The sequence below is a fragment of the Diceros bicornis genome, chromosome 16 (assembly GCF_020826845.1).
Source record: "Diceros bicornis minor isolate mBicDic1 chromosome 16, mDicBic1.mat.cur, whole genome shotgun sequence".
Taxonomy (NCBI): Eukaryota; Metazoa; Chordata; class Mammalia; order Perissodactyla; family Rhinocerotidae; genus Diceros; species Diceros bicornis.
The window spans coordinates 46,536,544-46,824,901 of record NC_080755.1 but is presented as its reverse complement, the minus strand read 5'-3'; the positions used below and the strand labels follow the sequence as shown (position 1 = coordinate 46,824,901).

The following is a 288,358-nucleotide window of genomic DNA, read 5'->3' as shown; positions in this document are numbered from 1 at the left end:
GCCTTGACTAACACATCAATTGCTAAATAAATAAAGGTACAAAGAAAATTGTCTCTTTTGGAACGTTGGAACCAATGTCAGAGTATAGTGAAATCTATAAAGCTATCTCTGCATTAGACACAACATTAATTATACTAAATGTTGGATATTGAATTTGGAAGTAATCTCTGCTCACACGTATGCCAGGAACACTAGAGAGAAACATTAGGAATTTATATGCTCTCAAGTTTGAATTTTTAATAATTCAGATGAGGGCTAAACAAAAAGTCTTCTTCTAACTATCATAAATGAACAGCATGATCACATCTGCAAAGATAAGATTTTAAAAGTACCATCCTGCACTCAGATATACACAATATTTTCTACATAGTAGGCCCTTAATAAATGTTGATAATGCTATAATTGATGGGGTGAATTCAGCCAAATCTTTCAGTTCACTAAAGGAGTTTTTCTAAGACCCTCTTCTAAGATATACCTAGCCTTCCTATCTGGATTTACTCCATCTACACAAAAGTCATATTTCTAATATCTCTAAAAATAATCTCAGTCCTAGTTAACTAGCTCAAATTAGTTGAGTACTGGTGTTTCTTATTTCTGTTGTTGCTGATGTTGTTCTTTACTATACTTATATGGTGGTTTTAAGTATGCATTGAATGATTGCATGTAAATTTTACTGAAAAAACAGATAGAAGAAATAATTAGTGGGAATCGCCTACACACTACACCCTCTTCTGAGAAATCAGAGTTACATTAGAAAACTAAATACCACTTAGATTACATTACTGAGCTTGGGTTTCATATCTGAATCAATTAGTTGCATTAGTGAAGACATCCACCATTATTAAAACCTGCTTAAGGATCTCACTCACTGCCAACTGGTCCTTTCCTACTTCCAGGGGAAATGCCCACGTGACTGGGACCAGTTTACCCTTATATTGGTTTGGATGATTGAGTGTGTTTGTAATGGCTCATTCTGTTTCACTAAAGTATTATTTGTGGGACTTTCTCCTTCGTATATAATTCCCTTGGCAATAAAATTTAGCATGGGCTTGCTTATGTATGATACAGACTCCTCATTTTAATCTTAGATACAGTGATAACATGCTTTTTGCCAATTTCCGTTCTCTTCACCTTTCCAAATATTCTCCAGCTAACTAGTACATTTTAGGCTGACCATCCCAAATTAAAGTACTCTCTTTCTAGACTAGGCATCAGCAAACTTTTCTGTAAAGGTCCAGATTGCGAACATTTTAGGCTTTGAGCACCATAAAATCTCTGTTATAACTACTCAGCCCTGCCCTTGTAGTGTAAATGCAGCCACAGACAATATGTGAGCTAACGAATAAGGCTGTATTCGCATAAAATTTTATTTACAAAAGCAGGCAGCAGGTCAGATTTGGCCCATAGGCTGTAGTTTGCTGATCCCTTATCTAAACAAGAGTCATCAATTTGGAGCGTACACAAAGGCTTTCCGGAGGCTGCCCAGGCATGGATAGCTTTAAGGGAATCACTCTCCTGATTATGAACTTCAATTACATTCTTCCCTGCAATTAATCTGCCCGAGGTCTGTGGTGACTCAATGCTCCTTTCCTGCCTGCTCTTTAGAAATTGCTTTACTTTACCAAAGAAATGTGCATCTCTTGTCCATCCTGAATCTTCTTGACCCACTGTGTAAAAGCCTCTGGGGCACAAAAATAATTGCAAAGAGTGTAAAAACACTTGTAACATAAAACAAAGGCGTTCCTTATGGATGACTCATTGCTAAGGGACAATTCTTTGAGATTCAAGCAAAAAAGCTGCTGTAAGAAATCTTGAAGGATGCTGTACTTTATTTCATCAAGGGGAAAAGCTCATGGCAAAGCATTGTGCCTACTCTATCTGTCATCTGTCTATCTAACTATCTATCTGTCTGTTTATCTCTCTCTCTCTCTCTCTCTATGTATGTATGTATGTATGTATGTATGTATCTATTTATCTATCTATCAATCATCTATCTATCTACCTCTCTACTATAGATATAATTGAAAATAGTATTCAGAAATGAAAACATTGTTGTGGGGACATTCGTTAGCATGTTTATTTGAATTTTTAAGAATGAAGTCAGATTTTATTTTTCTAGCACAAAGTAGGTCTGATTGGCTGATTTGTTTGAGAATGAGGACAGACAGACTTTTTGGTTATATGGCAGATATTTTCCACAAATTAGGTGAGGTAAATCTGCAATTCGATATATTGACAGCTCAAAATATATTGATAAAAATATATTCAAAACACTTAGAGAATATGTAATACACTGCAAAACACATCTTTTTGGGACTATAAAGATACAATAAAATTTGCATATGTACATTTAAAGTGTTTACAGGAAATACATAGTTTTAAAAATTTAGCAGGTACATAAAATTTTTGAATTTTCTGGTAGAGAAAAATATTTGACTATTAATCATTCACTACCTCATTGTGTGTGTATTTTTGTCTTGAAACTTATTGAAATCTTTCATTGTTATATAATTTTTCATGTGTGTTGGGTATTATCTCCTAAATGGATTAGAAACTTGTCTACTCGACTACTTCCTGCACCTGTGAACTCATTTCTTATTTTCCGTCTAGTAACAAATATCTATAGTTCCCATCACCACCATGATTAATCTGGTATCTGACCTAATATTTCACTAACACAGTTTCCAAAGGTCCTCAGTGGTCTCCTGTCCCGTGGATCTAGTAACCTTTTCTTTGCCCATATCCCCTCCAATTCTTCTGTAGCATTTGACACAATCACTTTCTTTATGAAAGTCTCTGCTATCTTGGTGTTCATTACATTCCACTAACCTGGTTGATCTTTGGACACCTCATTCTATCTTCTTCTCTCTGTCCTCAGACATCCATCTCAATGTCCCATCTTTTGCTCAACTCTCCCACTTCAACTAAACTTTGATGACTACCTCACTTACATCTATAGCCCTGAAATCTTGATTTCTAACTGGATCATCCGCTAGCATTAAAAGTCAAGTTAGTCAAAACCTAACTTGTCATCTTCCTCCCCAAATAAGCTCTTGCTTCTGACTTTCCTGTATTTGTTACAATTGTTTCTTTCTTTTGGGCACTTGGGCTCACAGTCTTGAAGGCATCATTATCTCCACTCTCTCCGTCATCTCTTGTGTTCATCAGTAGACTCCTTTCCATTCCCACCTGCACTCCCCTAGTTCAAGACTTTCTTTTATCCAAGTTGAAATGTTTCAATAGCCTTCTAATAGCCAACCGTTAACCTTGGATCACCTGGGGGAGCTTTAAAAAACCCCAATGCCCAGGCTATACCCAATCCAATCCCATCAGAATCTCTGGAGGTGGGACTATCAGTATTTTTTAATGCTCCCCAAGAGATTCCAGTGTGCAGCCAGGCTTGGGAACTCTGGTCTAGACTCTTTCCACTTGCAATCTAATTCACATGTCAATTTGTTTACACACGCTAAAGGGCAGATGTGATTTTGCAGCTTACTCAAACTTTTCCCATAATTCTGTAACAACTAAAGTATAAAATTAGATGTCCTTAACCTTGTATTCATGATTGTTTGTGGGCTGCTACTAAGCTCATTTTCTAGTCTTTCTTCCAATCTTCCTAAAAATAAACTCATAATCTAGTTAATCTGAACTACTTAAACATTCTGACAATTCACTGTGCTCCTTTATACTAACACTGCTATTCCCGTTCTCTGGCCTGACATCCTTGTTACCTCACATATTCAAGTCCTACATATCCTTTAAGAAACAACTTCCTCCATGAACCCATCTAATATGTCACCAGCAAGAAAGAGTGTCTGGTTCCTCTCTTCTACCCTCTTGTTGCATGTAGTATGCGATCCTCATGTGACACTTAGCATACTCTTTGTGGCCATTGATGTAACTGTCTCTTCTCTTTTATTAAGCTGGGAAAATACTCCAGGACTTGAGTATTTTCAAAATTTGTAATCTACATGGCACCCAACACAGTGCTGTCCCCTTAGTTGCTGAATAATTTGTTGAAAGAAGAAATTAATTTCTTCTTGATATAACTTGTTATGAGTTGTTAACATAAGTAATGTGCTTAGAAAATATCTGCCATATAATAATTTCTCAATAATTGCTATCTATTATTATAATGAAGCCTCTGAGGATAATGACAAGTTATGGGGGAAAACTGAAATCCTACAGCTAAAATCATCATTGTCAAACATCAAAAGGAAACCCAGTCTCAATGTATTATGTGATTTAAAGAACTAATTAAAATATTAATGCATTTATTGGTCAGGCAAGGGTAGGTTATGTTGCAGAAATAAACAATCCCAAAGTCTCAGTAATTGAAGACAATAAAAGTTTATCTCTTGTCTCACGTGGGTTGTCAGAGGGCTCTGCTCCCCCAGGTACTCAAGGATCCAAGAAAACGAGGCTCCTCAATGAGGCTGCACTATTTGGAGTCTGATTAATTGCTGCAACAGGAGAAGAGAGATAGTCATGCACTGACTATTAAATGTTTCAGCCCATTGGCTCAAATGAGTCACATGATCCTTCCCAAGTGGGAGTATGGAAGTGCTCTCTTCCAATTGTCCACGCAGTAGAGGACATTGGATATTGGTGAGCACTAATAATGTCTACCACACCATAGTTTCCTAATTATGGATGTGCACAAAGATTTACTTAAAGTATTAAAGTACTGCTTTAAATATTCACAGAGAACAAATGATAAAAGTATTCAACAATGAGAACTGGTTAACTTTAGTTACATTATATCCACATGATGGAATGCTATGAAGTCATTAAAAACGTTCTAGAAAAGTATTTAACAACATGGGAATATGTTCATCATATAACATTAAGTAGAAAAGAAGGCTATAAAATAGTAACCTTAGTATAATCTCAATTTGGGAAAAAAACTACTTCCAGATAAGGCTAGGAGGCTAAACACCAAAATATTAATAATGGTTGTTTTTGAATTATGACATTATAGGTTATTTAATTTTTTTCTTGGTACTTTTCCGTATTTTCTAAGTCTTCTACAAATAACATGTATTTATTATCAGCAAAAATTATTTTGAAAAAGTGTTTCCCTTACATATATTTCTACAAATAACACTGTATAATATTTTATTTTTTCTTTACTTATCTCTTGTATGCCTCATTTTTCTAACATGACTGCAATTAAATCTTGTGTTTCCTTTTATACCATCCTGCCTATGGAGTCCAGTGCAAAATCAGTCACATAATCAACTCTCAAAAGTCATTGGCAATAGAAAGATTTTCTATCCAGATTGGGAACAAACAAAAAAACAGCAACCATGACAAAAGAAATAACCCTAACATCTTGAGAAAGCTCAGACTGTTCTCTATTTTCAATTCATGATAAAATATTTAAATAAACGCAGATCAGAATCTAAGCTCTTTATTCTTCTGAAAATGATCACAGCATTTTTTCAAGTTTATTTTCTCCACTCAAGTAATCTGCTGTTCCGTAGAGTTCCAGTTTCCTTTGGAAGAATTGTGAGGCAAAGATGGGAAAGTGATATAAAAATCTCAGGACTCACCGTGTGCTTAGAATTTGGGACAGATGATTTATTTAGTTCTGAGATCAAGATAGATATTATAATATGGTGCAAATTAGAACGAAGATACTAAATAATTTACGCTAATGCTCTCAGTTATAAAGATAACTGCCTCACTTTGCAACTGATATAAATTAAGGGAATATATTTAAATGTATATTTTAATCAATCAAGGAGGCTGCCAGCCGATGTCAGATGCTAATGCATGCTTTCAATGAAACGGTCTGTTTATTAACTAATTAAATGCCAACTGACTTAGTCACTGAATTCAGACATGGAAATGGTGGCAGTGTACTGTTCTGGTCATTGGGTATGCTTCACAGTAGGAAGTTCAGCCTCTACATAACTGTGAAATATAGTTTATTGTTAAATGACCTAAGCTGCCGTTTATCCAAAATATGAGGTCTGTGACGGGATTAAGAGAAATGAGATGTCGGAAGTAAGAATATGCTGCAGAAAGCAGCATCAAGAAGAACTTACACATAAATGGAGATCCCTGGTTTCCTGCTTTTGCTGGCCAGCTGCCTAGCACATAGTAGGTTGTTTAATTAAGGCTTGTGGAATTGAACTGAATGAAGCTGAATGTGCTATTAGGTATCCTGATGAGCTGGAAGAAAGACATCTTTTCAGGGAATCTTGGAGACTTGATAAAAAAGCATATCTCAATAACTGCCAGCATCAAAAGACGAAAAGTAATAAAAGAGACGGAGAAGTACAGGTATAGGTAGTGAATGCCTGAATTGAAAGCAGAACCAACAAATTAGGGTCCATTAACAGCTCAGGGAGCATAAAACATGAAAGAAAAGGCTTTTGAAAGGAAAGTCAGAAGAATGAGACGAACTGGAAATTCACAATCAGGACCGTTTCCTTACTAATCAAAATCCATTTTTTCAGCTTTTTATTTTTTTCTGCACTGGCATTTTTCTCACACATCATGGGCATAGAAAATAAAATCAGCCATGAAAGTGGCAGCTTCTCAACATTGCCAATGAGTTGCTATCAAACTTATTCTCAGGATCTTTCTTCTTGTTTTTAAATTTGCCTGCTTTATTTTTGAAATTAAACAGGAAAACCTGAGATGATTCATACTGAATCCAGCCTGTTCAAATAATGTATTTAGTAAGAAAATTCTCCTATCTAAATTTCATCCTCAAATGAATTGCCCTTTTCATGATATGTTAATTTTTCACATCTTAAGGATTCACAAAACACTTTAAAAATGAAGATGAGTGCACTGACTAGAATGCAATTATGTGAAATGTGGTAGTTACTGAACTTAAAGTAAATGTAAATATAATTTTGGATTGAAAGTAGTTAATATCTTTTTCAACTATAAATTTGAAAGCGGACTTAAAGAGGCAGAAAACCCTAAGTGGCAGATACTCTAGGGAATTCTTAATATCTATAATTTTTGAAGTTTTATTTTTGTTCTTTTATCTAGCTATCTTTTGATTCTCTATACATCTTGAAAAAGCTTCCACAAAAAGATTACACCAAACTGAAGAGCTTATCTAGAGGGAGACCCTTTTTCATGGAATCTGGGTGTGGGGGAACAATTTGATAGTCTTCTTATGGCTTGGTCATTTGCCCTACTTTAATTAAGGAGGCAAGCCTGAATATTGTTTATCTCCAGAATCCTAAGATGGCTGCTGAATTGGTTTAAAAAATTACAGTACTTTTTAGAAGAGTTTTTGTTCAGTGAGAGCTGTAAGGAAGAGGACAAGTTGACAATGCCTAAGCCGAGTTCCTTAATTCTTCTAAACTTAGATAAATACCCAACACGAATTTGGCTTTGTGCTGCTAGTAGCTTAACCTGGAGTTATTTCCTACGTGAAGGACCACGTCCTGGATTCCTGAAGATCTAAGTGAACTATGTAAGTGATCCAGCTTCAGTCAGGATGCTCTGCACTCAGATCTACTTCTCTAGATAAATGGTGATAAAATCTCCCTCCCCAAACCAACATTTCAGCTCAGGAAAACCAGGGACTTTTCAGGAGATACAAATACTACCTTTGTGTCATGTTGGTGTCAAGAGTGATGATAATGTTTATGTTGATCAGAAGAGGAATTTTAACAATGCGTGATCACACACGACCAGATTAAGATCAGCTACACTTTCTTCTGCAGTTCAAGGATTCTGTGACCAGCCACACCGGCCAGGACCACACTACCTTGGCTTCTGGGATTGAGTCCCAGAGCATTGCCATTAGAGTTACTCAACTTTTCTTTACCCCTCTCTAGCAGCATGAAACTGCTAATAGCTCTTTGCAGGGTACAGATTGCATCCATTACTTCTTATTGATGAAGTGCCAGCTAATAAGGGGCTGGATTTCAATAACTTTGGAAGTTTTTTCTTTTTTTTCTTCTATCCCAGCCCCTTTTCCTCAAGGATAAAATTGTGTAAGGTTAAAAAGGAGGATTTGGTAGGAGTTAAGATAGCAAGACCATTTAAATTTTATTTCCGTGACATCAAAACTTCGTGTCAAATCTATCTTATTTAGTTTTCCATTTTAACCCTATTGTCTCTTTTTATTGCCCATTTAACAAGTTTATATAACATTGTATCATTGGTGTATTGCATAAAATACTGAATAAATATTTTGGGCACCTCGAGCTGCGTTAGATGCTTTACATTTAAATGTTTCCTTTTGAAAGTAATAAATATTTCCCTTTATTTTGAATTTTAGGAGGTGGGAATATATCTAGCATATTGTTGCTATTTATAAAATTAAGTGGAACTAGCGATATTGAGAAAAATTGCATTTGAAAGTTGGAAATGTCCTTAGAAATTAGATCTCTAATCTTTTCATTTTATAGATGAAGAAACTTGCCCAGGGAGGGCAAGTAATTTATCAAAGGTCACACCATCTGATTAGAGGGAGAGCAGGAATTTGGACTTAGATCTCCTGAGTCCTTGATCAGTAAATGTTCCCTTTGTCTCATTGTCTCTTGCAAGAGTTATTTGAGGATATATGGGATCCTTTAGTATCTTCAGACCAAGATGTGAAAAAATATTCAAATGAACGAGGTCTGCTTTGAGCTGTAGTTCCTCTTCCTACAGTTGTATTTAAGATCAGCACTTTATTTTACCCTGAAATAAAAAGAACAAATGTACAATATTACGTGATAACATTTCTAAAGCTCCGTGAATCACTGGAAATGACAGAGAAGCGACAACATAGATAGAGTCTACGCCAATTATCGCGCCTCTCTTATGGGATAATTAGGAGATGTTCACGGAAATATGCTTTTCATTTCCATTCACTGGTAATGACCACGCACTCCTTCAGGAAAGATTTATTTTCCCTCCACCTCTGCTTCTACTAAGCTAAGCACTTATTCTGAACTCATGCAAACGAAAGGTGTATATTCCATGCAGGAGAGTGTGTGTGTGTGTGTTTGTGTAATTAAGACGTACATATTAACTTTTTAGCTGACACAAGAAGATACAGCTTCAAAATATTGGGAATTTGCTCCAGATAGCACACATCTTCATGTCCTCCATTCTATATAAAACAAGCGATATTTACAGGAATAATTCTCTATGTAATTACACAATTATTAAAAACATAGTAGTGAAGAAGGAGCTTTTATCAAGTCATTCAAATTAGTGCTATTTCATACTAATCACTATCTACTTGAATGTGTATTGCTTGGATGTGACTGTAGAAAGCTCATTAAATAAATTTTCTTTAAAATTTAATTACTGGGAACTTCTTCAGATAATAATGATTATGGGTATAATTAGGATCTTTGTTCCTCTTTGTTGTTAGACTAAAAGGTACAAAGATTCAGAGAAAAAGAGATCAAAATTGCATATCCAACACTTGGAGAAGTAGTTGTCACAGGCATTGTAGAATATTAAAGAGCCCAATCCAGCAGTGGAGCATCAAGATCGAAGTATGGAAATTGTAATTTAGCATTTAGTTATTTAGTCTTTCATTTTCTTCCTAAATTGCCCGGGTTGTATTCGTGAACTATGAGTGAGAAACAATGAAAGGCCATTTCCTTTAATGTCTGAATACAGAAGATGTTAGAAATGTATACTGTCTTCACTTATAAAGACTGTAGGACACAGATCCTGTATTTTGGTAGTTTAATAAGCATACATGAGGGGTTCTGTGTGTTTCTCTTGCCATGCTGAAGAAAACTAGCATATATGCTCACTGGAGTTAATGCCTTTTGACCCTTGTAATTCAGAAAAAAACACAAACACTCCAACTAGTGAAGTTTTTCAGACCCTCTTCCTAAAATGGTGATCAAACCTTTGCGTAAACTCAAGGTTATAAGAAAGTCTTTCCTAAGATTACTTCATTTAGAAGTGACATACACTTTGAGAAGAATTGCTGCATATAACTTTTGGATTCAAATATTATAACAATCCCCCAACTCCTCAGTCAAAGACAGTGCCAAAGCAGTATTTTAGTACACAGAAACATTCTCTACTGGGAAACTCTGGGCTAAGAAATGAATTGTGAATATTTTGTCCAAGACTTCTGACTAACGTAAAAAATGAATACGCTTTAGCTCATCTAAACCTGACACAAATTATGTTTGTAAAGCAGTCAACATAAGAAGTTAGAAAATATTACAGCTAAATAAGAAAGCAACTTATAAGAGTGAAGAGGAAGACTAGACTCTGGTTCTTACACTGGTGCTAGAGTATAGGATGAAGGGGGTTCCGTATACATTAGCAAAAACAATGACTTCAGGTAGAAATCTTCCGACCTAGAGCCTTCCCGTTATCAGTCAGTTAGGAACTTTGTGTGTCAGCTGCTGTATTGGGCGTCCTATAAAGCACTCCAATTCTCCTTGTCATCAGAAGGATATAGAGAACTAAATGTGTCACCAAGCAGATTAACACACATTCAGAAAAATATAATTGGTTGTGCGAGAGGGAAATTAATTAATATTTACATTGTGTTTGAGTTGCTTTTGGCATTGAGATTATACAGTTTACTTACAGTCCCTGGAATCAGGTAGGCTGAATCATAACCCTGTTTTCACTTACGTAAGAGAGCCATATAGAGGCATAGCAGGAGGAGGAGGAGAACCACCACCACCAAAACAATAACAATCCAAACAACAAACACCCCAACTCAGAAGTTATTTTTATTTTTTTTTCCTGTCACTGAAAAAGCCATTTTTTTTTTTGTCAAGAATGCTGGAATTTCCTTGACAGGAAACAGATGTGGGGGTGATTGTCTTCTCTTGGGCTCCTACAGGTTTCTACATACTTTCCACAAGTATAGAAATCTTCTGTCCTGTCCCAACACTCAGTATTAAATGCACGACTGCCACATTTATTGATTAAATTCCAAGTTTGTATCAGTGGAGCCTGTTTTTAGGCCACATTCAGCAAAGGACAGAAATCAGACGCACATTTGGCACAGGGGAGCCCTGAGACTCCTGTTGTCAAAAGGGAAGAAACGAGATCATGGAAAATCCCAGCCAGAGGTTTCTCTGTCCATGTTAGCGCCCAGGATATTTGGCCTGGCTTATTGAAGTATCAAGGACTACAGTTCTGCCTCAGCCTTTCATTTCTCATATATGATCTCTGCAGCATGTATATCGCTTTAGCATGAAGGCGTGTGTGAGATATGGTCTTGATAGGCAGTGCAAGCCTGAGGTCTATGGGAGGCATAGGTGATAACTTACATCTCTGGGCATTTTAAAGAACTTTGGGAGAAGTGATACATCATTATCTAATCTTTTTGGGTTACATTTTAGCATGATAAAAGATTCTATCCTCCCTCATACTCAGAGAGATTCACTTACACATAATCGTTCATTCTTTTTGGATGTCTGCTGCTTTTGTTTCTCTAAATCAATAAGGAATGTTTAGGGAGATTATTAAATCTACAGTGGGATTTTTGCACCTTTAGTTCCTGGATGTGTGATGATTTTGGATAGCTTGGATGTAATAGAAGGTAGATTACCAAAATAATATTTTTGAACCAATAATGTTCTAAGTGGAAGAGAATGGGTGAGATTATCTCTAAAACCCCTTCTGAATCCAATATAGCTTGACTGGATAATCTTGGGTCTGCTGCCCCATATTGGCACTTCGTAGGGACAATACATTGTGTTGGGGGTGGCTACGTAAGAATAGTAAATATGAGTGGGTAATAGCTAGGACAAGGGATGCCTCAGGCAAAAACTAGATGAGCATCCAATGTCTAACAGATATGCTGGGGGGAAATTTGTCTCTTCCGGCTTCAGCCCTTTTGATTCAGATTCTCAGCATGTATCTCCATCTCTAGGTCTCACCTTTCTGGTGAGCCCCAGACTAATATAGCCAGCTGCTTCCTAGCTGCCTCAAAGTCAACATGTTTCTAACTGAACTCATCACTGTTTTTGCCTTCAAATATTTTATTCTCCTGTTTCCAGTCCTGGTTCTTGTAACAGTAAGCTAACAGGTTTCCCTTTTCCAGTCTTGTCCTCATCAGATCCACTCACCCTTCTAAATCTGCATGATCTCCAAAATATGAAACTGACCATGTTTTCTTCTGTTGAAACTTCTTCATGGCTCCTTTTTGCCTCCAGAATAAAGCCTAAGCACGTTGGGATGGTATTCAAGGCTCTTCATAACTTGGTCTTCATTGGCCTGTATGGATTTATCAAGGACACTCTCTAGAATGCATTTCCTCTCCACCGTGGAAGCTTTATAAGGTGAAGAGCTTTACCTGTTTTGTGATCTGATGTAGCCTGCTCCCTAGAAACCACTCAACAAATATTTGTTGAATAACAAACTGAGTGGATGAATGCTTGAGTGTCACTCCCCACCTCATTTTTATTATCTATTAATATCGATTGATTTGTTCTCAGAATGCACCATGCTGTTCACACCTTCAAATCTTTGCTCATGCAATTCCCTCTTCCTGGAACACTGACCCTGTCTTTCTTTTCCTGGCTAATCATTCTCATCTACAAGACTTAGTTCAGAAGGTGTTTTCTGTAAAGACTTCTCTGAAACTCCAGGTGAGGCTAACCCATCTTCCTCTGTGTTTCCACAACATTCTGTGCAAACTTCTACCCAACTCTTACTCCAACCTGAAGTTCAGTATTTATGTCTCTGTCTACCTCATTAACAACAAGTTCCTTGGAACCATGTCTAGCACATAGTAGGTACTCAAAAAGTATCTGATGAGCTGATCTGTACTAAGATTTCTTCTTACGTATTCTGGTCTGTGCCAGATCTCACTTCCTCTGGAAAACTTTCCCATTGACCATGCCATATATTGATCCTGGCAATATTGATCCTATTAGAATTCCCACAATGCATAGTCCCAGAATCACCATCTTCCAAATTCATCATATCCTGTTTTGTTGTTATTGTTTTAACTGCTTTAATAAGGTATAGTTGACATACAATAAGTTGCATGTGTTTAAAGTGTACAATTTGATAATTTTTGACATGTCTATACACTCATGAAACCATCACCACAATCAAGATAATGAACATATCACCCATAACTCCCCCAAAGTTTCCTTATGCCCCTTTTGCCTCTCTTTGCACCCTCTTCCCCACTGCTTTGCTTTTTGTCACTACATAATAGTTTGTATTTACCAGAATTTTATGTAAATGGAATCATAAGTATGGATTATTTTTTGTCTGCCTTCTTTCACTAAGCATAATTATTTGAGATCCATCTACGTACTTAGGTTATCAGTAGTTCATTCCTTTTTATTGCTGAGTAGTATTTCATTGTATGAATATACCACAATTTGTTTATTCATTTACCTGTTGATAGACATTGGGTTGGCTCTTACAAATAAAGCCGCTATGAACAGTTATATACAAGTATTTGTATGGACACAAGTTTTGAGTTAGCTGCCAAGGAATTGAATGGCTGAATCATATGGTAGGTGTATGTTTAACTTTTTAAAAAAAGGCCAAACTGTTTTCCAAAACTGTTGTACAATTTTATATTCCCACCAACAGTGTATGAGAGTTCCAGTTTCTCCACATCCTTGTTAACACTTCAGTTTTCAAAACTTAAAATTTTAGCCATTAAAATAGGCTAATGGCATCTTACTGTGATTTTAATTTGCATTTCTTAATGAAGAATAATGTCAAGTATCTTTTCTTGTGTTTATTTGCTGTCTGTATATCTTTGGTGAAGTCAGTAGAAATATTTTGTCCATTTTTTAAAAAAATGTTGTTTATTTTCCTATTGTTGAGTTTTGAGAATTCTTTATGTATTCTGGATATAAGTCTTTTAGCAGATATATGATTTGCAAATATTTTCTCCCATTCTATGATTTGTCTTTTCATTTTCTTTTTTTTTTTGAGGAAGATCAGCCCTGTGCTAACATTTGCCAATCCTCCTCTTTTTGCTGAGGAAGACTGGCCCTGGGCTAACATCCATGCCCATCTTCCTCCACTTTATATGGGACGCCGCCACAGCATGGCTTGACAAGCGGTACGTCGGTGCGCGCCGGGGATCCAACCCAGTGAACCCCGGGCCGCCGCAGCGGAGCGTGCACACTTAACCGCTTGAGCCACCGGGCCGGCCCTCTCTTTTCATTTTCTTAACAGTGATTTTTGAAGACCAGAAATTTTAAATTTTGATGAAGTCGAATTTATCAATTTGTTCTTTTGTGGATCATGCTTTTGGTGTCTAATCTAAGATATCTTTGCTTAATCCAAGGTCACAAATATTTCTTTCTATGTTTTCTTTTAAAAGTTTTATAGTATTAGGTCTTACATGTAGGTCTATGATGGCTTCTGAATTAATTTTTATATTGGTGATGGTATAGATCAAAGTTAATTTTTTTTTCTTGCATCTGGAAATCCAATTGTTCTGGCAGCATTTGTTGAAAAGACCATCCTTTCTCCACCAATTGCTTTTGCATCTTTGTTGAAAATCAATTGTCACGTGTCATATATGCATGAGTCTCTTTCTGGACTCTGTTCTGTTCCATTGATCTATTCATTTATCTTTACATCAGTTGCCACACTGTATGGTTTACTATGGCTTTATAATAAGTCTTGAAGTCAGATAGTGCTTGTCTTTCAATTTTGTTCTTTTTCAAAGTTGTTTCAGTTTACTGGGCTTTTTTAAAAAAATTCTTGTTCCAAGAGCCGAACTGTAAGCTGAAAGGGGTGGCAATGTTTTATTCTACCTTGCTCACCTGAAGATATTTTACCATGCGCACTAAGTACTTAGTTGTTCTTTTTCCTCCAGTGATTTTATCTCATCTATGTCTTCCCAATAGACTTAGAAATACTGCAGCTTTTCCCAGTCTCTTTGGAACTTCTTACCATTTGCTAGAATACTTTGAGAATTTTTTAAGTGTGACAACTTCCCCCAACTTTAGTTAATCATACATAAAGTGCTCACATACTGGAAAACCAGCCATTCTGTGTGTCGGGAGGCGTGCTTTTCCCATAGAAAGAGAAGAAAGAGAAGGAAAAAAGCCACACACCTTAGTGACAATGCTGCAGAAGGTATTTTCCTGAACTCCAGACAATGGACGCTAATGGATCATTTGTGCTATGTACTGAAGCCTTTTGAATTCACAACAAGAGAAATCATCTCTGATGACGCTTTGCTCAGCCAAGTTCTCCAATCAGCCAAATTACAAAAACTGAAACTTCAAGGAATGAGACCATCTTTGGAAGGACAAAAGGTCTGTTTGGCAGCTTGTCTACTGAGCAGCATGTGGAGCAAGTTGAGAAATTGTCTAGAAAGGTACAAATGTGTACAGGGTCCATTATTCTGTGCATTAATCTTGTCTGGTCCTTTCTTCATCCTTAAATAAGCAGTCTTGATGCTTCCTTCGCGATGCATCGCAATCCTTTGCGATGTAGAGCGGGCTTCTACAACACATCCATCCCTACCCATCGGTTCCGATTCCAGAGGAAGGGTATGACATGTGAAGGTTTCCAGAAACTTGCGGGTTTTGAAGCATCTTTTCATTGTCCTAGTCAGTCCCTCCTGCCATTGAATTGAAATCACTATAACCAACTCAAGGAAGTGGTTGAGGAGCAGAAAATTCTCCTTCTCGTTAAAACTCAAATGGAAATGTAACAGCTGGGATATCAGCTTTGTTCAGAACCAAGGCAAAGATTGGTGAACCAGGGTCTTCCATTAATCAAGCTACTCCGCAGATGTGTGGTAAACACTTTTGGAAGCTTCTTTGAAGGGTGTATCTTGCAGGTGGCTGCTAGAGTGAAAGGCCTGTCCTGTCCTGATTATTTTGCTCATCCATAACATGAGTTTTCCGTGCTACTACATACCGTAGGAAGTTGGAGCAATCATATCATGGATATCATTTTATTGTGGTATGAAAAATTGCTCTCTGAAATCTCCTCTTGCACTAAAAACTTTAAACATTTGAAAAACAAGGACTTCTCATCAACATATAAACACAAATTCTATAACATTTCCTTGTACCTAATCCTAAAGTGTGGTCACTGAAAAATTAACCTATTTTTTAAAAAATATTTTTTCTTCAGTGTAAACTCTCTCAGTGTTATATTGATAACATTTAACATCAATGGAACAAAAGCTATGTTGAGAGGCTTATTTGATATTGTTTTCATTTTCAGTAATGGATAATTCATCCATTCAACAAATATCAGGTGAACACATATTATTAACCATTGTTTAGGCACTAGGAATACAACAATAGACAAAGCTTTAGGAACAAGCATTCCTGTTCTTATTCTAGACAGAGGGAACCCGAGGAGGTTACAGTTAATTTGTTGGTATTCTGGCCATGAAGCTACGACATGGTTTTAAAGTTTTGATGGTCTCAGTGACAGTAAATGATATACTGGTGCCTTTGTGGTTTTGAACTCTAAGCTCTGCAAGGGCAAGCTCATGAGATTTCCCCACAATTGGATATCTAGTGTTTAATTTGGTCTTTATCATATAGTAAGGTGCTCAATAAATATTGAACAGTATGAGTAAAATGAAGAAAATATAAATATTTCCCAAGGTCATGAAATATAAAGGAAGAAGCTGAGGGTTCATAGAAGTTCAATGTTTTGATATTTGTAGGCCAGACAAATGTCAGATACCCTTTAGTTTATCCTTATTACATTTGCTTTTAATTTGTTGGTGAAAATCTTTGACATAAAACCAACATTTGGGAAGTGAGAGTTGATCTTTGAGTTCACAGTAGTAAAATGATGGCTCTTTATTCTTCAACACCTTCCTTAATAATATATTTTTATTAAAGTACCTTTTATTACGGCTGAATTTGACCATGTTCATTGTTGTTGCCCAGGCTAACTGTATTTATAAAATCCAGTTGTACAAAACTCAGACTTTATTTTAGACGGTGTGTTGGGAGAAAAAAAGCCAAAGCTCTTACTTGAGCATTTTTCATCTGGAGATGAATCATAGGCAATTAACAGGAACAATTCTAATTAACTGACATAATTAAAAAACTAATAATGTTTAACATTATTGTTTTATACAATGACATTAGCTTTAACAGCCTAGCAACACATCAAGGCCTCATTTCCATAGTCACAGAGTATATTATTTATCCTAGGTTTCTCTGGTAACCAGTTTGACAATAGTAACAGCAATGTGGGTTCCTAAATTGTTTTGCCATACAGCTTCGTAATTCATGCCATTGGCAGTAATTGTAATGTCTGTATAATTTCCTTTTAATTATCAACTAATGAAATTTACATTCATTTGGGTAAAACAAATATTCACGTTCAACTTCCAATCACCTGTCCCTGCTTCCATTTAATTTACTCAAGTTTGGTGCCTTTTATTTATATTTTTAATATCAAACTGTGAGAGGAATATTAACATTTATTTTCTGATTAGTGTTTTGGGAAATATTGATTATGTGGTTCTTTTCCCTTCTTTGCCTTTAAATTTTCAGCGGGTGAATTTTTTAATCCAAGAAGATACCCACTTCCTAGTTTTTTCACATTGAACTCCAAGGAATTTAAGTGGAATTAATTTAGTAAACTTTAATTGCAGAATAATCTCTGCCTGTTGCCTTATCTCTTGATTTATTACAGGCATTTATTTCTACTTTGAAAAATTCTCATCAGTTTCCCAGGGAATTAATTTAGATTCCTAAAAAGAAAAAAACACAACAAATTGCATCTAAATTCAAATTAAGATGCTAATTACAATAATTATTTCATCACATTATATAGAAACTTTGCACATATGTGTATAGCAATTTTGAGGCAAAAAGTGTTATTTTTTCACAATCCTAATTCTTGCAACTTTTGAACAGATGAGTTCTTTAGTCTAATTAGTTGCACACAAAGACACTGCCCCCTCAAAAGAAGTTATACCGAATGCCAATCAACTGCTAATTTGAAAAATTGTTAATAGTCTTTATAGGTGAACTGAGTGCCGATATTAATCCCCTAAAGTGAGATGAGTTTGTGATTAGAAAACTATGGGGGTCGAGCACTAACAGGCATGAACAGTATGCTTTGGACCAGAGAGATCCATGTTCATGGACCGTGTTTTTCCAAATGGGGAAAAACTTATTTAAAAAGTGATTATAACATAACTTTTTTTATTATAATTAAAAAGGGGAACACATTAAGAAGAGCATTAGTTTATTCTGCACCTGGGCCCAGATCGACTGTGACAGCTTCCTTGTGTCCCCTGTCATTGGATGTCCACAGGCTCCACCCTGAGGGTTTAATTCTAGGAAAGAAACTGCTGGGAGACTTATGAAAGTGAATGCGCACCTCAGTATTTGGGGAAGGATAATTTGGCAGTTCTGTCTTGTTCTTTTGATTGAGGGAAAAAATCAAGAGTTTTTGACTCTGTTTTTTTTTTGGATTAATTCCAACGATCTCTCCTTTGTGCCTCCTGAGGTAAATGCAGACTTGGTGTCCATTCATAAATGATGGACATGCATTGAGAGTAGAGTTGGTGGATATGTTCCTATGCATTCTTTTATTTTTTTGATAGGCTGGGGACAAATGTGTTTTAACCCAACATATTCATACAATGTACCAGTACAGTCATTCTTCATTTGACCTTTCCTGGAAAGCTTGGTAAAAATCAGATTGTTGGACTTGAAGTCTGCTGCTGACCTGTGCTAAGATTTTGAAGCATCTGGTATTAGGAAGACTGTTGGGTTTAGACTCAGAATAATAGGTCAGCTGCTCACTGTTCGTGGGACCCTAGGAAAGAGACTTTACTTCTCTGATACTTGGTCTCCTATCTTCTAAAATGGGGATGGATAACAACACATGCTACCTCAGAATTCATATGAGAATTAAACAAGATAGTAGAGGCCAAAATGATTTATGAATTATAAGGTCCAAAACAACTGTAAAACACTGTTAAGATTATCATATTCTGGTCTTCAGTTAAAAATGGAACTGACTTCAATGCAGCTTCCTTTTTGTAGCATGTCTGCATCTGTGAATAGGTGCTTAAAGTACACAGTTTTGGGGCCGGCCTGGTGGCGCGAGCAGGGGTTCGCCAGTTCAGATCCCGGGCACTCACTGACGCACTGCTTGGCAAGCCATGCTGTGGCGGCGTCCCGTATAAAGCAAAGGAAGATGCGCACAGATGTGAGCCCAGGGCCAGTCTTCCTCAGCAAAAAAGAGGAAGATTGGCATTGGATGTTAGCTCAGGGCTGGTCTTCCTTACAAAAAAAAAAAAATGTATGTACTTTTTTTGAGTAAATCTATGACATATCTTTGAATACTGAAGACTATTTTTTAAATATAAATTATGACTTGCTAACTTATCTATTCTCCAATTTTGGATTTTCCCATATTGATAATTTTGCTTCTAAAATTGTACACACTTTTAGTGGTAAGTCTCTGATAGATCTTAAAAGCCACATTATTAAATATTTTCCACTCAGTGATTTTACTAGAGGCTGAAACCATATTATCACCATTTTAACAGTGACTAATAAGTAGTTATATATTATCCCCTGAGGTCATTAAAACATGACATCTAAGGGGTCACAAAATAATTCTCAGGGAAGTCTCCCATGGCTCAGATTGAGAATTTACTTCTTGATTCTTCAATTTAAGCAATTTTCTTCCAATTTAGACAAGTGAAAAATAATGAATTCATTTAATGTACAAAATGAACCACTACTTGTTAAAACTGAATGGAATATCTATGTTTTGATGAATATGTGAATAATTGTTTTAATATTTAGAATGCCCATGACAAATTGTGTAGGTCAATGTAAGTTTCTAGGGTTTATATTTGAGCTCTGTATTACTTGTGCCATATTCCTCTTATTATAAGAAGGCCTGCACTGTGGTAGAAAATACTATGAGAATTGATGCCCCTTTTTGTTATCTATAGTTTGCAATGCTCTCCAACACAAAAACGTCATCAATAGAAACACTATCTGTTGGCTGTTTGAAAGGTTCTTGGATGACAAAGGTATGCTGGATGGAGTTCTTCCCTTCAAGATGTTTTTATTAGATTTGGGAAAGCGTCCTAAAAAGATAAAAAACAAAAATTATCAGGTAGCTTATGGCCAGTGTAAAATGAATGGTAGAAGTATTTGGCTTTAAGTTGGTTTGGGGCAGAAATATCAGTGTTGCTGTTGTAGCCAAGATGTGAATCCCTCTGGCACCCTTTACTAATTCTGTGACCTTGAGCAATTTACTTTCTCTGAGTCTCAGTTTGTTTATTTGCAAATGAGACTAATTATAGTACCCATTTCCTAAGACAGTATTTTATATTATTATTTTTATCTATATTACTGTAATCTATTATTATTTTGATCTTTCAGATAAGGAAACTGAGGCACAGTGAGGGTAAGTAACTTAGTAATCATATATCTGGGATTTCAACCTAGCTCTTAAACCCCAAGCTACCTTGCTTTTCAGTAACTCTGTATACAAACGTACAGACCATCTCTGAAAAAAGGCGCATTTCCAATTTTAACACAGATGGTAAATGTATCCCTAAGTTATCCCTGAAATTTGAATATCTGGAATTCATGAGTGAAACTCAAGAATGGAAGAAGCTACCAATGCAGTTGAAAAACAGGTTCAATATATCAAAGTACACAAGTTGAATTGTAATCAATGCTTTAAATATGAGTTTAAGACAATGGCAACAAGAAATGCCAAAAGATAGTTCCTGATAAATTGCCAATTAAGTGATCTAGCTAATATTTACTGCACTAGCAACTATTTAGAGAAACCCGGAGAAAGACACTTTTTCCCCCGTTTCAGGAAAACGCCATAACGCCCAAGAGGTTGTTCCAGTATCTCTTAGGTTCAGCTATGAGTACTAGAATAATCCAAAATAATAGTGACTTAATCAATATAGAATTTTTTCCTTGTTATTTCAAAAATTCATGAGGTCCAGGGCTGGTATAGCAGCACATGGTATCAAGATTCCTTCTATCTTGTTCTTTCATCTGTGGCTTACACTTGTAGTGATTCTTATGGTTCAAAGTGGCTGCTGGAGGTCTAGCTATTAAGTTTATATTCCAGCCAGTAGAAAAGAGAAGAGAAAGAGAAGGATATGCCCCCTGCCTTTAATGAAGTTCCCTGGAAGCTGTACAATCAACTTCTGCCTCTATCATATTGGCCAGAAGTTAGTTGCCTGACTCAATTGATTCCAAAGGAGACTAAGAAATACAGTTTTGTTTTGTTTTTTTTTCTAGGTGGCTATATGATCAGGTAAAAGTGTTACTGTTACTGAGGAAGGTGGGGAAGACAATTGGTTGTCTCTGCCATTCAACCTCATAAATAACTATCTATAGGCACCAGCCCACACACTTCGTGACAGTCTACACCCTCAAAAGATTCAGAGGTAGGAAAATGGTTGAAGACCACGGCCAGTTTCACATCCCTGTCGTAACTTTTTTCTTGTTCTGGCTGAGTGGCTCAATGGCTTAGTGAAGCTAGGTTAACATTACCATATCTTCACCTTCCCTCCACGCTTGTAGGCATCAGTCACTTGCAATAGGATTCCAAATGAGATCAATGATATAACCCCCCAAAAGCTTTTGCAGGCAGTAAACTGTGATCCTCAGTTTTACTGAGGGAAGGGTGGAACAAAGAATCTCTTCCTCATTCTCAAAAATTGAACATATCCCCACAGTCCTTCTGAGAAAGCTCTATATTTATAAAAGAAAAAGGAAAGATGTACATGAATTTGCAAAGTATTTGCAAAGGGCACATTATAGGTCATATGTAGGCTTGTGTTTAATTAAGGGACTGATTATATGAACAGACTGAGGACTGAAATGGAGTCCCACATCCAAACTTGTTTTTGTTTTCTTGGTATTCTACATGATCTTGAAAGATTTATTTAAGCTCTCGGAGTGTCATTTTCCTCTTCTGCAAATGAGAGACCAAAATTAGTACCCTATTCCTTTCCTCACAGGGGAAAATGTTAATTATAATAAAGCTGGGACAATTATTTGAGCTCTGTGGAGAGAGGTATAAGCAATTTCCTATAAATTCCTACAGGGAAGATCATTGTTATTAATCTATATTTTTTCTCTACCTAGAAAGCTCTTCCAATCCGTCTCCGCCATCTCATTCTTCAAGATAACTTCACTGCTATCACCCTGCTTAAATGTGGATGTGCTTCTTTCTCTTACACTTTGGTGTTTCTCGACCTTTCAGGATATATTTGTATCTTTAACGTGTTTTTTATGGTCCTATCTTGGTCAGCGGTTATTTGAGCCCTGACTTTCCCCTACTATCTACTGGATGGTGTCAGGGTTAAGTCATCAGGCTTTGAGAACAGAAAACCATTGGGTTCAAACTCCGTCTCCGACCCTTGATCATTTTGTAAACTTAAATAATTTAACCTCTTAACCCCAATTTCCTCAACTGTGAAGTGGATATAATTAATACCTGTGTCATAGGACTGTTATAAGAATTAATTAAGATGATGTAGGTAAAGCACCTTAATAGATTCAGCTACAGAGAAAGAGCCTAATAAATGAATGCGATCATCATTTTAGTAAAATATCAGAGATGCAGATTTTCTTCATTGCTGTGTCCTCGGAGGCCTAAATATTTGTTGGATAAGGGATAATAAAAATATTTAGCATTCCTTGCACGGAGTGGATGGTAATCATACAGTCCGAAAATGGCTAGGATAGAATTTGACTCCGGGCTGTCTGACACCAGACTTCCTGCGAGTAGTCACCACTTTCTCCTCCAGACCACTGAGACTCATAAAGTCACACACAGATACCTCCAAGGACTCTCAAGAATTTTATGTCTCTGCTGATGCTGGTGGGGCTCCATCGGGATTGACAAGTCATCTATAATATCTCCTGAGCAGCTCTGTGCTCTGATGGACACCAAACACTGGGCTCTGCCACTGGAACTTGACCCAACCCTGGCCCTTGGAACTGGGAGGTGTGCTGGGCATCCCCAGTGCAGGGCTGTGTTTTCCACAACACACTGGAACAACCCAGCCCCCAGCACGTGGTGCCTGCACTGCTGCAAGTCGCAGTTGCTGCCCTGGCCTTGGCTCTGCAAAATGTTCTCTCAACAGTGGCCATATGGCCATGCCAGCCCTGGTCCTCGTAATGAGGACAGAATGTTCTAGCATTTCCCCCCTACAGATTGGGTGCTAAAATGTAATACTGTTAATTCTCAAATATCCATGCTACCAGAGAGGAACAGACATATTCATTGAAAATATTATAATTGACTTGGGAGTGCAGGAAAAATAGACACTTAAAGTGATGTGGTATGGTTGTGAATGTGTATTTAGAAACACACGTACACCACACACACACACACACATCCTTATTCACATGGTGGACCCCTCTGGGACATCCTACTGCCTCCATTTCTGGCTCAATTCTATAGGGATCTAGGGCAGAGGAGTGGGAGGTAAGTGTGTTTGAGAGATGGAGAAATCTTTAGAGAGTTCACCAGTTGCATAACTCATCATATACAAAATTAAATGACCATTATGCATAATGAGGCATGCCTGTAGACTGAATTGAATGACCTTTGCAAAAACCTACCAGAATTCCTACACACACTTGAGTATTTTCTCTTCATCTGAGTATTTTCCATCTTCACAAAGAGAAACTGAGGGAGTTGGTGCTGTCATCATCTTGCTGCTGGCCAAAAGTGCTTTGGAATTGCTCTATTGGAATAACCAAGCTGGGGCACACACTTTTAAATAATCAAATGGTGTGGGCTGTATTTTAGAGCTGGTTTCTCAATTTTAGAGAACTTGTTCGAGATCATTGGAAGCTAACTTTGGGAGATAAGGTGGGAGATTAGGCTGAATAACAACATTTAAAGTTAAAATTAACCAGTAAGGACAAAATCATGTCATCTTCCTGTGATGCTCGCAAGATTACTTTGAGGGCAGTTTTCAAAGATGAGTTAGAAAAATTGTTTCTGGCAATGGCAACACCATGGGAATAAAAGTGCATGGGCCTCCGAAAGTGATTAATTTGAAGTGGATCAAATAACACTGAATTTACAAAACCTGAAGTTTGTTAAAAATGGAAAACTTTTCTTTAGAGTTATGCTTCGTTCTCTTTAGCTCTGTACTTTTTCAAATCCGCAGATGACTCTCTTCTCTGGGTTAGACCTAATTTGGGGACTTTTAAAAATAAGCACTGAAGCAGAAATATCAGACCAAGAGATGGAGACCAGAGCGTTTTTCTTCTCGGCTGTTATTCTCTATTTCCAGGGTGTGAAACATCACTTAGGTACTACCCACACCGGTTCAAGTCCCTGGCTTAAAATAATCTATTTCCAAAAATCCAAGGCATTTGATGGGGAGGCAGATACAAGGCAAGTTGCTTTAAAGTGAGATGTTTTTCTGACCCTTTTCATTACCTCCTCGAGGCAGAAAAGATTGACTTTCACGAAAGCCAATCATAGACCCATTACCTTATATGACATGAGGTCAACAGATCCCTCTATAATTTAGCAGCAACATTAAAGTAAATAAGCATAATTTTGAATAGGAAAGATTTATTAAAGGAATTTTGCAATCACAATAGTCTCACTTTGTTACAACATCCAATATTTATCCTTGGGAAAATTTTTAAATTTCTTAGTATCACTTAATACAATATCATGATTTGTTAACTATCTTTTATTTCTATAAGAGAGGAAAAAAGTCATTAACTGTACAATGAGTGTGAGTGGCCTCAAGCTTAGAAAGGGAAATTTGGCCAAAGGTCCCCCAGATTTCAGTGCTTTTCAAACTTCAATGTGTGCAGAGATCACCTGAGGATCTTGTTGAAATGGAGATTCTGATTCAGTTGGTTTGGCTGGAACCTTGGTTTTGTATTTGTAGCAAGACCCCACAAGATGCTGATGCTGCTGGTCTGAGGGCAAAGATCTCAGAAAATATTCCTTTCTGAAGAGTCCTTATTAAAAATAAATAACTATTAAGAGGCACAACCTTCCAATTACAGCTTAGACACATGCTTGCTGTGATTCATGATGTTCTGAAGAGTCGAGTTCTGGAAGTCATTAGGAAACTCTATACAGCAATGTTCACCTTTCCATGTGCACAGCGCGTGTGATCAATTAGTGGTGGATTGGACCAGGTGTTGTCTGATTGGTGAGCGGCCTGGGGAGTGAGCCTTTGTAGTTATTCCAGGTGTGAGTGTATTCAGTTTTTAAAACAGTAAGGATCAGGACGTGTGGTTTTGAGAATCCTAAAACTCAGGGGCATATGGTACCTTTAGGTGAGCACATAAATTTTAAATTTGAGAAAGAAAAAGAACTCTTGGGTTTAATTAAGAAATTTGTTAAAAGAAATAACCCTGTCAGATATTTTGCTTTAATGTTAATTCTTCAACAAAAATAGGGACTTAAGCATGATGAAGATCAAGGTGGTTACAAAAGCAATACAAAACATGAAAACAAAGCACTCTTCCTAAGAAGGCCGGCCGGATTTTCTCTACATTTGCTGTTACCACTCCTTCTGCAATATACTGTGTTTTGAGCATGATATGCAAGGCATAGACCTTAGTGTCAAAATGTGTTTTCTTGTATCAGGGGAATTAATCTAGGTAACCCTTGACCATATCCCAAGAACTGTAGATACAGGCTACCATGGCTAAGATATTCTGGAAACACAGATGCAAGAAAGCATGTTGTTCGTATAGTGCTATATAGAATCACATCAGAATGAAGGTTTAAGAGTGTGTTTAGAGAATAACAATATCACATATCAGTTTGTAACAAGAGTAAAGATTTTTTTAATCAATGTAGAGCTGAATGGTATTGCAAATTTCTACTTATACACAATTTCTAAATGTGCTCAGATTGACAAGGAACTGAAGTGACATTCTTCATATTCTTTGAAGGATGGATCCAGTGTCTTATAAACCTCATAGATCAGCCAATTTATATTCTGTTGGAATCCCAGTCCTACAAGGTATGTTGAAAACATGAGTCCCGTTTTCAAGTGTGTTTGGGAAATGTTGCAGACAGTACGTTCCTCATCAAGATACACAATGCGCTCTAATCAAGTACAGGCTCTCAGACATCCTGTGATGTAAGGACTCCTGTTTAACCTTATTTCTCACACTAGTAAATTACCAGCATCTTACACAACACTTGAAGAAGGAAATCCTGATCAAGTCTTTGTACGTTAATGGTGATTTTTTATGTTATCAAATATCTGTGACTTCTGTTTATTGTTCGACTGTAGCCATGTTATGTTAATTGTATAAAGATTCCAGATTATTTTAGTGATAATTATAAAGATGTTATTAATACCCTTTTATTTATTGATTGATTAAAAATGTCTATAGTGTAACAATTACTATTGGCCTTGAATTATACTAGGTGCTTTGGAAAACACAAAGGGCAAATTTTCCAGGCTTTGAGAATTGACAACAAAATCGGAGAGACAAGACAGATTCCCTTGAAAAGTTAAATAAAAATAAAGGCCATGTGTATTTAAATTCCACATGCATGGCATAGATATTTTGGACAGTGGCTATTTAGAGAAGAAGGATGTTGCTTGCTCCTAGAGGGTGAGACAATTTATTTCTCATTCCTTTTCTCACCCTCAAAACCTACCACAGCATCTGCTGAACTGCATTGGATTATATTGGTTGGCCTGAGTAGTAAAGAAAGCTTCGTGAGAGACAGTGGGCTTGAGAACAATCTCATCTGCTGGATATGTGGGCTCAAAAAGCTTTCCTTTATTTAGATTATGCAAGCAACCTTATGGCAAAAGGAATTGGCACAGGGCAAGCACGAAAGTCAGAAGAAATCATATGAGAGGATCACCAAGCTCAACCTTGTGAGGCCATATCATTTGACAGACTAGCTTAGCCTGCAAAAGATAGATGAGCGCTCTTAAAGAGAAGTGCCATACCTCCTGCAACTCAAAGAGGGCTCTTAATGGCAACCAGAGCTAGTATCCAATGAATAGTTCCCCTTTGTGCAGAATGGTGGGAAAACTCACAGGTATTTTTGCCCTCTCCTTCAAATAAATATTATACACAGCACCCGCTTGTATAATTGTCAATCTTATCAATCTTAAAACTCACCCTGTGTCCTGCAAAAGATACTGTAGGTCCTACAGCCCTCATCCAGCCTCCACAGATATATCTGTCTTGCAGGATTTTTTCATTCTCTCTGAAAGGTAACGGGAACATTTTTCCTTTGTTTCTGTGGATTTAAAGTTATTTTTAATTTTTAGTTCCTCTATATTTGTTTCTCTAATTTGGGACTAATTACAGAAGAGATCTATTGACAGAGAGATAAGGGAGAAAAACGACAAATCATTTGGGCTCAAGTTGAACAACATCTAGCCACCTATATACTGATTAAAATAATCTGTTACTTGGGGAATAATTGGTTTCTGTCAGTTTTCTTTTGCCCATTATTTCCATGCAGGTGTTGAAATCCCACAACATCCATATATCCATTGTGATGCCTTTGACTATATTCTCTCAACTCCTTGAAGGTTAATGGACCACGGAGAAGAATCTGATGAATGGGTAATATGGAATGCAAGAGAATAGAGGACAGCAGAGTTGGCGGGATTGCTATAGTGCAAGAGACTTGGGGGAACATGTTGCTTCCAGTACGAATTCCATTGACTCCCAGACTCTTGTAGCCTCACTGTCCTCTATGACTGGCTGTGAGGACTTTGTCCAGCCACTTAACCTCTCCGTGCTTCCCTCAAGATGGTGAGCTTGGAATGATGCTGTTTACTAGTTTGTAACAGGCTTTGGTATCCCTGCATGCTGCAAATTGCTTGATATTAACAATAATTGCCTACAGATTTTTCCAAACCATTTACATGAAGAATCGTTGCAATATGATGTTAAATTATAGTATGCTAATAGTCAATCAATGTTGAACAGCATACTTTCGTACACTGAGCTGCCACACTTTGCCTACTCAAAGCAAGTGCATTCCTCTTTATACTTATGTTTTTCTGGTTTAGTCTTACAACTGTTTTGGCCTTAGGGAACTAAAACCTTCCTGACGTTAGCTTTTCTCTACACTTACAAAATGCCGCAGAACTTCAGAAACCACACGTGTATCTCCCTTCCTGGAAAAGGGATGGACACATTCCTGTATGGGTTGCATGTAGCTGCAGTGAGGCATGATTGAAATTCTTGTGAACAAAGAAAGCTCTGTGCTGAAACGTAGCTTGAGGAATGGATATAAGCGTGAGGAAATTTGCAGGAACCTACCAAAAGGAAAGGTTGAACAAACTAAATTTCAACCAAGAACAATGTAAATAAATCTAACTTGTATGGGATATATAAACCAGAGAGAGAGCGGAGAGTGACTAGAAACGTAAGTGACCTGATCCGGGTTCCTGACCTGCCTTGAAGGACATATGATAGGTGAAAGTGAGGTAGAGGCTGCTGTAAAGGTATTTTTGGCAAAATTTACAATTTCTCCTTTCCGCCAAAAAGTTAGTCAACCAACAGGACTTTATTATAAAACTACCAAGTGGAAAAAAACTAAGCCAGGACAGAAGCACAAATTACAGTCTCTTACCTCGAGAAACTTACAATCTAGTTGATGAAAAAAGACAGTCACCCGAAATGGACACCCTTGTTAAGTTCCCCTTTATAGTGTGAATCAGTGGATTGCACAAAGACGGGCATCTTGAATGAAGAGCAGCCTCATCTGGAAGAGTCTATTGCAGAGCCTGAGTTTCCAGGAGATGGAACATCATCCCCAGGAGCTCAGGGACTTTATCTAGTTCATCGCTGTACCCGAAGCCTCTGGAAGAGTGCCTGCAATGTAATAGATCATTAATCAATATTTGTTGAATGAAGGGACTAATAAATAAAAGTGAAAGGGAGCAGCATGAGTATAGTAAATACTAATTTGAGTATACTTTCAGATGACAACGATTTCCTTTTTTATCAGTTGGAATAGATTTGGCTATAAGAACAGAAAACCAAGCAGCAGAGAAAACACACAAGAATTTTTTTGTTTCATGAAGTCCAGGGCAGTCCAGGGCCATCAGGGACCCAGGTTGTCCCGTGTTTCTGCTTTGCCACCCTTAGTACGTAGCCTTTGTTCTCATCACTGTCATCTCGTAGTCCAAGATGGTGATTGCAGTTATAAATATCACATCTGTGGTTTGGGCAGGGAAAGGGGCAATAGGATGAGTGGGAAAGGCTGAACTGCAGAGGGCTTTTCTCCTGTGGAGGCTTTGCTCTTTATTTTTGTCAGGTTCTCCTTCCCCAAGGTTTCTGGCAGGCATTTTCTTGTCCAGAACCATGTTAGGAGGCTATCTCTAACTGCAAGGGAGGCTGAGAGCAAGTCTTTAGGATTCTAATCTCCACAGTAGAGGAAGGTATGAAAGAAAGAGACTGAGAAAGGGTGATGAGTGAGCCATCAGTAGTATGTGCAACATAGTTTCCCTGTGACTTGTCGATGGTCCACAGGATTGAACGCTTGGAAGTCATATTTGAACCACGCAAGAGTCTACATCCAGAGCTGCCACCAGGTGATATACAAGTGGCTAGCTGCCCCAGCTTCCTAGGATTCTAGAGTCAGAGGGAGTCAAGTGAGTTCCTGAGGGTTGCTGGACCTGCAACATTTGTGTGGACTCTCAAGCTGCTGCCGGGTGACTGGAAAAGACTAGACATCTTGTCTCTGGGCAGAGGGTACACTCCTGGGATATGGACAGGGGGAAAAATCTAAATGACCAATAAAGCTGTTTAAAAATTTACATTAACTGCAACTCAAATGTGAGAAGATATATGTATTTGGTTTATATAACTGATTTAATAATGTTCCTACATAAATCTCTGTCAAGAAAGAGTTTAACTTTATATCTGCAATTAACTGTCCCTCAGTATCTCTAGGCTCAGACCATCTTTATTGGATGGTTTGGCCTCTTTTGAGTGAATGTTTGGTCATTTGGATTTTTTCACCCTTTCCATAATGTCTGTGGATAGTCACAGGTCTCCACTGGTGACGGTCTGGTCTGCACCTTGGACTGGTGACTATTTGGGTACGCTGCTTTCATCTGGCCTCTTGAAATATCATGCTGGTACCCACTGTTCTAGTTTCCAATCCTTGCCTTTTGCCTCCAATTGCCAAATCCCCGCACACAAAGGCTTCTTGTCCTGACCCAGACTCAAGCGGGTCTACTATCCTTATAAGTCCTCCTAAGCCTTCCCACTAGGCACAGGGAACTTTCTGGGCCTCCCTCATCAGGTTCAATTCTTAGTCCTTTAGGAGCCAAGAGCACTCCTCAGGCTTATCTATCAAACCACCTTCTTCGGCAACTGACGTGAAATCCTTCAAACCCCAATGGGAAGTCTCTTCCCAGGATCCCTGCTCTCAGGGTTCCCATCAACCTGTCTAGTGTTTTTCCCTTCTCCATCACCTAAGTCACTCAGTCACACTCGCCATCCCCACCCCCTTGCCTGACAGCAAACTTCACACTCTCTAGATCACCAGGCCTCCTTTGGGGTAGATTAATGGGAGCTAGTGGAATAAAAAAAACACTATCTGCTTAACTCAAGCCTACATTTCAAGGCTATTTTCTTAATGCAGACTCAGAAAAATCATACTTTGAATGTCAAAAGCTGACTTTTTCTTGTTACTTTTATTGAGATATAATTTATATCCAATTAAAAGCACTCATTTTAAATATACATGATCATGATATTTTCTATTCATTATATGTCTTATTTTAATTCAGTGGTGAGTGAACTTGATTTGTATTTTCAAGAGTACACGAAAAGACCTTGGGAGTAAAAGAGGGGGTCTTCTGAAGAGTTTGAAAAAGGTAGACTTGCTAGCCAGTAATTCTCTGTGAAACTAATAAACTTGGGAATTCCATGTAATCAATATGTGGCTAGAGGTCTTGTCTTCGATGTGGTCTTATAGCTTCCTCTCAGCTTTCTGAATCCTCTGCTATTTCCTGCTTGGCTTCCACAGCCTCAAGCTGGTCAAAGCCCCCTCCCACCCCAGTCTAGATCCCCTCTATTAAAACTTTCCTTCCCTTTTAACTGAAAATTCTTAATCCATAAATGAGCAGGCAGGGCTGATTTGATTGTGGCCATTTATATTAAGGTACAAATGAGGCTACTTGGGGTTACTTGCATTTTCAAAGATTATTGCTATCTGAGTATAGAATCTAACTTGTAGGAAGTCTGTGAGAGATGGTGTGGGGCCTAGGCCTTTTCACAATCAACCCACGGCTGTCTCAAGCCACTGTCTTCCTGTCTTTGGGATATTTTTCTGTGCTCCTCCTACTTTATCTTGTCCACCTGGGAGCCAATGGGAAGTTGGTTTTGCAGCTTCTTTCCAATGTCTCTTCTTCATTCTTGCAGGCATCCCTGCAAAGGAATCATTTCATGCATAAAATTTGTGAATCCTAAATACCAAAAACGCTGAATTACATACCCATGAATACTTAGAAGCCACCTTAAGTTATTGTAAACATAAACACACTATATCGTAAAAGTTAACAATATGGACTTTGATAGACTCAGGTTTGAATTCAATCCTGTAACTCCCCACCTCACTCTTGGCTTTTACCATTTTTTTAGTATTAATTTAAGCCTGACACTGTGTCAGGAACTTTTACATATGTGGCAAGTATTTCCCAGAATTCCATAACTCAGGAGGGTGAATTTCCTCCCAGATCCTGAATCACAGTAATTTGAACCCTCATCCCTCTTAATAGTGGGGGAGCCAGTCTTTTGCTCGGTATTTCTGGATATCCCCAGGGAACACTTAAAACCTATCCCCCAAATCTAACAATTCATGTTTCTCTGCAATCTTGGCCACTTGCTGGTTTCTCACCCCATCTCCAATCTTCCCATGAGCCTCTGCTCGTGAGCAAGTTTGTCAGCTCCAGGGATTAAGATTGGTTTCTCCATCACCTCATCCCATGGGTGGGCCCAGAATGGCCCCTCATCCCCCTCAGAATTAATAGCAGAAATTAAATTTTTATCAAGATTTTAAGAAATGTCTAAGAAAAAGTCACAACCACTACTAGATATAGTATAGATCTATCTGTGAGGCTCCCTGGAGAGTACCTGTCTGTCGTATTCATAGTCTATGCCCAAGAGGCGGGCTCACTGACATGTTTATCCTCTCAGCAATCTGGGGACAATTAACAGGTCTATGGTGGATAGCCTGCAAAGACGGCCGCCATCGATCCTGCCCATTCCTCTGTGTGTAAGCCACCTCTCCAATCAAGAGAGAGACTGTTTTCCCTCTCCTTGAATCTGAGCTGGTCTTGTAACTTGCTTTGACCAGTAGAATGTGACAGATGTCAGTTTCCCAGTTCTCGTCTGAGACCTTAAGAGATCTGATAGCTTCCACCTTTATCTCTTGTAAGCCATTACCATATAAAGAATTTAGGCAGCTTTTTGGAGATAGATGCTGTGAGGAGAGGGAGAGAGGTAAATTTCTTAATGTCAGACAGCTAGTCAATGGGGGAATTGGGATCAGGACCCACTTCTGTCTGTCTCTGAGGCTTGTGCACTTAACCTTTCCTTTTCTAGCTCTGTGGTAGCACACAATTATTTAACCCCTTGTAAGACTTAGTTCCTCTTTTTATATAATGAGATAATTATAAATTCAGAGACTGTTTAAGAATTAACAAAAATAATATTTATAAAATATTGAACCACATACGTATGCACACACACACTTCTGAAATGCACACAAAATTGAATGGCCACCATACTGATATATGAAAATCAGAGATTTGCACTGATACCCAAACCAGGTCAGATAGTTACTTATGGAAATGATAGAGTTATTTTATTAAAATTGCAAAATGATACAGAACTTCATTGGAGTCAAGATGAATGGCAAAACATAGTTACTTTCTCCAAGATTGACAGTGTACTGTTTGCTGGTCCCCAAAGCCGTAGCAGTGGTCACAGCGTGGGTAATAAGGTTTGGATGAGCGAAGGGCATATCACACCTTCTGGAAACAGAGCAGGCTGTCTCTGAGCCCATCCTCATACACATAGGAGCTTTCTGCATTTGTAAGTTTGCATCCTGCTGGGCCATCTTATCTGCACCGGGAGCAACTCCTCCATCTTGGAGTTATGCAATGCCGTATAGATGGCAGCCTTCTGTAAAATACAGGCATAAGCCAAGTCCCCGCTCGGACTACACTTGGACTCTGCAGTGATGTAGAAGCTGTGCCCAGGACATCACTAAACTCAGGGCCCAAAACTAAAACAAAATTCAGTTCATTTTTCAAAAAAGTAGACTGATGGTGTCTTGTATAAATGAGATGTGCTAGTGATTTCTTTTTAAACAAAAACATACACCAAGGGAAAACTGAAAACTAGGATTTACAGCATTACATATAATTACAGAGTAATGAGGCTGATAGGCCACATGTGGGTCTCATTCTCTGTAACTCATGCTCTAGACTTTCCACTGCCAGAAAGTCATTCTTGCCTATGTACCGTTCAAACATAGGGGGATTGTAAAACTGTTCAAAGAACTAGATATTAAAATTTCTTAGCATGAAAACTATTGTAGGTAGAGATATTTTTTAACAATGCTTTATGATTTTTTCTCTGACATAAAAAAAGATCATTTTAGAAAATATGAAAAATATAGGAAAGCTAAAAGAAAAGATGAAAAGCACCCAAAAGTCTATAATTTTTAAATAACCACTAACATTTTGATCTATTATTTTCCAAACTTCTTCTTACAAATGTATTTGTTAATATTATATATTTTATGAGCAAATATGTTATATGTTTTTAAGAGCCTAGACTGTTTAAGAGCCTAATTTCTTATGTTAACATAAGAAAATAAACATTTTATCATATTATTAAATATTTTTCACCAGTTGAATCTATCCACATGTAGTTTAAATAAATTTACTTCTAAAACAAAAAGAATCAATTTACACTTCCACTTGAAGTGTTAAAGTCATTCTTAAACCTACAAGCACTAAATATTTCATTTTAAACAAATAAAAGTTGGTAACTCGTTAATTTTTAGAAAATATTTCTATGATTACTGGAGATTTAAAATTTTTTCATGTGCTTATTGGCCAATTATATATTATATTTTGCAAATTACCTGGTCCTGCCCTTTATGTAGTTTGGTGGGGAGGAAGAAGGGGAGGTTTTAGTTGTTTCTCACTGGTTGCTAAGACCTATATCTGTGCAAGCATAATAAACCTTTGCCTGTCATTTATTGCAAATATTTTTCTCAGTTTGATGTTTGGCTTTCTTATGGTCATTTTTAGTCTTAGAAATTTAACATTCTTATGTTTTCAAATCTCGGGGACTTGGAAAGAACCACAATGTGAATGCATAAGTAAACAAACCTTTCTAATCAGGACATTCCTAAAATAGTTTGGAGCTGGGAGTGCGTATGTTTGTGTATGCAGGTGGCTGCTGGCTGGTCCTGGCCCAGCCTCACTCCAATCCCTAGGCCCTAACAGGATGACCAGCTTTAAAATGCATTTCTTGCAATCACTTTAAGGAAATGTTCGAGGCAGGATAAGCGCTCTTTCTGTGCCTTGTGAGAGGTGGATAACCTTGTGAAGGACCCAGTTAGAGAGCTAGTTGCTTAAAATAAAATGGGCGGAAGGCTTGTAAGAGATGGAACATCTGTGATAAACTCATTTTCTGTGTCAGCACCAATGGAGATGCCTGTCTGGGTCGGCTAAGCAGCATTTCTATAGCAGTCGAAAATTCATTTCATTATCAGAACTGTTCAAGCACCCCGGTTTGGATCAGGGAACAGCTTCTTAAACCTGCAGGAAGCTCATTTACCCCTGCTGAGGCTCCAGCTCCCTTTCTTATGGGAAGGTAGAGAGGGCTTGCTTACAAACCCTGTCAGAGACGTGTATATATGTATATTCCCTGATCATATATATAAATATGATTCGTATTGAAGGAACATGAACATTTTCTAGGACTCTCCATCTCTAGCAGCCTTAATATTATCCTTTTTCTGTTTGATGTGGGTCTGTTTCAAGGCTACTTTCCCAATCCCCTCATCTGTTAAAAATACTGCTCTCAGTGCATTAGTAAACAGAGAAGTGCCTCTATGGTGGTGCACAGTGGAACAGAACAGAGCATCAATTCTCTCAACAGCCAGCAGTGAGGCAAGTTGGAGTATTTTTCAAACAGCAAACAGTGATTGAGAAAACTTTTAAAGAACCCCAGATGGCATTTATAGATTCAGAACTAAATTAATGGAGGGGGAAAATCCACATAATTTGAAAACTTTAAAGTGAAAGCCATTAAGACTTCTACCTGTTTTGTGACTGTGATGCTCCTGGGCTTGAAAACTGTAACTGCAAGTGTATTCTTGGATCCTCCGTGTCAGAGAAGGAGCTAGAAGCCAGTAGGCACTGGGAGGAGTCCGACTAAGTGATTCTGAGACCTCGGGAGGTGGCACACTGTGGGTGATGGGGTGACATGCAGATGCAGGCAACATAAGAGATGCAGCCCAGTCAGGGCAATTGGGTGTCCACGGAGTAGAGTGGCCAGGAGTGGGTGACAGCCAAGAGAGTCAACTAGTGTGTACCAGTGTCCCAGGAATCAGAGACGAGGCAGTGCTGAGAAACTAGGCAGGTGGGGCCTGGTCAGGGTGAAGGAGTTTAGAAAGTGAGTAACTCAGCACAGGCCTCCATCCCTGGGTCACTGATGGCAATGAGCCACTATCCGGCCTTGGACGGAGCACCAGGCAGGTTCCTGAAGCATGGATCCAGGCCCAGGGAAACCAGTCAGGTTGCCATCAGAGCTGGCTCTCAAATTGTGCAGCAGCCCCAGGCTGAGCACCGGTAGGTCAGCTCTGCAGGGGGGGTCCACTTGAGGCCCCCTCTGCAGCTCTTAGGTTCTGGCTCCTTCTGTTTACCCTACTAAACTTAGGATTGGTCTCACGCCTTTAAGGTGCTCCATCTGCAGGACAGAAGGGGTCCAGCTGGGCTAAGGGCAAGTACATGTAATAATAATGTGGTTGAGTTCTATTTTTAGGGAGTTAAAATTGAAAATACTGAATGAATAGTAGTTTACTAATTTTCAATGCCTGACAGATTGTGTGTGTGTGTTTTTTAAACTAAACTTTCATGTAAGCTGATTACATATTTCCAATGGAAAAGACCAAATTGGGAATTTGTAGGCAAGGTAAGAAGTAGAGGAGTAGGAATCAGAAGCCCAGTGTGTACTGAAGACTTTAGCATTAAGATTCTTAGTTGCAAAGGCTCTATTATGTCTATTTTGCACCCCGGTCTATTTATTTCCTCCAAGAGATCTGCCTATTATAGCACTGTGCACACAGTGGGAGCTATATGAATGCATGTTGCTGGACTGGAGACGTCTCAGGAAAATCGGGGAAATTGGCATTGTGGATAAGCCACTAGAACCAATTCTGGTCCAGGAAGAGCCGGGCTCTGCTTTGTGGGAGAAATGAGTGAGTCGTGGACTGATGGAGGAAAACGCCCAAAACAAAACAGCAGCAGATGCCCTTGGTTGAGCCCTTACTGTGGATCATTCGTTATGTGAAATGTGTCACGTGTATTGTTTCATTTACAGAAACCCTATAACATGGGTACTCTTTCTTTCTCATACCCATTTACAGATGAAGAAAGTAAGTCTCAGTGTAAATGAAAACATCTCCAAGAACATACAGATAAGTGGCAGAACTTACACACAGATTTCTCCGACTTGAAAGCATGTATTTGTCACATGCAGCATCAGGCTCAGCCTGATTGATTCGCTGCTGTACTGGCGGTACAGGGTCACGTATCTTACCAACACACTTACAATATTTTATTTGATTTCCCAACCTTCAACTGATTCACCCTTTGCCCGCGTGAAATAGTAAAATGGCTACATTAACATTTCTTTTAATGCTCTTTTTTAAAGAGTACATTTTTAAGCACGGAAATAATGCATTTAAATGTGCTCCATAAAATGTGCATTTGTTTATAATAGACCAAGAAAATTGCAAATGCAAAAGTACAAATTGTTTGAGACAAGAGCAATTTTTGGACTTATAGTACTTATAACAGCCTAAAATACACATTTTAGTGTACATGTGCTGAGAAATGTGTTTCTAAATGTTGATTTGTAATATAGACATATCAAAATATTCTCATTAATTGCAAATATATCCTAGTTACTACCTATTTCTTGAACTAGAATAATATCTACCTCATTTTAATGACCAATATAGAGCAATTCACACATACGTAATTTATGAGTAGGAAGCAAGACGGAAAATAAACGTACAAAGTGGTAAGTCTGTTACCTCAAAAGACAAACACCTTTATTTTATGTATTTGAACAATTGCACTTGTTGTTTGATCTGAACAACAAAGGTTGAGATGGAGAGAAAGGAAAATAGAAAGATAAAATGGCAGGAAGGAAACAGAAGTAGAATTAATGGTGGTAGTTGGGGGGAATATCATTTATTTATCCGCATGACAAATAAAAATGAATGATTTTTTGGCAGAAATATTTCATTAAGGTAGGACTGTGTCTTTTGCACTCATTTATATTAGGCTTAAATGCCAGAAAAATGTTATTATTTTGCCTACTCTCATTTATTAAACTCATTTTTAAAATGTAGTTCCCAGACATCCATCTGTCATATCAGGAAATAAGCTAATTTTCTCTTTCTTTCTTTTTTTTAAACTACACTGGAAGAAGTTAGGTAAGCTAATGTAATGTAATTTATTATATATTTTCTCCACTATATAAAAATACATATATTATTAGAAAAACTATAAAATAAAGAAAAATAGAGGAGAATAATCAATATTCTTACCACCCAAAGAAAACAAATCTTAACACTTTGTGAATTTCCTTCCTTCCAGTCTTTTTTCCCCCCATAATAACTTATTGGTTTAAACTAACGTTTTTGCAAACTGTTAAAATATCCAGAGTTCAATAATTATTAGGTACCTCATTATTGTTTTCTCCCAGATTGAAAAGAAGCAACAAAATGCTTCAGGAACCCTTAGTTTATGCATCTTGCTCTGAGTCCTATAGAAATAATGTTTTAGTCTAAACTGAGTTAATTTCAACTTTGCATTTCACTGCTTTTGATGTATCGAACCATATGTGCAACAGAGCAGAGCTTCCATATACTGTTCCCAAGTCTCTCTCCCAAGCGCATTGTAATGATGATGGAACCATGAAAACAGCATCAATGAAGAAATTGTACAATTCAGAGTGTCAGGGCAGAATAAATCTAATGAACTTAATGTCTCAGTAGGTATCCATTGGTTCCAAAATTGGAACATAATACACGGTAAGAATTTTCTTCCCTGGGGACAGTAGCCAGTAATATGTCTGTTTTGATTCCATTAGCTTAATTTAAAGTGTAAGTTGCTGTCTGTACTACTTACTCTTTTACCAAAGATTGATGAGAAAACAGTCTATGTAGTCCAGACATAGGGAAACGTCGATCATTCTGTGGGAAATTCAGGATCTGTAGGAGCAGACTTTGCACCTGAATGTGCACTCCATGCATGCTTTACCTCACTATGAGTTTGTGCTGGGTGGTGGCTTGAACGAGGACTCGGGAGACCTCAGAAGTTCAGTTCAAATAGCCAGTAACTCAACAGCTTGTCCCTTATTCTATCCAGTTGAGGCATGAGAGAAGTTATTCTAAATTTGAGAATAAAGATTTTATATTAATTATAACTGATATGGTTTACAGACTTAGACACTATAGACTGAAACAAACTACCTATCCTTATTCAGATGTTAGCATTTGATTCCTTCATACATGGGTGGCCAACCCAATGCAAGACGAAATGGTGGGAGGTTTTGTAGCTTTGGCAACTTTACCCCACAGAGGCAGTGATTTCTTCCTCAGGAAAGTAGCTCTGGCCTGATGTTTCATATGACTTTTTGTCTTGGGAAGGTGTTACTGCTTTGAGCTTCCCAGAGAGTACATAACCCAGTGCAGAATATCGTCCAATCATTATCTCAGGATAGGCTCGATGTTCTTGTGTATCTTCATGTATTTCCCAAGAGGTTGACATCTACTTTTAGCTAATCAGAGAACTAGATTTTGCTGGCTTCTCTAGGTTCTATTTTCTCTGCCTTAGTCATCTTATACTTAGTGTCAACATTTTTGATATGCACACACATATACACTTTTAACAATTGTATGCAATGTCACTGATTAATTTCTGTATTTTATTATTGCCTTGGAATACAGACATATACAGCATGAAGATGGCATTCTTTGTTTGCCTTAGTTGATAATATGAAACTTTATGTTCACTTGCTCTTCCTATCCTCTCCCTTTCTCTTCAACGGGATCCTTCCCCTTGGCCTCACATAAGTCACCTGCTGTTTATTCTTTGATGTTATTCTGCTTATGTAATCACTTGCTTCTCCAGTGGTTACTACTACTGTTTTGCTTACTAATGAGTGAATCACGGTACTACTAAAGTCTCTTCCTTTAGTATTTCTCTAAGTATTGCATTTCCTTTAGCTTCCATGCATTCTTTCCTGTTCCTTGTACTCTCTTTATGGTCTGGATTAGGGGATGTCAAACTTTTTCTGTAGAGGGCCAGATAATAAATATTTGAGGCTTTGCTGGCTATGTGTCTCTGTTGCAACTACTCAACTCTGCCATTGTTGCACAAAAGCAGCCATAGACAATATTTAAATGATTCTTCCAATAACATGTCATTTACAAAAAGAGGTAGGAGACGGAATTTAGCCTGTGGGCCACAGTTTGCTGACTCCTATTCTGGACTATCATCTGCCAGGTCAGACTTGATATTATCCCACAACACTTTTGTCACATTAAGAATTTATAAATATTTACAGGCACAGTGATGTTAATTATTAACCTTAAGGAAAAGCTAATAATAATAATAACATTTCTTGAACACTAAATATGTCCTAGGCACTGTGTTAAGCATATATGGTACATGAATTATGTCATTTAATTTGCTCAATGGCCTTATGATGCTGATTCTAATATTAGTCTTATTTTATAGATGAAAAAATTGAGGTACAGAGAAGTTAAGTATCTTGCTCAAAATCTGCAGTTAAAAGGAATCTAAGTAGTCTATCTTCAGAGCCCACTCTAGTAACCACTGTTTAGTGTTGCCTCCTGTACACTGGAACACGTAACTCCACGTGTGAGGACTATAAAACCAATGACACCACAGTCAAAATGGCCAATGGAGTTTGTTTCAACTGGTTGTAACCAAATAAATAACAGTGCCACTGTTGATAGTTTGTTCCTCAGTGATGTTAAAGGTTAAGTATAACTTCTTCAGAAACCACTATAAAGCATTTTAGCTAAGGTAACGGCCTTTTCTTTTTCTTGCTGCCTTTTAATTATCTACAGAGAATCGAAGGAGAGATTTAGTCGATAATAGACAACATAGTTTTGTAGAGCACTGACATAATTTGTTAGCTCTCCATTCACATGATTAGTGTAGGCAGCAAATCAGACAACTTCTAGCTTTTGGCAGAAATTTTGGGCTGGAGTAGAACACCCTCGGAAGTTTACTCTGATTGAGACCTGTAAACAGCATGTCACTTCATTGCTTGGTAGAACGGAGAAACAAGATGAGGGACCAGTTACCCATATTATACCTTGATGTGAACCCCTTTGCCTCTGTGATAAATGAGTGCCTGTTTTAAAAAATATCTGAGTCTGTATAAGAAAGCTACAAAAAGCTTTCTCTTAAGTGAAATAGTTCAAGAGCAGCCTGTATATGGAAATGCCCTCAGAATTTTTGAGGGAACGTTTTTCTGCAAAAATAAATAAATGAATAAATGTTCTCTGAGCAACTATCATATAAAAATATTGTTCATTACTTAATATGTAACAGGTACTTTTAAATGGGGGATAAATAGAATATCTATCATACAACTAAAAAAAAACCTCCAACAACCTTTCAAAAAAACCTGATTATAAAAAAAAATGTGCGTTGTAGAAAATCTGAAGAGTAAAAAATGGAATGAAGAAAATAGTTTTAAAAATCTCTTTAATTCCCCATCCAAAGAGAACCATGTTACCAATTTAATGTTTCATAATTTTTTGTGCATACTCTACTTATAGATCAATAAAAAAAGTAGATCAAAAGATCTACTTTTCCCTGTCCACACTCTATTTGTAGATTATTATTGGGATAATATAGGCTATGGCTTTATATCTTCTTTTACCATTCAACATTATACAGTGAGCATTTTCCATAATATTAAATGTCACGCAAAAGTATTATTTTATTGTAACACCATTTAAATTGTACATTATATTCTAATTCCTGCCCACCAGGTATCAGGATTTCTGTCTCACAATTGTCTGGTACTCACTTGGAATCCTCATCAGAGTGGTTTCTTTAAGAAATGAGGAAAGGTGAAACCTTTCCATTAAAATGGTTAAAATAAAAACTTTGTGGGTTTAATTTTGGTTATCTGGAAAATTCACTTATGCAAAACTTATAACAGTAAATAAATGAGCTGTTAATGAATGCAAATCATGTTTGGTCCCAAAATGTCTATCTACATGATAGAATATAATCACTATTCCTTTAAGTCAATGCAGAGAGACAGAAGATGTGGTGTCAATAAAGTTGCATTTTTAAATGAAAATCCTAAAGACTATAGGATTATAGTCAAACAAAAAGTAATCTGATTACCTGGTAAAATAAATTAATATTAATAATTTCTGTGATTCAGATATTCAAGAACTTTTTTCAAATTAACATTTTTAATATTGCCACTCCCTTCCTCTTCAAAATATACACACACACAACACATGTATAATACACACACAACAAACACACACTCACACACATCCATGTTCCTGGATTAGTCAATTGAGTCTCCATTTTGCTATAGAGTTTAATCATAAGATTGAGTGACAGATATTTTTCATATCTTGTCATATCTAACTTGTAGAATCATGTACATATGGTGAATTTTGGTGCAGAATCATGACCAGATTTTTTTCTAAAGCACCAATCAAAACATTTTGATCTCTCATTTAATATAAGCAATAAAACCCCTTACTTTACCTTTTTTTGTAATTTTCCAAAATGTGATTTTTTGGGAGGCTGGGGTGGCTTGGTTTCACTGTGTCAAAAAACATCTTGAATCCCTCTATCTTTTTTTCCCTCCTCCTTGGAGGATCTTCAACGTGGAATTCAGCTCGAAATTCTGAGTCCAACTGAAATTCAATTTAGTTGTTAATCCCATAAGGGGATACAATAGCTGCTACACATTCTGGCAGACTCAAAAATCTACAAATTTTTACTTTTAATCATGTTTTCTCTGTCTCTAATTTCCTGTGTAAGAAAACATTCTCTTGGACAATTACCCCCATAATGGCCTTGCCAGAATCAATTTCAACTTTAGCTGTCTCAGAGAGTTCAGTAGCAGTCTGAGATTTTTTTCCTACAATTTTTGTTTTGTTGCACAAGAAACCTAAGCTTCTTTTTCATTGCCTTCTCAAATGCACTCACATATTGTTAAAAACACACAGGACATATACGTATTAGCATTATGTATTAGGACAACGTTCAGACTACCTCCAACTTAGAAATGGGTTAAGTTCTAAAAATGCTTTTATCAGTCATTTGACGCATGTTGCACATTTCCTCAGAGAAAGAGTTGTAGCATTCAAGGGTAGATTTCAAGAAAAACAAAAAGTAATTTAAAGCATAATGCATCAATATAAAGCACTTTAAGCAATATTTTAATGGCACCTAGCCACCACGGATAATAAGAAATTCGTTCTGAATTCCAGTAACAGATACCAAGAACACATGTCTCCCCATGCAGTGGTTTGTCTGCAGGTGACGTTAAGAGTGGCATGTGGGGTTGCGGTGGAAGGGATGACACAGGCTTAAACAGTCTCTATGGCCAATATCTTGTTAAAACGCTACAGCTTCAACAGGAAACACATTTCTCCAGATAAAGCACCACCCACGGGAATCCAAACTGAGGAAAAAATGGATAAATTTATCCAGGAGAAATGGGAGCGCTAGCCTTCAATAGTGTATTTATTGGCCTAGTGTTTCTATATCAGATTCTTCTTCTTTTTTTTTTTTTTACTGAGCCGAGGGTAAAGTTTTTTTGAATAACAAAAATGTAATGAAATTCAACTTGCACAATACTGAGGACTCAGAAGCTACTCTCAGATCATTGCTGCAACCGAGGGAGTTTCATAAGCAGAAGTGACAAAAAGTAAGCTAGCTGCAAGAAGGCAGGTGAAATCATCACTTCTTTAGTGAATACATGCAACTTCACGGCATATGATCAGCCAATCCACTTCCTATACCCAGTTCAGGCACCACTCACCAATCGCCCCACTGTTGCCTGCTGAGCTGGAATGAGGTTTCAGAATCTCTTCCTGTAATAGTGCCTCATTCTTTTATAAAAAGAATACATCAGTAATAAATTAATCATAGAAAGAATAAATCAATCAATGTAATCTATGATATTATCACACTAAATAAGAAAAACCACATGAACATATCAAGAGATGCAAAAAAAAAGAATTAGACAAAATTCATCCATGACAAGGACTTGCAGCAACTTGGAATAGAAGAGAACTTCCTTAACCTGATAAAGGGCTGTAGGGTTTTCAAGGAAGAAGGCTCAGAACTCACTCAGGGTCAGGCATAGTGCCTGTTCCCATCAGCCAGACTGAAAAACCTTATGATTCACAGGGCATTGACTAGTAGCAAACTTCCTCAAACTGATAAATGGCATCTATAGAAATGCTACAGGTAATGTCATATTTAGTGATGAAAGACAGATGTTTTCTCCTTAAGACCAAGAAAAAGACAAGGATACCTGCTCTTACCACTTCACCATTGGAGGTTCCAGCCAGCACAAACAAGAAGGAGAAACAAACGACTTCCAGATTTGAAAGAAAGAAACAAAATTGTTCTTATTTGCGGACAATATGAACATTTATGTAGAAAATCCTATGGAATTTACAAACAAAAGACACTAGAACTAGTAAATGTGTTTTGTAAGGTGGCAGGATATTTAAACTCAATTTAAAAGTTAATTATATTTTCATATACTATTAATGAAAAATCAGAAAACGAAATTAAAATAATATTGCCATGATCTTACCATAAGAAATTTTAAAAGACCTAAATAAATTGAGAGATATATCATGTTCATTAGTTGGAAGACTCAGTAATGTTAAGAAGGCAATTCATCCCAACTTCATCTGTAGATTCAATTCAATCCCAATCACAGGTGCATTCATATGTCAAAACATATCAAACAGTATACCTTAAATATTTGCAATTTATTATATATTAGTTATACTCCCTAAAGCTGTTGAAATACTAAAAAATAAAAATAATCAGCATTACAGACTCTCATTCAATCCTTTGGAGTAGAAGCCAATTGGATGGATAGTTCAGTTTCACGCCAGGAAAAACTATGAATGTCAAGAATGGTTTCTAAATAGATAGAAGGTTAAAGAAGGATGAATTTAATCCTGTCTAACCCAGCTACTTTTATCAAACTATGTTGATTATTATTTAAAATAAAAAAATTAAAACAGGTTATTTATTGGCAAAAGTGAAAAAAGGGCAAAAGTACCATGATCTCTCTGGGCTTTCTCCACTTCTGCTCTTAGGCCTAAAGACTCTGAAGGTTCAGGCATCTGCAGCTCAAGAAAGGATGTGACTGGTGTTGGTGAGCCATCTTGGACCATTCAAGGCTCCCAGCTGAAAAGAACACATCTCTCATTTTCGGTCTTTAGAGACAAAGCACAGCACTCTCACCTCCAGACCCAGACTCAGCCTCTCATAATGCTCCCATTTCTCTCCAGTCCTTCCAACCCAGACTAGCTTCTAACCGCTCCTTCTTACCTGGGGTCAGGGTTTATCTCATCAGCTGCCTCAACTGTAGAAAAGCTATAGGTTCTAGCTCCTTACCCTGCATTGGGAGAGAGAATTTAATCAGTGTGTAGAATCTCGTCATTGCTACCTTCAAGTTTTGCTCACCAGCACAGAGTGACACCTGATCCATACTCTAAAAAAAAAAAAAAAACCCCACAAAACTACAGCCAAACTACAAGGTTAGTTTGGCTTTTACTACTCTTACTTCTCAAAGTGAGAAAATCCTAAACAAGACAATAGACTATATAACAAAGTCCCTGGAAAAATCTCCACCCACTCTCCTTTCCTCACCAATCAAGGGGAGAAAAAAACAAACAGAATTTTAGGGAGCCTTCTAAACACTAAGAGGTTGTCTGAGCTTGGGCAAGTCACAACTTGGAAATCGTTGATTTTCCAAGTTGTAGAAATGAAAAGATTATACAGAATGATCTCGAAGGTCTCATTTAATTCTATACAGGCACATATGGTCCTAGGACTTAGTGAGTTTGCAATCTGGTCAGAGTAGAAGACTAACCATCCTGAAAGAAACAGCAAGCGTTGCTAGAAAAAGTACAATTAGGTGTTCAGTTTTGTGGTACAGATTCTGAGTGTTCTTAGAATTTGGTGCACAGTAATTTCTGAGGTTGGGCAATCAATACAAGGCTTCATGGAAAAGTGGTGGTTTCATCTGGGTCTTAGACATGACTTATTAGCATTGTAATTCCAAAATCCATTGGGGCAGTGGCTAATTCTCAGGGCAGGAACTGTGTCTTCCTAATTGTTGTACTTTTTTCTCCCTAGAGTCCCTTGTCTACACCATTGGATTTAGCTCCAAATCCAGTCTATCTTCTCCTGTTTGCTGTGGACTCATGCGTGCTACATATATACTGGCCTTTGTTGTCATGGGCTGACTGCAAGAATACGAGCCTCAAGTTTTTTGGTTGTTTTGTTCTATCTGTTTGTGTTTATCTCTACTGCCTTCTACTCTATTTGCTGTCTTTTAAAATCCTTCCTCAACTCTTTATAATTTGGGGTACCCCATGCTGAGGTCATTAGAAGATTGTAGTCTAGTGATAACTGTCTGCATCTCTCCCCCAGCCTCTAGGATGGAGCTGGGCATAGATCAATGCTTTACAAAATATCTGTTTCTTTATCTATTAATCCCTTCAATTTGATTTTCCTTAGGTAATCAAAATGCTCTTTGCCTGATTAAATTACTATAGAGTCAAATTTCAGAGCATGGTTAATTCTGATGCAGCAATTGGCTGAGGCTAGAGGCCCCACTGAACCTAGACCTGCCTGAACAGTGTAGAAATTGGGGACATGATGGCTTAGGGGATTTGAGCTCGGAGCTTGAGTAGGGCTCATCATTAGGCTCTGTGCAGAGTATAGGCCAGGAAGGCTGTAGTAGATTGTACTAATGGCCCAAAATATTCTTCATCCCTTCCTGAACTTGTGCCCTTTGCCATGTGATTTTGCAGTTTTAGTAAAGAGATGAGAACTCTATTTCCCCTCCTCTTGACTTTGGGCTGGACTTGTAACTTGCCTTGCTCAATCAAATACAGCAGAAGTAACACTGTGCCAGTTCCAAGTCTAGGCTTCGGGAGGCCTGGCACATTCCCACTTGCTCTGCTCTTGCTCTTCTGCTGTGGCCATGAGAACATGCCTGGGTGAGCCTGCTGGAAGCTAAGACATAGGAACAGAGCTGAGTTGCCCCATCATCCCAGCCACAGCCAAACTACACATAAGACCCCAAGTGTGTCTGTAAACCCAGCCAAGATCAGCTGAGCCCAGCCCATGTCGACTGCAAACATGTGAGCTCTCAAAATGCTCATTGGCGTACTCCACTGAGGTTTTCAGGTTGTATGTTATGCAGCATTATTGTGGCTATAGACAACCGACAGAGAGGGCTTCACTGCAGCCAGGGAAAGTGGGCCTGGTGTTCAGCTGCAGCTCCTATAGTCGCCTCTGATCCCCCAGGGCTGGGAGAGTGGTCAGACTTCATATTCCTCAGGCTTGTTGGTCGTCTTATCTGTTCTTTGGAAGCAGAGCTAGCCTCTTTTGGATTGATAAAGTTAGAGAGGTTCTTGGCAAGTTGAGGGTACAAAAGCCCTCAAAGTGGAGATATTGCACTTCCTGCTAAAAAGGGGGTGGTTCTTTAGGGCTCAATTAATTAATTAGAAAAAATAAAAGAGATATGAGCATCTTTTTCTTTTTTTTGGTGAGGAAGATCAGCCCTGAGCTAACATCTGTTACCAATCCTGCTCTTTTTTGCTGAGGAAGATTGGTCTTGGGCTAACATCCATGCCCATCTTCCTCCACTTCATATGAGACGCTGCCACAGCATGGCTTGATGAGTGGTGCGTAGGTCGGCACGCAGGATCTGAACATGTGAACCCCGGGGTGCCGATGCAGAGCGCACGAACTTAACCACTACACCACCGGGCTGGCCCTGAGATATGAGCATCTTTTGTAAGTAAGCCAGGCCAACTATACTGCATTTTCAAGTAACTTAGGGGAAATAAAACAAAAACAAGACAACTGAATGTAGTACAATTCCTATCTGAGATATGGTGACATTTGGATCTGTTACAGTGTCTTGAATGGGGCCGTTATGAGAACAAAGTCTTGAAGGCTGTTATGAGAACTTTGCTTCGTACTTGGAGACAAAATGGGAGCTCTTGGAGGGTTTTGAGCACGAAGACGGTAATAATCTGACTTAACTGTCTAGCCGGGTGAGGCTAGACTGCTGTGGGGCATGGTGGAGACCAGTTAGGAGGCTATGGCAGAAATCCGGGCGACATGTGGTGCCTTGACCACAGTGCTGACGAGAAGGGGGTGAATTCTTGGTATATATTAAAGGTAGAGCCCCAAGGATTTGTTGATGGATGGGATGTGGGCATGAGATAGAGAGGAGTCAAGGATCACTGCAAGGCTTTGGGCTTGAGAAACTGGCAGAATAGGGTTGCCACTAATGGAGATGGGAAAACTGTGGGAGGAACAGGGTTTAGAGGAAAAAGTAGGGTTCCGTTTTGGACATGTTATGGTTGAGCCGTCTATTAGACATTCAAGTAGAAATATCCTATATTAAGTAATACTAGGATCTAGCTTTCTGGATTCAGTGGAAAAACCAGATTCTCCTTTTAAAACATACATTCAAGCACAGAAATCCAAAACTCACTGATTTTCTATATAGGTGGTGATTATTAATATCTGTTTGCTTTAGTTTGTCTTTCATATGGCATCTCTATTTTATTGACCTACGCTTTTTGTACACAGTGTAATTGTTCCTCATCAGGATAGACTCATAGACTTTATTTCCAAATCATGAATTCTGTTTGGTGACACAAATTAACAATCAATATCACAAAATCTGTCAAAGCATCCTCTACATCATTTCAAGTGCAAAGTAACAACAGAGTTGAGGAAACCAACATACTGTCAAATTATATATTTAGGGTTTTAATTTTAGATATACCTAAATTTATTTTATTCATCCAACAAACATTTATTGAATAAACTGTAAACGTGGCATTGTGCTAGATAATGGAATGTCTAGAGATTATTTTTTCAAATGTTCTTTTTTTGCATTTAGGAGCCTGTATGAGACAGTGGTGTGGGTGATGGAGGGGGTAAGGAGTCAGTGAACAGATTGAAATATTAATTATAATATAACCAACTGCTATAAATAAAGGTTTGAACAAATTGTTGGCAGAGCGCTGGAGGGAAGCACTATCTCTCTTTCCTTCATTCCATATGCAGATTCAGTCTCCAGTTTTGCAGAAAGTTCCTTGATTTACCAGTTCTTAGATTCAATCCTTCCTCACTTCTACACCAGCAAGAGGCACTGGTCGGGCTCAGAAACAACAGGCAGAAGTGGGTTAATTAGATCAAATATTCATAGCTTCTGGGTTACCCTCCCAGATAACAACGTTTTAACCCTTCCAAAGTGACCACTCAGGTTTGAATTCTGGCAGTGGGCGATGCTTTGTGGGGCAACATTGGGAGGTGGTAAGCTTCTCAGATCCCACACCAGTGTCGCTGCCTTCTTCACCCCAGCACAGGCAACTGGGGTGAAACACAAGTTGCTTGGGTCCTCTTGCTTGCTTTCTTGGAAGCCTAGAGCTACTCCAAGTATTGTATACATTCAATAAAGAACATGATATTATTCCTCAAAATGCCATATTTTATAAACAGAGCTTCAGTCCCGATCGTTTGCACATGGTAAACTCTGGGAGTTATCTCTGTTCAGATGAGGACTGGGCTCTGCATTCAAACCTCAGCTCCACAGCCTGACACCAAGTGCCTCAGGTGAGTTACTTAACTGTCTTATGCATTGGTTTCTTCATGGGGGGTTATAATAGTAATAGGGCTGCCGTGAGGATCATATGAGATACAAGATAAGCCAGCAAAGCTTGGTACAAAGTAGGTGCTCAATAAACATTAGGCATTTCTATTTTCTGACTTTGATCCTTGATTTTACAATTCAGATTTTGATGAGTCTAGAGCCTAGGCTGATCATATAAAACAAGAGAGCTGTGCAGCATGGCACTGAGGGTCCACCTAAGCCCTATGTTTCATCATCCTAAGTACATGGGCTGCATCAGGAAACTGGATTTCTAGACATTTTGTGAAATGTCCACTAGGTGGCAACATGTTGTCGTATTTACTGTCCTCACTGAATATGTTACAGGAATCCTGAGAGACCACATTCATTTCATCTGATAATTAAGAATTTTGTTATTACAAACAAAAATGGGCTGGGTATAGTCATTATTCGAAGAAAAAAAACTCCAATTAGCGGCTTCTTGTTTAAAAAATAATGTGTTTTTAATTCACATGTTTGAATTGGCTATCCTTGTATCATAAGAGCAATACAATGTTAACTACTACACTCTAGGATTTGTCTATTTCCTATTCTTAAGCTCGTATTTATCTGATTTTTAAATGTTCTATTTTACTTTTGGTTGCCTGACAAAGGATGAAAAATGTAAGAGATGTTCATCTCAATGATTCAAAAATTTTATTGCATGCCCTTCTTCATTTGCCATAATATTAACAACTTAGAGAGAAAAGGATAAAAACATTTTTCTTTTCATGGATTTTATGTTCTTAGATCAAAGTACCCATGCAGACCAACAAGTCAGGAATAGAACACGGGATCGACTGTGTGACCAAAAAAAGGTGGACTTCTTCACAAATATCAAAGTAATCTCTCTAAAATCAATGTCTATTTTACTTTCTTTTGCTATCCCTTTGTAGTGTGTTTATTTGGAAAGGCATAAAAAAAGAATACGGGAAGAATAAGTTGATAAATCTGACATAAAAGGAAGCTTTGGGAAGCAGCTATCAATGAGAGAGGAGCAAACAAAAATAAGGGTTTGTGGATGAGAGAGAAAATATTCCTAGTGATGCAACTTAGCATTAAAGAACTCCATCCTGAAGAAGGGCTTAGGTTTGTATGCAAAACACAATTATATAACAAAACCATTAAAAGGAGACAATTTAGAAAATATTTGTTTGATGAGATTTTATGTTCCTTTATAAAACATAGATTTAAGTACATTATTGAGAGTGCTTTGAGAGTGCCATAACACATTTGATTGTTTATCTACATTTATTGTAAAGCATTAAATGGATGTGGGAATAGGTGATATTAACAAATGAAGTTCTAGAACAAGTGCTGCCTGCTGGCATCGCTTCTGAAATCCCACTGCTTAGAACAAAACAATAATATATTCTTGATCAATACACATGGTAAGTCTTTACTTTTTAATTAAAACAGTCACTAATGATCCAACTATTGCCTGGAAATTAACCTCTGGCCTATTATAAAATTAGCATTCTCAAATTCATATTTTAAAGCAATCTTTTAAAATTACTTTTGCTGTTGTTAGTGATGGCACTTGTGTCCATGGTGGAAAAAGAGGTATATTGATTACAATATGTATTACTGAGGAAGGGTCATCCAGCATAAGCCTCCAATTACACTGAAAGTCACTCTGTGGTAACATATAAATATTTGCAAATGTCGTATAGTAGGGTTTTATCTGTTTGTTTTGCAAAGAATACACTGTTAGTACATGAATGGTTTAGAATTATTTAAAGTTGTGGTTGATGAGAGCTGGAAACTTAGCCTTAGCAAGGACAAAGTATATCATTGTTCATTAAACAAATATTTATTGACTTGATCTAGGTCTTAAGATGGTAATACGTGAATATCCTCAAATGTTGTCTAGTGGGGTTTCATCTGTTTTGCAAACAATACACTCAGTACATGAATGGTTTAGAACTATTTGAAGTATAGTTGCTGAGAGCTGGAAACTTAACCTTAGCAAGGACAAAGTATATCATTGTTCATTAAACAAATATTTATTGACTTCCTGCTAAGGGGCTTAGGAATTCAGTGGTGATCCAAAAAGACAGTCTCTGCCCTCACAATTGCTCATAGATTCTAATGGGAAAACAGAGAATAAGAAAGCAATTGTAATACACGTAGCAATGATGGGAAAGCAGGCTAGTGGAAATTTAAAATAAAAGAAGAAAGTTTATCCAAAGTACACATTTAAATTTAAGTCTACTAAATAAATGTCTTGTACATGTAAAACAAACAAAACCCCGTGCTGTTTAATATAACTCATTAATGATCTTTCACATAATCAGTAAACATGTTGCACTACCAATTTGTTGGTTCTCCGCTCTCCTTCAAGCTAGCACAGAATCTACAAAAGAAACTCTTTATGTGACCCCCACCTCACTGAACTTCTAGTGTCCATTCCATTGACAAAATCTATGAGTAATACTCACCGTCTCTGGATACCAGCAGCTGGTAAGATAGCCCTCTATAACCCCCAGAAACTTCTGCTCACATTGTGAGTTACATGCTTATTAAGTATCAATTACATTTTTGTCCAACCTGTTTATGCCTGTTTTCCTCTACATTTTAGTTTTGTAAATTATTTAAATATCATAAAAACTGAAGTAGTGCAAAAATGAGTAGTAGTTTTTATGAAAAATAAGTTGAATGCTTATTTTTGAAAAGGCTCAAAAGTGAGTTGCTAAAAAATTTTTACTTTCAAAATAGGTATAGGTAAGAAAACTAATGGATTAGGAGAAACGGTAAAAATCTAGAAGGGTCCTACACTTAGATTGCTTCACAAGTATGTAGAAAAGTCCTTGTTCTTCTTTAAAAGAACTGAATTTGGACATTTTAGGCCATGCCAATTTGGATGTATTTATTTAAAATCCAGATGCCCCAAGATGATTCATCAGAGGTCAGCCACTTACTCAAAGACTTGGATCCTGCCTTAAAATACTGATGAATAAACGTATACTAAAGTTTTAAGTGAAAGTAAAATGTTCAAAGTAACTGCATACCATTTTTTATGATTCTACCACTTTAACCAACTTTTTGGATCCCACTGAAATTTTTTTCACCAAAAAACTCTTTAAATAGTAGTCAAACATCCCCTCTTCTATTTCTTTATCCTTCTTACTCCTTAACCTCTTCAATCAAGACATCATGGATCTCAAATGGTTCCCCTGACAGCCTAACCACAGAGCCAGTGGCCTGCTCTCACCTGTCTTTCATTTCCTTTCCATTCCTTTTCCATTCCCTGTTCAGTCCAAGTTCAGGTTCTTACATTCTGCAGAAGCTTCCCAGATAGCCCACTGCCTCCTGTTTGCCCTGTACACTGATGCCAGATTAATCTTCCTGAAGTACAGTTCTGTTCAAGCTGCCCAAGTCCTACTTGAGAGGTCTGCAGGGCCTGGCAGGAGTAGCCTTGATAAAAGGGTGGAGCAGGGCGAGGAGGATGGCAATGAGGGTGCATGGAGGGGTTCCAGAGCCGAGTCCAATGAATCATGTAGAACAAATCAGCAGAGTTAGCAGAAAAATCCAAACCATAGTTGAGGGGGAGCCAGGAAAACTGTGTCAAATGTGAGGACTGAAGGGTGAGATTGAAGGGGGAAACCAGAAATGAAAATAGGGTTGGAGGACAGGAAGAGGGAATGTATATGGAATGTGGTCTGAGGAATAAGATGACCCTGAATAACAAGAAGGAATGCTGGGGTTGGCTTTCTCTGAGCTATTCAGTATTTGAGCCACTGAGCAATCCTGGGATTGGGGTTCAGTTTAAGAGCCATGATGCCTTTCCAGTTTTATACCTATCTTTGGAGATTCCTCAGAAAACTATCTGTCCCCACTGCATGCATTCTTGATGGCACTGTTGACCAAGATGGTCTTCCTAACATTGGCCAAATGATGAGCAATTGACACATATAGACCAATAAGATTCTCTTTCTCGGAAATTTGAATCTTGGGTGGAGAGAGCAAAAACATTTGGAGTTGACTCAGTCTAACAGAAGTGCCTTCAAAAGAGTTCCATCGGGTCCTGCTCCTTGATCCTAGTCTAGTAGAGCTATCTGGTTTTCTCTTCTTCCTGAGACCTAGTTGTTCAGCTTTTTCTTTGATTCTGTGACCTCCTTCCAATTAATTAATCCAATTAATTCTGTTTGAGGCACAGTTTCTGTTGCATTCTACCTGAGAGCACTGATGGATTCTCCAGCTTAAAGAACTATCCTGGCCTAAGCCTATGGGACTTTTCTGTCAAACCATTCAACAATTCCTTATGATCTGGCATAGAGTATACATTCCTCACCATGGAGTTTCAGGCCTTACAAAATATAATAACGATCTACTACTCAAGTTTTGTGTCTACTATTTCCCTACTTACATCCTGCTCTCTAGTCAATAAATCACCATCTGGGGTAAATCATTATAGTAAAGGTTGACAGTGAATCATGCCTCCTGGTATCCATGTCTTTGTGGAATCCCTCCTGCATTGACTCTGGGCTTTGCCATGTGACTCGCTTTGGCCAAGGGGACATTAGTAAATATGACAGAAGCAGAGGCTTAAAAAGGGCTTATGCTCTGGGGCTTGCCCTCCTAGAACATTGCTGCCACCATGTGTCGAAATCCGGTCTAGCCTTTGAAAGAGGGTGAAAGAGCATACATACCAGGAGAGAGGTCAGCTGTCCCAGCCCCCCAGCAAGCCTCTAGCTGAAGCCTCATGAGCAACCCAAAGAATCAATCATGAGAATTGATAAATGATTGTTATTTTAAGCTACTAAATATTAGAGTATTTGTTACATAGCAATAGATAACTGAGACAGAAATTGTCCCATCTCCTTAATTGGAGCCATAAGTTCATTAGATACATTTTTTATCTTCCAAGTTATCTTCCAGCCACTGATTTTCCCACCTGCTTCACTGCCACATAACCTGGGGCTGGCTCAGCACCCTTCCAGCTTCCTACAGCAGTGTCCTTACCGCTTTTCCAGACTCCACCAACAGTCTCCTCGCTCCTCCTCTAGCCTCTGCCTACTGTCTGGTCACAAAGTCATTGCACATGTTTTCATTTTTTTGTTATGGCAGCGCCTGCATAACCAACTTCTGTCTCTTGCAAAATATTGCAGTCCTATTTTTTAATGTAATGTAACATTTTTAAAAGATGACCCTAAATATCACCTCTTCCATGAACATTTCCTTGTGTACCAGATGTGGTTTCTCCCTTTTTTGAAACTCTCACAGTACTTTGAACCTCTCTCGTGGTACTTATGATTTGAATCATAGACTTTCCTGCCTTGTCGTTGTCTTCTGGGTAGCCTCCTGGGTGGCATTTTACCATATGTCAGAGCACTCATCTCTGCAATCCCTATGCTTTGCTCCTCAAAATGTGGTCCCTAGACCAGGATCAATGACATCACTTGGGTTTGTTAGAAATGCCAAATCTCAGGCCCTATCCCAGAAATACTGAATCAGAATCTGAATTTTACCAAAACCTCCGGATGATTTGAATGCATACTCAAGTTTGAAAAGCATTGCTTTAATGCAGTAGTATACAGCTGCGCATTAGGATAACTCAGGGACTTTAAAAAAATATATCCCAGTGCCTGGATACCGCACCAGATGAATTAAATTAATTCACAGTCTGCGTTGAGACCCACTGTTCTAACGTAGAATTGGCAGATTTAGCAAATAAAAATACAGAACACCCAGTTAAATTAGTATTTCAGATCAACAGTAAAGCATTTTTTAGTATAAGTGTGTCTCAAATATTGCATGGTATATTCTTACACTTAATTCTTGATTGAAATTCTAATTTAACTGAGCATCCTAGATTTTACCTGGCAGCCCTACTCTAGCGTGTAGTCTGGAGCAGAGAGTGGTTTTCAAACATTGGAGGGCAACAGAATCACTGAGAGGGATTTATCAACACAGAGTCCTGGACCCCAATCCTCAGAATTTTTGATTCAGTGGAGCTGGGATGAGGCACAAGAATTTGTATTTCTGACAAGTTTTCTAGGTGAACCTGTTGATCTGGGAACCACATTTGAAAACCATTGGTCTGGCGTTAGATTTGTCTGAATGGATGCCTTCAATGTATACAAATCAGTGATTGGAAAAACACTTCTGAGTAGATACCATGGCCATCTTCATCAGCAATACTGAACACGAAAGCACCTCTTAATGGAGATGAGGATGATACAAGGGGCAGGTGCGTGGGTAAGAAAATAAATTTCTCATTGGACATAATGAGCTTCAGACATCTACAGGGCCCCTATGTGTACCCCTTCCTCCAGGGGCAGTTGGAAACTTGGTTTATCTCTAAGAATATGGCTCTAAATCACAGCTGTCCCATAGAAACAGAATGTGAGCCACAGGTATAATTTTTAAAATTTTAGGAGTTATGTTAAAGTACTTAAAGAAACAGATGAATTCATTTTAGTAATAGATTTTATTTATTCCAATATATCCAAAATGTCATCATTTTAATTTGTAATTGTTACAAACAATTATCAGTGAGATCATTTACATTCCTCTCTTCATACTTAGTCTGTGAAATCTGGTGTATATTTCATGCTTTACATCACATCTCAATTCAGACCAGCCACATTCCAAATGCTCCAATGCCCACACGTGCTCGTGGCTGCCTTATTGAACAGTACTGCTTGAAACTATTGTCTGACCTTGATGATACAGCTCAACCTTGGGCTGATCGTCTGGTCCAAGCACCTCACTCTTCTCTGACCGTGGACTTGGACTAATTCCCAGGCCAGTTGTACTCTGCAATTTTTTTCCTCGAATTCCTAGCTCTGCCCTCCCCTTCCTCACTCCTGTGTCCTTGCTCAAGGGGAAATGGCGTGAACAGAAATCTCAATGCCAAAAATAACTATCCAGGCTTAAAGGGACCTTGCTGCCCATCCAGTGTAATATAAGCGGCTGAAACGTTGTGTGAGTCCATTGTATCTTTGCTTTGGACAGGTTTTTCCATCCCACGGGAGGCTTAACCAAAGATTCAGTCCAAGAAGCCCTGTTGAGGCCTTGTTTAATCTAGTTTTAAAATCATAAGTACCAGAGAGACTAACATTTCCCTAGATAGCTTGGATCCTATAGCTTTCATTTTTGAGGAAATTGGCTCCATAGAAGAAGCACGAGTAAAAGAGAAGAAAAATTACCCAAAGGTAGTAGGCCAAAGTCTCAAGTTTCTGGGTAAAAAATAAATAGGCTGCTTTCACCGAAACCATCATTTATATTTTTTCACAGGTCAGTGGCATATTTATCCCATATTTGAAACTTTTTTAATTGTAAAGGTGCCAAAGAGTTTAGCAATTTTACAGTTAAAAGTTGAAGAGAAATTATTTATCAAATGAATTACTCTCAGACAGAAAAGAAATATGCACAGATTTTCTGTATATTAGTTCTGTATACGTTATGTATATTTTCATAGCATAGGAAAGTTCAGCTAAGTTTCAGCTATAGGCTTGAGGTTCTGGGAGATCTAGAACTTGGCTACCTTAATGGAGACGCAAAGAGGCACATAGGGGGATTCTAAATCTGTGATCACTGTTGTGATCTGGAATTATGTTTGAGGTCCTGAGACATGGGTTAAATTTAACTTAGATCATTAACTAGATGAATTTTCAGCTAGAATTTCAGCTGTAAACAATCTGACAGGGTGATTGGCAGCCTCTCATTATAGAGGCATAGTGATTAATTAACACAGAGCTTAATTAATTTTGTAAGGCAAGGAACAGTATTCCTTTGCAGTGAAAATCCATATTTGAATACTTGGAGCCCCTTCTCTGAGTTAATTTCACTCAGATATTTAGCTCACTTTAAATTCTCAGTTCTTAGTAAATGTTATATGCTTCCAAGTATTAAGGTAATTGGCAATATTTATGATATTCTACCTCAAGTTATTTTTGGAAGAATGTGAAGTGTAAATAAATATATTCCTTTATTCTTGTTTCAATTTCAAAAGCGTATTTATATTGTCGTATTGGTCAGGATGTTAAACCACATTGTTCAAGACAAAGATATATATAGAAACTGTGGAAAAATATCTACCCCCTACCCCCACCCCCCCGCCTCCCACTTTTGGTAGGAATTATCTCAGTGTTGTGCTCAATACACATTTAAATCATTTTGTCACTGTCAAAGCCTGGAGAATTATTTCCTTAAATATTGGAGTGAGTCTTAGGGACTCTACAGACAGGAGTTCATTCCCTTGGCATATGACTTAACAGTCATCTCTATTCTGCAAATAAACCGAGAGTGGGAGATTTTCTCCAGCTGGAAAAGTAATTTACCGGGCGGGTCCGAAGAGAGCTCAGAGATTGGAAACTGGAGGGGCTGGGATTCTCCCTCTGGCTGGGAAAGAGAGACGATGCCTGCCAAGAAGGTCAAGATGAAGACTGAGTGGTCACGTGGACCCTGTGAAGTCTGAGCTCAGAACAAATGAGGAAAACAGCTGTGAATGTGGCATAGATCAGCTCTGCAGCACTGAGCCCCAGAGAGAGATGGGACAAGGTAGGAGATGGGCTTCATGAGAAAAAGGTGCTGCTCTATGGCATTCCTGGAGAGGCGGGCAACAACTTACTACATGACCAGAAGCCCAGGAGGGACTTAGGCTACTCTTCTTTCTCCTTCTCGTGAACCAAGAGCTAGAGCAAAGCCTGAGGGGCCCTAAAGGGCGAAGACCAGAAAGCAGAAAGGAAACGACTCTCCTCTGAAAGGGCCAGAGAGGACCGTGGGAAGCAATGATTAGAAAAAAGGTTCCAGGACTGAGTGTCCTGCCACACCCATGACCTTGGAACTTTATAGCTGTGAGAACTATAGTTTACTTTAGCTTGCAGGACAATTCTCTCCAAAGTAATTTAGTAGTTATTTGGTTAAGCTAAGTTTTTAAGTAAATATGACTCCTTTAGAGTCTCATTAAGGTCATAGAGAAGACAGCAGTGTCTCCATAGGACTCAAGGGTGGAAGTGTCAGTGACCCTGCAGCCCAGGGAGAATCAGTGATGAGGAACAGAAGGAGGAGGTGAGGTAGCAGAGGAAGAATTTCAGAGTCATCTATGGACACTCAAGTCCCTGATACCTGCTTCTGTTACCAAAGCCGAGCTGGTTGAAATGCTACTCCCCAGGCATCTGTGACCGCTTGATGCCATATGTACAAATCAGGTACACACAAAGGGGACATTTATTGACTTGTCAAGATAAGCTGTGACCTTTGGTCACTGTCTGTTTTCAGGAATGGGATATGAATTAGATTCCTTTCTAGATTTTAAATTGATTCACCTGTTTGAACTGCCCTGACTATCTTCCTTTTTGATTTTTAATAAATTATTATTTCACAGTTCATCATCATGAAAACAGACATATATAAGCTTTAAATGGTTATATATTAGTCATATTAATTAATTGGTTAATTGGACTTCTGATTGAATCCTTCTATTTTCACAGTTTTTCTCCCAATTCATTGGCTGTTTTTCTCAATCTTTGCTACATCCTCCCGCTATTTCTGTCATTTCAATATTTCTTCTCTATACTCATTCCCTCGATTTCTTCACCCTATTTTATATTTTTCCTATGCCTTTCATAATTCATATGTATATTTATATCCAGTTTTGAACTCCAGACTCACACATTCAACTACCTAATTGTTCAGTCTCTCCATTGGCTATCTAATGAGCATTTTAGTCATAAAAGTTTGAAAACAAAACACTCAGTTTTCCTCTGAGACTTGCTCTTTCTTTTATTACTCCAATCTCATAAACCAGTTCATTCAACAAATATTACTATACATCTTCTATGTCAGATATCACTTAAGATTCTTCAGTGAACAAAAGAGGGAGAAAATAAGCTGCAAATAAAAGACCCAAATAAGTTACCTAGTGTGTTAGAGTAGTGTGTTAGAGGGTAGTAAGTGCTTTGTAAGAATACAAAAGAAAATTGGATCAGGGTGCAGTGGAAAGAGCTTGTATTGTTAAGTAAGGTGGTCAGGGAGATGTCACTGAAAGGGTGGCATTTGAGCAACGACTTGAAATTGGTGAGAGAGTTCAGCATTTGAGATCAGTTAAACAGAGAGTAAAAAGAGAGAAATTGCAGATAGTAACTCCTTTTTTTTTTTTTTTTTTTTTGGTGAGGAAGATTAGCCCTGAGCTAACGTCCGTGCCCATCTCCCTCTACTTTACGTGTGGGACGCCTGCCACAGCATGGCTTGATAAGCGGTGCATAGGTCTGCACCCAGGATCCAGACTTGTGAACCCCAGGCTGCCGCAGTGGAGCGCACAAACTTAACCACTGCGCCACCAGGCCAGCCCCGACAGTAACTCTTTTTAGGAGTTTGCTACATGTTGGTACAAAGGAATGGAGATATAACTGGCAGAGGAAGTGGGATCAAGAGAAGAGTTGTTTTTTATTAAATATTTTAATTGAAGTATAACAAACATACAGAATGTGCAAAAATTCTAAGTGTAGACCACGAAGTGTTTTCACAAGGTGAATACTACCCAAATCAGAAAATAGAATACTGCTAGTGCCCAGAAGATGCCCGGGTGCCCCATCCTGGGCACTGTGCCCTCGAAGGTAAGCACTGTATTGACTTATGATTCCATAAATTCATTTTTCCAATTTTTGAAGTTTATATAAATGGAATCATTTAACGTATACACTTTTGTGATTGGCTTCTTTCTCTAAACTATGTTTGAGATTTATCCATGTTGTTGCATACAGGAGGAGCTCACGTATTCTCCTTTCTGTACAATATTTAATTGTATATGCTACCACTCTTTGATTTGCTTTTCACTCTGTTACCGATGTCATTTGATGAAAAGAATTTATTAATTTCAATTTAGTAACATTTATTAATCTTATCCTTTATGGTATGTGATTTGGCATCCTGTTTAAGAAAGTTTGCCTATGCCAAAGTTATAAAGATATTCTCCTATGTTAACTTCTAGAAGCTTTGTTACTTTATCTTTTAAATTTAGATCTATAATCCACCTAGAATTAATTTTATGTATATGGTGTGAGGGAGAGTAGAAGATTTATTACTGCCGCTGTTATTGAAAAGAATATCTTTTCCAATTTTTTTATTTCATAGATTATGTGACTGGATATATGTGATGTGTCTCTGTTATTGTCTATCTGTGGGTCACTCACAAAGCTAATTACTATAGCTTTTTACTAAGTCTTGATATCTGAGTGTGTAAGTCTTCCAACTTAGTTAATTTTTGTTCAAGTTTGTCTTGACTATTTTTGGACCTTTACATTTCCATACAAATTTTATAAATAACTTGTCAACTTAAATTAAAAAACATCATTTTGATTATGATTTCATTAAAACTAGAGAGATCAATATAAGGACAACTAACATTTTTATAGTACATCTTCCATTTTTCAAATTAGGCTTCCGACCTATGAACATATTATAACTCTCCATTTACCACAAGGCTTCTTCAGTTGGGCTCAGCCTGTTTTGTAGTTTTCTGTATAGAGGTCTTGCATTTCTTTTGTTTGATTTATTCCCAGCATTTTATGTTCATTGGTGTTACTGTAAATAGTATCTTTCTAAAAATCATCATTTTCTAATGCTTGTTGCTTTCATATAGAAAGAGAATTGATCGATTTTTTTGTATATTGACCATGTATCCAGCAACATTGATGAATTCACTTCATAATTCTAATAGTTTATCTGTAGATTCTTGTGAACATTCCACGTATACACTCACATTATCTGCAAATAAGGACAAAACTTTTCCTTTTCAATTTTTATATATTTTATTTCCCTTTTTTGCCTTATTTCACTGGATAGGCTCTCCAATATGATATTGCATAAAAACTGTGATGGGAGCATCCTTACCTCCTTACTGATCTCAGATCAGAAGTTTTCCATTTTTCACCATTAAGCATGGTGTTTTCTATAAAGTTTTGTGGATATTCTTTAATGGAATTAATGAAGTGTCCTTTCCTTAGTTTTCTAAGAGTTTCGTTTGCTTTTAAATCATGAACAGATGTTGAATTTTAACAAATTCTTTTTTCTCCATTTTTTAAATTATCAAATATTTTTGTTTTTTAGTTTCTTAATGTGGAGAATTATACTGATTGATTTTTAACAGTTAAACCAATCTTGCAACTCTGGAATAAGCCCAACTTGGTTAGGATATGTTACAGTTTTTGTACCTTGCTGGATTCAATTTGATAATATTTGAGAGCTTTAGATATACGATCATGAAAGGCATTGGCTTGTCCTTTCTTGTAGTGATCTTGTTACACTGTCCACAGCCTAACTGGAGTGCCAGGTCATCTCCTAGCAATACCAAGGCCAGCTGAGAGTACCATGCTATCTCGTGGCTGACAGAGGCTGCTTTTCTCTTTCTTAGTCTGCCCTTTTGGCCAAGTGTAAACAATGTTAGACCACAGGGCACTAATCTAGGCAGCTAATCTAATGCAGCTCTGTACCATTGCCATGATTATGCTGATCAGGAGGTTTTCCGCAGGAAAACTACGTTGCCTGTAGTTGGGGGAGGGTTATCTTTTTGTTGCAGGATGAATTATTCAAACCTCTGATGTCACAATGGCTGCACAGTAGCACTGAAGAATCTAAAAAAGATAGATCAGCCAACTGCAACCCAGATGCTTACCAGAAAAAAATTGGCCATCTGTTCTTGTATTAGACTCTGAAATAGGAGCCTAGATTATCATTTCAGGTTATGAAAACATATCCTAAAGTTCAGCTGGTCTTTTCTAGAGGTCTGGGTGATTTTCTCTTTTAGCCTAGTCCTGTTCTACTTGACCTCTGGAATTTTTATAGGTACAACAAGAAGTGTTTGCTAAAACATATACTCCTCCTTGTGTTACGAATTTAAATTTAAACTGGTTTGGTGGACTTCCAGAGCAGAAACACGCTTTCTTAAGGAGTAGTGAGAGGGGTGACCCAGATTCTAATGGGAACAACAGGAAGAAGACATTGGTTCATTAAGGTAGGCAAACTGGTTAAGTAGAATGTTGCAGTTCCTGCAAAGAGGCTGGAATGCTGCTAAAGAAAACTAACTGACCATTGTAGCAAGGAAAGCCCCAGGAAATCCCTTTGTTTCTAAATCATTTCAAAGTCATGGACTAACCTCAAGTCATACCTACCATTAGCATAAATATCTGCTCTTTTATCTTTTGTCAGTTGGCATGTCTGAGCAAGAGCAATTAATCGAACTGTTTGAACTAAGTTAATTTCTTGGAGAAGCTAAGATGTTAAGGGTAAATTCACATCTCTGATAGCACAGCCTGCTTGGCAATTGTTCCTTTCCTTTTTTAGTCTGAGCCATCATCAAATGAAATTTGATCAGGGTTATTCAAGGAGTCTCTCTGTGCAGGACATGGCTGGTTGCCATACAGAGGTGAGCAATCATGGGCTCCTCTGTGGGTGAGGGAAGGAGTGGGGCTGGGTGTAGTGTTGCAGTAATGGATAGTGGTGTGTGAAGAGAAAGGAAAGGAACAATATTTCACAGGAGGTCAAGCAACTAGCTATAATTGGCTGAGTGGGTTTAGTCAGTAGAGGAGTCTGTACAACACGAGGGAACTATCACATTTAGTGGAGACCCTAGGACTCAATCAACTGAAGCTTTTGTGCGTTTTGTGATTGCTGCTATAGCTTTTAGACGGGGACAAGGTGCCTTGGTTGCTGGAGCTAAAGAAAAACTAAAAGAGAAAGACCTCTGGGGATTCCCTTGTAAATGAGTCAGTACCTCCAGTGTTTACTCTGACTTTTCATGAAGAAAAAGAGAAAATGATTTATGAATCTAGAATCCTGTAGTAGAAATCTTTTAGTAGACAGTTATTCTAACAGTCTGTGCTTAAATGTGAGTTTGCTTTTTTCAACTTGAAAAGTATGTAACCATAGAAATATATCTATATTAACATATGTATGTCATACATAATTAATCTAGGAAGATAAATTCTCGTTTTGATTTGTCAGTTATTTTTAATTGCCATGAGTTTGGTAAAGAAAAGAGAATGGTAACAATAGTTTTGAACTACTTAAAGTTTGGAGAATTTTATTCAAACCTAATTATTCCTATGGTCTTTTCTTTTCTAAGATGAAGGAACAAATCTTTGTGTTACCTAATGTCCATTTTAGGAGACCCAAAGACAGATTACACATAAAAGATATCTTAATAGTTTTATTAGTCTGAATTGGGGGCAGGCAAGAATAGTTACTAAAGAAGATAAGATATAAGTCATCAGTATCTAAAGAAAAGTGATATTTATAGGGAGCATTGTAAAAATACACAACAATAAACAATGATTATAAGAAACTCAACTTTGTTTTTTTTGTTTGTTTGTTTGTTTTTTGTGAGGAAGATCAGCCCTGAGCTAACATCTGCCAATTCTCCTCTTTTTTTTTGTTGTTGTTGAGGAAGACTGGCCCTGGGCTAACATCCATGCCCATCTTCCTCTACTTTATATGGGACGCTGCCACAGCATGGCTTGACAAGCGGTACATCGGCGCACGCCTGGGAGCCGAACGGGTGAACCCTGGGCCGCCGCAGTGCGTGCACTTAACCGCTTGTGCCACTGGGCCGGCCCCTCAACTTTGTTTTTAAAAGTAATGAATCTTTTTAAAAATCACTTAGGACTACGTCAAAAAGCACCAGAAATTAACAGACTTGGTGACAAAGTGAAATCTCTACTAATCTGGGCATTTTGAAGAAAAAATACCCAAATCCTAATTTAACTGCTTTTGTGTGTTATTAATGTGAGAACTTACTAATATATGTTTACATATGTGTGTGAATTTTGATGTGTACAGATATATAAATATACAAATAGGTAATAAGTTTAAAGCTTTTAACTATAGCTAAGAAAGAGAAAAGTAGCTCCTAAGAGTTGGCTGATGATTGTACTGTTTTTATTTTTATATTTTTCTTTTTATTCTCCCCCCACCCTCCCTCAGTGATTTTCTCAAAGGCTCTGTCCAATTCTTGGTGCCACCTGCCCCTACTGGACCTCAAGAGGAATTCTTTGGCCTCAATCGTTGGGTATGGGCTTTCTAATTGAAGGGTCAGTCATATTGTCCACCAACCCGAGTGTCCATTCTGAAGGCCCATCACACCCACAGCCCCTGTTGATGAGGAGCCTGAGGCAGCCATGTTCTCACCACGGTGACCACTGAGTAGATACTAAGTACTAGAAGACAGAGAGGGAGGGTGATGGGCATCCATCTCAATGGTTGCCAATCCATAGCATGGACAGTGACTTTTGAGGTGACCTGGGGTAAATAGCTCGTCCTAAGGAGGAACAAACAGGTTTCATCGGAGCCTCACTCTTCAGGAATCAGAATTGGAACAAACAAAAAGAATCTGGCAGAGAATAGCCAAAGCTGAAGCTAAAAGAATTTATAAAAGTTAGGGCCTGTTTTACAGAAACTGAAGTCCAGAGAGGCCATATAACTTACCTAAGTTCAGCTAATTAACCTGAATGCTGCTTTACCCTACACCTCACGGCCACTGAAGATTTCCAGAGCAAGGGGTAAGGAAGCCGCTCGACAGTGGGAAGAGATGGGAGATGAAGAAAGCAGCTCGGTCATATCAATGCTTCGCAGAATTCTAGAGTGAGGCTCCCCAGACTCTCGGGCTGAAATCCTAGAGCTCCTCCATCCAAGCTAGGTCTCCAGGAGTTCCAGGCATGGCGGGGTTCCTCCGAGGAGCTCTCCACCTCCCTTATTGCCATGTGGAGCCTCACACTTAACCCGAGCACACTTTTTTTTCTTTTCCAAAAAATGTTTACTTTGCTACCAAACCACAAAAAAAGATAACTTTTCAAAAAACCAACAAAAACTTAGAAATAGGGATGTAGATATCAAACCACTAAATACTGCTGTTGTAAAAAGGATGAGAAGTCAAATTCCCATAGCCCATTAGAGAATACCTTAAAAGCACACAAAAAGAGGCCAGTCCTGTGGCCTGGTGGTTACGTTTGGCACATTCTGCTTCAGCAGCCCAGGTTTGCGGGTTTGGATCCTGGGCGTGGACCTACACCACTCATCACCCACGCTGTAGTGGCAACACACATATAACGTAGAGGAAGATTGGCACAGATGTTAGCTCAGGGCTAACCTTCCTCAGGAAAAAAAAAAAAACACACACACAAAAAGAATTCATAAAGTTAGGGTTGAAACTACAGTGGTGTGGACAAGTTAGAAAAGCAGATAATTAAAGAAAGTTCAGCTTATTTGGCTTGGGAATATATTAGGTTTTTTCCTATTCCAGCAGAGGAAAAACAAAACAAAAATATAAAACATGAGCGGCTGGAGTAGTATTAAAATTGTGCTTACCAACTGAAGGCAGAGCCAGGGTGAAGGGAAAGAGTGTAGAACAAAAGGTAGTAAAGATAAGTTATCTTGAAATTTAGGCTCTATCTATAACTAAAAGTCTTTGTGTAACACAACATTCCCACAGCTCTACTCTGGGCTCCACATCCCTCCTCCAAACTTAGACATACCTGGAAAAAGCATTTAAAATAGATATCTCAATCTCATGGCTTCCTCCACTTTTCTCCACATTTTCGTCATTGCGAGGAAGGACTCACAAGGCAGAAGGAAGTGACTCTTATTACTCCAGCTACCGCTAAGCAGAGTGGACCAAGCTCATCACAGAAAGAAAGGTTGTAAAATCAGAACATACTAAGTCCAAAGGAATATACTCAACTGTGTACTTTGAAAGGATATTTTTGAAAGAACATCTAGTTTTGCTCGGAGAGCAGCAATAGTTTAAAATAATGATGTCCATGATCTTTGGATAAATACCCAGCAGTGGGATAGCTGGATCATATGGTAGTTCTAGTCTTAATTTTTTTTTTTTTTTTTTTTTGTGAGGAGATCAGCCCTGAGCTAACATCCGCCAATTCTCCTCTTTTTTTGCTGAGGAAGACGGCCCTGGGCTAACATCTGTGCCTATCTTCCTCCACTTTATATGGGACGCCGCCACAGCATGGCTTACCAAGCAGTGCGTCGGTGCGCGCCCGGGATCCGAACCAGCGAACCCCAGGCCGCCGCAGCGGAGCGCGCGCACTTAACCGCTTGCGCCACCGGGCCGGCCCCTAGTCTTAATTTTTTGAGGAATCTCCATACTGTTTTCCATAGTAGCCGCACCAGTTTGCATTCCCACTAGCAGTGTATGAGAGTTCTCTTTTCTCCACATCCTCTCCAACACTATCCAAAGATCAGGAAAACACGAATGCATAAAGATACATGTGAATAACGTTCATTGCAGCGTTATTCACAGTAGCTGAGACTCGGAAACAACCTAAGTGCCCATCAAGGGGCAAATGGATAAAGAAGATGTGGTATATATACACGATGGAATCCTACTCAGTCATAAAAAAAGATGAAATCTTGCCATTTACAACAACATGGATGGAACTTGAGGGTATTACGCCAAGTGAAATAAGTCAAAGGGAGAAAGCCAAATACTGTATGATCTCACTCATAAATAGAAGATAAAAACAACAACAACAGGAGCCAGCCCCATGGTGTAGTGGTTAGGAGGGCTCTGCTTCAGGGGCCTGGGTTCGCCAGTTCAGATCCCAGGCGTGGACCTACACCACGTATCAATCCATACTGTGGTGGTGACCTGCATACAAACAAATAGAGGAGGACTGACACAGATGTTAGCTCACAGATAATCTTCCTCAAGCAAAAAAAGAGGAAAGATTGGCAACAGATGTTAACTCAGAGAGAATCTTCCTCACCAAAAACAAAAACAACAACAGCAAACAAACACACAGATACAGAGATTAAATTGGTGGTTACCAGAGGGGAAGCAGGGAGGGAGACAGGTGAAAGGGATGACTGGGCACATGTGTGTGGTGATGGATGTAATTAGTCTTTGGATGGCGAACATGATGTAATCTACACAGAAATCTAAATATAATGATGTAACCTGAAATTTATATAATGTTATAAACCAACGTTACCTCCATAAAAAAAAAAAAAGAAAAAATGATGCCCAGGGCTGACCTTCAGCTTGTTCACATTGGTGCATCTGTACCAGTTTATTTTGGCGGGCAGCTTTTCTAATTGGTTGGTGCCACTGCTCAACCAGTAGGCACATATTTTGAATATCATCCTTGGTCATGTCATAGTTTCTGAATGTGAAAGGAGTCTTAGAATAAGATTCACCTGTTTAGACAGACTTGTATATACAAGTAGACATTTATGTATTGTACATAAACATTTGCTAAGTGTTTTACTAATGAACTCATAACGACAACCAGAGTTTCATTTCCTACAATGCTTTTTCATTCTTTTCTTAGCAGAGATGCATAACAACAATATATTACCTGAACCTTCTGTCACATGATTTGCTCCCACCTCTCTGCTTTGTCTCCCATTGGTCTCCTGTGGTCCAACTGGACTGGTCTACTTGGTAGCTCCCAAATCTGCCCGAACATTTACTTGCTTTTGCTCCTTTGTCTATGTCTGGTCTCAGAAGGCTCCCCTGCTCTCCCAGTATAACGTGGCACTTATACTCGAAACCCAGCTCCAATACCACTTCCTCTTAAGGCTTTCCCTAGGACACCAACTAAAGCTAATACTATCTCTCTCTTAGTCTTCAAGTGCTTACAGCTCTCTTACTACTCAGTGATGATTTGTTGCTTGGGAATATTTTAATTTATTGTGTAATTGTACTTATAGCTATTTTCCATGTGCGTATGTGACTTACCCATTTAAAGTGCAAACTCACTGAAACTTAAAATTATAAAAATTGACCCCAATACTCAGTAGAGCAGCTTGCACGGAGAAGATGAATTGTTGTGCCAAGCTGGCAAGAAACATTTAGATACACAGTATTTTCTCGAGCTCAGAGTTCAGTCTCGGGGGCCCCACAGAGTTCAACTGTGTCAAGATCAAGTGCCTTGATTTCCATACTTGTGTTCTCCTTTCCATCCAGCAAGTCCCAGAAGGCCTAGGAAGGCTGTGGTATGGGGGAAGAGGAAGAACTTGGAAAATTTGCCAACATCAGGCACTCCTTAGGGTGGCATTAGAGAAAGGCAATCAAAGGCATCACCAAAAAGGAGATGGGAGCATGCCTCCTTTATAATTTTACCAAACCTTGATTTTCTCCCTTAAAAAATAAAACATTTAATAACAAGCCAGTTAATGTTTGAATTATAAAGTGACTTAGGAGCACAGCTGTGGTAGGCAGAATAATGGCCCCTCAGAGATGTCCTAGTCTGGCACCTGTGAATATATCTTACATGGCACAACAGACTTTGCAGATCTGATTAAGTTAAGGATCTTAAAACAGGGAGATTATCTTGAATTATCCAGTTGGGCTCAATGTAATCACACAGGTCTTTGTAAACGAAAGAGAGAGAGTCAGAGGCAGAGAGAGATGTGCTGCCGGTTTTGAAGATGGAGAAAGGAGCCATGAGTCAAGAAATGCAGGCAGCCTCTAGAAGGGGATGGAAAACACAAGAGAACAGATTCCTTCCAAGAGCCTCCAGAAAGGAACATGGCCCTGCTGATGTATTGACTTTAGCCCAGTGAGTACCATGTCAGACTTCTAACCTCCAAAACTGTAAGATAATAAATATGTATATTTTTAAGCAACCAAGTTTGCTGTAATTTGTTACAGCCACCATAGGAAACTAACACAATGCCAAATGCAATATATCCAGCATTTTATGGGAAGACCTAAGTGTGACCACCATAAGCTGGGGAGATCAGGGAAGGTTTCCCAATATATGGCAAATAAAGGGAGAAGGAGTTTCCAGGACAAAGTGGAGGGAAAAGCTCACTCTAATCCATGGGGTGAGAGTGTGTGTGGGGGAAACGAGCAAAAAAAATAAATAAAAGGAGAAACAAGAGTGGGTTTGGAACACTAAAGCCATCCCACCTTGCTGGCAAACAAGGAGGCAACATGGCAAGAGATGAAGCAGGAAGGACAGGTGAGGGGGGACTTCTTCACCCTGGGGAGGGGCTGAGGCTTTAAACCCAAGGTCACGAGGGGATGATGAAGTGTTTTAATGAATGGTAGGGGATATATGTCTGTGTACTGGGGGGTTAGAATGACATGGTAAGATTTGCATTTAAAAATATATATTATATGGGGCCAGCCCGGTGGCGTAGTGGATAAGTTTGTTCGTTCTGCTTCGGCAGCCCGAGGCTCACGGTTCAGATCCCAGGCATAGACCTACGCACTGCTTATCAAGCCATGCTGTGGCAGGCATCCCACATATAAAGTAGAGGAAGATGGGCGCAGACGTTAGCCCAGGGCCAATCTTCCTCAGCAAAAAGAGGAGGATTGACAACAGATGTTAGCTCAAGGCTAATCTTCCTCACCAAAAAACATAAATATGTACATATATATATTATATATGTATATATAATATATAATTTCCTTTTAGCCAATAACCACCAAACAGAAATAAGCAACAGTGATTTCAAATATGAGCCTCATTCTGAACGTCACAGGCAGAGGCTCTGAATGTGGGCGCTTGATTTACAGTCAGACCCTCTTACAACCTGGGCAACAATGTGTAGTGTGCTCCAAGAGGGGAGCTGCATCTGGAACTTTCTTCTGCCGCCTAAAGTCCCTCCTTTTTAGTGGACCCCCCCCTACAGGGCCATAGTTGAAGTATTTATTCAGTGGGGGTGCTGAGGGTGGTTTGGGGATGGTTTAATCCCTACACAATCTCCATCAGACAAACCCAAGCCATTCCAAAAAATGCATAAGACTAACGCTTTTTTTAAAATATGGATAGTCTTACATAAAATGTGAAGAAAAGCAGCTTGAGAAAATTTGGCTATTTCAAAGGATTTGTATGTATTCTGTCATAAAAATAGCAACCAAATGCTATAGCTATGAGAGAAATCCATAAACATCGATCCCCATTCCCCCAATTTCCAACCTCTAAGACACACCACCAGAGTTTTAAATTTAAGAATGGTTTATGGATTCTGCTGAACAGCACTCTGTAGGTTGCTGATATTGTATAATTCCACATGCTTGTTAATCCTGAGTGGTTCTCCACTCTCCTCCACACAAGATTCATTAAAATTACTTAGGTAATAGTACATTTGAAGACCTATGGAATAGTCAGTCCTTCATACCGGTGAGAATTGTTACTTTCAGTTAAAGTCTCCCGTCTCCCTCCAGAAAAGTGCACAGAAATCTCACCATCACCCCTGATCTTGTCAGTTTTTTCTGGGATATGGTGAGACTTAAATACAAAACAGACAACATTTTGTTTTCCAAAATAGAAAAACACTTTATTATTATTTTTAGTAACTTTGTCACACATACTTGAAAGATGGAAAATCACTTAGTTCTGTGGTGTTGGATTACTCAGGGGCCACCCATCCTGTGTTTACCCGGCAAACCCTGGACTAGTGGAGTCGATTTCCCTCTCCAAGAGGGGTTACCGCCAGGAGGGGAGGTGAGTGAGTCTCAGAAAGCAGGGCAGCGTCGAATGCTGGGCCAGATCCCAGCTCAGAAGGAGGAAACCCGGTGTTTAAGGGACCAACTTGCACAAACCAAAGCGATATAACACAGGATCCTCAATAGCTGTATTTCTTCAATGTTTACAGTAGTAATAAACATCCATGACTATCTTTGGAACATGATTTGTCTGTAAATATACATGTATCTATTTAATAGAACCATAGGATTAGTTAACCAAACTTACCTAAGAACCATCAACTTTCACCTTCCTGGTTTGGTCCCAATCCACAAGTTCATTTGTTGGGGGAAAAAACAACAATAACAAAAAATCATTTCTTCTCCCTTCCTCTTACTGGGGTGGGAATCAATAATTGTAGGGGTCACAGGAAGATTCTGAAAAGCTTTTGGATACTGGGGGAGTTGGGCTGCAGTTTCCCAAATCTGTTAAATGTGAGAGGAATGGTGCTAATAATTAGTGAGATTTTTTTTCCCCCCAGCTCTAAAAGTTTATGAACTTTCAAAGGGACACAGGAGCCAAGCTGAAAGAGTTCCTAATGGTCAAAGCTTGAACAATTTGAGCAACAAAATAAATCATGTGGTATTAAATTACAGCTCAAAGTATAAAATAAATATACATGAGTCCATACTGATATAAATAAATGATTGAATAGATAAATCAATGGGAGAGAAGGAACAAATCTTCCTTACAGAGTAATTCCAAATAATATATGTAGACACTCCCCCACCCCAGGAAGTAGAGTTTCATTCCCCTACCCTCCTCGGTTGAGAGTGGGCTGAACTTAGTGGCTCCCATCCAAAGAAGAGTATGGAAAGAGGAAAATAGTAACTGCGTGGAGAAACCTGGCAGCCACTGCTTTAACCAAGTGATTAAGTTAACATCACCAGTAATAAGTCATATTGCCATCATGTATCTCCTATAATGAGAAGGGCACTTTACCTCTGTGGTCTTCCGCCAAACCCACACCCACGGTCTAATCACGAGGAAAACGTCAGACAAAACCAAATGAGAGATAACAATAGCTTAGCAGAATTCTTCAAAACTGTCAAAGTCGAGAAAAACAAGAGAAAACTAAGAAACTGTCACAGACCAGAGGAGATTAAAGAGACATGACACTAAACGCAATGTGGAATCCTGGGTGGTATCCTGGTACAAAAAGATATTAGCGGAAAACTGGTGAAATCTGTGTAAAGTTGACTTTAGTTAATAGTAACAGACCAATGTTAATTTCTTAGTTTTGACAAATGTACCATGGAAATGTAAGATGTGAATATTAGGGGTTTAGGGAACTCTCTGCTATCTCTGCAACTTTTTCGAAAATCTAAAATTCCTCCAAAATAAAAAGTTTTATTGTAAACAATAAGAATAAAACAAAAGTTTATGAACTTAGAGTGCAAAGAGAACCTTCTTTAAAAGCAGCAGCAACTAACCCCCTCTATGTAACTCTACCGAGAGGTGTGCCGTGGTCGGGACTTGGAGGTGCAGGGAGTGCACCCAGAGTGCGTGGAGCAGGGCGTGTGCGTCCGGGGCGCGGCGGGAGCCCAGGCTCCTCCCCGGAGCCACCCGGGCGCCGGACTCTGGCCCCGGCGCGCCCTGCGGGGCGGAGCCCAATCTGCGGGTGGCGGAGTCACCATCGCTGGCGGAGCCCACCCTGGCCCCAGGTCCGAGAGCCGAGGGGAGGAGCAGCGCCGGGACCCCGCGCTCTCGGAGCGCCCTCCAAGGTAGGGAGCCTTGGTCATCGCGGGCCTGGCTCCTGTGGCGCGCGCCAGGTCACCCCCAAGGTGAGTGGATGTCCAGGTGCCACTGGAGCCTGTCCCCCAGCGCAGCTCAGCGCACCGGGGCATTTCCCTGTAAACAGGCCCTTGGTGAGGAGGATATTCCTCCCTGTAAAGCTCTCTCTGTTCTGGGCTCGGATTCCCTGGGCGAGAATTTTCTGCTCCTCCGGGAAGAGAGAGAGTTGCCTTTCCCCGAGCACCCCTCCTCAGTCCGATGCACACCTGATTATTTATTTAGGTTGTTGTCATGCACTCCCTTTTGCCAGGGGTCCCCGCGATTCAGAGGCTTTGAAGAAAGCCCTTCGGAAAACTTACTGCCACCTGTGAACCCCTGCGCGGCGGCCTTGACATGTCACTGCGCCCGCAAATTTTAAAAACACGAATGAATGAATGAATGAAGGTGGTTGTCTCACCCTTCATTCTTCCGTGCTGGCTTCTGTAGTCACAGGTGTAGCAAAAGGAGAATGGCTCATTGGTTTACAGTTTTCTACCGTCACGGGATTTTAGAGCTGAAAGTTAGAGAGCCCTAGTCAGTTGTGCCAAGAAGCAGTATTATCTTACTGAAAGAGTAGTACAGGACAGTGCGAGAGTAGTTTTTAGATTGGATGATGACATGGCTGTGAATTTTCAATTTTCCTTCTTCGAAAGGAAATAAATATATATATATATATATATATAGAATACAAGGATCAGAAGAAGCGATTAGCCCAGAACATAGTGGAAGCTGTGTCTATTTGCCGTTAAACTGTAGTTGTTTTATCTCAGGAACCAAAACCTCCTGTACTTTCTTGGTTTATATAGACTAGATGAAGTGTCTGAAAGAGACTTATTCTGCATTTGCAATAGGGAAAAGATAACCTGTCTTTTGGATTTTACCTAGTGCTATTAAATATTCAGTTCTACAGGAGTCTGGTTTGTCAGAAATATGATCTGAGCTGGAGTCTCAGATATCCTGGCAGACACAATGGATGCTGTTGTTTCTGTTGCTAGGCTGGCCCCCTCCCTCTCCCCTCACTGAGAGTGAAGGTCCCTGACAGGGAGGAATTTACAGAAAGAATGCAAACAGCTCACACTTCCTCCCACCCAGGCAAGCTTCATAAAAAGGTTCCTACCTTTGTTATTTGCTAAATAAATTTAGTTACTAAACCTGTGCTAACTAAAAAGGGCCTTTTGAAATAAATACAGACACGATTTCAGTGATATCATTTATCTTTGTGTTTTTGTCAATTATTCATGAGCATGTTATTTGTTAGTTTATTGAGTTACAGTGGGCTTGATTTACAGTGGGCTGGAGTTGTAATCCATATTCTGGTCAAAGCTGAAAAATAAGGTGTATATTTGTTTGTTTGGGATAGGGACTGAAAAAGGAAAGAATTGAAGGTTTTGAAGGGAATTTAAAAGTTTTTTCAAAGTAATTGTTTCAAATCTCTTGAACTGAGATATTTATGTCGAAATTATAGGGCCATTTATTGATTGAAAAAATTTCGTAATGGCAAAATGTTACTATCAATTTAATAACATGTTTAAGTGAATTTATATTTTACTAAGCATGAAATCTATATGGGTTTGGAAAACAAAAGCCTGTATGTGTTTATATTCAGTTTTAGAAACTATTTCAGGTACCTGTGGATTTTTGGCCTATTCATGCATTCATTGAACCAATGTTTATTGAGCGCCTGTTGTTCAGGACACTGTGTTCTATGTTGGAGACACAAAGGGATACAGTCTTGTGTAAATACGACACATTCCTGTCCTTATGTAATTTACACAACATTGGAATCCTCCAGGACACCTTGAGACCATAGATTAGGAACCATGTCAATGACCATCCAACAATTTTGACAGTGACTGAAACTAGATTAGTTTCAAATCACAAACTCTCTTACATTGATTTAAATCGTCAAATCTAAAAATTGTAAAGGAGTTATACGTTATTGAGGTCAGTGGTTTTCTCTTTTGCTTGCGTTGGGTAAGAACTTAGGAATCATGTGTTCTAGATTTAATATTATGAAATATTGAGATATTAAACCTGAAATAGCTAAATATCAATTTCATGCAAATTAAATAAAAACTAACTAGTAGTGGATGCCAGTAATTTAGGGGGAAAAAAATCGATGAATGAAAAACTTCAAATTGAGAAAATTCTATCCATCAAATTACTTTTTCCTGTAAATTAGAAAAATATGACTAGAATTCTATTTTACTCTAGAGGAAAAGAGTGAGTATATTCAAGGCATTCTTGCTTTTTTTTTTCTTTCTGTTTTCAAAAGACAGCTTTATTGGAGGTATAATTTACATACCATAAAATACATCCAAGTGTACAATTCAGTGATTTTTTAGGAAATTTACAGAATTGTGTAACCATCACTACAATCCAATTTTAGAACATTTTCATCATCTGCAAAAGATCCCAAGTGCCTGTTTGCAGTCACCCACCATTCTCACCTCCAGCCCCAGGCAACCACTAATCTACTTTCTGTCCCTTTAGATTTGACTTTTCTGGACATTTCTTATAAATAGGGTCATACAATATATGTCTTTAGCATCTGGCTTCTTTCACCTAGAATAATGTTTTTGAGGTTCATTCAGGTGGTATCACGTATCAGTAGTTGGTTCCTTTTAATTGCTAACTAACATTCAGTCCATTGTATGGTTATACCATGTTTTATTTACCAATTGGTGGACATTTCTGCAATTACATTTAAGTGGTAAGACAGGTACTTTGGTTCAGCTTCTGTGGTAGCATAATTTGAAAATAACTGATACGAGTCAACCTCGTATTTATGAAAAATATATTCCTTGTATGGATTACTGATATTTTCTGAATGTGACATAACCGTAATCTTTCTGTGATACTCCCATGAAAACAGTAAATAGTAAATGCCAGGCAAATAGCAGGAAGCACAGTTCTTTAGTGTTCTATGTTGGACTTGGAAGATGTTTAACTCTTGACATTAATATTTGTAAAGATCATACGTATCCTTTGCTACATTTTCTTCACGAATGACGTGCATTTAGAGTAGGAGAATTTTGATGACTCACAGTGATAACTGAAGTACTCTTAGAAATAGGAGCACTTCTCAATACCATATTTTAGTGAGGCACTTAAAGCATGAATCATCTATAGCTGTAAGTCAAAAAGTAGAAGGGAGTGCGTCGGGATTTATACGCTTTTGATTGTACTATTCTGTAGTTTCTATGACTGTGCTAAAGAATGAAACTGATACATCTCTTTGTTTATTTACCAAATCAGACGCCAGTTGGAGCTCTTAGATCAGAGAAAATCCAAAACAGAAGAAATGTCACTCCTTTTTTCTCGGGGCCTTTTTAGGAGCCAGACCCAAATTATACATTATTCCGGGTTCCCATTAAGTGATGGTGTTTTTCTATGTGTAGTCTAGAGAACAAACCAAGTAAGAACTTTCTATCACTGCAAAAGCATTGACTTCTTAGGAATCAGGAACCTTGAACAATAGTTCAGTCAGAGCTGCTTTCTTGTACACCCCGATTCACCCTGCTTTGTGCCAACTTCTACGGAAAATGCATTTTTAACAGGTTACACTTGACAACTTCAGCTTAAAGAACCTCAGGGAGATTTCTCCAGTTGAGTAGAAACCCTTCTATATAAAGTTGGCAGATTCTGTGAAACTAAAGAGAAGACAATATGTCTCTGAATGCCTGTAAGTTACTGCTGAAATTGCAAGTTCCTATGGGGGGAAAAAAGAGCATTAAAATAACTTGATGGTCTGTTTTATTGACAACTTAGAATGCAAAGGATTTTAGTTTTACACTTCTAAAATTAGAAAACAAGATAGTCTAGGTTACCTAATATAGTTTTCCAAAGCTGAGTGTGCTCATTTGGATCTCAGTTTTTCTGCTTGAAATATCTAAACAACTTGCTAAAACTCCTGGGTAGGAACACTACTGTTTTGGTGATCTGTGATTAGATGAACCGATCAGTCTCAGTTGGTAACGTCTCTTTTTTTAACTCGATCAGGGTTTAAAAATTTCTAGAACAGATGCATTTTTCTAGTCTTACAGTGATAATTTCATTCCAAATGTCTCTTGAGAGTCATATACCAGTTACAGGGATCCGCCTTCATCCTTTTTACTTTCACACCCTTCAAAATGGGCGTGGACAGGCTCCCCATGTTGTGCCCCTTCACCAACAGGAAGAAGGCTCTATGGGCATTGAGCTGTGCGCGTCTCTGAATTATTCGACGAACTCACTCACTCGTCACTCATGTTGACATGGTCTGGTACAAGGAACTGGGTTTTACCCAAAACCAGAAACTACTTCTCACCCTTGGATCTTTCTGTTATCGCTTGGATTTTAGTAGGATGCTGAGCTCCGATCAGTCTGACATCTTCCTGGCGCGGGAACGTGGGCAGAGGCGGCGGTGATGTGCAGGGTCCGGGCTGCGGTAGTGGTGGCCGCCGTGAATAGACTTTGTAGTCGCTGATCCAACAGTCTACGTGCAACCGGGCAACTGTGAAGAATGAAAACATGTTGTGCATCTAGAAAACGATTAGGAAAGGGATGGATAGATAAGGAGTTCTAGGTTCATGAATTCAATTTAAATCTTGTTGCAAATATTCTTATATACTTACATATTCTTATATGTTTCCTTCTGCTTTTCTACCTTAGTAAATAATAACTATTAACTTTCTTAAGATGTTTAAGATTTCCCTCGTTTCTCTCACCATATTGAATGTCAGGCTTCATTAACTATTCAGCAGATAACAGCAACAGTTCTATCTACTTATCTGCCTGTCAGCAGCCCAGTTACTTGCTTTTTAACAATCATGGTTCCATTGCTATTATTTGCCAGTTATACCTTTTGGAGTCAATAACCTGAATGAAGGAAAACAAATGCAGCTAATTGTGGCTTCCAGTTAGTTCTGATAAAATCAGTGAAGGTCCTTGGATTTTGAAATCTCAACTGTACTTTGTTTTTTCTGGGGTACTGTTGGATTATTGTTTTTAAAATAAAAGTATATACATTCACCTTTTTTAGTGTAGAGTTCTGTAAGTTTTGACAAATGGTTACAGTCTTGGAGCCACCATCAGCATCAAGATATAGAACAGTTACATCACCCCTGCCCCCCACAAAAAATTCCCATGCCCATTTTGTAGTCAACTCCTCTCCCACTCATAGTCCCCAGGTAACCACTGATCTGTTTTCTGTCCCTATAGTTTCAAATTTTCTAGAATGTCATATAAATGGAACTATACAGTATATAGCCTTTTGGATTTGGCTATTTTCAGTCAGCATAATGCATGTGAGATTCATCCATGTTGCTGTGTGTATCAGTAGTTCATTCTTTTGTATTGATGAGTAGAATTCACTTGTTGATGAATATTTGAATTTTTTCCAGTGTTTGGCAATTATAAACATTTGTGCTTTATGGAACATAAACTTTCATTTCACTTGGATAAATACCTAGAGGTGGGGCTGCTGGGTTGTACAGTGTGTGCTTAGCTTTATAGGAAACTGCCTGAGTGTTGTCCAACGTGGCTGCGCATTTTGCATTCCCACTAGCAACAGACAGGAGTTCCAGCTGCTCCACATCCTCACTCACACTTGGTGTTGTCTGATTCCCCACCCCGCCCCAGCTGGATAATTTTTAAAACAAAGTCAATTATGTTGAAGCTAAAATATTGCAGGATGAGGTTAGGAAGCTATAGAGATTTTGTAAATTCCTGAGCCTTTTACTCTTAAAATATTTTATAAAGCCACAAAAGAAACTTTCCAAAAGGGCACCTTCCTTATAAATGTTACAGATGACTGAGATGTATGTCATTGACATCTGCTTCTTTTCATATTTTCTTCACTGACAAGTCATAAGTGGCTTTTGAGTTGTTTGTTAACTGAGAAGGTCAAGGCAAGAGGAATAATTGAGAGACGGGGTGAGAGGTGTAGGAATAGTGAGGGGACAACAGAGCTCAGTCATGGACACTTTCAAATGATGTCTTATAAGCAAATGCCCACCATAAGGTGTGAATATAAATATAATTATTTAATATTCTTTGAATGTGTATTATGGGTCAGATACTCCATTAAGCACTTTTTATGCATTATCCTGTTTAATCCTCATGTAACTCTATGAGGACGCTAACATTTTCATCTGAATTTTTCAGTTGAGGAAGCTAGGGAGTGTAAAAGCTTTCCCAAAGCCACCCAGCGGTGGGGGGGGGGGGGAAGTAGAACAGTCTTGTGGGCAGCACCGACCCAGTCCGAAGCCCCCGTTTTTGACCTGTGAAGCCATACAAGCAACATCTGCTCAGGCTCCTGAAGGACGCACCTAGGAGCTCACAGCAGGAGTTACTTGAATGTTGCTTAGTGACTTCCTTTGGAAAACCCTGATTACTAAACTAGCTTGGGCCCAAGAAACGAGGCTTAGAAACCCATTCAGAATGCAGCAGGAGGCAAAGTGGTAAGTTGGAAAGAGCCAGCAAACTCGTGGGCGGGGGTCCATCACCATTGCTACCTAGCTGTCTTTGCTGAATCTTATTGAGCCTCATTTCCTCATCTGAAAAAAGGGAACAATGACACCGACCTCTTAGGGTGTGTATGAGGATTAGTAAAGGCAGCATACCCAACTGGCCTTGGTGGTCACGAAACAGGTCCTGGTCCCTTCTCCCTGCTCTTCCCCAGGTGGGGAGGGATTCAGGTGATTCGCACATCTTTGCAGTTTAGTTGCTATATTGGGCTCTGGGTGAAACTGTCAGCTGTTTTTCAAAGTTTCAAATTATACCAATGAACTAGGAAGATCGATTATTTCATTACAAAGACACTTGGATTTGGGGTCAGTCTATCTGGGTTCAAGTGATGAGGTCAATTTATGCCCTTGAAAAACGCATATCACTTTTCTGTAACTTGGTTGCATTATACATAGATAAATAGATATAGATATATAGATAATAATGATAACACAGTGTGTTATAATGATTAATTTTGACATTATGTAGAAAATGATTTTTTGGTAAATAGCACAGTGCTTTGTCAATAGTATATATTTGTATATTGTGTTTGTACCAATATTTCAATCCTTTTTTTCCCAAAATTAAGTATCTTTTATCTCATATCTAAGAGCTTTCTATAGCACTGGCTATGATATATGTGCGTATACACAAATTTACAAATGAATAAAATTAATTCTACTTAAAAAATCTTAGATTATTACCTGCAAACAGTGTTATTATTACTTGGGTTCAGTGTTAACAGGCATATCGTTTGATATACTGTGCATCATTTCAGGTGAACTGCACAGTCACCTGAGATTTGGCCGGCTGACACTGGATGTCACCCTTGTGCTGTGTACTGTAGCTGCAGCACAGGTGTGCTTGCTTAATATTCGGGACACTGTCAGTGTCTTCAAGGATTTGGAGCTATGTTAGCTTTTTTCCCTTATATGACCTAATTATCCTTGCAACACTTTTGGTGTAACTTACCTTTTCAGTTTCTAATATCTAAGCTCTATATAACAGTCATCAAGAATGATAAAACAGTATTTAATATTGGTGGCTCCGAACTGAGAAACTGAAAACTCAGAAACTGGGCTGAAACCAGTCAGGGCTTGTGGTTGCAAACCAGAGTACTTGATTCTGGCTAACTTCAGTAGAAAAGGAATTTACTGGAAGGGTATCGATAAGCTTCCAGAATTGATGGGAAAGCTAGGTTTGGAAATGGGAGAATCCAGTGTGCTGGGACCTCAGCAAAGATCAGGCTGCAGCAAGAGCAGGATAGGGTCCTTCTGGCATTGCCACTGGTCACTGGACTCCACCGCTGGCATTCTTGCCACTGGACACAAAGCACCCTCTATGCCAGATTCCGTCCGTTCCCGGAATAATAATGGGGTTTTCACTGCCTCTAGCTTCAATAAGCTCGAGGGCCAGTCTCTTACTGGGTTTCCAGGTGGGAGCACTCAGTTTGCTGCGTCTGGGTGTTGTACCTGTGCTCTAGCCCAGGGAGTGAGGAAGAACAAGTCAGGGACTTTTCCCACAAAGACTCATACTGATGGTGATTCCACCTATCGGGGAAGGAGATTCAAGGGCTGGACAGCCAAAACATGCCACGCATCCACGATGCTTTTCAGTCAGCACCCACAGAACTGAGTTGAGAATACTGCTGTGCAGTCAACAGAACTTTACAGCCTCTTCTCGGGCAGTCAGTTGCACGTGCCTTGTGGCGCCTGGCAGCTTCACAGACTTTGCTGTACTCTGCCTTTCCTTCAACCCTGAGGGAGCCGTGCCAGCCAGGGCTAGAGTTGTTTTAATGTGACTAGGGAGACAATCCCTTAGGTTAGTTGAAAGTCTCAACAAGTTTCAGTCTACTAAAAAAAAAAAAGAAAAAACAGCCCTACTGCATTAAAAGAAAATGGTAGACTACACCGCATACCTTGTTGTTCTTAGATTAGAACACTATTTTAAGCCAACTCCAGCCTCTGCTCCTGCTCTCCCCTTTGCCTGGAACCCTCTTCTCCCACATAGTACCTCCTTTCATTCAAGTCTGTTGTTCAAATGCCTCAGATTGCCCTTCCCTCACCATTCATCCAAAACAGCACCCCCTTTTATCCTGTTCCCTGCTCTGCTTTTCTTCATGGCACTTGTCACTATGTCTCATTATGTTCCCCATATATGTATCTTGTTTTAATTGATGGTTGTCTCCCCTCTGCACTGAAAGTCTCTGAAAGCAGGGTCTCTGGCTCTCCTCTGTGGCCACAGCTCCTAACACAGCTGTGTCCAGTAAATATTTACTATATAAGTGAATGAGTCAAGGGTTAAGTCAAGAAAGCAAACACCTTTGTTATGATCTCTAGAGTATAAACAGTGCCTGTATGAGTTTTCTAGGGCTGCTATAACAAAGTACGACAAACTAGGTGGCTTAAATGTAGAAATTTCTTGTCCTACGGTTCTGGAGGCTGGAAGTCCAAGATCAAGGTGTCAGCAGGGTTCGTTGCCCCTGAGGGCTGTAAGAGAGAATCTGTTCTATGCTTCTACTCCAGTTTCTGGTGGTTTGTTGGCAATCTTTGGCGTTCCTTGGCTTATAGAAGCATCATCCTAGTCTCTGCCTTCAACCTTACATGCATTTTTCCTGTGTGCATCTATGTCCAAATTTCCTTTTTATAAAGAAACCAGTCGTATTGGATTAGGGGTCTGCCCTACTCCGGTATGACTTCATTTTAACTAATTACATCTGCAAAGACCCTATTTCCAAATAAGGTTACATTCTGAGGTACTGGGGTTAGGATTTCAACATATGAATGTGGGGAGGAGGAATGCAACCCATAACAGTGCTTTACATGTGTTTACTGTATAATGGTTAAGCCATTCTTATGTCATTAAACAGAGTAGTAGGTTTAGTTACATTATTCCGGGTGCCCAGTGATGTGTTAGTTTATCACATGGATTACAATTCATAATAACATGTGAATTGCTTTGTAAATTGTATCTATTCATTAGATGTTAGCATCTTCAGTTGGGCATGTTGATGAATTATTGATGTATTATCAAGAAAGAACCAATACCATGGATTTGCTAGTCTTAACATCCCCCAAAGCAGAGTTTCCTTTATAGCCCAACTCAATCTGCAGACTGTTTAAAATATTACTTGGCTCTTCTCTACCACTCAGACTGCTTGTCAATAGTAATTGGGGATAATGGTTTCATATTTTATTTACTCATTTGACAAACGTGTACAAATCGTTTATTATGTCTATAATATAACTGTTATAAGTGCTTGACAAATGTTAACTCACAAACTGAGGCACAGAGAGGTTAAGGAACTTGACCAAGATCACACAGCTACCAGGTGGCAGAGTCAGGCCATGACACTTGGCAGTCTGCCTTGAAACTTTTTAGTTGTAGAACACTCTTTCTTCACAGAAAGTCTCATGGAAAAATTCAGTGTGTGACAGAACAAAGCAGAGCTGCTTTGGTTCAAGTTGAGATGGCAAAGCCCGTCTGCTCAGCACCTCCCCTTCCCCTGGGAGCCCTGTTTGAAAAGCCCCCATCCAGGAAATAACACCTCTTGGCCTGATGCCACTTGTAAGCTGTCTTCAATCCACTCTAGCATAAAACAAACAAAATTCTTTTCTCACTTTGATTAACTGATTGTGTTCTATTTTGAAAATTTTATCTGCCTAATCTACTTCTGGCAGAAATAAAATGCTAAGATGGATTTTCCCCAGGATGGTAATGCCATATGGCAATTTGGACTTTGCTGGCTTAAGTTCCCCTTGGGTTTCTTTGTGTTAATCAAGGGCTGTGGTCACAAAAGTTTTCTGAACCAAAGACAGAAATGGAATTTGATTTCATAAGAATAAAGTTGGATATAAACTTTGCAACCAGATAGGCATGAACTACCCACTCTGTTATGGGCTGCTTATTTTCTGTGTTATTAAAAATATAAAATAAGGGGCCGGCCCAGTGGCGCAAGCGGTTAAATGCGCTCATTCTGCTACGGCAGCCCGGGGTTTGAAGGTTCGGATCCCGGGTGCGCACCGCTGCACTGCTTGTCGAGCCATGCTGTGGCGGCGTCCCATATATAAAGTGGAGGAAGATGGGCACGGATGTTAGCCCAGGGCCAGCCTTCCTCAGCAAAAAGAGGAGGATTGGCATCAGATATTAGCTCAGGGCTGATCTTCCTCACACACACAAAAAAATAATAAATAAATAAATAAATAAATAAAATAAAATAATAGGAGCAACAATATCAACAGTTACTGTCCATGGAGTGCCTTCTGCAACCAGGAATTTAACAAACCCCTCATTTTTACAATTTTAGGTTATTATCACTCCTCTTTTATAGATATGTAAGTTGAGGCTAAGATTGTGACTTAAGATGGCCCAATTGGTGAGTGGAGGAGGTAGGATGTTTTGAGAAATAGCAGTGATCAACGAGCAGAATTCCTTGATATTAAGAATAAAAAGCACATAAGAGAATATATTTTAGGATATATAACATGAAGCCTGGCGCGATTTTCAAATTGTGAAAGATGGTGAGAATGCAGTGGGATCTCTTCTAAAGAGTGATTAATTCCTATGATGAAATGCCTCTTATCATTTGTTAATGTGCACAACGTATAACATGCTATAAAGAAAAAAGAAAAAAGAAGGCAAGTCAATCAAATCAGACTGTAGATCAAGGGGAATTGAATCACACCAAACTGATCTCTTTGCTTGCCTCTACTTTCCCACTGGTTTTGCCCCGACCCCGTACCACACTCTAACCCAGGGGTCAGTAAACTTTCTGTGAAGGATCAGATAGTAAATATTTTAGACATTGCTTGCCATATATTTCTCTGTCGCAGCTCCTGAACTCTGCTGTTGCAGTGAAAAAGCAGCATAGACAGCATGTGAATGACTGGCCATGGTTATTTTAGAGTAAAACTTCATTTATGGACACTAAATTTGAACTTCATATAATTCTCATGTGTCACGAAATGTTATTCTTCTTTTGACTTTTTTTTTGAATGATTAAAAAATGTAAGAACAACACTTACTTAGTTCATAGGCTGTCCAAACAGGCGGGGAGCCAGAGTGGGCTCATGTGTTGTGATTTACTGACCACTCTAGCCTGACACCCCCCTCTGGTTTCCAAACACATTGCTCATTGTCTCTATGGGTATTCCTTTTACTTCAAGCATTTAAATGTTGTTTTGGACCAAGAACTTAATCCTGGAAGAGACTTCAGAGAACCGAGTAATAGAAGTACTTCCACTCGTATTCTGCAAAAGCACATTTGCTGAGTTGTGGCTGCCAAATCAGCTTCAGCAGAAACAAATAGAAGCCATAGTGGCAGTCTAAGAAGATTTAGAATAAAATGGAAAATCCTTGGCATACGCTTCATTGAATTTTAATTGAAGATTTCATTGAAGATTAAAGGATAAATGCAGGACTTTGAGCTATCCCCAGAAGCTATCTAGTTTTAAAGGGATGCTAACAAATATGAAAAGTCTTTGTGTGTTTCAACACAGCATAGATTCTTGCTAAATTTTAAATATTTTTGAGGTTGTTTTTTCTCACTAGGGGAGCCAGCCTCAATGTGATGGAAACACCCTTGAACTTGGTGTCCCAAAGAGGAAGGTTTGAGTTTCAGCTCTGTTAGTTTTACTGTGATCTTGGGTAAGTCAACATCACCTACGGGAGTCTTGGCTTCCTTGTCAGTAAAATGAGATTAATAATCCTACCTCATAGGCCATTTTATTTTTTAGTTCTTTACTGTTTATTATGGAAATTTCAAAAAGAAACAAAACAGGTAGAGAAGGATAATGAATGCCACGTGCCCATGCCCAGCTTCAACAATTCCTGGCAACTTGAAAAAATTCTTTCATCTGTACCTAGCCCCACTTTTCCTCTCTGTTAGAGTACTTTAAAACAATTCCAAATGTAACATTATTTCACCTGCAAATATGTCAGTATGTATGACTAATAGATAAGATTTTTTTTTCTTTTTGGTGAGGAAGATTAGCCCTGTGCTAACATCTGTTGCCCACCTTCCTCTTTTTGCTGAGGAAGATTGGCCCTGGGCTAACATCTGTGCCCATCTTCCTCTACTTTATATGTGGGACGCCACCACAGCATGGGCTTGATAAGTGATGTGTAGGTCCATGCCTGGGATCCGAACCTGGGAACCCCGGGCCACCGAAGTGGAGCATGCACACTTAACCACCATGCCACCCAGCTGGCCCCCTAGATAAGATCTTTTTAAAGAATATCATAATTCCATTGTCACACCTAGCAAAATTACAGTGACTCTTTAACATCGTCTATTATCCAGTCAGTGTTCAAATTTCCCCAGCTGTCTCAAAAATGTCTTCACATAGCTGATTTATTTGAATCAGGAGCCAAAGAAGATTCATATATTGCATTTGATTGTATGTCTCTTAAGACTCTTAATTTGTGGCAATTTCTCTTCTCTTCTCTCCATCTTTCTTCATATAATTAATTTGTGGAAGGAACTAGCTATTTGTCCCATAATATTTCACATAATCTGAATTTGGCTGATTGCAACCTTCACACTTGTAGACTCTTTGAACATTTTCCTCCTGTTCAGCTGTTTACTGTCCTTTAGATATAGAGACTTGATTAGATTCAGGTTCACTTTTTTTTTAAGCGTATTTCATAGATAACGCTTTCTACTCGTGATTGTACCGCATCTAGAGGACATAATGTCTGGTTGTCTCTTTTTTAGTTATGGTAAGATTGATGAGTGGGGTCCCTCAGGTTAATACATTCTTCCTCAACCTCTCATTTGATGTTTTTAGCACTGGTTGATGATGACTGTTGCTTAGATCCATTTCTTTATAAGGGGTTGCAAAATGTAGGTTTTCTAATTCTATCAATTCTTTTGGATTTATTATAAGGAATTCTTTAGAAAAATTTCCCTCATTAACTCTTTGGTTACCATGAAATACAGTTCATACAATAAAGGCAAGATAAATGCTTGTTGGTGTCCCCCTTACACCTTTTTTTGGGCTAATTTTTAGTATAATGGTGGCCTGTTTCTATTGAGTTGGATGATGAGGGTTGGTGGTGGTAGAGGTGGTGATTTTTCTCCTGTCTTCGTAATTTCAGGAACTTAAACATTTTTGATCTATTTTAATCCCTCACAGTCATTCCTCTTCAAGTTAGGCTTTTGTGTCCTATTCAAGTAGTATGCGTCACTTTTTTGCTTTCTAGTATGACAAAATATCTCAGGCTCACCTTATACGTTTCTTCCCCCAGACCTGAATCACTCAAGAAGCCCTGTTTCTTTTTAGTAGAAAATGGTATACTGAGACCACAGTCTGGGCACTAGGAGTGTTAATTGCTTCTATTTCTAAATTTTTCGGTGGATAGACCTAGAATATACATTTTTAAAGCAAAATAAATCATTATTTTATTCTCATAATTTCATTTCAGATTATAAAGTTTTACATAACATTTTTGGTTCTAATTTGTATATTTTTTTCTCTTATGCTAAAAATCTTGGTTCTTAGTGATGCTAAGACAAGGAGTTCCTGGCTTTATTCTGCATCATGCATTCATGTGGATGAGTGCGTGCGCATGCATGCACACACACATATGATAGTTTCAGAATAGTGATACTAGTATTTCCACTAACGATATTATTCGTGAATGTAGTTTAAGATTGTTTTGCGACTCTTTTTGTTCTTAGGACATAACACACCTGTGATAAATAGTCCCTGGTATGTATTTTAAAGCCACGTCAAATAATTTATGTGGCTATGCCACCAACTTGATATACAGATATATTCATTTGTTTTATTTGTTTCCTATTTTGGAGGATTTCACTTTTTTTTCTTTTTAATTTAGTTTTATTTTATAATGAGGCAAAAGAATTACATCGTTCAATGTCAAACTATAAATCACAAATTTTCCCCTTCCATCCATCCCTTCCTTCTTATAGAAATTATGATACAAATATCCTTTTGCGCACCATGCTTTTTCTTTGAGTAATACATCCTAGAGAAGACTCCAGACCAGTTTATTCAACCAGTCCTCTTTTTGTGGGCATTTGTGCTTTTCTCAATCTTTTACGATTACAAATATTTCTTCAGAAAATGGCCTTTACAGACTATTGAGAATTCAATAAAACGTAGTATATTAAAGGTATGTGTAAAGTACAAAATGATATACATATGTGTGTATATATGTACATAAGTGATATATATATTCATATGATTTTGTTATAAACATATTATTTTAGTTCCACAGACATTTATTAGGTACTTACAATGTCCTAGAATATGAAGACGAATAAGATGTCTCTACTCCTGAGGTCTCACAGTCTCATATGTGGAATAAAAGAACAATTTCACATTTTTCTTCTCAGATAATTTAATTTTTAAGTTTCTAATCAATGATTGTTTCAGCTGGTGTTTTTTTATATTAAATTAATTCCTGGATTTATGGATATATACAGATATCAATAATTTATAATATTTTCTACTAGATTTGATTACAGCGCTAATACAGAACTTCTTTCAGTTTACGAACCGGATAATCATCTCATCAAAGAAGTTAGTTCTGTCTAACTGATTTATGTTTTCCTAAAGCCAGAACTCACAATGACAACAATAACAGTGACCACAGAAGTTCCCCCAAGGGGTAAGATAGAAGACAATTCTGCCTTGTATGAGTCCACAGCAGCTCACATTATTGAAGAAACTGAATATGTGAAAAAGGTATGTGGGCACTGGAAATCATGTTAGCATGATACGATATATATATATATTTTTTTATAATTTTATTTATTTATTTATGTTTCCCCCCAAAGCCCCAGTAGATAGTTGTATGTCATAGCTGCACATCCTTCTAGTTGCTGTACGTGGGACGCAGTCTCAGCATGGCCGGAGAAGCGGTGCGCTGGTGCGCGCCTGGGATCCGAACCCGGGCCTCCAGCAGTGGAGCTCGCGCACTTAACCGCTAAGCCACGGGGCCGGCCCCGATATGATATTTTTAAATAAAGTCTAATATGGATTGGTGGGCTTTGTTTTTTCCCTCCATAAAACATGTGAGGAGGAATAAACCTAGTTTGGCAGATGACAATCTTGATAGTTGGAATTTAAACACATATTTAGTAATTTCTCTTGAGGATATGAACCTCTGTTCCTACACTTGGAGTAAAATTGAATAATGAATGGGCCAGGAGGGGTCGCAACAGCTCTCAGCACTAATTTGTCCCGCACTCTTTGCTGCTGCACTTCCTACTGTTTTATATCATTTCTCAGTTGTTTCATGAGTGTCGATACTGTGTTTCCAAGTAGCTATTTAGGTTTCCTGCTGAGTTTCTGTCTCAGTTTGCCTTGTTCCTTCTCACAGTTCAAGGTCGATATCGCCAATGACTACACGTTGGCATGTTACTTCATTAAAAATGTGAAATCTTGTCAGAATCCAATGATAATGGCTGAGAAATGTATATATTCTTATGAACTGTTTCTTAGAACAGACAGAAAAATTTGGCCATAGTAACATTGCAACTTATTCAGATCGATTAATTCATCTTTGAGTATCTTGCAATTCCATAGGTCACCAAGACACGGGGCTTATCTTTCATGCATAAATTTGTATGATCGCCTCTTAGTAATTATTTGGTAGTAATTACTAAATAGCAATTATTCTCTAGTAATTATTTTGTAGTAATTACTAGATAATAATTATTTTGTAGTGATGACTAAATAGTAATTGTTTTATAGTAATTGCTAAATAGTAAATTAGTACTAAATTACTATCTAGAAAAAATAGAGCTAAATAGTATTAAATGCTAATTACTAAATAGTAATTACTTTGTAGTTTTTTTTCACTTAGGCTATATTTTTGGTTTGACTGAGAAAACGTTATAAAGACCAAATGCTCATTTTCTGCCATCTAAACAATATTAGCCTAACTACGACTTAGGTTGATGGCAGTTATTTAAATCTGAGATCAGTATATATGTATTACTGTCTAGATAAATGAGGTACACTGTAGTTGGTATAGAGAAAAAAAGTATTTGGCATTAAATGCTTTTGGAAAAAATAAAATATTTTTTTCTTCTAGATTCGAACTACTCTGGAAAAGATCCGAAATCAAATGTTTAAAGGTGAAGTAGGACATAACAGTACAAATAACAAACTAGATGCAAAGGTATGAATTTATCAAAATGTACCACTATTATTCCTTCTGTAAATAAACATAAAGCCATATAGACTTTATTTAAATAAGTTTTTTGGATTATTATCAAATTATTCTTTGAAGCTTTGAACAAGTGTTAAATATTTTGTTGATATCTAAAGATGTTAATGGGCATATGTGTGAAATATTAAACCACAGATGTCATTAGTAGGATCAGATTGGAATGACGAGACCTTACTTTACTATTTTAAACTGGGCTTACTTATCTAAAGTATATAGGAAGATGTTGGCCCCACCAAGATACGTGGCAGCAGTATTTCCCAATGACAGACAAAGGTGCAAGTTTTTAGGTTTACCTGGGCCACACCAATGGACACACAGTTGAAGCCATTAGGCCAAGTGATCAGACAATTGATAAGCTTAAATGCACCCCCTCCCCTACGACCAGCCTTATTTTCTTAAGGTCGAGCAATCTGCATTTAGCCTTGTCTGGATTATGCCAGGTTAAATCTCATCTGAGCCAAGTGCACCTCATCAATGTCAGTGTTATGCACTGTGTAGTATGGCCACAGCAAACACCAGAACATGGGGTATGACGCATAAACATAGTCTTCTTTATCATCCTCAGCCTCCCAAACTAACACAACTAGCTCTAATCATTTTCTTAAATTAAGTGCTCTGAAATTGGAAAAAAGGTTAATGTTTACGAATAATGGGAAAGATCAGAAATTCAGTTTTGGCTATGTTGAGTTGCCTATTTGTCCTCCAAGCGGAGGCTTCTAATGGGTGGCTGGATATCTGATTCTGGAGTTGAGGGTAGAGTTCTGGGCTAGAAGATCCAGGCTACAAGGTAGAGCTTTTGGGAGTAAGGACGGTTTACAGTCCTGAAACTGGAGGAGATCACCAAGCATGTGAGTGTGGATAGACAGGAGAGAAAATATAAGCACTGAGTCTTGAGATTTCCAACAGTTAGATGGTGGGAAGAAGAAGAAGAGTCATCACAGGAGGCTGAGAGAGAGGCTAGTGAAAAAATAGGAGAGAATGGAGTCACTGAAGACGAGTGAAAAAGGGTTTCAGAAAGGGGTGAGGGACCACTGTGTCAAGTGGTGTCCATGGGTCAGGTAAATTGAGGACTGAACATTGACCATTGGCTATAACAATGGGGATGTCCTTAGTGACCTTGATAGGTGTAGCTTCTTAGGACTGGAGATGAATTGTGTTCTCAGTGTGTTTGCCTCAGCCATCTCAAACCACAGAAGGTCAGCAGATAAACCGAACCCTTTTTCCTTCAGTATCTGGGCAATGTCCTTGTAGGGATTTAGCCCTAATGGTCTAGGGCTTTGCTACTCTCAAAATGTGGTCTGCAGTCTCCACATCATCAACATCTTCAGGGAGCTTGTTAAAAATGCAGCATCTAGAATTCCACCCCAGACCTCCCGAATCAGAATCAGCATTTTAACTACTATCACCACGTGATTCATATGCACATTAAAGTTTGAGAGGCACTGATGTCTGACCTTTGTAGCTGTCTATCACTGCCGGTAGTCTACTTTCTACAAGAGTCTTTCCATCAAATGTTTTTTGTTTTGTTTTGTGAGGAGGATCAACCCTGAGCTAACATCTGTTGCCAATCCACCTCTTTTTGCTGAGAAAGATTGGCCCTGGGCTAACATCCATGCCCATCTTCCTCTACTTTCTATGGGACGCCGCCACAGCATGGCTTGACAAGCAGTGCGTCGGTCCGTGCCCAGGATCGGAACCTGCAAACCCTGGGCTCCCAAAGGGGAGCACACGAAGTTAACAGCTATGCCACCGGGCCAGCCCCTCCATCAAATATTCTTTAACAAACTGAAAAAGGAAATAATTCCTACTCTGTATATGGAGAGTGACAGTATGTACTAGGGTCTGAAGTAGATAAAACAAAACCATGACAGAATTATGATGACTATATTATTTATATGCCCTACATTCTTTTTGGTTTTTATTTCTATAAATGTAGTCCATATACTGTACTGGAAAGAATATAGGCTTTGTTCTTAAACAAACTTGGATTCTAGTTCTTGTTCTGGCAGTTACTTTAGGTATAACCTTGGGCTTGTTGGTTAAACTCTCTCATCATCAATTTCTTCATCTATGTAGTGGACACAGTGCCTTCTAGTGTTTTGAGTATCAGACCAAGGAGTATATTTAAAACATCTAAAAGATTACCCAACACATAATAAGTGCTTAACAAATAAAACGTGTTCCTATAATTGTAGGGCATGTATAATTGTATAATAATTCCTCAGTCTATCTTGAAATAATTTGGCAGAGCGCAAAGAGCATAGGATGGACAATCAAGAGGCTGTATCATGAGCTCTCCCACTCATTGGCTACGTAAACTTGGGCTCTGGCCCTCAGTTTTCATGTCTGTAAAATTGATGGGGTTGAGTTAGATGGTTTCAAATTTCCTTTCCATTCCTACATGTCCTTGATTCCAGAAGAGATTTATTTCATGCTCCAAGTATATTTTCAGGGAGCTAGAGTTTACGTAGAGTTACACTGGCAGTAACATTCAGTTCTGACATCTCTGATTGGAAATTTAATGTGAGTTGATTACAGTGAAGCATCTTTGAACACTGAATATTATGTATTGTAGCTATTAGGTCTGATTGTATTAGTTTGTAATGCAATGTAACCAAGATGCATTTATGTCTACAACTTAGACAAAAAAACCAAAAAACAAAAAACTGCCCTTGTGGATATTATTCATGTCCTAAAAGGGACCTAATAGTATTATTTAAAACTGTAGGGAATATAAAAGGCATAAAAGCTGTACTTCTACTTCTTTTTGATATAAGAATGTACTCAAATTTGAGCAGCTATAGAGGCTAGCTGCTTTACCTAGAATTCCTCATTGATATTTGAGATTCAAAAGATTTATTTTATTTGTGCTGACCTGAATCTTCCTTGATATATGTAGTACTGAGTGATAATTATTATTGTCAGAGTTTGTAAAGGCGTCGAAAGTCAGCTCTGTGATTTTCACGTTTGTTTATTTCAGCACTCTCGAAACCTTCAAAATGGCTCTGATTCTGAAATGGATCCCTCTAGCTGCAGTTTGGATCTGCTCATGGAAAGGATAAAGGGAAAAGACCTAAAGCTCTTAGAAATGAACAAAGAGAATGAAGTATTGAAAATCAAGGTATGACCATTAGAGGAAATTTCTCATTTTGTATTTTGAGCCTTTGAGCCAATAGGATAGACTCATGGATCTGTGAAAGCAAACAGACATCCACACACATCCATCGATTCACACATATGCTCACATGCATTTCACAGATTAAATCTCACTCTTTTCTTTTGGAGACTACTTTTATTGTTAAAATGATCTTACAAAAGTTCAACAGGTATAAAGTTTCAGTTGTGAAAGATGAATAAATTCTAGAAATCTGCGGTACAAAATTGTGCCTATAGTTCATACTGTATTGTACTCTTAAAAATTTAAGAGGATAGATATCATATTAAGTGTTCTTACACAATAATTTTTTTAAATAGTCTTTACATATTTAATAAATATTAATTAGAGCACTCAGTCAATGTCTCATTATTTTATTTAATTAATCTACTCTTGAATGCTTTATATTTTCTTTTTTTTGGGTTATTTTATCTGCAGTCCTACAATGAATATCTTGGTGGTTAAATCTTTCCAGCCATCCTTGATTGTTTCTTTAGGTCAAATTCTTTTTTCTTTTCTGAGGAAGATTCGCCCTGAGCTAACATTAGTTGCCAATCTTCCTCTTTTTGCTTGAGGAACATTCGCCCTGAGCTAACATCTATGCCAATCTTCCTCTATTTTGTATGTGGGTCGCCACCACAGCATAGCCGCCACTGAATGGTGTAGGTCCACACCTGGGAACTGAACCCAGGCTGCCAAAGTGGAGCACACTGAATTTAACCATTAGGCCATAGGGCTGGCCCCTTTTTAAGTTAAATTCCTGAAAGATTTATAACACTTCAGCTTTATTGCCCTTAATACTCCAATCCTGTCCCACTGCTATTTTAGGAAAAAACATCTTTTTGTACTATTGCGGACATCTATGATAAAATGCTTGCAAATATGTATATAAGCTGAACTCTTTGTTGGGTGCGGTCTATAAATGCAGGGCATTGATGTGTGCGGAGCTCTGCTTTGGCCTGGCCAGTGCAAATCCATCTGCATGACAGCCTACTAAATGGGAGGATTCTCATTTTGCATTTTCCAGATAACAGTATCTTTTCGCCTATCCATTGTCTATGAGGGTGCAAAGGGCACAGTTACAGCCTCTGTGGTTTTAATTGCCTGTCAAACTGTTCTGTCTTTAACCCTTTTTATTGTAAATGTCAAAACATGCACAGTGACCTTTTTTCCTAGCTCGAAGCCTCCAGAGAAGCAGGAGCAGCAGTTCTGAGAAATGTGGCCCAGAGATTATTTGAAAACTACCAAACACAGTCTGAAGAAGTTAGAAAGAATCATGAGGACAGTAAACGCTTGCTCCAGGTACTGAGCTAGCAGCTTGTCTGTTGGAGAACTAACCCCTGAGCTGCACAAGTCCCTCTTTTTGGAGGAGTTAGATGTGAAACAAGCAGTGGCCCAGGGACTTGGCAGGCCCTGGTAAGGACAGGGTAACTGTCTTCTGTGCCCATCTCCCCCACCCCTGCTTAGCCCAGCACCTAGATGCTGCCGAGCCGCTGTGTTACCTTGCCAAGAGCCCTGCAGAGCACAGGTGGGAGGGAGGCTGTGCCACCCTGCCTAGAGGTCAGGGCTAGCCCAGGTGACACTGACCAGTGCCTTCTCTTCTGGTTCTGCCTTTGACTAGCTAGATGACCCAGGTTGAGTCTACCTCTCTGGACTTGGGGTTCCTTGACTCTAAAATGAAAAAGTTGGGCTAGATAAATGGTTTAAAAAATGTTTTGGTCCTAGAATACATTTTTCAGCTTTAACAAACAAAGAAACAAACATTGCATGTATGTGTACATATATATATTTTTAAATATAAAAATTATATATTTCATATTTTAATATATGAGTATATATAATTAAAATATTGAAAACACATGAATATGTATATGTGTGTATATATATGTATATGGATATATTTCATAGACATACATACACTTTTTGTTTGTTTTAAAATCTGAAGTATGTACCCTAGGACCAATAAAACTTTATCTGAATAATGTATTCTAGGACTGGAAGAGGGAAAAAACTGTGTGTGTCTGTGTGTGTGCATGTGAGTGCGTGTGTGTCTGTGTGTATGTGTGTGTGTGTGCCTAAACTCAAAAGAGGGAAGCTCATTCATGCTGGAGTGGGGCACATGGATCTCTGCCCACTCAGGCCCTAGGAAGGTCCCCAGAGGAGCACAGTAGGAAATCCACTGCAGAGGGGACGGGCCTTCATGCTTCAGGCTGTGATGGTGATGTTCGCAAACTCACATGCATGTAGGGCGCAGATAAAGAACTAAGTGAGTGAAGTGAGCAGGCTTGTGTGGACCCAAATGCTCTGCATGAGTGGTAGGCCCAGAGGGGCTGGAGTGCACACGTCCCTGCGAGGGGGACCTCAGCCTCAGCCTGGAGTTGCCTGGCAGGAATGCCCACTTGGTGTTTTCAAGAGAAGCCAGACATATTTTTTTAACTGTAAAATCTCGAGTTCTGCTAAATACACCTACAAATGTGTGTGTGCATATCGGTTGGAACACTCCCAGTATGGCCTGTGGGCTGCCAGGATGAAGACTTCTGTTCTGTGGTCTTGCAGCACAACTCCTGCTGTGTGCCTAGGAAATAACGCTTGACACAGTGGGAATAATTATTCTGCTTTTATGACACCTTCTGATTAAAAATAAAACATTTTTTCTTAACCATCTAAGATTTTATTTTTGTTTTAGATAAGTCTTGTTAAGAAACTTAAAGTAAAAAATTTTGCTTTTCTTAAATTAGCTTCTCTCTTTCTTATACCTGTTATATGTTTTATGGTAACAAATGTAAACATTCTAGGAATAATATTTATATATTATTAATTCTCCATTGATTTAGTGTTGTGCTAGTCCATCAGAGAACGCTGAATTCAAAAAAAATAATTCTAAACACGTGCGAATTATTAAATTTTTTTTGGCTACTCAGAAAATGAGAGAGGGAGGTAATATATGTATAGGTTTAATAAAAACAATAGCCTGACAACTGCTTTTCTGACCAAAGGTTAACAAACTTGAAAAAGAACAGAAATTGAAGCAGCATGTTGAAAATCTGAATCAGGTTGCTGAAAAGCTTGAAGAAAAACATAATCAAATCACAGAATTGGAGAACCTTGTACAGAGAATGGAAAAGGTAAGACCCTGGAGAGTTAAAGGGAGTTCTCCCTGACAGGGTTAGAGTAAGAATTAAAGAAAATAACACTAACATAAATAACATTAAGTGAAAGTACTCTTTGCAACTCTGAAGACTTTAGGAAGTTCTCAGTAATGTTAGTTTCTTCCCTTACATATTTAATATGACCTGCATTGTAATTACTGATTTCTCTCTTTACAAATACTGCGGACACCTCCTTGTCTGTCATGTTTTCTTTCTAGTAAATGTATGTCTTAGAAAGGGGAACCAGGTGAGGCTGTGAATGGAAACGATGGAAAAGATCATAAAGCCCACCTACTGCTACTAATAATAAAGTGGATCCCTGCAGTCATAGTATTGTTATGTATGAGTCCGTGTCGCTGTTTGGCCATCCACGTTCACTTTAGGTTTGTAAAAACCTGTGGCTGCACTAGGACAGATATAGTTCACATTAAGAAAAGACATTCTGGAACTTTCAAAAGAGACAACTTGAGGACGAGTAATAATAGGATGAAAACTATTAAAAGTTTCATGCGGTATTCCTTTAAGTAGCTGGCTTACCAACTATATACAAAAGGTGAGCACATACATTTAATCATGCATGCCTTAGAATTTAGAATTCAGACAAACCAGGGAATATTTTTTTAAATAGAAAAACAAATAAAAAATTGGCATCTCAAACTGAATGGGGGGTAGATAAGAATATAGGCTTTGACTTCTGGTAAATATTGCCCACTAAATTTTTATATTTATCGTCTTAATTCCCTGATTTGCCTCTGCTCTTCTCAGCCTTATTTTGCTTGATAAGTCTGCCTGAGTTGATGCCATTGTAGAAATATCACTTCAAAAGCATCACGTTTCAACATTCAGGTTTCTTGCCGGAGGAACTTTGATTAATTTTTTACATATTGCCCAAGAATTTAATTTATAGCACTGTGAGTTTGGCTGAATTTGTAATCTTAATGAAGGTCCTATGAGGAAATAATGAAAATTAAATAAGCCCAAACTTAACTGAATCTAATAATAATAATATACAGCTGCATCTGAGCATTATATTTTAGCCAGAATCACTGGGCTAGAATGTCCTCAATCAACTGGTTTGTCCAGGTGTGGCAGTTTATAATTATGATGTTTTGGACAAATTGTACTATTTGAAAGGATATTTTGTAGCGTTAGAATATTTATCCTGTAATAAATAGTTTAACAAACTAAGATAGCACAAAGATTGTTTGCATTTAGGAAAGAAAGACAATTCTGGAATGCAAATAGGTTGTTGAACCAAACAACTTGATGACCCAGTTTGACATTTAAACTTAGACTTGCTATCACCTCAAACCCAGTAACCCTGGGTTAGGTTTAGTGCTAGCTGACAGTCCCTGAAAATTAACAAAAGAACAGTGGTATATAATTTCTAGTTCTTAGTAACCCCAGGAATTCTGTACTAGATGTGAGTTCATCTCCAGATTCTGGGATAAATTCACTCGACTATTTATTCGACAAATATTTGAGCACCTATCATGTACCAGGCAGAGCTGGAGGTGTGATATCTATTTGTGAATGAACCGGGTATAGTCTCTTTGGGGAGATTACAATGGAGTATGTCTGGGTTGTGTGGGACTCAAGGAACTTCCCAACTCTCCCTTCATTCATTCTGCTAGGGGTCCTTAGGGAGGCTGACACCCCTATTGAAGGGAAGGAAATGTACCCCAGAAGGAGGTTAAGTGGCTCAGATACTGGCAGACACTTTTAAGAAGTGATGGCTAAGCTATTGTTTTAATATTGACCCATAATGATGGGCTGTCTCTAGGAGCTGTGACAGAGTGAGTGGACAGGATGCCCATGGTTCAGCAAGCCCATGCAGTAACCTTCCAGAATACTCTAGTTCAGTGACTTTCTACAGTGGAGCCTACTGGAATGTCTGGGAGGTGGAGGTAGGTGGGGATGGAGAGGAAGGACAATGTGCAAGAGCTTTTTTTAAAAAAAATATTTATTTTAAAGATATATTTGTAAAAGAAACAAGCACATAAATAAAAGTATAAGAAGCAAAGTTTGGCAACATCTTCTTGATTTAAGGAAATACTGAGAATACAGGCTGTGTTTAAGGGTTTCTCAGGTTGGGAGTGTACATTAGAATGAGGGGAGGAAGTACAGAGACTTTTGTATTAATAGGAAAAAGACATGAGTTCAAAAAGGAAATGAAAATTAAAAATGAACATCCACAACAAAGGTTGATAAATATTGCCCTGGTAGTGGGTGCCCCCTGGAGAAGGATTCATTTTCTACTCTCCTGAACAAGCCACTGCTCCAGTAAATAGCCATTAGTGGGATGAGGTCTGGTAATGAACACATTACTTAAAACCTTCACCATCTGTCCCCCTTTAATCAGGAATGCAGCGAGAATGAATTCCATAAACACAGTGATAAGCCAGCAAAAACGCCCAATAAGAGCATTTTAATATGGCATATGTTCCTTTTGCTAACAGTGCAATTCTGTTGCATCATATTTCTTTTCCAGTGTCATTGATTTAGCACTATTAGAATTTTAGAGCTCAAAGGCACTTTTGAGACCACCTAGTTCCTCATCATGATTTTATAAACGAAGACGGTGCAGACAAGGAACTATTCCACGGTCCTCCAGTTACCAGGGCACAATCCTTTCCATTATGCCCCTGTCATCTCTGATGACAGATAAAAATGATATCCTTGGTTTCTAAATCATTTAGATGTTAACATATGGCAATGATTTAAATTGGTGTCCACTCCACCTTGATCAATGGGGCGAGGGAACTGGTGAGGTTCCCAGAGGTGCTGTTTGGGAAAGAGTGGATTGCCCACTGGGTGGTGCTGTGTACTCCTTTCCCTTTTTAGAAGATACTGTCCCTGAGAAGAAGTGCTAGCTGGTATGGTGTGATTTTCTGTGTTGTCAGAGAGGAAGCATTAAAAGCCCAAGTGAGATTCTGGGGCCTTGGTCAAGGCAGAGCATTTACTTGTCTAGTCATCTGGTCTGCTTGAACTCTGGTTATGAAGATCCATTAACTGAGAGTAAGTCTGTTAGGAAGAATGTTTGTTAAACACCATTTTCGCCCCTACTAAATCAAAGCATATTATCAGCGAGGTGTTTCTTTGATGATCCAAGTATTGTAATAAGCTTGCAAGGCATATCTGTGATCCCTCAAATATAATTTTAACACAACTAGGGCTACACCGAGCCCTAGGACAGTTTCTATAGGCGACAAGAATGCTGCAGGAGAAATTTGAGAAAGTCAGTATAAATTTTAAAAATAACAGAGCACATAAGATATGGGGTGTTTGGCACCACTGTATATTGTATTGTATACAGTAGTTGGCACTACTGTATATTGAGGTCCTAATATGTGCCAGAGAAGCATGTAGGCCTTTCACATAAATTATCTCCAATCATCCCAACATTTCAATGTACATAGTATTATCCCCATTTTAGGGATGTTCAAAAAGTCAAAAATACGACTCAAACAAATATAGAATGAATACGTCTGATGTCTTATTCAACTCATTAATTAAGGAGAGAACCAGTAAGTGGTAAAGCTGGTTTAAATAAAATATTTTGAGAAACTGGCTGTTGATAGGCGTTTTGAAAAAGGAATATAGAATAGGATTACGAGGTGAGATACAAAGCTGGTTAATATTCTTTAAGGCAATTCAACCATAACCTTTGGGACTATCTTTTCTACCAGGGAGAAATCTACAAATTAACATGCAACTTCACAGACTCAGAGCTCTAATCAAATAATAAAGTCAAACGCAGGGAAATTCTCCAAGAGAATTAAATAATCTTTGTGTAGAGTTATTAAACAATGACCCAATATGACATTAAAATCATACATTGTTTTGATTTCCAAGTTTTGGTTAATTTTTCTTAACAGTGATAAGGCCCAGAGAGGTTAAAACCTTGGCAAAAAGTACAAAGTTTCAAAACCAGGTCAGTCCATGTCCAAAGACTTTCCAATGTTTTTGCTCTACGACGCCGCCTTGTCTTTTACCCATATAAATACTGCAGCAGGAATGATTTTAAACAACATTGTACATGGTGACAGAACATCTCTTTACCATCCGATATATAAAAGAACACAATCATCCCAGGTTGGTTTTTCATGGATTTGTCTATTTTCCTTTTGGATGGAAAGAGTTTGGTTTAATAATGACATTAAGGCATTTCTTTAGATAGTCTTTCTCAATGTCAAAATTTCTCTTATATCCTAATTGAGGAGTGACTTGACCATTTGTGGCCTTGATCCTTCACTAAAAATACATTTACTACTTTTCTGCTTTCTGACAGATGCCATGTGAGCAGGTAGGAGTATCAGGATACCAACAACTCATTCTGATGCAGGAGAAGCAGGCGTCATGGTGGGAGAGCCAATGCCTAGAGAGAGAGGAGCAGGCAGTTTGCCTCTGGGGTGGGTTGGAGAGAGGGAGGAGAAGGTTTTACTGAGTGGGGTAAATTTCAGCAGTGGGCTGGAGGAGGAGCAAAAGCTCTCCAGGCAAGCGAGGGGAGTGAAAACAACTAGTCTTGACGTGCGGTTGAGCTACTTGTAAACCGTGCAGGAGAGTGCCTGACGAGGCTTCACGGGTGGGGGGTGGGGGGCGTGGAACAGCTCCCTATGACATTAGCTTTTAGTTCAAGACATATTTCTAGTATTACAAGGAGCATCTTTTGTGAACAGTTTGCAAGAATGCCCTATCAAACACACACACATACACAGAGAGAAAGTGAGAGAGAAATAAGCAAAATTGTTTCTTATTTTCTCCTAGGAAAAGAGAACACTGCTAGAAAAAAAACTGTCTTTGGAAAACAAGCTGCTACAACTCAGATCCAATGCTGCATATGCTAAAAGGTTTGCAGATCTACCTCCTGAGTAAAAGCACTTCCTGATAGCTTTCCTCACCATGGTCCACTGGCCAATGGACAGAAGGCTACCACTCCCCGGGGAAACAGGAAGACTGAACGTGCTGGAGAGAGGGAGATTTTTTAGCATTAATAGCAGTATGTCTCCCCTTCCTCACCCACTGGGAAATGGGGGAGGGGCAGAGTTCACTGGGGGTCCAGGGAAACTGGTGGGAGGGCTAATCCTTCCGAAGAGTGAATGAGCCTCCTCCCTGTTGACCCTTGGTGCTAAAGAGAATGCTGTTGAGCTCTTCATTCCCCTGATGCTTCTGATTTTGTTAATGGATCTCTGACAGCTGGCATTAAATTGGCTGGCCACAAGTGGAATTGTAAGATAGTTTTGTGGTGCTCCCCAACTTTGTAGAGAATGAAGGAAATGTGAAAAACATCCTTAGTTCTTTGGACTTACTTACAAATACTCATAATTCACAAGCAGTCCCAGTCCTTGGTATGCTGGGGGTGGCGTGGTTTTGTGGATATCATACCACTGCTTTACTACTCAGCTACTGTTGGAAACTTCTCTGGAATATCGTGTAATAACTCCTATCACATGAAATTTCCAGAAGTTTTTCTCTTCTTTTCCTTTCCTTTCTTTTTCTTTCTTCTCTTCTCTTCTTGTTTCTGTTCTTTTAATTCTAAGCCCACCACAGTCATTATGTTCTGATATAACATTCAAAGTCAAATCTATTTAAAGATCTTAGTTCATCCATCTAGAGCCATTGCTCCTTGGGGTATCAGGCGCTATTATGAGCCTCAGAATGTACAAATTCCTATTCTCACTTATTCTGTAATATATGCTCAAACATCCCTCTCTCTTGGTCTTTTGATTATTTGTCTCCATTTCCTTTTCCTTCTCTATTATCTATCTTTCTCTTCTTGTCTCTCATATGCTATGCCTTCTGTCTGGCTCATATTCATACACTGGACCACATATGCCAAATCCAGAACTGGGCTGACCCTGGCAATTGCACATACGTATTCGAAACCACTGGGATACCATTAACATTAATTTCCCCATATTTTTCCGTCTGAATAAGGTATAGCCACAGAAGGCAGACTTCTAGGAGAGTTTCGTAGCACTCTGCATCTCCGTAGAGAATGAATGATATACTGTGGAAAACATCTATAGTTCTTTGGAATTACTTACATATACTCATAACTCTAAGTAAATCTTTGGCTTACCTTATTTTTTTTTTCTTAAAGAGAGCTTTTCCATGTAACGGAACTACTGCCTGGTACATTGTGCCTTCCATTAAGAGTGCAGACAATCTGAGTTTGATATCTTTCTTTAAAAAATGATTTTTTATTGATAATAGGGTTTTTATCAGTCTTTGAGCCAAAAATGTAACCATTTTAAAAACCAAACTGATCTATTCTTTCAGTTCTATTATATATGAGCAGTTGTTATAAGGAATTCTCAAAAAGCTCTTAAAGAGGTTTTAAAAGTATTTCGAGGGAAATGGATGTTTTGTGTTCCAGAAAGATGTTTGGACATTCAGGATTATGCAATTTTCATAGATTGTAGGTATTACAAATATTTATCTTACTTATTACTTTGAGCTGTGAGTAGAGGTATTCACTTTGCTAAGTGACAAGAAAATGAAATTGGTATGAGGCAGACTTTTTTGGTTAAAGTGATAGAGACTTGGTTAAGCTACCACAAATAAGAGGATTTCTGTTAGGTTAAGATTGGATAAATATAGCCATAAAGAAGATGCACCTTGTGGGAAAACAGGAGGGCCACCCTTTAGCACCTAATGTGGTTTTAAAAACCAGATTATTTTATTGCTCCCATTCAGTCATGAGTGTTTGTGAAGTCTCCCTTTTCTCTTGTTTTTTCTTCTTCTGGTATGATTCGTTAACTTTTCCCACCATTTTTCACCAGCTGGTTTGTATTCTCTGTATTTTCCTTTCAAATTCCAGAGGAAGGAGTCTGACTGGCCTAATACTACTTCCCGTATTGGGCAGATTGATCATGTTGACCAACCCCTACGTTGTCATCCAACCAATGGCCTTTTGGCAGACACTCACTCCCAGTCTTTGGTGGCCTTCCCTTACCCAAAGAATAGCCTGGGGCTGCTTCCCTGAGAAGGGGGCTATGGGTGATTAAATTTTCCTTAGGCATAGATGGTGGTTGTGACATGTGCCATGACTTTCTTGAATTACAGTGAGCTTCATTCTGCCATTTTGGTAAAAAGATTCAATATGCTCTAACTTGGCATTTCTAAAATAAAAAAGCATCTCTCAGGATGATAACTTGTAAGCATTTGTAATTCAAAAGAAAACGACAGTTTTTTGTTGTATATGGATATGTATATATCATTATAATGTATTAAGCTAATGCTCCCAATTACTTTGAACAAGAGTTAAAAGATGTGGCAGAAGCATCTCTTATTATTTTTTTTTAATGATTTTATTTTATTTATTTTTCCCCCCAAAGCCCCAGTAGATAGTTGTATGTCACAGCTGCACATCCTTCTAGTAGAAGCATCTCTTATTAAAAATAAAGTTGGCTCCGTATTTCTACTACCATCACCACCAACTGACACATGTATAGAACTTTGCTGTTTACAGGGTGACCCCAGATACCTTAATTTAATCCTTCCATTGATCTTTCAGGGAGGGCACTGAGCTTCTAACTGGTTAAGTGATTACATGGCCTCTCGGAAGTTGTAGAGCTGGGAGTTTGGGCTTTAATATTTTCATAGCAAAGCCTGTGCTCGTTCTGCTATAGAGGAGATATGATCTTCTTTCTCTCATTTCCAGAGACCTCTGGAGACCTTCCGCTTCTAGGAAGATGTAGAAAATGTGTATCTATGAGGAGAAGGCAGTTTCCACACTTGTCGCTCTGCCCTGTGACATCACAGACAAATACACAGGCCCATTTTAGAGTTATCCTTTGGGGAAACACAAAAGTTGTACCTCAGAAAATCCTTTTAAAAAAGGAGAGCATGGGGCTGGCCCCGTGGCTTAGCAGTTAAGTGCATGCGCTCTGCTGCTGGCGGCCCGGGTTCGGATCCCGGGCACGCACCAACGCACCGCTTCTCCGGCCATGCTGAGGCCGCGTCCCATGTGCAGCAACTAGAAGGATGTGCAACTGTGACATAGAACTGTCTACTGGGGCTTTGGGGGAAAATAAATAAATAAAATTATAAAAAAGGAGAGCATGATGCCAGAGACCAATTGGTTCAAAGCCACTATAACAGTGAGGAGGCCAGGGCACGCGGCAAGGTCCGATAATGCTACCCTCTGATGGTATAAGTTAACTCAAAGATGGATTTTAAAGTATCCTGACAAATGATGACAGTCCTCCATGAACTCAATTTCCTTTGACCAAGCCTTTGACAGATACAGGCCAGCAGAGAGACTGAGAGTATGATTCTTGCCGAGTACTTACTCTGTGATCATCCCATGTTATTAGTTAAAGGCAATGCCATTTGTTTTGACATTTCTGCAAGTTAAAGACAGGATTGACTTCCTGTCTTGAATGCTAAGGAATCTAACAAGAAGAGTACCAGAAATGGTATTCTGTTCACTCTGCCTTGGTGGTGAATCGAGAGAGGATCCTCAATGCCCTTCCTCAAAAGGGTAGGGCCAGCGTTTTCCTCTCTTTTGGTTGGGGCTCTTTTGTCTGCTCCCATTGGCATTTCCAGCTGCACACTCTTTCAGCTCCAAGCCTGGGACATATGAGCCAAAAAGAAAACCCAGGGAACTCACCATTGTGTCGTTTCCTGGATCCCAAGCTAGTCTGATTCTTCTCTCCACTTTTCACAGTCTTCTTGTGTTTGCTTATATATTACGTCCAGGTTTTTGGTTGTATTTAATGGGAGGAATGGGGAAAAACATCTTCTGCATCTTCCTGGAAGCAGGAATTTTTTGATTCTGTTTTAATTTCAACATTTGCCTTGTATTTATATTGAGCATTGGGAGGCAGAGCCTGCGTCCTAGATACAGTCATTTGTTAGAAGAGCTTGTCCTCCTTTCCTAGGCTTCCACTTCGTTATGTTTCCTTCCTGCTGTTTTGCTTTAGTGCCTCTGTGTGAAGACTGAGCGCTTTAACTGAAAGATAAATAACAGAGATTAAAGGGAGCTCAGATGGCAGCTTGTTTAAGTATATTCTCACATTTAAAGACCTTAAATGGATGACTAGGTTTCATGTTTATTGAACAATCCTAAGGGAGATTTTCTGCAACTTCCTTTAGTCACTGTTCTAGTGTATGAATGCAAATAAGCCTGAAAGCCCTGTGTTCTCAAGAGTGCTTCTAGAAATACTTTTCTTCCGTCTTGAGACCTATTTCAGAATTTTATTTATCTACAGTGACTTTTATGGTAATACTCTTATGGAATACATGGGGAAATTTCCTGAGCTTCGTATTTTGGGGAGCACAGTATCTGCCTCTCACCCCTGTCCTTCTAAAGCAACCTTTTTTCCTTTTGGTACCAGGGTTCTAGGTCATCCTAGGACATAATGAGACCATTTTGAATACTCACCTTTAAAATTTTTGTAAATTTTTTAAAATTTTTAATGAATTTATGAACACTTTATAAATATTCAAAGTCAACCCATCTTTGCAAAGCATCCCAAGTTCTTTCTCATTGTTTGCCAGGAAAGTCTTGAGTCTGGCTGCTCTTTCTCCCTTCTTCTTTTCTCCTTTTTCCCTCCTCACTGGAGCAATTTTGAATCTTAGCAGCAGCTGTGGGCCAGATTTCTGTTTGCCTTCTCTGCTGTTTTGGTCCTTGTGTCCTCAACTCATCTGTTTTGTGAAGAGCCTCTTCAAGTCACTTTCTAATTTTTCTATTGGGATACTTGTCCTATTGATTTGTAGATGTTCTCTATATATTCTGGATACAATGCCTTTATCAGTCATTTGTGTTACCAATATTCTGAGGCTATCCTATTCACTCTTAGTTGATGACTAGAGGTTTTTAGTTTTTGTCTAGTCAACTTATCAATCTTTCCCTTTGTGGTTAATAGTGTTTTGAGTTCTATTTTAAAAAAATATCTATTCCAAATTCATGAGTATGCTCTTCTATATTATCTTCTGAAAGTCTCTTGGGTCCCCAGTTTTATTCACAATCTATGTGGAATTTATTTTTGTTATGAGGTAAGGCTAGGATCTATTTTCTTTTTCTTTTTTTTGCTGAGGAAGGTTAGCCCTATGCTAACATCTGTTGCCAATCTTCCTCATTTTTTTTTTTTTTTGCTTGAGGAAGATAAGCCCTGAGCTAACAACTGTGCCAATATTCCTCCACTTTATATGTGGGTCCCCACCACAGCAAGGCTGTCTAGTGGCGTAGGTCTGCATCCAGGATCCAAACCCGCGAACCCGGGCCAACAAAGCAGAGTGAGCCGAACTTAACCACTATGCCATGGGGCCAGCCCCTTCTTTTTCTTTTTTTCATGGGAATATTCAGTTGTCTCAGAACCATTTGTTGAAAAGACCATCCTCTTTATAACATTCTGCAGAATCATCGTTGATATAAATCAAGTCTATTGGTATAGCTCTGTGATATATATGTCTATGCAAAATAAAAGTGGCATGGATATAGCATAATTTGTTTTATCAGTCTTCTATTGAACATTTAGATTGTTTCCACTTTTTATGCTATGAGGAATAATGAACTACATTTTACATATGTCTTGTGACATATATGTTGTGTAATTATACAGTATTTTTATAGTATAAATTATTTAATTCCATAGGATAAATAAATAGTATGGCTATCATTATGCATTATTTGTACTTGTGCAAGGATTTCTGTAGTTTTATAGAAATTAATTTTTTCTGCAGTAAAACAAACTCTTTTTGAAGCTCTCTCATCAAAACTAAAACAGGGAAAAAATTGAAAGATTCTCTTAAGTATTGCAAGTTGCCTGCAAATTACTTGGCTTTGTAAAACTATACTAAATACTAAAAATTACTGAGACGACATTAGTGGTTTAGTGCTGCGCTACTGAAAGCACTTAAAGTCTGGCCCATGGACCAGGAAAATTATTGTAATACCTGGAGCATGATGGAAATGCAGAATCTCAAGCCATACCTCAGCCTACTGGATCAGAATGTGCATTTTAACAAGATCCCAGAAAATTTAACAAGATCCTCCAACGCATATTAAGTTTGAGAAGCAATGTTTTGGTATATGATGTGAAACAAAATGGAGACTCTGTTTTTTCTTTCTAATGACAACATGTTCTTTAGTATCACATGAATTTCCGTGACTTTTGTAATATTTGTAGAGGCTATAAAAATCAGAATTGCGATTGCATTGGATGTTGGCTACTAATTATAAAACCTTAATAAGCTAAAATAATATTAAGATATTACTTGCTAAAAAGCTTATTTTCTGAAAGTACGTTGACTTGACCTCTTTAAGACTACAATATAACTTTGTGAGGTAGTAAAGGGAGGAATTATTATATCTATTATGCTAAGGCTTAGAAAGGTTGTGTGACTCCAAAGTCACAATGCTCCCAAGTTTGGTGGTCTTGCCACAATGCATGTTGCCTCATAATTCTAATAAAATTGGCAAGAAAAGAAATAGTTCAAAGCTGTGTAATCCATTGCAGTTTCCTAAATGGAGCTTTGGGAAAGTATGAATAATCGAAATTCCAACATCACCCATCTTTTTTCACAATGGTTAAGGTAGACTCAAAATATTAGCTGGAATTTAGTTTCCTCCTTTTTTTTTCTTGCCCTACTTATGGGTAGTAGAATTACCAAAAGTAGGAAGCCAAAAAAAAAAAAAAAAAAGGGAAAAAAGAAAACACAGGCAATCCACAACATATACTAACCCTGTATCATTGGAAGTTGGTTTCTGGTATATATGTAAAATCTCCGTTCCTGGCTCTGTGTTCTAAGTCTGCTATCCCCATGTAATTATCTGTGCATTCTGATTGGTACTAGGTCTGTGGGTGCTCGTAGGCAAGACAGATTAGAGATGTAAGTGCTTCACCTGGCTCGATACAATCCAATCCAATACGACTTGACTCAACTACCTGCTGGAGGGAGGGGAGTCACAGGTGGCCAGAAAGGAGCTTTGACATGAACTGATATTCTTATTCAAGCTCATATCGAGCTAATCGGAGGCTGCTTCGTGGTGTCTTGTGTGGCATATGGGGCCCTGGGCGCCACTGCGTCCACATGATGCCCAGTAACAGTGTAGTGTGTGAGGAGAGCCTGGCAGCACAGCTGTAAACAATAACTGTATAATGCATTAGCAAACCTTTCTCTCTCTTTTTCCTTTGCATTTCCAGTTGCCAGGATCTTCAGATGGAGATTTCCCTTCTCCAGGAGCAGATCTCTCATCTGCAGTTTGTGATTCACTCCCAACATCAGAACATGCGCAGTGTCATCCAAGAGGTCAGATTAATCAAATGTATTTCTCTGGTAGATGGTATGTTTACAGTGAGAAGACCAAACACAAGTGGCTTCTCTGGACTTTCCAAGCAGGGAGATTCTTCTTCCCGCTGACATTTCCTTGTTATTCCCATGCTGCGTGGCTCTGTTTCCAATGCACTCTTTTGTCTGTATGCCAACCCCTGTAATGTTCTCAAGGAAGATATTTGGGAAATGGTGTTTAACTGCTCTTTAGATGATTCAGCGATTTTTTAAAGTGTTCTGAGCCAGATAATGTACACTGTTCTTTTGAAGATTTTGTAGGTTAGGAGATTCAGCTCTGTCTTTTTTGTGTGTGTGTGTGAGGAAGGTTAGCCCTGAGCTAACATCTGTTGCTAATCCTCCTTTGTTTGCTGAGTAAGATTGGCCCTGGGCTAACATCCGTGCCCATCTTCCTCTACTTTATATGGGACGCCTCCACAGCATGGTTTGATGAGCGGTGCGTAAGTGCACGCCCGGGATCCGAACCTGCAAACCCCAGGCCGCGAAGCAAAGCGCGCACACTTAACTGCTGTGCCACTGAGCTGGCCCCTTCAGCCTTTTTCTTGAGGAAGAAATGATCTGCTTTCATAACCTCATAAACAGTAAATTTACTTAGGAAGTGTGTTAGGGCAGGGGTGTAGCCGGGCCGTTCTCTGGGAACATCCTGGCAGGTGCAAGAGAAGCGGTAACTGTGGTGGCAGCCAGATGGATGGTGGATTGTACACTCGTACAATTTACTTCAAGGATATGTTTTGATCTGGTTTGGGGGATGTGCTTTAGACCTCAGATCAGACCTTCATTCACTTTTTTTGCTACCTAATAATTATTTCCAAAGGAGTCCTTCCAAATAACTCAAATGCCTTTCTGACATAAATGTAACACTTGTGTTTGCATGGCTAGGACCTCACCAAAGGGCCAGAGCATTAAGTCATGGCACTTGAGGCCAGGAAGGACTTAGGCGGCATCCCACATTCTCATTTGACAGATGAGAAAACTGAGGCCCACAGCAGTTAAATGACAGCACTGATAGTGGTGGTGTTGGCTTTAGAATATGTATGCTTCCTATCTCCCTGAACCATTCTGAACTTCATCACCCCACCTCCCCAGTTCCATGTTGCCTCTTGACACTTACTTTTCTTCCGAAGCAAAGCAGGCTCACCTCCTTTTGCCACTGGTTGACCAGATCTTTGTCTTGAGGAGCTTCCCTGCACTGGGCGATGGTTTTGCATCACGTCCACTGGCCTCTGCGTCTGCAGGATAAAAACATTATGTGGCTGAGACATAGAAGGAGATCAGTGCTGCTTTTCACAGGATGCACTCCTGCCGAATTTGGTTTAAACAGGTTTTCCAAAGATTAAAATGTTTAACAGCACCATCTGCGTGCTCTCATCCCCAGGTGCCAATTTGCCCTGCTATTTTCTGAAGCCTGCTGAGTCTGCTAATACTTTGGGATTTAACTTTTTTATGTGATGAACATCATTTGACCACAGAAACCTGTACAATTTCTGACTTAAGTAACTATTCCCTGTTGTTTGACAAGATTTTTCCAATTGTGTTTCCTAATTCTTAGATGGAAGGATTAAAAAATAATTTAAAAGAACAAGATAAAAGAATTGAAAATCTGAAAGAAAAAGTTAACAGACTTGAAGCCCAGGTAAGGAGGGAATCTGTTGTATATTTCAGTGTGGATGTGAGTGTGTGTGTGTATTCAGTGTGTCTGTGAGCCTGTGTATGAATGTGTCCTGTGTCTGTGTGCTTGTGTGTGATGTTGTGCCAATTGTGACACTATGTTTATGTCTATAAGTGAACGGGTGTGTGTGTCTGTGTGTGATTGTGTAACTGTGAGTGTGTGTGAGTGTATTTGCATGTCTGTGTGTATGTATAAGGGTCTTTTTGTGAGTGTGTGTGTATCTTCTATGCATAAGAAATTATAATTTTGAGGGAGAGGTACTTTTGATAATTATTAAAGTATTAAACATCATTTTATGATATTATTAAAATATTAATATTAAATATTATTAAATGATTGTTAAAAGTTCATCCAAATTTTCTGAAATACTTGCTATCTTGGGGAGACAGATGATAACATCTCTTGAATGGACTTGAATTAGAGGCTTGGTCAAGGCCACTCTTGTGTGAATTTGGCTCTAGCCGGGTAGCCGGGTTTGCTGTCTCCTGTCTTTGTTCCTTCCCCACCCTGAGATGTCCTCTTTTCTCCTCTTTTTTCATCCATATCCGTCGTGGCGTCCAAGCTTTGCCTCAGGGCTCACTCACTTCAAGAAGCCTGTTGTAATTTTCTTATTTTTCAGTGTTTTAAAACTTAGCATAAAGCTTCATCATTTGCTGTGATAAGATGTGTTTCCTCTTGCCCACTCATTGCCCCCTTAACTGGGGAAGCCCTTCTTAGGCTCTCAGCTGCCGTCCCGGCTGGCGGTGGCCCTGCCCCACAGGGTGTGCAGCGAAGTGCCGCTGAGGTTGGAGTGCCTGAGGACCGCACAGGGGCCTCCACGGCAGCTCCGCCTCGTGATCAGTGCCACCTCTTCTGTCTCTGCCAAGTGGCTCACCACTGACTGCCTGGACCTGGTCCCGTTTCTACTTCATCCCCCGGTATTTTGACTTCCTGCTTGTTGTCTGCCTGCCATGTTGTCCTGTCCTGTGGAATATGGAGATGCTCTGACTTCCATTGGAAATCTCGTCATCTTTTGGAGCCTTTCTCCCTCCAGGATAGAACAGAGGAGCTACATGATGGTACTCCCAGCACACTGCCATGCTGCCCCTTCCACCACCATGTACTTGCTGCTTTCTCCACACAGAAGAAAAAACTCATAATAACGTAAAGAGGTTGTAAATATTTTTACATCCTAAATTTTGTAATTATCACTCTGTTTTGCCATTTCTACTTTCTCAGAGGACCACTGTTCCCTTTATTCTAGAGGGTGAACTCATCAAGCCTCAGGCTTTCCTTAGCTTCTCACCTTCTTTAGGTTTTATGCACAGCTGAAAAAGCAGAGATTGCAGAATAATTGGCTCAAAACTAGTGTCGACTCAAGTGCCCGGTAATGGCTGGTCACTTTGCATTGGGGGCCTCAGGTGATGTGATTCATGTCACCTTAGAGCCTCTTCCTCCTAAGAAATGTCTCTCAAGACATTTCCTCACAGCTTTTTTCACTTTGTGGCCTTTTGGCAAATGTTACTTTATACAATATTTTTTCTTATATTATTTTTTGACATAACTAACATATGTGCATTTGTTCCATACAAATTAGGAAATAAGGATAAGCAAATATAATAAGAAAATTATGCAAACATGCCATCCATGGGCAATTACTGAGCACGGTTGTGTGTATCTTTCTGTGGGAACCAATGTGTATATATTAAAGGTATAGACTATATATTGCATAATACTATGCCAATTTTATTGTATTTTTTAAACTTTTGTTCATTTCATTTATTTGTTCATGTCATTAGTCGTGTAACTAATTCTATAAGTACTTATTGAGTGGCTACTATGATGTAGGCACTAAGTTCAGGAAACAATATTGAACAAAATAGACATGAGCCCTGCATTCTGGCATTTAGTATCAAGAGAGGGAGACAGACACAAGTAAATGAACATGTAACTAACAATATGATGGACATGTTCTTCAGTAAAAGAACAAGATGCTCTGAGAGAGAACATCTGGATGGAGGAATGTATGTGGCTGATTTACATTGGTGGGTGGGAACAACCTTTCTAAGAAAATAAATTTTAATCTGAGCTCAGTGGAAGACTCAGTGGTAGGGCCTGTTGGGCAGAGGGAGGGATCACTGTCAGTGCTTCTAATCTAAAAAGATATGTAGAATAGCACGGATGACATTGGAAAGGTAGGAAGGGGATGGATCAGAAAAAGCCTTGAGGCCATGCCAAGGCATCTTTTTTTCGATATAACAATATAGCAAGAAGGTCTTTGGTTACCAATCAGATTACATTTACATTATCTTTTTAAATAGCCACTAAGGTTTCCACTGTATTGATATACAGTAATTTAATTAACTCATTTCCTATTGTAAGACATTAGATTGTTCTTCAGTATTGCTTTCATAAACAGCACTGAATTCAGCAGACTTGTACAAACATCACTGATCATTTGTGTAATTTCTTCCTTCCTTAAGATAAATTTTTAGAAGTGGAATTGGAAACTCAAAGAATATACTTATTTTTAAGGTTTTTGATATATGTTCTCTGATTTCCAGGATTCTGCTGGATCAAATGTCTCCTTCAGCTGCCACAGCCCCAGCTGCAGCTGCCTCTGCTCTAGCAGTTAACATTTTGCTCACTTTTGGTCTTTCAGGCCTTACATTTCTGATCTGCTGATAGTCCTCTTTTTTTCTCTTCATTATTAAGAGATTTTAGTATTTAAAAATCCTTTATTATTACTTAGTAAAATCTAAGAAGAGAGAGATGATAAACACATGCTCAAATTCTCCTTATGGTCTGGGAATCTTATTTAAATCCAAGTTTATCTGTATGTTATTTAGGAGGTCTGGTGTGAGGTAGGGATCTAACTTTTTAGTTGTCTCACTTCACTGAGTAGCCTGTCCTTTCTTCATGAATTTGAAATGCCTATTTATCCTAAACTGAATTTTTAGGTTGGAAATCTGTTCCAATGGTGTATGTGTCCATTTTGGCTCTAATGCCCTGCTACTTTAGTTATTGTACATCTGTATCACATTTTAACTGGCGAGATTATTATCTTTCTCTGATCTTTCACTTCATGATAGTTCTGGGCTCTGGTAATACCTAATTGAGTGCCAGCTCTCATCACAGAGTCAAGGTACCAGTGGTGCTAATTGCTTCTAATTGAATTTTATGTTCCGTAGTGGTGTCCGTTTATTTATATCATCCCCAAAGCAGATTTTATTGTCCTAAATAAACTGGCAATTTAACCCAGATAATGTATGTCATCCAATTGGCCTTTTGGTCCAATAGTTAGGCCAGAGCAATGTATTTATTTCCATTGTACTCTGTTTCTGTGTTTGAAAATTTAGCAAATGCTTAATGACCAGCCACTTGGTGTGACATGAGAAAGCAACAAATTTATACTCCCCTCATGGAAACTTCTTGGTTGGCTGCAGACCCCCGGCAATGGTGCGAAAGCACTTCTCAGTATTGTCTTAGATTCTCTGTATGTAGTTTAATTCAAGCTACTATTTTCTAATGTTTTCTTTTAGAACAAAAGGTTTAAATTATAGCAATATCTGATGAATGTCTTTATGTTTTCAAAATTTATTATCTTCAATAGATAAATCTTTTACTTCCCTGCAGGGAATGTTACAATGCCCATTTCAGCTTTAAAAAGTCCAAGCCACATTAATTTATTTGTTCAGCACATAGTTTTGTGTGTTTATGATGTACCAGGAAATGTTTAAGTGCTGGGTATACGAGTAATGAACAGAACAGACTGTCCTGACCACATCTAGCTTATACCTTAATTGAAGATACAGACAATAAATACATAAACGAGTAAATAAAAACTTAATAGGGAGGGATAATTGCTCTGAGAAGACTAGACTGTGACAATGTGGCAGTTACAGAGCGCTGGGAGTCAGGAAGGGCATCTCTGAGCCTGTGATATTTGACCAGGTACCTGAATTTAGTGAGTGTGTGAGCCATCATATTCTTCCTTCTAGTCTATCCTAGTCAGTGGTTTCTGATGAAGCTCTCAAACTGGGATGATATATGAAAGAGTGTACTATTTTGCACTGCAAACTGAAGACCACTACCTATTTTGGGTTTCATTAAATAACAGTGTGAACTGATTCAGTTTATGAAAAGTGGTCACCAGAACTTGAACAACCCATCAACTTTCTAAACTATACTGACAGCACAGTTTTCTCATCCATACTAAAAACATTCGTCTCTCTTTAGGCAAGCTACATAGTTAATTTTGTTTAATCCTCAACAGTACTCTGGGAGAAAGTTATTATTTGTCTCATTCTGTAAGTGATAAAACTGGAATTCAGAGAAGTTAAGAAACTTATTCAAAATCACTCTGCTGCATTTGAGTTTTATTGACTTTGAAGCACTTGCTTTTCCCCCAAAATAACTACTTATCTGGGTGATCAAATAAGTATGTGTGTGTGTGTGTGTATACATGTGTGTGAAATAATATAAATGAATGTGTGTATACAGTATATCTGTATAAATGAATAGTTATAATGTCAAATTTGCATGATTATTTATATTTATTTTAGCCACTGTCACAGTTATTACATTAAAATTATTTCTATTTTCTAGTTCTTTTAAGTCATGGAAACAAATACTTTTTTTCTGTGGTATTCTTTCTATCTTAGCAGATTTTTTCCCCCCTCCACAAGGGGAATAAAATTCACTCAATAAACTCTATGCATTTTTTTTTTTAAACCTTTAAGGCTTTTAAACCTCTTTTAAATATCACCAGAAAATTTCTGCTTGACTCTACCCAAATTATTTACTTTTCTTTCTACTTTTGCATATCTTTCATCATCTTAATTTACAGCTCTGACATTCATCTCACATTTCATGCTTTTCTAGCGTCTTCACTAATGACTTGCTCATATGGAAATGCATCTTCAGAAATTACTCCATTTTCTAAACTCTGAAGATTATTCTACTTTATATAATCACCACCATCCCTAAAATTTAATTTAATTCCAAGAGTGTGTTGATAGAAGAATAAGTATGCAAAAATTAGGTTCTTTTGGAAAACTGTGTTGATAAACTATCCTTGGATAGATTTATAAAAATGGCAGACATATTCTGGCCAGTGATTTGTAGTTTTTTATAAAGTAACTATGTAATAAAACTCACGGATATGGCTATTCTAGTTAAGGGAAAAACTATGAAAGCCCATGAATCAAAATTAAATACCTAAATCTAGTAGATGAAATAAATCAGCATGGAAGTTGAAATAAATGAGAATCAAGACAGTCTACCATGAGAGCTCTTATGTTTTTATATTGTTTGATACTCAACAACTTGAGAAACTAGGAGTTTATTTTGGAAAGAATCCGAATAGCTTCTATGTTGTTGTGCTGCCACAGAATATTTTTATTTCAGTATTCATTGTCATCATAATGTTGTGTTTCAAATTACTTCATAACTTGTAAAGTACTGTACAGAGAGGAGTTTTTCTTAGCCACATACTTGGCCTCTGATATGTGCCTGCACTGTTTGGAGAGTATGTTAGATTTATCTCTATTATACAAGGAACATCTTTATTATCAATTTATCAAATCTGAAGTATATTTCCTGGATGAGACTTAAGTGCTTAACTCTTGAAATATCTCAGTGAAATGATTAATGTGTGTGAAGATCTTTGCTCCATCTTTTAGTTATTATTCAGTATAGATGCTGAGGGATAAGAAGGGACAAAATCCACATCTTGTCTCTGCTTTTCTTACTCCAGTGGTTCTTCATCTTAGCTGCACATTAGAATCTCCTGTGGAGTCTTGAAAACTCCTGAACCCAGACCACAACCAAGCTAACGGAATCTCTGAGGGTGGGTCTCAGGCATCAGTAGAGTTTAAATCTCCCCAGGTAATTCCAATATACAACCAACACTGAAAAGCACTGTTTCAGTCCAGTGGTTGTCAAACTTGAGCAGACATCAGAATCATCCTGGGAGCTTCTTAGAACACATCACCTGGCCACCCCTGGTTTCTTTATCTTTAAAGCTTTTTTTTGAGGAAGATAGGCCCTGCGCTAACATCTGTTGCCAGTCTTCCTCTTTTTTGCTTTTTCTCCTCAAAGCCCCAGTACGTAGTTGTGTATCATACTTGTAGAGTTGTAACTCTTCTGTGTGGGACACCGCCTCAGCATGGCTTGATGAGCCGTGAGTAGGTCCATGCCCAGGATCTGAACCGGTGAACCCTGGGCCACTGGAGCAGAACCCGCGAACTTAACTGCTACGCCACTGAGCTGGCCCCTGGGTTTCTGATTCAGGAGGTCTTGTTGGGGATCGAGAATTCATAGTTCTAGTAAGTTCTCAGGTGATGTTCATATTGTGTATCCCAGGATCAAACTTTAAGAACTGTTGCCTTAGTCTTTTTTCTCTCTTCTAGCACATTTCACCCCATCTTCAAGGTCCAGGTTAAAACCTCCTTGTGTATGAAAATGTCATAAATTATTCTAGTCACACTGATATCTGTTTATGCCTTTTATGTACTAATTAATTACCTACTGCCTTATGGCGTCTCTTGAATTGCTTTTGTTTTTTAATGTTCACGTGTTTGTTTTGTCACGTCCACCATAATATGCATCCTATATACTGAAAGAGAAGATACCCTGCTTTCTTGTGCTTCTTCACATTCCCTCTGCCCCCCGCTTGGTGCTGTAGACATGACAGGGACTGACTAACTGGGTGTGTGTGGGGGGGGCTGGATGGTTTTGGTAGATTAATTGTTGATTAATTTCCCGACGGTTTGCTTTCTTCTGTTTCATATTTATCATACCTGGAATCCCTTCAGAAACCGTTGAATCTCTGTATCTCCTGGGGCTCGCCATTTACTTATTTGTAATATTAGGAGGTTGGGCTAATTCCTCTGTCACAAAAAAATAACATCTTGCAGGGAAAAGAGCATGAGATTTGGAGTTTGACAGCCCTTTGTAAAGCCTGTGCATTTGCATAGCAGTGCTGCATATACTACATGTGGGTTATCAAAGGAGAGTTACCTAATCAATTTGAGTTTTGCCAGCCTTATTTCTTTAATATGCACAACAATAAAAGTTACTCCACAGAGCTGAGTTCATATCAAAGAAAAGAATGTCTAGAAAACACCAGGCGAAAGTCTTGCATTTGCTAGGCACTCATAATTATTAAGTCTCTTGCTTCTATCAAAATTCTAATGTCTGTTTTCCAAAACCATGCATTTTGGTGTTGGCTTACTCCAAACCAACAAGTGGAGTCTTAGGAAATGCATTTTAAACTCCAGTTATGTTTCTCTAAGACCTTAGTTCCGTAAAGAGGAATGGAGCTGGTGTGTTGCTGTTCTTTTAAAGCCATAGGCCCACCCTCCCTCTATCCTCCCTCCCAGTCACCTTTCAGTCCCAGACCCTTCAATACTGGTGTATCCTTTAATGACTGAGTGCAGCCAACTGGCAACTCAGCATTGGCTGTGATCCTTCACTGTTATGTCTCACTTCCCATCTCTGTGAAATGAAATTTCTTGGCTTGACTGTGCTGTAGAGAACATATTGGCTCTGGACTGGGAGGACCTGACTTTGAATCTGAGCTCTGCTGTGAACAAGATGTTGGTCACTTAAACTCTTGGGACCTCAGTTTTTAGTTATAAAAATGGTGCTTGTACTAGAAAGTCATAGCCAACTTCATGTAAGTCTTAAAATCTGTGTCAGGCACTGAGCTGCATACTTTACCTGTTTTTATCTTATTTCAGAACCTGTGAAGAAGGGACTATGATCATATCTATTATACAGATGAGGAAATTAGGCACAGAGAGCTTAAGTAACCTAAATGAGGTCACACAGCTAGTAAGTGGCTGAGCTAGGATTTGTATCTGAGAACTTAAACTCTTACCCTTCCTGTAATTAGCCATTGATTTATCTCCCAGAATTATGAGAGTACTTCCAGATTTAAAATATTATGATCATATGATATCTGTTTCTTCCCAAAACTTATATATGATAGGCAGGGCATGTATCATTTACCAGTAGGATAGATATGAAGAAACTGAGGCTTCAATGAGAAAATTGAGGCTAAAGAACCATATAGTAAAGAACAAATGGGCTAATTTTCATGGAGTTTATAATCAAGAGATTGCACAAGAAAGACAAATGTAATCAATATCATGGGCTTAATAAATTATTGTTAGGAAATAATAAATAAAAATAATTCATGAATTATTCATGAATAATAATAAAATTATTTCATGAAGTTCTTTGCGTCTGTCCATATAAAAGAAAGTGTAAAATCAAGCATAGCTAGTTTAGCTGTTGAATTTCAGAGACTAAAGCAGAATATTATATTTTTATCCCTTGGTAAATTGTGCATTTTTGAAGGTGTGTTTGTGATTTCAGAGATACTAGTGACTCTCAACTGGCTACATTCTATGTGCTAATAGAGTGACTGGAACAAGTGTACTGCCAAGGGGTGATGTACGTGGTGGGCTGATCAGAATCATTAAGCATGTGGCTAATAAATGAGCTAGCTATGTGATCTCTGCACATTTTTTTTTTTTCAACTTTAGAATAAAGAACTAAAAACCAAGGTGGCGCTTTGGTCTGAAACTCCTAGAACAACAGAATCTAAGGCTGTCTCAACAAGGTAAGGTCTTTCTTCCCCCTCCTCCATCTGCCTTGACAACCTCTGTTGAACATTCATGAATGTTGACATTCATCTGACTTGAAAAAGATTCCAATCCATTAATACTTGAGTAATCATTTGTTTACTATTTGCCTGTTCTTTGAGAATAAGAGCTGTGTTAATCTTGTTCACCATTGAGTCCTCAAAGCCTAACATATGTATACTGAATAAACGAATGAATAAATTTAGGTATCTTTTTTTCCTCTTCTTTGCCATAAAACATGCCCAGTCTTGGCTTCAACACTTTTTCCAAACAGTACAGATCATCTTCTCTATTGTCCTTGTCCCTGTATTACTCATATTTTCTGTGCCATGGATGAGCATTTTAATCTTTAATTGTTTGTCTTTATTTAAATGTCCATGTCTGTATTTCCAACCACATAGATTGTAAATGTCAAGAGGGAAGGAAGAGTTCCTTGTATTTCACTTTATTTCCTGCATTGTTAAGGACAAGTGTCTTCAATAACTACCTAATAATGACTGAATCAAGCAATGATAATGACCCACTAAAGCAATCGAAATGATAGTTGAAACCATCAAAGACACTTTCTAATGATGACAGAATCTGAAGTGACAAGTTGTAAGAAAAAAAAAACAAACCAAAAAGACTTCTGGGCTCAAATCTCATTTCCATAATACTCTGAAATTATCACTTAAAAGAAAACATAGTCTGTAATTACATGAATCATTTAAAAAGTGATTAAAACCTTCCTGTTCTAGCAGCTTTTGGAATTCCCAGTCTAGTCCCTCTAGGGCAGAAGCCCATTTTCTGAAACTCTCTTCAGCACAGTGCCTGAGGTGGAGAATCAGGCCCACTGTGATTACATCAGTCTAGGAATTCAGGCAGATTCATCTCCCTCTTAAAACTCCCATCAACAGTGCTTCACTTTGCTAATGATGTATGTAAATAGAGACTTGAGATGAAACCATTATGAATCAAGTTCTTCTAAAATCTTTGGGTCCCCAGATGCTAAGATATCAACTTTTTGGCCACTAGCCCTGCAACTTCTAATACAGAAAAGAAATTAAGCCCCAATAGTATTAAAGGAGGAAGTGCAATGCCCACATTTCAGAAGCAGTGAGAGAAGTAGTCACAGTGGGAAAAGAGATGAAGAATTTAGAATACAAGAGCAAGCATGACTTTCCGAGGGAAGGGAGGATGGTTGATTTTTTTGCTCCTTCACCAGATACCATTCCCATTGGGGTGGTGAGACATCATGGCCAACCTCAGCTGTTTTGACCCTGGGGGGGGGTGCGGAGCAGAGCCAGAGTGGAGTAGAGGAGAGAGCAACTGGTTGTCTCCGTACTCTAACTACTCCAGTATTGAATGCTGAGACTGGCTGGTACAGACAGGATGTGTTGGAGAGAATGACTTCTACAGCCAATTCTTTAGCTGCAGTTAATTAATCGTTAAGGGTCTTTTAGTTTTAAAGATTTGTTTTTTCTCCCTATGACTTGGGAAAGGTCAAATGGGAAAATTTCCTAATTGAAATAGGGGAACTGGACTGAACATGCCCTTTGTTTTATGATTTTTGATAGAAATTCCAGTATTAATGATATAATGGTAGGTCTCATGTTTGCAAAAGGAAACATGGTCAACTGGCCGCTTTGAGAATGTACACGGTAGTATGGTGTGGTAAGTCTGCATTCACCAATATACGATAGAATTATAACTCTAGGGAGGGATTGGAGTATAAAAGTAGCTGTTAAGGCAAAAAAATTCATACATTTAACAATTAATCTAGGCAAATCTCTTAAATCATCCATAAAATTTAGTTCTATGCCATATCTCAGTAAGTACCCAAAAACAAGAATTTTTTCCTCAATGTTTAGAACATATAGATGTTTCTGGAGTTGAACACCAGAAGAAGTGGTTTGCTGGAGATTAGGGGTCGTGTTATTAGATGACAACAATAAAAGACACATATATTCTGTATGTGTACATGCATACATATATTGATGTGTGTGTGTATATATATATATGTCTATTTTTTTAAAAACTAGAATCACACAGTGAGGAGAGAAGTTCAGCCCACAGAACTCTCCTGAGGAGAGTTGATTTGTATTTCCCATCTTCACATCAGTCTGGTGCATATGTTCACTGAGGGGAATGACAGACACAGGCTCTAACTCTTTCTCACTTCCCCTCACTCTTGTCTTATTGTAATTAGCTGAATTTACATAAGTTTAATGCTTCCACAACTCGATTCTACTGTGTCTCATGGGGAATTAGTCAGAATCGACTAATTAGCCACCATCTCTTAGAGGAAAGCAATTAGTTCAGACTTGGTAATACAGTGGTTGTGGAGATGGTAATGGTGATGGTACAGAAATTATATCACTAAAGTTTAATGTGCTCAATTTTGATAATTGTGTGGTCTTTTCTACAGCGAATTGAAGACTGAAGGCACTACCCCCTATTTGATGTTGGTTAGGCTACGGAAATGAGCTGCTGGGAGAAGATCTGACTGAGAAAGATCATTATGTGGGTCTTATTTATTCCTTGAAACACAGTCTAAACTTGCATGTTAAAATGGCTCAGTGGCAGTATTTAATGGAATTTGTTATACATCAATAGCTTTGCAAGAAGATAACATTCCAGAAAATCAAACAAATATATATTCGAGAGAAGAGACTCTTTCTTCAAAACTTTCTAAATGGGTGAAGAAACCAGGTGCTTGCCCATGATGGAAGATGAATTTTGCTTTAAATTAAAAAAAAATTCCAAATCATTTTTGGTGAAGGGGGTGGTTTAAGGTTGTCAACTTTGACCTTTTGATAGTTTTTTTTTTTTTGCTTAAGGAAGATTGTCACTGAGATAACATCTGTACCAATCTTCCTCTGTTTTGTATATGGGATGCCACCACAGCATGGCTTGATAAGCGGTGCATGGGTTCACGCCCGGGATCTGAAGCCATGAACCCCAGGCCGCCGAAGCAGAGCACACAAACTTAACCACTACGCCACCGGCCCGCCCCTTGATTCTGGTTTTTATGTACATAAATAGAAGGAAGAATGTATATGTGTTTGAATAAATGATATATTTTGAAGTTGACTTTTGAACAATAAGAAATATATTATCATGGTATAAGTTCACCTTCTGACCCAGTGTTAGTGGGAGAGTTCTTGACTGAGTTATGGGCAGGGGAAGGAGTAGATTCTTTTTAGCTAATTCTCCAACCCACATAACCCTCCATAGTTGAGAATCGTGGTTGCCTCACCACATCTAGGAAGCCACTGTTCTTCAGCTGGGATTGAAAATTGGTTGCTAGAAGCAACCCACACATAAGCACAAAGGAATGCATTTTGTGGCTCTGAGTTTGTGACTAATTTTGTTTTCAGTATTCGTTATACTATCTAAGTATGCTATTTGAGGGGAAGAATAGAACACAATGCCGTTAGCTCATACCTCCATAAAAATGTATATATTATGGGTTCAAAGGAACAGTGGCTGCTGTCTGCAGCCAGGAAGAATCTGAGTTCATGCATTGGAATGATATGTCTAGTGCTTTTGTGAAAATGTGCTTCAAGTTTGACGCCTGCGTTCATGACAGGTGGGATCTGTGATTGCTATGAGTAAAACCAAACTCTAGCTGTAGAAATGCAAAGCCACTGACTCTCAGGAAAGCAGAACACACTTCAACTAAAGGAATAATGGGAGACCTTAGTCTCCCGAAATGTTGAATTAACTTTTTGATCCTCCTCTCTGGTGTATAACTCTAAACATTTTCTCAGGAAAGATGCTTCAAGCCTTTCAATATGGAATGTGAGATATCAGTATTATCTATGAAATATTTAAAGATATGTACAAATGAGATGAAGTAATGTAGTATTTATAAATTCATCAAAGTACTGTAATCTTTGAAATGTTGCATAACTATATGTATGAATTTCATGCTTCATGTTTTTATTGCTTGCTAGTTTTTAGGGTGTAGTTATCTAATAACATTTAGGGCACAGTTACCCTATGCCAGGAACCATTCTAAGTACTTTACGTGTATTAATTACTTTAATCCTCCCCACAACCCTCAGAAGCAGGTCATATTAATATCCCCATTTTCTGGGGGAGGATACTGTGAGTGGTTAAGTAATTTGCCCTACTGCTAACTCTGGAGTAAGGATTTGAACCTTTTGGCTTGGCTGTCAGTATTCCTTCTACCTTCTCACTTGGTGGTCTGAGATATTCCCCAGCTATAGAAATGCCTCTCTTTCTGCTGCTTTAACAAACACAGCCTTCTTGTTGGCTCTCTGCATTATCCTGTGGATGACAGTCGGAAGCAACACTTACTAATAGAGTAAATATTTTGCTGAGATGAGTTGGCCTTTCACCTGTTGGACTACCCTCATGAGAACTTAGTTCAGAAAAACTTCCCTGCTAAACATCTGCTTATTTGATATTTATTATTCATGACTTTGTGCCACACTGAAGACTTTTTGGTAATACATTTTCAGGCGCATTTGTAGGGAAGTTGGGACCACAAATTCTGCTTCAAGCATTTGCAATGTAGCAAGAGAATTCATCTTTCACTTAGAGATCGCTTAGGTTCCTCTTATACCTCAATCGTGCTGGATTGTAATAACCATGGGATTTTGGGATGGATCCATCTATCTGAGCTAACAATCTAGAGGATTTCCATTAGAATAATGTATTCTAAAGTCAAAAATGGAAAGACACTGTTGGATTTTATTTTGGTTTCAATATACTCATTTTTGAACAGAGAAGTGCAGCTGGATGTAATATAGATGGACGTACTCATGTGGCCTCCACGTTCACTTTGGAGTGGTCTTTGGATCTCCTGAGAATAAAAATAAGTTCCAGAAGCCTAAAAAGATCTGAACTCTTCAAATACAGAAGTATCTTCTTAGTAGCCTCAAACACATCATCTGTTTGTCACATATGGATTGTTTCCTAAATCTTTATCATGTCAGCTTTTATCATTTGAAATGTTTGTTAAATAAACATTTCTGAGTGATAAAACAAACGACTACAATGGAGAATGAAATTTATTAGTTAAAAGTTGTACCACGTAAGACATACAGGAAAAGAAACACTAATTCAATTGTAGCCTAAATAATTGTACTTACAATTATACTAATCAATATATTGGATAAGAAGGTCTGAGGTGGGCCTTGAAGTGAACACATGGAGGTGGGAAATGAAAAGAAACTTAGTTTCACCTTGATTATATATATCATTACAAATTATCATTAAGCAATGTTTAAACAATTGATATAGCATATCTTTTCAATAATTGCTTATAATATGCCTTACAATAAAGATTGACGTTATGTGTTGTAAATTTTTTGTTTTTATTTCTTTTTACATTAAAATTATTATACATAAATGAATTGAGTAGTTTTTATTTGATTGCTTATGACAATATAATCCATAGTAAATGGATTGTTATTGTCAGTAAACAGACATTTAGATAGCTCCCTGCTAAATTTTTTTGCTAATTTTCCCTGGATCTGTATTAACAGCAAAAGTAATCTATTATGTTTTTATTCTAAATTTGAAAAAATACTAACATTATAAAATTAAGAACACACAGAAACTTCTCAAATTCTTTCGTATTTCTTCACTTTGAAAATCTTTACCACTCCTCTGACATGCAAATAATTATAGAATCTTCATCGATATTGAAGCAGGAACCCAATACATCCAGAACTGAAAATTCCCTCAACTAATATCATAATCATTATAATTCCCTTCCTTTCTTCTCTTATTTTTTGGTGGGAAATATTAAGGATGCAATAAAGATTTAAATAATTGTATTTGATCACTTTGTTATTATTCAAGTGCACACTTATAAGTGTTTAAAATTGTAGTAGAATTATGGAAAACTGGGATTTATTCTAAGCATGCAAGGTTGGTTTATCATTTGAAAATCAGTCAATGTAATTAACCATATACACATAATAAAGAAGAGAAATTATGTGATTTTAATAAATGAAGAACAGTATTTGACAAAATTCAGCACCCATTCGTGATAAAAACTTAGCAAACTAGGAATAGTAAGAAACTTTATCATTCTGATAAAGAGCATTTATAAAAGCCTTCAGTCAATATAACTAATGATGAAAAACAATGCTTTCCCTGCTAATATTGGGAACAAGGCAAAGATGCTTGCTTTCACAACTTTTCTTAAAAAGTGTACTGTAGGTTTTAGCCCTTGGAATATAGCAAGAAAAAGAAAAGAAAGAAAAGGCATACAGATTGAAAAGGAAAAGTAAAACTGTCCATTTTCTGAAGTTCCTGTAATTGTTGATGTAGAAAACATTAATGAGTCTACAAAACAACTACCAGAACTGATAAGTGAAGTTAACAAGGTCACAGATTACAAGGTTAAAATACAAAAATCGATATATCAGCAGTTTGGTGTTGGTGAAAAGAGAGACAAATATATCAATGGATTGAAGGAGAATCCATAAATAGACCCATATATGTGGTTGATTTTTAGCAAAGATGCCCAGGCTCCGGTGGAGGAAGCAGTCTTCTAAATGGTGCTGGAAATACTAGAAGTATTTGTATGGGAAAAAGTGAGCATCAGTGCTCACCTCACACGATATATAATAATTAACCTGAAATGGACAATATACCTAAATGTAAAGCTAAAACTATAAAGTTTCTAGGAGAAAACATAGTAGATTATCCTTGCAATATTAAAGTAGGCAAGACTCTTAAATAGTACATAAAGAGCACAAACCATGAAAAAGAATTGATAAGTTGGACTTCATTAAAATTTAAATCTTTTGTTCTTTGAAAGACATCACTAAACAAATAAAAAAGCAACCTACAGAATGAGAGAAAATACACACAACATGTATAGGATTTGTATCCAGAATGTATGAAGAACTTTTTCAACACAATAAGACAAACAACCCAATAAAAAAAATGTTTGGAGAGTCACTTCACAAAACAAGATATGCAAATTACAAATAAACACATGAAAAGATTAATACATCAGTTATTAATTATAAAAGATTAATACATTGGTTATCAGGGAAATACAAATTAAAACCACTAAGAAATACCACCAAAAACCCATTAGAACAGCAAAAATTAAAAAAGACTGGCCCTATTGAGGATGTGGAGCAAGTAAACTTATATGATACAGGTGGGAATGCAAAAATGGTACAACCACTTTGGAAAACAGGCTGTTTCTTAAAAAGTCAAATATACACCTGCCATATGACCTAGTCATTCCATTCTTCAGTTTTTACCTGAGAAAAACAACACTTCTGTCCACATAAAGATTCATGCATGAATTTTCTTAGCACCTGTGTTTGTAATAACCAAAAACGAAAAACAAAACAAATGTCCATGAACAGGAGAATAGGTAAACAAAATGTGGTACGCCCATACGTTGGAATATAACTCAACAATTATAAGGAACATACGACAAACAAATATATACAACAACAGATAAATCTCTAATTATTATGCTTAGTGAAAGAAGCCAGAGGAAAAAAAAGAACATATACATATTTCCATGGTGACAGAGAGCAAATCAGTGTTTACCACGGGACAGGAGTAGAGGAGGGATAGACTGCAAAGGGGAACAGAGAAACATTGGGAGGGAAATAGAAATGCTCAGTGTGTTGTTAATGGTGATGTGTTCATGGATGTGTTCCATGTCAGAAATCAATAAATTGTACAATTTAAATATTTACTTCAATAAAGTAATAAAAGAATTTAAGTTAACACAATGTTACTTTATGGTCCCCCCAATCAGTTTCTCACACAGGATTCATTCATTTCTTCTTTCAACAAATATTAGTTGAATGCCCTCTATCTGCCAGGGACTGTTCTGGGTGTCAGGGCTACAGCAGTGGGGGACGGCATGCATGCAGGCTGGAAGAAAGAAAAAGAAAAATCTCTACCTTCATGGAACTATATTCTAGCGATGAGGAACAGATAATAAAGTCAGAGATGGCCCATTGATTGTGAAGAAAAATAAAACAGAACACATGGATAGCGAGTTCCCAGGGGTGAAAGGCTGTGGTTGCAATTTTAAATTGGGTGATAATTTAAAAAATGGTAACTATGGGTTGGTATCTTAAATAGGATAGTAGTTTTAAATAAGACCTCTTTCTTTGATGTTAACATTTAAGCAAAGACAGGAAGAAGGCTAAGGAAGTGACGGGAAGGAAGTGGTGGTGTTTGGTGGAGGAGAGGTCCAGGCACAGGCAAGCACGGGTGGACAGGCCCCACAGGCCACAGGCCAGGCGTGTCCCAGAATAGCAAGGATATCAGTGCAGCTGGACTGGTAGGTGAAGAATCAGTCCCAATATCATCTAAAGCATTTTCCACGCAACATATTCTTGCACATTTCCTTTGTAAAAGTCGTTCCTTTTATTTGATTAGTAAGTTATCCTTCCAGGTCTTCTTTGAATTCTGAACAGTGGTAAGCTAATGATTTTTTAGGAATCTCTATCTCAATCCCCTCCTTTGTCTTTGTTTCCCTGACATGCTGAGAAAGCCCATGTTCTCTGGCAGGGGCCTTGAAGGGAAAACTGCCCTTAACAGGTTCAGTTGAGTGGTCCTGTCTTGACCTACCCACCTGGCCCTCATAAGGAAGAGCTCTGGAAGTCAGGGGAGGAGAAGGGGCCCATGAAGCTAGGTTATAGTTATTCATCATCCAATATGTTAACTAGCATGACTCCACATTGCTTTTTCTGGTTCATTTTTTCCATGAGAGTGCATGAGCTCACGATGAAAATTTCTTTGGGGAATCAGTCAAAAAGATTGAAGTTTTCTGCTGTTAACCTTGCTGCTGGTTTTTTCTTTTTTAAAAAACATTTTGGTAAAGGAGAGTCTTTCTCTCAGAGACCTATGAACATGATCCAAAGCTATGATAATTTCAAAAATCTCATTACTATCGCAAAACATTTCTAGTACTTATAATATAGCCTTAGTCCAATTATAATTAGTGTGTTGGCTTCCTGAACCATAATGCAAGTTACCTAAATGAGTTGCTAAGAGAAGAGCACTGCTCACACTTACTATAACTATTCTTTCTCCACAAGTAGCAATCCATATTAGACATGAAATTTTCCTTGGTAGACAGAACTGTAAATAATATAAATACCTTACATACAGTTTTAAAAAGAGAAATCCCATCATTACAGACAGTGAATGTCAAGATGGTCTTATTTTTTTCTCCGTATGGGGCATGCTACGACTATGTAAAAATCCTATGAAACCATTAGGAAAAGCAAGTCCCTAATGACTTATCCTGAGTTATTTAACATGAAGCCGGGGGCAGGGCAAAAGATTCTGCCTGTGTGAAATAACATTACTGCTACTGGGGAGTAAAGTTGAGAGAATGATTCCAAAGATTTATTTGCCTGCAGTGGATGAGTTGTTTATCTTTATATTAAAAACTCATCATTCTCTTGGCGAAGCCTATCTAAATAACATATGGAGTGAGAGTCACTCTGGGAACAGGCAGCCTTTGCAAATGAGCATTTAAAAGGAAGCTGTATGATTGTGGTCTTGAACTGGACTTGAACACTAGTCCTTTCACCAGTCTGTGACAAAGGTAGATACCACCACCTGCCTCAGCATTTTATTATGAGGAAGACATAGGTTATAATATGTGGAGGTGCTTATGTACCATAGAATACTTCAACATGTTAATTGCTAATTTTATAAATGTGTCATTCAAAATCGTTAGAAAATTTTTCTTGCAAAGCCCAGTCTTTAAACAAATAATAAATGAGAAAGTTTAGAGAGATGGATAAAAATCACTTGGCTGGATAAAATTCACTTGCTGAGTCCAGATCACTTATTTCCTGGTCCCTAATGGATACCATTTTTAATGTGATACAAGTTCCACACTGATACTGATTTAATGTCCCCATCCACCATACATTCAACTTCAGCACAGAAATAAAGTTGCTTTGAGTACACAAAATAATTGATAAAAATGCATTTTTATTTGAAAAATGTGCAGAAACAATCACTGAATACAATTCTCAACCATAGTATTCAAACCCAGACACCACAAAATCATTGGATGCTATGATTTCTGAAGCCACTAGAACTTTGGTACCACAAAATAATGACCTAACAGTGTTTGTCAGGCACCACAGTCTATTCAGGGGCACATAGAATAAAAACTTCATGTTCAAGGCTTTAATTTACATTCATAGCACTAGAGAAAACAGAGATCTGTGTATATGACAGACAAAACAATCAAACGTGCTTAGGCTAAAAATGAGATAATATCACTTAAAGGTAGACCGTTGGGATACAGTAAAGTACTTCAGTGTTAAGTCAGAACATTGTCTACTTTTAACACATTAAGCAGGATAACTTACTTTTCTTAAATAATTTCAGATGCAGTCAGTATCTTTTACAAGGCTATGGACATACAAGCCCTATTTGTACAAGGAGGATTTTGACCAAGTTGTAATATACTTTCTAGAATGTAACTGGACTCTTTGAAAGAAATATAGGTGACATCCAAAATGAAATCGAACTCATATTTTTTCAATAACTTGAGATATATTAAACATTTTCAATCAAATACAATGACCTCAAGTTGACTACCCATTTATAGCTTCCAAACACCTCTACTAAAATTAGTGTTTTGTCTCTGCTATGACACTGCCTTTTACAAGTGGTTTAAATTATGACTGTGATTTTTTATTATTTTTAGCTTGCGATAATAGTATCTGTTTATGAAATGGAACATAATTTACAAAACAGTTTCTTATATATGTTCTCCTTTGTGCCTGACATGAACTTTGTGAGACACACAGGGTTTATAAGCTCCATATGAGGAGAAGCCATTAAGATATTTAAAGACGTATCCATGGTCCCCAAATTGTTCTTTCTGGTCACTTTCCTTTCTACAACACTAAACTTTCTCTCAAAGGGCATTTGAAAAAATAACCTGGAGAATAGAAGAGTAAGGGCAAGCATATATTATTACTTTGCTAGGGACAGACACTATTTTGATGTGCCAACAGACATAAGAACAACAGCCACTGGTTAAATAAAGAATCCGTTAGGTTAAGGACAGACATGCCGGCTCCTAGAGAATTTGTTAATGATCCTTCAAGACTGAGTCAGTTGAAGGATATTAGCCATGACTTCCACGATCTGTTGGAAAGAAAAGGAACTGAGCAACAAATTTAAATAACTCAATCCAAAGATGATTCTTTTCTATATTTTTTCTTCAAAAAAGATGATACCCTTTTAAATAATTCCACTATTTTGGTACTAATGTTTTTGTTTGTTTTTTGTTCTCTCTATATATGCATTTAGAAAATATCTCAACCATAGACTTGGTAAAAAGAGCTCTACAGAAAAGCATCTTTGTGATACTCCTTGAAAAACTAATCAAAGTGCAATATATGAGAAAATTAGATTCAGATAGAGTAAACAAAATGTTTCTAAGTTTCCCAAATTTTGACGCCAATAATGAAATATTTGGTGTTTAAATATTTTTATTAGCTTAGTTCTAAGGGCATAAACCTCTGCTTGGTAGCTAAAAATGATGAATAAATATTTGCCACAGATCTAGTTTCAAAAACTCTTTGTGTTACTAAGTCTTTTTTTTTTCTACCTAAAAATCAACCTTGTAAGTATGGTCTTCTCCATATTCTGCCATATTTAAGAACTCTAGACAACTTTTAATCTCTCTAGTTCTTGCTAAACAATGGCATTGTGGTTAGGTCTCCACCCAAGAATTCTAAGGCAATAAGTTTATAAAATTCCCTACGTATCTAACAATGATTTTAATCAGTTCTACTTTATGGGACAAGTATTTTTGTGGATTTATAAAGCAGTAAGACAACATTCACCTCAGATACTATTCTATATCTACTTTCCATGTTTAAGAGCTCAGCACTCTCCCCAGAAAATAAGCTTATATCATCTTGGTCAAACATCAAGAAGAAAATATAGCTTCTGGCGAATTCTTAGACAACCTTTTCAAATATAGACAGGATCTTTGCATATTTAAAAATGGTAAAGCTTTCCCTAAAATATTCAAATATATTAGACTTCTTTTAATGCTTTAATGCTCGATAGTAGAGGGTGAAACACAACTTTGGCTAACATCAGCTCTTAGATCCTCCTTTTAAAGAGTTATTAGGTATCTTTGGAAACCAGAAATTTCAATATCATCTCTTTACAGATTGAGTTTTAGATTATAACTCCAAAACTCTTTATGGATGAGGATTTTCCCTCAAGTTTTAGTGTGGTACACAATGAGGAAAGCATATGTACCCTTTTTTAAGTGAACAGAGATACAAAACAGTGAACAATCTTGTTTCATGGACACAAGGTTCCAGGTCATATACTATCTAGTTACACACTGTGTCTATTACACATATCGCCTCTCTTTCTAACTGCTGCACTCACTCCATTGGTGAGAATATATGAGCTTCATCAAATTTGTTGATTCCGAACAGACTCAATTTACAATTTAAAGAATATATTGGCTGTTATTAAATTATTTTTTAATGTAGTTGTGTCCTTCTCTATGGCCAAGCTTCTTTCGCTTATAAAGGAGACAAGAAAGGGTTGATTAAAATTGTTGCCCAGTTCATCGTACCTGTACAGGTTGGCAGAGAATAACTTATACTAGAAACGTAACAAAGACACTCACTGATACACAGAGTGGCCCACCCGGTTAAAAACAACAGATAAAATATTTACTTTATAAAATGCTGGTTTTGAATTTTTTGCAGTGTGATAGCTTATAATATGGAAATGATAGCAAATTGGCTAGAGTGATAACTTGCAAAAATTTTAAAACTCTTACGCAGAGACCCATAGATTCATTCTCAGCATTTAGTATTTTCTCTGCGAATTCATGACTTGTTACCCTCGTTATGCCAAGACCAACATGTTCTCTCAACTATTTTTGATACATTTTTCAAAGGATTTTTCTTCTTTTATGTTAAAAGGTAGGTTTGTATCTAATCACAGTTAAGAGTCTCAAGTGATGCCCAATCCATGAAAAGTAAGCTAGGACACCAGGAGATCGTGGCAATCATTTCCAGATTCCAATAACACCCTTGCACCCTTTGCTGAAGACATCAGAATACTTTCACTTGCATTTGTGTCTCTGCAAGGCCTTCCTATAATATGATATTATAGGAAATGAGCTTTGTGGTTGGAGACAAATTTGGTCACGGAGGTATCCGAGGCACTGTGTTAGAGCAATGTAAACATCAAACCAGTGTAAACACTCCAGAAATGGTTTCTATATCAGAAAGGAATTTCTTGTCTGTTTTAAATATTTCTCCAAAATACAATATGATTTACTAAAGCATTTGGTAGATAATAAATAACAGAACACATCTTGGCTAAAAATACATGTTGTTATGGGTTGAAGGGGGTCTGCAATTCTTTAAAGCATTCTATATACTTCATGGCCCTAAACCAATTTGAAATTGTAAAATAAATTATATGGAATAATTAATTCTGAAATAATGAAAGAAGGGACTTCTGGTACTGGTTACATAGAATTTGGGGTCAGATGTCAAACTTGACAGAGAAAATTTTTTTTAGATCAAGCATTTATAAGTAGAATCTGCTTTTAAATTAATTTTCTTGTCTGTTTTAAGTTTCACTTCTCTTGAGATTGTTACTCAATAAATGTTATTTTTATAGGCATAGTTCTATAATTATGGGCATCATCACCCTCTGCTTCATGCTACAGCTATCAAATAACGATATTTAAATAGATCCCAAATAAATGCTTGTCAAATGACTGACAATGACAGAATCTTGGCATAAGTAAATCAATCATATAATTGGAAAATTAATAGAACAAAAGACATATTCAAAATGGAATACTTCTGGGATTTTATAAAGGCTAACCATTCACATTATGGAAACATCACAGGGTACATTGCAATTTGAATTCAAAGAAAAAATTGATATAATGACCACAAAAGTTCACCAAATTTTGCCACAGCAATGGTTATACTGTTTTTGCTCATTTTTCTTCCAGAAGAAACATCTTTGATGTTAGCTAATAGCTTTCTATCCTCACAGCACAGGCACTGAAGTCATGAGGAATATCATAAAGAAAAATACCATTGGAGGGAATACCCAACCGTGATTGATCTTAGAAGCTGGCATCATGCCACAGAGATCGAGGAACTGAGCAGTTAACACAGAGAAATTCACAACGGGCTAACTCCATCAGAGCTTCCAAATTGCCTTGGTTCATGGCACATCTCTGGGTCTGGTCCATCCTAAGAACATCATAAATAGACAATCTCTTGTATCTGTGTTCCTGAAACTGATTCTATACCAGATGGAGGTTGGTGGGGAGAGGTTATAGGGCAGACTGGGATTTAGGGTTTCCAATGTGTGTAACTTAACAAAAAAAATATGCAGAGAGTATAGAAAAGTGAAGTTTGGCAAAATTTCAAATGAAGAGGAACCATCCTGTAGAAAAATCATATACTCATAATAAAAAGAGAAAACTTGAAGTATGATGCCTTTGTTATTGGTAAAATTGACTGAAGTATTTAAATAATAGTTTAATAGGAGTGGCTTATGTTTATCAGAAACTAAGTTCAAAACCTAATGCAATATTAGTTTAGACACAATAATAAGAATAGGCCAATAGAAAATATGTTTGTGATCGTTTTTAGAAAGGAAAGGCAGCTTTATGTGAAGAAATAAAGCGATCAACCAAATTTTTGGTGAGATAAGATACAGCTCCATCCCTGCCAACCCCCAAATATAGTTCAACCAGGGGTATTTCGTCTTAGGCAAAATGAAAACAAATCTGAAATATATTGTAATATGGTATGAGGTATCATCAATTTTTATGTGATTAATGACATGAAAATTCAGAGTGACCATAAAATTGATCCATGGTTATTCTGAAGTTGTTATCTACAGAGTAACACACCTGTATTTTCACTATTGAGTCAAAGTCAAGAGTGGGTACAGGTTGGAGGGGAGAAATGTGATTTAGAATTTCCAGTGCTTTTGTAAATTAAAAAGAAACATAATTAATAGTCACTTTTTGTTTCATATCACCAGCATATTTTATCTAAAAAAAAAACCATTAAGGCTAAATAGTTTCTCTTGACCGTATTTTTAAAGAGAAATTTAATAAACAGCAATCTTTAGTTTCTCCTTGTGACTATTTATTACCATTTGCTACAAAAAAAATGAAATGTGAAGTTGAACGCTGCACCGATTTCTAAAATTTTGTTTGAAATGGAAACCTCTGGAGACTCTTAATGCCAATTCATAATGTCAACTTCTAATAGGCTTGAGGGAAATTTGGCTAAGTAACTCTTTCAGACATCTGTAACAGATACATTTAATTTCAGTTGTCCAAATGCCATTTTCCCATACTTTCATTTTTCTCCCAGGGCATTTTTCTTATACTTTGTCATTCACAGTCCTGTTCTTGTCCATCTGCCATTTATTAAGAATATAAAAATGGCATCATTACACAATCTCCTACATTTTAGCAGAAGTCTGACATTTTCCTCTGATAACCTTACCAGTAATTTAGTCATTGTAGTACAGCCTATTTGGGTGTACATAGTAATGTCATTCTTAATGAACCACTTAGAATTCTTTATTGTGTATCCGTTTTTAGTTAATATGTTTCCCCCAGTGCAAATCTAAAAGTATGAATCAGATTCTATATAAGAAGTAAATCCAATCTTTTAAAAAAATTATCTTTCTATGTTCTCCTTTTAGTAGCCTATCCTTTTCCCCAATGTGACAACGTAATTTTTGTTCTGATTTTAAACTCATTGATATTTCTTCTTGTATACTCTCATATATACTCATTTCTTTAAAAGAAAAACAAATTGAGCATCCATGATGGTACAATCACATTTGGAAATCTTTGATCTTGTTTGGAGGGGCCTCAGGGACAATTGGTCAATTCTTTTGAATACTGTTGACTATTCTGGTTTCTTAAAATAGATTTTCTGGCAGAAAAAGAAAGACATGCTATTACGCATGGTCTACTCAACAATTTTGTGGTTTGTTACCGTTTTGGGAAGTAATATTTGGGTAGAGTTCTTGATTATCAGTTCCTAGGTAGAATCTAGCAGGCACATTTTTTCTCTGCTGGCTTTTCCCCATCTAGCTTTCCAGAGTTTCCACCATTGACAGCGTCGGGGACTTGCGTCTTCTCTACACACTGTTCCATTCGCTTCATTATTAAGTCCAGAAGGGTTTCCACTGCTTTTTCCACATTCTGGCCAGTTGCTGCACTTGTTTCAAAATATGGTATGCTAGCATAGAAGAGATGATAAATATTTTTGAGAGGAAGAAATCAGAAGAGATACAACAAGATGTACAAATGAGTCACACATGCAAAAACAGGGCTGGCTGAGAGACTGTGCAATCATCGTGCTTTTGCGGGCTGAGTGGGAAAGCATCCTTTGTTTTCCTCAGTGAGTAAAAATTGGTGGGCTGCTCTTTGGTATGATTATAACCAGTTTTATGGGCAAGGAAACTGATACAGAAGGTACTTAGGAACTTGAAGCCAAGGCATTATCACTGTTTCAAAAAAAATTAAGAGGGTAAAAATACCTAAATTAGAGATCAATATTACCATTAAAATATTACTTCCCTCCAATCAATTATCTAGAAATCTGATTTAGAAATTAAGCATGCACTGAATAAGATAGTCATGTGAATACAGTCTATATTTATAGGGAATCAAAAGTTTCAAGAAGACTCGTACCTTTTTAAAGCTCTCAGGGAAAATCCTGGGGTAAAAAATTTGCAGATATGATGAAACTGCTTTAAATTTAAAAAATAATGACAAAGTCTGCCTTGGAAGTCAATTGATAATTGCATGGGGTTTTTAAATTTTATTTAAAATAATTTATTTAAAACTTAATCTGCCCTTTAAGCTCAGCTAGGATAGAGACTATGGAAGGTATTATTCCATAGAGTTTTGCAGCTATTAATTGAGAGGGAGTAGAGTGTATTATTGAAGAGCCAAGCTCTGATCTCAGACTGCTGGGTTGAATTCAAGTTCTGCTACTTACTACTTATGTGGCCTTCCACCAGTTACTTAACCTCTATGTGTCTGAAATCCTCATATATAAAATGAGATAACTCTAGGTCTCCTATATATGGTTATGAGGAGTTACATGAGTTGAAGTCTAGGAACAGTTGCTAGCCCATTCAGGAAATGTTAGCTGCTATTATTATTAAGTAATTGATTTAAAACATCACACACCTTCCTCTGGAAGATCTTTCACACTCATGTGCCATTCTTGACTCAAGGGATTTTCTCCTGGTATCAACCTCATGTTCCCGCCCCATTACTAAGCAGTAGCGTGCAAGGTCAGATATCTTTCTGTATAACTGACTTACCCGTATTTGTCAGCCAGCTCCCGGGCTTGCCGTTCGTTGACTTCCCTCTGGTCTGGCAGGTCTGCCTTGTTGCCAATTAATACTATATCTGGATTTTCACAATAAGCATTTGCTTGCAGCTGGCCTTAGAAAGAAAGCAGATGGACCTAGCAAGTTAGTTATAAACAAGTGATGTCAAATGACTGCTCATACTGCAGATTCCTAATCTAATTGTTCATCTCCAGCTTAGCTGCTTACTAGTTATGTTATATTAGCCAAGCTACTTAACTCTTCTCAGCTGCAGTTTCCTCATCTGTAAAATGGAGATAATGCTTCACCAATGGCAGATTGTGAAGACTGACAATAATTCATATGAAGCACCTGTATGAACACCTATCAGTACTCGTCCACATCTGGGGAAATGCCCTGAGAGAGGGACGTAGTGCTTCATACCATTTGTTCCTCAAATATAAGTGGAGATAATAGAACATAATTTTAAAGTGTACAAGTTTGCTCTTTCCTTTAGGAGGCTGCTACATTTCCATCTCTTGAAGTCCAAGGTGATGATCTATGACAGCAGAACATTTTAAAAGACCACAAATTCATGTAGAAATGATTTTTAAGACAGGTAACTTGTTTTTCTCTTTTCTCCAGGAAACACTGTTCAAAACAAAGAGAGAGAGAGAGAAGAAATAGGAAGGGAGAGAGGGAAGGAGGGAAGGAGGAAAGGAGGAAAGGAGGGAAGGAAGGAAGGAGGGAAGGAAGGAAGGAAGGAAGGAAATGATAAGCCTGTCAACCTATGTTTTCAAGGTTAGGGAATGTCTACTTTAATGTCTACTAAATGTCTACTCAAGGCATGCTGTGTGCAACCTTACTGAGGCCAGAGAAAGAATACAAAGGCTTATCCTGTAACACTGATTATTTGGGTGTTAGAAATTAAAGTGTTATTACACATGGCAATTAATGATCTTAAATCCTAACAGCATCATTCAGGAAATTTTTGAAAACAAGGAAGAGTCTCATCTGCCTTGAAAAAGGATGAACAAATCATTCTCTGAAAGAATCTAATAATCTTATTATCTCCTCAGAATCTAATAATACCACCAAAATTTGGACAAAGAAATATAATAATAGAAGGAAATAGAGATAGATCCTAGGATGAACACTCATTTGGAGAAGAAATTAAGAAGAAAGTCAGAATTTGTTGATATTTTCCCCATGGTAGCAACTGTGTTGAACTCACGTTTAAAACAGTTATATACATTAGTTATTAATTATAAATAATATGTAATAATAAGAAATATATATTTTTTGAGCATCTAGTCTGTGCCAGACACTCATTCAGGCTTTGGGCTCCTGTGATGGAACGAGCAGACAAAGTCTGCCTTTTCACGGAGCTCATATTCTAGCGGTGGAGAGTCAAAACCACAAATAAACAAATACATAATATAATGTCAGGTGGTGGCAGTGTATATTTATATACAACTATAAAGTGTATTGAGGGCATACAAAGTAATGAAGAGTACTGTTTTAGATGGGGTGGTCAGGGAAAGCTTCTCCCAAGAGATAAATAAGGTTTAAAGAAAAACTTGAAGGACACGCAAGAACAAGCACACACTGTAAATGGGAGGAGAGACACCAAGGCCAAGGGACTCAGAAGTACAAAGGCCCCAAGGCAGGACTGTGCCTTTGTCCTGGGACAGTATGTGAGTGTTTGGCTAGAAGCCAGGGAGCTGGGGCAGAGTAACAGTGAATTAGAGAAGAGTCTGAGGCCTGATCACCATGGCCTTGAAGGTGGGTGAAGGACTCTAGATTTTATTTCAGGTGAGATGGGAGGTCCCAGCAAGACTTTGAGCAAGAGAAGAGCATGATCCGAATTTTTAAAAAATTGCACTCTGGCCACAGACAGCCCTGACAAACCTAGAAATGACAAGACTATCACCAGCCCCATAGGACCACTTGTATATCCCATTAGGATCAAAATTCATATTTGTAATAAAAAATGCCAATGAGATATTCTGTTTAGTGTTACATCAATTAAAAAACAAAGGAAAAATCAAATACTACTGTTCTAGGCTAACATATGTCAATTTGGCTTTAATAACTGACTAGGCTATTTTTAACTTCATATTATGCCTAAATGGTATAGATTTTTCTATACAAGCCTTCCTCATATTTGAACATTTGTTCCAAAAAAAGTAAAACTTTAGTGTGAGCTGACTGACTGACACACTGTACCTTATCTTCATGTGGTTGGTCTGCTCTGGAGCAGTTTCTCACCTAATTAACCCATTAGTTAATTAACCCATGAGTTAACGCATGTGCAAGGGCACACATTTTAGGTGCCAGTGTACTCTCTCAGAAAACATTGCTGTTTTTCTCTGTGTCCTCCCCAAGTTAGAGGTAGTAGCTCATGTAGTTGTAAGAAGCCTTTTAAGACTTACTGGATAAGTGGAATTAGTGGCCTTTCAATTGCAATAATACAGACTTTAAATATAGGTGGTGATGAAGCCACATAGGCTCCTTCTAAGAGTGTCAAAGGAAAATAAAATTCCAAGCCACCTTGGGTGATCCACATAAAGAGCACCACTTTGAAGGTGACGTAGGAAACACTAAATTCTTGACTCCCAGGGTTAATCTGTGGTACTCAATCTGGTTTCATTTCGAGAGGCAAACAAGCAAATAGAGCTGTTGGGTCCCAAAGTGGCGAACATAAGTTTCTAGGTCCCACTTACTCATCCAGTTTCTGACATTTAAGAAGCTCTGTTGACTGGTAAGGTCAAACATTAATAAGAAACCCATGGCGTCTCTGAAAAATGCGGTGGTGAGGCTCCGGAATCTGCCAAGAAAGCACAGTAGATAGTTCTGAAAGTTAGTCCACATATGTATTATGATGACAATACAAACAACACTATTCCTCTTTCAAACATGAAATCTCCATCGCATCCCTTATGGATTATCCTACAGAATGGGAGAGTGGGCAGAAAGACTGATGAAGGGTCAGGGTCAATCTGGTTGTAGATTTTTTTTTAAGACCACACCCTGGCTTTACGTTCTACAGCATTTATACACACAGAGTTTATAACATTCCATCACACACTTGCTTACACAGCCCCTTGGACTCTTTCTCTTGTTGGATCATGGGCATCTTGCGGTCCACAATTAAAATTTAAGCCACTTTAGAATGGAGACTTTAACTTATATTCTTCAAACTCCCTTGTCTGTGCCCAGAAGAAAGCTTGGCACACGGTAGCCTGAAAATGAATGCCCGTGATTACGTGTACAAAATCACAACTTGTTAGCAGCTGGAACTAGGATTCTTTGTAGGGAAAAACAACGGTGGTGAGAAAATTCTTTTATAAGCCCTCTTTGGGGTGAAACCGAGCTTTAGGCTGGCATCCATTTCTCATGAGGAAGAGAGAAGACACTGAAGAAAGGCAGAAGAGGAAGATGATTAGGGAACTGAGGGAAGGTCAGAGGGACTTAGTAGTAGGGGAGAGAAGTAAGAACCTCATCTCTAATGGAGGATTTTGAAGAATACACTATCAGGTGCAACGTGAAGACGTTCTCTCCCTTGCTCCTCCCTTCTCCACCCCAACATCTTCCAGGAAATTGAAGATGTGGTGAGATCCACTTTAATGTCAGAAATGGGCAAAACCTGAGACCATACACAGGCACCAGAGAAGGCTTGGGTTATACTGATAAAGAAATGAATTTGGCCATGGGTTTTCAGAAAGGCATATAACTTTGAAATAGATAAGGATACCACTTCCTCTCCTAAATGTCTTCCTAATTTTTGGTCTCCTAGTTTAGACTATTTATAGATTCTTTGGTTTCCTTGGGGTTCTATTCTCGACCCCTTCTCACCCTACATACATTCACTTAATCTCATCCACTTCCCTAGCTCAATTATCACCTATATGTTGAAATCCAAATTTATAGGTCTGGATCTTTCCTGCCCTTCACACTGTGTACCCCATTACTTGTTGGATATTTTTGCATGGAGGAAGCTAACATACCTCCAATTTCACATGTATAAAACCAAACTGGCCCCTCCTCCTGATTTCTCTTTCTGTCAATGGCATCACCATCCTCCTGGTTGTCACAGCCTCTTTCTCCTTCACCTGCTCTGTACAAACAATCAACAAATATCTCATGACCTTCTCATTTCTGTCCATCTACCCTGCCACCACTCTAGTTTTGAGTCCATTATCTTCCACCTGGATAACTTCAACAGCCTTCTCCATAGGCTTCCCGTCTCCAGTTTTGTTTGGGACCCTCCTCTTCCCTGATTTCTTCCCACTGATTATATAAATCCTCTGCTAAAAATGTTTTAACGATAATGTATTGCTCTAAAGACAATGACAGAACTCTTTAATAAGCTGTCAAGGCTCTGCAGGAATGGACCTCTGTTCATCTATCCTGCTTCATCTCTTGACTACCCACAGGCATGCTGATCTTCTTTTAGTTCTTAGAAAGTTCACTGTCTCCCCTGGGCTTTCACACATGCTGTTCTTTCTGTGGGTAACTTTGCCTTAATGCTTCCTTTACCTCCTACCCCTTTATCCTGCATAAGACTCACTCATACATTGTGTATGAGTATGTATATAATGGTATCAGAGGAAATACCACTTCCCCAAGCAGCCGTCCCAACACCCACATCTGGGTTATGGACTCCTCCTGGTTCATCCGCCTATAACCCTTTGTTTTCTGCCCTAAGGATATATTGCAACTGTCTGCTATTTGTCAAATTGTACCCTAGACTGTAAGCTCCAGGAGGAAAGGAGCCGTGTTTCTAACTTGCTATCCATTATATTTCCATGGCCCTGAACATAGTATTTACTCACTAAATGTTTGTCATATTAGGAGAAAGAAATAAGGAAAGAGAATAGCAGAGGGTATAAAATGATTAAAGATTTAAATGACTTCAACAGAGAAGGATACTTTTAATACCAAAGCAGGGAAAAGAGATATTTTAACAACTGTTCATTTCCATATTAGGTTTTCTTTGGTAGGGCATAATCATGATGATTATGAAATACCAAAAATTTTACTCATTTTTTTCTTGTGGATTTGTTCCTACCAGTCGCTGGAAGCTCACAGAGATTACAGTGATTTTACTGAATGGTTTTCTCTCTTTGGGGACTAGCTGTACTCACAAAATTGTCTCCTACTCAACCAGAATAGTGTGGCTAATTCAACCACAATAATCTGCTCTCTGTCTTCTCCCTGTGTGTTTGTGTTTGTGTGTGTCCGCGCGCGTGCATGTGTATCTCACTGGAGGACAAGACCGTGACTAATCCCCCTCTCATTGCCCACAGCACATGACAAAGTTACTTAAAAACATGCTTGTTGTATGTATTTCATTGGGGCAAACACTTTTGCATCCAAAGCAACATGGATAGGACACTCTTACACTGAACCAGGCTCATACCCTGGACCATTCTACCTGCTACCCTTGCTATCCCCCATTCTTCCCAGGGCTTACTCCAGAGGAAAGTTCTCAGCTTCATTCTAGCTTCACCCATCAACCTTCATTCTCTCCCCAAGGTGGGGAAAGCTAGGACCCCATAAAAAATAGATGCCAGGGTCATATTTCCGTTCTTTCTCCCTCACTGGGAACTAAGGCTGTGTCGTGTATCCTTTAGGCTTACATAAGGGGCATGATTTTTTTCCTCCTTCCCGTAATGCCACTTTTATCAATAACCAGTATCTTATATGGGTTATACTGCCAGATGTCCTGATGCAGTACAGGTGTGAGGCTTGTTTATCTGGTTGCTTAGCTACATCTTATATATACAGAATGCAAAATTTTCAAGGGATGAATAATCTCAGTGTTACTAAGACTGTCCCTAGTATTCCCCATTTCCCTCATGGAGCAGCTGTCTTAAGGGGACAGATGAGAGAAGCCTGCCATCATGCTAGACTGACATATCATGTGCGAGGACATATGGGAACCACATTTTCTCATAACTTCTTCAAAAATGAATTAAATTGGTCTATAAAAACATACATCTTTGTGACAACAAAACTGACATATGAACAGAGATTTTTGTGAGGAATGACTTCAGAAGAACTAGCAGTTGTTGAAGGATGTGTGTAAATGGAATTCACAGTCAAAAAAGCTAACAGAGAGGGCCCGCCCCCTCTCCTAGCGTTTACACTCAGTGAATGTGAGAACATTTTGGACGCATTTCAAAATCTGAAGTGTTTACAAGCATAAACATTCTAAGACATGCGATGCAGAGTTTGGGGGGTATGTGTCTTCCAAACATCTTCTCTGACAATCTAGTGCCAATTTAATTTAATTTAATATTGAAAAGCTTCACTAGCTTGGGGTCTTTAGCGCTGTGAAACCTGGGATCCCAAAGAAATATATTTTCATAAAATAATGGAATAGTGCCTCCAGCTCGAAGCAATCAACACTAGTTTCTACTGAGTATCTCTTGTCTTGGACACTGTACCGGAGACAATGCTGAAAAACCAAGCATAGTCTCTGCCCCTGTAAAGCTGACAATTTTGTTGGGGTGAAATGGCCACAAGTGAATCAAAGAACAGCAGTTAGAGACAAAAACAAAAGATATGCCATATGACAAGGTGGTATGTAATTAGTTGAGTAACTTGAGGGATGGTAGAATAGTTGTTGTAGGAGTTCAGAAGAAAGAGGGAGTTTGTTTCCGTTGTGATGTTCAGAAAGGCCCCACAGAGGAGGTGAAATATGAGCCAGGCCTGGTGAGAGAAGAGGATCAGAGAATGTGGGAAAGGAGTAAAATATTCCAGCTGGAGAGCAACGGTGTGACCAAAATTCTAGAGAACAAAGCCAGTCAAATGGCAGGAGACAGAGAGGCTGTGTGGCAGAATGGAAAGAGATGAGAAAGATCTTAACACCTTTTCTTTCAACTGCCTCTTCAAGTAGCACTTGTAACAATGTTAATTTCCCACTGTAATTCAGTTAAATTCTGGACAAGTTTTTTCCTACTAGAAAGCACAAAGACAACGCATAACAAGAATCTTCCTGGAGATGTTTGAAATCTGTACCAAATACAAAATGCTAGTTAGGGTTAACTAACTATAAATAATTTATTTTTATTTCTCGATACAAATGTCTATTTTGAAATCAGGAGAAGAGTTGCATGTCATTTGATTTGCAAGTTCACATACAGCATTCACTTTAAAATAAGTTTTTCTAAGCTATTTGTGGCTAGAAACAAAGTAGTTCACTATTACCGCTCTTGTCCTGCAGTGTCCCAAAGCTGAAGATGTACTTTAAAGGTTTTCCCTGATGATCCATTTGGTCCCTGTGTGTTATAAACCTGAAAGATACAATTTTCATCAGTTGATACTGCTTTGGATTTTGTCAACATTGAAATTCTCTGGGTTCACCCAGCATGTTTTTTCTCAATTACTATAATCAAAGTTCATAGTGCAGAATAAATATTTGCTCTGTTTTTTTCCAGAAGTATCACATACACTCTCACTTTTAAATGTCAAGTACAAGTATGATTTTCAACATGATTTAGGCATGCTGCAAACTTAAATTAGACACCTTCTGTCATTTCCTCACGGAGGCAGCAAACATTAGATTTAGGACCCAAGTTCTGGGTTTGAATATCAACTCTTCATTTAACCTTTTGGAATCTTATTTTCTTATCTGCAAATGGAGACTCATCATCTTTTCCTACTTTACAAAGTTACTGCAAACTTAAATGAAATAACAGTTGTGAAGGCATTTTTAAAACAGTAAAATGCTTTACAAATGCCTGAATACCTAATTCTATCAATTGGACTTTCAATATGACTTAGCCATTAAATATCCACAGAATTTCCCAATAAGCTTATACGGGATATATTAAATTTTCTTTTACTAGCCATTTCTTCAAAGGCTTTTTTTAAGAAAAGTTTACATTTTTAGAATTATGGCTTTTTGACTTCTTATTTAAGCAAAGCCTAACAATTTTAATAATTAATCAGCTCCCCTAAGTAGGTTTTAGTGAAAATGTTTTAAAGGAAAAACTTTGCAAGGACTTCTATCTTGACCAATAGGAGCATTCAGGATGGGAGAAGGCACAGGAAAACCCAGTGAGAGTTGGAAGTAAGTTTGCTAAGACTACATATACTAGAAAATATTGACTTTCAGATAAGGTATAGGACATTATAAGGGACCGTGATTTAACTGCTCAGCCACCATTTCCTTTGTTGTTGTTTTTTTCCCTCCAATTCTCGAGGAATGAGTAGATTTGTGACATCAACTGGAAGCCACAGCCATGTTGGCAATCAAGAATATCTTGGGTGGCAGTAAATCTGGCTAAGCTTATGTGTCTATGCTGCATGTCTCACATGTCACAATATCCTTGTTCCTGTCATTAGTGTCTAGCATAGGAGAAGGAAGCGGTTGTGATTCTCACTTAAACTCTCCCATCTTGGAAAATAGCATGGATTGGTCTCACATTCTGTTCATAATAAGTTAGTGATTGATGGCTGAGTCTACACATAAATAAAAATGCAGCAAGAACTTACAAAGCTCATGTTCCAGCTATTTGCCAATCATCATTTTAACCTCTTTCTTACAAGTAGGGAAAAGAACACTTGTTCTTACTGAGGAACTTAGATCAGAGTTAATGTTTTAGATCCTGAATAATTCGTGTTGAAAGATTCCTTAAGAATTCATAGAAAACACACTATATAAACTGATAGGTTATTTATTTTAGTTGTCCTGTCTACTTTTGGAGACAAGTAATAGCACCACTCAATATTTTTCCAAGCAAAATGTTATTTATAGTTGAGAAAGTAAGAAATAATATTCTAAAGTAAATTAAAATGACAGGTTATGAATTTCATGTGATCAAAGACAGACTCCTTGCATTGCAATAAACACATCTTCTTATTTTTATTTTATATGGGGGGATCAGCAACAAGGTTAATAGTATGGCTAAAAACTCACCACGCGTTTCTCCCGAAAGTCTATTCCTACTGTTGTGATGAATTTAGGATTGAATTTATTGTCTGTGTATCGATAAAGAAACGTCGTCTTCCCCACCCCCGAATCTCCAAGGGCCAGGAGTTTGATCAGATAATCATAGTCCCCATCGGTCATAGTGATGGTCTTGGTGGGCCTGTGTAGGAAAGTAATAATAGTATGTTATGATTAAAATTGGTTTTCCTCTATCTTCCTTCAAAACACAACATAAATTTAGGTTTCAAGGTAAAAAAATTTAACTGCCTCTATTCTGCCAAATTCTGAATTAACTTGTTCAGAGTAGCTTCAGGAGTTTGGGCATATGTATTATTTCACTCAGTACAAATCTTTTACAACATGTCAGTTAACATGTAACAAAAAGCTTTATGATACCCACAATAGCCATTGCCACAGCAATACAGAACTTAAAGTAAAGAGTCATAGCTTTTTGTTTTAAAGCCAGTGCCCTTTGGGATCAGGATTATGGTGCTAGGAAGAGGTGTTACCAGGAACAGAAAAACCCATCCAACATGATGCAGGTACATCAGAGAGAGATTGAAATTCTAATGGGTAATGGAAGAGAACAGCCTGGGGAAATATTTTGCATCTAATCATGCAAGATGAGCTTTATACTACATGCATACGAAATATTCCTTTTTAACTTTAGAAATTTAACAACTGGTATGACAACCTTTGAAAATATTTATTTGAAATCATTTCAAAAGCAATATTTAAAAATCTGTTTTGAAAAACCAAAGCCTCTGTTCTCCGAAGGCAAATCTTTTGTACTTAGCAAGTCTGTGGAATATTTTCCAGGCCTTGAGAAAGGAGAAGAGGTATGAAGAGGCATAATTCTGCTAATATTTCTCCTGACTGAAGGAACAATGTCACTTGTGATTTCTTCAGTGCCCTAACCTCTACTGCCTCAGCCTTTTTTTTCTGTTGTTACAGTGACCATGGGTGAGGATGAGCCAAGGACCAATTCACCTACACTGGTAACACCAACACTACCATCACACGCACTTGAATGACACCATCACCTACTTGGTGAAGTTTCCACTCTTGAGTTTAGCAAAATGATTTGCTATTTGTTACAACTTTCTGATTCATGAGTTATAGACATGAGTGTGTCATATCCTTACATGGAGGAAGGCCTATGAAGATCTTCCCAGAATGGGAAAATTTCTCTCCTTACCGTGTGAGAATGAGGAATATTTCCCTCACCTCTACTGATCCAGAAATCATTGTACTCTTCAGGAGTTGTGAGGTGATGAAAATTAAATTTCAACAATGGATTATTCCATGGACATATCTAAAAATTGCTAGAGAATTTTAATCATTTTCTACACATAAGAAAATGATGCACATGTTCATCAATTTAAACAAAACTGTATTTTTTACCTTGTCACTGTAGCCAGTGGTCAAAACTAAAGGATTTCATGTCTTTGGATAAATAATGATGAAGATGCTAAACAGGTACCTAGCAAATCAGCATCATTACATCATTTGGAAGACCTGTAATATTTTTACATTAGAATTTTCTAAAATTTGAACCATACTGCTGCTAATTCCTACTAAATTTATTATGGATATATGTTTGTTTAATTAATGAATGGATTTGGAAGTAAGGTGTTTTGAGAGCTACCAATACATGCTTTTGTGCTAAAGCTTTCCTCCTCTATAGTATGCTTTCTTCATTGATGACTCTCAGGGTAGTGTTTGCTGACCATGAATGTTCTCTTTTTCTTTTTAAATATCTATACAAAGTATAATCACTGCTCAGGAAGAGATGCTTGGCAGCCATCAACAACCAGCCTTCCTTAATAAAAGTCTACAGATATCTCAACTATTGACATGAAATTCTTCTTGGAAAATGTCTGCATTGATTGACTGCCTAGCGGTGACTAGTTCTGAATTTGGATGGTTCTAAATCTCTTACCAGGACTTTTATAGTTGAAGACATTGCTGCTCCCGGTCTTTGAGCCAAATGCGCTGCTAGAGGAGATTCTGCCAAAGTAGCCTAACTTGCCCTCATTTAGGGTCGATCACCACCACCATCATTCTGCCTTCTTCTCTTCCCCACCCCCACCCCAAACTTGCTCATGTGAAGCTCTTCTGAAGGGCGATCAAGTCTGTCATTTCACTAGTAGAACTGGACGAAACTGCTAACTGTCTTGGGCAAAGCAAGAGATTAATATTCATTCTAAGATATAATTGACTAAAGCCTATTTTTCCCCTGGGCACAAGCCTTGATCAGAGCAAAGAAAGTGAAGCCACTGCCTAAAAACAAGATAAAGTTGGAGGATACTGTGGATTCTGGAAAAATGAAAATAATAGAGTCAAGAACATACATCAGCATACTTTAAAACTTTGCTTGAAGTTAATTATGTTTTTCGCAATATTTTTTGTGACAGTGTCAAGAAAGGCTAAGTCTTGAGCAAATCTAGTTAAATACCTTCAATATATGGTATCAGGCTCAAGGATGAAAATTCAAAAAATGTAATTCATAATCTGGTTTCTGACATGGCATGCATACGCTTAAAAGTTAATTAAGGATGCAAGAAAAGACAATGTAATTTTACAAGATGGAACACGATTAATTGATAAGTAAGGGAAATAGTTGTGCTTTTAGTTCAAACAAAACAGCAGTCTTCATGGACTGCAGTGGTCTGAGAAGATTTTGTAGAGGAAGATGAACTTGCATTTAACCTTATAGCATAGGGAGGAATTAGTTACGAGGACAGGAGATACAAGACCATTGCAAGGGAGATTACTTGCTACTTGTAGAATGAGACTATCATTACTTGCCAACTACATCACCTGCCATGTATTCCTGATCTGCAGCCAATTTGTTCTTTGCTGGTTGTACATAAACCTGCCTGGGGCGATACTGGGGTTGCCTCAGAGTCAGACTAATCCAGAGTGAACAATCTGGCTAACATGGATCAGTTCCACTGTGGCCCACATTAGCACTTTTCTGTAAGTGAAGAAGTGTGGCCACTTTGTGGCATTTAACAGAAATTCCACCTGACATGAATATAAAGCTTGGCATCGTGGGAAACCTTTATTTAGCATCTCCAAAGACTATTTAAGAAATTCATCTATTAACATAGGCATGAGATAGTTCCCTTCTAGGTTTCTTTTGAAAAATGAATTTTATTTCTCATTTTTATATCACTACTCATAAATAAAGTTCTTTTATGTTTAGTCTTGTTCCTCTTTTATTACCACGTGATTTTCTGAGTCCTAAAAATCATATGACCTCAATATTCTATCCTCGGCACAGCAAATACAACACCACAAAGGAAAATAAAAGCCTTGGCAAGGTTTCCTTTTCCAAGAACTGCGCTAAAAAATGATCTGGGAAGGATCAAAAAGCTGACAAGTTTAGCAGTATTGTTTATTCCTGCACAATGATTGATGATCTTGTCAGCTCTTTGGATCTACGGATCTAAAAAGAGAGAAAAAAACCATTAGATTGCTGTGTTTCAGGAAATGGGTCTGACTCTCTGCCATTATCACTGGGTCACAAGTTATACCACAAGAGCCAGTAAGTCTTTTAGATACAGAAGCTGAAGGATCAATTCTCAGAGCCCTTCACGGGAAGGTAAGGGGCTGGGAAGCCTAGGGGAAAGAATTCAACACCCTCAGGAAGCTCTGTTGAATGAAGAGTCTTAAAGATAGAAGGAAATTAAGTAATCATATAGTCTATCCTTCAGTTTACAGCTGAGAAGTCATGTGCAGAGAAGTGATGTGACTTGTGGGGTGACAGTTTCTAACAGAGTAAAATGCAAGACTATTGTTCATTACAATTTGAAATGAAAAGTAGGTTAGATAGGTAGAAAGTAAAAATATTTTCATTCTATGGGGGAAGGGAATTTTCTCTGGGTATTGACAGGAACGTGATTTTCATAGAATATCTCAAATGAGGTTGCCCGTAGTTTCTGTCTTTTTTCCCTCTGCTATGCTTCATTCTTGTTCAATGTAAATTCCATTAGCTCAGAAATTTAATATCTTTTGTCCACGGCTGGATCTGCAGAGCCCAGTACAGTGGTTGGCATAGAGTAGGAGATCAAAACACATGTGTTGAGTGTATAAATACATTTAAGTTTCTCAGAGCCTTGCAAATGTCATGATTAATGAAATTAATATTTGACTACTTGGTGGAAGTGGTGTCCCTCCAAGTTCAGGCCTTATATTCTCCTTCCTTCTTCATTGGCGAATATTTAGATCAAATGATTAAATGATCACTATGGTACTTTCCAGGTCTGGCTTCCTGAGCTCATTTTTCTATGTTAAGTTGCACAAGAATATAAAAACCTTCTCAAAAATAGAATATTTATATCTTCAGAGGAGCAGTTTCAAATAACCTGGGAAAAGAGAAAGTACAGAGGGACTATAATTTTTGAAAATGAGATTTGTGCTGACAGAGAGCATATAAACTTGTCAGTTGAATAGGTCAGAGCTCAGAGAATGGGGTTCCTCCATGAAAGCACCCATTGCTCATCTAACACACACTCATTGGCACCTCTTATTTTGCATGATATTTTGAATGGCTCTGAGGACACACTCTGCTTTCTCCAGCGGGGAGCTTGACAAACGCCACAGATACGTCCGGATGACTGCTATACAGATGGACAACACCATAACTTTGGTGTTCTTTGCTAGTTCTCCAAGTAACAATCTTAAGAATGCCATGACCTTGTGACTTAAATTTATTAAATTAATAAACTTAATAAATTAATTAACAAACTTATTAAACTTAATGTTCTTAGGCACTTTGGAAAGTTTAAAATAGTAGACAAATAAAGTATCAGTGATATTACTTTGCATTCAGTGTAGATGGTTTCAAGACAATAGAATAAAGCTGTCAAGCATAAAATGGACAGATATTTAATATTTCCTCATTTGTCTTTATTTGATGGGTTTGTGTTGGGCTCTAGTAGGTACGTTTTGAGATGTGGGACTCTCATAGAAAGCATGTCATTGCCTGAATGATAGCCTGAAGGTGGTTCTCATTAACTGACCTTGAAATACTACTTCCCATCACCATTCATGTCCTGGAGTTTAGAGTTAAATCATGGACGGCTGAAGTACTCTAGGGACCTGTAGCTTTGCATCAGCAGAACAGAAGGCATTTTCTGGAGGGAGGGAAGGGGGAGTAAATTTTTAAAAAATAAATTTTCTTTAGTGTATTCCACAGCATTTTGTTCTCTTAGGAAGGTTTATTAAAGATAATTTTTATTTTGATTCTTCTTAAAGCCTATTTAGAATTAATGGACATGAGCTTATACGGAAGATTCAAACCAAATTGCAAATATAAATCAACATCAATTTAACCAAACAACTTGCACTTAAGCTGACAGAGGTCAATGTGTTTATTGGAGCAATCATATCTATTTTAAAAGATAAAAGTGTCCATTTTGTTTCATTCTGTGATCGAGGGATCTAATGTAATAGAAGTAAACCAAGAATTTATTGATCTCTGAAGTTCAGCTTACTCACTCTGAAAATAAAGGGTAAAAATTCTAACACGTCAGCTTTAAATTGATTTATCTCCATTGATATATCATTATTCTCACATACTAAACTCACTTCTAAGCCACTAAATAATTTTATTTCTCTAAATATTTTTTTTCCGAAAGTAACATTTTTTTCTTTGGCATAGTTTTGTGGTATCTTTAGAAACTATATGAATTTTTTCCTTTTTTCTTTTCCTTTTTATTATGAGAAATTTCAAACACATACAAAATTCGAGGGAACAGGAGTGTACCCCCATATACTGATCGCTCAGCTTCTAAATTACCAACAGATGGTCAGTCCTGTTTCATGTACCCAAAACTCTCCTCTACCACATTATTTTGAAGCAAATACCAGGCATCATAACATTTTTTTTCATAAATAATTTAATACATATCTCTGAAGATTGCTCAATTTAGCACTATTGACATTGTGCATATCATAGAAAAGGTCGTCAAACATTTGGCTTTTTGAGTATTTGATAGGTCAGAAATCATATATTAATACTATTTTAGCCTGGATTTCTCTAACAGTAATCAAGGTCAAGCATCTTTTCATATGTTTAAGGGTTATTTGTATTTTCTTTTCTGTGAATGGAAGGCTCATATTGCTTGTCCATTTTAAAAAATGGTTTATTCGTTCTATTTTTAGAAGCTCTTTTTTTTTTTTTGAGGAAGATCGGCCCCGAGCTAACATCTGCCAATCCTCCCTTTTTTTGCTGAAGAAGACTGGCCCTGGGCTAACATCCGTGCCCATCTTCCTCCACTTTATATGGGACACCACCACAGCATGGCCTGACAAGCAGTGCCTCTGTGCCCGCCAGGGATCCGAACCAGCGAACCCCGGGCTGCCGCAGCAGAGCGCGCGCACTTAACCGCTTGCGCCACTGGGCAGACCCTAAAAGCTCTTTTTATATTAGGGATATTAAAACTCTGTTATTTAAGTTGCGAATACTTTTTCCCATTTATCTCTTCACTTTGCTTGCGGTATTTATGCCATCCAAAAGACTTTTATTGTTGTTGTTGATGTCGTTTTGGGGGAGGAGAAATACAATTCTGAGTCACAGTTGGGAAAGTTTTCCCGCCCCGGGTTATGGAGGAATTCATTCACTTCTTCTTCTGGTCCTTAAATGGTTTCAATTTACATGTAAGGATTTCACATCTGAAATGTATCATAACGTATGCTATGAGGAATTGATCCAAAATTATCTATTTATAGCTGTCCCAATACAACTTATGTACAAATTCATCTTTTCATTACTGATTTGAGATGCCACTTTTATCATATAGTAAAATTCCATGTACAATTTGGTCTATTTCTAGATTTTTCTCTTCTGCTCCACTGGTCTGATTGTCTCCTCATGCAGCACCATTTTAAATATGATTATTTGTCTAGTATTTAATATCTGAAAGGGTTATTCCTCCTCATTGTTCTTCTTTTCTTAACATCTTTATGATACTGAATTTTCCTATCCAAAAAACATATGTCTTCCACATGGTCAACCATTTATTGTGACTTTCAGGATTGCTTTATGGTTTTCCTCATACAGGCTTTGGATATTTTTGTAAAGTTTACACCTAAGTATTTTATTTTCTTTATTTGCCTTTGTAACTTGAGACTCATCTGATGTCTTCTGTTTGCTATTGTTTTGTTGTTTATACGAAGACTTTTGTGTATTGATTTTGTTACCCAACACTTTGTTAAATTTTCTTATTATTATAGTGGTTTTTCAATTTCATTATTTTGAATTTTCCAGACGTACAATCACACCCTTCATTAATAGGTATAGTTTTAGTTCTTCCTTTCAAATTTTTCTGTTTCTATTTATTTTCTCTTGTCTACTTTCACTGGATATATCTCTATTATAAAGCTAAAGAATAGTACAGAGAGTGTGCCTCCTTGTTCCCGATTTTAGTTGGAAACTTTCTGTTGTTTTCCCATTAAGCAAGATGCTGGCTGCTTTTAACATCAGAGGATACTGAATTTGTCAATTAGCCTTCTCCTTCTGTTGAGATGATCTTCTGATTTCTCTCCTTAGCTTGATTTTATTAATGATTTCCTAATTTGGAAACATCTTTAGCAACATTTCTGAAATAAAGTTTACTTGGTCATGATGTATTATCTTTTAATGATCTGTTGGGTTCTGTTTCTTACATTTTATTTAATTTTTTCATCAGTATTAACAAGTAAGATTTATCAAGTTTTTGAAACACCCTTTGGTTTTGAGCTTTCCATTATATTCACTTCATTGAAAGAATACGAAAGTTTTCCCTTTTTTCTGTGCTCTGGAGTAGTTTAAGTATTGTTGAGATTATCTGATCTTTACATATTTGAAAGAATTTCTATGTGAGACCATCTTGTCCTGGTGATTTTGTGTGAGGCTGTTTATGAAATTACCTTCTCTATTTCTTTGGTAATTGGTCCATTTAATCCTGTCTCCACTAGGATCAATTTTGTAAAGTTGTAATTATGTAGAACATTAATCATTTCATCTAGGAATGCAAATGTACTTTACGGAGTTATACAAACAACTCTTATATGATTTTTTAAATTTCCTCTGTTTTAATACTTATTTTTCCACTTAACATTTCTTTTTTTTACAGTGTTATTTATTTATTTATTTATTTGTGAGGAAGATCAGCCCTGAGCTAACATCCATGCTAATCCTTCTCTTTTTGCTGAGGAATACCGGCTCTGAGCTAACATCTATTGCCAATCCTCCTCCATTTTTTTTTCCCCAAAGCCCTAGTAGATAGTTGTATGTCACAGTTGCACATCCTTCTAGTTGCTGTATGTGGGATGCGGCTTCAGTGGGGCTGGAGAAGCGGTACGTCCGCGCGCGACTGGAATCCGAACCTGGGCTGCCAGTGGCGAAGCGCGCGCACTTAACCACTAAGCCACGGGGTCAGCCCACCACTAGACATTTCTAATTCTGCATATTTGTACTTGTTCGTGGAAGGCTTTGGAAAACCAATGAAAGTGCTGGTTTGGTTACTTCAAGAGTTTATTTTAATTTTCATACTATAGCCTATAGTCCAGTAATCCTATTTCCTATTACCATTAGTTTTTTCCTTAGAATATCCTTCTTCTCCTACTCTTTATCTTTTAAATTCAGTTATATCTAAAATTTTCCTGTTCGTGAGTTCTTACACTTCTCTAATTTTACTCTAGTTTCTATATATCCATAAGGGACGCAGAGCTGTAGGGTCAAGTTCTAGTAGACCTTGGAATTCTGGATTTGAAATTGCTAAAATCCAAATTTGCTCAAGCAGTATTCTTACTGAGAACCCTGCAGCTTGCTAATAATCCTCATAATCAGGGCCAGGGTAGGACTGCTCCTTGATCTTAGACATTTTTACATGAACTGGAGGAGCTTTTAAATCATAAATTTACTAATTGAACCATGCAGATCAATGTTTTTCATGTGTTCCCCTGCGATTGGAGCACTACAACTCAGAAGGAGCCAGCCAAGCACAAAGCTATTTTGTCCCCAGTTGAAGTACAATATTGACAGGTGTTCTAAATGGCATCTTTCTGAGAAGGACATGAGAGCAATGGCCTAGCATTGTCCCTGATAGGTACATGTGTCCCTATCACATGTACCCCTGGATAGAAAGCAAACCCCTAACTGATGTGTCCTTAAAAACATTGTTTAGCAGATATGACCCAATTCTCAGGGTTAGCTAAAGCGATTCAGGTTTTTGGCTTCAGATGAGTAAATGGTCAGTAGGAACAAAATAGCACTTTACAAAGTTTCTGTTTCAAATTCAGAGAAGCCTCTCTGAGGGCTTGTACTTATAGGTTAAAGGTAATCGAGGAATATTTCTAAATGCTGGTAAACTGAAATACCTCTTAAAAAAGAGAACTTCACAGCCTTTTTGGAAACTTAAATGTGTGCAGTCCCAAAGCATGTCCAGGGTCACGCTGTGGGCACAGGCCTTGAAGCTCACATATACTGTCACTGATCTGTCAGCTCACCTTGCTGGCCCAGGAAAAAATCTGTGTGTGCAGCTTCTCTAGCTCCCACAAGATCTCCTTGCTTAGCCTCTCTGAATCCTAGGCTAGGTGCGTGTGGAGCTCCGTGGTCAAGGCACAGCCCCTCCGGCAGGTCATCTGCACCATCGAGGTTAGAGGTGGTGAGAGACACAGGCAAGTTCCAGGCATCCTCCTGGATTCCAGTTGATCCTCATGGATTCCTATTTGACCTTGATCTCCCCCGCTTCATGTCCATCTTTGCTTCCAGATCCTATTTCTGCTGACTTCAGGTACAACCCAAAACAGAAGAGCAACAGGCCTATGTAGACTGCCTAGCTAGCTCCCACAATTGCATAATTCCAATATGATGAATAAATCTCATGTTCTGTATTACTTACAGGGATTCTGCTTTTTTGATTAAAAACCCTCACTGATACAAAATTCTAGAATGTTGAGAATCCCACTTCACATATATGCCTTTATTTATTTAAGGTTTATAAAATTAAATAATAGACATTGTTATAGTTAAGATAGGACCATGGAAAGAATACCTATTTCGTATCAGATCTCCTGTTTGAGTTACTTTAAACTCATAAATTCCAGTTTTGAAATAAAGTCACATAATTACCATAATAAGGATTGCTTAGATATCTTAATAACCAGCTGAGAGGGTCTTTCAGTGAACTGGCCTGTATGTTCTATTGCAGTATTTCTAGATCCACTGCAAAATGGTTTTAAGCATTTAACATTAAATTACTCAACTCTAAAGCATGCTTTTGGCATTTCCCTCCAAAATCTCCAAAAGAAGCCCAGTAGATGCTGACATGTCTCTGCAGTGAGCAAGTGAATCAAAGAAGAACTCTCACCTTAAATGTACACGTTAGCCTTCAGCTCACATTGATGATTTAAATTAAAAAGTTGCCTTCTAGCCCAATTTACAGTGTATTGAGTGAATGGGAGAATAATTCTTTTATGGCTTGGAATAAGAGCATTTTTAGATATTACTCTTAAGTTAAAGGCTTCATGAAATTCAGAAATAGTAATGAGAAACTTCACAGATGCCTGTCTACAATGTTACAATGCAGAATTTTATGATTGCTTCTCCAGAGAGGTAAGAATTATGCTCAGGCAATTCTAATAGAATGTACCAATTAACAGAACTTTCATACAAATATAATAATTTTTACCAAAGAAAGCAATTTGTGACTATGAAGAGAAAAATGCTGCACACAAGACAATTGCAGTAAAAATAGCAAAAGTATCAAACTATTAGAAAAGGTTATTTGAGACAACTCAAATGATACTAGAATAGTAGCTAACAACAGTTACATTGCCTCAGGGAATATTAGGCACTGTTCTAAGAACTAAGTACTAAGGATGAACAAATTTAATCTTTTAAACAACCTAACAACACTACAGATTCAACTCAATCACTATCAAAATCTAGCTGCCTATTGGCAGAAATTATAAGCCAATCCTAAAATTCACACATAAATGCCAGGGACATAGAATAGTCAAAATAATCTTGACCAAAAAACAAAGTTGGAGAATTCATATTTACCAATTTCAAAACTTACTACAAAGTTACAGCAATCAATAGAGTGTGGCACTGGCCTCAGGGTAGCCATATAGACCAACGGAATAGAATTGAGTCCAGAAATAAACTCTTGCATTTATGGTCAATTGTGACAAGTGTGCTAAGACAATTAAATGGGGAAAGAATAGCCTTTTCAACAAATGGCGCTGTGGCAACTGGATAGCCACATTCAAAAGAATGAATTTGAACCGCTGCCTTACACCACATACCAAAATTAACAGAACATGGATCACAGACCTAAATGTAAGAGCTAAAACTATGAAGAAAACTCATGGGAGTATTCATAACCTTAGATTCGGCAATAGTTTCTTAGATACAACACCAAAGGTACTAGTGACAAAAGAAAAAATAGATAAATGGATCTCATCACAACTGAAAAGTTTTGTGTTTCAAAAGACATCATGAAACAAGGCAAAATACAACCCCCAGAATGGGTGAAAATATTTGCAAATCATGTATGTGATAAGGGACCCGAATCTAGACTATATAAAGAATTCTTACAACTCAATAGCAAAACGACAAATAACCCAATTAAAAAATGGACAAAAGATTTCAATAGATGTTGTTCTCCAAAGATGATATATAAATGGCCAATAAGCACATGAAAAGATGCTAAGATAGCATTAGTCATTAGAAAAGTACAAATCAAAACCACAATGAAATACCACTTCACACCCACTAGGATGGCTATAATAAAAATATGAACAGTAACAAATGCTGGTAGAGATGTGCAGAAATGGAGCCCTCCTGTATTGCTGGTGTGAATGTAAATGGTGCAGCCACTTTGGAAAACAGTTTGGCACTTCCTCAAAAAGTTAAACACAGAGTGACCCTAAGACACAACAATTATATTCCTAGGTCTACATCCAAAAGAAATGAAAACATATGTCCCTGCAAAGACTTGTATACAAATGCTTATAATATCCCCAAACTGGAAACAACCCAAATGTCTATCAATGGATGAATATATAAACAAAATGTGGCATATCCATACAATGGAATATTACTCAGTCAACAAAAGGAATGAAGTACGGATATGTGGCACAACATGGATGAACCTTGAAAACATTACGCAAAGTGAAAAAACCAGAAGAAAAAGGCTACATATTTTACGATTCCATTTATATGAAATGTTCAGAATAGGCAAACCCATAGAGACAGAGTGTAATATAGTGTTTGCCAGAGGATATAGAGAGGAGGAACGGAGAGTAACTACTAATGGATATGAGGTTTTTTTGGAGGTGTGATGAAAATGTCTGGATATAGATAGTAGTGGTGGCACATCTTTGTCAATATACTAAAAACCACTGAATTGTATACTTTAAAAGAGTGGATTTTATGATATATGAATTATATCTCAACAAAGCTGTTGTTTTAAAAACTCAACAAGGTAAGAATATTATATTTTACCTTAAAAATAATTGATTTGACCTAGCTCCACTAGGTAGGTGTTAATTAATATTTGTCTACAATGAAGCCACTTATTAGTAAATGTTGTGTGTATTCAAACAATAATACGCCCCTGAAATCTAATGGAAAGGGCCTGTAGGATATACTCTATGATCCTAATTCTCACAAATAAAATAATTTCTTAATTATAAAAGTATTAATTATTGGACAGGGTCCTGAGAGCCAATCTACTGAACAAATGTGCTCACAAATCAGGACTAATCGAAAATCATTGAGAAACAGCAGGGCACCTTGGTTATCAGGCCCCTGTGAAATAACACTGGAATGGAACTTGAGTGCACATATAATCCAGTGGGTCCCAACCCTGACTGATGGTCAATATTCCCTGGCGGGTTTACAAATACAAACTCTAGGGCCTCTCCAGAAGGGCTGAATCAGAATCTCTACAGGCAGATTCTGGAACTAAGAATTTAAATACTCCACTAAGCAACGACAGAAGAGCAGCCAGGTTTGGGAGCCATTTTTCTCCAGCATCATTCTTTACCTTGAGGCACATCTACAGGCAAGTATTCCAGAAGGTTGAGACTTTGTAACCCCCTTCAGCAACTCACTCTAGTGTAGAAAAACCCATTGGTCAAGAAAGGAGTCAGTTTATCTAATTTGATCATGTTACAGTTTAGAGCAATTTCCTCTTGCTGATTGCGATCAGCAAAGCTTGGCATACAGTGAGTGGATTCCTTCTTTTGCTGAAACACATTATTACAATGTCCTTAATATGCTTTCTCAGCTACATATAATTTTGTTCCCTTACATATTCTAAATTTTGTTTCCCTGAAAATTAGTAGCCCCCAAAATATTATTTTACTCACTGTAAACACATATACTACATGCACTGAAGATGTTGCATAAATGTTTGGATTCAATAAATTAAGTTGCAAAAATTTTTTGAAAGACTTAATATTTGACCTGAAAAGCTATTCTACTTGTCTTCATAAGTGGGCTGCATGACTTACTATTTATAAGTGAGTCATACCTTTTTTCTAACCTTTCCTAGGTCCTTTTAGCCAGGACTTCAGCTAGGGAGGAAGAGAAATAAATGTAAATTCCTTGAAATTCTGCAAAGCCTTATATTGAAAGAATCTTTGACATATTATATCTCTTCCAGGCTGGAAAATCTTGTGATGAAATAAAGTAGTTTAGTAAGTATACACAAAGAGGCCAACATCTTCCCTAAGATCAATCAGCAAGACCGGAAAATGGGTTTTTCCGACTTAGTGGTTCTCAAACTTGGCTGCTTTAAAAATTGCCTGATGCCTAGGCCATATGCCAAAACAAGTAAATCTGAATTCTGATGATGAGACAAAAGCATTAGTATTTTTCGATGCTTTCTAGGTGATTCCAATATGCAGCCAAGTGTGAGAACCACTGCCCTACCTCTTAGCCCAGAGACTCCTCACTGCCAATGAATGATTCCTAATTTGCACAGCTGGAGGTAACCTCAATCTCACACTACAGGTAATAGGAGAGAAGAGTGGACCACATTCATGAAGACATCTTTCCCTAAGACAGTGGCTAGTTGAGAAAATGGTTCCTTTCCCACCATAGGCACCACCTCAATGGGCCAACCAGTACTAGCACCAGTAACAGGACAGTTCCTATCCCTCATCACGACGAGGGCCTGCCATCCTCTATGAGGGCAGTCAATCCATCTCTTTTCTCTGTAGAGTTATGTGATATATGAAAGGACATTAAGTGTACATATGTAAATTGAAGCTTCTACTCCTAAACAATGTCTCCACATGGAAAAAGATGTGGTTTTAAGTTAGAGGTGCTCATTTAATAAGATGTTTTACTAAGTTTTCAGACATTGGTCTAATAATCTTGCAAATTGGGTTCATTTTCCGGCTGGCTGCTGCTTTGAGGAAGTCACGCCAGACTTCAACTGCTTTGCTTCATTATCTGAGAAAGCACATCTAACCAAAATATCTGCCCACAAAGTCTGCCTCCCTGTGAGGAAGCCAAATTAGATAGCATCTATGTGTTCACGGGCAAATATCCATGAAAATAAGATAAGTGCCACATGATTACAATTTTCTCTCTTGAACATAATTCTAGGTAATTCACAGAATAAGAAAGATAAAAAATCCAAGACCTCTTTAGGAAAAGAATGTTGGCTGGTCATTGTTTTAGCTGATATTTAACCAGAAGCATTTATGAGCTTAATAAATGCTGGAAAAGAGAGATTATATCTATAAAGACTGGAGTTAGTCCAAAGAAAGTGATTATTTGTCTCACAAGGGCTCCTTCAACATTATGTAGATGCTTATGTTAATTGAAATTTCTAAACTGGAATTTTATTTCTGCAGTACGTATGATTTGAGGCTGAATAGAAAACAAAGAAGGGCACTATACACGGTTCTTAACCCTTATGTGGTTGGGGAGAAAATAAACATATGTTAAATCCCTTCATCTGATAAGTTATTTGAAAGGAGGTCTACACCAAAAAATCTAGGGCTCTAAGTCTGACAGGTGTTGAGAGGAGAGAGAAAAATTCATAAAGGGATGTGCAGGTAGGGGCAGAAATAATCAGGAGGGCTTCATAGAGGAGGTGAGATGAGAGCTGGAGCATGATGGAGAAAGGGGAGAGAGAGGGATTGGGATGAGGAGAACGCTCACTGGTCTTGGAGGCAGAATGTGCACCCAGTGTCATTGACGATAGGAAACTTGGCTTAAATGGAAGCAGAAGCATTCTGGGGGTCTTGGCTGAGGAGGTTGGATCTGCAGGATCAAGTGTTGGCTGTGATGTAACAGTAAGAGGTTGGAGTCCACAGTCCTGGGTTTATAAATTCAATTTTAGCCATTTAGCAACCATGTGGCCATGGGCAAATTACTTCACTTCTTATCTTTGAGTCTTTCTCTGCAGTTGAAAGTATGTAAAATACCTGGCTCAACGCATTCAGTCACTATGAATTCCCCTCCACACTTGATTTGTCAAGAAACAGGGAACCATAAAAAAATACAATGACACAATGTAACAAAAACAAAGTAAGTAATCAACTAACGTAGGTTACTTTATAGCCTAAAATGAAGTCACCAAATTTCTCAGAACAAAGGTGGTATAGAAATCCCAAGTAAAAGGCATGGCTACATTTTTAAAAGCTGGTTTTGCTTCTACTTAACAAGGCACTAGATTATCTCAGCCACTTTATCCCCTGCTGAGCTCTGATTAAAAATACAATATGTCAACAATGACTAATTACAGCTTTAATGAGTCTATTGTTTACTTCTTGGCAGTAACCTAATCAACTGACCATGTCTTAAAGTCACCTAGCATTTTCCGATATAAAACATTTATAATTTTGTCTTTGACAACGCTCACCCCCCAACTGTTATCGGTGAGAAAAGAAAAGTCATCATTAGCACAAAGACATTTATAGCTATGCCCACCTTTCCCTGCTGTTTGGTGCATTTTCAAGTCTAGTCAGAAGAGAGCAGAAAGCAGCTGGTTAGTGCCTCACTCAGAGCCTGCTAAGTTTCTGACAATGGAGAGAGTACTAGAAGGGCAGTGCGGTTCGCTGTTCTACAATATTCATAACTGTAGAGTTGGTGAACGTTTTCCGTTAATAACGATTTTGGGTTGAGAAAAGTCAGGAAATATTCAAAAGTGCGAGTGGTTTACTGAAATTACACTTATAGAAAGGTTGCTACTCAGAATTTTGCATTATGCTTTTGTCCAACTTTTCCTTAAACTGAGAAAGAGACTTCCGTGTGGAAACATACTCACTTGACTGTTCACATCCGTAGTGACTGTTCTCACTGAAAAAGAATCATGACTTCAGCAAAGAAATAAACACCAAGAGTTGGAGAGTTTATATAAACTAAGATTTGTTATAAGACAGTTCTTAGGAAATTAGCTTTGCCTGTATTTTCCACCGTTGACCTGAGAGGAAAGCTTGTGGCCTGCTGCAGGAATAGAGATTAGGTTATATTATATCTCATCTCTGCAAAATCACCTCCCTGAAGTCCACTCCTGCCCGAGGAAAAACATGATTATATTTTCCACTAAAGATTTACATTTTACTTTCTGGTATTTTTGAACAAAGAGACAAACATCATAATTTACTACAATAAGTCCAAATACTAAAGGTAAATGTTAACATTTTGGTGAAAAAAAATTCACAGTAAACTGACACAAAGAATACATTCGCTGTATCTGATGCTTTCCAGTTTACAGAAGGTCTGTGTCTCAAAGAAATTCTTGGAAATCAATCTATTTCCCCAACATCAAAGAATGCTCTTCCTTTATCATTTCCATTAATTTTTTTAAAAGGAAAATCCAAATATCTTTCTTTCACTGTCTTATTTCCTAAGGTTCCAGTAATATTAACTGCAAGCGAGGGCTTCCTTATAGCTAAGCTAAAAGTTTTCCTGCTGAAATCGGAGCACATTTTGGTAGGTATTATTATTACAAAAAGAGGCAAAATTATGAAAGATAAATGCTTGCATATTAAATTTCAGGAGTATAAATTCTAGTTACAAAGAATAACAAAATAGAGAAGTTTCACATTTGTTCTATCTATATATTTCTGTTGCATACATTAAGGTGAATATACCATTGTATTTGATTATTAGGGGGTTTATATTTCAGAATAAAGTTGGCTCTGCGCTTCTCTGATAACATTATTCAGCAGCTAATCTTCTAGTTCATGTTTATACAATGATAAACACAGGCTAATATTAAGCCCCTTGTCTTTCTCCTAATTAAGCAAAGGGTGGGACTATGATATAACACACCTTAAAATCTTTCAACATCATCTGAAAAAGCTGACTTTCCTTGGGATCTAAAGCAGAAACTAGTTTATAAATCCAATCATAGGTAAGGTGTCCTTCTCGAATGACCACAAATGTCAGCAAATGATATACTAGAGCTCATGGTAGATAGGTTTACATTTTCTTAAGCAATACCACTAAGTAGGATAAAATATGAGGAATGAGTATAAGAATGCCAGCTGGAACATTTTTTCTCCAGCATAACAGCATTGACTGGGTTACATCAGGTATTGATTGTAATCAGCAGGGTCATAATGAGCACATATGCGTGCATGCACTCATGCACACACTCATGCATACACACACATGTACGCACTCGTGCATACACACACATGCACACACTCGTGCATATACACACATGCACACAGGCACATCAAGCATGGAAAGATCATTAGGTCTGTGCATACACTCCCTAAAAGCCTGTCTTATATTTAACCTGTTCTTGTCAGAAGGTATGTCTGCTCTGAATGTTTATGGAGTAAGCCAGAAATATATACAATTTACAATACAAATTTTAGAAAATATACAAATTTGGATTTTTTCTATGCCTATAATTCAAAGTAGGAGAGTGAGATCATCTTTTTTGTTGAGAATTTGGTGCAAGTTATCCAACATGCAGAAGTGCCTCTACCTGTAAAGAGTGTGCTGGGTACTATGGAAATGATTCCTAGATCTCTTTATCTGGGAGTAAGGCGGTACTAATTTCCCAGATGGGCAGAAGAGGACAGAGGAGGGAGTCTTTTGTAAAAGGAGCAAGTGGAATGTTAGGGCACCGCACAACCCCCGGCCTTGTTAATGAACCCTGACAGATTGCCCAGGTGGAGGTCTCACCAGATAGGGCATTAAATGCGGCACAGGTACTTCAAAGGAAAGATCAAAAAGTTGCCTGAGGACTCTTATACTGTCAACGGCCTCTCCGATTCCTGCCTTTGATAAAAACTAGTACAGCAAACACGTTTACAGAACCTCTGTATGTAGGACACTAAACCCAGGAGAGAGAAGGAAATGAAGGAAGAAAATGGAAATACATGTGAGATGGTTTAGAAACATTTAGAAAGTGACCATAATGAGGTATTAGGTAAGATATTGAAGAAAGACTGGATTTTATAATCAAAATTAGACTTTACAATATACTTGTAGCACAGCAACATTTCTAAAGCAAGGATACTAACCTCCCCCAGATCCACGAATTTACTCATTCACTCACCCAACAAACGTTTATTGGGCACCTACTATGTGCTGGGCACAGAGAGTTTATTGTGCGGATTCAATGAAATAGGATAACAGGTTCTGCCTCTCTCATCCTTCCAAGACAACTGTAAAAGCTAAAGCAACCACACGCCCTGGGACGCTCAGGCCCAGTGTCCACCTCCTATTCTGTTCACAGCGCCCCCTTTCCCTCTCAGAACCGTCCTAATTTGAACAAACTTTGTGGTCACTGCAACTAATAAGGGCCTCTTAACTTGGCTTCATGCCTCCAGTTTTGCCTTCCCCCATCCACTCTCCACGTAATAAGCAGACTTATCTTTTAAAAATGTAAGTCAGACCACGGCACCATTCTGCTTGAAATTTTCTAGTGGCATTCCATCCAACTGCAAATAAAACCTAAAATTTTATTTTTATCTTCTGCCCCACAGAGTGCTGTACGACCTGGCAGACTGTTCTCTATTTCTTGAAGGAGCCACATTTCATCCCATCTTAAGGCCTTTGCACTGGCTGTTCCCTCTGCCAATTACCTTTCCTCTGCCTCTATTTTCACAAGCTGTCTCCTTACTATCATTCAGTTCTCAGTTTAAATGTTTCATCATCAAAGAGATCTTGTAGGGTCCCCGAATCTAAAGAAGTCTCCCATTTACTTTCTGTGTCTCCTCCCTATTTTAATTTTTTGTATAGCCCTTCTCCTGGGTTGATATCTGCCTTCTCGTTTATTATCACTTGCTTTCCCCTCTAGAATGCAAGAGCTGTGAGGGCAGAATCCTCGCCTGCCTTCTTCTCTTTGGGGCCTAGCTCAAAATCAGTGCTCAACAGATATTTGCTGGATGCACTAATATATGCCCTGTGAGATCTAATTTAGTGTGGGTCTATAAGAAAGACTGCCGGCCTTGGGGAACTTTACGTTGTGCACTAAAATACCCGGAATAATCTGTATAAGAAAAAGTATCTTTACCATCAAAGTTACCTTATATATTGAATCAAAGAAGAAACCAATGCAAAACTCACAAGTTAAGTATGAAGTTATAGAATTAAAGGACCCTGATGGGTGAGTATACAGTTTCCAACTCTATTAATAGCTGTTTTTAAGACACTAAAGCTTAATACCTACCTCTGCTTCCTTGGTTTTCAGAACCATGTCCAGTAAAAATGAGTGATGGGGGATTTTGATGAGGTGCAGGAAAGGGTCTTATGCAAGTGCTCCAAGGTAATATTACTGAAGAGGGAAGCTCTTTTGGGTTCCTGGATCCAACCCAATGTGTGTGTAGGAAGTCTTCCAAACACCAACAAGGAATACTTGGACACCAGCAGGGTGTTTGAGAATTCAACTCAATTCTGACCCTGTCTACCTGGAGATAGCATCAGATTCCACAGGTAAAGAGCCCAGTCCCACAAGACTGCTCTCCACTTCAGATGCCAATCACAAGCCCAGGTTCTTATCTGTGCTTCTGACAGAACAGCTACAAATTGGAGGTTCCAACTACCTGCTCCAACTCAGGATGCCAATCTAAGTCCAGGTTGTCACTTGTACTTCTGGAGCACCTAGCTACAAATCAGAGGTTCCCACAACCCCTTCCTTGGGTTTGATTAATTTGCTAGAATGGCTCACAGAACTCAGGAAACCTGTTTACTCACTATTTATTACAAAGCATATTAAAGGATATGAATCAATAGCCCGATGAAGAGATACATAGGGCGAGGCCCCGAACAAAGGAGCTTCTGTCCTAGTGGAGCTTGGGGCCCAGTATGGCGGCAGGTGGAAGTGTTCTGGTTCCCCAACCCAGAAGTTCTTTGAATCCCCTCCTTTTGGGGCTTTTATGGAGGCTTCATTATATTGGCACGATTAATTAACTCATTGGCCATTAGTGATTGATTCAATCTCCAGCCTTTTTCCCCTCCCTGGAAATCAGAGGGTAGGACTGAAAGTTCCAACCCTCTATTCATGGTTGGTTCTTTGGCAACCAGCCCCCATTCTTAGGTGCTTTCCAAAAGTCACCTTATTAACATAAACTCAGCTGTGGTGGAAAGTGGCTTGTTATCAATAACAAGATACCTTTTTCACTTTTATGTCTCTGAAGGTGTTTTAGGAACTGAGGACAAGAGACTAAATATTATGACAAAAGACACTCCCATTGCTCTCACCACTTAGGAAATGCCAAGACTTTTGGGAGGTGTGAGCCAGGAAACGTGGATGAAGACCAAATATATATGGAAAATATATTTTGGTCATCGGAATGACCAAATAAATATATTTCTTATAAATCAAAATATCACATAATCTCATGCAAGAGAATCATTGGCTCAAATCCTCATTTCTACCATCCCATATGCAAGGCTTTTAATGGAGCAACACATTATCTTGGACATCAACTTTTGTGGAAACATAATAAAAATATCTGTACTTCAAGTAAAAGCAAGAATAATATTTTAAATGTGTAAAAATGGCTAGTGTTTCAGGAAAATTCAAGAAAACATTATCACCATAGAACGCAGATAACTCACATTGTATGTAAACTGAAGGATGATGTTTGCTACGAGCCACTGCTTTGACTTTGCACTTGATTCTTGGACAGAGGATACGTTAATTGCTCAGTAAGGGTTGGATTCTGGAGGCAGGTCTGCCTGGGGACAAATTTCTGCTTTGTTGAATTCTCAGAACCAATAATATAGAGATCTTATAGAGGATTAAAATTTTTCTTACTTAATTCATCTGCTTTATTTTTCAACCTCCATATATTTTTCAAGTGAAAGTTATGGTTAATCTTCCCCCATATGTAACAAAGGTAAACTACTAGAAAATCTCTTGTGTTTTCCGTTATTGTTTTTTCATAGTTGTTCTCTAAGCGGCCTCTGTAGACAGTTTTCTTGAGATGTACTGAGACACGTTCCTGGACCCCAGCATCTGCCCAGCCACAGTGCCTGAATCCTCATGAATAGACATTCCTAATGGGCCTAGTGGAAAGAAGTAATGTTAACTGTATTAGGGCAAGAAGTTACCAAGGAGGTAATATGTTAACTAGTTCACTCATTAGTGTTGATTAGGTTAACTCAAACTCATTACCTCCCACTGCCACCTAAACTAAGTCTTCCAAGGCAGGTTTTGATTAACAGAGTACCTGGTAAAAAGAGAGACAACATTTTGTTGCGTGGACAATGAAAAAGAGTTAAAGACTAGAAGAGGGCATATTTGTATTAATAAAATTCCTGAATGGGAAAGTGGAGAAGAACCTTAGAATAAAGTCAATGGGCAGATAGAGGGACACTAAAAAAAGGTGAGGGGTGGGGTGTCCAAAGTCAAGTCCCTATCTCCCCTCCCTGACAATTTTGTTCCTAGCTGGTCCTGAAGATGTCATAACACATTCTAAATACCTGTACTGTAACTGGTCTCAGCCCACATTTGTTGAGCTCTTCAGATTTTAAAGGCTATTGTAAATAATTAACTTTGGAAAACCACTCCACCCTTTACTGGTGGCATTTAATTGAATCTACAATAATCTGCATTAGCTAATATACTAAGTCTAAAGCCATGCGTTGAAATAAGATGTAATAAAACGGTGAGCCATAAAGGAGAAATACCAAATTGTTCAGCTAGAATTTATGAAGACAGACTTGCATTATTTGACTCGAGATCTAAAAGAAGCCACAGGCAAAATGCTACCAAAAATTCAAATGCAGGTGGTCTGAAGAAAGAGGAGGAAGTGAGGTGAAAACATTAGAAGTGAGACAATAAAAGGCCTGAGCAGGATAAAAGGGAACTTTATAATCTCCCAACAAGAACTATATATCATTCTGAGCTTATAAATGCTAGTCCTTCAACCAAAAGAAGGTTGTAATACATATGAAGAGAACCCACTGTATGGGAAAGCACACATGACTGTGAAACTTCTGAAAAAGAATTAAGAATCTTCAGACCAATTCATAGAATTAACAAAACACTAAGAGAATTAATGAAATATTAAGATTGTAACTGAGGGCCCTCCAGGACCAGCTCAAGTGACCCCATCTTATCAACAGAGTAATTAAGAATGGTTTTTCAGGAACTGAGACCCCTTGTCCAGGTCAGGCCAGTTGAGACCACCAACCCATCAACTGGGCCTGGGCGAATGCTCAATAAGTGACCTTTTTGACGTCTAGGAGCTAAAAACTCCATCCTCAGATCATGGTAACACCACCATTTTGTGAACGTGTGTTCTAAAAAGAGGCAATGAAGCTTGACTACGCTTGTGCAGATCATCAATTACCTCACTCCTCCTTACCTCCAATCATCTATCTCCACACTTCAGACCGCCCTGCCCTTGATCCTATAAATGTTGCCCCAAGCTCTGGATCAGGGAGACAGATCTGAGAGCATATGTTCCTGTCTCCTTGCAGATCAATCTAGCAATAAAGCTGATTTCTTTCCCCAAAAGCTGATGCCATAATAATTGGCTTTTTTTATGCGCATTGCGCAAAAAAACCCCAATTTTGTGCCGTAACAAATTTATCTGGTTTTCATTTTTTTTACTTCTTTCATAGTCTTTAGAGAAAACTATATTTTCAATTTCTTTCTTGCTGTCACAGCACTATCCTTTGAATTCTGGGCCAAAACCCAATTCCAAAGTACTGGAATCACTCAAATTGTGGTTTCATGGATTTTTTTTTTTTTTACCAAGTCCACACTTGCCATAGACCGCCAGGCCTCAAGCTCTCTCTAAAACTCACTGGACCTTAACGAGTTCTTTCTCATCTACTTTTTGCTGAATGTTAAGATTTCAAGTTTAGTTGATCTTCTAAAGACGCTTCTAGGCGAATTGAAATTGTCAAAATTAAGAGAGTTTAAGATCCCATTGCAGTTCTAGGGTCTCAGATTCAATGATAACTTTACTTGCAGATTCAGCCCCACTGACATCCCCATATTGCCAAACTACCCAGAACGCAGCATATCCTTGGTTTTAAAAGAGGATGTGAAGATAGTTCAACAAATATTGACTGAACATCAACTACATATATGCAAGAGGCTTTCGTAAGTGCTGTAAATATGGAGACAGATGAAAGCAGCTGAGGCAGGAATAGAATTCAGTTTATTCTCTCCTCCCTGAATCTATGCCTCAAATGTACTGGAAGATATCATTATCAGGAAATGACCTTGAAACAGATACTCACATTCCATTCTCTGCTGCAGAAACTAGAAAGTTTGTGGTCTGTCTCTACGTCATGCATTTCATAAAACATGCCCAAAAAGGAAGAGAAAGAAAATATTTGGCATGCGCAGGAACAAGATATCCACCCCTAGTATTTTAATTCAGTTCCTTCATTTAGTCACACATCAAGGCATGCATATGATATACACACAATCTGAGCAGAAAGATAAGGTTCATTAGCAAAAGACACTGCTTCCTTTCCCCCTAAATCGCAACTCATCCTTATGTCTGTTCAACTCTTTTTGCATAAGCCCTTCACGCTCAGGTGATCCAAGGCAGGTGAACCAACAAACACAAAATCCAGAACTACCTGGTAAAGGCTTTATAGAGATGAAAGAAACTTGAGCCGGAAGGAATTTTACCTGTTTGATTTCTCTTGGCTGGTTCTGTCTAGAAGGCATTTTCGCTGAGATAGCCATTCACTGAGAAACAGAAACAGCTGTTCTGAATCTTTTTCCAAATTAAAAATAGGAGTTTCTGAATAGTATTAAGAAAAGTGGAATCTCAAAATTAGGTCAGATTGGGATGTGACACTGGCAAGACTTTGGGGTCAGACATGGTTTGAATCCCAGCTCCTCCAATTACTAGCTGCGTGACTTAAACAACTTATTTAACCTGTTTCAGATCCCTCCTGTGTAAACGGGGTCATACAGCATATGTAAAGCACCTGGTTTACCACTTAGCCAATGGGGAGACATTGAGTAAGTGGAGATGTTCTCGGCATAAAGCACTATTGGCAACAACTTCTTGGCAACCTTTGCATTTCTTTGTAATTAGTGTTGCAATTGCAGACACTCATTAATAACACTTCTCATTTCTCATTTTGTGCATTAAATTAAATAATGACTGCAATAAGGACTCTGTTGCTAGTCAACCTGTATTTATCTGAAACATTGATAGAGTGCTCAAGTTCTATAAGGCAGTAGCATAAAATATAATGCTTGTTCTAAAGGGTTTACAATTTAAGAACTGATTTTTGTATAATTGCCAAAATATATTGCTAAGTAAAAACAGTGTATATATTTGTCAAAACTCATTGAACTGTACACTTAAAATGGGTACACTTATTTTCTGCATAAATTATTCCTCATTTAAAGACAATCACTCAAAAAAAATACGGTTGCCCAAATACAACCCTGAGAGATTCTGATGAAATAGGTCTGGAGTGTGTGGCTTGGGTACGAAGAGTTTTAAAATCATCCCAGTTTATTCTAACGTGAAAAAAATCAAAAGCCGAAAACAGACAAACAAGATGCAGAACAGCGTGAATAGGAATTTAGAGACGACAGAGTTAGCAAATAAAATTCGGGACACTCAGCTAACTTTGAATTTCAGATAAAACACCAATTAATTTTTTAGCGTAAGCATTTCCCAAATATTGCACATTTAACTGGATATCATGTATTTCATTTGGCAACCCTAAAGAGTATGCTAACTTTTGTGCAAAAAAAGGGAGAAAGAGGAGGGGCCGGCATGGTGGCGTAGTGGTTAAGTTTGCGCATTCAGCTTCAGTGGCCCAGTGTTCGAAGTTTCCAATCCCAGGTATGGAGCTACGCACTGCTCATTAAGCCATGCTCTGGCAGTGTCCCACATACAAAATAGAGGAAGATGGGCACAGATGTTAGCTCAGGGCTAATCTTCCTCAGCAAATAGAGGAAGACTGGCAATGGATGTTAGCTCAGGGCCAATCTTCCTCACCAAAAAAAAAAAGGAGGGGGGAGAAAGAAGAATATGTGCATCCAAATGTTTAATTATATATGCATAAAATAGATTTTGAAGACTTGCTTCTTGGGGGGGAACTAGACAGAAGGCAAGAAGAGAAGGGTACTTTTCACTCATACTTTTTGTGCCTTTTGAACTTTGAACCACATAAATGTATTACATATTCTTTAAACAAAATTGTAAAATTTAAAAATAAGTAATTTCTAACAAGAGAAAAGAATATAGGGGGACAATACTAATACATATGATAAACTTAGAAAACAAAACTGATAGGAATTTTCCCAAACACTTTATTCTATTATACTCTGGTTTTTCAGTGTAGTTAGATGTAAGTAGAATTAATATTAACGATTACTTGTTGAGTTGCCAGACTATCATTGGAATTAATATTAGCAACCTCCTGTTGAGTTGCTATTATGCTAAGCACTTTCATACATGAGTTAATTTAATCCTCATAATAATCCTTGGGAGTTTTGCAAATGAAAAGGCTGAAACTCAGAAAGGTTAATGAACTTGCCCAAGACCACACAGCTAATGACTGGCAGGCCTAGGGTTTGAATCCAGGTCTGTCAGAATCACAGCTTGTTGCTTTTAAATGCAAGACAACACTACTGTCTTTCAGAATATGTATTCCTAAAGTCAGGAAATTTGTTTTTGGGCATAAAAATCAGTGCAAAAAGGAAGAGCGATGAATAAGCGCTTTCATATACTAACATCAGTCACTCAGAAACACGACACACCAAGTAAGTATTTTGTTTGTTTTTAAGTAAATATACAGGTATACTTCACTTTATGCAAAGCTTGTGTTCCAGGACAGTTGTTTATAAATGACATTTATACAAACGTTTGCATATTTAGAATAAAATTGGGTGTCTGCTTTTTAGACAAACTATTAAATTATTTTTTAGAAAGGAAGACATTTTTGTAATATGACTGACCCCGATTCATCTGTTTTTGGACAGGGTACAAAATGAGATAATCTAGGAGTTGCTAATTTGTTCTTCGGAATTGGGGGTCTTACTAGAAAATACGACTGATGGTTTATGTGTGGAGAGGACGCTTTACTAATTTACAAAGGATTTAACCAGTTAAATTCAGTTTCTAACCTGAGTCTACCTTTAGCTAATTTATTGTTTAAATACTATGAGTAAATATTTGCCAGGGAGAAGCAGAATGTCACTTAACTTATCAAACCGTACTATTTTCATAGCTTATCAGAGACGGGAATATGTTAGAGGCTATTTAGTTTTCTATTCTGAATGACTCTTAAAAGATTTCTCCAAAATCTACTTTGGTCTACACATTCTATACATTCTCAAGCGATCCACCTTCTTTATATGGTAGGGTGTGGAGAGTGGGAAGAAGGGGTTATCTGTTGGACATGACAATGACAAGACTTTCAAGAGTCTTTAAAATTAGTAATTTTAAAAACAGTTGACCAAAAGCCATCATCCCATTGAGAAGAGAGCTACAGACTCCCTGAATAGTTGTCAGGATTTCTGGCAGATGTTGGGATGGGAGTGGTGGTAAGGCAGGTAACCGTCCTTTGCAACTCAAGTGCAACCAGAGCCGGGCAGGCTAAAGGTAAGGCAAGCCTTGATTTCCTCATGTTCAAACTTTGTACTCTCTCCATTACACATCAACTCTTCTGAGCACCCAGTATTACAACTCCAAATTCAGGCTTTTTAAAAATCAACTCAGGAATAAGCATTTAAAACTATGCCCCAGAGATGTTGTTGGCCAGGCAATGGCTCCATTTGTCAGTGTTAGTCTCCATCTTTGTAGAGCAGTTTGTGCCATTATCTATATATTTTATTTATTCTCTTCTTTATTCCTTATGAAGGGGTGCATTTTCTTCAAAAGAACAAAATTAAAGAATATGTGTAAAACGCTAGATCTACACCATCAAAGATTGTGTCTAAAAAGCTAAAAGTAATTGAGGATTTTATATGGTAGGCGTCGCCCCTTATCCACAGAGTATATGTTCCGAGACCCCCAGTAGATGCCTGAAACTGCAGATAGCAACAAACCCTATAAATACTATGTTTTTTCCTATGCATACATATTTGAGGTGACACCAAAACCAGCAAGAATTTCTTTTTCCTTCTTCACAATTTTGTGGATAGAAGATTTGTTCTTACCGTAGATCTTAGCACACTCAGCATATGATTTTTTTTCTTTCCCTATTAAATCGAGAACTTTCACCTTTTCACTTAAAGGAAGCACTTTATTGCTTCTCTTTGGCATATCCAAATTGCCAGCATCATTCCTCTTGCACTCTGGGACCATTATTAAGTAAAATAAGGGTGACTTGAACACAAGCACTGCGATACCATAACAGTTGATCTGATAACCCAAACGGCTACTAAGTGACTAGTGGTCAGGTAGTGTATACAGCGTGGATACACTGGACAAAGGGATGATCCATGTGCTGAGCGAGACAGAGAGGGATGGCACAAGATTTCATCATTCTACTCAGAACGGCGCACAATTTTAAACTTATGAATTGTTTATATCTGGAATTTTCAATTTAATATTTTTGGATCACAGGTGACTGTGGGTAACTGAAACCACAGAAAGCAAAACCATGCATAAGGGGGGACTACTGTATTACTCTTAGCTCCCTGGAAACAGACACCCCTGCATCTCCCCACCCCTTATCACCCCACATTATACCATGAAATTTGCTTATTTATTTTTTATATTTACACATTTGATTCAGTAGATATTTTCCAGAATGCATTGCATTCTGGCAAGGTACTGCCAGTCATTAATCTACATAAAACTCATATTATTTCCAATAAATCAAATTGCTTCTCCATTTAATTGTATTTGTTATACCTAATTGAATTGGGTTTTTTGTTTACTCTTCTTAGTTTTAAAAATAGGGAAATTGAATTGTTTATACCTTTTACAAACTATGATGATTAAACATTTTTTTCTCTCAGTTTTCCAAAGCCCTCATTTTTTTGCCCTGTAGGTTAGTAGCCTGTTCTTACTTAAATGTCTCCTGATCTAGAGTCTGGGGAAATATATGTACATTTATTTATGAATAAGTTCCATGAATTTTTCCCATTTACTATTTTAATGATACAAAGGCCCAATACTCAATATAAATATCTCTATACAAAAAATTGTTGATAATGTAGGGTTACAAAACAGCCATAAACACTTATTTTTATAAATTCTGACAAGAATTGGGTTAATAATCAAATCAGGACAAATTAAGCTCAAGAATCTGGGCATCAACACTTAATCCATGAAATATATATGAGGAGGTTTAAATGAATTTATAAGCTTTTGCTGAATCTTTTGTTTTTTTTCCTTAACATTTCTTTACTCACTATTTGAGCCTATACTTTATACCTTCCTCCAAATCTTATCAGAAAATTATTAGCACCAGTGGTAGGATGAACTAATAAACAAAAAGGAGCACAGATATTTAAGAGTCAACACTTGGAGGGGCAGTTACAGGTTTATCTAACCTCATAATCAACATGATATTTATAATTAACATCATCTTCTTAAGTGGTACTCCAACTGGTACAGGTTGGAGGCCATAGCCTTCCTCATTCTTCTGAGCTGCCCCATGTTGACTGTTCAATCCATAGGCAAACGCAGACGTCCCCTTTCCACAGTGATTTTAGAGGCACCAAAAGAGTAGCCTGCTTGAACGTATCTCCCCTTCCAATTTACCAGAAAACTGGGCAATTCCACCACTCCAATAATTTCATCTGAAGCTCTTTGGAATGTAAATGTCAGCATACTATGTGCGATAGTACTGCATTTCATGTCAACGTCCCACAATATACAGAACTTTAGATTCCTATAGAAATGCCTTCATAGAACAACGAAATAGTATTAGTGCCTTCAGCTTTGTTATTGTCAATATAAAACCAATCATATAAGGTCCATTTTTATATCATTTACAAAACTACAATTAGAAACATTATCTACTGGGTTGGGCCCGCGGCTTAGCGGTTAAGTGCGCACGCTCTGCTGCTGGCGGCCCAGGTTCGGAACCCGGGCGTGCACAGACGCGCCGCTTCTCCGGCCATGCTGAGGCCGCGTTCCACATACAGCAACTAGAAGGATGTGCAGCTATGACATACAACCATCTACTGGGGCTTTGGGGAAAAAATAAATAAATAAAATCTTTAAAAAAAAAAAAAAGGAAACATTATCTATTATGCCCTTTGTGCCATAAAGTTACTCTTAGAATGTAATAATAGAAAAAAAACATATCTCTTACAGTAAATTGATATATTTTCTTTAATCTGATAGGAAAAGCTATGGTACTCATTACCTTTTTTGCCTGGACTGTCAGAGTTCAATTTTTTGCTTAAATATAATAGGCATCAAAGGTTCTCTCATTCTCTTATTAAACTACTTACCTCTCTCTCCTTCTAGACTACATGATTCAGTTTTTGCTTGTTTTTTAATTCTTCCTTTAGCTACTTGACTGCATTTTAATCTGTAACCCTAAACTATTGCAAATACTTTTATGGGAAGAAGTAAACATAGTCGATTCTTGTTATTCTGGTAGTTTTATTTCATAAAGTCACTGCAAACACTGGATTAGTGAATACTAAAGAATTACGTCTAGAGGAAATACAGGGTGAGGTTCCTGTGAGCCTCTGGTCACAATATTTTCACTAAGTGATCAATACATAACCTTGCTTTATGTAAGTTTCTGTGTAAAGACACCTTATTTAATATGTATTGTTGATTCATGAACATTGAACTCACCAGCCAGCAGTGCTGTAACTCACGCGTGAATGTGGCTTATCTTAACATCACAGCCCTCTTGAGCTTAGGAACATTAGACGGTAGGTACTTCAGCAATATACTTGGGGCCATTTTAAACAGAGAATCTACCACCTAAAAGCACAAAAATGCAAAAAATGTGGCACTAAATAAACTGTGAAAGGGACGCTTGTTTTACTGTATGAGAGCTGAAACAAGTAGGCAGTCAACTTGTCTGACCTCAGCTGGGAACTTGCACACCAGGCATCTCAAAATTGTCCCTACTCCATGCACGTCTGTGATGACTGCAAAGCACTATGAGTATTGATTTGGGGGTTACAAATATATTTTAGCCAGTACGCAAATTCACAAAAACACAATCAACAAATCTTAAAGATTGATTGTATATTTTCTCCAAATTAACATTATTATATTTTGGCCAATTAGCAGATTAGCAACAATTAGAATATCTGATGATAGAGTAGAAAGGAGGGCTCTCCGGGAATAGAACTGGGGACAGGCACACTTTGAAAACCTTGTGGAAATGTGAAAATGTTTAGAGCAAAGGGAGGAGGGGCAGATCCGAGGGGAGCAGTCAGTGAGTCCCACAAGGGACTCGGGTGGCTGGGAAAGGATTGGAGAAATAAGCTGAGCCTAAAAAGGAGACTGCATTCACCTATTTCACAACTCTTTTTCCCCATTGCAGTGACCTTTAATTATATTCACTATTGCTTAAGCAGGGAATTCATGGGGACTCTTTTCTTCTCCAATAGATTCTACCCTAAACTTAGAAAAATAAACCAGGCTATATGACCAAGTATTATAATGCTAATACGTTTGAGGGAAAAGCAGCCTCATACATACTGAGTTAATTTTGGCCAAATTGTTAGTAAAAGTTGTAACACCTCTTTCTAGTGTGGATGAAAAACGTTATTAAACCTGGAACAGCCACTCCCCTCTCTCCCACACCTCCATTTTCACAGTGACACCTACATAAGGTCACACACTAGGCAAAAATTGGTAGAAAGGCAGATTGGGAAAGATACACGTAAATTTTGTAGGACTAGTAGGAAAGCAGAGCAGTCTGTTCAATTAGGATGTTGCACATAGTAGGTCCTCCAGGGATCAACTATGTAAGAAATAGCTCTAAATTAAAACTAATTAGCTCATGAAGTGAAAATTCAGTCTGGTTTTCTGTCTGTACTTGGCTTATCACCAACACTAGTTAACCCTCTTGGATCTTTCGTTCAGTGAAAATTAGTGGGATTATTAGCACCACAGAGCTCTGCAGACTTTTAACTCATGGCTGTTTGTCATGGTTGATGGCTAATTCAACGTCTTTCTTCACAATGTTATTTCCTGTGGAGGATATTGATGTATACAGATAAACCATAATTGTACGAACTGGGTTTGGTTCTTGAAATCACACCCTTGTTATTTCTGACCCCACCGTGATTACTCTGATACTCCTCCCTTCTTCCCTGAAGCCATCTCAGTGTTACGGAATGGCTTTTCCTCTATTTCTGTGGCACTTATGTTTCCTGTCCTTCATTTGGACTGTGGTCCTAAGCCTATTTGAATGAGCAATTGACATACAGATTCCAGCATATGTGGGATGGTTGCTCTAATATTCAGAGTTTTTAAAATTATTTTAACCTTGATTATCCGAAGAGGAAGAAAAATGTATAGCTCCAGTTTGACCAAATTTTACAGAATTTGAAAAAATATTTCAAAGAAGACTTTATCATTCATATTTTATATTTTAGAATAGAAATAATCCTCCTGTTACCATATGACATTTTAAAGCGTTAGAATCAACTAGATTGAACTGAAAGTTAGAACGTGTCTTATTTCCGAAGAAGCCAGTTTGCTCTGCTCTATTTTACAATAGTTGGACATTGGTCTTCTGGCCAATGATATGCAGCGATACACACTAGTGTGGTTTAAATATTCCTGTTTTTCTAATTGGTCAGCAGGTGCCACGCTAGTTGTTCAATGCGTTTAACATTGCCCCTAGTTCGTGGCGAATCAGGAGAGGAAACAAGCGAGATGAGTGCAAATATATTTCTGACCTATTTTTAAAACCACTTCAAGTGCAAGTTCTCCTACAGAGAGTCACAAGCATTTTCCTAATCTAGGGTAGTTTACCACTGCTAAAACAAAGGAATAAATTTTATTGAAAATCGAGGAGTATAGGTACGCTATTACCACAAAGCTTTAGTAAATATCAACTGTTCACAGAACTAATTTATTTTAGTGCCTTCCTGAACCTCAATCATCAGAAAAAGTTTTACCACAAACCCTAGTCAGGTTACGTTACTTGCTGACACAATGCCCGGTGACAATGCTACAAGTCAATTTGGAGAGTGATTGACTTTATAGAGGTTCAGTTTCTGCTCATTAAAAAATAAAGGTATGAGGGGCCAGCCTGGTGGCGCAGGCAGTTAAGTGCGCGCGCTCCGCGGTGGCCCAGGGTTCGCTGGTTCAGATCCGGGGTGTGCACTGATGCACCACTTGCCAAGCCATGCTATGGTGGCGTCCCATATAAAGTAGAGGAAGATGGGCATGGATGCTAGCCCAGGGCCAGTCTTCCTCAGCAAAAAAAGAGGAGGATTGGCAGATGTTAGCTCCGGGCCAATCTTCCTCACAAAAAAAAAATAAATAAATAAATGTATGCATTCAAGATACAACAAGCACTTTTCTCCAAAACTACCAAATCTAAGGTGAAATTGTTAGTTGCAGCAGCCCTCCAAACTAAGAATATTTTTAAATAGGCATTTTGCTCTTAAAAGTAAAGATAGATAAAACCTAATGGCAATGTGTCTCTCAAAATATATTGCGGTCAATGATTTGAATTCCGATGTGACCCACAGGAGAAAGGAATTCTATCCTATTAACACGTTCCCTACATGGTTATTCTCTTTGTCTTTCTTTATATTATCATATAAGCTTTGGTGGACTTGAGAATGTCCTGATAAACCATGTTATACTTAAAAATTAGTTGAAAATATCTATCCAAATTTCCTTTCACACATAAAGCTTTACCGAAATCTTTTTCTGGAAAATACTTCAAAAACCTCACGTCCTTGAAAAGAGATAGGAAATGATTTCAGTGCATTTGATGAAAGGTTCTAGCAGTTCCACAAAGGAATTTAACTCAGAAAATCTTTCTAAAAATTTCAGTAGTTATCTGACCTAGGCTTCCCTTATGGTGGAATAAATAAGAAACTGCTTACGTATCACTTCTTACAAACAAGTAGGTCAGCCACTTCCACGTCAGTTTTCTAATTTTCACTGACTTGAAATTAGTCATCGTTTGGAAGTAAGCCAAGTATGGATGGAAAACTAGGACTAAATTTTCCCATGATGAACCAATTAGTTTTACTTTCGGGCTATTTCTTACAAAGCAGTGTTCTGCCATTAGACATTTGACCTACCTTGTTACTTGACAACACTTCCAAACATGTTTATGTGGTGAATGCTGGCCTCCTTCTGCTTACTACAATCATTAAGGTATTTTTTGTCTCTAAGGAAAGTCAAACTGTCATCTCTTTGGGATCCCTGTGAATTGTCTATATCCTCAATTTTGAACCATTTTATTCTATGTATTAAGTCTGTTTCTCCCGGTTGACAGGCTAGAAATTGACCTGACTAGTAAATGTCCGTTCCTGAAAGTAACAACTCAGAGGGCAGTAGCGGTGTTAAGGATTGCTCTAAAACTACCAAGATGCAAAGAACCAAGAGATCTTTTGCTTTCATGTATCTATGAGGTTGGCCATTTGTCTACAGTTGTGGACCTGGACCTGTTTAGAGAAACTACAGTTGTTTTAAGCCCATCTCTTATACTAGCAGTTGGCAGAGGTTAGCTAAGAAAAATGCCACCATTCCTGATGGGACAATGCTCAGGCTGGTTGATCAGTTACTATTATTTTAGACTGAGGACTAACCACCGTGTTTGCCAGTGTTTCACCAATTGACTCTATTTACATATACTTGTAATGTTCACCCACAAGACAGGAAACTGAGAACTTACTGTCAAGGATAACAGTCAAGGGTTGTGGGCAGTATTGTTGAGCAAGCCTCAAACTCTATGAAAGGGACAATTCCCTTTCTGAGGATGGACTTAAGAGACTCCACAAAAAGGACACCAAAGAACCTTTTTACAAAGGGATGTGACCGTATTTTCAGAACTAGGGATTTGAACACTTCTCTAACCCGAAGTCTGCCCTTAGAATGGAAGATTTTAAATGGTGGCTACCCAGGAAATTCCAGGCCATAGCATCACCATCTACATAGGCTCTATTAGTCTTACTGATAAATTTCCTTTTGTCCCCAATTTTTTCACTACAACTCTATTCTTAAGCCTAAAACTTCTAACATTAGTCCTGCCTTTGGATTTTTGCTACATGTTTAAAAGCAAACACGCTTACTGGGAAGAGTAATTCATTGGCTGTTTTCAGCCACAGCTACTTCAGCAGAAATTATTTCATCAACAAGACAGGTCACTCTTCAGCCATACCACCCTGAACACACCTGATCTCGTCTGATCTCAGAAGCTAAGCAGGGTCGGGCCTGGTTAGTACTTGGATGAGAGAAAGACTGGTCAACAAGTCATTGATTTCCCAGCTTGGGAGCAACAAATTGGTACCACGCACTGTAGAATAATATCAAAAAAGATAAAAGTGGGCTCTGAGATAAAATTTTGAGAGAGATCAATTTTACCCATGACTTGTACTAAAAAGAAAGTTCTTTACTCCATCTTCTATAAATGTTAAAGAGCAAAAGACTTAAAGAGATAATCTTACCTCCATAATAAAATAGACATATAATAAAATTATTTGCCCAGACAGGAGTTTAGGGGCCACAGGGAATCTTTGGCCTTAAAAAAGCTTCATTATTTCCAATTACATAGGAGAAGCTGGGGATATATCATTTGTCTAAAATGTCTGTAAAAAACCATTTTTTGTTTCTTCCTTAATAAAGCTTCATGAGAAAAGTAACTGTTGTTAAGACTATTATGGATTTACTTTAGACACCATTGCTATAGTATAAATGTAGTTCTAGAAAGTCACCACTGGAATGGATATCATAAAGATATTCACTCTCTTCTTTAATTCTAGTATCAATTCATTTCAGATCCAGTTAAACAGGGTAATTTTAAAGTAATGGGAATTAAGTGATATTTGCTATTCAAAAACCAAAAAGATATTATTTTAGATCTTGTCTACTCTTTAGACTTTTCTTAATTAGTGCTGGACCTGGTATATGCCCTCAGTATCTGGGAGTGCTAGATAATACATCAGGCCAAACGAAAGGCCTTAAATAGACAAGAACATTTACTTCTGCCTTTATATACCCTTTTCCTTGAGACTGTGTGGTTTGGAGAAGACCTCACTGTTGCCTGGATCATTCAGTTCAATTTTGCCTTTAAATTGTTCTTTGGGCCAATTTTGGCAATTGTGTTAAAAGGAAACTAGACTCATAAAGATTATGGCTGGAATGGAAGAATGTTTACCGCTCTTCTGTCTGTTTCATACCTTGGTATGTATGCTGTATGAATGTTCTGAAATTATTCCAATCAGGAAGCAGTAGTAAGAAAAAGTAGAATTTGCAAAACTGGGCCCATAAAAATGAAAATGATCAAACTTTCGGTTTTCTTACACAGTGGCCTAGACTTGAAAATTGGTGCATTCAATGTATGCATTCTTTTGGTGACAATATTTCAAAGCTGAAAATGATGGTGCTTGTTGTCAGTCTTTAATCGAGGATTTTTTATCAATGCAAATTTTCACACTATATAACCATGTCAGTCAGAATTTATAGTGATTCACAAATGTTCATCATAAATTATAAGAGCACTCTTTTTTTCAATAATGATATTTACACCTTTTTCTTCATATTTATTATTACACTTCTGCATAAGTCTGCAGACTTATACTCTGCAAATACTCTGCAAAACGAGAGATTTGTGCCCATATTGCTAGATTCCCTATACGGAAACGGCAAACAAGAAAAAACTCACCGGTATTTCCCAAGAGAATATGTAATATTGATGAATTTACAGAGTAGGATAATCTAGAAGATTCACAGTTGGATAATAGCTTAGTAAATAATGTAAGTAACCAAATGTTTGAGGAAAACAGAACAAAAAGACTAAAGTCAACATGGTTCTAATTAGAAATCTTGACTGGGGTATTTGTAGACATGGACTATATCTAATTCATGGATGAGTCATGAAAATGATTTTTAGGACTTTTTTCCTCCATCTATAATAATTGGAACACAAACAACTGGGCTATTGGCACATCACGGGAAATTTTCATGAAAAACACATTTTTCAGAACTAGATGCCTGAAATGATGCATCCATAACCAAGAAAGCTTTACACACCTGGAATCCAGAAGGAACAGAGAGAACATCTCACTTGGACAAGTAGGCATGCAGAATGTTCTCATACAGGTTATTTGTAATCAGAAAATCTTGTGATGGAGCGTGAGTGGCAGATAGTTGTATATAGAATGTTTTTAAATATGATAAAATAGTTCCCAAACTTTTTCAAGCAGTGAACTGGAGCGAGTATTAACATGGGGATGGAGAATAGGTGAGGAAGAGGAGGTAAGGAGAGAGAGAATAACCTTCCCTAAACTTGGTCAATCACTTGACATATATTTACAAGTCAATTATTTGACAATATTTCACATACTATTGGAAATTGCAAAAGTAATCATTATAAGGCAATTATTCTTTTAGAACATCAAGATACATTTTGTGATGCTTTGGTAAGTAGATCTTGAGGTTAAAAGTGTCATAAATTCAGTCATAGCAGAGCTAGACCAAAGCTACTGAGTAAATTGAAGAGAATGCGAATTAATTTGTTCTAAAATTGATATGGGCTGGGTATCAGTTATGAAAGCATGATACTAATGAGACCAAATTAATAGAATTAGTGACTTTAGGAAGCTGTTAGGTTTTCCATTTTATGCTACTAGAACACATTTCTAACTGAGATGTGACTTGTCATTTCTCACAAGGGGGGTTGGGAGAGAATATGGGTGAACAGAATTGTAGGGAAAGGAAATATTACTTAAAGTGGTGGCCCCACAGAAAGGGATAAATTATGCCACATTCATAAACCAAGAGCTACAGGCAAATTTAATATATCCTCCCAATTTAATAATAATATGTATATATATTATTAGATATAACTTTACATTTCCCCTACGTCCTTCCAGAATTTAAATGTTATTATAGCCAAAGCAGATCAGTGCTTATAGAAAAGAAAAAATTACTAGTCCTATCTTATGGCTACTGTTCCTCCTTCCTTCCGGGGTCTCCTTAAGAGATGGCATTCAGATCACCTGGATGCCAATATTTCCCAATCACTATCATCAGCCTGACCTCTCCTAGGAAGTTAGATTCCGGAAGCCATTTTCCTGAACAAATACAACTGCATGACCACAGGTACCCCAAATGCAGTATGTCTCCCTCCCTCACCATGCTTCACCTTTTCTGTATGTAACTTCAATTTTGGAGACCTCTATTCATCCATCTATTGCCTCCTTAAAACCAGCAATTGAGACTTTATAAAAATTTCTTCTTTCTTCTTTCTCCCAATATCTGATCAATGCCACTTAATTATTTCTCTAATCTGACTTCTCTTCTCCAACTTTACAATCAATGAGCTAATTTCAGACCTTTTTTATTTCCCCCTCCTAACTGCTCTCTCTACAGTTTTAACCTCTGTAATCGATTTTCCTCTTTATTACCACAATACTGCATTCAAACCACTAACTTAAACTTTGCCAGGTTATACTAAAATTATCTGCTCATGTATCTCTCTACCTTACCAGACTCTTAGTTCTTCAAGAGCAGAAACTATGTCTTATTCATTTTTACAACCAGAGTACCAAATATGTTGCTGACACATAAGAGGCACTAAATGAATTGTTTTAATAAAAAATTCAGATATATAAAAATTATACCAGAGATTAAATTGCTATTTTCAGTTTTAACACGGTGAGCAGATCTTTTATTTTAATAAATAACATTGTCAACTTTAATATAACTAACTGAACATTTTCTCTAAAGTTTATGCTATCCAGGTAGAATTTGTGCTCTTCAAAGAATGTCATTGGTTCTTAAATTTCTTATTTTCATCTTTTGGATCAAGTGACCATGCACAATAACAGGTTTACAATAGAAAAGACTAATTAGAAAGCAGTTTTGAGCTATTTTTTTTGTGTGTGTGTGAGGAAGACCAGCTCTGAGCTAACATCCGATGCCAATCCTCCTCTTTTTTTGCTGAGGAAGGCTGGCCCTGGGCTAACATCTGTGCCCATCTTCCTCTACTTTATATGGGACGCTGCCACAGCATGGCTTAACAAGTGGTGCGCTGGTGCGCGCCCAGGATCCGAACCGGCGAACCCTGGTCGCCCCAGCGGAGCGCGTGCACTTAACCGCTTGCGCCACTGGGCCGGCCCCTTGAGCTATTTCTTTAACCATCCTATTCCAATTTCTACACACTTGGTGCCTAAGAAATAAGGCAAATAAAAATGCTTCTACTGGTTACTAAATATTATGATAAAACAGAACATGTTTCTTTAAAGATATAGTTAACATTTATGAATTTGAATTGTGCCTTTTCTCTTTTGAATTAGTTCTCTGTTCTCAAGGTGCCAAGCCTATCCCGGTAGATGTCTGAATATTTACTATATTGATTTTAAGAATCAACATTGCTACTGTAGACTAATTGCGCCATACTTCAAGGCTTTATTTCACCAAAATCACCTTAATCCAACACCTTCCAGGAACTAAAGGATAGGAAACAAGTTTCTGGTTCCCTGGGCCTGATGCATGAGTTTACTTTAAAAGTCAAAGTGTACTTTGAAAGAGTGAGAACCTGTAAGGAGTCAGAACCATGAAAACCACACTTGATTAGAAAAGCTGTTGGGAACCAGAAAGAAGAACGTGACAATTCAAGGGAAATTCATCTTCACAGCAACTCAGTTATTATCACATGGTTGTTTTACAGAGAAAACCACAACACAGAACTCGAAGACTTCCTGCAGCTTGCCCCGGATACAGACACATCAGTCTTTCTCCAAGTCTGCAGCAGAGACCAAGCCCGCGGCTTGGCATAACTTTCCCCATTACAGGACAAAACACACACTGGACAAGGGTCCTTATCCTCCATTTTTCATCTCACCCTCACTTTTATCTAAGTATACTCTTTGCAATCTCAAATGGTATGAATTCTCATTAAGTATGTAAATTCCTGGGGTGAGGTGAGGGCACTTCAATTAAGAAGGTATCCAAGCGCACTGCTAATGAGTTACACATTCTACTTTTGTTTACTTGGTTTTTCTAGTGGCTAAAAGAAAAATTACACTCTAACAAAGGAGATTTGGGGAGACTGTATAGGTCAATTTCAAAATAACTAGCGCCTGATATGGCCTAGTGTGGGCCTGAGAGAAAAGCAAACCCACAGTTGCCCATTTCATTTCATTACTACTACACAGAAGTCTTCATCAACTAGCATCCCATTTCCAACTGAAGATTAAAGAATGGATCTTCCTAATATGATGTCCTATTTATTTAAACCTGTTTCATTATGTTTTAACCCTCAGTAACAAATTCCAGAATGTTTTCACTAAAGTGATTGTTTTTTCTAAGATATGTTTTGCAGTGTTGTTTTCTGTATTGTTTCTAATATAAGCTTTTATCTCCAAACCCTGAGAGGCAGTGTTTGACAACAGGTATTGCTAATTTTAGGAAGATTAAGATCAAAGGTTGAATGAGGCAGGGTAGAAGCAAAGACTAGGAATAATAGTTCCCACATACTTAGTCCTGGTATCTATCCTTAGTTCACTCAAGGAATTAAGGAATTAGCAAAAAAGCTGTGTTGCTTCTGCATTTCCCAGCATTTAGGAGAAAGTTTCAGAAAATTGCAGGCCTAAGTCAGTCTAAGGAGGCACTTGAGTCAATATAAGGAAGCTCTTGATCTAAGAAAAGGTTTCAATTTTTTTTTTTAAGCACTAAGAGATGCCTAGTTTTTCTTTCCCTCTCCGAAAAAATCGAGTTTCATTTTTTATTTTTAATATTTTGACATGTCCAGAAAGATTTATCAACAGTACATTTTGCTTATGAAAACAGCATATTTTGAATAATAGACCACGAGAACTAAGTAATTCTTTTAACGAACTTCTCAGGTTCCAGGACTTTGCCTAAGTTAGTATGGACAAATATCATGCAAACAAACGAATTTTTGCTTTTTCTAACTATTTTTATGGTGTGTCCCTCAGGTCACATTTAATACACAGTTTTGTTTTTCTGAGCAACTTAAGGAGAGCAGCAACAAGAAAACAGATTGGGTTGACCCCAACTTCACTATCATTGAAAATAAACTTATGTGCCACAGAAAGAAGACTAAAATAAAATCTTGTACTTTTCCCTAGGCCTCTTAAAATGAAATTTCTTCCTCTTTTATAGAGTTTAAATATTTCTCTTTCTTCTTTGTGTATTTGTGTGTGTGTATACTTATTACACATACATACATCTATATCTATGAATATCTATCAATCTATCTATCTATCTAAATGGGTAAATATGTACACAAATGGAAGGAAGAGAGGAAAGAAGGAAAAAAGGAAGGAAGGAACTAAACACGAAGCAAGAATTGTAGGTTTCCCAGGTCTAGAGCTAGACAATAGGGATATTAAAATGATCTATTCCTTTTATTTTACACAGGAGAAAATCAAGCCTTAAGGAAACTGAATGCCATACGCATACTATACTGCATAGCATTAGCAGTATTTGATTAGTGATGGACTTCTTAATGGTTTGATACAAATCCCACCAATTTATGACATCTATATCTGCCCTCTCTGAAATTGTTCCCAAAATTATGTGGGATAGTCTTGATATCCTTGAATATAGTTTTACCTACTAAGAAAGACTGTTCCTGTATTTCTGGATATTAGACATTTGGTTTAAATGGCAGCTACAACTTAATTTACTTTGATCTGTTTTGGTTTTTTTTTTTGAGGAAGAGTAGCCCTGAGCTAACATCTGTTGCCAATCCTCCTCTTTTTGCTGAGGAAGATTAGCCCTGGGCTAACATCCGTGTCCATCTTCCTCTACTTTACATGTGGGAATGCCGCCACAGCATGGCTAGGTAAGCGGTGTGTAGTTCTGCACCTCAGATCCGAACCTACAAACCCTGGCCTGCCGAAGCGGAATGCACGAACTTAACGGCCACGCCACCGGGCCAGCCCCTGTTTTGTTATTTTTTACAACTGTATTAACTAAAATTTCACTATTATCTCTTAATTTGTGATCCAGACTATCAAATATCAAACAAATTGCATTTTTGTATTTGTAGGATTGCAGTTTGGGAAGAGAGGTTGAAGGTCATTTAGTTCAACTTCCCAGTACAGGCCGCGTCTACAATAAATCATCTTGGAGTGCTGCACTTCTTGGTCTTTTCTGGTTTTATCCCATCCTCGCAGTGACTTCCCATGGTCTCTCCAGCCTCACCTAGGCCCCTCTCCACCCCTTGCCTTCCACTCGCTAAACTCTTCTCAGCTCATCGAATGCACCAAGGTCTTTCCCAGGTCAGGAACTTGGCAGATGCTTTTGCTCCGTCTGGATTGTTCTATCCCAATTGTCTGCCTGACTGGCACCCAGATATCCTTTAGGTCTCAACAGGGTCCTAAGACAGGTCTTCTTGACCAATGCCATCTTTATTCTTTCCCATTTATTTGCAGTCACAACGCAACTTTCTTTAATTTTCTTTTAGTATTGTCTAATCCTTCCCATTTTTGAAGACTATTTTCTTTTTTTTTCACCGAGGAAGATTCACCCTGAGCTAACATCCACTGCCAGTCTTCCTCTTTTTGTGTGAGCAACTGCCACAGCATGGCCACTAACAGACGAGTGCTGTAGGTCTGCGCCCGCGAACCGAACTCTGGGCCACTGAGAGCGCCGAACTTAACCACTAGGCCACCAAGGCTGGCCCTGAACGCTATTTTCTTTTATGTAGAAAGAAGAGGGAAGCAAAATAGAAACTGAGTAATTCCACTTTCTCTCACATCCACTAACTTGCTTATTCACTGCTTTGCTCTAAGCAATGCTAAAAGAATCTTTGGTTCGCCTCAGCACTTTTCTAGGCTTCAGCCCACTCTGGGTTTTACGCTCCCTCATACCATGCTTACAGCTCCTGCAACACCTTTGTAGGTATTTCTAATTATGTGTTGCTTTGTTCATCTGTTCTATAAGCCATTTTAAAAAATTGATTTTATTAGAACCTCCATGTAGCCTCGTGAATTTCTCTCATGGTCTCTCTCTTGGGATTATGTGAAATGCCATTTCCAGAATTTTTAAAAGTTAGTTTATCTGAATTCCTTCTTTTTAAGAACTCTGTCTTCTACCAAAGTTGCCAATGCTTCCACACTGCTACGTGCTGTCATCACTTCCCGGTCCTCATCTCACTCTTCATCTTAGCAACATCCGACACAACTGACCATTCTCTTCTTTTTGAAACACTTTCCGGCTTGGGTTCCATGATGACACTCTCCTCTCGGGTGAGTGTGGGGGGCTTTTTACTGGCTCCTTCTATGCAAGATTCCTCAGAGTTAGAATAAGCCAGAGCTTGGTCCTTAGGACTCTACTTCTCTCCCTCTCTCTCTCTAATACCTCTCTGGGTGATGTCCTCAAGACAATGGCTCTAAATAGCATCCATAGGCACTTAATTCCCCAATTTCTATATTCAGCTGTGACTTCTTCCAAATGCTCCAGATTCTTACATCCGAAAGCCCAATTTGACATTTCCACTTAGATACCTAAAAATACCTCAAAAGCCTGGAAATGAATTCTTCATTTCCCTTTCAAACCTCTTTTTCTCCTAGCTTTATCCATCTTAGGCAACAGCTGCACCATCTGCTTAGTATCTTCAGTACAAAACCCGGGGATCATTTTGGTTCTTTCTTTTTCTTCATTCCTACCCCTTATCCAATTCATCAGCAAGTCCTGTCAGTTCTGCTTGCAACTATTTTCTGAGTCTATCTACTTCTCTCCAGGACCACTCTTCCAACCCTGATCTATGCCACTGCCACCTCTAGCCTACTGGAAGTGCCTCCTAACTGGTATCTTTCTTACTCTGCTCGCCCTACAGTACCTTCTCTTCAAGAAGGCCAGGGTGACCTTTTAAAAACATGGCCTCCTCCGAGGCTTTTCCTGACCACTACATCACACTGAGTCCTCCTTCCTCTCCCAGGTTGCTCTCATTAGTTTACAAAAAAAAATTGTTTAATAACACCGAAAGTTGCATAATTGCTAATTTGTTTATTGACTTAGGTGTCTCTCTCCCCAAACTAGAATGTAATTCCATGATATTAACCTCCATTATCCATGGGCTTAGAAGAATACCAAAGTTCACAGTATGCTCAGTATCTGTGGGATGAATTTTCAATAGACAATATCTAAATCATAGTGTCTTCTCATTTCACTCAGGATAAAAATCAAGAGGCAACATGTTTATTAGGACTTTCAAAGCCCTCTGTGACCTGGCCCCATTATCGCCCCTTCCCCATTTCTTGCTACCCTCCCGCTCACTCCCTCTGCTCCAGGTATGCAGGCTTCTTTGCTGTTCCTGGAAGATGCCAGGCAAAGCCCTGCTTGTTGGTCCTTCAGTCTGTAAAGTTCTTCCTCCTCATAACCACACGGCTCACTCCCTAATTTCCTTCAGACCAATATTCAAATATCATCTTCTCGGTGAGGCTTTCCCTGGGCACCTGATCTAAAATTTCAACACTCGCTGGGCTGTGCCACTGACACTTTCTGCATCCCTCCTCTGCTATATATTCTCCCCTCACCATTTATCTCTAACGTACCATCCATTCAACTTGCTTATCTTGTTTACTCTCTATCTCTCCAGTAAGAGGCCAGCTCTATGGGGCTAGGGGTTTTTGACTGTTTTGTCCACTTCTGCTCAGACTAGCTCTTGACACTATTAATAAATACCTGAATAAATGAACAAGAAACTTAAATCATTTTTCTCAATACATTGAGTAGTTGTTTAGTTAAAAAAGACAACTAAATGAAGATTTCTTGGCTATGTGTTAAATAGAGTGTTATTCTCATTATTGGTAATCTAGACAAGTTTCCTTTATTTAAGGAGGGACTATGAGAGAAGGTTAATATTTACAGAACATGAATAATGATTGCAAAGGGCATGAAACAAATTAAGTAATACTCTCAACTCTATTTATGGGATTCATAATAGGTTTTATTTGTGCTTAGTGATGTTGCTACTTCCTACACTATATAATAAACTTAAGTTCCATACACATCTAATAAGGAGTAAAGTCATTCCCCTTTAGCCACCATCTTTAGAAAGTGACATACTCTTCATGGAAAACAACTGGTCTTGTGTTGTCTGTTTTTACTGTAATTGTCTTCCTGCATCTCAACATTACAATTACTTGCTTAAGAGCTGAACTATTGGTTAACCTGCCTTGATAAATCAACTCGAGAAACTGGATTAATTGTGAGCTGAGCTTTATGTGAATAGTTGGTCTATGTTTCATGCTCTACTGATCTGAAAGACAAAAAAAAAACTAACCAAAAATTTCCCGTAGTGAGGATGGGAAAAGAGCAGATTTCTGTCCTGAACCACCTGAGGCTTTGAATGACTTCCACTTTTCCAGAAGAATAGTTAAATAAATGAAAAGCAATTCAGAAACCAGCAGATAATTTTAGTATAAGCTGGTGAGCAAAGGAGCTGAGAAGATCAATTCTATTAGGGTTACCTTCCCTATCAGGTCAAATACTCCTGTTCCAGAAACGCCTATGAGCCAGTTGTGGTTTGCTCACATTTGACAGATTCCCTTTATTCATCCTTGGCAACTACAAGAACAGGCTCATCCAGTTTCATCGGAAATGTTTTGTTTTCCTTTCAAGAGCAATGATGGTGACATTTTATGGCAGGCCATAGTCAGTTCTTAACCAGAAAAGCCTGATTAGTATTAAACTATCTGTCAAAAGCACCCTTTTTGTCATCCATAAGAATCCTCTCTTGCCTTCAAGAAGGGCTGATCCCATCTGGGTAGAGGATTGTGCTGGGAAACTATGAAAAATAACTATTTAGGGGGAATGGCAAAAGGCAAGTATGGCTGTCACTTCGTACTACAATTCAGACATTTTGGTAACTTGAAAAGTCAATAAACTTAAATACCTGAGGCTATCATGCTGAAGTCCATCTTTTTTTGTTAACTTTTCAAATTTCGGACTATACGACCATGCATATAAAATATATATATATTTATAATATTACTGAATGCATGAATGCAACTGAATATTAAGAAGAGTGCACATTTTTCTTTTAAACAGAACTAAATTAAAATTATTTAATTTTAATATTATTTTTAATTTAATTTTAAATTAATTTATTTAATTTTAAATTATTTAATTATTTAATAATATCAATAATAATAAAATAATAACAATCATATACATCATATATCATATATCGTAGGTCACATATAAATTATATATTTTATAATATAAATAGCTATTTTTTGTTAAATGATAATTTTGTTGCTAATAACCCTGAAACCACATGGTATTAATTTGGGCTTAATTTAATAATGTACCATTTAAACAACTGGAATCTTATACCCTTAATTTTAGATCTTGAAATAAAAAGCTAGTACACATGTTACAGGTGTGGTGACTTGAACCGAACACATCATTTTCCTAGGAATGCAGCCTCTAGCCTTTGCTAGTTACATTTCACCTGCTTCAATAGTTTCAGATAATTAAATAACATATGAGGTGGGAAACTCTTGGAAGCTAATTTATTGTGACCACTTGAAGGGACACACCTGCACACACCCTAGTAGCTGCAACACTTGGATCAGAATTTGGAAATTGACAGAGCAGAAAATTGGAAGACACAAAGCACTTTTGATTTCTCTGTGGCTATTTCACCTGAGGAAGTGCGAAGAAATGTCCTATCACTTGCCTGGCTTGCCTCACTAAATTACTTCTCCTTAAAGGAAACTCTAAACACATTATTATTATTATTAAGTATTTTTTGGTTGTTTTTTGAGCTACAAATAGAAGGATACTGGCATCGCGCTGCACGGTTTTTGTATCCTAACCAGCTGTTCGATATGCAAATACCAAAACGAAGACAGCCAGCTAGTTTTCCGATGACATCCGTGTGCACACATCCCGTCCTCACTAGGGTTTCTGTTGAAGCTGCCGATCCACGGCGCTCACAACCAGAATCAGGCTCGCCCAAGGCACAGACTGCAGACTCGGCTGCCTCTCTCCTGGCCTCTGGCTCCTCATCCACGTCTCACTTCCTTTTCGCAGGCTAGGCAGCTGAGAATACCCTGAGTGGGTGGAAACACATTCCAGCAATAACAGCCCGGCTTCCCCAACTCACCAGCCTGCGAAGTTTCCTTTGCGAGAGAACTGGGTGTCAGATTTCAGAGGTTTCCTTCCCCTGTCCCAAGCCCTTGACCTCCTAGGCTTCCACACCAGCAACAGCACAGGATCTGCTTTACAGGGCGACAATCCCCGGGACAGATCCTTATTTTTCCAACCTGTGGCGTTGGATCGGTCCCCCGCCTGCCGGTCCCCAGCCCCTGCCCGTCAGGACTGCATGTGGCAGGACTTGTAGCACCACCCCTGAGTCCGCAGAGACGCCGGGATCTGGAAGGTTTGTGTGAGAAGAAGGCGTGTCTCCCAGCCCTAAGGCGGATGTGCGGAGCGCACCTCAGGCAAATCTTGGTGGTGACTCAAAGGCGCTTGGCTTCTGGTGAAATTCTCCCCACTGTGGGGCTTCAAGCCTTAGCAGCGAGCCCAGTTTTATTCCTTTATCTTCCCATGTTTTCTTTGATATTTCTTATTCAAAGAGCCCAGGGCACTGTGAGAACTGCTTCCAATGCATTGCATTCTCCTCCCAGGGGATGTCTCATTAACTATAGAGAGAGCAGGGAATTGCCAGTGGAGAACAGAGAAAGGCTTCGGGAAATAAAAGGGGAGTTGTAAAGAAATTAGTGTTTTAAAAGTTAGGGTCTGTTTATATGAATACATTAATCAGTATGGACCATCCTGCTCTTTGCCTCCTAAAGTCACTTCAGAGATCAGTAGGTTAGTAAATAGAGGTTGTGTCTATGAGATCAGATGAAATCAAGAGCACACACATTCACTGAACAAATATTTATTAAGTACCTACTGTGTGGCAGACCCTCTTCTAGACACTTCGGATTCATCCATCCACAACAAAGATCCTGGCTGGCTCTCTTGAGGTCACCTTTCAGACTCTGCCATCCCTAGTTTATAGACTGATGGTAAAGGTAAGAATCTAAGGTTGTATATACATCATAGCAGTTGACTTATTCCTCTGTGAAGAAAATTAAAAAGTTCCCAACCTGTTGCTTGCATTCATATTGGTAAACAATGAGATGACTGCTTAAATTTTAATTGTTTGACCTAGTTCTGACAGGGTCCCTTAGATACAATCTGGGAGGCACTGCCATTATCAGCTAGGGAGTGTCTCCCAGAAGAGCGCTGTAGGAGGGGGTAAAGGAAGAGCTCATAACCAAAACAAACACAAACAATAGCAAAGTCGTGGGGGAAGAGGAGTATTGGAGAAAACATTTGGTCCCACAGGAATCTGTCTGTTAGGAAAATATGGAAGAAGTTCTATTTTCTGTGCCTCAATGTTTTTATCTTGAAAACGGGGATAATAAAATGCCTTCATAGAGTTATTGTGAGTAAATGAGCTCGTATCAGCAGAGTGCTTGGAACAGTACCTGGCACAGTAAATTCTATATATGTGCTGGCTATACTTATTATTTTAGTAGCACTTTTCTACTCCATTCTCTCAAAGTTTTAAGGTCCAATTCATAAAAATTATTCTGATCTACTAGGAGGAAGTATAGGATGTTCAGGTTGTAGATTTTCAAAATATATATGCTGGGAATCTCTATTTATGGTAAATCCTATTTTGCAACCCTTAGCAATATCTAAGTACATGAAAAGTGTGTGTCCATGAGCCTGGAAAGAGATTAAAAAACAGAACATAACAACCTTGAATTAATTCCACTGTGTATAGCACATTAATTTAAAATGATTCTCGATGCTATACAATGATAATCTGTATTCTTCACCTAGTTCATGTGTTCACTTACACACATTAATCCTAATAGCTATTATTTCCCATATGCAATAGAGTTTATAAAGCCCTTACTCATAGGTCATCTCATTTGACTTTCACAACATTGCTTTGAGATAGACAAGGCATCTATTATTTTTATTGTCCCCATTTTAAGAATGAAGAAATTGAGGTTGAGGAAGTCACAATGATGTGTCCAGAATCATGAAGGTCCATAAAGGTAGAACTCAGGTCTACTGATCCAGAAGGCAGAGCTCATAGCGGTCACTACACTGTGCTGCCTCCATATTTCTAGAAAAAGTTCCTGCCGTGAGGAAGTCTAACACACACACTTATTGTCTGCTCTCCTTGTCACACTTCCCCAGCTAAGTATGTCAGTTGCCTCAAAGGGTCAACTCTTGCAGGAACAGCTCTCTTAGAGTCACTTGCCACTTAAGTCCTGTCTTTCAGGTTCCAAGGCTCAAAGGCACTAGAGTTACATGGTGATGCTACTTGGCTACTCCACGGTGAAACTTTTCCTTCCCTGTGGGAAGAGGGATTCCAGGGGGGAGAAGGTGCTGGGAGAATGTGAGAGAAATGGTTCAATGATTCTTGGCCACTACATGAAGGCCACTTTAACCAGAAGTAGAGCAGAATAAAAGACCCTGGAACCAGTGAAAACAAGGTGACAGCATCATGCACCATAATAAAAAAATGAATACCTTCCTGGACCTGGAGTTTATGTAGCACAAATTAAATAGACACAATTTCTGTAAATAGGTTTATCATTCAATAAATGCAGCACTGCGGTAAACACGTATATGAATGTACATGGTAGACTTCTAGTTGAAAATGGAAAATTGATCACATGTGTTTCATCTCCCCTTCCTCAAACTCCTTTAACACAAGAATCAATAAATTTTTTAATAGTTATGAAATCATAAAGACAAATAAAAGGAAGAGGAGACATCAAAAGACAAACTGCAATGGATGGTGGGAAGAACCCAAGGCAGATGGAGGCTTGGTAACTGATTTGGAAGAGGAGAAGAGTTTATATACTGTATGTCTGTAGGAGGGGTTATAGATAAGAAGCAAGATAATTTTCCCTGCATAATCCAGGGAGGCTCAGGCCTAGGAGGCAGAAATATCACCATAGAAGGAGGCCAGGTGGTGGGGTAAACACAGGGGTTTGGTTAGATGTCTGTATACAGAATGCTTGGACCCAGAGTTCCCTTCCCCACTGTTGTGCAATCAACCAACCATAAGTTCCTCCATCTGCTCAACCCAGCCTCCAGGAGACTGGAGGTTTATTTTTTGGAGAAAGTAAATTAGAATAATTTGTGGTTTAACAAGATGAACTAAACACATGCACACTTGCATTTTTACTCTGCTCCTACAGAAAATGAATTAAAAAGAAACTTATATAGAACAGAGGAAAGAAATCTCTTGAAATTGAAAATATACTCAAAATTTTAAAAATTTGACAGATGGATTATGAGATTAAGTTGAAAAATTCTTCAGGAAGACAGAACAAAAAGTTATTGAAATAAAAAATTGGAGTAAAGGGAAAAATTTCTGACTAATAGGGATCCTGGAAAGTTTCAGAAGAGTTCTTTCTATCCAGAAAGGGATGGAAAAATTAATTAAAGAAATAATGCAAAAACAATTCCAAAAATGAAGACTACGGATTTTAGGGATCAAAAGTTCCACCAAAAGTCCAAGAGAACATTTTTTAAATTAATTGATTAATTAATTAAACACACCAAAATACATCATTCTGAAATATTAGAAGCCCAGGAATAAAGAGAAGAACCAAAAATACCTTCCAGAAAAATAAAGCAGATCGCATACAAAGAAAAAGAATAAAAATTGTATTGGATTTCTCAAGAGCAGTAATGGATCCACAATATTTTTTAAATGACTTCACATTTTAAAAATGAAATTATTTTGAATTTAGATTTGTCTACCCAGACAAAATGTCAGCCAAGTGTCATTAAAGATGTTTCCAGACATGCAAGGATTCAAAAATATACTTCTTGTACCGTTTTTAAAGATGGGTCCCTCAAACAACCTTATAAATCAAGAACGAGGAAGAGATGGAACCTAAGAAATGCAGGTCCAATGCAGGAGCCAGGAAAGTGAATTCTCCAGAACAACAATTGCAAAGCCAGCCTAGAAAGAAGCAGGATGATGGATTGCAGTAGGAAAGTTTCCAAGAAAAAAGAAAAAGAAAGTAATTATTTGATGTACATGTACATTTGAAAAATTATTGATAAATGTGTGTCCACTGGAAACTAAAAGCACTCATCCAAGTCCATGTTCTTCTCTTTTTCCTGAGCACCCCACTAGTTTTCATTTCTTAGCCCTGTGCAGGTAAGGAGGCATATCACTGAGTTCTAGCCAGTGTTATGTGGGCAGCAGTGATATACACCACTTCCAGGCCATTCCCATAAAATGACCTAGGAGATTCTCCATGCTTTCCCTCTTTCCTTGTTAGTATCCAGACACAAAGATTCAGTGAAGAGTTCTGAGGCCCTAGAAGACATCAAAGCCCTGAGATGAAAGAAATTTCTGGCTTTGAATAATGGTGTGGCATCGAAACCCTATCTGCGACACGTTGGACTGTGATATATACAAGAAATAAACTGTATAAAACCACTGAGATTTTTGGGGTTGTTATAGCAGTTAGACTATTCTGGTTGTTACAGTTTGAAAGATCACTTGGGGGCATTTGTGAATAATTTACAGTAGGTACAAAGTATACTAAACAAATTGAAAAAAAAAGGGTATTACTAACTCCAGGAAAAACAGAAGGCTATGAGAGAAAAGAAACAATGATAATATAACGCTTTGTTCAGATGTGGATAGAATCAGAATACTGGGACCAGTGACAGCAGAGTAACCATAAACTATGATATAGCTGTATGTGGACAGTGGGGATAAGGAAAGACGGCCTGCGTATATGTGTGAATAAGACAACTCAATCCTCAACCGTTATAACATAGAGTTAATAAATAATGTGTAAAATTGCTAAACAGAGTAATACCAGAATAAGCAAGTCATTTAGAAATATGTAAGTAAGTACAATAAAAAAATCACTAAAAGAGTCAAATGCTTTGCTGTGTGGATTGAGACTGGGGCTTAGGAGATCTGTGCTAGTTTCTAAGAAATTTAGTACCATTTTTTTAAAAGTGAGATGTATTACCTTAGTAAAAATAAAATTAATATTAGTCTTAAAATATACATAGGCAAACAAAAGATATTTGTTCAATAGAGAAAATGTTATGATTTGTTAAAGTATTTGCCTATATTTTTGCATAATAACCTATAAGCAGTGGAGAAAGTGAATTTGGGGTGCAGAATGAAGATAGATTTGAGCGTGCACAGTCATTTATTCACTCAACAAACACTTATTAAGTAATGTTTGCCTGATACTATGCTAGGCATGGGGAAATAAAGTGGAGAACACAAAAAATATAAGGTGCCCTAAGAGAAAATGAGCATTTAAAGCTTGAAACAACAAATATATTTGGTTTCTTCTCTCTTGTCCTTGGTGACATGAGCCATTGACTTAACTTTTTAGGTAAGATACTGCCCTTCAAAATACTCTTAAAAATTGCCATCTTGTCTCTCGACTTGAACCCCACACTGATGAGATCAGAGATTTCCTAGCTCACCGTTCTGGGATTGCAGAGAAGGCTTTGCCAGGTAGTCATGCATGGGTTTGCCTCCACCCTCTGCTGATTTTCAGTTCATATGAAGTCTGTCTAATCACAAATAAAAATCAACCCCTCCCCAGTTTGAGGAAACCCACAGCATGACTAAAAGTCACAAGACTGGACTCCCAGGTCATGCTAGTTTTCCTAACTACTTTTACAGATGTAACTTCAAGAAATATATATGCTTAAGTGAATTTCGGCCAGCAATTACTTTGAATGTATAAACACATCAAGACCTATTTTAGGCATCAAGGTGGACTTGTTCACATACTTACATGTGGAGCATCTACTCTATGGGAGGTCTTAACCTCCCCACTTCTAACTTCCTTCTGTCTCAGTTTCTTAGAATGTGAAATGAACATACACTGGGACCTTATGTGGAAATTATTCTGGCTTAGTCTATTTCTCTCTTTCTATGGTAAAGGAACATTCTATCAGAAAGGACCAAATGGTTTCATGAGTAATGTTTGCATATAGCCTTTATGAAAGCCCAACTTACAAAAAAGCCACCGTAGGGGGGGAGCCATAATTCTGTCTATGAATAGTATTGGATCTTTTTATAAGAAAAATGCTGTAAGTATAATTATGGCCACAGTTTAGTCATGTACAAGCACATGTAAAGTATGCACATTTACTTAATACTAGCTTATAGTGAGCTACAAAATAAAATGTCATATGTGCCTACCATACAAATGTAAATAAATATGTGGTGATTCCTTCATTTTCCCAAAATATATTACCAAAAAACAGTGTTCTTGGTCACAACTTTTGCTACTTTTTAACTGCAAACACTTCAAATTGTGATGTCATACACTCAGGAATAATTAAATCTTTCTCAAATTCCTTTGCCTGCCTTTTAATCAATTTTAAAGTAGTTTTTCCAAGCATCCAAACTAACGATGGTGGATGCAATTTCAAACAAATGCAATTTCAGACAAATATGTCTTTCCCCTCCAAATACTTTTTTGATCAAATTAAAGTACTTTCATGAAGGTTCCATTATAAGAGATCTATAATGTCACCAATATAAGATAACCATCTCTTTTTTAGGTATAATTTGGGAAATAATGTTACCTTATATTTGATCATATATGATATTGAAAGATAATTTGCAAAAATAACAACTAGTAAGTGAACTAGTCATAGCAAAGAATTCCATGTTAAATGATTACTTTTTAAAACTGTATTTTCAAGAAATAGTGAGACTGTCTTAATACATAATCTTACATTATAATTACATGAAATATGGTCTAATCTATTTTTATGATCAATATGGTAAAAGTCTATAAACCCATAATAAATTTTTATTTTCCTTCTAACATACATTTAAATGTTCTATTTCCAAAATCACATAAAAAGTCTAAGTACCATAGCCATACAATACTTCCTCAAATATTCATCACTGCCATAACCACTAAGTATGTTCCTGTTCTACGGACTTGTTAGCTACAGATTTCATTACTACTGTAGATTCAGAAAATAGAAGAAAATCCCCACATACTCCATGTAAAATATATGCTTTTGTTAGAACTACTCAACCTATTTTAAATAAATTATAAACAATTTATTTTTATAGTCATATATTTAGTGGGAGTCTTGAGAGAGGAGAAAATGTTTTAAAAGAACTGATCAAAGAACATGTGATCAGAATGAAGATACAACAGTTAATAAGATCTTCTCATTTTCTTGCATTTCTCTTATTTACTACATTAAAATGTAGTAAATATTAGTCATCTTCTTGGTATAAGGCATTCAAACCCCTTCCCTGTTTGTGGGGTCTCCTCCAATGCACTTCTTGGTGGGATTCCCCTATAAAAGTCAAAGGGGTGGCTGGCCCAGTGGCACAGCGGTTAAGTTCGTGTGCTCCACTTCCATGGCCCGGGGTTCGCAGGTTTGGATCCCAGGCGCAGACAGATGCACTGCTTATCAAGCCATGCTGTGGCAGGCCTCCCACCTATAAAGTAGAGGAAGATGGGCACGGATGTTAGCCCAGGGCCAATCTTCCTCAGCAAAAAAAAGGATTAGCATTGGGTGTTAGCTCAGGGCTAATCTTCCTCACACGCACAAAAAATAAAGTCAAAGGGGTCAGATGCTCGTGACAGTGGTGATAGTATGTACGGTCTGGATGCAATAGCATTGAGTGGTTCCAATGGTGGCATTCTAATCACATGATTTAATGCCTTTAGGATTATGACTCTAGTCCCATGTCTCCATGCCCTGCAGTGGGGGTAACAAAATATCAAACCTGGGAAAAGCAATCTTACAACTAAAATAAATATAGAATTTGCTAATTTAATAAACAGAGAAGTGAGAAACGTGTGGGAATGGATTCTAAGGGTGCTTGTATCAAGGAGGAAAAAGCACAACTTTAGGACAAGATAGACTGATTAATATGGATGCCCAGGACAAAATGTACTAATTTGGTTAGCTGAGAGTGCTTCTAGTTGTTTTCTCAGTTTGATGAAATTTAAACCTAGAGTAAGCCCTATCTTAATAGGACCCACCCTTGCTCTGTAGGAAAGACATTACAACAACATTACAAATACATACAGAAAGTCTTCTGTCTACATTTCCCTTTAGGATCATGTAGCTATTTTCCAAGGTAATTGGCACTGCAGAACAGGAACTTTTCCAAAATAGTAGAATATTGACTCTGGGATATTACTAATGGCTAAGTAAGAAGAAAGTCATCGCAATCAAAGAACAGAGTCAGAGCTCATGGCTTAATCACATTCTACTTCACAGTGGACTCAATAGGAGTCTCAAATCCATCTCATGTTTATTTTGCCATTTTTTCCCTAACTTATAGGTTAAAGAATAATGTGATAGAAAGATGAATTTGGAGATACTGAAACTACTCAACACAACCCTAAAGAGTATATCCAATGGGATAGTTATCTGAAAGAATTGCAGATATTAGTGTGACTATTAAGAATTTGAATGATGCGAAGAAGGTGATTCCTATCACATCTCCACTTGATTCGCTACATTGACCCATGTGGAAGGTGGATGGGTCTTCAAGAATGACAATGAATAAAAGAGAGCTTAATCAGATGATGACTTCAATTGCAACTAACGCAACTAATCAAATAGATACAGATTCTAATATACTTGGTATACTTAGATAGGTGGCTCTAAATCATTTATTTATTGAATTACCTGCAAGGTTCTCCAATTGATCCAGGTTTTAGACAAAGCACTTCTGCTTCTTTTCCTTTATGCCCAGGAGACTTGTGATAAAAATAATCATCTGTAGTAGAGTGAGGCACTGTATAGAGCCTTTGGCATTTCCTAGTAGGGGGATCATTTGGGAAGCCTCTATGTATAAAATTATAGAATTGTGGGTCTTCCCAAGTTCTGGATAGGGTAAGATGAGCAAGAATTCTCCTAAAAACAGAGAGTTTTATTTATTTATTTATTTATTGAATCATTTATTTACTTATTTTATTTATTATTTTTGTGTGTGTGAGGAAGATCAGCCCTGAGCTAACATCCATGCCAATCCTCCTCCTTTTGCTGAGGAAGACTGGCCCTGGGCTAACATCTGTGCCCATATTCCTCTACTTTACACGGGACGCCACCACAGCATGGCTTGACAAGTGGCGCATTAGTGTGCGCCCAGGATCCGAACCTGCGAACCCCGGGCCGCTGAAGAGGAGTGTGCGCACTTAACCGCTACGCCACCAGGACAGCCCTGAGAGTTTTAAAATAATTTGTTCTGCTTATAAAAATTTCACATCTGACACCACTACAGGTGTCCAAAGAATGAAAATTTGTTGAGCCAGTAAATAGAATCTGTTCATTACCTTGACATCCTTAGCAAGGGAAGTGTCAAGGAATGAGGCAGAAGGATCTCTTGTCCATTCTGTGCTTTATATTTCAGCAAATCTGATTTTTCATAACTGAAACATTAAAATTTAGAAAAAATTTTTTGTGAAAATGATTCAAAGCACTATATATTGGACTCGTAAGGTGATTGTGATTTGCGATAAAAATGCCCATAGCAAATTAAAGAAACTCCTTGAGGTGTAATGGTACAAATGCATGTATTTTTTCTCAATGAAAATTAGAAAGAGACACTTTGACTCCCTCACTTGAGTTATGACCTTATGTCACAATTAAAGGTAAACATACTGGCAACGCTCTCTCCTACTGTTTAACGTCAGATAAATAAATCACAGAATGCCTTGGCTATTGCTGGGCATCCGCCGCCTTGCCTCAACTCATTAGTGGCCAAACTGGATTTGTAACAATCAGGAAATACACGGCCTAAACTTGCACTTGATGATCTAAGATCTTTTAACATTGGTCATCACAATTTGGAATCTGCTTTCTCCAACTAACAGCAAGTCTTTGCAAGTTTTCTTACCTCTTATTCCTCCTTGAGGATCATTTCCTCCTTACTATTGCTGAAAAGATAAAATTATTATCCTTAAAATTTCTCTAATTTAAAGTTAGAAATAAAATAAAAATGAAATGTTTGCTTAAATAACTCATTTGATTATTAACAACCACCCAATAAGTTAGAGAAAATTTTAATATGTAACTCCAGACATGTTCATCTTTCAGTTGTTTTGGCATAAATATATTTATAGATTCAAACATAGCATAAGTAAAGGCTTTTGATAATGTTGGAAATTTGTGAAATTCATCAAAGTTGAATCCAATCCTTAACCCCATAACTCCATGACCCCATGATTTGTGCAGTAGGGGCTATATTGTATATAAGCTGTTCTTACTTTGACATTGGTTTATTGTCCTCAATTTGGTCCTAGGGGACCAAAAAGCATTTCTAGTCGCTTAATGCCCTCCTAGTACTTTTGCTGGTACAATTGATGGTTTTGGGCTATGACAAGGAACTACCACCTCTATTTCTCCACAATAACTCCAAAAGTGCCTGCTGCTTATACCTCAGCATATTAAAATAGTGTTTTATGCTATTAATAGAAATTATAAATAGTTTCACTTATACTGCTGAATTTGTGTCATCATAAAAACAATTAAATTATATTCAATAAACCAGTTGAAAAAGGCAAGGGATTAGTTTTCAAATTTAATAGATGCAAACACTAAAACAAAAACTTTTTTTTTTTTTTTTTTTTTTTTTTTTTTGTGAGGAGATCAGCCCTGAGCTAACATCCGCCAATCCTCCTCCTTTTTTTTTTTTGCTGAGGAAGACGGCCCTGGGCTAACATGGGTGCCCATCTTCCTCCACTTTATATGGGACGCCGCCACAGCATGGCTTACCAAGCAGTGCGTCGGTGCGCGCCCGGGATCCGAACCAGCGAACCCCGGGCCGCCGCAGCGGAGCGCGCGCACTTAACCGCTTGCGCCACCGGGCCGGCCCCAACAAAAACTTTTTGATATTTAAAGAGAGAAAATTTACTTAGCTGGTAAATTAATAATTTTAAGTGGAATATCAAGTTCCCTAATGATGTCAAACATTTATATACTTTAGCCTTGAAAATTAAAATCCACGTTTGGATCTCGTTGGCTAGAATAATAATCTCATCATTTTATTTAGTCATCCTTAAAAAATTCACTTAGTCTCCACTTTGTCCTTTGAGGTGTCCCAGTTTATTGCATATTTCCTCATCCAATTAATATCTACCTGTAATTTTTTTTCTTTCTGTTTTTTTTTGGTGAGGAAGATCGGCCCTGAGCTAACATCCACGCCAATCCTCCTCTTTTTGCTGAGGAAGACTGGCCCTAGACTAACATCCATGCCCATCTTTCTCCACTTTATATGGGACTCTGCCACAGCATGGCTTGCCAAGCGGTATGTCGGTGCGCGCCCGGGATCTGAACCGGCGAGCCCCCCCCCCCCCCCCCCCCCCGCCCCCGGGGCTGCCGCAGCGGAGCGCATGCACTTAACCACTTGTGCCACCAGGCTGGCCCCATCTACCTGTAATTTTAAACATTGCTTTAAGTTTGACTGAATATCTCCCATGATTATTGTGCTTCTGATAAGAGAGAAAGGTTTGGAAGTTTTTGTCTGTTTTTACAAGTATTTTTGTGCTGAGTTCTCATTGAATTTCTTTCTTTGAAAGTTCTGATTTTTTTTAATTTGGTAGGTGGTATTAAACTAAGTATAACACACTTTGTTCTAGGATCCATGTAATCATCACTATTTTCTTGAGTCCTCAGTATTGTTTTTGACTGTTTTTTAAAAATGTTTTTGTATTTCCTGAAAATATGAAGCATTCTATTCCATACCTTAGCTTAATTGATTTATTTATTAAATTATGTCTAACTATAATGTTCTTTTATAACTGAAGAGTTTCTAGCTCTAGGCTGATTAATTTTACTAAAGCTGTAACTTAGGACAGCTATTGTATATTTCGACTAATCTATAGTAGAAAATGTAGACTATATTTTTTTAAAGTTATCAGTTTAACCCAAGAGAGTAATTGCTGCTGGTTTATCCTTCAGCACATAAATATTTTAAAAAGAATAGTAATTTATACAGTAAAATTCTACAGTATATTGGACATAAGAATGTTACTAATTGTTTCTCTCATATGACTGCCTTTTTCAATGGTTCTTAAATGATTGATAATAAGTGTCATGAAGTTCTTCAGTGACTCGCCAAAGCTTGATCAGCACAAATGATCACTGAGGACTGACACTAACATTAGACTTAGGACAGACATGCTATGTCTTTTCTGCATAAAAACAGTGCTATTCCTAACATTGCGTTTTTAACCCTTCAGGTCTCATCCATAGTTTATTAGTATTAAAGAGTCAAGTCCTAGGCCCAAAACGCTTTGGCTTATGGTTAGTTTGGATTTGGTATCTACTTTATTTTTTCACTTATTTGTGTCTATTTGCACCCCAATTGGTTTTAGGAAGATGATAAATTTTTTCTATAACTGCATAAAATAGAGTAAGAAAAATAAAATTGACATCAATAACATAATAGAAAAATGGGCAATAAAGTCAAGTAAGCACTGTACAAAAGAGAATATCCAAATGCTCACTAAGCATGAAAAGGTGCTCATTCTCATTAGTCATCAGAGAAATGCAAATTAAACCATAATGAGTTACAACTCTGCATCTATCAGGATGACTAAAATGAAATAACAAGTGTTGGTGAGGACATGGAGCAACTGAAATGTTCATTCACTGCTAGTGGGTGTGTAAACTTGTTTGACTATTTTGGAAAACTGAACTTGGGCAGAGCTACGGCCCATTCTAAATATGCAGTTTGTAGAACTTTGCAATATGTCCACCGGAAGTCTTTTACAACAGCTATTTGTAGTAGCTGAAAACTGAAAACAACCTAAATGTCTACTAACAATAAGATAAAAAATTAAATTTAGGTATATTCATAAAATGGAATATTACACAATAATGACAATAAAGTATTCCCACCTGCAACAACATTAGTGAGTCTCGCAAGCATAATACTGAATGAGAAAATCCAGACACAAAATATATTCTGCGATATTTCATATATATAATTTTCAAAATTGGGCAAAATCAATCTACAGCATTAGAAGTCAGGTTAGGTGTTATCTTGTGGAGGTTAGGGGGAAGTGCCTGGGAAGAGACACGAGAGGGCCTACAATGACGTTCTATTTCTTCGTTGTATGCTGATTACGTAGGTGCATTTCTTTTGTGAAGTCCAGGCTCATACATATGACTTGTACAAATTTCCTCATGTATTTTTCTCTTCAATAAAATTATCTTAAAAAATAAATTAACAACAAATTAAAATTGAAATCAGATTAAGGTGAAAAAGAGAATTTGAAAAATAGAATGAAATCGGAAGCTAGATTAGTACAGAAAAATACCTTCTCTAACATTAGTTACATTTGTTAGAGACCATGAAATTAATATGATTCATTATGTCCATAAAAAACAAATGTGTTGCTCGAGAGAAACCTATCTATTCATAGAATTAAGATCAAAAAGAGATTTCTCCCATGGTCATAAAGAGGATTTGACCTATGTAATGAGCTATGACTTCCAGAAAAACCTGATAATAAATACCACAATGAATTGTTTGGTGTGGTTTCTTAAAATGATCATCAGTGTAGAAGGATGGCATTAATAGCAAATTATAATTCAGTAAAAGTAAGCAAGTAGTTCTATGGGGAAGTGAGGGGGTGGCAAAATGATGTTCTTTGTGGGTTTAATTAAAGCAAATATTTGCTTTTAGAGTAAAGATATGATAGACTATATCCTCAGTACATAGATTTTGATAAGTCCCAAGGCAAAAGGATTTGAGACTATATCTCCCCAGGAGTACTTTGGGGGGCAGCAATTATATGTTGCTGGTTAAATAAGAATCCGTGTGCTTCAGCCAAGAAGGGTAAGAATGACATCTTGTTATGAAAGCTGAGAAGCTTGACGTGGATATGTGTCTGCATAGAAGAGCTCCCTACTTCTGCTCAAGATTAGTCCAAGGGAGAGTCCTCAGTAAGCAGTTTGGGGTCTTCTCTAGTAGAGAGTCATCACATCCCTGAAGTTCTACTTCATAGAGCATTAGTCCAATCTCTGGAAAAAAATTGAAGTAGGTGTAATCCACGTATTTTCAATGGGAACGATATTATCCTCAAGAGGGCAAAATTTATTCTTGGAGAGTGAAATAATCTTACTCTTTTTATGTGTAAAACATAGATATACCTACTACATATAAACAGATACACAGTATATCTGTGGTATTAGAATTTCATGGCGGGTGGGGCAATTATGGGAAAAATGACTGAAAGACTTCGTGGGGGAGCGGGGTTGTGAAATAAAGGTTGAGAAAAACCTAATACAATCAAATGCCACACAAAATAATAAGTTACCTTTTCCCTAGCTACACCTCAGAGAAACACTCACAGACATTTAAACATTTAAACTTGATCAACGTAACCTCATACAGTATCCTCCAATATAAACTATTTGTAATGTATATTCTCAGGTAAATGAATGAGTTAACTCAGTTAAATGTTGGAATATGTTTAGTAAAATGATGAATTTGGTTTTAGAATATTAATATTTTGGCTTGGTTGTTGTTCTAGTAATGCCACTCCTATGTTGGGAAAATAAAAATTGTGTTAGATGCTTACTAACCCTTGTCTTTTTATTGTCTGTGGTAGGAGGGACTAGATACAGCTCACTCAAGAAGCGCCATCTTGTAGTTGTTAAAAATAAAAAATAGCCAGGAGGGTAATCTGCTCTGGAGCATTGAGGTGGAATCACTGTTGGGATTTAATTTCTTTTAAAAAATAGTATTTCCTCGATATAACTGGTGAAACAATGCAAAAACACATAAACAAAAGTTATAAATTCCCCTATTCCATTCTGCCCTGAGCCCTTGAGTTAACCAAAGATATTTCCACAAGCTTCTTTTTTTTTCCAGCTTTATTGAGATATAATTGACATATAACATTGTGTAAGTTTAAGGTGTACAATGTAATGATTAGATATACGTATATACTGCAAAATGATAACCACAGTAAGGTTAGCAATCACCTCACACAGCTACAATTGTTTTGTGTGTGTGGTGAGAACTTTTTAAAAAATCTACTCTCTTAGGCAACTTTCAAATATACAGTACAATATTGTTAACAATAGTCACCATATTATATGTTACATCCCCAGAAACCTATTCACATTATAACTTTGACCACCTTCACCCATTTCCTCCACACTCCATGCCCTACACGTGGCAACCACCAATCTGTTCTCTGTTTCTACGAGTTTGGTTTCTTAGATTCCACATATAAGGGAGATCGTAAGTGTCTTTCTCTGTCTGAATTATTTCACTTAGCCTAAAGTCCTCAAGTTCCATCCATGTTTTTGCAAATGGCAGAATATCATTTTTTATGACTGAATAATATTCTGTGTGTGTGTGCAAGTATGTGTGTGTGTATCATATTTTCCATATCCACTCATCCATTGATGGACACGTACATTGTTTCCATGTCTTCGCTATTGTAAATAATGCTGCAATGAATATGGGGGTCCAGATATTGCTTCAAGATAGTGATTTCATTTCCTTTGGATATATAACCAGAAGTGGAATTACTAGACTCTATGGTAGTTCCAGTTTGAATTTTTTGAGGAATCTCTATACTGTTTTCCATAGTGGCTGAACCAATTTACATTCTCACCAACAGGGCACAAGGGTTCCCATTTCTCCACATCCTCACCTACACTTGTTATCTCTTGGCTTTTTTGTAATAGCCATTCTAACAGATGTGAGATGATATCTTGTGATTTTGATTTGCATTTCCATGATGATTAGTGATGTTGAGCACCTTTTCATGTACTTGTTGGCCATTTGAACATTTTCTTTGGAAAAATGTCTAATCAAGTCCTTTGACCATTTTTTAATTGGATTATTTGTTTTTTCACTATTGATTTCTATGAATTCCTTATATATTTTGGAAATTAACCCCTTATCAGATATCTGGTTTGCAAACATTTTCTCCCATTCGGTAGGTTGCCATTTCATTTTGTTGATCATTTCCTTTGCTGTGCAGAAGCTTTTAGTTTGACGTAGTCTTACTTGTTTATTTTTGCTTTTGCTGCTTGTGCTTTGGATGTCAGATCCATAAAATCATTGCCAAGACCAATGTCAAAGAGCTTTTTCCCTATATTTTCTTCTAGGACTTTTATGATTTCACGTCTTGCATTTAAGTCTTTAATCCATTTCAAGTTAATTTTTGTGAATGGTGTAAGACAGAGGTCTAGTTTCATTTTTTTGCATGTAAATATCCAGTTTTCCCAGCACCATTTACTAAAGAGACTATCTTTTCTCCATTCAACTCTCTCATTGAATAAAAGAGTCAATATTCTTGACTCTCTTGTCAAATATTAGTTGACCGTATAAGGATGCACAAGCTTCTTAATGTTTAAACATATAGAAGGTTTTTTAAAAAGAATAGTTCTATTAAATAAATCTGGATCATAAATCTGGGTCTATAACTGCTTTCCTGTTCCAATGTCAAAGTTGAGTATTTGCTACAGCAAACTGGTTGCCATATAGCCCACAAGCTTATAGCATTTAATATCTGATCATTTACAAAGAAAGTTTGCTGTCCCCAAAAGTAGAGTATTTGGTTAAATAAATTATTGTTCATCCATTCGATACAAGATGGAATCCATTAAAATGGTATTGTAAAAGAATGTTTAATTAAATGAAAATAGATTCACAATGCATATGAACCAAGCAATTAAAAAAAACATACACAACAGAAGTCAATTTTTGTTAAAATACATACAACACTATGCGAGGTACTTAAAATTGAAAGAGTTCAGTTGTCAGAGTCTGACGGGCTCAAGTTCCATTTGTGACCCTACCAATTATCAATTATATGGAAACAATAATTTACTTTACCATATTGTTCTGTTTCCTTGGTTATACACTGGAAATGTTCAAATATAGGTATCTGTCATCTCCTTCCAAAAATTGATTTGCGGTGAACTGACATAATAATATCTATTCCTCATGGTGATTTAATTATGGAATGAAAACACATAAAAGTTCTAGTATGATGCCAAACACATAGCAAGGAATACTACATTTTAAAATTTTCCTCTTACCTCTGCTTCAAATAGACAATAGGAGAGAGAAGAAACTCCTGTCTTATTATTTCTTTTTCAACAAGCAGATGGAATATAGAAAGGAGTAAAGAAAACCCTTCCAAGGGCTGGGGCATTCTCTGTCACAGTGATAGACAAGCACCACAGAGCCCCAGAGAAAGGAGCCACAAATGACAGCAACATGAAAACAAACTATTAGCATGTTTCTATTGCATGGCATCTGGTTACTTCTCTGAATTATGTCAATTAGGGGCATAATTGCAGAGGATGACAGAGGAACTATGCCTCTTTGTTTGTTCTATTCCCCACGCTGAGACTTCGAATTATCATTTGCATCAAGAAGATGGTAAATAAATGCCTTATTAGTTTTATTTGCCACTATTTTGTATATTTATATTTTATGTATGTATATATATATATGTGTGTGTATATATACATATGTGTGTATTTTTCTTTGCACTGAAGGTGAAATTCTTCTTCATTTTATCTTTAAACTATTAGAAATAAAAAAGTTATTAATGAAAGCAATTCCTAAAATGTCCTTGTTACTTTATCTGGTGTCATAGAAACTCAAAATTTGAAAGCAATCATCTAGGTCGGAATTTCCCAAACTATCCTCCAAGGAACACTACATTGGAGAGGTATTAATAATTGTGTGTGTAAGAAGGGTTCCATAGTCAGACTACTTTGGGAAATACTGCTTGCTTCTGCTAACTGCCTCTTCAAATTCACAATGAGCACTAACACATTAAAATCTCTGTAGTAATAAAACTTCTTCAGTCTTATTTAGCTTATCTTATCCAAAGTAATTTGGCAATAAAATTTCTTTACTCATAAAACTCCTATTTAACATCTCCTAGAAGTTTTGTTCCCAGAACATTTGTATGTTTTCATCTAGTTTAATTCACTCGTTCCATAGATGAGGAAATATAATTGTATATGACAAAAAAGTCAACTTGGCAACTCGTATCCTCAATTCATTTCTGTCTGCCAACCATTGATCTAAATGTTATGTAGATCCCAAAGTCCTGTTGAATACGTATTTATCTTCTCTCCATCCCCAAACTCCAAAAAACAGCAATGAAGAAATTAGAAAGCTATTAACCCATAAGGATAGCTGCAAGAGAAAGGTACAAGAGATATTTTGACATCAGCAAGCAGATGGAAGTGTGCTAACTACCTGAGCGGAGTGGATGAAACTCACTAATTCCCAGCACGGGGGACCAGGAGGAGAGTGACCGATTCACTGGAGATACGAGGAGCTGCAAAAAGTATTGAGTGGGTATGAGCTGAAATATAAGAATTGAGTGAACGTCTCTATATAGAGTACCTCTTCTCTCGCCAAAAGTTTAGGAAATAACTATTTCTGAGTGACTCAGGTGGGTGATGAAGCACCGAATGGTAACTGAAAAGTAATAAAACAATCTAGATTCTTATGACTATTCATTTTTTTCATAGGAAATACATCAGTTTCAGGTAACACTTATTGAGCACTGACTATATAAAAACAATGGACTACATGCTGGAGATATAAAGATTATCTAACAGCAAAATTTATATGGAAGCTGTGATTCTTGGTCTTAAAGAGTTTATAACTGCAGTGGGAGGGCTTACAAAGTTTTTCCTACTTTTTTAGCCATTCATTCAACAGGTATTTAGCGAGCACCTACAAACTTGATGAAGTCCTGAGTTTGAATTTCAGAACTACGTTAGTTCAAACAATTTCCATAACCTCTCTAATCCCTTGTTCCCTCTTTTATCCAAAAGAGATAACTATAGCAATAATCATGATAACTACATCATAGAGTAGCATGTCTGAAGCACATTTTGAAAGGTATTTCTGATAAATATGTAAATAAGAAAGCAGAGTATTCCCAAGAATTAAATTTTGTTCAACCAAATTTATTGGGAGCCTACTAAGTGAGAGGCCTTACAATGGAACCTGAAAGTTTGATTTTACCAAAAGTGAACGGGGTATGTGGAAGGGATTACAAACGGGTAGGAGGAAACGTTGAAGATGATGGAAATGTCTGCTGTCTCCGCTGTGGTGATGGTTTCATGAATGTATTCATGAGTCAAAATCTATCAAATTGTACAGTTTAATTATGTGCAGTTTATTTTACATCTATCAAACTATTGAAGTTTAGCTGTCTAAAAAAAGGAAAATATACATAACACTAGGCTTAAATATTAACCCCTTAAAGGAGACACCATCACCTTTTATTTAACTCCTACCCCCCAACAACAAACCCCCTCGTTGTGGGGTACTTTGTGGGCACTCTTTCCTCTATTTTATATTTTGAAGATTTTTACTTGTTCTCACATGGTATATTTTCAATAATATTTTCAGATGAACCTTCTCAAAACTTCAATTTATACAAATGCTGAAAAGCTGGACGGTTAGAAGAACAAAATTATAGTTATTTAGATTCTCAATTAACGGTAAAACCTAACTTTTTAAAAATCAGTATAAATCAAAATATTATCTGGATATGAATGTACTCTAAAAGAAATTAAAGAAAGCCCAATTTTCCAAGAAATTAATCTTAATGTAGAATTTCTTTAATAATTTTAGACAATTTTTGAATAATGTCTTATACGGCATATAGGTAGATGCTCAGCAGATGTAGTATTGTATTGAAGTGAATCATTATTTTATAATTAACTGTTGTCTGCCGCATTTCTAAGCATATTTGCCCCCAAACACTTGGTTTTGACTTTTGTACTAGTTAAGCTTTTACCAGAATAACGCACCATAATAAATTACTCCAAACCTCAGTGTCTTAAACCAATGTTTATTCTCTAATTGAGAAAATTTCACTCAAAAGATTTTATCATCCACTAATTGCTGTATTAACTGTCTTTCCTTAGGAAAAGTTCTTCTGTGGACGCTGGGTCGCATCTTTGCACTGTGGCCTCATTTTAGCATCATAGCTTCTTTCTTTTTGCTTTCTCTTAGTTATTTCTCATAGTTCCTGGTCTAGTAAAGGCTCTTCTCATTTTTAAGCACAGCTACATATTAATTGACTACTTTTCATATTTTTTCTGTTATTTTAATTAATATTTCATATTAATTCTGTTATTTTGGTGACTTGGGAGTATTTAACGGTGTATTCCAATTGGAAAATTGGAAGCTTTTTAAGGTATGTATATGCGTTGGTGTGTGTACACATAATAATCATTTTACATTTTTGATTATAGATTGGAAAGAATAAATTTATTTAGTTTGGTCAGTAAAGAACTGCATGATCAATCATAAATTAATGTATTTTTAAAACATATTTACCAGTATATTGGCTTTGTTTGAACAGGTTGATAGGTGGCATCTTTACTTGTGATGACTGGTAGAGATTTCTAATGTTCCCCAACATCTAGCTCTTCTCTACTTCTGCGTCAATGAAGGTTTGCACTTCCCTGCCCTTTGAAGTCTGCTTTTGCCATGTGATTGATTTTGGCCAATGAAATATGAACAGAAGTGATGCATACTACTTGCAGGAGGAAACATTTCTGAGCTGGTACATGCTCTGTCTTGGTGATCACGGAAGCGTGGGTTGGATTGGAGATGCCATGAGACCACAGCAACCTGGAATTCTGGCCCAAAATGCAGAGGACAGCTGCCCTGAAGGGTAACCTCAACCATATGTGAATAAGAAATAAGCTGCTCAAATGTGGGGATTATTTGTTACCACAGCATTGCTGAGCTTATCTAGATGAGTACAAAAGATGTATAGTGTCTTATGTAGTAAACAATGAACAAAGTTTAAATATTTACAATGGCATGTTACGTAACCAGTTTTGTTTATTCTTACAGGATACCTCACTTTTGTTATGATGGAAACTCCTCTGGCTTTCAACTAGTTTTTATCAATGCTTAGCATTTAATTAGTGTAAAATTAACTCCTATTTTGCAAGATACAAACAGACTGGGGACAAGAAAAAGATCTAAAAGTCCAAGACTAAGTACCATGTATTCCTATGTTTAGAGATAGACGACATCCCCTAAGATGATGAAGTCACAAGGCAAATTTTAAGGTCTCATTGATTTTCTGAACTCTTTTTCCACTAGGTCAGAGATGGGTGGTTTTCATAGTGTGTCCCCACCAACATGGAGGTATCCAATTTTCAGAACTCACCCGTGAGTGCAGGTGTAGATGAAGGGTTTTGTGAACTTGGTCAGTTCCCCACCGCGTGTTTACAAACAAAGCAATTAAACCCTTACTAACAAGACATTACAGGCGGTATTTAAACCACACAAAGGTATCATTACTGATACACATTTGCCGTGAATAAGATGGGCTTGTTTCCATAGCTGGCTGTCAAATGATACGCATATTGTTAAAGTTAAGAGATTAGCTGGTTTTGTCAAAGGCTGTAGGCTTAGTGGTGTGCGTCAAGTTATTGTGGTTACCTCCGTAAACCCCCAAGTTTCTGGGGTGGTTATGTTCTTAGGGCACCTAGGTGAGGGCTTATACAAAGCCTGCCCACCTCTTCTGACTGTTGCCCACTCCTACAAGAAAAGTTTAACCCTCAAGAAAAGACTTATCCACAAAATTGGTGCTCATAAAAACATTCAGAGACTTTTTTTTTCCTATACTGACACTGCACATGATGGGTGATATCTCAGAGCAGGAAAAGAAAGGTTAAATTAAAACTAAATGCCAGTTAATCGAACTCAACCTCAAAAAGTGGTTCAATATTTCAGAATGAGTTAACCATCTTCTAGTCAATTCAATTTGCTCAAACCTACTCTTCTTTGCTTTTAAGAGATTTAGAATGTTTATTTCTGATATTGAGCAGGTTGGTATTTATGTAATTCTTTAATTTTTTTTAAATGTTATTTCTGCTAGTCATTAACAGTTTAAACATGGTGTTAATGACTCATGTTTCCTACCCACTTAACCATCCACACTTGATAATAACTAACAAAACACCCTGAAAGCTAATCTAACTATGCCATTATACATCTGAAAGATGTTATAAAATTATATGTATATAGTATTCAGATATGTATATATATTCCATGTATGTTATCTTCTTTGATAGGTTTGAAAATTTTAAAGTTTTTGATTAACATATTGAGAGATTAAATTTTAACAATTCTTCCTTCTATTTGTTCCTGTTAATATTCATTCCCATTTTCAACCCATATATGTCTTCAAATAAGATTTTTTTTCTATTTTTTAAGAGTCTAATGTAGAGACAGTAAAATTTACCCTTTTTAGTGTCTAATTCTGCAAGTTTTGGTAAATGTAGAGAGTCATTTACTCACCACCACAATCAGGATACAGAACAGTTTGGTCACCTCCAAGTTTCCTGCATATTCCCTGACCCCAACCTCCCAGCAATTACTGATCTGTTTTCTGTCCCCATAGTTTTGCCTTTTCAAGAATGTCAAATAAGTGGAATCATACAGTATATAACCTTTTCAGTATGGTTTCTTTCAGTTACCTTAATGTAGAAGTGTGGGGTTTTTTTTTTTTATCATGTCCTGCCATTTCTCAAAATTTCATTTCTTAATTCCTACAGCATTAAATATACATTTCTGCCTCACTTTCATAATCTAATGTTTCTTATCTAGCAATTTCTAATGTAAATTCTTCACACCAATCAGATCAATTTCCGCACAGTCTATTAGACCAAATTCCTTTCTGCTTTGATATTTGTTCAGGTTGCTTTCCCCTCCCGGAATACCAGACCCATCACCGTGACTAGTTCAAATCCTTCACATATTCCTAGAGCCTCAGATTAAGTCCTGCCTTCTCAAATAGTTTTCTCTGAAAAATAAAGCCAATAACAAACCCTATGTTGAGTTGATTGACTATGTAGTACCTGAATTGTTTCAGATTTATTTGTGTTTTCTCCCCTACCAGATTCTAAGCTCCTTGAGAGCAAGATAAATTCCTCCCATAAGAAGGGTTACATAGAGATGCTCAAAGGGGTAACTTGAGAATTCCTACAAAGAGGTGTTGGAAGAAGAGTGGGGGACGTATATGCCTTGGTAAACTTGATCAACCGGTGTTTAGGTAGAGAGATATTATACCAGTTCTTCAATGAGTTTCAAAATGAGAATGCTAGTTATTTTGTAGATGATATGTTTAATTGGTATGGCTTTGGGGAACTGATAGAGATTGGTATTACCACTTCTTATTGATTCATTGATTGCCTGAATGATCCTGGTGACTTCTTGTTTTCCCTAGATTTAGCAACTAGAGGGAGAATGGCAAGTTCCTAACTGAAGAGCAGATAACTGCAAAAATGTTATTAAATGAACACTATTTCTTGATGTAAAAATTGCAAAATGGAACTTGAAATTTCCTTTGAGATCCATGAGATGCAATGACTTGAACTAGTTAACCCAAGAAAAAGTCATAGTTCAGTATTAGTTATCAATTGCTGCCTCAGATTCCAGGGAAATTCATATTGGCTTCCCAGTGGTTAAGAGCCAAAGGCATCCAGAATGAATCACATAGACATGGTTATGTGAGAGTTACACGTTTTTTTACTGTAAGAATTTCAATCAGAAGATACTTTGCATTAGTATTGGCAGTCATATTAACCATTGAAGAGCCACAGATTCTTAAAATAAATAATATTTCTAATGCCTTTATTTCAGTAGAAAACTTATTTCCTAAAAATAAGGACAACCAGTGTCTCTCTCTACTATTTTATTAAGTAAGCAATTTTAGAAACATGTAGAGTGAACAAACTTTAAATATTTTTCAAAATACATTGAAGAAGCAGAGACTGCCTCGGTTGTGATAAAAGTCTGCCCATCAGCCACTGCTTTAGTCCCTTGTAACGTCTCCACTCGTCGATAGAAATCAAAGTGTTTATTCTTCTTCAGGTCCATGCAGGTGAGTGCAAACTTATTCTTAACACATTGTCCATGTTTAGGTCACTTTGGAAGTGGGAAACATTTCAAGTGACTGATGAAAAGAAAGCATGCTTTTTTAACACCTAAGTTATTTAGACCTAACAGAAAAAAAAGAGCCTGAACTAAAGAATCTTTATTATGATAATTTTCATTGTGATAATTCCTGTAATAATAACTTTTGAATTAGGCATAAATTTAAGCTCTTAAAAACATGAATGAGAAAGCAATAACAGTTTCCAAGAGTTTTCATTTTTCATTTGAATGCCAATGCATGTAGACACTTGAAATCAAAGTGAATAGTGAAACAAGGAGATAAAAAGAGAGACTGCTCCTCTGATCAAAGTCTTATATGACCGCACAAGGTAACACACAATAGTCTCCATGTCACACCAGGCTTCATCTCCCTGAGGGGTGGGTTCTGAGTTAAGCAGATGATTCAGATCCCAGCACAGTTTCCAGTCCTTGACCTAAGGCTGAGTCCATTGCTTATCTGCGCCGACGCGCAACATCTTTCAAGAACTATGACTGTCCACAGAGCACAGGATGTGGGCATCAGAAACTAAAAAGGAAGCAGCAGAAAAGTGTTTCATATCTCTAAAGGAAATCCCACAGCGTGCAAGCAAATCAAGCGGACTGAATAATCAGTCACTTTTATCACAATGGGTCATGATGAAGCAGCTACATCAGATGCTCTACAGCAGAGCGACTTGGGAAAAACAAGCACGCGATTTCATATATAATGAGTTTGTCTCAACTTATGAGAAGTAAATGCACAATTTTAATGGAGCAGTATTTACTTATTCAACCCATGCATTTGGGGACCTAAATTATATTTTCCGAAGGAGTAAAAAAATAAATGCTTTTCTGATGCACTTTTATTACTCAACACGAAATCCAATCTGTTGAAACCTGATCTTTGATTTAGGAACTTATATTTCAAACAACATCTAAAGGTACCTGCTTGGTAAATGGTGAGTTAACCTCGAGATTACATTCAACTCTATTAATATTTTCTAAGAATTATCTGCCTTCATTTTCAAGGCATGACAGCACATGATCTCTAAACTCACAAATCACCTATGCTAGGATTTTCAAGTCAATGCTACTGGATTGTAGGCTTTTCAGAGAGTGAAGACTTCAACCACAGTGGGACAAAGACACAGCTGCTCATGGATTCTCCAAGTATATGGAGCAAATCATCACCATTTATGGTTGTGAAAATTGTTTTTGTGCTTTAAAGATATACCTGGGACAGTACCCTGATGATTTAAATAGAAAGACAAAAATTTCTACAAGGACAGAAAAAGGCAAGTATAAAGTTTGTCACATTATACACTCATTGATGGAAAAAATGAACCAAAGGAAAAGGGACCCAGAATTATAAATGTCTCTATGGTGTTTTCCTATATAGCCTTTTCAGGAAGGAATGTCACAGTGACCTCCAAGTCTACCTGAGTTTTTCTCTTGTTACCTCTTTGATGCCTGATAAGACTTCCTCTTCTACCTGCAACACCACTCAGAGTAAAATGTAAGAGAGGCCTGCAGGGCGTCTTGTGCACATGTGAGGCTATGTTGCCCACTAGCTGAGCTTTTTTTCTGTGAGGAAGACTGGCCCTGAGCTAACATCTATTGCTAATCTTCCCCAGTTTTTTCCCTTTTTCTCCCCAAGGCCCCAGTAGATAGTTGTATGTCATAGTTGCACATCCTTCTAGTTGCTGTATGTGGGACGCAGCCTCAGCATGGCTGGAGAAGCGGTGCGTCGGTGCGCGCCCAGGGTCCGAACCCGGGCCGCCAACAGCGGAGCACGTGCACTTAAACGCTAAGCCACGGGGCCCGCCCCTAGCTGAGCTTTTAAGGACTGAAGTGGCTTGAAGTGGATTGGATTGAAATGAGACCTCTAGAAACTCTTCCCTCAGCTCCGTCACGTCTGCCTCAACACTGCAAGCAAATGGCCCGCAGCAGTCAAAATTTTAAAACAAAAAAACAAAAAACAAAAGCTTCAAACATATATAACAAAGGTGGCTGCTCAGTAAGAAATTCCTCCACATCGTTCACCTAAAGACCCCATTCCAGTTTGGCCTGCTGTCCCAAGAATATCTTTTAAAGCCAAAGAACTCAACTTTAATCCAGGATCATATGCTACACTTAGTTATCACCTCTTTATTTTTCTTTAATCTAGAAGAGCTCCAGAGTCCTCCTTTGACCTTTATGACCTTGATGTTTTTGAAGTTTACAGACCAGTTCTTTTGTAGAATGTCTCTCAGTTTGGATTTGTCTGCTGTTTCCTCATGGGTAGATTCAGTTACTCCTTCCTAAGGGTCAAACTTTAATCTGCATAGAATCTCATGGAGACCTTGTTAAAATGTTAAAATTAAAATTCTGACTAATAGGGCTGTGGTGAGATCCATGGTTCTGCATTTCTAACAAGCCCCAGGCCAGGGATGGTGCTGACCACACTTTGATTAAAAGGAGCCCATAAGACACCAACCAAGAAGAGGAGGCTACAATTAGGGTTGATTACCCACCTTTCCCCTCATCAGGACTAATCCCACCAGCCTTCATGCCTGATTAATGCAGTCACATCCAGAAGTTCAAATCTTCCAAAATTATTAATTTCACCATTAGAAATCAGAACCTTCCTTTCCTCCATTCCTAAATGAACCCCTAACCCTGTCCTGACCATCATCTTAGTGAATAGTTCTATTATGCACTCAGTTGTCTGAATCCAAAGCCCAAGAAGTCATCCTTGGTTTCTCTCTCTTGCTCACATCCCACAGGCAGTCTGGCAGCATGATCTAATTCCAAAACACCCCAAATCTATTCACTTCTTTTTGGCTCTACTGCTCCCAATGCACTGCATATCATCGTCCCCTCTTGCTTGCCTACTGAAGTTATTTTCTAGCTGGTCTCGCTGCTTCCACTCTTGTCCTCCTACACACAGCCACCAGAGAGATCATTTCAAAATAACGTATGTCGGGTTCCTCTGCTTAAAAACCTCTAACAGCTACTTATTACATGTAGGGAAAAATATCCAAACTCCCGTCTTTGTTTGCAAGGACTCCTGTGACTTCTCTCATCCCCTTCTTGCTTGCACACTGGCCCGTTTGTCTTTTCTCTGACCAGCCAAGCTTCATGCTCCTTCTGCCTTGGATATGCTTTCTCTTGAACTTTGCATAGCTTGCTACTTCATATCATTCAGAACTCTGCTTAGAAGCCATCCCTTTTGAGGACTTCCTGAATGCCTTATCTAAAATAGCACCTTCCTCAGTTTCTGTACTTCTCTACCCCCTACCTTTCTTTATTTTCATGATGAGCATCGTCACTCTATGTTATTTATTTGCTTACTGGCTTTGTGTTTATTTCTCCTAGATATAAGTTCATAAGAGAAGGAACACTATATTATTTTTTCCATCGATGTATTTAAGCTCCAATGCCAGGCATAATATAAGCATTCAATAAATATTAACTGAATAAATGAATGTATTGAGTGCTACCCTAAATCAAAATGTTTATGTAAGCAAAGGACCACCAATGAGAAGTTGACTAATCTACCACTTCTCACGTGATTGCTCACCACCAACATACCCTTTCCAAATCTGCACATGCGCCATCACCATAGATTTTAGACTGGAATGACTTTGAGTCTTGTGTGGACCTTGGACCATTCCTCTTGCTATGTCCAGAAGCTTACTGAAATTTTTGCAGAACGATACTAGTCTAGCTAGACTTTGTAATGCTCAGAGAAAGCATCCCACGGTCCCCCATTCCTGCCAGGGATTTCTTCTGACTTTTCCTGGTTTCAAGATGGCAAACTGAGCCTACATGTTTAAACTCCCTTTTCCCCGTATCATTGAAACAACTAAATAATTGAAAAATAAGAATTTAAGACTAAGAAAATATCTGTAGCAGTTTAGGAAAATAGGAAAGGGTAAAATTACTCAGCAAGAAACTTGAAAAATGTCAAGAGGATATAGAGATAATGGATTTGGCCTGAGAGAAAATCTCACTCATGCTGACCAGTCTACACATCAGTCAAGAAAACAAAGGACCCATCTTGGACGTAAATGAAGAGGTTTCCTCAACAAGTTCCAGGAAAAAGTCGAATCTTTCATCATCACATACCAGATGCAAGAGCAAGCACTGTGCCAGTGGGTGAAGGCCGACGGAAAAACTCAGGGGACAACAGCAGTGCCCCCAACATCTGCTAACTTCCAAAGCAAAGAAACAAGGGAAGAAACTCGACTCAGCCCAGGAGTAAAACCTCAGTGTTCTCTCTCTCTCTGGAAATTTCTTCCCTATCATCTCTTGTTGGCAATTATTGCTGGAAGGGAAAGCACACTCTCCAGTGGTACTGTTAGAAGGGGCCGGAGCAAAGAAAAGGATCCTGCGAACTCTGCTAGGGCAGGGCTTCCTTGCACCTTCAATAACGTTGACTCCTGGCTTTACTCTTGTGGTCATCCTGCTGACAGAAATGGAGGCTTTGCTGTGCAGGGAATCCCACAGCAAGTATCTTACTCAATGGTGTTCTAGGACCAGAACACCTAATTGTTGATTGCTCCTGGCCTATGCATTCTGAAGGAAGGTCCATCAGCTGTACCATTTCCTTCTACTCACAGGTTGCAAATTTGGGTTCGCTCTCAGTTCTGTGCAACCCTCCTCCACACTCAAAAAATAGAAGAGATAGTTTCAATACAGGGTAGTGCAAAGTGACCTACACAATTGCTGACTGAGCCCGTATCTTCTACAGGTTTTAACTAATCTAGATCAGAGGTCTCAAACTCTAAGGAAGCGGTTCTCAAAGAGGGGCTATTTTGACTTCCCCTCCCCCCAGGGGTATTTGTCAACAGCTAGAGACATTTTTGGTTGTCACAACTGGGTGGTAGAGGGTGTGCTACTGGCATCTAGTACGTAAAAGTCAGGGATGCTGCTAATCATCCTAAAATCACTGGACAGCCTCCCAACTCCCAACAAAGAATGATCTGGCTCAAAACATCAATAGTTCTGAGGTTTAGAAATCTTGCTCAAAGGTCAATGGGTGCAGATGGGCAATCATAAATCTGGAGCTGGCCATGAAGCAATAGGGCATCATGGGGACAGTGGTGAACTGTGATACTGCAACACAGGCCCAGGAATGACAGATTTTCCAACCTTTGAAGAGAGGAAAGGAGTCTAGATTTTTAATCAGTAATTTATATAGTTGCAAACCAGTTTTGTAATGTTTCTTATAAACATTGGAAATCAATTTTATAATGTTGAAAACCAATCCAAATTAAAATACAGAAGCAAAACAAATAAAAAAAAATAAAACCATTCCATGAGCCAAAAAAAATATGTCAGAGTCTGGACCTGGCCCATGGATTGCTGGTTTGCCATTGCAGATTTTTTACTTCATTTATTATACATGAGCTGATTATAATAACACAACTAAGTCTGAGCACCTAGGAGGACAGACAGCCATTTAAAAGTGGGCATTAATCTGAGCAATAACCAGAGAAAATGCCTACCACTAGTAAATATTCACATAAAGCAGAGTTAATTTAAACAGCATCATATTCTTTTTTTTTTTTAAATAATTTTATTTATTTATTTTTTCCCCCCAAAGCCCCAGTAGATAGTTGTAGGTCATAGCTGCACATCCTTCCAGTTGCTGCATGTGGGACACGGCCTCAGCATGGCGGGAGAAGCGGTGCCTCGGTGTGCACCCGGGATCCGAAGCCGGGCCGCCAGCAGCAGAGTGCATGCACTTAACCGCTAAACCATGGGGCCAGCCCTAAACAGCATCATATTCTTGAGGAGATTACAGATGACACTGACGAAGTAAGCAGGAGCCAAAATCTTAATATCTATAATCTGTAACACTATTTCAAATAAGTATTGCAAAGAATACACAATAGAAGAGTGGACAAAAAATACAAACAGGTAAATTTCATAAGAGGAATTGTAAACAGTTGCAAGAGATGCCCAGTTGCAATAATAATCAAATATATGGAAATTAAAATGAGATAGTTTTCATCAATGAGATTAAAAAGGAAGTAATGCCCAGTTTGTCGAGCAATGGGGAGAGAGACAGAGGCACATTAATGCACTCTTGGCAAATATAAACTTTCATTGCAACTTGGAATTTGTATCAAATTTAAAATGCACATGCTCTTTCACGCACAAGTCCACATCTAGAAAATTATCTTAAGGAAACAATTGAATAATTGAATACAAATATACATACAATTCTGTTCATTGTAACATGGCTTATAATAGCAAATAATTGGAAATACCTCAAAAGTCCATTCATAAAGGTTTGGTTAAATAAATTATATTAACAACCATACGGTGGAGTGTTATACAGCTGCCAAAGAAAATGAAATACCCCTATGTTCTCAACAGTTCACGTTCCTGTTGATTGCTGTTCTTACTGCTTGTTTATGGGTGGTAAGATAATAGTTGTTTATTCTGGTTAAAAAAATCACTGCCTATATTTTCTGTTATTTTTCTCCTACATATATTGGAAGAACATCTTGCTCTTACAATAAGAAAAAAGGAATAAAATTTGCGATTAAAACATAGTCTATTATTACTTTCATGCATAAATCAATCTGAAATGTAATATATATTTGAAGGTAGAATATCCACACATTATACTCTAGGGGAAAACTTAGTGTAGTATTTCTTTATATGAAGTTGTATTTCATGATCTAAAAAACCGTTAACACCAGACTTTACTGGGTCTGTTAGAAATCAAGAAAATTCTGGCTGATTTATTTGTGTCTCTGTAAGTGTGAGAAAAAGCATAGTTAGCAAAAGCAAAAATTTCATTAAGTTAGAAAAAGAGACATTCTTTGTCCATGATATATTAAGTAGTCCAAACAAAACAAGGTAAAACATGTAAAATTATTATATTTTTCCCAAAGTTCTAACATCTTCAATTAATGCTAATTTAGAAGTGAGCCACAATTTTAATTTAAAAAAATAACTATTTGCCTAATGTTATAGAAAGCTTAATGTTTAGGGCCAGCCCGGTGGCTTAGCGGTTAAGCGCGCGTGCTCTGCTGCTGGCGGCCCGGGTTCGGATCCCCGGCGCGCACTGAGGCACCGCTTCTCCAGCCATGCTGAGGCTGCGTCCCACATACAGCAACTAGAAGGATGTGCAGCTATGACATACAACTATCTACTGGGGCGTTGGGGGAAAAAAATAAATAAATAAAATCTTTAAAAAAAAAAGAAAGCTTAATGTTTATAGTGCTGAACATAACATAAAATGAGAAATTATTCGCAGGTGGAAACCAATGGCAATAGCAATTTTATTTTACATTTAAGCGAAAACTGCCAGAGAAATTCAACAAAAGATGTTTCTTTATGCAAGTGATTCTAGAGTGATTAAATGTAACTTTGAAAAAATGTACAATTTGATCTTTGCCTTCATCTCCTCTCCTCTTGATGATTTCAAAGTTTTTGTAATCTCTTAAATGTCAACAATACACTAAAAAAAATGGATATTAAAACTTTTTTGAATTTTACAGGACTTGGAGATATATTAATGTCTAATGCTATGAATAAAAGCAATAGGCATAAAAAATAATGTTATTTAGTATTCAAACAGTTAGTACATCTTTGATATTAAGTTTGGATCATAGACTACAATCTAATATATAACTGAAGGTTAGCAACTTAGAAGCTCCAAAACTTATAAGGCCTATCTTCTTCACGGTAAGCAGTACTTTGAAACGTTGCCACTGCTAACGATATTTTTCCTTTTTTTTTTTTGAAGGCTTAACGATGTAGAGAAACTTCATGAGTATAGGTTGACCTAGAGAGAATGTGACTTTCCTCTGCCTTGACACTTATCTAAAAGAGACTCACATGCTCTCCTATAACAGGGGTGGCATCAGGATGGAGTGGAAACAGGGCAAGCCTGGGTGCCCCATGACCTTGGTTCTTATCTAGACAGCCGTCACCAGTTTTTGATCCCTACATTGTCATGTTTCTGTTTCATCATCTTCAAAATGCAAGAGATCTGCAACACGATAGCTAAGGTCCCTTCAAGCTCTAACCCTCTATGATTTTACGAGCAGATCCAGGAACATGCTTTAATCCTAGATTCCTTGCAGTCTTCTCTTAGCATCTCTCTGCCTTTGAGGAGGGTTGCCCATATGTTCAGCTTGCTCTGAGGTGGATACCTGTCTCCTGGGCTTCTAATGCTCTTAGGAACAAGGAAATGAATTTCTAAACAATAGAGAGGGAAAATAAGCCCCCAGTATGAAAAGTTAATGGGAAAGAGAAGCAGAAAGAACAGAGAAATGGGAAGAGAAGTCAGTTGTTAAATTACAGAATGGACCAGTGATTTTCACATTAGAGTCACCTAGGGAATTCTGAACAAAATAGTCAGTTTCATCCCAATCAATTAAATTGGAATCTTTCAGGGTAGGGCTGACACTGATATTTAAACAAGAATTAAAATAATAAGACTTCTCTTGCACAGTCAGTATTGAGAATCGTAAGGTGAGATGATGGTGAGAGTATCATTTGAGAAAGAGAGAAAATAAAACTATTCAGAAATATCCTTATGCAAATGGAGATTATTTTTTAAAAATCTACAAATCTAAAAACGTTAGCTGCTTTTAGTTTACAAAGAAATCACGAATCACTCCTTTATTGAGTCTCTTGGGCAGCCAAGGTTGAGAATCACTAGAGCATGAGGCACTGTGCAATACTTTAATATTTGCTCCTTCTTAGATTTCAAACTTAGGTCATTGGAAAATAGAGACAGATAGTTGTTTATTTAATCTCTCACCATAAATGAGAGAGGCTATTCAACTATTCTAAATAAAGAAGGGATGAATTAATGTTTTTGCATTTTTAAAAAGCAAATACATGGATCCCTATAATTATTCCAAATTCTTAAAGGCCTGCACACACACTTGCATGCTCAAATGCCTGCTTGCCTTTCTGTATATATAATTCATTTGCACATACTCTTATAAGGCTGGAAATATATTTTCTTGATGTTGACAGAGTCAGAGATTAGTCACATCAGAAATGAACAGGATAGATAAAACTCTACCTCCCTGTTTCTGAAAAGGAGCAAAGACTGCAATGACTCCTCTTAAACTTTCATGTTTTAGAAAATTATCTGTCTCTACGCTCTGCTCAGACCCAACTACCTGTTATTACAACTATCATGTGGCTACTCTGTATTAATTTCAGATCCACTAGAATGACTAAGTAGTTCCTGACTATCGTTTTTCTAAACTGTAGATATAAATTGGGAGAGTTTGTGAGGAGAACATATTTTCACAGAGCTCTAATCTCTGATTATTTAAAATATCTGGGAAAAAAGATTAGACCTCTAACTTATTACATTTCATCTATGACTTGTTTGATCACTCAATATCTATATTTTTCCCATCAGAAGTTAATATGACCAGATTTGAATGATGATGATATGAACAGTCATAAAGGCAACAATTTAATTAATAATTTCAAACTTAGGACCAGATTTTGAGACATTAGTCCCAGAAGCAGGAGTCTCAAAGCTCTACTTCAACTCTGTTGACTTAGGCATGTGATTAGCAAGTGACATCATGGTAGCATCACAAATTCTGTAACATTAACCTGAAGTGGAAAATAAAAAATTTAAAAAATTACGCTAAAGCTCAATTTCCACTCTGATATGAGGATGGGAAATTTGTGAAGCTGGTGACAGGAGGCCGACAGCCTGCCCTGCCGCAGTTAGGAACGGAGGCCCTCATTTTGAAAAAGAATGCTTGTAGTTTCTGCAATAAATAAGAATAGCCAAAAGAGCAAGAAACATATATAGAAGCCAGCCACATAACTCAGAGACAGTCCCCCTTTGTGTATCATGTGACAGGATTGCCGGTAGTTTGTTTCTATTTACATTTTTCATTATTTCACATGAGAGTAAGGAATCAGACACAAACATATTTAGGGGGGCAGTTCCAATGCTGGATGTAAGATAATTGGGAATGCTGGGGATTGTGGCATTCTAGAGACTGCTCCCCCACTCTAAAGGGGACAACCTCTGCTCTACTCTAGCTGATCTTTGTTATGCGACATATTGTCAGGTCTTCCTTTCTTTCAAAAGAGGCTGGAAATCACTATTTTTATATGAACTTACATTAAAAAATAGTAACAGCTTTTCCAAAAATTTTCCAACGTTGTATAGATTAAACAAACACATCGGTATGTGACCTCTGTCATAAAACCATTTTAATATTTTCAGCCTGAGAATTATCCTATGTGTAAGGCTCAAATCTCATTTCTTGCAAAAGTGTAAAGATTTTTTACTCTACCTGAGCTCATGCCAGAGTTGGATGGCATTTCACTGTTCCTGCTTAACTAAGCGCAAAAGGCGCTTTGATATAGCTCCTGGAGCTCATTTTGATTATTCTCAACTTTTTATTTAATGAAAATTAATCCTACTTAAATGTCACTGATAAGGGCACTCAGAAAAATATGCAAATGTGTTCATCCAGCACTCAAAGTTCATAGAGAGTTCTCAGAAGGCTGGAGTGTGCAATGAGGATGAACATTTTCACAGAGGTTTCTGGGTTCTGGGTTCTGAGTTCTACACTAAGCACTTTGTGTATATTAATTCATTTAATTCTGATAACAACCACTTGATGTTGGTACTATTTTTTATCATCTCCATACAGATAGAGAAACTGACGCACAGAGATTTAAGTATCTTGTCTAACTTCTCACACAGCTAGTAAGTGCCAGAGCCAGGATTCAAACCCAAGCATCTTAAATCCCTCTGCCAGCCTTTCAAATTAAAAAGTTAATAAATATCCAAATGATTGTGCATCTTTATGTGAACCATAAAAATTATAGCAGAATCTCAGACTTGATGCATTCCTGTGATGCAGTATATAGGATATGAATCTGTAACTATTCTTATGGGCCATTCCAGTGTGCCATTTTCCAAACTCATTACAAATCATTACTGGTGTTTTTGGTCCAATATGCAACACAAGGAAGATTTTATTTCTTTATGATAACATTTGATTTGCTCACTCGCTCTTGTCATTTCAAATATTTCACAAAATCCTAAGGAATGAAAATTGGAAGAGACAGATCATAGAGATCATCTGGCCCAAACTTCCCTTACTTGAGAACTGCGAAAACTAAGCAAGAATTAGACAGCTATCTCTCTGTTGACCACCAGAATTGAGTCAGTATATGTGGGAATCATTTTCCTTTATCACCAGTCTACATTCCTTTCTCTCTTTATGCTGTATACCACATGAAAGAGGATGTCCTTTCCTGATAGAGGAGAATTCCTGGGGGAGGCAAATGAGGAGAAGTCAGATCAAATGGCTTTTCCCAAAGTGTATTAAATAGTAGAGTTGAAATATTTTAAGTCCAAAGGATTCTTCTATTTTTTGTGCTGAGAAGTTTTTGTTGAAAAGCCCAGGGATATTTCAAATGTCTGTTAATTTATCAAGTATCTACTGCATTTATACCAAGAATTGTGATAGTCTCAACTGTCGCATAGTAATATCAGAAGTTGGCTTTCATGTTGCTGTCAATAAAAAAGACAACTATTATGCTATTGACACAGGTAACAGATTTACAAACCCCTTATATCCAAATATTTCCCCTTTTATGACTACTACCAGCACTTTAGAATATATACTTTTTGTTATAAACTCGTAGAGCAAATTTTATTGACAGTAATCTAGCAAAGGACTTCATGAGTTCATGATTGTCAGAGAGCGTCTTATGTTCTGGAGCACCAAAGAAATTCAAAGAATTTCTTGCTTTGAATATAATGAATATAGTAATATCAATTATAGTAATAACTAGAGGAAACAAATGAAAGGATTATTTAGAAAACCAGGGTCTATTCAATTTATTTGCTATCTCACATGCATCAATATATTTCCTTTTGCTCATTAACACAAGTGTTATATAACTTGTGTTATATATAACACAACTTGTATATAAGTACTTATCTCTTATCTTCACTCAGTTTGTGCAGTTGAATGAAGGGGTTTAGACTGTTATTTATTTGGCCTCATTTTTGTATCTGTGATGACGTAAATAGGCACGTACAGAAATCAATTTGTAGGGAGCGAGAGCAAAGTTAGTTTGTGAGTCTGATGTTCTTGATCCACACAACAGAGTTGAGGTTTCATTTTTTTTTTTTTTTGGATGATGATTTAGATCCCCCTTTATTATGAGATAAGGCCATAAAGTAAAGAGAGGAATTAAAAAAAAAAGTGTATAGAATTCTAAAATCCAAACGACAAATGATTATTTCAATATTTGTTTAAGATGTTTTTCAAATTTCAATTTTTAAATTGTCTTAGAAATAAGTCTTAGCAATAGAAAATCTTAGTACTCTGATGCTGAATTTGATATTTAGAAAGAGCCAAAAATCATTCTGAATCAAGTGTGGTAAACGGAGAAGTTGAAGAAGTTGAGTCATGTCATTCTCTGACATGGTTTGAAAAAAGCCTTGAAGATAATTCTACAAGTGCTAAAATATTTTACAGAAATTTTGGCATTAATAAAAAGTGGCATAACTTTCTAGGACAATTTTTTTTTTTTTTTTTGCTTGAGGAAGATTGTCCCTGAGCTAACATCTGTGCCAATCTTCCTCCATTTTGTATGTGGGTTGCCACCACAGCATGGCTCACGGGTGGTGTAGGTCTGCACCCGGGATCCGAATCCACAAACCTGGGCCGCTGAAGCGGAGTGTGTCGAAATTAACCACGACATCACTGGGCCAGCCCCACTAGGACAATTTTTTAGGGACAGTGCTCATTTGAGTTTCTAAATTCTTACACACTTCCTTAAAAAATATTTAAAAATATCACAAATAGCTATTCTGCAATAATAAATGTTAGAGTCATCACCAGATAGTTTTAAGAGTGTGGGCATATTACACAATGACATCTCAAGAAAAGTTGAAATTTTTTCTTTGTTGAACGTTACACCTGTTAAGAATATATGCTAATTACCTGGCTTTTTTGAAAACATCTAGCTATTTACTGAATTCTTCAGTTTTTCCCTCTATATTTTAATATGCAAGATAATCTTAGTGTACTTGTCTTCCGGTATTGTGCAAGATTAAATCACTGATGGTCTTTATGTAGTCAACGTCCAAAATAAATTCAAGTATGGTCATGGCAGTGGCCAGAGAAGATGGTTCAGAATAATTGGAAAGGAATAATTTTTCACAAATGGACTCACTGTTTTTGAAAAATGTTTCAAATGTTTCTTAGATACTGTCTTTAAACACTAACTAAGTTTCACTTTTGCAACCATCTGGTTTATATATCCACTTGTCTTTTAATTTTTTTCTCCTAAATATACCATACTTCAAACTTAAGTTTAGTATAGTTCGTCCATAGAGATGACCATTTAGAGAATCCTTTGTGATATCAACAAATAGTGTGTGTGTTTCTTTAACAAAGGGGAGAGATCTTTAAATACTATCTTTCCTTTTCTGACAAACACAGAATGACCAGATATCCGTGGCTCCTTCCTCCATTCCATCAATTTTCCTTCAATAAGAAGTTTACTTCATGTTAAGTTATGTCTAAAACGATCTATGAAATCCATCACTTTGACTGAATTGATGGGTCAATTAAAACAACTAGACAATTTACAGCAATCGATCCAAAATTTAATCAAAATAGTCCACTGCTCGAATGTCAAAGCAAATCTTAGTAAATGTACAAGAGACTGGAGTGGGATTGGAGTGTTAACATGAAAAAAATCTTAGTAACAGATTGTTTCATCATATTTCATTTCAATTCTGCTAATGAAGTAGGAAGCAAACAGAAGGTAATTTGAATTTGAACATGACCAGTCCTTCTGATATGCTAATTACATTACAGAGACTGATCTAAAAATCCATGTGAAAGATATGAAAGTCTCCTTGTAGTGAATGATTTTTCTAATAGTAGTCATTTACAACATCTTACTAAGTTCAAATGTAAAACATTATTTCCTGTTGGAAAACAGGAAAAAGAATTTCAAGATAGGATATCTGAAAACTGTATTTCAGCAATAATATAAACAAATGAATAGATATACATACAGATTTATGTAGCATAGTGAAATTTTTATGACTTTTCAAATATATATCATTTATAAATTCTTGGGGCAATAATATTAAACCAGCTTTCCAATATTTTGTTTACTTATAACTTAAAACGAAATAATTGTTAAACAGGTTTAGAAAAATACTGACCAGTTTGACTGCAAGCATACCATAATATGACTAAATTTATTATTTTGATACTTAAAAAATTAACACAATCAATTAAAGTCATTGGCATGAATATAAAAATAAAATGTTTCAATGTTGATGTACTCTTTTAGTTCATAATAGCATTTTAAGGATGTTATGGATATCACCATAAATAAAAATTGAAAAATTTCTTATAACTCTGGTCCAGATGGTCTACATTTCTTCAACCTCAAAATTGGAATTAAAATTAACCTTGTCTTTCCAGTGGCTAAAATCTCCCTCATTGGCAAGATAATCATACCCAATATCTAGAATAAACATTGTTAGGAAAAATGTCACAATTACTTAGAACCATGAATTAAACAGAATTTGTGGATTTTGTGGTTTGCAGTTTCAAACCACGAGGTTTGAGGTCACCTCTCTTATGCACTGTGAAAAGTAAGCACACACGTTGTTTTCAAGGGATCTTTCTGGTGTTACTAAAACCTGTGCTAGCAACACACTCAAGTTAGTCTCTTCATGAATCCCAGAATAGTGACTTCTGGGTGACAATTGGGGACCATCTAGATTTAGAAATTCTTAGTTCAACATTGCTTGAATGAATCTTTTACTGGAACTTGGGACTAATTAAGTTGATTTTTAAAGAATCAATATGAATAGATTATATGGTGCAAATGATGAACATGTAACTTAGGCGTGTACATATAGAGGTAAAGCCATTATTTAGGTATGAAACTGATTTTAATCACCTCACTAGAGATTGGCAAGTTTTTAGCAGTTTTTAAGCCAGTTAATGTTTTCTTCTGGACTCTTACAGACTGATCTTCACAGACTTTCTCTACATTTTATTATATTTCCTGAAGTTTGATGCTGCTACTATTTATTAATCTTCTTTTTATGCTATCTCTGCCTCTGTGTGTGTGTGTGTCTATACATATATGTGTGTGGGTGTGTGCGTGCGCCCGCGCGCGCACTGAGAGGTCAAAATTTCTGTCTGCTAAGCAGGAGACAAGGTCTTCTCTCTGAACAGGAAGCAATATGATCCTCTCCAGCTCCTCCTATCAGAGGTACTTAGAAGCACCTGTGGGGTAGTAAGGTGAATGTCTATTGTTTCTGATTACTCAGAGCTCCTTCCCCTTATGAAAATAACATCACTGCAGTTATCCTTGGGGAACCACTCTTTGCCTGCTCTCAGACCACATAGTTCTTGTGGGAAAGAGAACCTTCCCCAGAATCAGAAATGGGCACATGATCCAGCACAAAAGGCTTAAAGGCAATGAGACACAATTCAGAATATTCTTGGTTAGTAAATGATAAACCTGGAACAGTTGGCAGCCGTCTTGCCCCCATAAGGCAAGAAACTGATATCAATAGAGCCAGCCTAGGGGAACTGAGGCAAGATATGGAGAGAGGTTGAGTAAACCCTAACAATAATTTCAGATGGTGAATCCATCCCTATTTGCGAATCGCTCTGCTCCTAAACCTTTTAGGACTCCTGCTTTTGTGAGAAACGATAAATTTTCAAAGCAATATTTTGACGCTATCTAGAGAAGGCAGCTCTTGTTTTCACTTTCAGAGTGTGAAAGGAAAGGGAAGACTTCCCTGAGCTGTTCTAACATAGGACTAGGAAAAAGCTTTTAATTCTTCTCTGTTCGCTCTCCTTCTATTCAGTACATATTTTACAGAACTCCTACTCCATCTTCAACTTGGGACCAAGTTCTTGGGCTTCACCCCTTAGCATATTCACTGTATCTTGCAATATTAAATGGCCCTGGGCATAATGAATTAAGCAGAGCAAATAAACTTGAGTTAATGTCTAATTTATCAATGCATAAGAGCACAACAGAACTATATTAATCTCTGTCGATGCAGAGAGATGTGCTTAAATACTATTATTCAGCATACAATCACCTTGCAATAAATCATAAGACCACTTTATCCTAGCTGAATAGCTTTATTTAATTTAACTTATTTATGAACACGTTCTCTAGCTGTAGTTGTCAAATCTCAGCTACTTCCTTTCTAGGTAAGTATATTTCAGGAACGTTAAAAAATAATTAATTGAGGGGCCAGCCCGGGGGTGTAGTGGTTCAAGTTTGTGCATTGCGTTTTGGCGGGCTGGGATTTGCAGGTTTGGATCCTGCGCATGGACTTACTCACCGCTCATCAAGCCATGCTGAGGTGGCATCCCACGTAGAAGAACTAGAAGGACCTACAACTAGGATATACAACTATGTACTGGGCCTTTGAGGAGAAAAAAGAAAAAGAGGAAGATTGGCAACAGATGTTAGCTTAGGGCCAATCTTCCCCCCCAAAAAAAAATTAATTGAAAAATTAGGTTTCATAGTGTTTTTAAGTCACTCAAACTTTTATTATATTAGCATTTCAAATGGGATTGGTCTGTAGAATAATTTAAAGACTATTCTCATACACTTCCATTGCATGTGTTATAGATGCAATATGTGTGTCTAAATGTTATTTAATCAAATAGTGAAAGATATCTAATCTAATCTGGCATTTCAATGGTATTTCAGATGGTAAATTCTTCAGACAGCTGTATCATATTGCTGATTTGTATACAAAATGAAGTAATGTGTTAGAGTGTCCCTAGGGAATTAGACAGAAATGAAGGCTGGGTCCTGGTCCTCTCAGTGGGCTTCCATTCCAACTAGGCTAGATTTACACATAGAGAGACAAGTGAGAACAGGTCTGAGGAAGCAGAAAATGTTGTCAAAGGTATGTTGCTGTTGCTGTTACTTTTCTTCAACAAGTTTGAATTGGTTAGAGTAATTCTGGAAAGACTCAAGGAAAGGAATTTTGGTTTTTTTTTGTAAATTTGGAAGAAAACATCCTGTTGTCTGGGAAAGCAGGGACTATTTTGCAGAAGACAAAAATGATGAAAAAGTGGAGGAAGAGGAGGAGTAAAAAGTATAAAGGAAGAAGAGAAAGTAGCAGAAGAGGAGAAGGAGGAGGTAGTCACAAAAAATGTGGAAAGAGTATGTATTTTTGGAAAATGTCAGTCAAATTGGCATAGGTTTACAACCTACTTCTGGCAGTTCTCTTGGACGAGCTACTTCACTTTTGGGGCCTCTATAGTCACAACTGTAAGAGGTGAAAAATCTCTCATTCGCTGGTTTGATCTTAGATTTCTGATAAGTAAAGCATTTGAAGTGTCTACTATAGTAGCAGGCCCATAGCTATTCATAAACCTGCATTCTATTTTTTTCCTTATTATTAGGTGGTGTCTATAAAATACGCACTCATGCATTTGCACAACAAATATTTATTGAATACCTTCCATGTTCCCAGCACTGAGCATACAGCGGGAAAAAACAAAACCCAAAACCCTCCTGGAGCTTATATTCTGATGGGAGAAGATAGCCATAAAAAAATAAATAAATAGACTGTATACAAATTGGTATATAAGATGCTGTTACCAAGGGAAATGAAGGGCGAAGGAGGATAGTCTGTATGGGGGAAATAAATTTTTAAAAGCCTTCACCAATAAAGGGGAATTTTGAGAAAGGACCTGAGGAAGTTGAGGGTGAAGAACACTCCAGTCAAATGGAAAAGCAAGTGCAAAGGCCCTGAGGCAGGGATGTGTCTTGCTGATAGATTGGGCAGGTCCTTATTGAAATTTGAACTTTGGAAATGGCTAGGGGGATGAGCAAAGGGGACGGGGGTAAGGTGTATGGTTAGAAAGAAAGTAATGGGCAAGATCATGGCAGGCTTTCACTCTGAGTGAGAGGAGAAGCCATTTGAGGGTTTTAAGTGGGGGACTGACACGATTTGACATGTTTTAAGAGAATCACTCTGGCTGCTATATTGAAAATGGGATGCAAAAAGGTAAAGGCCAATGATGATAGAAATTTGAACTTTGGAAATTATTTGATTCTTTGGCTGAAACTTGGCTACATAGCTGGACCAGATGAAGCATCTCTTCCTCAATCCCCATCACTCCGACTTCTGCCTTGTTACCTCAATTAGTTATATAACTCTCCAGCCATAGATTAGCAATTATTTTCTGGAATGTGACCAAATTAGCATACCATGGTTAACTCCTTATGGCTAACTCTCCCAGCACCCTTGTTCCTGGGAACTGTTCCCCCTCCTTTCCTTCTCGTATTTTCATATGGGCAAACACATTTAGGTAATGTGACTCTCTGCCTTTAGTCACAACTGATTGGTTCAGGGCCAGGCACAAGACCCAAGCTGGTCCAATGGGCTGCTTCCCAAGGGTATTTGTAATTGTGAAAGTCCAGACAGAGTCTGGCTGTTCTCCTGAGGAGCGGAGGTGTAAGTTTGGGACATGTTATTGGCATTCATTTTTACCATGGAGACTGAAGTGGAAGCATTTGGTTTTGAGAGAAAGGGAAGAATAAAGCCCATGCCCCGATGGAAGCAAGGAGATGAGAGAGCAGGAGAGTAGACATTCTTGCTTCCAGGACATTTCTGTGGTCCAGCGTCCTTGGTTTCCACTAGACACTCTTGTATGCTCACAATAAATCACCTTTTTGCTTACTGTGAGCTAGAGTTAGTTACAATTATACGTATCAAAAAACTTCAACACAAGAACCTGTGTGACAGCTAGAGATCTAAGTACAACTTAAATATCTAAGTACAACTAGAGATCTAAAAGTACAATAAATACTGTGCAAATATATACACATATACATGTATGTAAATATATGAATAAATATATATATATAGCTCTCCACAGGCTCCATGATTAACGTTTTAAAGCTGAAAGCAAAATATTTACTAATTCAGCCACCACATTCAAAATGCTTTTTAGAAATGGATATCAGAGTTGCAAAATCACAGTAGGGGAGGTGATAAAACACATTCTTCAAACTCTGAAAGAATTGTGATAATGATAATCATCAGCTTGGTGTGTTTCCAAAAGTAGTTTAAATGTTATCATAAGAATCTTGTCAATGTTATCCTAAGAAATTCATAACAACCCTGTTATTGTGTCAGCTGCACGTTTCGTTCTGGCTTTCCTACAGGATTCTGATATTTTATGTTTATCTCATCAATGGAACTGAGTTAAGTATTGCATGCTATATTTTCAGTTTCAAAAAATACATTGCCCCCTACCATTTACTGATTTGTTACTATGGTTTTCTGAACTTGCACAAGAGTCAACATCACTCCTATTCAGAAAATTGGACATGTATGAACAGTCCGTGTTTTACAATCCAATTTTAAAAATCACTGGAGTTTTCACAACAATTTTGAAAATCACTGTAGAGGTTTTCTTGGAATTTATATGACAATCAATGACAAAAATATATCAGAATAGCCATAAAGTTGTACCTTAGTTTTGTTTTATACAATAAGAGAAATAGGAAGGAACGAGGGTTGGAGGAGACGATTCTTAGAGTCTTCAAAACACACTAAGTTGTTGTTGCAAAACACATCTTCTTACATCTCTTAGCATGGAGGACAAAGAAATGCTGTGCGTTGATGCTCGAAAGTCTATACATTTAGACCAAATTTGTATTTTCATTGTCAGTATGGCAAAAAAATGTTTACACCTTATCGGATTTTTTATTTCTTTTTTTGATTCAGCTTGTGCCAGGGCTGAAAACTTCAATGTATGTTCACAGCATGGGTATTTTTTTCATGTCTACATTCTTTCTAATAAACTGTTGGAAGACTTAAAAAAAAAAAAAGAAAAAAGAAACAGTGAAATGGTCCCCATCTGCAAGCTAAGGAGAGAGGTCTCAGAAGAAACAAACCTTGCCGACACCTTGATCTGGACTTCTAGCCTCCAGCACCATTAGAAAATAAATTTCTGTTGTTTAAGCCGCCCAGTCTGTGGCATTTTCTCACAGCAGCCCTAGCAGACAAATATAGTAGGTCTGAGGTGGCACTCAATAATGTACATTTCTAACAAATTCCCAGTGATGCTGGTGCTGCTGGTCTGAAGAACCACACTTTGAGCGCCATTGATCTAGTCCTTCCAGCTGATGGAATGGCTTCTCAGTTCTGGACCTTATACTTTGCTGTGTGGATACCTCCCTGGCCGTGCCAAGCTTGGTTTTGACTGTATCCTCATAACACGAGGCCCTAATCTTAGGATTCTGTCTGTGCTGTGGCCCGCTGAGCAATCCTGGTTGATGTGACCAATTCCCGTCAAGCCCCTGGGACTGGAATTCTCAGTGGGAGAACAGAACCGTGTTCTGCCATGGGTGTTACTTTGTACATTTCCAAAGCCTACACTTTTTATCTCAATACCACACAGTCCGGAGTATAACTTAATGTGTGGGAATTGCATTGTCAACAAGATCCCTATGTGATTTTTATCTTACTCAATGGTGAAGACCGTTGTTACAAATTTTAGAGGAAGAAAGAATTGCTACCTAAAATAATCTAGAACGACTTCAAGGGAGCCAGCTAATCCTTGAAGGGTGAAAAGAATTTACATGTATAGAAAGCAATGTGAAAGACTTTCCAGGAGCCAAGGTGAACAAAGCAGAGAGGTAAGAAAGCGCGAATTGTATCTAGGACCTTATATACACCATCTTTATTGGAAGGAGACTGGAGAGGAGAGAAGCGAGGGCAGAAAGATGGGTTAAACCAGAAATGAGAGAGCTTTGAATACAAGATAATAATCATTTACGGCTAATTATTTCCATTTATTAAGGATTTACTAAATGCTATACTATAAACTCTAGGAGGATAGAGTCTTTTATATGTAGAACTAAGTACATTACCTGCTACAAAGCAGATGCTCAATTAAAATAGGTTGAATGATGGAAGGAAAAGCCCTATACAATTTAGTTGGTTTATAGCAATGATGTACGCAGGTGTTGTCATCTCCTTTTATAGATTCATAGGTTAGTTAATTTGCTCAAGTGTCACAAGAAGATTTGAATCCAGAATTGTGTGACTCAAAGACCAGCCACCTTCATTTATGCTGTGCTCTCTGAGTTAAAGGAGTTAAATTCTGATGCTGCAGGAAATGGGAAAACAGTAAAGGATTTTGAGCGGGGGCAATTGGGGGTCAGGCTAAGTAGCCATTTTGGAGAAAAGATGATGAATGTGGCTTTAAGTGCATCCAGTTGGAGGTGACGGCAGGAGGCCCAATGCAAACTTGGGAAGTACCTAGAGAAACGAATGGCAATGATGGCATTTGTGACGTATTTAGAGACAGAGCATATGACTTATTAGTCAGAGGAAAGCTGCCAGGCCTTTCAACATTAGGCAGAAGATTTTTGAGAGAAAAACTACACATAAATTTATAATTCTGAAAAGTTGTAATTGGTTATAGAAAATTGTCAGGGGATGGACATTTTCGCTTGTACATTGACTTCTGTAATAAGTTGAACTTTTAAATTTTTCCTTGTCTGACGCGGTCTTGTTATTTTATATTTTTACCCTAGTCAATAATTGAAAGTTAGAGCTAGACTGAGGACAAAAGAAGAGAATGAGAAGAGAGAGACAGAGAGAGAATGCCACTCTATTATATCCGAAGAAGTACTTAAAAACCGAAAAGTCAATTCTTAATTAAATTTGTGAGGAATCTTGTTTTTAATTATGTCATGAAGGAAATAAGGAAATACAATTTGCAATTTAGATCTAAGGAGATAAAAGGGAAAATTAAGACAAAGAACAATCAGACTAAAGTTAATACTTAATGTTAAGTGTAGTCACCCTAAACAACTACAGCTAAGAATGCAGATAATATACTTCTTGAGTGCACATTTCTTTTTTCTAATTACGTAAACAAAAGGTAAGTTATCCCATCTCCGTGCTGCTTACTAAATTTCTCCTAAGCCCTTCCAGTTTTTATTTGAGAACTTTCCACTGAATCTAAGAGCAGCTAGAGCTCAGTCAGACTTCACAGGCACACTGGGCTGCAGAAATACTGCCCTCGTTTCTAACTCTGTGAGAATCAGTTCTGCCCCCATCCCCATTCCTAACTGACCTGGGAGAACTGTAAGTTCTGTGTTTTGAACGTGCTCGCTCTTCTCCTGGCTCATCATTCGCCATTTATCATTCTTGACCCCTTTACTTTAATAGGCCAAATGTCACATCTTCAATGCTGTAACAATTACTTCACCTTATAAAAGTTGTTGTAAATTTAATTATCTCTCCCAAAATGTATATGCATAAAGAGTGCTTCTAAGCACCATATTTTTATATATGACTTATGTTATTGTGATCAGATTCATTCATTCACTAAATACTCCTTGTGTCACTGATTGGGAGCTGGAGTTCTTCTAGGCTCTGTGGACACAAAGATGAGTCAGACTCCAGAGATGTTCACAGTCTAAGAGATGGGCATATAAGCTGACAATTACAGAATGATGTTGAAGCGGCCCACATAGAAATCTGCATGGGGCATCAAGGCAACACCCACTAGAGTCTATCCTCCAGGAAGGTAAGCAAATCATCTGTTCTGTTCACTGCTGCTTTTGCAATCTCCCAAAAGAAGTGATGACACCTCTCCTCTGGGTTGTCCTTGCTATGATTCATTCAACCACAAGAGATGGAGATTTCAGGAAACCAAGGGATAGAGACCAGCCACTTGAACTTTACTGACCCCTGTGGTCTACAAAATGTAGGGCCCAGCAATACTCAGGTGCTAATCTGGCTGGTCCTGCTTTCCTAAGGTGAGAGGCCTGATTTCAAGAATGATCGAGGCCTCAGAGAAGGGTCAGTTCACTTGGTCTTTTGGTGGAATACAAAGGTGTGTGAGGAGGAGCAGGTGGGGGGCTCTGCCTGCAGCCAGGCCTTGCCTGTCTGAGCAGGAAACCCCTCTGAGGAGGGGTGGTGCTCTATACACATTCTTTCCTCATAGCTGAGATTATTGGCAACTTTCTTTCCTTATTGGAGACACTGAAGGGCCAGTTTCTCTCTGTTTTCTAAAAACTCTGCAGTCAAGCAAACTCCATTTGCAAACAAACAGGATTTATACCAAGGGATTTGCAACTTGTTCTGCTCTTTGTGTCACATATGGCCTATTTTCTGACTAAGCACCACATAAATCTTGGAGTAACTTGCTTAAGAACTATGATCACAGTATATTAACTCTAGTATCTTTTCCACAATAAATCATTTGTGAAAATGCCAGAGAGTCCTAGCACTTTCCTGTGGTTGCCTTATAGCATCACTGTGCTCCTCGGTATCTGGCATTCTGCAAGGCCCCTAGACGCTCAACAGGTTATGATGGTGGGTGATGGCATCAAAGCTGATCATGCACTCATATGAGTGGTGGAGCATCAGGAAAGAGGTTGAGGAAGACTAGAAATTGGCTAGGTCACAAAAAGGAGGAATGATATGAGCCTTCAAGAAGAGTAGACAGCATGAGCAAAAGCTGTGAGTGGAGGCAGCATGGGTGACATTATAGGTGGTTCTGTCAGGAGGATGGTGGGAAATTAAGATGAAGAAATAGGCAAGGGCTAGATTTCAGGGGACACCGCATGTCAGATTCAATTCAATGGAACAATTATTCTGGGATCAGATTCCATGTGGTCCAGATACATTAGTGGCATCCCTGAGGCCAAGATGCAAAACTTGGCAGTTGAAAGAGATGGGAAGAGTTTCTGGATGCTGAAAGGACCACATTATTGCCTGGGGCAGCAGAGTTTTGGAGACAAATCCCTAGACCCTTTTTCCTTGGCAATATGATGTCACGAGGACAAAAATTAAGCCAAGAAATTCAGCCTGTTCTCTGGAAGAGTAATGGATGGAATATTATTAATTTGGCATCAATTCCAGACTCAAGAAAAAGGTTTCAAGTGCAACAGTTCCATCATTTAGCTAATGAGAGCTTGAGGATTTGCCAGACATCGTTTCTAGGCTTTACACAATTGCAGAGCTGCTTGATGTTGCTGCTGTGATCATTGCCTCCTCTAGGCAGGGCCATGCAAAAGGAGAATGGCAGACACACTCCCAAGGTGAGCCTGGGTAACAAGTTGCTACCTGCTTAAGGTCAGGTTCTCTGAAGAAGCAGTGGAAAGAACAGAAGCCAAGTCACTCCCAGGATACAAGAGCAGCTACCGACAGCTCCGCAAGCACATAGGCCCCTTTCGTATTTATTCATTCAATCACTGAGCAGATATTTGTTATGCGCAAAGTGTTTGTAAGGCACACTTCTAGGCTCTGGGGATGCAGCAGTGAATGAAACACAAGGAGCCTCTGATACAGTGAGGGGAGACTGACAATATACAAATGAATACAAAACTAGCAGATGGAAGTAAGTTCTATGAAAAAAACAACAAAGCAGGATAAAGAGATAAAGAATGACAGGAAAAAGATGCTATTTTGGGGTCTTGAGCGGTCATTGAACAATGTTTCTTCTTTATAAAATAGAAATAAAAATAGAAATGAATAGTCTCAATTTCTCTGGGTTGTAACAAAAATTAAATGCAACATAGTTATGAAAAACTTTGCCATTTCTCTAGAATGTAGCAAGTAGTCAATAATTGATAGCTTACATTACTACTGAGGGTGAGATCATTACACTGGTTAAATTCTCTCGGAACTTAGAAGTTTGTCAAACTCACTTTGTTCAATTTTGGTTCTACTCCTTAAAATCCATCTACTCCTTAAAATAGCCTTAGTCAGTTACTTTATCTCTCTGGTTCTCAGTTTTCTTGTCTGTAAAATGGAATAATAATACTACCTTCCTTGTTATTTGGAAGGGTTAATAAGATAATACATACTAAGTGCTTAGCGCTGAGTCGATGCTCAATATAAGTTATCTATTAATATGATAACCTCTTCAGGAAAGTATCTACCAGCATGAAAATCAGCATCCCAGGGTTATAATTCTTTCTAAATGGTGATGCATGATTTTTTTTTCTTGTAGCACTCACTTTTTGCGGGAGGGGAAGCAGAGTGTTGGTTGAGAGTACAAATAGGCAGAGATATCATGTGTTTTAGCTATTCATATTCACATATAGTTTCTTAAAGACACCTCTGGTTACCATTTGAAGGCAATGATATATTAGAAAAAAATAGAAGGTGTATTTCCTACTATTCAAAAGTTAAATTAATCGACACTTTCTGGTCTTAGGAAGTAGCACATATCCTGCTTTATGTGTCTGTATCCTCTGCTAGCATGGCCATTCTCATGGAAAGAAATCTTCCTTATTCATGCGTATCTGCAACACCTAAGACAGTGCCTGGCAGCGTTAAGTGCTTGGAAGATAAGATTAAATTGACCTGAGTAGCCTGATGGACAGGAATACATAAACAATAGCCACAGTGACAGAGCAGAGGCCATCATAGTCAGCCACACTTGTATAGAATGGAACTGGGGCTCACCAACATGGCAATGCCCCCTTCCGTCTCCTCTGTAGCGCCTTCATTGGTGCTTTCCTTTGGGGAGAATCAGGCCAAAGTCATCTCTACCCTTCGCGCAGTCACCTTCTCTGCCTCTTCAGCTACTTCCCCGAGGTGCTGAGCTTCAATTTGGAAGACCCATCCAGGAGCATCCTTGAAGAGGATGGACATTGCTACACTGAATCATGGCGTTAGGAACAGGAAAATATTGATCCCTCTAACTGTTTGATTCATAAAAATATTCATTTTCTTTTGTGTTTTAGAAAATGAAATTTCAAAGCCAATGTCTGCTCTATTCAATTGAATTCAGGACAAAATATGAGATGATCCTTGCCAAATGAACCAAAAATGATTGGTGAAGATAAAGAAGGAAATACAGGCATGACAATTGGTCTACAGCTTTTTTTCTTAATTCTGAAAATACATTGGATTTGAAATTGCATATAAATAAAGTAATCAAGTACAAAATGCATGAAAAGGACATGGAATTAAATTATGAAAGAAACTGCTATTATTCTTCTAGACAGCAAAAGGAGAGTTGTATGAAAAAATGAGCAAACAAACGAAAGCAGTAGGAAGCAAACGTAATAAAGCATAAAGGATAGGACAACATCTAGCTTGGTGATTGTACACAGTATATCCTTAATAAAAGCTTGTTAAATAAGTGAATGAATAAGAAGCATGGCTTATTAAATATGTAACAAATTGAGTATAAAATATATCTTAAGCATAACTTTGCAATAATTAACAAAGGAACCTGGGTTTAGAGTACAGATTTTAATTGTCCTAATTCAATATAATTAGTTCAATGCAAAACAGCTCTTATTTTCACACTGGATGTCTATTTGAAGTTTGGATGCATATAACTTTTAAAATGAAAGATCTCACATTTTGATTCAAATTGCTGCATGGAAATGTGAGAACAATCAATATGGATAAGCCTAGAGGCCAATGCAGAATTAAAGATGAGCCACGAAAACATTCTCTTGTCTCCAGCAGAGGAAGGAGAGCTCTAATTCCCAGGCTTCATTTGCACATGCTGTTATTCACAGATGAATAAAGCGTGCCACTTTGTTAGTCACCTCCTGGGTCCATAGCACGTAAGCACAGAGAGGAAATGGTCCAAGAACCATTGGCATCCAACCCATGATACATTATGTTACTAAATATCTGGCAGGGCAATTGGCTAAACCACGTCAGCCAGCTGCCAAATGTCATTTAACAAAGCAGTCCCCATCCAGGACCTCTATGTGACTATACTGATAATATTATCACTGGAGGTGAAGAGACACATTCCCTAAAGAAACTCATCATTAGAAACAAACATGGCAGCTCATCAAACAGCAAAAGCAACATGTAGAAATTGAAGAAGAGCTTTTAAATAAACCAGTGTGTTTGTGTGGGTTTGCATGTGTGTCAGTGAATGTGTGCAAATGTGAAAGTCTTTATCCCATCAAGTAATATAGATGATATATTTTTCTTTTAATTGCCTAAATTAGTGACTAGACTTCCTCAACATCATAAATAAATATTTATTCTTGCCAGCAGTCTTCAGATTACAGTGTCCAAGGCTGCTTGAGTTTTATTCCTTCCCTTTAACTATTTTGGGAAAACTATGTGAAGATTTCTTCTCAGCCTGGCTTCTTTATAAGTAGAAATATCGTTTATCACTTTGCCAAGCATGAAATCAAATGTGATGTTTTAAAAAGAGAGTGGAAGAGTTCCTGTAATGAACTTTTGTCTTATTTTGCGTGGTTATTTTGGGGAATCTCACCCCCTAAACACACACACACACACACACACACACACACACACTCCTTAACTATGAGCTTCATCCCTATGACACTCTCTCTATTCTTCTAACCCAGATCTTTCACCTCAGCTCCAAATTCATATCTATTATTAGGTATTTCAAAACGAAACGAGTCCAATAATGAGCTCATTGTCTCTCTAGTCTTAGAAACATTTACCTTACTCTGACTTCTCTTTATGAACGGCACACAAATGAATCTAGTCACAATCCAGCCAAGATCCTGAGTCATTAAATACTCCTATGTTTCCGTCAACGTCTGAATCTGTTCCATTAAGAATTAATGTTGATTTTTACCTACAAAATAATTCTCTTTTCAGTCCCCTTTTGGCCAACCTGGCTGTCACTGCCTTAGCCCAGACCCAGCATTTTCTGGATGCTGGCAATAACCACACAATGGTTTTCTTCATCCAGCCCTACTGCAGTCTAATCCATCCTCCATTCTGATTCTGCACTGAACCTTTAAAGTATACATCTGATCATGTCTAGCCACTGCTGAAGATCCTTCAGTTTAACAAGAAAGGGACAGAACCTAAATGAGGAAAACTATAGTCTTTGCTCCCCAAAATTAACATATGATTTTAATGCAATTCTAATTAGAACCCCAATAAGATTTTTTGAATTGGATCAAATGATGCTAATGTTTATACAGAATACTAAGTGCTAGAGAACATTTTGAAAAAGACTGTTTAGGGAGGGATAAATCTTAACAAACAGTAATAAGTACTATAAGGCCACTATTAAAACACATGGTATTGCTAAAGGAATAGAGAAACAGATCAGTGAAATAGAATTGAGAATCCAGAAATAGATCCCAGAATATAGAAGAACTTAACATATGATAAAGGTTGTATTTCAGTGCAGTAGGGGAAAAGGTAGTTTATTTAATGAAAAGTGTTGGCCCAGTGGGCTATTTAATGAGAAGGAAATGAAATTGGACCCCTGACGTACATTATATACAAAAATAAATGTCTTGTGGATTAGAGATTTAATTGCAATATATAAAACCACAAAATCTTGAAAGAATATCTCAGTAAATACATGTGCAGTGAGGGAGAAAGGAAGACCCTCAACCACAACCAGAAACTCAAATGCTATGAATAAAAAGATACCATATAAAAGTTAAATCTTTTGTATGGCAAAATATACTATTAACAAAGTCATTAGAAAATAGATTTTGAATAAGTATTACTATTGTAGAGGATAGACAAAGAGCTCTCAAAAATTAACAGGAAAAAAAGGAAAACAACGAAATTGGGCAAAGAATAGAAAGAAGCTATTCCTGAAATATCAAATCCAAATGGTAAAGAAATATAAGAAAAGATGATCTAATGTAATAAGGGATGGCATTTGATACACAATGGACTGTCCAAAACAAAAAAGACACCCAGCGTTGGAAAAGTTGTAGACTAAAGCGCTCTTCCACATGCTGCTGACAGAAACGTGTGTTGCTACAGCCTTCTGGGAATGTAATCTGGCCATTTATTAAAATTAAGTCTTTCCCCTAGTAATATAAACACCAGTTTTTAAGAATATATATGTATATGTACGTGTATATATAAACTGGAAACAAAGAAAAGTCACATCAATAGATGCATAGGTAAATTATTAAATAAAATATGGAAAATATGGTACATTCACATCTTATGAAGATTTAAAAATGTAAGCTGATTTGGAAGAATTTCAATGAGGCATTAAGTGAGAAAAGCAAGATGCAGAAAAGTATATATAATATGGGCAAATTATTATAAAACAATGATAACTCCATCTGTGTATATTTATGTGTTTTTACATGATTTATATGATTATATGAACCATGAAAAAACATGAAGATTAGATTAGATTGTTAACTTTGATTACCCCAAGTGGGTAGTTTAGTGATGAGATTATAGGAGACAAGAGGCAAAGGTGAAATCAAGTATAGAAAGCCTGTATGTATTCACTTGTAGTAAATATGAAATTTATATACATTTTTTGAGTGTAGGAAAGAGAATTTAAAAGTTCTCAATACTCTTTATTGGCTTCAGGTAATAATTTTTTTAAAAAATTTAAAAACTGTTTGCCATTCAAGGATCTTCACCATATGACCATTGCCTATTACTGCAGCTTCATTTCTCTACAAACACCTTGATGCTTTATCCATAGGGAGCATCTTTCGGTTCCCATAACATGCTCCATTCTCTAATCCTATCTTTTTTCGGTTTTGCTATTATAAGGATTTCCTCTTTAACTACCTGATGAATTTCTACTCATCCCTCAATGTAAGTTCAAGTTTCCCTTCCTCCAGGGTCTCCTTCCATTCCCCCTACACCTTCCTTGTCTTTACTCTGCAATGGCTCCTACCATACCAGACAGTACTGGGATTGTTGTTTACCTGTCTTTCTCCTCCATGTCTCTATCAGCCTGGGATTCTTGGAAGACAGGATCATCTCTTATTTATCATTATATTCCTGATCATCATTTAATCTTCCCACTAGCTCCCTCAACACAGGCATTCCCTGAAATGATTCTAGGTTCCTTTTATAAAGCAAAACATTCCTTTACAATCTGATTACTTTGTTGGACATAAGGCTCAGTTCACTGAGTCCACACAATAGGGAAAGCTCAATCATAAACAAATAGCAACATTCCAGGGGCAGAGGGTGGTATTTGGTGGTTATGTTGTGTGCTCTTGGGTGAATTGTGAGAAACAGGCAAAAGAATCAAGGTTTGACTTCAGCTGGTTGAGGACTGACCAGATGAAATGAAATGAGTGTATATTAAATAAGATAAAAGTGGAAGATAAACAACATGCATCAACTTCATAGTATTCGGGGTCATTGTCTAAAATACAAAAGAAAAGTGATTGCCTAATTGTGTCTGTGAACACCTTGATACAAACAGTTCCTATCCATATTATTTTTAGTTGTATCTTGTTTTAAAGAAAGGCCATTAATCAGTCACCATCTACCAGTGGTTCTCTCAAAAATACACAGAACTAGATAACTACTGTAATTAAATGCCTTCACGGCCATTATCTTATCAGAGAACTACACTATGACTTCTAACCACTTAGTTAGAACAGCTGGGCGACTCCTGAAAAATCAATGCTGTCTACAGCACATCAGTATGAGCCACTGGGTAAAGCCTGGTTGTATGTGGAGTTATTTGGCCTCCAGTTAATTTAGGCATGTGAAAACCTGCTTGGGAAGTATTACAGCAAACATTTCAGAGAGGAAATGGAGAAAGTTCAGTGTTTCATTTCTTTTAGGCAATATGCTAAAAGTGCAGGATAAAAGAAAAGAAAATCTTTGGTTCCCAGGTGGGGAAAAGCCTTTGTAACAGACTAAAGTTTTCCCACCTTCTCTGTTTGAGTCTAGAGTCCAAATTTGTATTCATTCACAAATTAAGTGAATTGGATAGTCCTCAACAGTTCTTTGTTAGCTGTGGCCAAATGCTTAGGTTCTTGTCATTTGGCACAATTAAAGGAAGATCCAAAATTGAACCACTAACAAACTTCTAAAGAAGCCATTAGGAAAGTCACATTATGATGCATTAGTGATGATTCTGCTCCATGATCCACATTAAAAACTCCCTCGGTGGTCATGCCTTCTTCACTTCAGAATGAGTAAGTGAAACAACATTTCAAAACTAACAAGCTGAGTTTATTACCTCTGGGGAACCAGCACACAAACTACCAGAGGGGATATGAAACCTAAGCCAATCACTTGTTCATACCTTGTCATAGATTTCTAGTATTTCGTGTACTGTGTCTCTGTCTTTAGGCATATTTCATGGATTTGTACGCAGAGGCAAAACACAACTAAAATGTAAAGAAGCTGCATTACAGGAACATAGACACTTAGACCTGGGAGGTATTTTAGGTCTTATTTAATCTAACACCTTCATTTTCCAAATGGAAAAACACCAGGATCTGGACACTTTAAATTCTCTGCTCAAATCATAGGGCAGTTGAGGGCAAATCTAGGAATGGAACACAGGTCTCCTAAATCCTAATCTGGTGCTCTTTGCATATACCTGCCTGCTTCTGCTCAACCAGCTAAGCAACCTCTAGAAGCTAAATTTACAGGGTCATCACTGCCCTTTTACTCATCAATAATGACCCCGTTTATAATGCTTCATGTTTTCTTTGCTTTATATTTGTTTTTATTATTTACTGCTTTTGATAATCCCTGGAGGGTTTGCCATGAAGGTCATAAAATGGTGAAATGCAATAAAGCCATGTGTTACTTCTCGCAGCTATTGCAGACCTGGAAATGAACTCCGGGAATTCTGAGGTTTCCTGAGTCTAAAACTGGCAATTCCAGAGGTGTGATTGCAAGCACTAAGTCTAAAAATGTGCCACACCAAAAACATTTGCATTTTGTAGTTAAATAAGTTTGGGAAAGTATAGTCCCTGATAGAAGAACTCAGTGTTTTTTAGCATATTAAAGAATCTGAGAAGTCCTCCTTTAAATAAACTGGTTTCACTTTATTTAACCATTATTTCTCAAACATATTTGAATATGGAAGCTCTTTTTGTGTGTGCCTAACACCAGTTTCTGACAGACCTTATCTTCCACAGAACAAACATTAGTAAGTTGCCTTATCGCAGTGAGCAATGGGGTGTGAGCCAGTATCTCATCCTTCAATAATTCATTTTATTAAAAAGGATCTGTAAAATGTTTCCTGCAGGCAGCTCATTGTATACTGGGGGTGGGGATAGGGAGAAGGAAAGGAGCAGATATAGGAAGTTAACAATGACTTCTGAGTTTATAATCTCATTTTGTGTAGGCAAGACAAACACACAAGTAAGCAAAATCATAGGCAGTGAATAATTCAAGACCCAGTGTGCCCATAAGGTACAGATGAAGGCATTAGGATTTTAGATTTAATCTCAACTGGGACAAAGTACATTTTAAATTAGATCCTGAAGGATATGTAGAAATGTAGCAGTAATGCCTTGCACAAAGGTGATCAATACATATTTGCTTAACAAATGAAGGACATTGTGGGCTGGGGAGCAGCATGAACAATATCTTGGAGTCAAATTGAATGTAATATGTTAGTCAGGGAGGAGTGAAGAATCTAGGTTGCTTGGAGTGGGGCTGGGAGTGAGCATTGTGCTGGAGGGGAAAAGAAGTGAAGATCAGAGGGGCAGGATATATGCAGAATTTAAAAATCTTTATTCTGATGAGAATTCAAGAGTCTTTCTGAAGTTGTGGGTCTTTTCTTACTCATCCTTAGCATCTTGCACACAGCCAGGGCATGAAATAGGAATTTCAAAGGTGTTAGTTAATTAAAAGAATAAGTGAATGAGCATGAATCAAAGAAGTATAATGGTGAACAACTGGAGGATTTCTGTTTGGAAAGTAAGATGACACAAGCAGCCTTTTTTGAAATGAAATCTGGCTGGTGATATTTGAGGTGAACTGGGGTTGTGAGATATTACAGACAGTAGATATCAGCTGGATAAAGATAGGAGTTTAGGACAAATTTCTACCCTGGAGTAAACAAATTTGAAATGCGTTTTGAAGGAAGAATCAATAAGCTCGAAGATCAACTAAATAAGAAAACGAAGAAAAGGGAGAGTAAAAAATAGCAACAAGTTTAAACCTAAGAGAGTGATAGTGTCATTAAGAGACAAAGGAAAATTCCAGAGATGAGTAGGATTTATAGAGGCATTGAGTGTTGAGGCATGATGGCAAATATCCAACAGGAGATGTTTTGTCACCATAACGGTGACATAGGGAGAGCACAACCGCTCGCAAAGCACACTCACCCATCTTAGCTCATTTTCCAAATGAGGTATGGATATGATTATTACCCCCTCCATTTTGCAGATGAGAAAAGTGAGTAGCAGAAATATCAGATTTTTCTCCAAATATACATACTCAGCAAGGAGCATAGCTAAGACTTTCATCCCCATTTCTTGACTTCACATTTAATGTTCTTCTACAATATTCCACTTCAGGAGAGACAGGAGTGAAAGAAAATGTCTGGCCAGAGACAGAGATTTGAAATTCACCCACACAGATATGAGAGTTGGAGTAGCGAAATATATTTATTCCATGAGAATTGAGTACAGTTTGATGAACTTTCATTGGATGCCTGGCATGTGCTTGGCTCTGTGACCCCAGTGAGAGAACAGAAAGATGATAAGCACAGGGTCAAGAACTTGCATCCAGGGAAAGCTAAGAGGAAGAGACAGGAATCAATAAACAAGACGAATTAAATAAAAATCAAGTCAACTACTGTTTCATGAATACGTACTAGGTGCAAGACAGGGAATGGTGGGCTGAAGAAGAATGTGCAAATGAGAAAGTGCAATGTTTCAGACGTTGGGGCTGGCAAAGAGGGCTGGCTTGATTAGAGGTGACAAACACCACAGCTAAGAAATGAGAACTTAGAAGCTTTTCCCTTCTCAAAACTTCTCGCCTTCAGGCAAACCAAGAATGAAAAACAGGCTCAATTAACACCTCTCATTCATCCAATTTGCCAAATTCTACTAGGACTAGACTCTTGCTGGAGTCCTGGAGTGAGCATGGAGCTTTAGCATCTAAAATGGATGAGGCCAAGGAAGAAGAAACAAATGATGCACAGAGATTTAAGGGGAAAATCTCAGTCATAAAGTTTTTCAAATATATTTGAATGACAGAGACTCCTACCCCTGTTTCTCTCTCCCCAAAAGAACTAGAGGAATCAAATGAAGATAGTACCATACATAGGATATGCAGTCTGCCACCTACCTTTCCAGGCTTCTCTCTCACTAAAGCTGGACACACTGCACGTTTGCCAGATCAATGGTATTATTTGCTATCCTTAAAGCACCACCTACCCAAATCATGCATTCTGGTGGTTTCTGGCAGTCCTTAGAGCTCCCTGGCTTGCATATGCATCTCTCCAATATCTACCTCCATTTGCACATTTCTTTCTTCTCTGTGTTTCTGTGTCTTCTCCTTTTCTGACTCTTATAAGGGCTCTCTCATTGTCTTTAGGACTCACTCTCATTACAATCCTTGTCTTAATTATGTCTGCAATGACCTTATTCCAAATAAGGTCACATTCTGAGGTTCTGGCTGGGCATGAATTTGGGGGAGACAGTATTCAACCCATTAAAGAGAGCAAGCGTGAAGCAACAAGAGCAGTTAAGAGGCTATTCAGATGTCAATAATCCATCTGTGGGATTATGTGGTTTGAGTTGGTAACCGTGGAGGTGGTGAGAAGTGGTCCTATTAGATCTACTTTTAATAGAGCCAATGGGATTGATTGACACATAGGATTATTGACTTATTGGGTTTTCCTTCTTCACTGCTTTATAAATAAGAGAAACATTGGTGTCTGGAATAGAAAGGGTATGTGGCAGCCCAGTAGTTATTGCCTGCTTGAGTCTGCTGTGAATAGGGGATAAACCAGAATGATGGTTCACAAACAATTGCACGTAGGAAGGAGAAGTAGGGGCCCTTTTTCTGTTTTAATATTTGGTGTTTCTTATTAAGAATTTCTATGACAATATATTTAGTTGAAATTCAAATAGACCAAAATTTTAAAGAGAAATAAATTGTTCTGAGGATAGGAAATACATTCATATGGCAGGGGTGGATAAATGTATTACATTTCTTATGTAAACCCTAGAACCAAAACAACTCTATATTCTGAATCACTGTATCTATTTGAATGGAAATGTTTCTCTTTAGGGACGGAAACTGATCTCACCTGTCTAAGAAAAAAGCAAAGACTTGCATCTTAAAGAGCCTTAGGAGTTGAGCTCAGCTGGAAAAAATAATAATGAGAATCAATATGAACTGAGTGCTTTGGTAAAAGTTTCAGCTGAAATCTTGATTTACTTCCCAAGTTATAACCTCAGGGAGACAGGAGATGCAGGGAGAACGAAGGAAATGAAATACAATAAATTATCTCCATTGTGATGGCAGATCCTCAAGTAGTCAGTACAAAATAAAGACCAAGCATGCCCCTCATTCAACAATTGCCTCTCCATGGACCTTTCCCATTGATTCAACAATGGACACTTGTTACTTATTATTTAAGGAATATTCTCCCATTTTCTAAGATTGGCATTCAAAGTCTCTCATCTAACTCTCATGCTTTCTCCTCCTTCCATAAGAGAACTCAGGGATCCAGTCAGAGACACTCAATATCCCTCCAAACATGGCATCCTCATGTAACTGTGGGCCCTCTAGGACCAGTTCAACTGACTCGATCTTATCAAGAGAGTAATTAAGAAATTGTCTGTCAGAAAATTTGCAAAGTCGTATAGTCAGAGCATACACAGAAGAAGAAATCTTGAGCTAAAATGACCACAGAACCAAAGATTCTCCTTCCTGCGGAACCCAAGGAGGGGGATACGGCTGGAACTTAGAAGTTGGACTCTTACTGGAAGTGAAAAGTCTGTTATGTAGGAAGATCCTTCCTAAAATTCCTTCCCCACCTTACCATAAAAGTTAGGACCTCATCTTAAATGTTTAGACCCTTACCATAAATGCTGGAAGCCCACCAATCAAAACCTGTCCCACCAGTGTTTCCACATGCCAGCCTGTTCTCCCTAACCTCTTAAATTTTGTCCCAAATCCCGAATCAGGGAGACAGATCTGAGGGCACATGCCTCCTGTCTCCCTGCAGATTGATTTCGCAGAATAAAGCTGATTTCTTTCTCAAAAGCTGATGCTATAAGTACTTGGCTTATTTATGTGCATTGGGTAGGAGAACCCATTTTTGTGTGGTAACACTCATGATTGCTCCCAGGAGGTCACCATCTCTCTCACTCAAAGTTCTTCAGGTTTTCATGATCTGGTTTGAGTTTTGTCACCTCTGTGATACCTTACCCTGTGACATCAATTCGCACATCAAAAATTTCTCCTTTCACTAAAATGCTCATAGTCCAGTCATGTCCAAGTTCAAGTCATCATCTCTTGCCTGAACTTATGCAGTAGCCTCCTAAATGGCTTCCCTGCTTCCATCCTTGACTCCATTCCCCATACAGCAGCCAAAATGATATTTTCAAAACATAGGTTAACTTATGTTATTCCTTGCTCAAAATCCTTTGAGTGGCTTTCCATCTCACATACGTAAAATTCCAAGAACTCTCTCTAAGCTACAACCCCATCTCTACCTGCAGCACAAGCCATTCACTCTTGGCCCGGTCTTCTGGGTGTATATTCCCATCTACCTCATTCGACCTGAAATAGTAATTTTCTTTCCTACTTTCACTCTCTTCATCCCTTAGATCTCAGCTCAAGCATCACATCCTCAGAAATGCTTCTTCACTCCAACAGTCTAGATCAGATACTCTGATTTTTGTGCTTATTGCACCTTACTATATTTTTCATAGCACTTACTACTCTGCAATATATACTTGAGAGATTATGTGCTTCTGCTCTACCCAGATAAGGGATCGTATCTGAGTTACTCAAGATTGTCTCCAAGTGTCTGGAAAGTCACCCTGCACAGAGAAATGGCTAATAAAATGTTTGCTTAATGAATGAATATACTTTGCTACCCAGTATTCCTAGCTGTCTTTGTATTTACATTCCTCTGAATATACAGCATCTTGCAAAGCATGGCGTCTAACCTTCTCGGCACTGGTGAGCGACTTGCCACATTTACCGGTAAGAGTGGTGATTCAATATGTGCTTATTGACCAACTACTGTGTGCAAAGATCAGTAGTACTCACTGACAGAATACACAATAAAAAAAACTGACAAAGAAAGGTTTCTTTACCTCTGGTAAGAATATGATAATAGAAATTGGTGCTAGGTTTGTGTTTAATTATACACTTCCAGAGCTATAGAGAGGACTTTGAAGTCTTCTGACGCCCTCAAACTCACTTTAAAATGAGGCATCAACGCCTGAGCAGGTTAAGTGACACAAAGCTAATTAGTGACCACTCACTAATGCCTGTTTGCTGCTCTGATATTTGTTCCTACTTCTGCATGCTATAGAGCACGTTAGAATCATCAGTCCAACATCTTCGTTTTAGGGAGAAGATAAATGAGAGTCATTTGCTTGTCCAGCGTGATATAGAGTGAACTTATGGCAAAAATTAGCGTTAGAATCCAGCGGGGTCTCTTGACTCCATCCTCCTCCTCTGTTTTTTGTTTTTGGAAACTTGGAGACTCATCTCAGACAATCCTTCATTCATGAAGTCTTTCCGGATTCCTCCCAAACTCAACATCTTTTTTCCCCCTTTAACTCTTAATGCTTCGTTTATAACACACTTGAAGCATTTCTCTTAGTGAATTTTGTATTATCTTTATTTGGATGCTTGTTTAATTTCCTCCATTGAGTTGTCAGTTCCTTGAAGGGAAAACCTTTATCTGTTCTATTTTCATATCATACACAGTTACTAACACAATACTGATCACATAATGGCTTTCATAAGTATTTGGTAAATTGAATGGAATTAATGAGAAATTACCACATGTTGTACCTGTTGTATAAATTACGGTGAAATCAGTTTCTGAGGCAAATGACCAGGAAATTGACAACAATCTTAACTCTCATGCCTCCCACTAGAAATTGGTTTAAGAACACTTGGTTATTATCTAACAGGAGACAAAGAATTGCCTGAAAACACAGGAAAAAATCCAGGTTACAAAACATAGTGTTACACCTAACATTCATCAGATTCTTCAAAAACAGTTCTTTTGTTCTAACCAAAAACTCTTCTCATTCCCCAGAGAAAGGAAAGATACCTCACTCACTGAGTTACAAATGGTTTCACGAAAGGAATTTCTCCCTATTCTAAAGGAATGACAAGATTAGTGACAGAAAGTACAATTCTTGATTTGTGTCTGGTTTCCTACAGCATGCGTCCTTTCTGAGGAAGATCGCAATGTTATTTCTTTGCAGGGGGGCAGGGGGAGGAAGTGGGGGAATCTGGTAAATAATACAAATGAACACTCTGAGGAGAGCATTCAACAAAACCTACTTGATGAGTGAGGAAAAGATACAAATCACAAATATAAAGGAAAATTTTAAAGGATCATATATATTTGACTAATTAGAATAATAACTGGAGCTTTTAGAATCTAAATTTTATTTTGGATCACATCTTTCAAACAAGTGAGCTACATGTTGAAATTCAGAGCCTTTACATTCAAAGGGGAACAATTTGAGTTAACACAAAATCTAACTTTATTTCTGGCAGGTACAATAATTTGATTCAAATGTCCAACAGCCTTTAATCTGCTGAACATTATTAAAAAAATCAATTCTCGGCTCAGCTGTGCTGTACATTTTATATGATATTAATAACCACCGCTATTGATTTCACATAACTTGAAACAATGCTGTTCAGTTAGAAGATGTGGAGAAAGCAAGGCCAGAATTCTTGAGAGCTTAGCGGTAGGGATCAAGTTTATGCACACAAGCTTTGTGTAAACTGAGATTCCAAGAGTCAGAATCCAAAACAGTGACACACTGGTTGCACTTAAAAATGGATAATCGTTCCTGAATAAAGTACTAATTCAGTGGAAATCAGCAAATGTTTATTGAGATTCTGCTCTGTTTAAGGTATAATGTGGATAGTTATTTACCAGGGATAGAGCCTGAGGAAGAATTATACATTCTTTCTGATTAACTGTTCAAATTAGAGTAGACCTTCCTAGGTATAATATGGTGAGCATGCCTGACAAGGTTTAGGGAAATGCTGAATTTGGGGTTCAGAGACATCAAATTATGGTTGGCTGGTATTTCTCTCATCGTATCTCACACTGTTGGTATTTAAAACCAGTACCGTGTCATTCTCTATGTACGTGTGTGTGGTGTATAGCTTTTATTTCACTGATTTTCAAGTATCTTACTTTTCTTTCCCTACTTCTTATTTCAATGTATTTACAAACACTAATACAGATGTAATTATTGCAAAAGAACTTTAGAGGATCACGTCCTTTTCAACCAGAAATTATTATTTTTTCTGTGCACTAGCTAGTGCCATGGAGATTATTGTAAGTAACTGGGTCATATTTCAAATTTTCATATGCAGACAAGTTATATATGTTTGTGTCAAGGGTCATCTATAAGAAGATTTGCCCCTAAGCCAATGAAGCATAAATTTTGGGTCTCTTACTTGCATGGGGTAATCAAAAGGTCATATATTTTTGGTAAATTTACAAAAACAGGTTATTTTAACTGTCATTGGTTAAGAACACTGTCCATTTTCATTCTGACTTTTCCTCTGTCCCATTTCCTCTCATATCAGATATATATGAGTGGCCATGACTATTCTGGGCACTTGGCTAAGGGAACATTGGGTTGAAAATCAACCATTTTAACCACAATTTAGACAGTGAGTATTTACAAACTCATCATTGAATATACATGAAAAGTAGCTTCTTTCATCTCTTTAACAGCATGTATTAAAGATCTGAGAGAAAATTCAGATAAAAAATTAGCTGAAAATTAAACAAAAGTGATAATGATCAGTGATGAAATCAATCTAGTATCAAGAAGAGGATTGTAACAAAAACATCAGACGAAAAATTATCTGCCCAAAGCAATAATTTATTAAGAGAAGAAAATACATTTTAAAGCAAAATAATGAATCGACCCTGTTTCATAGTTTGATAATTTAATTAATGAAGAGCGAATCTATGGACACTGGAAAAAGATTCAAAGTTCTTGCCGATTTCACACAAAATATGGAGGACAACAAGTATAACAAAAACTCAAAATATGTCATTACAACAAGGACATCAATGACACTGGTAAATGAGTGTTATTAGCTTAAACAGTCTTTAAGATTAGATACGGCACAAGAAAACCTGAAATGTCTTAAAAACTTACAAATCATATGAGAGAGAAATCTGATAGAGGTTTACCAAATTTGTCTACAATTCTATGTATTACATGATGCTACCAAAAAAAGCGTGAGATTGAAAAAATCTTTTCTACACAATCAAGTTAAACACACATGTATACATATGAGAGCCTGTATACCCACAGAGTCTGATCAATTATGCTAACAGAGAGATTGAATCACCTTTCTATTCTATCTATAAAAATGATCTTACACATCTTTGTCATAAAAAGAACATGGAGCCAAAAAACTCACAAAAAAACAAGGTGTTAAAAAAGTGTATCAGACAATTCATTAATAAAAATATTTCTACATTTTATGTTTCTTATACTTTTCAATTTTTAGAAGAATTTGTAATTTCTTGTCATTTTTTGTCATTTCAAACAATTATTTGCTTCCACACCTAATTTTGTATTCATATTTAATTTATTTATAATTAAATCAAAGAGGATCCCCCGAATATTACAAGCTTCAGGCCACATAAAACCTATTATTTTCCTTTTTCACTAGGTAATTTCGACTAGAACTCTCCTGTTCTTAAATATTTACAACAAAAAAGAAATACGTAACCCTTTTCATCCTCTATTCTGTCAAAATACTCTTCCTTAGAGATAAATTATATTGTCCCTGCTACAACTTATATGAATTTGTTCATATTTAGCTTTTGGCAGACATATGTCAAGATTCACTGTATACACAACAAAATATATTGTATGTGATAGAATTAGATACTCAAGAGCTTTCTCAGGAAAAAGTAGATTGAATTTCATACTATCTTTTTGCCTACTATGGCATCCATCATTGTGTCTCAAATTAAGATGAAAAATTAAGATCAAAAAGTATGACTAATTATAAATGTTATGAGGAAACAGTCTTTTAATTGCTATCCAATAGATATGTAGTAGTGGTTAGAACCCAACCAGATGTTGTTGGAACAATAACTCCTTTCCTGCCTGCCTCCCCCAAATTCTGATTTTATCTCCAAATTTTGGTTCTGACTCTCCCTAATATTGCCTTGGGTATCCATGGGTTTCTAGGATCCCTGCTCTGTTCTGACCCTGGTGTCCTTTTAATACTTGTGACCGGTCTGCTTTCCTATTCTGCTCATGCTTCGTGTGTTGATGTTTGTGTATGGCTCCTAACTGAGACTGCCTGCTCCTGCTCTGAAACCAGGACTGTTGGGCATCGTCTCCCCAACAGACTCACTGTTTTGAGCCTAACGGCCCTCTGCCATTGCTCTATTCTGACCTCTAGTGACCACTGCAGGGACCCTGTTTGAAGCCCTTACCACTTGTGTGCCATATGGGATAGATCTGGTTGAATCGTCTCAATGAGGATTACCCTAGAAATTATTTACGTATATGAAGTAGGAAACCTTAGTTCGAAACAAAGAATTTGCTTAAAGTTAAGGTGATAGGTTTAGGAAACCCATCATCTTTTAAAAGCAAAATGAAGTTTCTCAACTGACTTTAGTAATTTATTCCTGTATCTATTTATCTTCATTCTTCAGCCATTCATCTATCCATTCATTCATTCATTTAACGTGAGTACATGGCAAAGTGTTAAGATAAAGTAGATAAATTTACATCACAGTTTGGCCTGGGGCTAGCCTTCTCCAACTCATAAATACATCCAGCCCTGAATGGAGCAGACTAGGTTTCTGTTCAACACCACCAATTCTGGAGTGTCACAGTATTCTCTTACCATATTGAACAGGTAGTTCTGAATCAAAGTGTGGTTGGTTCCCGGGGGCTAGAAGAGGAGGCTGGGATAAAACAAACGCTAGAAAAGCAATGTTTTAAGGTTTGGAAAAATTGAACCAATATTCAGAGTTCTGAATGAATATATCATGTAGAGTCACTCAAAACAATCTGGGAGACCTAATCAGGTAGGTTCAATGTGGAATAGAAAAGAAAAGCTTCCCGTTGAAAGAAGAGCAGATTGTAGACGTCAAGAAGAGGCAGAAATGGTGTCAGGGATTCAAGGAAATGTAACATGGTGTTTTCATGTTGTGGTTCTGTTACTTAAGGAAAACATCACTGGGAGAGAATAGGCAAGGTTTGGTAATTTGTCCATCTTTCCTGTTGAGTTTTGTATAGCAGAGGTCATGTTAAATAGAATTACCTAGCTGACAGATCAATTATCATCTCATTCTTTTTCCAACAGATTGATAACACCATTCAGTTATCATTCTCTATTACTCAGTGATAGATGTTTTCGCTTTTGTATAGAGACACAAATAAACTGCAGAGAGACATACTACTCAGCTGCCTCTTGAAACGGCCAGTCAAAACAAAGTCACTATTAATGGACTGAGGTCTCCGTGGGTTAATTGTTTTTTATTTCATGCAAGGCTTGGGGCAAAGAACAGATTGTGGTAACACTGCTATTTGCTGTCCATGTAATAGTCAGCATCCTCTTGTGCAATATTTTTGTATGATCACTGCCCACTGACATCTAGATTACTTTCTTACAGATTCATTTGGCTGGTGGAACTCTGATGACCGTGCTGGAACAGGGGCATTTGCTATTATTGACTTTTCCCACCAGGAATTCAAACTGAATGTTAATAAAAATCAGGCCCTAGGGTCAGACTAGGCATTTGCACAATAAAACTACTGCTGAGTGATGGTCCCATGCAGTCCATACTGTTGGCCTGTTTTATTTGGGCTCTCCTTAGCTCTCAGGAGGGTTAAATACCAAAGTGTTTAGAAGGGGGAGCTGCTCATTTGTCGTTTAATGTGATCTGCAGTTGTGGGGATTACACTGTCACATAGGGAACGAACCCTAGAAACTCTCTCATAAACCAATTATAGTGCAATGCCATAGAGAAACTATTTCTGGATCCAAAAACTCTCTTTTAAGTGAAAGTCTTAAGTGATTATTTTTAAATGCAAGTAAGCAAGCATTTCTAAAGTTCCAGCAGAGCAATATGCCCTATAAAGAAAATGTCCCATTTCCAACCTTTCTCTTTCACAATAGAGTCAATACTTCATAATAATTATAGCAATAACAATAGCCTATATTCATATAGCCAATGCAGTTTACAAAGCAGTTTTGTAACCAGGGTGTATGTCCAAGGGAAAAGTCTTGTTCAGCCACCATTCCAAAAACAGGCATCATTTCCTTGGTCTAACCTCTCTAAGTAACAGTAGAGAATCTACAAAAACTGTAGGATCTGCTGGTATAAATATTTTTTCTAAACACCAAGTATGTGAGTGCCTATGGGGTTGGGGGTTTGGGAATTAATTTAGTACTTTATAAAATAGACAAGCTATTGGATGTGAACAAGTGGAATAAATTATGCTACAAAATAAATGATATACAAATTACCAAAGCAAACTTATACAGATAGATTACATCTCTTATTTCTTTTGCTGTTGTTCATTACATTAAATACATCTGTGAAAACCTATAGAAATGTTTTTGTTTTAAGGAAAAATCTACGTGGAGGAGAGGGTAAATAAATATAAGATAAAATTATAAATAATATATAGAATTGCAGTGTGGCTTATCCACGTTTCAGGGGCTCACAATCTGTCTAGCACTGTGCTAAGCACTGTAGGTGGATTACGTAATTTAACTTTCCCAACAAACTTGGGTACAGCTGAAGAAACGGATGTGAGAGGAATTCAAATAACTTGCCCAAGGCCAAACAGTTATTAAGTAGTCAAGCCTACAAGTTAGAATACATGTCTTGGAATGTGCTGCCTGGAGATATGTACAGAAAGTGGATAGCTTAGAAAACAGGAAAGAGGCACAGAAATCCCAAGGTAATTGGTTATAAATATGCAGCTGGCATAGCTATTCCATCCATGTGGGTCTGCTCTGCTCTGACAGCAGGGCTTTCATAGACCTCCTGGCCGCCGGAAGGAGCACAGAAATTTCTAGGCTGCCTACTGCCTGAGTCAATTGCCTACCCTGGCACAGGTACTTCTTAAGGTTAAAAACAACAAACAAACAAAACAAAGACCTTTTTCATGCTGCTTTCTTAGGACTTTGCTATTTCATTCCTCAGTACCCTCTAACAATGGGATTATGCGTCACACAATTTTTATCTTATTTGATTTCTTCCCCACTACTCTGATTTGGCAGAGCAGGTGTTTCCTTATGTGACAGCAGTGATTCTCAATCTTGTCTGCACATGAGAATCACCTGGGGGACTTTTAAAACATATGACGCCTGGGACCCACCCACTGCAATTACATCGTATTCTCTGGGGGAGTCGGTCAATGCATCGTGTTTTATAAAGGCTCCCCAAATGATTCCAGTGGGCAGCCAGGGCTGAGAGTTGCTATTAAGCTTGAGTGGACTGAGGCTCATGGCTTAATGTTGCAGAGTTAGTATCAGAAGTGGGCCGACCATCCACTGTGTTCCCCTGCCTCAATTTACACGTGAATCTAGCAGAGAAAAATGTACAATGGTGTGCTGTGAAGTGCTAAGTTGCATGCTTGCAAGCAATAATAACTTCCTTGAATGGAAGAACCATGTCCTCATCCTAACCTCACCATTTGGGTCCTAGAATGTGAGCCAGATGGGGCCACTGAGGACTAAGAAACCCCGACTAGTATGAACTGTTGCTTTGCAGTGCCAGAGAAGTGACAATCACAGAAATTTTAATTTCAGGAACTATTTTCCCAGCGCAGCATTTTCTCTAATGATTGTTATCACTTCCCCAATTGCTTTCTCACAACCTAATAGATGTGATACTCAATTTTTATGGATCTTCTTTATTCTGTGCTTTGTTAATTTCTCTTCATTTTTTTCACATCTTCTCTCCAGCACCTGGGTAGATTTAACTACCTCATTAATCATATGGTGTAATCTGAGAAAAATACAGTCCACATATATACGCCTGGTTTCAAAATATGTGTCTCCCTCAACTTCACTTCTGAATTTTGGACTTGCATTGCCACATTTCAATGGCTCCTTGAATTCATTGTGCCCCAAATTGAACTCAGATATTTTTCAACTACCCCTATAGCTTTGGGAGCCCCATATATATATCCCCTGCCCAGATTCCCTTTCACACTTAAATAATTACCCGTGATGGCTCCCCCAAGAGTGACACAGACACCTGAAATGCAACGTGTCCAAAACCAAATAGATTGTCTTCCTCTACATGCCTATTTCTCCCCCCAAATTTCAATCAATGGCATCACCATCCATCAAGTCATCCAAGCTAAAACTCTGGGTGTCATTCTTGATTTTTTCCCTCATCATTACTTCCCACATCAATCAATCACTGAGTATTACTGATCTGACTTCCTCTCTATTTCTCTGCTACCATCCTCTTCAATACCCCTGCCCCTGCCATGGTTAAAACTCTCATCTCTCACAGGCATTACTACTTCAACATCTCAAGCTTCTGGTGTTGTCTTTCTCAAATCCATCAGCTATGCAACTGCCAGAGTGTAAAATGTAAACCTGACAGTTTCCTTGTCCTCTTAACTTTTAGTGTCTCCCAGGACAGGATAAAGTCATGTCTCTTCAGCAGGCCACGGGTCCCTCTGTAGACTGGCACCCATCTCCCTCTCCACTCACAACTCCTGTCAACCTCTATCTAGGACTCGATTCTCCAGAAATAATCAATTGCTTGCAGTCTCCCTTCAGCCTGCCTTGTAACCTGTGCTGCTGGCTCTCTGCCTTTTGTTTGGCTAACTCCTGCCCATCACTTAAGACTTATTTCTGTTACATCCTCTTCCAGGAAACTATAACTTGTCCCCGTTGCCTCCCAGGTTCTTCTTCGCTTTCATAATATCCTGTGCAATTTTCTAAAACTAATCATCCTCCTCTATAGTGTGAATTTCTTGATTTCAGTAACTGGACTCTATGTCCTCAGCAGCTAGACAGTCTGGCACTCAATGAAACATTGTGAATTATGCATACCTCCATGGTACTCAGTACATACTTCTTCCACAGTACTCATTACCTTCAATAGTATTTAATATATCCTCCCTCTCTCTTTTCAACTAGACTGTTATCTCCAGGAGAGCTGTCAAAGACTATGTAGTATTCATCTTTGTTTCTTCAGTGTTAACCATATTGCCTGAGTATGAATAGCTGCTCTATCAGTGTCAACTAAAAGAAAGGAGGAGAGGAAGGTCCAATTTCCATATAATGGTTCTGCATAATTTGAAAACTTTGGACATTAAAACTTCAAATAAGGGGGCCTGGCCGGTGGCGTAGCTGTTAAGTTCCCACGCTGAGCTTCGGTGACCCGGGATTTGTGGGATCGGATCCCGGGGGGAGGACCTATGCACCACTCATCAAGCCATGCTGTGGCATGTCCCATATGTAAAGTACAGGAAGATGGGCATGGGTGTTATCTCAGCGACAATCTTCCTCAGCAAAAAGAGGAGGATTGGCAACAGATGTTAGCCCAGGGCCAGTCTTCCTCACACACACACACACAAAATCATAATAATTATCCTTCACTTCTCTACTTGAATAAATGAAACAATTAAACACCCCTGAGTTTTAAACAAGAGTTACTCTCTTCACATATCTGACTATAAATAGAATATTTGTCTTATAATATTCCACAGTTGAATCATTAGAAGATTCTGAAAGGGATCATCAATTTCATTGACAGAAAATTACAGTAAATGGTTCCCTTTACACGTATGAATGGACGGAGACCTACTAGAAGGAATGGTTAGTGAGGCATGATGGAACTTCGTTGTATAGAAATACAGCAAGTCATTTATCTTCTCAGCTCAAGCACCATGTTGTTGAAAGCACGACACTGATGCAAAATCTCAAACATCAATGATTAGGGAATCAAGAACAGTAGGTATTTTAAAAAGCTTGTCAGTGGGTATTTTAAAACAGTAGATATTTTTAAAAGCCCAAAGCAAAGAGCATAATTAATAAGAAACACTAATTGGCAGGAGAAACAGAGCTAACACTGTTATAGCTTGAAGCAAAAAACAAAAACACTCTAACATTGTTTGTAGGATTGCTAGGAATACTTAGAAAAATTTTGTTCCTGTCTTCCTTCCCTAATATCAGTCTTTACATTCAGATAAGTTACTAATCATTTTAGCTTTCTTGGACTCTCTTATACCACCCAGTTAGTAGTATTTTTCTCACATAATATGTTCTTTTTAGAAATGAAAAAAAAAAATCGTTTTTCAGTTTTCTTTGTGTTTTTTGTAGGTGGCAGTGAAATATAATCTAGAGAAGCCCTCTACAATCTCTCTTGGTACAGTTGAAGAGGAGGGTGACTCATCTTGGGAACTGGCAGCTGTCAGCACCTGTCATAAGAAGTTAGGGTCTGTGAGCCAAAACTCTTGTGGCTGAGAACACATCTAGTAAGTCTTAGACTGGGAGCCAGGACAAGGCATTCAGGCTGGAAAGAAGCCATGGGATTTGTCTGAGACCGGTAGCCTTTTGTGAAGTCAAGCTGCTGTTTGTGAAAATGTGATCTCTACCCACCTGCATCAGAATCACCTGGGTTGCTTGTTAAAGACCAGATTTGTGCCTCAACCCAGACCTGCAATATCAGATTCTCTGGAAGTTGGGCCCAGGAATCTCCATTTTACCAGTCTTACTTGTGACATACTTCAAAGGGGTGAGAACTGCTGTGAAGTTCTGAGAGAATACAAGTCATTGAATTCCCACATTGGTCATTCTGACTTTTCTATAGAGCTCTCCAAAGGCTTACTTACCCTTCAGAGCGATCCTCACAGGAAATATGTTAATCCTTGTGAGAACCTTGATGATTTTACGGATGTAATACAACATTACAACTTTAAATAGGATAGGATTGACCACTGAGAAAGTCTTAGCAAAGAGAATATAAAATACTCCAGCTGGAAAGTCTAATTCACAATCTGATAACTAACAGTGGCTCTGAAATCCATGCATAATTTGGAATGTCATAATTATTTGGTAGGCAAGATGTGGGAAGAAGAAAGAGAATGTAGATGAACTCATACATGGGTGTGTGCATGAGTGTGTGCGCACACATACACACACACACACACACACACTGAAATGCCAAAAACTATCATTCAGATTTTGTTTCAAAATCCTCCCACATTCTTCAGACTGAATCATCCACTGTGGTCGTTTGCAATACACCAACTATCATTCTCAACTCCTAATTCACATCCGTGGCAAAGTGGCATTGGTTTTATCCAGGTTTTTATTTTTTTTTAGAATCTATATTTAAGACTAAAACAAAAATCTATGTTATTAAAAGGCCTTTGTTAGTTTTAACCATGTCACTCAGAAGGAGCAGCACATAGATATTAACAATCACTATTATACTTATTTGTATTTGTTTATAAGGTAATATGAAGAGAGAGAGTAAGACATTAGGCTGGCAAATTTTGATCATGATGAGGGGAGAGAAAAAATTCTATAGGATGGAGTCCCCTTTTATAAGTAAAAATAGAGGCAATTCAGGAGTAGCTTGAGGCTATAGAGGATTTGAGATTGTGGGGAGGGGGTGCCACTAAATGGAGAGTAGATTAGGGAACATCAAAGACAAATATGAAACTTCTGCCTTGGCCTGGCCCAGTGGACTGTTACAAGAGAATATGAAGCAGACGCACATTTCTCAGCTACATGGAGATGTGAGAAGTGGGCAGCTCAAGAAGAGACTGATTTTATTTTACTTACAGGTAAACATTAAATTTCTGTACTATTTCTCTTTGCTATTAGGTAGCTATTCTCATGCCCTGCAAGCCAGGATTCTTAGATATAGCTTGGTTTATGTTATAAAATTTACAATAACTCACTTGAAGCTAAATCATGATGGAAATGCAAATGTACAAAAAGTTAACTGGGGATTGAGTATAATAATAACTGTTATGCATTAAGCATTTAATATATGCCAGCCAATTTGCTAAGTGTTTTACATATACTAATTTCGCTTTCACCATAATCCTATGATGAAGGCACTGTTATTCTCTCAATTTTTTAGATGACAAAGCAAAGGCTAATAAAAGTAAACAAGGATAGCAGCTGGGTGACAGAGCCAAAGTTTGCACTCAAGTCTGATTTATTCCAGTCCTCTCTGTCTTAATTGGAAGCTTGAATGCCTCAAAAACCTGAGTGTTAACTACATAAAAGCTGTAGGGTTCCTATACCTACAGCTCCTCTGATCTGTATAAAATAAGGTCAAATTTATTTTTAAACATCTTTGCAAAATTTTAGGAACATTTTCATAGATTAAAGTATGACCCACGTGGAAATACTTCAAAACAGATCTTTAAAAATTATTCACATCCCTGAGGGCTCAGGCTTTACCACACATCCTCCTAATAGCAGCTGTATCTAAAAATATTCTTGCCATCCAGAAACCAAAGTCAACTCTATGGTTTTTATCCCATCTAATTGGCAATTAAGAGTCTTACCTCATACCTGGGACCTAAGCAAAGGATATTCTTGCCATCTAATGATAACACTGGCATAATCTTTCTTCAAGTTCTTCCCCAGTGGAAGACTATTTCTTTTTTTAGAATGAGCCCCTACTAATATAACTCTTCTCAGACAAGGACAAAAAATTGTCAATGGACCTCCTTGTCTACCTAGCAATCGCCTTCTAGCTTCATTTCATACATTAACATCTTCTGACACTCCTCTCCCACATACAATGAGATACCTCCCTCTCTCTACCCCAGTGACATTCTGCACATATGTCTCCTGTGGCTTGTCCATCATGCCTCCACATAGCTGTAGATTTAGTGCCATTTTACCAACCAGACTGTAAGATCCATCTTTGTACCTATCTGGCCAGCATGGTGGTCAACTCACTGCCATATCTCAATAAATATTTGTAAATTGACTGACTGAAGGAATGCTTCCAATGACTCCTTTTGAAGTATTATTCTTCCTCAGATGGCATTGGTCCTGACCTTCTATCCATCCTCCTATGAAAAGAAACAAGCTAATAGGTCTAGATCGTGGGCGATGAGATACAGGGTCATCTATAATCTGGACCTCACAATTCTAGTATTATCAGTATAGTCCAAATCTTAAAGGAAAAAAACGCTTTTTATCTTCTCTAAGAAGATTTCTTTATCACATTCTGAAATAAAAATAACTAAAAATCTTGTCCTGAAATGGGGTAGGAAAGGTAAAAGGAATATTAAAGATCCATATCTGCTAATCTTCGTGTCGAGGCCCTAAGAGCTGCCTAAGAGATGTACATGGCTCAAAAACCTTCAAAGGAGTGAAATCAATCTATTTCATTAATAGAACACTCATTCACTGATTTTAAGAGAGGCAGAACAATGGTTAAGAGCACAGACTCAAGCACACTGCTTGGTACAAATTCTCTCGAGAGATGTTTACTGGATAACAATTACGTCAGAATTACTCCTCTAGCCACTGGTTTTATTCTCTATCATCTCTTGTCTGGGCTATTGTGACAGCTTTGGAACTGGTCTCCCTGTTTCTACCCTTGCTCCCTTGCCCTCAGACTGACACTCACTTGACAGCTCATCTCTTGTTTGCTCCACCTCCCCCAATGGTTTCCCATCTCACTAAGCATAAAGACCACAGTTCCATAAGATTATTCATACTATCCACTCTGGCTTTCTCTTGTGTATCTGATCTCATCTCCTAGTATTCTCCTCTTTCTCACTTTTTTCCAGCCATATTTACCTCTTTGCTCTTCCTTGAACCACAGAAACACACTCCCATGCAAGGCCCAGGGCATTTACCATTCACCATTCCCTCTGCCTTAGGGGCTCTTCCTTTCATTCATTATCTGTGTAGCTTGATCACTCGCTAAACTCAGGTCTCCACCTGAGGACCACAGAGTCAGAGTTTCCTTCCCTCACCACTTAATCTAAATCAGCCCACACTCTCTCAACCCTTGCTCTTCTTTAATTATCCCCATCAAACATATTATAGACGCATTTGTATATTTTTGGTGTACTATCCAGAGCTCCGGGATAACAGAGGTTCTATCACTGGCCCCTAGAAGAGGATCTGATGCATAGTAGGCACTCAATATTTACTGAATGAATAACGGAATACCTCTGCTTAAAAAGCTTATATTTTAGTTATGTTAAGAGGACATAAAACATTGAAAACTACAGCATATAAAAGCTAAATAGCATGATACTTGAATGATATGCCACATGGTAGTACAGAATTAAGGGCCAGATGTGCCATAATTGGCATAGACAATAAGTTTGATGTTCTTGCATGCTTGAGATTATGTTATACAGGCCCAGGAAAGAAAATTATTCTCTCTGTTTCTATCTAGGTTGCTGAAAATCCTGTCCCAAATGGGAAGACACCCTTTAGAGGATAGCTAGCTCCCGTGGGCTTCCAAAAGTAGTACAGGGTCTGATCATCTTGTCAAAAGTTGTCCCCGACAATGTGAGTTGACATGGATGCAAAATTTACAAGGTTGTCTTGCACACTCTTGAGGAGATGAGACCTATTATCGATGTCCTGGGATATGGCTACCATCTGAACAGGAAACCAGAATGTTATACAACTGAGAGCCTTTGGTCTTGATATTTAAGTCACAGTCTCCTCCTTGTGGCTTGATTCCAGGGACCGGCTGTGTTCTCTCTCACAAGCTAGAAACACAGAAAATGTGGAAGCCAGACTGGCTTACACCTACCACTCAGCTTTCTTTAGGGCACCCGTGCTTATAATTACTGGATTTGTACTCAGAAAATGCGAATAAACTTGAGCATTAGCAGAAACAAAACATGGAAATGAAGGTAAATCTATTCCAGAAAAAGCAAATGAATTCTTAGTAAATAAATTATGAATGATTGAAGTGACCTTATACTTTTTAATATTTGTATATCTGACACTAAACTTCTTCCTGCTTTCTATTGTTATGAATTCAAATAATTGTATACATGTACTTTTGGGTTTTTTAAAACAAGCTAGGATGCTTATAAATTCAGATAGATGAAATTGCATCCAGAAATTTTAACTGCAAAATAAACTGCATTTATGACAGTGACTCTAACCCTAGGCTCCACCGGTCATTATGACTCAGAGAAGGGCCTCTCTGTACATTCTTGGGAGATATGTTCCAAGAGGCTTACAGCTTCCTCTAGGGTGACAATTGAGTCACCTTTACAAGCAATTGCCTTAGAAGGATTTCCTCCCAGTCATTTGCCCTACTCAGAAAATAAAACTGCTTTAGATTCCTTTTCCTTTTCAAGCTTTACACGTGAAAACATTCACTCTCTTCAACGAAAAGCTGCATTAACTTTTATGCTGAAACATACTTTTATTTGTAGCAAAAGCCTTCAGGCTAAAACCAACCCCTGAAGACTGATTTTGCCAGAAGGAAAGATGTCAGAATTCTTAGATCTTCTTTTCACGAGTAGTTAAACTCTAGAATATGTCTTCATAAATTACAGGGGACTTGAATTCATATCTACTGCCTCCTTCTGCCTCTAGGCAAGAGGAGAACCAAGCCATCAAGGCTGAGAGGTGGGTGAAAGGGATTTATTTAGCAAAGGAGTTGGAGGGTTTTTGCTTCAGTAGCACATTCAATAAGGTTGGAATGCTGCATAGAAGCTTAGCATGGTAACGATGTAGGGGTGACATTCATTAGGCTTTTCATATATACATTTTGTATAAGCTAGATGTACAACAGTGTATGTAGTGTAGTATATTAACTTTTGTGTAACAAAAAGGGAGGCAAAACTATATTTGTCTGTATAGGCATGAAGAAACACTGAGTAGGTAACAAAACTATTAGCTTTAGGGAATGGAGGTGTGGGAAACGATGAACGGGCAGGGCAACAGAGATGAGTCTTCTTGGTGTGGCCTTGTTATTTGAGTTTTGAACCATGAAAATCGATTATTTATTCAAAAATTTAAAAGGTCTCATAGGGAGATATGGCTTCTTCAATGATATTTAATTTTTTCTTACCTTTGAAAATAATTGTGTCACTACTTGGCTATTTGGTTTTGTACGCTAAGGATCTTATTCATTATCCATGACTTCTAAGACACGCTTCTTGATAAAGTAGACCACAATTAGATTATTATCATGTCTAAAAACCTAGGTAGGATTTATTGAAAATAAAGACCAAGTTTTTAATCTAGTCATCTTTATTCCTGCTGAATGTCTCAGCTTTCTTTTTTCTATTAATCAAAATGCACCAGAAGTAAAATTTCTCTCTCTCCATTTCATCATTTATATTACCAATCAATAAAATAAAAAATTACCGTCTAGTGACAGCCTACTATATTCTGGTGTATATACCCTAATCTTTACATTTTACAGATGAAGGAAACTATGGCTCGGGACATTTAAGTGACTTCCCTATGTTGCTAATCCAGCATGCATGCCTAGCTCTCTCTGATTAGAAAGCTCTCACTCTGCCCATAGGACCACTTTAACCACTCTCAGGACATGATTCTACTTGAAAGTAAGCGATATATTGACTGGAGATGTTCCACTGCTAAGCTGTGGAAATTCAGGCAGGTGTCCTACAAACGAAAAATTGGAGACAAGTTCCTTATTTCCTTTCCTGTTCTAACATCCAGATGAGTTATGCTACATTGCTGCCTATAATGAAAATAAGTTCTGGAAATGTGCCTTAGAAAAATGATCTGACTGTGAAAATGTTTATCCAATGGATGGAAAGAATGTCTTATCATTTCCTTCCTAACCCTGAGGCTCTATAACTCTTTCTATTTAGACATCCAAGGAGTTAGGAAGATAATGTCTATGAATCATTTCATTATCCACAGGACTAGTTAATAAAAAGTATAAGATAAAATCACTCATATGAAAATCCTTAATATAACTGCCTTACATAGAGCCAATCAAGTAACTGAACTTTAATAATATTAGCCATGGGATGAATTCTTCTTCTATTCATGCAAACTTGTCACTAGATCGTGCACAAACCATTAAAGACACAAAAAAGGTATTGGAGGGGTTTATCAAGAGCACGTGACCGCTGGTTGACTCGCAAACTGGACCTAGGCAACCAGAGGCTACTTTCCCACTCCGGTCCCTGGAATGTACATTCTGCCCATTGTTCCCACACAAGGAGCTGATTTTAAGGATGCAGCCTTGAGAGAGTAATGTGTTGTTGAGACCATCTGGACTGTATACGTGACTGAACCCAGTTAAGGCCTCTATAAAAACTTTTAAGATTCTGGCAGGCAGCTGTGGAGATCTACTCATTTTGTGGCCACCCAAGTGGTAAGTTCCTTTGCTTATTAAAACTGCCACCTACCAATCTGGAACGGTCTGCCTATGGTCTCTCCTTGCCCTCCACATGTGGGGGCCAGTTTCAGATTTCACCTAGGGAACTCCCAAAGTTGCAAACCAACAAAAGGTAAATGAGACTATATCTAAATTGAAACCTATTGTTCTTAGTAAAGAAACTTATGAAAGTGAAAAGCCAAACAAAACTAAATATACTCTTAACATATGATCCAGCAATCATATGTTAACATATGATCCAGCAATCCAAAATGCTCCTTGGTATTTACTCAAATGAATTAAAAATTTGTCCACACAAAACCTGCACATGGATGTTTATATCAGCTTTAATCATAACTGCCAAAACTTGGAAGCAACCAAGATGTCCTTCAGCAAGTGAATGGATAAATAAATTGTACTACATCTAGAGAATGGAATATTATTGATCCCCCCCAAAAATGAGATATGAAGCCATGAAAAGATATGAAGGAACTGTAAATGCATATTACTAAGTAAAAAGAGCCAATGTGAAAAGCCTGCATACTGTATGATCTCAAGTTTATGACATTCTGGAAACGGTAAAACTATGCAGACAGCAAAAAGATCAGTAGTTGCCAGGGGTTGGAGTTGGGGGAGTTATGACGAGGTGGAGCACAGAGGATTTTTAGGGTAGTGAAAATACTCTGTATGATACCATAATGGTGGATACATGTCATCATACATTTGTCCAAACCCAGAGAATGTACAACACCAAGAGTGAACCCTAAGGTGAACTATTGACTTTGAGTGATTTTGATGTATCAATGTAGGTTCATCCGTTGTAACAAATGTACTACTTTGATGGGAGATATTGATAATGGGGAAAGCTATGCATGTGTGGGAGCAGGGGCTATGTATATGAGACATCTGTGTACCTTCCTCTCAATTTTGGTGTGAACCTAAAAAAAAATAAAGTCTTAAAAAAAAAAAGTCATAGAATGAGAGAACATAATTGTGATATACATATCTTACAAAGGATTTGTATCCAGAATACATAGAGAACTCTATGACAAGTAATTGATTACAAAAGTGGGCAAAAGATCTGAATGGATACTTCTCAACAGAAGATAAATGAATGTGTAATAAGCCCATGTGAAGATGCTTAACACCATTCGTCTACCAGAGAAATGCAAATTAAAATCACAATGAGATCCCACTACACATCCACTGGAATGGCTAAAAAACATTAACAATATCAGGTACTGGTGAGGATGTGGAGAAACTAGAACTCATACATTTCAGCTAGGGAAAGTAAAATTCAACAAACACTTTGGAAAACTATTTGGCAAAACTATCCTTACAAAGCTAAATGTACACATTATACAGCTCAGCAATTCCACCCTTAGGCACTCACCAAGAGAAATAAAAACATATTTCTATACAAAGACTTGAAAATCAAAGATCATAGCAACTTTATTTATAGTTGCCAAAAAAAAGGAAACTACCTGAATGTCCATCAATAGGAGAATGGGTAAACAACTTGTAGTATATCTGTAAAATGGAATACGACTCAGAAATTTTTTAAAAAAAATCTTGAACTGCTGATAGATGCAAGGACATGGGTGCATCTCAGAAAAGTTACACTGAGTGAAATAAGCCGTACACAAGGGTACATACTGTACCACTCCATTTATATGTAATTCCAGATAAGGCAAATGAATGTAGTGTCTAATAGCATATTGGAAGCAGCCTAAGGCTGGGGTTCACTGCAAAGGGATATCAAGGGACTTTGGGGTGATGATAATATTCTCTGTCTTGATTGTGCCCATGGTTGTACAGGAGTACATATTTTTTAAGACGCATTGAGTTGCACACTTAAAAGGTGCTGTTTATTTTATATAAAGTACACCACAACAAAGTTATTGAATGAAAAAATGTTCTCTTCCAGATCAAGTTCTGTCCCATAACTAGCAAAAGAAGCAAATTAAGCTTTAAAAATCTTGTGAACATGTTTATGTTCTAAAAAAGGGTTTAAGGTAGAGATACATTATGTAAAATTCTGCTTACAACGTCTGGGATATGGTCAGTGATCAATGTTATTAATTTGTTCCAGTTGTTCTTATGCAGAAAATATAAGTAATGTCCACAAAGTCGGTCAGCTTTAAAACACTGAGAAATATACACAGAAGGACAAGATCATAAGTCAATGTTTAGTCAACAAAGAACAATTAAAGGAGTCTGGTATTATATGGAAGCTCTTCTCTCTTTTGTGATTTATAATATGACTTGGGTTTTAGAATACCTTTGTTGTTTACCTTCCGAGCTCTGGTATCTCTCACTTTTTACTGGACTCATTTGGCATTTATCACACATTTCCTATTTTAGTTGTTACATTTGTAAGCACATATTCATGTTTTCAACTTTGGCACAAATTCCTAGAAGGCAAGAACCATGTCTGACACCTTTTTTTTTTTTTAATGGCTGATTTGTACAGAGGAGGTATTCAATAAAAGTTGAGCATATTGTTGATGTTATTGGTGATATTTTCATCTTTGAAAATTTCTTGCCTCATCAATATTACTTAGTCAAATAACTTAGATATTATTAAGTTACTTCTGTATAAAATGAAAAAATAATTATTTAAGAGATTTGGCCAGGCAGATTTAAAAGACCTTAAATAGGTCTTTTTCTTTCTCTTGATACATTCATAAATCTAGGATCATTTATTTATTCACTTCCTTAGTCTCTCAATAAACTTGTATTGAACATTTCTCTTTGCCAAGTATTATGTTAAGTACTGAAAATACAGAGATGATTATGTGCTCACATTTTAGAAAGGATGTCAAATATAGCAACAAATTTAGAATGGTGGGATAAATACATCATGAGAGTTGTACGGAAAGAGAGAAAGATGATGCCAAGATAATGTTCCAGAAACGATTCAAAAATAAAATTTTGATCCATCTATTCATTACCTAATCTAAAATTCTGCAATCAAATTTAATATCATTTAGATATTTGGATGTAGATAATCCATAATTGATATTATAAAAGTTGAGTCATTTGGGCATTTAAATTGTGGTTATTTTCCCATGCAAGGATTGAGTAACCTCTTTCCCTGATTACTTAGGCACCTGTAGTTATGCCTAAGGTCAATAACCTCATCCAAGGCTTGACTCTTATTCAAAAGAAGAAACTTTGTTTGCATAAGACAGCCCCGAGTCAGCCAGCCGTAACCAGTAAATCATGACTTGATTTGAAGCTGACCTCTTCTGTTTTGCACCTTCCTGGAAGGTCACGGTGACTATACGGGCAGCTTTCTTCCACAGAGGGAAACATTTTTGGAAATTTTGAACGAGAAATTGGTCACTAGGATTATATCTACTTATGTCTTTCCTTGATTGCAATTTGATATAAGAAAGTAATCTGTGCCAATCTGCTCTTTCTTTTTGCCAAAAAAAGGAGATAATAACATTAAAAAACAGTCTTTCACGTCATTAAAGCTTCATCCAATCAAAAACTCAAATGCTCATGCTACCTTCTTTGTCAGGGGCCTCCTACATGACATTTCCTTTCTGAAATTTCCTGCCCCACTCCCCCACAACACTCCTTTACCTGGAAAATCCCTCTTATCCTCTAGATCTTAATTTAAATGTCACTTTCTTCGACATGTCTTTCTTGAGTCCATCCCCCCAAATATACACCCAGCTCCTATCCCAACAGACTAGGAGAACGTTCCTCTCATATGCTCTCACAGTACTTCTTCATAAAACATACAACTTCGTAATTAATTAGTTAATTATTTTCTGTCTTCCTTACCAGTCTTCACCCTCCATTTTATAATACTACCAAAATATATCACACATCATTTGGTTTACTCATGTAATTATCCCATTTTGGCATGATCAGAATGAAGTCTAGCCAAAAGCAGGTATTTGCTTCTAATTTTACTTTTAGCTGGTTATAAATTTTATCACAATTAAACCTGTCAGAAAAATTCTCTGAAACTTGAAGATAAGGCAAAACAGTGGGCAATAGATCCTTTTAATATCATACTGGTTCGATGGCCACCTGAGGCTCCTCTAGGTAGGCACAGCATTGTCCAAAAGAACTTTCTGTAAAGATGGAAACATTGCCCAATATGGTAGCCACTAGGCCAGTGTAGCCACTGAGCACGTGAAAAGTGGATAGTGCGACCGAGGGACTAAATTTTCTGTTACATTTAATTTTAATTAATTTAAGTTTAAATTTAAATATCCACATTTAAATAGCTAGTGGCTACCTTATTGGACAGCACAAGTCCAGAGGAATGTACTACTTAGTTTGTCTCACCTTTTGCTATTAATTAAAGGTCCCAGACTTAGTAACAGTACTTGTTAATTTGTAGAATTTTATACATTAAGTCTGCAAATAATTTTTGCTCACTGGAACAAATAACTCCAAAGGTTTATGGCCTATTGGACATTAGCAAATTTTAAAATCTGACTCAGTAATTTTATCCTAACATGTCTTTGTTAAATTGCCTATATATACATAATTTCTCATATTTTCTCTGCAGCAATTATGACATCTGGTTCCTTTATTAATTAATAAGTTATACGAAATTGTTCACATATGTTCATTTTATATTTGCCAGAGTCATAATTTGAAAATTAGTTTTAGAGGTCACCCCCAGTAGCCCCAAAAATTAACTCATAATATTAGCTTTGAGATTCCTCAGAGAGCACCTGAAAAATCATAAATATTTGTTATTTTACTTTGTAAAAATTAAAAATATGCTAGAAATAATTAGGTTTGTTTGGTAGCTTCACAGTTACTAACTGGTTCAACACTATTGTAAGAGCTGCATAGAAAGAACTGTAAAATCAGAAGAGAGGCTCAGACTTCCTTAGACTAATTTGCCTAAGTAAAATATAATAAATACAAATAGTTCACAAATTAGATGCTTTTTTGGGAAGGCCCTGGAGATTATTCAGTGCATTCCATAATATGTTCTTACCCTCAGGGAAAGCATTGGTCAAACCACTATGAGAACCTAATAGAGAAGTTTACTCTCCTGAATTCTGACATCATTGGTTATTGTCATAAATCAACCACAATCAATCAGTCTCATCATCAAATAACTCTCTATTTCTTGATGCCTCCCTGAAGGCTCTGCTATAAGCTCTAGGCTAGAATTGGTGTCTTCAACAAAGGACAGTCTCAAAGCCTCATAAAAAGTATAGTCCCAAGTACTTGTCAAAGAATTGACTCGGAGATAGGCTCTAAACTCACATGGCTTAGACAACTTTCAGGCTGTACCAATGGAACAAGTCAGGATTTGCTAGACTCTTTTAGTCTGGAAGCAGACATAGTACATGAAAGCAGACTGCTGACCCTGGATCCAGGGCAACAAGGATTAATCACCAGGACTAAATAAGCTCATGAGGAAAATGCAATTGTGATTATTTGTCTGGAATCTGGCTGGCATTCTTTTAACTTTCTATTTTCTAATAAATATGTAGAGGAACCCTTTCTCTTTCTTCCTTAGTTACCTCTAATTCTAACCTTAGAAGATTATGCTTCTGTAAACCTGAAATTAAATGTTCTAAATGGTATCTAAGTCTCACTGACCCACTTGGAATTCAGAAGCAAATAATATTTTTACTGAATTGCTTTACTTTCCATGGCGATAGGTTATTTGCATGGATCAATACGAGTCTGTCTCCGTGTTTACCAGGACTTAACTGCACAAATCAATGTTGCAACCAAGTCTGTGCTTGGAGTGTCATATTTGAGAAGGATTCTTATTTAATCAAGTATGACAGCTCATCATTAAGGACCATATTTGAAGTGGATGCCCACAAAGCCTTTCTAGGAAGCTGGTCTAGTGTCTGCTTTCAAAGTCCCAGCCTCTCAGGTAGTAAAGAGATGATTTCCAGCAGGCTAGGGGCCTTAGCAAATTTGACGGAGCTCTAGAAGAGATGATTTCACCTAAACTTATGGGTACTGCAGTTGAATCTAGTGGAGAGACTCTTTTAGGGTTGGTTTCCTAGCCTTGGAATAGAAGAGGTATTAAAAGAGAATTTTAAAAGTCCAACTCAAAATTTCGTACAAAAATTCCAAACAGAAGTAAATTTTGTGGTGCTAGTGATCGCTCAATACTATAAGGCCCTAGATTTGCAGAGCAAATTCCAGGAGGTTCCATATGGTTAATTAACACTCTTGATGCACCTATGGAAATAATCAAGTCAAACCTGTGCCCCAATAAAACTTCACTCACAAAACAGGTGATGGGCTGAACTTGGCACACAGGCTGAGTTGGTCAACCCCTGGTCTATTCCATGGAAATGAGCCAAAAAGATGAGTAGAAAGTACTTTCAATAACATATGGGGACAAAGGCCACTGAGAATTGTCTAAGAGAAGTCACTTCCTTCTTCTAATTGTTTACTATTGATTAAAAGTCCCAGATTTCAGGAAGTTACTTGTTAACTTGTAGGCTTTTGTCCCGTAGAAATGCAAATAACTTTTGCCTGATGGAACAGATAACCTCAAAGATTAACTTTTTAAAAAAAATTACACCATCTTATCCTAACACTTCTTTTTTTTTTTTTCTTTTGCTGAAAAAGATTTGCCCTGAGCTAATGTCTGTACCAATCTTCCTCTATTTTGTGTGTGGGTCGCTGCCACAGCATGGCCGCCACTGAGTGGTGTAGCTCAGTGCCTGGGAACTGAACCCGGGCCACCAAAGTGGAATGCACTGCACTTAACCACTAGGCCATGGGGCCGGCCCTAACACTTCTTTTTAAATTGCCAATATATACCTAGTTTCTTAAATGCTTTTCAATCTGGTCATTACATCTTACTGATACCCTTCATTAATTAATGAATTAAAGAAAATCTTTTACACGTGTCCATTTTATATTTGCCTGAGAGTTATGATTTTACATTTTGAAATTGTACTTTAACTAACTATATGCTGGGTCAATAGGCCAGGTTGAACATCATAAGACATGGCTTCTCCTTCCACATCTGGCACATCATGACCTGACCATTTGGAACTCCAGGATTGTCATCTCTAAACTGGAGGTGGTAGACCAAGATTTCAAAAGTCCCTTCCAAACTTCATTTTAAGTATTCTAAAACTGAAAAGTTTGACTATGTTAATAGAGGCAGAATATTATTGAAAGAAAGAAACTTTAGCATTCTGAAAAGAACTCAAACAGACTTGGAACATACTGTCTTTTTATTCCAGTTACAACTAAAGGGGTCCATTCAAAATGAAAAAGCACCATTTAAATGATCACGTTGCCAGGAGCAATTGCTCTTTAATTGAGCCGTTTGTCCTGCAGATAGATAACTTTTGACACACACATAGAATGATACAAGATTTATATCTTTCCTAGAGTTTTTTCTTGTCAAGGCATAATAGAGGGTCATTCTTTATCAGGAGCATATGCAATGCTCAGATAGTAAGCCTCCTTGCCTTTTTCACACTGAGCAGTTGCTACAGATCTGAAATGAAACTTTGATATAGTTTGAATCTAGACAAATGCAAAACCCTTGTAAATAACTAAGACTTTTCCAAAGAAGGGTACTGAAATGGTCTGTTGAGGGTCATAAAAAGTTCTGTATTCTAAAGTTTTTAAAAAATAGTTTATAAAAGAAGTGAAAGGCAAGATAATAATTAAAACAACCTAGATAAAAGTATAACACCTACAATATTCATGAAGCAAAATGAATCATTTGGGGATTCCATCAATAATGGATTTGGTCGGTATTTATTTTTTACAGTGATTGAAATATTTTCTGTATTAAGAAAAGACAGGATATTACAATACAGACCATCTTAAATCCAGTTATGAGCTAATTCTAACCTTGAAAATGGGGATTTACCCACAGGGCATGATAGTTATCAGAATAGGCCCAGTCGAAATTTGGCCTCAGAATCAGAATCACAGATTTATTATAAATCAATAATTTATTTATTTGATTACCATGACGATGTGGTTGAATGGGAAAATTTCAAGGGTGTTCAGTTCAGAAATCTGGTTGTTTTACCTAAACTCCATACACAGTAACCTGGAGTAAAAGGTGAAAAATGTGCCTGGCTAGAAATAATCCCAAGAGATGCATGAATAAAAGTGACATTTTTAATGGGATCAAATGAGATTTAATAACTACCTTTAAATCTAGACACTATTTTCTAGATTTTCAAGTCTGGATTATATTACCTTTTATATTATATGTGGCTAATTTGAACTTCATAGGTTTCTGATCCAAAGAAATTTTTTTATATTGTTATTAAATGATATTAACTGTATGGTATTGATCTTTGTCATTTGTTGATACTTGCTTTGTATTTTGTGTTAGTAAATTTTTATGCATAAGAAGAATGTTTATGTATGCTTAAAAGAGTAACTTTATTAGTTGCAAGTTTAATATATGTCCATTAGATTGAAATTGTAAATTGTATGGTTCAAATTCTCTATCCTTATTAATTTTTGCCCAGGTTCTATGACAATTTGGTAAAATCTCTCACTGTCATTGTGGATTTGTCAATATCTCCTTGCTTTTATATTCTGTTTATACTATTTTAGGTTATGTTATTAGGTGCTTACAGGTTCAGTACGGACATATCATACTGGTGAATTGCATGTTTAATCGTTATTTAACAAGGCTTTTAAATCCTAATGACACTTTCTGCTTTAAAATGTATATGCCTACTATGATTATTGCTACTCCAACTTTCTTTCAGTAATTATCTGCCTGTTATATATTTACATATTACACTTATCCTTCATTTAATAATATTAATTTATTACTCAAATTCAATATATGGCAATAAAAACAACTAAGACCTAAATAAATCAAGTTACATTTCGAAGGACACAGATGGAGCATGACAGAGTTGCAGATAGATTTAAACACTCACAACACAAGGTCTCATAAACTTGAATTTTACTTCCTGACCTGACCCTGTCACTGCTTTTTTCATGCTCAGCAAGGACCTTTGCTCTTTCTTGGTCCAGCAGAAGGAGATTTTAGTATAGTTTTCCAGTTTATCTGTGGCTGCCACTTCGGAGGATTCCATCTCCTTCTACAAGATCAAGAACTTGGCCAAATGAAATCTAGACCTGTCACGGACTTCCCCCCCGGCCATGGCTCATTTCAACGTCAGCCTCTTTGGTGCTTTTATTTTAGTTTAGTTTTCTATGTTGAATTTTCTCTGATAAAGTAGCTTCAATTACATCTGGCTAATAACATCCAGGATTAATGTTTTCCTTTGAAATGACTAGGGAAAAACATTGTTGAACAATTTTGCTGCGATACATAGCTATATCGTCAAGAGCAGTAGGGGAGAAGTATTTAAAAGTCATCCTATGGCAATTTTCCACTTAAAAAATATATATATATTTATATATACTAGGGAAATACATGTGGTTGTTTGTGAACAAGTATATATTTTATGGCTGCTCATAGATGAGATGACAAAACTCCAAAAGTGTTTAGACTTGAGCTGCTCCAAGTATCAACGAACAACCTTTTTCATCAATGAACCCACTTCTTCCACTTGAGCCCGAATCCCGTGCTGCGCACTGTGAAGACCCATGTTCATCTCACTGAACTCCTCAAGAAGTTGCATTGGACAGGCCAACCCAGTAAGCACAGTCCTGCCAGGGAACACGTGTCTAACCTCCTTGGAGGTGGGCATCTCAGTCCGGCATTCCCCGGGAGGAACAGCACCTTAATTAATCCCCATCAACCACCATGGTTTCTGAGGAGACCATCAAAAATCCACCACGACTGCATCTAACAAAGCTTCTAATTGAGACTTGGTCTTTAGAAGATTCAGGAACAATGCTCTCTATTTCTGCTATCTGTGGGAGTGGCTGTTTTTTCTCCCACAACTGTGTGACATAGAATCACCAAAAGAACTTAAAGAAAGGGGCACAGGAGTGACAAAATAGTCCAATACTTCTTTATTTGACTAGATATTTAAAGGAGTGAATTCTTAAAGTTGTAACAACACTTTGTAAGTCATGAAGGGAATGAAATTTGCCCCGGATATTGCTATGGACACTCGACATGTTATCTCATTCTTCTTAAAACTCTGTAAGAAAAAGCTCATTTTTCTCAAAACTCTGTAAAGTTTTACCAAAGGGGCTCAAAGGGTAAAATGCTCAAGATTTCCAGGTTTAAGAATGACATAGAAAGGATTTAAATTGCAGCAGGTTTGCACTAAGTCTGCGCTCTTTATTATTACAGCACCCTGCCACTCACTGTTTGGTGGCCTCTTTTACTCAGATCGCTGAACATATGTCACTTTCTCAGAGTCTTCAAGACAATCACATCTAAAAAAGCTACCAAGTCAGTCTTTATCATAGCCTTCTTTCAATTTTCAAGTTAGTACCTATCAGATATATTCTGGTTTATTTAATTTGTAACAAGCTACAATAATAATAAAAAAGAATTTTAATAACGATGACTTTGGTTAATAATATTTAATTATTGTTTATTGCCTATTTCCCTCCACAAAATGATGGAGGCCATGAATGACAGGACATATCTTGTTTACTGCTCTAACTCCCATGCTTGGCATACAGTGAGGAACCGACAAACATCTATTAAAGACAGACAACCCAAAAATATTAAATGCTGTCTCCATAAAATTTTCCACTGATTCCAAAGTGCAAACTACAATGATTACATTGCATTTTTGGGACTAGCAAGGCTCATTTGCAACTTAAACATCTATGGAACCATGATTAATATTTATCAACAAGTTTCCGTAGAGTTTTTAACTTCCTCTCTATGAAATAAAAGACATAATTAGAAGAGAATAAGAGTATATTAGTGGTGTCCATCTACACATGAGTTATAGTTGTGTGAACCAGGAGGGACAATTAAAACAATGTTTTGGATAAAACTGCTTATCAACAATGCATGGTACACATTTCAAATTGCTAATTGGTCTTTGGTACTCAAAGCCTGAGTCTCATAGATTTAAAAGCTTTCTGCTGTACCCAAAAACTTAATTCCTTGTAAGTAAAATCAATTCTGGACACAACAAGACCTTGCTTTCAAGAAAGGCTTCTTCCCAAAACTATATGGATCATAACTGATCCCTTTTGCCAAACTCCAACAAAATACATAACCTACCCCTCCTGGTTCACACACGATCACCGACGTGCACATGGCATGCCACTAATATACTCTCATCCCCTTCCCTTTAAAGTCTTTTATTTAACAAGAGAAAATTATAATTAGATGCCAAAGAAATTCTCAAGTTGCACAAGATTCCTATCTATCGTGGCCTGTATATGCGGCCAACAGGTTCTTAAAAACTCATGTTAGCATTGTAATCACATTTCAGGACAAATCAAGAAGGACTATTTGTCATTTCCTTACATTTATTTCTTTATTAGTTCAGCAAACGCTAAGTGCTTCCCACAGGCTTACCATTAGAAGTGGGCCCTCAGCTGACTTACTGCGTTTTCTGTGGCTTGTACTAGGAGACATCTTTTCTAACTCAAAGCATAGGCGCTCAGAAAAGAAAAATAAAAGTAAACTGAAGAAATAACAGAGCAAATTTTGCTGACGCTCCTTCCTCTTCTCCCTTTGCATTAGGTCCTTCTGGGTGATTTAATAACGTAAAACCTATCTTTGTCCATCTTTCTTAAATGTCTTACTAAGTACCCCATCCATATGGATTATGTTATGTCTTCTAGGAAAAAAAGCACAGCTGAGGGTAAAATCAGTGTGACCAGATTTGCTATCCGTTTAACCTCTTTTCAATAAGAATATGTATATTAAAATTAATCTTTTAGAAATATCTACCTTAATATTCTCCAGCAAATCTAGATAATATTCATACTCACCTGGATCCTTTGGGCAGCAAGACTTTTCAAGGCCTAAGGGGATTATTCTCAGGGATAAAATCACCAGATAATCACTCCTTTCACACTTTAACAAATTAGTTTCAGCTTTTGCATTTGACTCTTCAGCCTACACGCCACCTGTTTGCCAGCAGTTCTGCTCTTCTGCTGGGCTTCGATCCCATCGTCTTCAGTTAACGAGGTCTAGCCAGTGGACTTATTTTTAGGACTTCAATTCAGGAAGAAAGTTCTCGTGCTGAGAAGAGTATCAAATTCTGAATAAGATCAATGCCTCTGGGATTTTTTTTCCTATCATCATTGAATTCAATGAATCTTTAGACTCAACATAGAATGAAGTTACTCTAAAATTATTAATGATGACATATATGAGGATGACATAAAACTGAAGTTTAAGGCTGCAAATCACATGTTGGGTAAAAATTTTCACAACTAAGTATTAATTTGAAGAATTGAGTTATCTTTCCAGACTTGAAATATAGAAAATTTTTTAAAAAGAGAGAGGGATACACTTTACTAACACAAAATTCATAGCGTTACGTAGTATATTGTTATAGCAACTCAAAAATAAATTTCAAAAATTACTTTTGCTTCAGAAATTATTGAAAGTCTGTGATGACTACTCCTGTTCTGATTTCTGTAACTTCCTCCAGAAACAAGGCATTATTTCAAAAAAGATTTTTCCCTGCCTAAGAAATATTATATAGCAATGTTAACATGTTAATTTTACATACTTACGTTCATTTGCATCTTAAGGATACTGTAAATTAATTATTGCAACTATTTGTAATTCTCATTACATTTTAAAAATATAGGTAACATATTTATAGAGTAAATATTCAATCAGAATGTTCAAAACACAAAGTATAGAAAACTAAAATAAGACTCAGTCTCTCCCTCCCTTATCCTCTGTTCTTCTCTTTCCTACCAAATAAAAAATTTTAGGAGAACTATAAGTATATTTTCAAAAGTTTGATACTTAAATATTTTGAAATCTCCTTTAGAGTATTTCAATATATCAAACATAGTGCACTTAAAATATATAACTGTTGAACTACCAAAGGTATTTTTTAAATTCTTTAAAAAATCCTTTTCATTAAAGTTACATTTTCAACATTGATACTGGGCTTTGAGTCTTAGTCTGTTTTCTTTCCAGAAATAAATCTTAATGGCACTGTTTATTTTAAAATTTCCCATGAATGTACCATTAATAGGACTCAACATTTTATTCATTTATAGATACTTTTATCTATTGCATTTTGGTGTAAGATACTTAAATTTAATTTCTAAGGTAATAATCTAACCTTACAATTCAACAAGGCTTTAAAGTTTTCAAAGAGCTCTTAATGCATGAAATTGGCATCAAGGCCCCGAAAAAGCAGCTTTCATTGATTTGTAAAACACTTAAAGAGAATTTCCAATTTTCTCCGCAGAGTCATATCCATTTGGGTTTTCTAATAGCAAACTACTCCCTTATCACACATAACCAGATTCATTGCTGAACAGGAAAAGGAATCTTAGATTATTAATTTCTTTAAATGTTTCCGTCTGCAATCTACTAATTGTAGTATAATATGGTCAAGAGAAAACCAACCAGATTTCTCTTCAACGGCTTTACACTGAGAGATACAGAATGGTTTAATAGCTTTCTGGCAGTCCACATTTATGATAAGAGTATTTGGAATGCTGAAATAAAGCAAGCACAAAAAGACTCCTACACTGCACCACAGCAATGATTAGGAAGGACAATCTTGGAGCTTTGAAAACAGAAAGCAGAAAGCAAGCAAGCAGTCCACAGCCCTGAGCAAAAATCTCTTTCCCATCAAAACTCTTGCAAATCTAGCTTCTCCTCTTGCAAACTCACAGGCTAGAGGAGGGAACCACAGCCACTCCAAAGTGGAGTTTCAGGCCCATCATTAGTGGTTTCTGTCACCGTCTTGGTGCTCCTCCTTCGTGAATGAAATATGCAGATAGCGTTTTACATGGGCTCTTTCAGTGAGGAAGAAGATCAGGAGACACAACTCACACAGCCAACACGTTCGAGATCTGTGACCGATGTACTTACACCTCCAAATGCCTCCAGATTTCAGCCTCTGGAAATATCTAGCCCATTTCTTTATGGCACTGTTGCTTCCATCAGCTGTGAAAATCAACATAACATAAGATAGTAACCCAACAAGTGCTGGACAGTATTCCAGAGCATCAGATCAAGTGAATACTAAAGGCACATTGACAGTGTACAAAATCTGAATGATAAAGAGCAAGTAAATACCTTCCAATCCACCAGAAGGGGGAAGGATGCTGAGCTGCTACGGCTGCTGCCTGCTCTCTTGTGTAACAGCACGGGCGGCTCAGTCCCTTAGACAGGCTGTGAAGCGTGGCTGCCTATCGGCGTCTGGGCGGTCCTAGTGCCTGCTGCAGGTTAGCACACAAGGTAACTCCAAAGAGCCTCCTTATTTCTTGTGCTTCTTCTAGGGACTGTCACCAAGGGTTTTGAGGGACGTCAGCTCGTTAGGCTTCAGGGCACTGGGGCTTGGGTTTGGGAAAAGTGATAGTAAACTGGGTCTGCTAATGTTGTCCAGACACTGCTGTTAAAACCAAAAAGGATTACAGATGATCTTGTCTGTTAAATAAACGGTGCTCTTGAAAATGTTAAAGCCAGAGGGTTTTAGAAAGAAAACTAATTTGCACTATATAATGCACTATACTGACTGAAATCGATTTATTTTGTTTTTTTTTTTCCTCCACATTTAAAATGTAAAGAGAAAAAAGAATAAAGAATAATGAAGTACGGCATTTTTAAAAGTTTAATATGTTGTTTCTTACTATTTGCAAAAATTGTTGTTAAAGATTCTAAAACTCCATGTTTAGCATATTCTGTTCAAAAATCTCAAATAGAATAAATGCAAAAACAAACAAAATAGAGATCTCCAGAAGCTTATTCTCTAAGAGAGGCAAAATGTACAAAACTCCATGTAAACCACCCTTTGTCTTCTCTATTCATTTGCTCCACTTTTTCTTCTTTGTAGCACCTTTTCCCACACAACATTCGTAGTTTTTTATTAAGTTATTGTCTAACTCGCCCACTGCAATATAATCTATATGACAGAATCACTTCTATTTACTTTGATGGAGTAATACTTTGATAACCTGAAAGATTCCTCAGCACATAGTAGGCCCTCAGTAAATATTTGTGGAAAGAATGAATTGGACGCTAAACTGAGAAATTACACTAAAGAAAACAAGTACAGAAGATAATCTCTTAATAGATTAAACTCAATTAGCAGATCATTCTGAGCAGCTGTTTTATTTAAGGGACTGTGTTAAGTATACATTTGCCTTTAAGAAGCTTATAATTTAAATGTAGAGAAAAGATATTAATATATGTGTGTAGTCAAACAATAATGTGTACATATAATATTTGCCATAAAAGAGTGAATAGTATGAGTCAAGATGTGCTATATTCACTAGGGGCTTCTATGTTCGGACGTTATGGCTATGGTGTTGAGCCGAGAGATTCAGTTTAAGAATTTAATACTGATTCACTGATTTCTCCACCTCCCCCGTCCCTACCCAAGTATATAGTCACAGTTTGGTTGACAGTAGGCAGATTGGATCAGAAGGGACCAGAATCTGGAAAGTTAACCCCAGTAAGATTTGTTCGCAGAGTAAATACAGGTACTAATACAGATGAAGAGAGGGAGGGCAGATAGATGGGTGCTGCAAAGGAGCAGGCAGGGGCCGCTCATACTTAGTGATCCTACTCAGACCATGGAGGGGAGGTATGGCTGCCAGGAGTGAAGTATATTGCCCCGTAACAAGGTACGCTGGTAAGGCTGAGGCTCAGAGGTTCAGAGGCCAAGAGGGGAGAGAGAAGATCAAAGATCTAGGTAAGAATCTCCCCATGGAGCACTCAAGGTGGGATTTTCTCATAGGAAAAGTACACACCCAAGAGTCACAGTGTCAGACTGAGCCCAACAATGAAGGGCACTGACGCTTTTTAAGATCTAAGGATCCGGAAGTCAATCAGCTGGACTGATCTCGAGTCACACGCAGGTCAATCAGCTCTGACTGTGGTTGGGGAAGAAGTGCATGAAGAGGGAGCCATACTGGTCATTAGAGAGTCAAGTTAAGCCAGAGTAATATTTGCCTCAATGCCCACAAATTGTGGGCAGCAATATTTGCTCAACTTGCCCACAAATTGTGATTCGCTTATCCACTGCATTTCTTTCTACTACTTCTCAATTCAGCACGTTTTATGAAATGAGATTCGGCTTTAAAGAGAAAAAGTTGACTAGCAGCAAAAGGCGCTAACACACCGTCCAGAGATGTTGATAGGTACGCTAGGTGCATGCACGGGGCCATAGCAGAGGAGGGGCTGTGAGCGGCACAAGTGGGAGGCAATACCCCTCCGTCGAGCCTCTCTTTGGAGCCACTGATTTTTATGAATGTCGGAGAGCCTCCTGGGGAATGATGCACTACGTCCCTGGCTGGGCCTCAGAAATACTGACCTGTCATCTGTGCCATGATGCCGGGTGGACGGAGGAAGAGCAGGGCTGCTGAGAGATGCATCACCACATATATGTCTACAGATAGATAGATAGATAGATACGTATAGGTACAGATATATAGATATATATCAAAAAGACTCAAACAACATAAAAAAACAATCTTGCAGGCTGGCCCCGTGGCTTAGCGGTTAAGTGCGTGCGCTCCGCTATTGGCGGCCTGGGTTCGGATCCCAGGCGCACACCGACGCACGGCTTCTCTGGCCATGCTGAGGCCTCATCCCACATACAGCAACTAGAAAGATGTGCAGCTATGACATACAACTATCTACTGGAGCTTTGGGGAGGAAAAAAAAAGGAGGAGGATTGGCAATAGATGTTAGCTCAGAGCCGGTCTTCCTCAGCAGAAAGAGGAGGATTAGCATGGATGTTAGCTCAGGGCTGATCTTCCTCACAAAAAAAAAAAAAAATCTTGCTCTAGTGGATATAGAGAAAAACAGAGACTATACCTTCTTCTCATACAAATATAGAATATTTTTCAAAATTCATCATTCACTAGGTCATAAAGCAAGTTGCAAAACTTCTAAAGAATCAGTATCACACAGACCGTGTTCTTTGACCAGAGTGCAATTGCATATGTCAGTAATAAAATGATAAATAAAACATTCCTATACAGTTGACAAATAAAACCACACTTCTAGATAATTCATGGATCAAAGATGAAATGAATACAGAAATTTAAAAATAATTAGAAATGTACAATCACAAAAATACTACATATAGGAGACTATGAAAGCATACTTAAAGACAAATTTGTAGTCTTAAGTTCTTATATTAGCCAATAAAAAGGTAGAAAATTAAAGAAGGATATAATAAATATTAGAGAAGAAGTCAATAAAATAGAAAACCAATCTACACTAGAAAGGAATATACATGAAGAATCAACAAAGTCAAAAGCATTTTTTTGAAAAATTTAATGAAATAGATAACTATTTGGCTAGAGTGGTTGAAGATAAAAGAGAGAAGGCACAAAAACCATTTAGAAACTCTTTAGAAAAATTTTTTTAAGTTTCTGGAAAAGTTAAACATATGTCTTTCATACAACCTAGCCATTCCACTCCTAGGTATTTGTCCAGGAAAGATGACAACTATAAAAAAGGCTTATATGAATTTTCATAGCAGCTTTAGTTGAAATAATTGAAAATAGAAAACCACTCAAATGTCCATCAAGAGAAGAACAGATAAACAAATTGTGGTATATCCATATATATCCATACAGCAATAATAAGGAATAAACTATTGATACATGCAACAACATAGATGAATCTCAAATCATTATGCTGAATTTTGTAAAAAGCCAGACAAGAAAGGGTACATACTACATGATTTCAGTTACATAAACTGCCAGAAAATGCGAATTACTCTATAGTTACAGAAATCAGATCAGTAGTTGCATGGGGACAGGATGGAAGAAAGGGTGAATTATGGAGGGGCAGGAGGAGACTGTTGGGAATAATGGCTGATAGATATTTTAATTATCGTGATTGTGGTGATGGTTTTGTAGTGTTTACATAGTCAAAACTCATTGTGTTAGGCCAAGTCCTCAAGGAGCAGATACCATGACAGGATCAGACTGCAAGAGATCCACTGGTGAGAAAAGCTGGAGGGAAATGGAGGAGAGAGACAGAGGAGGCTGGGAGAGCCATCAGCCCATGACGCAAAACTAACCAGGTGTAGGAGACAGGAAAGTAAGGAAAACAGGATGGAAAACAGGAAGGTCTTGGACTAGACTAAGAAATTTTGGCAAGACTGGCACAGAGCTCTCTGGGCCCCTCAGTGGAGTCCTGCATCTCGCAGGAATGAACCTACCTTAGCTCCCTGCTGCACTTGGTCACTGGGAGGAGCAGCCTGTGGAGTGTAGCCTGGGCCCAAATGCAAAGATGGATTCCAGATTTCAGTGCTGTTAGTCAATTACTCTCCTAGAAGTAGAAGATCTGAAAAGTACATTCCCATGGCTGCCCCCTCACCAAATTAGATACTTTAAATATGTGCAGTTAATTGTATGTCAATTAGGCCTCAATAAAATTATAAAAACAAGAAAGACATAATGGCAGATAAAGCAGAGGTTAAACATATAACAAGAACACTTGTTTTCTAGGATTTTGTCAATTTCCAACACTTGTTTTCTAGGAATCTGTCAATTTCCAGTTTATGCCAATAGATTTGGAAACTTGGAAACTGACAGATTGCTAGAAAAATGTAATTTACCAAAACTGATTCAAAAGAAACAGAAAATCTGATTAATTCTAGCATTACAAAAGAAATTAAGAACAACAGATACCCTACAATCTAGTAATCCTGTTCATGGGGTACCCAAGAGACTGATATCAAGAATCCTCATGGCAGCAATGTTTGAGTAATAAAAACCTGAAACATTTAAATAGCTGTGAAAAGGAGACTAGATAAACGACTGGTGCTGTATTTACACAGAGAATAACATACAACAATGTATAATCTTGAGCTATGCACAACCAAATTTTGAAAACATGCTATTAACTAAAAAAGTAACTCCTGGAAGACTGAATATGATACACTTTTAGAGATAAAAAAATAAAATTAAACAATGTTGTGGTAAAACTATATATTTTAAAAAGCAAGGAATTCATCCTTAGGCTAGTGATCACTTCTGAGGTGGGGTGGTGAAGTGCAATCTACTAGTAATGATCTAATTCTTGGATTTACGGGCATTCATTATATTATTATGCTTTTTACCTTACACATATCTTATACTAATCCTTTGTACGTAGCAAAAAATATATATGTGTCTTCTTATAAGAGAAATAAAAGAGAGAGAAATCCTATTCCACACAGAGGAAACAGCACGTGCAAAGATATTAGAGTAGTAAGTTGGAACCATGACGTGGAACAACA

General features: G+C 37.7%; 2 protein-coding genes across 6 annotated transcripts; one reads left to right on the top strand and one right to left on the bottom strand.

The window, feature by feature from the left end:
- The first annotated feature begins 72,271 nt into the window (after positions 1-72,271).
- Positions 72,272-123,293, top strand: CCDC68 (coiled-coil domain containing 68). 3 transcript variants are annotated; one of them, XM_058557179.1, is made up of 12 exons: positions 72,272-72,396; positions 87,457-87,585; positions 88,940-89,026; positions 92,058-92,198; positions 93,408-93,533; positions 95,228-95,356; positions 100,148-100,230; positions 107,536-107,641; positions 109,230-109,313; positions 117,884-117,960; positions 120,390-120,484; positions 120,806-123,293. In XM_058557179.1, exons 2-11 carry the CDS (start codon positions 87,469-87,471, stop codon positions 120,445-120,447), a joined length of 1,008 nt encoding a protein of 335 aa, XP_058413162.1. In that variant the 5' UTR covers positions 72,272-72,396; positions 87,457-87,468; the 3' UTR covers positions 120,448-120,484; positions 120,806-123,293. The 3 variants fall into 3 exon arrangements, with proteins under 3 accessions (XP_058413162.1, XP_058413161.1, XP_058413160.1); XM_058557178.1 differs by having other exon boundaries at positions 87,461-87,585; positions 120,390-123,293; XM_058557177.1 differs by having other exon boundaries at positions 120,390-123,293.
- A 4,632-nt stretch (positions 123,294-127,925) lies between these two features.
- RAB27B (RAB27B, member RAS oncogene family) lies at positions 127,926-283,042 on the bottom strand. Of its 3 annotated transcripts, XM_058557172.1 has the most exons (7): positions 190,921-190,970; positions 174,474-174,605; positions 144,264-144,435; positions 142,550-142,635; positions 138,058-138,161; positions 135,344-135,467; positions 127,926-134,247 (listed from the first exon to the last, which is right to left on the bottom strand). In XM_058557172.1, the coding sequence occupies exons 3-7, from the start codon at positions 144,414-144,416 to the stop codon at positions 134,058-134,060; spliced, it is 657 nt and encodes a 218-aa protein (XP_058413155.1). In that variant the 5' UTR covers positions 144,417-144,435; positions 174,474-174,605; positions 190,921-190,970; the 3' UTR covers positions 127,926-134,057. The 3 variants fall into 3 exon arrangements, with proteins under 3 accessions (XP_058413155.1, XP_058413156.1, XP_058413159.1); XM_058557173.1 differs by lacking the exons at positions 174,474-174,605; positions 190,921-190,970 and adding an exon at positions 282,985-283,042; XM_058557176.1 differs by lacking the exon at positions 174,474-174,605 and having other exon boundaries at positions 190,921-191,084.
- Between the last annotated feature and the right edge of the window lie 5,316 nt (positions 283,043-288,358).

What these genes read in the sequence shown, in the direction of transcription:
- RAB27B (XM_058557173.1), bottom strand. Translation starts at nt 144,416, where the DNA reads ATGACCGATGGGGACTATGATTATCTGATCAAACTCCTGGCCCTTGGA. An exon ending in ACTTTCGGGAGAAACGCGTG is followed by an intron (nt 142,636 to 144,263) that starts GTGAGTTTTTAG and finishes TGTATCTTTCAG; the next exon opens with GTTTATAACACACAGGGACC. An exon ending in AAATGTCAGAAACTGGATGA is followed by an intron (nt 135,468 to 138,057) that starts GTAAGTGGGACC and finishes TTTCTTTCTAAG; the next exon opens with GCCAGCTGCAAGCAAATGCT.
- CCDC68 (XM_058557178.1), top strand. Translation starts at nt 87,469, where the DNA reads ATGACAACAATAACAGTGACCACAGAAGTTCCCCCAAGGGGTAAGATA. An exon ending in ATGAAGTATTGAAAATCAAG is followed by an intron (nt 92,199 to 93,407) that starts GTATGACCATTA and finishes CTTTTTTCCTAG; the next exon opens with CTCGAAGCCTCCAGAGAAGC. An exon ending in TGCGCAGTGTCATCCAAGAG is followed by an intron (nt 107,642 to 109,229) that starts GTCAGATTAATC and finishes CCTAATTCTTAG; the next exon opens with ATGGAAGGATTAAAAAATAA.